At 40.0% G+C, this 288,358-nt stretch overlaps 4 protein-coding genes across 8 annotated transcripts; 2 read left to right on the top strand and 2 right to left on the bottom strand.

The window, feature by feature from the left end:
- Positions 1-11,159: 11,159 nt before the first annotated feature.
- ASZ1 (ankyrin repeat, SAM and basic leucine zipper domain containing 1) lies at positions 11,160-48,429 on the top strand. The gene is made up of 13 exons (XM_071550000.1): positions 11,160-11,336; positions 12,874-12,970; positions 17,506-17,628; positions 20,206-20,317; positions 30,012-30,123; positions 30,355-30,489; positions 32,813-32,925; positions 34,809-34,884; positions 35,245-35,301; positions 39,999-40,111; positions 45,505-45,610; positions 46,012-46,113; positions 47,929-48,429. Exons 1-13 carry the CDS (start codon positions 11,217-11,219, stop codon positions 48,073-48,075), a joined length of 1,413 nt encoding a protein of 470 aa, XP_071406101.1. The 5' UTR covers positions 11,160-11,216; the 3' UTR covers positions 48,076-48,429.
- A 6,294-nt stretch (positions 48,430-54,723) lies between these two features.
- Positions 54,724-71,107, top strand: WNT2 (Wnt family member 2). Of its 3 annotated transcripts, none has more exons than XM_071552458.1 (5): positions 54,724-55,169; positions 56,520-56,743; positions 59,685-59,962; positions 63,147-63,411; positions 69,880-71,107. In XM_071552458.1, exons 1-5 carry the CDS (start codon positions 55,090-55,092, stop codon positions 70,107-70,109), a joined length of 1,077 nt encoding a protein of 358 aa, XP_071408559.1. In that variant the 5' UTR covers positions 54,724-55,089; the 3' UTR covers positions 70,110-71,107. The 3 variants fall into 3 exon arrangements, with proteins under 3 accessions (XP_071408559.1, XP_071408561.1, XP_071408560.1); XM_071552460.1 differs by having other exon boundaries at positions 55,093-55,169; positions 59,689-59,962; XM_071552459.1 differs by lacking the exon at positions 54,724-55,169 and adding an exon at positions 55,849-56,393 and having other exon boundaries at positions 69,880-71,106.
- A 5,799-nt stretch (positions 71,108-76,906) lies between these two features.
- ST7 (suppression of tumorigenicity 7) lies at positions 76,907-229,871 on the bottom strand. Of its 2 annotated transcripts, none has more exons than XM_071552455.1 (15): positions 229,615-229,871; positions 145,029-145,111; positions 135,535-135,694; positions 131,304-131,358; positions 130,617-130,732; positions 129,643-129,718; positions 128,001-128,155; positions 124,059-124,156; positions 112,026-112,140; positions 101,865-101,937; positions 100,244-100,346; positions 90,404-90,554; positions 86,049-86,141; positions 82,282-82,421; positions 76,907-77,224 (listed from the first exon to the last, which is right to left on the bottom strand). In XM_071552455.1, the coding sequence occupies exons 1-15, from the start codon at positions 229,763-229,765 to the stop codon at positions 77,129-77,131; spliced, it is 1,665 nt and encodes a 554-aa protein (XP_071408556.1). In that variant the 5' UTR covers positions 229,766-229,871; the 3' UTR covers positions 76,907-77,128. The 2 variants fall into 2 exon arrangements, with proteins under 2 accessions (XP_071408556.1, XP_071408557.1); XM_071552456.1 differs by lacking the exon at positions 229,615-229,871 and adding an exon at positions 186,373-186,751.
- Positions 229,872-242,949: 13,078 nt separating this feature from the next.
- On the bottom strand, positions 242,950-271,946 carry CAPZA2 (capping actin protein of muscle Z-line subunit alpha 2). 2 transcript variants are annotated; one of them, XM_071552454.1, is made up of 10 exons: positions 271,837-271,946; positions 258,010-258,073; positions 255,990-256,041; positions 255,216-255,279; positions 254,434-254,640; positions 253,181-253,260; positions 250,613-250,691; positions 247,781-247,852; positions 244,836-244,898; positions 242,950-243,921 (listed from the first exon to the last, which is right to left on the bottom strand). In XM_071552454.1, the coding sequence occupies exons 1-10, from the start codon at positions 271,873-271,875 to the stop codon at positions 243,781-243,783; spliced, it is 861 nt and encodes a 286-aa protein (XP_071408555.1). In that variant the 5' UTR covers positions 271,876-271,946; the 3' UTR covers positions 242,950-243,780. The 2 variants fall into 2 exon arrangements, with proteins under 2 accessions (XP_071408555.1, XP_071408554.1); XM_071552453.1 differs by lacking the exon at positions 271,837-271,946 and having other exon boundaries at positions 258,010-258,133.
- Between the last annotated feature and the right edge of the window lie 16,412 nt (positions 271,947-288,358).

Here is a 288,358-nt window from a genome sequence, read left to right as displayed (position 1 = left end):
AAAAATGACAGTTTATCCTCCTGTCTTCCAAAGACAAAAACTACAATAACTTGCAATAGAGGACCAGAAGTCTGCAGTCCCCCTCTCAAGACAAGTTACACAAAACATTTGTCTAAAAAGTTATAGACATGTTCCATTTTGCTTCAGTGCAAGGGTTGTGATAACTGACTTCTTGAGGTTTGTTATAAGTTAATGCCACATTTTGAGAATTCTTCCTGTGAATCAGCTGTGACATTGTGTCCAGTGCATGAACCCATATCCATCCTCAGATGAAGTCTTGTTACAAGCTTTCGCACATGCAGACAAAAAGATGTCTGTCTCATTCTTACTTCTGGCACAAATCCAAATATTGTAAGTATGCACCCATTAGAACCCAGATTTAGCCTATCACATCTCAATTTACTGACTTCGTGTATTTCAGTTACTGAATTAATGACATATAAACAGGACTTTTCTGGAAAAAGGTAAAATATGATTCCAAATGGAGACGGGATTTTTCACACGCATACCCAATAGAGACTGCTCAAGTGGTATGAGCTGCTTGGAGCTGCAGGCATAATGTGGACATGCACATAGTTCAACAACACTTTGTTCACTCCCTGGCCTTGATGCAGAAGGTAAAAGAAAATCAGGAGATGGGTAACTACTTATCATCTCCTCAGAAATTTTTTAGCTTCTCCAAGTTCCCAGGTTGTGAACTTTTTCCTCAATGAAAATCTTTCAGAGACAACTAGACAAAAAGAATTTATATAGGAATTTAAGCTGTGTGCATCCACCTAAAATAGGCCACTAACTTGAGCAAGACAAGGTAGAAGACTTTTGGCTGGCAGTATTCAAATAAACTAAGTTATGTCAGCAAAAATTACAAACAAGAAAATTTTCCTTGATCCAAAAGGATTGTTTATTGTTTTTTCTCAAATAAAAATGGAGAGTCTGAAATTAGACAATATGGATACTAGAACCAAATATTGCCACTAGAAACCATCTAGAAACTATAATTTCAGATAAACTATTATTTAAAGGGATCCTGCCCTTTAAGCACATGATGACCTCTCAACTGGAAATTTCTTTTTCTTACCTTGACAATGTACTCACTGCACCACATTTTAAGATATGAAAGCAAAATATCTTGTTACCAATTCAGGAAAGACAAAAGTGACTCTGACAGATCTAAACAAGCATTCAAAAGGCAGAGTTGTAATGACATATTCTGTGAATATTCAAAACCTACTGGTACACATTATGGTCCCTGTGTTATCCAGGGCTCTGGCATTCCAAGACTGTCAGCTAACAGCCACAACATGACATGACATGCCTCTTTGTTGTTGACTATGATAGTCTTCTCTACACAATGACTTTTGGCTTTGCAACCTCAAAGCTATAACATTAGAATGTGTTGCAAAATGATCAGTGGATGGCAAGGGCAAGTAAAATAAAAGACTATTTTGCTAATGTATACAGATAAAAAGGCCTGAATAACAAACAGGTGTTAAACAGAAGTCATATTTACACACCGAAAGTAGAAACAACACAAGCAGAAGAAAAAAGATAAATTAATTCTAAATTATTTGAAAGCATAAACAACCTTAATACCACTTTCAGATGTAATGAAGAAATCTAATTCCTTTTTTCCAGGCTAACATTCATCAATCTTAAAATATGCTTCTTTGTTTCTTTCAGCAAACACTGCTGTCTACAGATTTGTAAATACGCTATGCTATTTAGGTAACATAGATGAGGTTTAGATGAGGTCTGTCTCGTTTAACCATTTTTTGAAAATATATTTTTCCAGTATGTATTCTTGGCATACACACAGAGACAGAAAATAACAAAGCCTAACTCAAATTGATTAGGTTCAAAATAAGTCCTGAAAAGAGTCAAGGCTTATAGAAAAATAGAACTTTCCCATACTCACCACCTAAACCTATACATCATGTGTAATCTCAAGAGTTAGTTTCAGCACTAGCTAACATTTGCTACAAAAATACTAGCCCAAGAACATAAGTCCAATAATGTATTGTCTTTCCTGGTATGACTTCCTCTATTTCTGAACAGGTACACTGATGGCTTAGGACCACTGTACAAATGAATACACACTTAAGAATATGTAAAAGACAAACAGACATGAAACATTCCCCACTGTTTTTTTAAACAAACATCTGGCAGGGTGTAAAAAAGCAGCAAAAATAGCAAGGGCAGCTCTAGATGAATGAGTGCAATATACTGTAACGCTTCCTATGACTGAAGATGAGAAAACAACACAATTCTATTACAAAGACAGAAAATAAATCTCAGAACTGGAGTTCTTAACTACTGGAGTTCCAACTACTGCCATCTCCATGGCTGACAACCAAATTTCCACTGACTTCAGACAGGGGCATTTTTTTGCAGTAGAGCTTAAAAAACCCAGTATACTTCTTTGGACTGCTGTACTACAACACAAAGCTACATCAGACAACCTATATGCCTCATGCACTAAAATTAGTAATCATCACGACTTTCCTGAAAGCAGGCCTAAGACCAAATTATCTCATTAAGAAATAAACAACTACACTTCAAATTTCATCACCTTTATCAAAGCCAATTTGTAAAGTAGTACAGGTGAGTTTTGTCATAACACAGTAACAGGAGTGGGTCAAATATGAACAAGACCCATTAAATAAAGTCTTCCACTATTGGTAAATGTTTTAGAAAATAATAATAAAATTGTTAAAACTTTTTTTTTATGTTACCAGAATTAAATATGTTGTCATTTATTAGCCTGGTACAATACACTTCAGGAAAAATCTGTAACTTCTTAACAGAGTCTTAGCTACTACTGTTAAAAAACTCAGTGCACTTAATTTAGTATCTCAGAATTATGTAATAGCTTTAATTTTACAATCTCAAGGTGCTTTGCAAACACTGAACATATTAGGTAAAGTAGGCACAAGCACCATCCTGACCACTGAAAAAAAGTCCCTTCTGGAATATGTAGTATTAAATTATTTTTCTGATGTGCAAGCATCTGTGGCTCCTGTAGAAATCAACAGAAACCTAAATATCTCCACTTACAACACTCAAGACAAGACTTATTTCTAGGCGAGTCCCACAGATATGACATCACTGGCATAAGTGAAACCTGGTGGGATGGGGCCTGTGACCGGAGTGCTGTATTGAATGGGTAGAGGATCTTCAGGAGGGATAGACAGTGCAGAAGGGACAGGGAGGTGGCACCATATGTAATAGAAGGGTTAGAATGTATGGAGTTCACAGCTGGCAATGGCACAGCTGAGAATCTTTGGATAAGAAGCAAGGGGCAAACAAATACCGTGGATGTCACTGTGTGAGTCTGCTACAGACCTCCCAACAGGACAATGACACTGATGAATTATTCTTTGAGGAACTAAGGGACACTTCTAAATCAACTGTCCTTGGCCTTATGGGGGACTTCAACTTGCCAGAAATTAACCAGGAGAATCACACAGCTGGTACAACCTAGGCCACAAGATTCCTAAAAAACCTGGATGACAACTTTAGGGAACAGGTCCTAAGGGAGCTGACTCAGAAAGATGCTCTCCTTGATCTGCTGTTTGTTAACAGGGTGGATTTCGTCAGCGAAGTGTAGAGTGGTGACTGTCTTGGCCACAGTGACCACAAAGTGATCACGTTTAAAATCTCTGTTGACAGGAGGAAGAGTGCCAGCAAAACCTCAGCTGTGGACATGAGGAGAACAGACTTCAGGCTGCTCAGGGAATTAGTAAGGCCCTCTGGAAAATACTTTTGCAGGTGTTGGGGTTCATCAGTGGTGGTCGCTTTTCAAACATCACCTCCTAAGAGCACAGGAGCAGGAAATTTCCACATGTCAGAAGTCAAGCAGGTGAGGTAGAAGGTTGGCTTGGCTGAGTCTGGGGTGTTGCCTTAGAAATAAGGCAAAAAAGGACGGTGTATACCCAGTGGCAGCATGGTCAAGTGAATCAGAGATGCTGCTTGCTGCTGCAGGGAGAAACTTTGAGTGGCCAAAGCTCAGTTGGAGTTAAAGCTGGACAGAAATAGGGGAGACAATCAAAAAGAGTTTTTTCAAACATACTAATGGCAATAGGCAGTACAGAAATATCATCAGCCCATTACAGGATGAGGATGGTCACCTCACAAAAAGGGATAAAGCAGAAGTGTTTAATGCCTTCTTTGCCTCTGTCTTCAGCACAGATGACCGACCAAGGGGGCCTCAGTGTCCTGAGCTAGAGGCCGGTGACTGTGAGAATGACCAGCTCCCAGTCAAACCTGAAATTGTGCAAGATTTGCTGATTTGCTGCTTTGGCTGGATCCCTACAAATCCATGGAGTCTGATGGGATTCATCCCAGGATCCTCAAAGAGCTGGCTGATGTCATTGCAAAACCTCTCTTGGTAATTTCTCAACTGTCATGGGAAACCGGGTGAACATTGTCCCAATTTTCAAGAAGGTCAGGAAGGAGGATCCTGGAAACTACGGGCCTCTTAGTTTCATTTCAGTGCCTAGTGAAGCTATGGAGAGGATTATTCTGGGAGGTACCAAAAACCACCTGAAAGATGACACAGTAATTCGTCATGGCTTTGGGAGAGGAAAGTCCTGCTTATCAAACCTTATGGCAGGGTAGTCCACCTAGCTGATCAAGGGAAGCCAGCTGATGTAATCTTGGTTTTCAGTAAAGCTTTCGATGTTGTCTCTCACAGGGTCCTTCTGGACAAAATGTCCAGCAATCAGCTGGATAAACACATCATGTGGTGAGTGAGCAATTGGCTCACAGGTCAAGCACAGAGGGTAATAGTGAATGGGGTAACAGACTGGTGACCTGCTACGGGTTCCACCAGATTCCACCTGAGGCCCTGTGCTCTTCAACATCTTCCTAAATGACTTAGACACAGGACTGGAAGGGATTCTGAGCAAGTCTGCAGGTGACACAATAGCCGGAGGGAGCTGTTGCCTCCCTGGAAGGCACGGAGGCCCTGCAGAGAGAGCTCAACAAATCAGTGCTTAACACTACCGTATTCCCAAGTGTCATATCCATATGCCTTTTGAACAGTAAAGGTATGGTGTTTCCATCACTTCCCTGGGCAGCTTGAGGCCATTTCCTCTCATCTTGTCACTTGCTACCTGGGAGAACAGACCAACCCTCACCTCACTACAACTTCCTTTCAGGTAGTTGTAGGGAGCAATAAGTTCTCACCTGAGCCTCCTTTTTCCCAGGCTAAATAACCCCAGCTGCCCCAGCTGCTCCTTCTAAGACCTGTGCTCCAGATCCTTTACCAGCTTGGTTACCCTTCTCTGCGCATGCTCCAGCACCTCAGCACCCCTTCTTGTAGTGAGGAGCCAAACTAAACACAGAATTTGAGGCCAGGCTTCACCACCGCCAAGTACAAAGGGACAGTCACTGCCCATATCCTGCTGATCACACTATTTGTGATATAAGTCAAGATGTCATTGGCTTTCTTGGCCACCTGGGCACACTGCTGGCTGTCTAGCAAAGACAGTCATGGCATCCCCCATGCATAACTGCTCCCACCTGGCCAATAAGGAAGACTTACAGCTTCTTGTCATTTGGGCCAGCTGCAACAGAGTACCTCAAATGACCATGAAAGTCTCTTCCACAGTTAGACAGTTCTGCACATAAGTTGGAAGAGTAGCATAAGAATACAAGTATAAGGCAGCTGGAAAACAGTACAACATCTTTGGATGTTTATCCCACATGGTATGTTCTCATGTTGCAACCCCTGGCATATGTAACAATTTCAGTTCCTACCACTGTGGATGTGGATGGCGTCACAATAACTCTTGGAGAGAAGACCTTAAAGCAGATGTAAAGGAGATGCTGACTTTGCTGGAAGAGATGAACCAGATAATAGGAATCAGTAAGCCAAGTCCAGTTAGCACATCCTAGGAATTCAGTAGGAGCCGAAGAGTTGCTCTCAGAAGAGAAACTATGAAGATTGAGGAGCTCTGAATTATTAGTATCACTTTGAAGAGTCATAATCACACACCACAATATAAAATACCATCCTGAATTAATAAACTCAAACAAGTCCAGGAAGACAATATATGTGTGGGAGTTGTCACAATGCTCAGGGATTACTGATGAGCAGCCCCAGCAGCTGTAAAAGTAAGAGAGAACCAGAGACTTAACATCCTGTGGTAAACCTATGATATCAAGGCTGTTCAGTACACAGCAAAGACAGTTAGATTGCATGGTTTGCTAACAAACGAAAAAGCCCCCACAAACCACCAAATATAATAAAGCAGAACCAGCTTTTGATGAGGTCCCTTTTCCAAGAGGGCATATTCCTTTTTTAATTGGTCAGAGCAAAATAACAATATGGCAAGTAATAAAAATATTGCATACGTGAAAATACTGAAATATGTGGATAATCTTCAATCTTGATAAAAGTAATAAAAGTGATATATCAGAACAAAAGATAAATAGTTTAGAAAGCTCAAAGCACCACTTGATTATATAAACAGCCATTAGTAAACTCAAACATTTGAGTTTCTTAGAGACAGGCAATACTATTGGAAGTGGCTGCCTGAGTATCAGCAAAGAGTGAACAGGCTGAAACACGAAGGTACTCACCATTTAGCAACATGATAACGAAGTGGGAGTACTGCCAGTTAAGATTAAGGGGGTGAAATAGTGTAGAACAGACTAGAGATAGTGGAGGAATGAGGAATTTTTAAGTGAGAGGTCTAGTAATATCAGGTATCATTCCGACATGGACTTGCTACAGAGACCAAAGCTTCCATGTTATATGGAAAGAAGTTAGAAGTCTCTTCAACATTCTAATTCCTGATCTGGAATTTTTTGATACATTATTATGATAATAAGAAATATTTTCATGACACTGGCACCTAGCAATTCCTGAAAAGGATTCAGGTTTACATCATGATCATGAAACCCCCACTAAATAGCTCAGGGGGTCTCATTTTGGCAATGGTTTAATGCCTCTGCCAGAAAACAAATTTTACTAACAGAGAAACAGTCAGTATGCAATTTATACTCAAGCATTTGGCAGCAGATTGAAAGTTTGCCAAATCTCTCTGGATAGTACATGATGTAAAAGTGAACAGGAGGAACACAGCTGTAAAAAATGAATGCAAAAAAAAAAAGCTGAAATTAAATGCTTTCCATCTATTCTACGTCCATTAGAATGATGACTGAAATAACTATGGATAACTCAATTTGCTGTAGTGTAGCAGCTCATAACAAAACTTCAGGATGGCAAAACTAAAAGCGATTTAACACAAAGCGTCATTTCACAGCCCTCAGAAAGAACACAGATCACCTTCAGTGCTTTTTAGGGAAAAAGTGTCCATTCTTTCATACTTGAAATACCTTAAAAATAAGAGATGCTACAGGCCTATACAAGTCAACTGAAAATTCATCCAGGACAACGTGAACTACTTTGTTTCATGAATGTGATCTGTGAAATTGCATTCACCTGTGTTATTTTATGGGACTATTTGCAAATTATGCAAATTCCTGGATGTTCTGTCCTTAACCATGGAGCTGGTACAACTATTACTTTGCCATCTCCCAGCTGAAAAGTCACTGGTAATTTGATAATTCAGTAGACCCAGAGTGACTAAACCTCTTTGGGAATGAGAATCTCTTAAAATTACGAAGTCCTTTCTTTCTGGAGTACTCACTGTTTGCACAAGGTCTTCTTTCCTCCTCTGCACAAATAAATCAGGAGAACATGAAAGGAATGGCTTCAAAACCTTTTAACACTGTCACATAATGGAGTTGAGTTTTGTCAAAGTAATATCTAGCTACTACTAAGAATCACTGAGCTCTTACTCTAATGTCATGACAGATTAAAATTACATAAGAATACTGAAAAGGCATAGACTCAAACCAGTAGCTGTGATAGAGAACTATGTAGAGTTCCACTAAAATGTTGTTGCCATTAAACCCCTAAAGTATTCACTGCTGTGTTGTCAGCACAACATTATTGAGTGGTTAAGGTTTACAGAGTCACTCTCTTTAAACATTTACCAATTCTGATCCTCCTTCCAAGAACTTGACCAATGTCAACATCTTCACATATTTGCCGATTCAGCCTATGGGTCTGAAACACACAAAACTGAACCGGTTAAAATATTCTGGCAACCATGCTTGAATAAAAATTTTTAGCTATGCATATATCAGTCCCACACAAGACAACATATAAGGTATAGATAAAAATACATAAGAAATTCAACTAATGAAATCTATTTAACACCAGAAGTAATGAGAAAAGATTAAAAGTCAGTTGATGGATAAAAACAAGATGAAGTCTAAATGCAAGTATGGCCAGCAAGGGAGGGTGGCTAAACAGAGATAGGAAATGTATTAAGGTAGTTCTTTTATTCAGAGCAAAACCAGGTTCTTACAAGAATGCTGTTATTTACTGCATCCAGTGACTGCTATCCTTACTATTCACTGTATTTTTAACAGATATGTTTAATACAGGCTGACATGCAAGTACACATAAAGAGACTACACACAGAGTATGTACTTTAGAGTAGGCTTCTAATGCTTGTTCTGATGCCCCTTGTGATACAGGAAAATTATTCTGTTTTCCCAGCTTGAGCCATTCTATAATTGCCTCCTACATGTAAAATGAGTACTGCACATCAAAGAGAAAAAGATGTTAGGAACTGTTCCTATCACAGTAAGTAAAAACATACTGATATTTGGCAAATATGGATGACAGCCAGAACTTACTATACTGTCCAACAAATCAAGTCTGCCTAGCTGAAAAATTATGACAGACTTCAAGGTCACAAATGAGCTGTTGCAAGAAAAATATGAAAAAGAAGTGGGAGAGTCTACATCAACAATAATGTTTGATTTACAGTTCCAAGCAAACACACAAGGATAGATCATCTGCTACCAGCTTCTGCATGATTTGAAACCAGCGATTGGGAACACTGGCTGCAAAGTTCTGCACTGTGAGCTTTTCAAAGGGTTTTTGTTGTGGTTTTCATTTTAATACTAGGGGCTATCAGGCCTTAAAGAGTGGTGCCCTTTGAGCAAAGCAGCAGCATGCATGTTGCATTTGAAGTGTGTGTTATGACATTTTAAATTGTATAGGACACAATGCAGAGAAAAGGAAAAAACCTCACAACAAACAAACAAGCCAACCAACCATGAACCAACCAACCAATCAACCTAACTTTGAAATCTGAACTAGGACAAATAAATCACAATTGTCAAATACTAAACAATTGGTAGTGTATTAAAAGTAATGAATCTATAGATACTGCCAGCACCAGTTAGAAACAACTCTCTTGGGTCTTATGGGGTCAGCTGTAAAAAGTCACACTCAGTTGTCTTTAGAGTTCAGCAGCTGGGGATATAAATTCTACTAGCAAGTCCATGTTCCATAACACAGCTAAGCCAAATGAATAATAATACAGAAGCTTGATCCTGGTTGTGGAGACTATAATGCCAAGGACTGGTAGACTCAATATGGATATAAAGCAGCTACACAAAAATGCCATAAATTCTACTTTTCCTCTGCTGGTAGACAGTGACATAAGAAATATTCAGGCCAGTAATAAAAAAACCTGAAAACTGAGAAAAAAGTTACAATTTTATAAGACCTAACATGGCTACAAAAATATTTAATTATTACACATGGTAAATGTTATATCTTCATCACCAAACTAATTAAAACAGAGATTTAGCATATGCAGATAAAGATAAAATAAGCATATAAAGCTAAGCCTTTATATAGAGTATGTATTACACTTGACTCAGTTTTAGCATCCTTGCCTCTCTAGGGAGGCTGTATGAAAAGAAAAGTTTCCAGAACTAGAAGTTTCTTTCATGGGAGTTCACTTAAAATATTCATCTAGCTCTTATACCAGAACTCCTCATTGTTAATAACTTGACTTTCATAATACTTCTATGCAAACAGGTTGACATACTTAACAGACAAGCAAACAAGATCCAGAAAACACAGCTATTAAAAATGTCAGGCAAGCATAATTGAAATAATGCAGATCATGCAGGTTTCTTTTTTTAGTAAGCGGAATTTTTATAGCACTTAGTATGTTCTAAGCATAGCTCTAGCTAACCTGTAAACCCCAACACAGCAAAAGTTACCTTACATACTGCAGCAAGAAAAAAATATAATTAAAAAAATAAAAAAAGGAAGAAACGTTTCAGTCACATTCTGATCAAGATGAGGGGAAATTTTTTTAAAATGAACTTCCCAAAATTACACTTTTACAGTGTCATTGGCAGAAGGACTACACCCACAACTCCTCACTCTTCTCCAAGACCAGTCTTCTGTTCCCTTTTGTCAGTGGACGACCAAATTCATTTCAGCCTGGGGCAAGGTCCGAGATGAGCTCAAAGGGCAGCGTTACTTTTGTATGAAACACAAAATATCGTTCCTCATTTGTTCTTCAAAGAGTTTCACGTGAGCCTTGTGAGGGATGAGAAACATCATTATCTGCCCCCAGAAAGAAACCTAACGCAGTTCCGAAATTGAAAGTAATGTGCTCTGGGTGAAAGTCTGGGTCATTTCGCACGGCTGCTGCTCAGCTTTCCCACTCATGTGTCCCTGCCACAGGCTCGGGCTCCGCTGCACCGCCGGTACATACAAGTGACATCGCTGGCTAATGTAGGTGACGTCACTGTGTGATGTAGGTGAGGTGGCGTTGTAAAAGCGTACTAATGACATCAGCAATTAAAGAGGGGACACCGTCTCTTGGATTCACGCACACACACACGCCATAGATCTAAAGATCGAACTTCATACGTGGCTGTGCTGCGTCAGCCAACACCCACAAACGAGTGGAGCCACCAGAGCGCCGCGTCACAGGCCCCTTGCTTACAGCCACCACTGGCACCACGACCAGACGCCGAGGCGACACGGCCAGCACGGAGCAGCCTATGCCTTCCCTCCGAGGCACAGTCCCGGCTGAGACACAGACATCCCAGCACGGCCCAGCCAATGCCTTCCCCTCTAAGGAACAGCATCTCGGACGAGGCACAACTCGGCAGCACGTACCACTCCCTGCCTTCCCCTCCGGGGCACAAGCCCGGCCCAGGGGCGGCCTCCCCGGCACGAACGGCCCTGGGGCGGGACTCTCACGCGCTGCTGCGGGGGCGGGGCCGGGCGAGTGCGCGGGAAAGCCGGTGGCGGGAAAACGGCCCCGCAGAAACGTGACGCGGCGACGCTGAGGCGGACGAGGTGCGGGAGTGCCGTCATGGCCGCGCCGCTGTGCTGCCCCCACGTCGTGGCGGGCGGCAACGAGGACAGCGACAGCGACGAAGGCGGCTGGGACGTCGGCGGCTGGGACGTCGGCGCCGTGTGGTCTGAGCCGCAGGTGGGACTGAGCCTCCCGGCGCGCACCATCCGCGTCTGGGAGGTCTTGGGGCCGGGACGGCCTTGGCTCCGCGGTGAGGGGAGCCGAGTGCGGTGGGTCTGACAGGAGCCAGCGGCTGGTGCTTCCTCTGAGGTTTTTTCATACCAGGGTGGTGTACCCTCGGTCCAGTAAATGAAACTGAATTTCAGGAGTTTGTCTTATAACATGAAACCTTAATGTTTATTTAAAAGACTCGTCTCCCGTTAAAAATAGGCCTTAGTCCCTATTTCATAATGAGGGTGAGTTTGGAAGTGATTGGAGGCCTGTAGAGTTATGACTGTTTCTTGCTAACTTGAAGATTTCAGTAGTTTTATTGCTTCTAACCGATGCAAGGCGTCTGTTAGTGTGAGGTAGAGGGAAATTCCACCAGTGTTTTTAGGTGTTGTTTTGTGTCATGGCTGGAATTCCAACTAAGAATGCTTGCAGTACTCAGGCTGAAGGTTATAGTAAGTATTTTAAGGGTCTTGATCTTTAAATAGAGGTTCCTGTCCAAAGATGTCTATTACTTGAAAATTGTTGGCTAAGCAGAATAAAAATAGAGCTAAATTTTTGTGTTGGCTGTTTCTCACCTTTGGTTTTCTAGACACTTCTGGTAAAATCTTTGCAAAAGGTTTTAAAAAAACGTGCTACAATGTTCTATGAAAATTGTATTATTCTGAGTTAAAATGTTGTGAGTTAAAAACTTAGGATCAAACACAACTTTGTTTCATACCCAATTCTGTCTTTAAAGAAGCTAGCGAATAATTCTCCAACTGCTAGTGTATATAAGTGTTTTGTATAAATCTAGATAGCACCAGCATCAATCTCCAGCTGCATTTGCAGCTTTAATAGAGGATAAACTGTGATGCTTTTGAAAAGAACTTAAATTGGGCAACTGATGTATAAACTAGTCTTTTGATGAAAGCTTTTTTCACCCAAATCATTTATGATACAGCAACACAAATGCCTTTGTTACCTCAAGATTAGAAGGGAAGAGGAACAGTAACCCTTAACAGCAGTGGAAGTGTGTTGTGTTAGACCAGACAGCTAGTCATTGAGCTCATTTGACCCAATATCAAACTTTCAGGTCTGATAGTTATCTTTTTTAGTGTTGTACTTCACAACGTGTGAAATGTACAAAAAAAAAGGTACAGTAATGCTTTGAAAAGTTTTTCTAGTGTCATAAGATGAAAAAAGAAATCTTAATTGAAATCCAATACTGGTAAGAAAATCTGAGGGTGGTGTAGGAGGATAGCAGTTTTGCTATCTGAGGATAGCAGATATTTACATTTTCAGATAATGGAACCTTTCAGAATAATTAAGGTTTAAAACTTAGGCTTTACAGTAGACCCTAAACAGATCTACAGAGAAGGAAAAAGTAAAATTTTATCTTGCTCTTTCCCCTCTTCCTGTGCTCTGTCCTTTCAGAGATCATTGCTTTTATACTGAAATCAATCTATATTGTTTTTGCTTTGAAACAGTCACTAGGTTTTGACTTAACTTTTTCTTGTTTATCTAGCAGTCGGATCAAATGTTGCAGGCGGGCAAGAATGAGGCATTAAAGAAGGCTCTGTTTCGTGGTGATGTTCCTTTAATTGAAGAACTCTTAAACTCAGGTGAGGAAAGCCATTTAGAAAATTAAGTATTTCTAAATGATCTTGACAAGAATTTTGAAGTTTCTCCGTTCAAAATGAGGGGTTGAGTGCATGTAGGAATTACTTTTTCAGTGACTCAGCATTTAGTATTCCAGCACATTCCTTGTAATTTATTTTTTTTCATCAGCGAGAACCTCAAAGCACGTTAAGTTTCTGACATGTGCCCTATGTAATACTGCTGTCCTGGCAACATCAGCTGAACAAAGATTTTCTGATTCTAAAAGGTCTAACAGGCTTTATGTGGCATTTGCCACTACTAAAAAGTAGTTTGTTTTAATACCAAAAGCCTTTCCCCCTGTTCTGTTACTCAGGATTTGTCTGTAATGTGTTTGTTAATCAGTGTTAGGAGGATTGGATCGTTTAATGAAGCATGCAAGGCAGTCAGAAACTGCATAGCTGAATTGACCTGCCTAGTGATAATTGTCAGGAAGTTCTGCTTCGGCAAGCAAGGAGAATATAGTACCCAAGAGCTTGTTCTCTAAGGAAAATCTGTCTTATAGCTGAAATAAAGTTGTTTCTTAGTAAGCAATGGGGTTTTTTCTGAGTTTTAAAACAATGACATTGCTTGTCCTTTTAGAAGACAGCTGTTTCTCACCTCAATGGGGAAACGGTCTTTTTAAATGAAGTAAAACTATTGCACAGGCTGAAATACAAGAGTTGCAGTGTGAATGTGAAATACACCTGTCTTGCTTTGAGAAAACATGTTCTTATTTATGAGTAGAGTTTTTAGTGATGTCTGTGCATCAGGCTTCTTAATTAGTTTGTTACAACCCTCTGTTTTCAATTGCCTGCATTGCAGTCAGATATCAATAGTTCACTTTCTGTGTGGATGCCTGCTACACACTGAACAATTCTGTGCTGCTAGAAAATAGGTAGGCGTAAGAGCATAAGGTTAGGCCAGAGATTCATGTAGTCTAGTTTCCCATCTCTTGAAATAAACAAGGCAGCATCACAAAATAATATATAATTTCCAGAAAATGGGATCACCAGTAAATTTTGAGCCATCCAATACTGTGTTGAAAAGCAGAGGAACACACTGCCTCAGTCAGGGAGGTCTTTCTGAAGAAGGGTGACATTGTCCTTCAGAGGATCGGTACTCAGATTAAATCTTTACCTCCAGAGTTGCCTTTAGTGTATGTTCAGTAGAGCTTGTAGGAGGCTCACTACCAACATTCCACCAAACTCAGGGTTTGTGTTGGAAGTGGATTTCCTAGCAACCACTTGGGGCCGTTCCTTCAGGCAGAGTGAGAACATGTTGTTGTCTGGCTTTGTTGAAATGTTGCTTTAAGATCTTTAGTGCTGAGGCAGTTTTACAGAGCTCCTTTAGGAGATGGACAAGCACAATGTTTTCTTTCCTCTCTCCTGTAAAGCTTAACAAGTTTCTGAAGTATGGTGTTGCAAAAAGTAGTGTAGAAGGTTCAGAGACGTTGAGCGTTTTGGTCTGCTTTGGAGTTAAAATACTTCATACCATGTAATTCATATGTTCAGTTTCCTAAAATGGAATTCAGAGTTATGACCTCATGACAATTTAGGCTGATGAAAAATATAACTACAGTCAAAGCCTCTTTCCTGTTTTAATTCAGCAGTTTGTTCCACTTATGTCTTTGTATGAATGCTGGAGCTCATCTCATCTTGTGTGCTAGTTCAGGAAATTACAAGTACCAGTAAACTGGGGGGGACAGGGTGTGTGAGAATAATTCTTCAGCCAATTTAGGACCTGAGTCAGGTCAGAAAGTCAGGTCATAGTTCTCTGAGCTTGCTACCATTTTTGAATTTGAGCATGCATTTTTCTGTATAAAAGTAGCCTTTCTACCACAGTTATTATTAGCCACAGTCCACAAAGTATCTGAAATGGATACTGAAGAAACTAACTCTTCCTTCACTGTTCTTCTGCTTAATTCATATTGGTTATTGATATGCTTCTCATAGTTTCTGATGTAGAGCTCTTCTGAGGCCAGAACATATTTCTCCCTATTGCTAGTTGAAGAAGATACTTATCTGTAACTCAGATTGTAAGAAAGAATGTTGAATCTTATTTTTCTGCCTGTAACTTGTAAGGTCATGTGACTGAAAAGCTTCTCTGCTTATACCCACAAAGGAGCACAGAGAGGCAGTGGCAGGTGTGGAGCCCAAATAATGGTGTGTCCCAGCTCCTCTCAGGGCCATCGTGAAAGCCAGTAGCCTATCACAGGCCCAGCTCTACAGTCTAAGCAGAGAAGCCCATGAGCAGGCAGGAACTCAAATTACAGACTCAGAGAAAGAATTCTAGGGTTCTCACAGGGCCCTTGTGCCTGTAGGCCAAACGATGGTAGCAACAGGAGTGAGTGTAAGATGTGCCAGTCACAGGAGTTGGATCAGAGGTCAGAGGCCTGTGTATCTGTGATACCAGGAGCTGGAGGAGGTAGATGGCACAATGAGACTACTGGTGCTCCGTTCACAAGAGTGCTTTGGCTCTCTTGATCACCGTGGCCAGTGCTGTATGTGTGTCCCAGCTGGGAATACATGCTCAGCATCAATACAGGCTGGACCTCAGGTTGTGGAGCCAAAGCAGACTCGCTTCTCTCTGGCTGTTGAATCTGGCCTGATTTTTTGCTAAAAGACTTTCTTTCTGGGCTTCACTGTTGCCTTATAGGATTTCTTAAGGGCCATTTTACATGCTGAACTAATGCTGCTTACTTCAACAGCTCATGTAATGAGAGTAATAACCTGTCTAAGTACTCACCGAGGTGAGACATTCTGGTTCAGTCAACAATTCCTATAACCACAGAGCCAAGAAGCATCATGACTTACTGTTGCTATTGTCCTTTCTTTGTCTTCCTCTGGGACTCCAGATGGTTTGTATTATGACTTGCACACTGAGTGGTACTTCAAGTCAGTCACTACAAAGATGGCAGGAGACCATGCAGGGCAAACAACATATCATTGCCTAATAGACCATTCTACTTCTAGAACTTAGAGCGCCAGCATCATACTGTCTGCTATACATGTAAAGAAAGCATTGAGGAAAATACCTTCTCAAGAATTTTAGTAAGTCTCTATATGCCTGCCAAATAGATCCTTTGTCACTATCGTTCAGATACGTATTAAAATGAAAAGCTCTAGATGGGAGCCGTAGTTCCGTAGACTGCTGATGCTTTTCTCCTTAAGGCTGACAGGGTGACACCTTTCTTGTATTTCCTTCTTACTAGTGTTATTTCAGTGGGCTGTTGGATATCAGTGTCACTAAATTCTTGAAGTGACTTGTCTACGAGGAAGTTGAGATACGACTGCTAAGGGACACTTAATTGGCTCCCCTTATAGAACTTGAGTGTGGGCTTCAATGGAATGTTTTGTACACTGCAGACTAACCAGCGTGCTGTGACACTAAGGACTGCAGATTTTATGTATACATTACCAGTAGATTTGATTGTAAATTCTGTGGCTTGCAGGTGTTAGAATGCTTCAGCACTGCCTTTTTACTGGTTGCTTCTACAATTCCAGTGATCTTAAACAGTTACAGTCCAAGAACAGCGACCTGTTAGTCCCTCAGTTTTAATGACTTTATATCACTAGACTGAGCACATCTTTGGAATTGTATCAAGGCAGGGGAAAGTAAATACACATTTTGCACGAAAAAGCATGAATGTCACATATTTCTTAGTTTTTTAGGGTGTTTTTCAGAGTTCTCTCTTCTAAAGAAGTATTTTTTATTACCTATGGTCACCATTGGACTAATATGGAACCAGATGATGGAAACTGTTCCAGAGAAAGTAATATTTGTTGAAGGATTGAAGGAAAGATGATTCCTCTTATTGCAAATAGGCAAAGAGGTTTTTATTTGAAAGTTCTCAGATGAGTGTCTCAGTCTGGTACTTGGTGAATTTGGGAGGGCTGGGCTGACTGGCAGGAACGGTTCTAGCCATTATAGCCAATCTGGCTATTACAGAAAACAACCAACAATTCTGGTGATTGTCATTGAATCTTGCATAGTCTCCTATTTCTTCTTTTTATTGAGATAATATTTTATTAGTGCAAAACACAAATCTGCCAGTTAACCTCCTTGCAGGACAGAGAATAAAAGGAGCTGTGAAGCAGGAAACCCTGGATGGTATGATCTTAATTGCCTGACAAGCAATTTACTTCCACAGCAGTCCTCTTGGCTTTTTGCTTGAAGAAGGTTATTGCACAGAAGTAGAAAAAACAGTGAGTCTGTGCAAGTGCACAATGAAATTATTTTTGCAGCTAGATGTTTGGGATTTTTTTGTGTAGTGTTTCTGTGGTACTTAAGTCCTTGGATTGAGAACTGAACCTCACTGATGTCAGGTTTAAAGGTTGTTTTCTGGTTCTCAATAAAGATGTATTTTAAAAAAAAGAAAATGCTATAAGAGATTTCTCTTTCTAAGACTGAATACAAACAGGGTGTAGCCTTTGTAATGATACATATTGAGAGTATGATTTATAAAAAGCATGTTTATTGTGATGCAGTTTCGTGATTTTATTATCTTAAATTTTTACAGGTATCAGCATAGAAACCAGCTTCCAGTTTGGATGGACTCCCCTGATGTTTGCTGCTAGCATGGCTAACTTCACAGTGGTGCGTCTTCTTCTGGACAGAGGTGCCAATGCACGTTTTGAAATAGGTAAGATTTGAATGAAAAATACTGGCCAGTAATGCTCAGTACCAGACATTGTCCCTATCCTTATTTTCTTGTTTACATATACAGGGAAAAAAATCAAAGTTCACAGTGGAACTTGGATCTAGTCTACTTTTCACAGTTTTAAAGTAAAAGTAGTAGTTTTAAAGTAAAACTTGGGTTCTTGGAACTGATCTAGAATCAGTTGATGGGTTTTCTTGTTCTTTCTCTTTCAATCCTGTTTTCTCTTCCACCTCCCAGTCCCCAAGTACTTTTTTAGAAAGTATTTGAAAGCACTTGTTCAAAAATTCTAGTATAAAGTTGTACAGGTAAAACTGCCTTTGTTTGATCCTGTTATGAGGCATGTACATGGAGAAAGCACATAGCATCTCAAACAACATGAACAGTTCTCCAGTTCATGAGAAACTAGTGTGGATTTCTCTAAAATTAGAGTGCAGTTTTTCTGTTGAGTGAAAACTATATTGTACTAGATCGCCTTTTTATGCCACAGTTCAGTGTGTCTAAGTAATATCAGTTCCTCTGTCAATTTTTATGGTTTAATAATAACTTTTTCATACTTAAACTGTGGTTATTTTCCCTCTCTTCCACTGTGTTGGAATATTTATCCCACAGTACTGCCAAGTATATAAAACCAGTGATCATATTTTCCAGTAAATTGCCAATATTTGTAGTAGTAGACAGAGATGCAGATGGTACAAAATCTGGCTCTGAAAATTTTCTTTAACTTCTCTGCAGTTGTTTGGAGTATGAGATTAGAGTAGACTGCCTGCACCAAAAGCAGTCATGCCTTCTTCTAATCACTGTCCTTGTAGCCAGCTTCAGGGAACTTCTGTGTGGCTGCCTACAGCTGTGGCTGCCTGCATCTCATCTGTTCCTTGTTTATGGCTGTAGAGAGCTATAAAGGGGGCAAAAATTGCTATGAGCAATAGTTTAGAGTGACCAGGTAACAAAATGATCAACATTTTTTCAGTGTGTGACTGTATTTGTTCAAAGTGGCACCTTGCTAGGATTAGGTTTCTTGTCTTGTTTCCCTGTTAGACTGTGTAGAGAAACAGTAACTAGGGCATATGGGTAGCAGTGTATAGTCCAGTCAGAAGCAGTCTTGTAAGTCATTCATTTGGGTCAGGACACATGTTTAGTAAACCTATGCCATCCTAAAGTGGTACTAAATCTCACCAGTCCTGCTGCTATTTTTTACACCAGCAGGCAGTCACATAAATGACCCTGGAATAATTATTCCTTAGTACTTATAATCCTAATAACAGCTATACAGTTAATTACATTTAGTCGCTCTTCAGTCATTCTTTGTAAGTGGTTACTTGATCTTACCCTTTCCAGTAGTTGTGAAGAACAAGAAACTAATATATCATTCACGATGTGATGGGTTCAAGATGTTGCATCCTTGAGGAACAATTTCACTGGATCTTCTGGCTTTTTCAGCTAGATTGAACATAATCTTAGACTTTTTGCAGTCATTTAGCAAGAACAAGAAGTGGTGAGAAATAGAGCAGAGAGGGTAAAGTACATCACAAACTTTTCATGTTTAAATATAATGAAATCTGACCTCAGTTGAAGAATGAAGATGTTAATTATACACAATCTTAAAATTTCTACAAGAAAATTAGAAAATATTTTGTAACACTTGATGATGTGGTTTGAAGTAGGTGCAGCTAATATTAGACTTGTTAAAACAAATTATTGAAGGCATGTTTGAACTTGCAAACAAGTTTGTGCAGTAAACAAAATGGGCAGTTACTCAGACAGCATTCTTCTAAATGACACTGATTTGCTGGGATCCTTGTGGTGTTATACTTCTCACATCTCTAGGCAAAGCATGGGAAAGGAGTTCTCACGTGTTCTGTGGGCAGACAGCAGTGGTGTACAATTTTGGTCTGTGAGCAACGGTGGCATGTAACGTCCAGCTGGCTTCAAAGCGGTCGCAGCAAATATGCTGGTATTCTTACAGACTGTGTAGATGTTCTTTAAATTCACATCTAAAACAATACTTGGAATACTCCTTGTGCCACTACTGCACCATAGTAGCCTAATAGATTTAATCCCTTCTCCTTAAGACCTATCATAAAGCCTTGTTCCTTCAACTGTATGGATCTCAGTTCTCCTCAGAACTGATATTGCTATGTGTTTATAATACATTTCATGTACCTTTTCTATCCATTGCAGTTAACTTCCTGTAAGCTGTTTCTTTGTCTAGAGGGGAGGAACAGGGTGTGAATCAACTGTGTGGACATGTTTTGAAAAACAAGCATCCATAGTTAAGCTCCTACTATAGTTTACTAAGTATTCTAAACTTCAGTCAGAACAGATGCTTTACTATTGCGATTCACTCTTATCTTTCCGAGTATCTTCTCGGGTGCCTTTGTCTTATCTGATAATTCTAGTGACTTTCAAAGACAGGACAAGAAGATTTGTAGCCTTTTCTAAATATCTTAAGAGTATCAGAACCTGATTAACAACTCTAGCAAATATAAAGACTTTTCAAGGACCTTCTGGATTAGCATGGTATTTACATATGTAATTTACCAATGGCAAATTTCCAAACAGATAGATACACTGTGTTGATGGCAGCATGTACTGCACAAGCTTCAGAAGAGAACATCTTGAAGACTGTAGAACTGCTTCTATCAAGGAATGCTGACCCTAACCTTACTTGCAGGTACCAAAAACTCCATGTTTGTGAATACAGCATAAAATGTAGTGTTACTATAGAGAGAGATGTTTACAGACTTAGCTGTTGTTGGTTGAGATGAGGTATACTTAGTTTTTGTAATTTCAGTGCTCTCTGTATAAGAAAAGATTAGTGCCCACATACTTGTATCTTCTAGAACAGTCATACTCAGTCTTCTGAGTAAAGAAGACTGATCAGTTTTATCAAATTGTAAGTATGTTATTTAGCTGAACAAGATTTAGATTAATCTTAATTCTTCAGTTGACTGAAGTATAAGGGCAAGAAATATGTCTCTGCTTTTCCCAAATCATACTGTCTCTTTTGCATAGAGATGTAAGTTAAATCAGTTAATTCTTAAATAAAGTTCATGTCCTCCTTTTGAGCTTTATGTGGATATCTAGCCATATTCTTCCAGCAGACTGCCTCCTGTGAAAAAGAAAACTCTGTAAATAAATTTATTCCAGTGCAATCTGGAATAATCCATACTAAAAGGAGATTTAAACTCTTTGTAAAAGCAAGTAATAGCTTCTTTATTCAACTACAACTTTGTGTCTCAGCAGTTTGAAGTAGTGCACTGTGAGATGTCTGTAGTTGCACAGTCTGATGCAATGTTTCATTTTACATTGAAAAGAAAAATTCTGGGCTAGCCCAGAATAAACTGTCCTTCCTCTGCTGGAAAAAAAAGTACTGTTTGGGTCAAGTGATTTTTCAATTAACTGAAATTTTTTTTATACCATGACTCTTTCATCACTTTACCTGGGATATATAGACTGAGTAGCTCTCTAAAAGGAACAGAATTGAAGGCCTGTTGGTTTTCATTAGTAGAATTCAGTTACACAAGGCCTGGATCTCACTGTGAGCATAGTACTGATAGACAGGAAGGAAACATAGTTATGCTGAAGTGCCACTGTTGTCTGGTACCAAATTTAAATGCCATTCTTTTATTGTTATCAGAGAAGCTAAAAATTGTTCATGAGAGAAGTGAAAGCTGCAGAGTCTGAATTAATTACATATGTTGTCAGATAGCTGCATGTTAGAATAAACATCATCCTTTAAAAATGGGGTAAGTCTTTCCGTTATTAACTTTGTCCTGGGTGTTGAAAATGTAAGACAGTGCAAAGCTGTAGGTTTACATTTGGAAAAGGCTTTGGCTAAACTTTGAGGGGAAAAAAAGTTTGAATGCTGACATAGAAGTTTAAGGGCAAAAGTTTATAAATAAACTTAGAGTGTATTTTGCATAGTTTATATGCAACTATTTATTTACTATCTCTTTGTTTCCCAAGACTTTGTGCTCACATGAGTTATTCATGCATCCATCAGATAGTGTTTAGTTGTGTTTTTTTCACTTTTACAATAGTAGCCTTTCTCAAATGAGAGAGAAATTGTTACAATCAGAAATGTTGTATTTGTGCCAAACAAAAGTAGAAGCTTGAAAAATCCAGACCTTGGCATCTAAAAATCTGCTGCCTTTATGCCTTTCCAGTATTTGACATCTGTGCGTACCACTCCATCATTAGGTCTGCTCAGGCAGCAGCTCCTGCATCTCAGGGGCTTCTTGTTCTATTTCTGAAACAGGGATGAAACACAATAAACTGGCTTATGTGAAGATAAGGGACCAAACAGCCCCTCTCTGTGGCACTGCAGTCTCATTTCATCCATCTCATTAGAGCAAGCAGGATGTTCTGTAGGAGCGAACTGTAAGTGAGTTGTGATTGTGAGAGCACTTCCTGTATGGTCAGCCACCCACAGTTGTTAAGAACTAAAGTTCACATTATTTGGGTTTCTTGGCACTTAAAAGTGGAATGATTTTAGGAAGCTTCTCTTTTGTCCACCAACAACTGGAATGTGTGTGAATGCAAAGCAGAATACTTAACTTTTATGTAAGGCAGAGTTTAATGTTCATCCTTTCTCTGTTAAACTGTCAGGGCAACCAGTAGGCTCTTTTATTTTGTGTCATCATCTAGAAGGTGATACACAGAAACTTGCTTTAATTTATTAAGTCTGTGTGGAGCAGGGAGGGATTAATGAGTAAGAAACTGATTTTTTTTCAATGAAAAGAAAGAAGGTGAGTTTAGGAGTGGGTAGGTAGATGGTTTCTTCATAATGGGATACAATACAGAGGAGAAAGAGGTTGCTAGTGTCTGTAAAAACAGTTTTGTTGATGGGAATGTAGTGTATCAAAGTATAAGTGCTAACTGAAGTGTTTTGAAAGTCAAAAAAGAAGTAGAATAATGGTTTGATGAAACAATAAGGCACTGTAAGACCTGTTCTGAATAGCCATTGAAGAGCTACCATAGCCCAAATGCTTCATTTAAAGTGAATGGTACCTTGAGAAATTTCTTTTGCTTATCTTGTATCATTCACCTCCTTCTTGCTCCAAAATGTAAGCTATATGCTTTATCCCTTTATAAGGTCTGAAAATATTTAAGCACTCTTTTTTTTAAAACTTTTTTTAATCTGTATTGTTTTCTTGAAGTTACACAGGTTTTATTAATGTTAAGTTAGGAATTTGATTCAGGCAAAATGAAAAAGCCTGATACCAACTATCTAAATTACTGCTGCTGGGATAACATGTCATAGGTTTTTTGGTAAATACAGATTTTAGTGACAGTATCCTTCAAGTTTGTGTTTATATCAGATGTAATGGCTTTACCTGTAAGGAGAGTGTTCCGAGTTGATGTTTCACCCTAATAGCTGTTTGTTAGAAACAGGTACAAATAGTTAAATGACTGAAACCTCATTTGTTTTGACATAAAGTCTTTGTCTCTTGTCATGTATGGGATATGCGAAGGCTTGATTTTATGTGAAGCTTTTTTTCCCCACACTTTTATATTTCTGGCACTGTTGAGTCCTGGACAATGAACAAGCCTGTCTTCAGTGTTTCTGCTCTAAAATGGTTATAAATTTTATGTGCATTTAAAGGAAAATCTTAAGAAAGTATTTTGATTTTATTATTTATGTTTTGTTAGAGTATTAGAAGAACTATACCTTTTGTCTTTCATAATTGTACAGATTAAAAGTTGGGCTTTTGAGACATGTTGTCACGTATATGATGCATATACATGAAAAATATAATCACTGCTTACGTCTGGTACTAAGTTGCCTATGTATGTTCACTTATGCTTTAATTCAGAGCAGTTCGGGGGGATATTAGAAATGGTTTAATAATGAAAATTTCATTCTATTTTGCGTCTTGAGATGATAATGGAAGGGGAAAATTTTCATCACAGTATTGCCCAGTTCAAAAGGTAGGTCTTTCTTCAGGTTGCATATTCAGAACAAAGCAGTTGTGTAACACCTTCGTTTTAGCAATATATTTATTACTACTGATAAGATAGTAAATTTGCACTGCCACATAATTTCAAAGATGTTGACACTACCACTGTGTGATAGACAAACAGTACATTTCAGTGAAGGTAAATAACCTGGGAAAAGTTAATGCCCTACACTGCATTTTATGTCGGGGGCAAGAAAATGAGGTAATTTCGTAATATCATGTCAGAATTCTTGGTCCAACTCAGAGCAAAAAGTACCTTGTGATGTTACACCCTCTATTCTACTTCATGCCTTTCAGAAAGTATTTTTATTCTAGCATTATGAACTCAGGGTAGAAAGACTTATTTTGTTGGTCAAACATCAGGACAGGGACTAAATATAAGAAATCAAATGCAAAATTACCATTACAAAAGTACTGTGTTTATCTGGGCTATGCCCATGCATCTCTTTTATCCTGTTATCTGAGTTAGGGAGAAGTCAAAAGCGTGATAAATGTGCAAGTTCTGAGTTTGGCAGAGTGGCTGTTGAACGTAAGTATTGTGTCTTGTTCATCAGAGGAGTCTAGACACTAAAATTAGGTGATTGTGTTTTTCCCAGCTATTAATGACTGTATGGCCAGCCTTACAACTGTGGATCTTAGTTGCTGAGAAGAGGTATAAAATACTTGGGGGCAGCAGGAAATGAAAAGCTATTTTTAACAGGAGGCATTCTGACTGTGGACTGTGGTGTCTTGGAACATCACCTGAGCAGCCTTTGAGTAAAACAGAAACAAAACCTGCACTGAAATCCATTAGCATTCTATTCCACGTATGTTAAACTTCCTGTCATTGCCACTACTTTACCCTGATGGTGTGCTGTTTGCATAGGATTGGTTTAGGTTTTTTATGTGATAGAGAATCACCCTTTCATTAGACAGGTGTAGTAGATTTCACATGCATGTGCTGAATTTCTTGACTATAGATTTTAGCCCCACTTTGACAGTAAGGTTGAAAAGATTCTGTGAAGTTTTGATTATGTGGGTAACTCATGTGTTGTTCTACTTTAGGTTGAAGTGTTGTACATATTTTTAGCTAAACCAGCTTGCCTGTAAAAATGTGAATGGAGTAAGGGTGTGGGAGGACAGGCAGGGTGGGTAGCTGGGAATGTGATAGCACAGAGTTCTGCCATAGTTAATTTTTATACTAATCCCTTTTGTAATCACATCCTTTGTATTTTTCTAGTCTTATGAAGATAACTTGGTAGCTGTCTACCTTCCCACCTCTGTGTCCTGTAGAACTTACACCGGTGCCTTTTTTAACTTTGAAACAATCATGTAAACAGAGTTCAGAAGCAGAAAAGTACAAGAAATGGCAATCTGAAATGAAGTCTAAAACTAGGGAACCTGAAACTAAGCTGTCACCTTTTCCAGTCCAACCTTTTTCTTGAGCTGCATGTTGCGTTCTCCTTACAAATTCTGCTTCAAAATGGAAGAGGACTGTCCCACCTTGCTTCAGCAGATAGTGCCTGGAAAAAAGAACTTGGAGCCCACAATGCCCTAAAGCATGTTCTTCCAATACGGGTTTTCCCACTTCCTCACTTAAATCCCAGTAAGCCAGAAAATGGGCAAATAGATTTTCTTCTGTGGCTATGGACACACTTGCCAGTTAATTTCTCAGTTTGAGGCTTAATATGCAATACTGGATTGGTGAAGCTCCAAGAGTTTCTGAAGATGCCTTCTGGTTATCTGAAGCACTGCTCAGTTTGCAGGTCAGTAGACTGAAACAGTGTCTTGAAACATCATTTCCTTGTTTTGGGATCTCAGTAAGAAAAGATTGACACTAAACTGAGGGTTAAATTGGTTTTTGCCTGCTGTATTTTTTCAAGTATTATTGATACACTGGTCTGGTTAATAGACATAAATCCAGTTATGAAACTGCTTAAAACTTCACAGGATCACCATATTGAAATACTAAATTTTCTATAGATCTTTCCCCAGTAGAAGGAAACCTGTGTGTAAATGGGAGACATCTCTTCTCCTCCCTTTTATGAAATTTTCCAGGAAGATGATCTTTGTCTGGCTTGAGAGCAACATGAACATAAGCGTGTTTATTTGTCAAGTGCAGTGAATTCTGCACCACAGATTGAGTGTAGTGGCAGCTACTCAGAACATTCTTCAGTGAGAAAGCTTGCTGTCACTTTATCACCAGTTTTATTGTGGCTCCTAGTTACCCAGGGTAGGAAGCTCTAGAGTAGTGGGGCTGTTCCACTCAGCTTGCTCTCTCGTAATTGAGTTTTGCCCCATTTTTTTGACAGAGAAAAGTGATCCTGTAATAACTTCTGGTTCTGTCTTTGTGTACACATCATATAGTAAGTTTTGGATGGCCCTAAAAACTGCAGCAGCTTCTGGTTTTGTCTTTCTCCAGCCTTAATATAAAAGCAAGAAGACTTAGAGGATGGCAAGAAGCTGTGTCAGAGGATGTTTAAGTTGTATATTGGGAAAAGGCTCTTCACCAAGAGGCTGGTCAGGCACTGGAACAGGCTTCCCAGGGAAGTGGTCACCGCACCAAGCTTGACAGAGCTCAAGAAGTACTTGGACAATCTTCTGGGCTACATGGGGTTGACTCCTAGGGTTGTCCTGTGCAGGGCCAGGAGTTGTACTCTGTGATCCTTGTGGGTCCCTCCCAACTCAGAATATTCTGTTATTCTAGGGATAAAAACAAATAAGCAAACAGAAACCTCTCATCATATGCATGTGACCTTGCTTTTTATTTAGGTTCTGAAAAGCTGGAAGCAAACGTATTTGGAACAGACATCATGCTTAATTAATAAATTGCTTATATGCTTTTTAAGATTTTATTAAAATACTGAATATGACTTAATTGTCACGTCCAATATGGGCCAATGTCACATGGCAAATTGTGCCATACAAAAGGACTTAACTGGTGTTTGGACAAGAAGGTCATCTGCAAGCCAGACTGGTGAAATGCATTGATTCCTCAAAATAAGGAAAGGACTCTTCAGATCTTCTATCTGGATGGTTGTCACTACACTCTATGAACGTTTTTAGGTGGCAGTAAGTAAGATATACCAATACATTTAATTTCTCTTCAACTTAAGCAGGAAACAGTGGGTTTGCCATGTTAAGCTTGCTGTTGTGCTTGTGAGGGTTCTGTACAGGGTTAGGAAAACAAGATTTGTTTTCCCTAATGCTCTTGTCTCCCTCCTGTGGCCATATGTGTGAATGGACTCTTGATTTCAGGGGGCAGCTCATGGCACTCCCTCCCAAGTAGAGATGTGAGTTTGTGCAGCACTGTGTGTGTTTCTATCCTGAAACAATATGTAGCCTTTGAAGTTAAAACTCGAGTACTAATTGTGTATTCATGTTGGTGGACCATTTAAATATCGTGTTTAAGGGGTTTTACTTGCAAATGGAGAAATTTTTTTGTGGCTTTAATGTCATTGAGTTGTTGCCTTGATTTCACATAGCACATCTGCAGTACTGTACAGCTGAAACCATGGCATATTGTTTGGAGAAAAGGCTATTCTGTAGCCTCAGTGCTTTTGTTCAGTATTTTTCCTTTGTAAAAAGCAGAAGGTAATTGTGCGAGCTTCAAAAAAAAAACAAAACAAAAAGATTGAGAGCAGGAGAAATGAAATCAGGCATGATTGGACTGTTTTTGCAGTAAATGTAAATACTTCAAAGGTGGTGGCACGGAAAATCTGTCAAAGGCTATCTGCCACTGAAAGAAGTTTAAGTGTGGGACTGACTGTCTGGAAGAGGCAAACAAGTTTGTTGCTACAAATTATTAGGTTATAATCAACTTCTCATTCTTTAAAATATAGGTATCCACAGATGTCTGAATATGTCTAGATATACATACCTCTGTAGAGACATCTAGAGATAGCAAAGTATAGATATCAGTTATTAAGTTGCACAGGCAGATTATAGAATCTTTCTCTATTTTTATAGAAATTGTCATAGGATCATGGGATGATTTGTATCAGAAGGAACTTCAGGAGGTTTCTGGTCCAACTTCTTCCTTAAAGCTACTTCTGCTAAGACTGGGCTGGGTTACCATCTGGTCTTGAAAAGTGCTAAAGATGGAGGCTAAAAAACTTTGCGCAACCAACTCCATTGACTGAGTGTACCCCATGGTGAAAATGTCTCCTCACATTCAGTCTAAACTTCTGCTTTTGGAGGGTTGATGAACTAAGTCCAGTTAGTTCCAGACTGATGAAAATCTTTCTGATTCAAGTTCCGCTGTTTTACTGACTGTATGTCTTGAAGGTCTGGTTACCTTTCATTTTGCTTCTCTGAGTAATTGACTTTTTTCCCTACCATAATGCTGTTTCAAATTGGTAACATGACTGGATTTCTTTCAGTGAACTTTTAACTGTGTTTGCATAAGGCAAAATATTGTCCTAGAATGAATGATTAAACCCAGAGAAAGATGTGCAAAGCCGCAGTTCTAGCAGTGCTCTCTGAAAGGAGGCAGAAGTTTTAAGATAGCTGCTTTAAGACATATTTTTGGGATCCCTCTAGCAGTCAATGAACTTAGTATAAGACACCAAATATTGGGAAGAGCAATCCCTCTCTTCAAGTATAGCGTAGCAAAATTATATTTTGAAAAGAGGTTTTTGACACAGAGCGCTACATTACAAGGAATACATAGTATTTTTCATGAAAAACTATGACTTTTTAAAATGCAATGTATTTTAATTGAATAACAGTAATAGAATATATTTTCGCTTAAATCTGATTACTTTGTAGCAACCAGAAACTCTACTTCTTTCTCCTTCAATACTGTTGGGGGTTTTTTTACCTTAATTCTGCAATCTCATTCCACCAATGAATAAGTGTCAGGCATCTGGAAAAATACTTTCTGAACAGAAGCTTTTAAGCAATATTTTTTCTTTAAAAATATGCTGAGTGATTCAGGATGGCTTAATCTTGTAAACGTCTCTAAAAGTATAAGATCAGTAGGCTGTTGTCATCATAGTTTTGGGATCTAAAAAGCCAGAACAATGGGAAGGGTGGTGTCTAAGTACTCCTTCAGCAAGTGTAAGAAACAGTAATCTATGTAGAAGAGAAAGTGTTAATAGACACACTTGATAGAATCACAGAATCATCAAAGCTGGAAGGGACCTTTGAGATAATTTAGTCCAGCTGTCAACCTGGCACTACCATAATCAGCGATAAACTGTATCCCCAAGTGCTCCATCCAGATGCCTTTTGAGCACATCCAGAGAGAGTGGCTCCACCACCTCCCTGGGCAACTATTCCAATGTGTAACCACTCTTTCAGTGAAAAAAATATTCCTAACATCTAAACTACACCTTCTCTGGTGCACCTTCTGGGAACAGAAAACAGAAGTGGGATAATGGACAAAAATTAAGATTTTCAATATGGTCTTTATGTGTAATTCTCTGAAGGCTCCTCTTGGGTGTACTCAGGATAGGGGGATTCTGCGTGTTGACAATATGTATGTAGCCTGTGCTATTGCATTACTTCTGCACAGAGGTAAGAGGATATGACTTGTGATTCTTTTGCTTACACTGATTTTTACCAGAGAGAATTTTGGATTTGTGAACATAGTTGATGTTTTTAATATTCTTCGTCTTAAATATTCAGTTGTGATATACAACTTGCCCTCCACGAAACTGTGTATTTTTTTCCAAACTTTGCATTGAAATTAATCTGTAGGTAGAATTCATCACTTAGGCTGTGTCTTTTAAAAATGAAAAGTAGAAGTATGCCATTTTTTTTGTAAATTGAGGGGAAAAAATTATTTGCTGATATTCTCTGCTTCTAGTAGAGTGAAAACTGTGATCTGCAATTATGCTCATTGTCTTCTCCATTCAGTTGGCCTTTGTGCTAAACGAGAGGCCTGCTGCTGGGTCTGCAGGAGCAGCGGGAAGGATGGTCTTAGAACTGGTTTTGTGTAGTTCAGAACCAAACCAGCAATGGTTTACTCACCAAGCTGCGATGTTTCATAGCTGGGACATGTGTTTAATGTGCTACTTGAATGTGAAGGTAGTAAAACGTTGACACAGGGTTTTTAACTTTTTCTCCCAGAAGTACTGTATGTCTATATTCTAAACTCCTGGAAGAGACATAGTTAGTTTCCTCTTAAGTTTCCTTCTTGATGAATGATAGCAATTGACTTCTTAACTTCATTTTAATTAGAAAATAAATGCAAACTCTTAAAATATTTAAAACTTGCTAATTTGTCATAAATGAGTTGCTGAATCTGTATGTTTTGTTGACTGCTGTGCTAAAGCATGAATGTAGTGTCTTGGTCTTTCATACTCAGCTTAATTCTTCTGCAGAACAGAGAATCTTCAAAGAACTGGGGTGCTCTACTTGATAACAGTGGCATTTTGATATCTTGAAGTACTTTTTTTCACTTGGTCCCTTTTCTTTCAGGAAACAAATGACTGCACTGATGTATGCAGCTAGAAAAGGCTGTGCTCAGGTTGTTGTTCTACTTGTTGCTCATGGATCACACATAGACGCCCAAGATGAAAATGGATATTCAGTGAGTGATTTACTTTAGTGTGTTGTAATTAATGATAAAAATTGTAAAAAGTAAGCACCTATTAGCTTGTTTCTAAGTACACCTTTCTCAGAAACACTCATTGGAATTTTCACTTTGAAATTCTTTTGTGTCAGTTGTCTTTGTCTCCAGATGGGGCCATGCTTTATTATTGAACTTCTTTAGATTTTTGCTTCATATGTAAACTTGATAAAACAAAGTTGTTCTTTGCAGGCATTAATGTGGGCAGCACAGTGTGGACATAGAAGTGTAATTTTGAAGTTGCTTGAGCTAGGAGCTGACAAAAATCTACAGACTAAGGATGAAAAAACAGCAGCAGAGCTAGCAAAAATCAATAAATATTCAGAGGTATTTGATTTCATTTTTCTTAAAAATGCAAGTTCTGTGTTTTGCCTCAAAAATCTGTTAATAATTACATCATTTTCTGTAGGAGTGTTACTTTAATAATTACAACTAGTAATAATAGCAACTAGTTGAGTACTTTTGCTGTTATATCTATATAGACTATTTTCTGTTCTATCACAGCTTTTCTCAGTGCTCTAAAGGTTACATGGTAGTGTTTTGGAAACCTTTTTTTCTTAGTTTTTCATAATCCTTGACTTTAGATTTAGATTCATGTTAGTAATGTTGCTAAGAGAAGTAGCAAAATGTGTTGTTTTTTACCTTTCTGCCAAAGTATGAGAGAATGCAGATATCAAACTAATTTTCAGAGTATAGTTTCTTATTGCATTTGGAAGTGAAAAGACTAACGCTAAAAAGAGGAGGAGTTTGTACTGGCTATTTTCAAATCTCTTCTTTGAAAAGAGGAAGGTCTAAAATAATGTAAATTGATCATCAGATGGTGGGAAGAGCACTGTTGAGAGCTACTGAAGACAATGTATATTGTCCTAAAATAAATCTGTTTACTGTTGTTACCAGGAGATGCACAGTGAATCAGTCTGTGTTTTTGTGTATTTTGCCTTGAGTTGCTCTTACAAATGATGTGGCTTTTCATAGTGGCTCTTCAAAAACATATAGTTCACACTTAGGAATTGTAATTCACTTTACAGCTTCTTTTTCTTACTTTTTTTTTCCTGTCAGACTCCAGGGCTAGGCAGGGGCAAAAATGATAACTATGCACAAAGCTGTCAGTGGAAGCTAGCAAGATCTGTGTCTGAGGCTCAGTGATCTGTTAGCTCAGGTTACTGAAGGGGGTTACAAAAGCTTTCTGCCTTTGATAAATGACTTGTTCAGCAGGTTACGGCCATATCATCTTGTAGCATGACTTTCTCTGACATGGAGGGAATACAAGTTTCTCGCACTTGAGAGGTGGGTCTTGCCTCTTGACCTGAAGTGCTGACTCTCACACAGTTGGTGCAGTCTTGCAGATGGTATTGAGGTATTTAATGGTCATGAGCTTCTTCCAGCTTCAGGATCTGCACTTCAGGCTGTTGACAACACAAGAATCAGTCATACAGACTGTCTGCAGAAACTGTTTCTGGGAGGGAAAACATTTTTCTTATGTATTATTCTAAATTTGACTGGAATGGAGTTATTTTATTCCAAACAGCCTGTGCTGTGTTTTAGGATTGTGACCAAACCAGCACTGATAACACACCAGTGTTTCAGCTAGTGCCAAGTGGTGCTTGTGCAGGATCAAGGGCTTCTGTTTCTCACTCTGCTCCCTTTCCCCAGCAGATAGGCTGAGAGTGAGCAAGAGGTTGGGAGAGGGCATAGCCCTGGGCTGTTAGCTCCAGCTGACACAAGGGATACTCCATGTCCTGTAACATGCTAAGCAGTAAAATAAATTGGAGACTGGCTGGGCTTTGCTCTGCAGTGGGAGGCAGTGAGTGACTGCCTTTGCATCACTTAGGTTTTGGGGTGTTTTTCCCCTTATCAAACTGTATGTATCTGAGCCCATGGAAAGTTTTCTTACTTTTGCCCTTCTGATTCTTTTTCATCCTGTTGAACTGGGTAGAAACTTACCAGCCAGGACCAACCCACCTCACGTATGTGTATACATGTATGAAATTGGCTAGTCACCTGAATTTCAGGCAAGTGGTTTCACCATTCCTTTAGGTTTATTGAGATTCTACTTGGTTTGCTGAATTTTCTAGTGACTATCTTTAAACTTAAAACAGGGGCAGTTCAGTTTCTGGAATCCATCACTGATGCCTCGGGATGTCTAGCAGGAGTTTACCCCTTAATTCAGTTGAAAGAATCCCTGTCTGTCAGATCCAGTTAACATAGATTGTCAGTTGTAAATTTATAAATGTTAAGTCTATATATGCACTGGAAAGGAAGACATGAAAATAGTTGTATGCCTCATACCCTTTGGACAACTTACTGCCTTGACTGTATAGAACTCTTGTCTGCAAATCACAAAAATGTTTTTGATTATGTTGATGTTTGGCTTCTTCTGTAGTGAGAAATGCTGACTTTTTCAGATTCTTATATACACTGTTTTGCACTGTGTCGGTTCGTTGTTATGCTGGAATTCCGTTAATTCAGAAAGGCTCTTGATAAATTCTCTGGGTGTAGTCATTATAGATGTATGCTTTAGAGAAGAAGTGCCAGATGTTTTATGTTCCTTGTAAGTAGTAAATGATTATAGAACACTTTGTAGTCATCTTCTCATATATATTTTTAATGCATTTTGAGTTTGAATAATAATTCATTTTGGCTCTTCCAGATTTTTAATTTGCTCTCTTTGACTGCAAATCACTTACAAAGGAGATCCGATAAACCAATTGAGCGAGAGGCTACGTGCAAATCTCTGAAAGATGTCCCTGGCCACAGAATTAGGTAAATACAGTTAAAGTGTAATTTTAGGTTATAAACATTCTTAAGAGATTGTATTTATTCATTGAATCAATTATTAAGTTGTTTTGATATATAGTATGTTGTTTGGAGCACTGCCAGGAGTCCACAGTAAGTATATTAATGTGCTATTAATTTTTCAAGAATGCAAAAGTTCCTTTGCATGCTCTAGATCTTTCTTTCCTCTCATTTGGTGTAAAGTATAGTAGAGCAGGGTCTGATGTCACTTCAGTTCATTTCAGCTCTATTAAATTTGTATGTTCCCTCTGTTGCATACTCCTTGCTTTGTGCTTGTCTTCATTTCGTGTCAAATTTATGATGCTTTCAGATTGCCTCTTTTTCAGCTTCATGCCACAAGGAAGACCTATGCCCTTTTCTTTTTATTTTTCTGTCAAAAATGAGTCAAAACTAAGTATGAACACCAGTTAAGCTCTAGAATTTTTGGCAGAGCATGCCCATGATGCTGAAGCTTGAAGGTCCTATGCCTGAAATCAGCCCCTGCTTCAGCAACTTCAAAGATCTCTGATATGGTTTTGTTACAGAACGTGCTGGCTAAGAAGTCCTCAACAAACCATCTACTTGCCTCCTTCAGCTTCAGTTATGTGGCCTTAGAAAGGCAGCTTCCAGTGACCGTAGTCTGTTCTGATGGGTCAGATTGCCCCTGCTCAGCCAGGTCCTGCTGAATTTGAAGTGGCCCAGTTTTGTATCATTAGGCTGATTGGTTGATGGCAGTTTGCAGGGTAGCAGTTGCCCATCCAACCAGTTTCTAATGCAGTGAAGAGTTCACCTGTCCACACCATGAGCAGCCAGTTTCTCCTGGAGAATGCTATGGGGAGACAGTATGGGAGGCTTTACTGAAGTCCAGGTAGGCAACATTCACAGTCTTTCCCTCATCCAGAAATGGATGGTTATAAAAGGAGGTCAGGTTGGTCAAGCAGGACCCACCTTTCCTAAACCCATGCTGGCTGGGCCTGATCCCCCCATTGTCCTGTATATGCCATGTGAGGGCAGTCAAGATGCTCTTGTGAGTCTTTGAGGTGAAGAGAGGACAGACCTTCATTTCAGGACCTACAATAAGTAAGAACCAAGTATCTCATAACTTAGGATTTTGGTAAAGGATTCAATGTAGCAATTGCAGTAGTCCTTTCTGGATTTTGTTTTATTTGTTCTTTGGCTTAATTCTGATTACTATAGTTCATCTGATTGTTGAAAGCTGTTTAGTTATTTCCCCTCTTACGCTTTTATATCCCTTTGTAGAGCATGGAATCAAAATTGATATTTTATCTTTGTTTAGGAATATTAAACTCTGAACCTACATTTCAGAGTTTACTACCTCTTCCGTCTACCTTCTGAACAGTAGTCTTCTGGCAACAAGTTTCTTGATGGACTAATTTCCACTATCTTTAATTGCAGATGTTCGTGTTTTCTTGATAACCTTTTTGAGCTTAACTGGAAGCAGATGGGTTACAGTTGTAGATTGAATCCAATTTATATGAATGTTATCTGATAAGAATACATAGTTACCTTTCTTAACTCTCTTCCATGTTTTTCAGGCTTTTGTGATCCAACTTCAAGGTTCAATTCGAATGTTTTGTGACTTAAAATGATCTTTATTTGTTAAAATTGTTCCCTTTAGGCTCAATTCAACTTAGACAGAAAAGACTTTTGATAGAATAAATTGTATCCCATGATGTTTGAGATGCTTATGTCATCAGCAGGTGTGTGCAACTTTAGGTTGCTCCCAGTTCTTTGTTTGAAGAGCTTTTCTGTATCATTTTGTTCTGGATGATTTTTTAAATTTATTATTTGTTTGTTTGTTTGTTTATTTCCACTGATTTTAACTCCAATATCAATAATTATCTTTACAGTTCCCATTCACCTTTTGATGCCATGGAAGTGTTTTTACATGGTCTTGGCCTAGAACACATTAGAGGACTAATGAAGGTAATTTTGTGGTGTGTCTGCTACCAGTCAAGTAATCCATGAATGCCAAGTGCAACTACTGCATAAAAAAAAGTTGTATCACTCTTAGTATATTAATTCAAATAAATTTATTAAACAGAAGTTTATATACAAAATGATACGTTAAACTACAGTGGAGTGTATTGGATTTTTTGATTATGTGCATTAATCACAACATAGAACGTTTCTAAACTAGACAGCTCTTTCATTCCATCAAGAATGTTGTTTTGTAGCTGGTTTTATTCCTGAAAACTGAAGTAAAACAAGGAAAACCAAATAAAGTGAAAACTGATTTCTTCTGAAATTCTTTTTGATGGTAAAAACCCCTTTTCTTTAATACAGGAACAAGATATAGCTTTAAGCCAACTTGTGGTCATGCAAAAAGATGACTTAATACAGGTCAGTTTACTACTTTAGAACTTAATTTAGGTTTTTTTCCTCCTTTTAAAGTATTTTTAATGTTTTCTCTTTATAAATGTCTAATCTTCTAGGAATTCTTTCAGCATCTTCTGCAACTTGTTGAATTTTAATGTGAATATAGGCAGACTTTATATGAAGTAAGTAATGTCACAGATCAGTGAATGATCAGGAGTGAGCAGGAAATAGTTCTGGTTTAAATTTTAGTTGTTACCATTTTTAATGTTTAATTTTTATTTCCCTAAAAGAAAATCAGTGCTAGGATTAGCAGTACATAACCCTAAACTACTACTTTAAATGTGGTCCTCCTTTGTGAGGTGGTAATTTTTGTTGGAGAAACAAGAGCTCTCTTACATTAGTCTCTTAATTTGTAGAAATTTATATCCCACTCAGGTTTGTAAAACCTTACCAAAAAACAGAAAAGATTTTGTTTCTTACAGTTAACTGCAGCTGTGAAGGTCTTTTGCTGTTATCCAAGACTGAGTGATGCATTATTACAAAGCTTCTGTTTTCAATGGAGATAGGGTTGTTGCTTTTCCTTAGTCTTTACTGGATTTTTCCTGTGGGAATTGAAAGTCTTCCTGTGCTTACAGGAGGATGCTGGAATAAAATCCAGTTATATGAGTCTCCTTCGAAGACTGTTAAGTAATTCAGGCTGCAGGATTCTTCTGAGCGCTCTGTGCCTGGTCTGGGATACCAAAGTTGCCTCATAAAAACAGCTACTTCAAGACTGCTTGCTGCTGCTGATGTACTGCAGTGTCCTCACAGTTCAATTGTTCTGAAGAACTCACAAGTAATTCTGTATTCTGAGGAGCGCACATGTAGGGATCTTTGTCAATCAAAAGGTTTTTAAGAGTTCATCTAGGCCTAAATATTGTAAGGCATGTCAGTATGTTCTGATGTTACGGCTTTTCTGATGCCTCAGGATTATTGGTCAGCATCCTGGTGTATTTATAGGAATCCTAAAGCCCCTATTGACAGGAGTTTTGTTCTTAAAGGAGATACTTGTGGCTTTCTTCTCATCCCTGTCTGAGCTACTGTGTTGGTTATGATTCCATTAAACTGCAAATCTGACAGCATATGTTCATATTCATCACCTGCTTTGGTGTTGTAGTCATTCCTCATTTTTGTCCAAGGGACACTGGGGGAAAGGAGTAGAATTGGGCGTTTAGTCAATGGCTAAGCCTTATGGTTCCTTCTCCAAAGAGGTATAATTTCACTCAAAATTATAGCTCTTGTTTCAATGTTCTAACATGTTTGAGGGTCCCTTTTATAAAGACAAACTGAAAGTTTTGAACAAACTGAAATAGCTAGCTGGATCAGCTGCTTCTACACAGGAAGATATTATCTATAGGTTTTGCCTCAACTGTGCAGGCAGGAAACATTGCTGGAAAGTAAGTTGTGCTTTGTGCATAGACATGAATTAATTAGTGAGTCTTCATTTGAGAAGTTAAAAAATGATGTAACTCTCCTGGCTTAGCACTTCATAAGTTATCCTAAATTCTTGACGCAGCGTAGTTTTAGACCTCTGCTAACAGTTTCTCCCCACGCTGCTGATAGAACAAGTCTAATCTGTTTCCTTGTAACTCCAGAGTTGAAAGTTTTTGCTGTGATGGCAGACCTTCAGCTAACAACCAGCTGTTTTAAAGAGCCTGGATCTTATTTCTACAAAGATTAGTAATGACCTCTGATGGATGCCTCTGAACCAAGCTGCTTTTGTATCCAGAGAACTGGGGAGAAATCCTGTCACTAACGTGATACACTTTCCTCCATCAAACAATAGCAGAAAGATATTTTCTCTGTAAATATCTGTATTCTACAACAGAGTCTAAACAATGAGTCTCTCAAGCTGAAATCCTTGCATTCCTTAAGCTTATAAACGTTCCATATTGAGACAAATCTGTTCAATGTATTGGGACATGTCTATTCAACATTCAGAGGGTTTTGTCTGATTCTGCACCACTCATGACACTTCAATTTATTTTTTTAAGCACTTCTCTTATAAGGTAGCAACAGAAATGATTTTACTTCTGGATGCATTTAGGACTACAAAGGTTTCTTACATTTTATTTAATTTAGAATAAGAATTCTGGATTTGATAATGTAAGATGAGAAGTGGACACATCAAAATTCACCTTGAAATTTAACTGTATCATTAGATAATTATCTGGTCTATGTCCTTCCATATCACAGTTCCAGGACTGTCATTCCTCTGCTCCCTCTCCCTGAAAAAAGGCATTTAATATTTGACAGAAATGTGCCAGGTTATTAAAATTAGTGGCCACTTAGACAGGGTGCCAAGGATGTAGGAGTTCATGCATAGCTTCACTGGTTTTATCTGAGTGGTATATCATCTTTGAGGTGTTGAGGCAATCTGTTACTCACCTCCTGTAATGTTCATGCTGGAGTGTGAATTTGCGGCTTGGATTTTTAGGGGCTGCTTTTTATCAAGTAAAGAAGAAAATAGATGTTCTTCAATTTGATGTGGCTAAAATTAAAATTGAAGTGCACTGGTCTTTTGCAGATAGAAGCAAGTTCTTGTACAACACTAGTACATTCTTAAACATATGGCCACTTCACAATAATACTCACATAATTTGGACTGCAGACCACGATTGAACCAACACCGACTTAAAAACTTGCTTATCTGTAAAGAAGGACTTGTCTTGCTGTGGTTAGTCCATGCATTCATCATTGCATGAACAGTCAGGTTCTGTGTTACCCTCATGTTTTGCAGAGATGGTCTAGAAACGTAAAATATGTCTGCTTTGTGAAATAGTTTGGACCGGTCTATCAAATTTCTGTCTCTTAAGTTCCACTCTTTATATGGAGAATTACTGTGGTGGTGGAAGGCTTTATCTATGGTGACATTTATCACATTCTTTACTTTCTGAAATGTATTTTCAAGACATGGTGGTGCTCAGTCAGTGATCCATTTGCAGAAAAACAAAATGATGTTTTATTTATAGGGGAACAAAGTACAACATCTTCCTGATATGCTGATCAGAAAGCTGCATCCTGATTAGCTGGTTTCAGGAATGGAATCAAAAGCAAACCCAATCTTCAGAGTAGTTCCTGCTTTAAGCAAGAGTTTTAATATTTAAGAATAACTGCCATTCTATAAATCAGCTTATTTAACATGTGAGGAAATAACTGCTGTAATGCTTTGTAAGCATTAAGAAAATATTGGCTCATACCAGATAGGGCTCCACTAGGCAAACCTAAGAACTAAAGATTTGATCAAACTTCCAGCTTGACATAAGTAAAGCAAATTATTTCTAACAAACACAGACCTTTCTCTCTTAAGGCTGCTAGTAATATTTGCTAAAAAGACTGCAGTACATTTTGTTCAGGTACCCATGGTAACCTATTGGAAACTCAAAAGTTCTTGACACCTGTACTTAAATTCCCAATAAATCTTGTTGGGATTTTACATTACTAAATAACTTACTTGTCTAAAATCTTGTAACGTGATTTTAAAATGTTTAAAGATGCACATGTGAGCCCATAGTTATTTGTTACCTGTGATTGGTAGAGAACCCAGAGGACAGTTTTCTGCATTCATGATGAACACTGGATGTCACAAAAAATAATCTCAGGAATAAACAAGCATTTCGCTAGGCACCCTGTCTTTCCTAGAGTTTTGATCTGATCTGTGTTGTCAGCTGTTCATTGAAAATTCTTCGTGCAGTAATTCCAGAAATTTGGGATACTGTGAATGCTAACATCTTAGAAGTTTCTGAGGCTGCAGAAAGGAGCTTCAGGTCCTCAGAATATCAGAGTTCCATATATTCTAGCTTTGGAGACTCTGGGATCCTTGCAGTCTCAAATTCTAGAGTGGTCTGCTCCTGCTGAATGCAGGTACTCAGCAGGAGAGTAAGGAACAAAGTCATACTTGGAACTGGCATTATGAGGTTTTTAACTTGCGTGGAGGAGAATCTTAGGGCTGGTAAACACCAGAAGTCCCATCAGATGAGCAAGGAAAAGTATCGAATGTGCCACAAAAGCATTTCCTTTTAACAAATGGACTGGTTTTTTTTCTTTAAAGTGTTCTGGAAGAAAACTCTCAGCCTAGGATTTAAATATGACTTAAAATTTAAGCTGAGATACTCGATGGGTAGCACAACTGGCAATGTTTTCTGTCCCAGGCATCACTTGGAGAATGTTAGTTACTGGTGTATATTTTTTTGAAGAAAATTGTGTTCTTCTTCAGTTAAAAAAGGCTGCTTTCTGTAAAATTCTACATTTGATGCTGATCTGATAGTTTCTACTCTTTCTGAGTTAATGCTGTATCACCATCATGATGATTCATTATTTTGCTGCCGGAGATGACTTGGATTATTTTGAAATATGTAGGCATAGCATCCTAACAACACAGGGGTACTTATATAACCTGATATTTAACTTTTTTAATGAACCCTGAGCAGATTTTCTGAGTATCCTATGCAATTTCTATTTGACAGTTTCTCAGTTCTTGTAAATTTGTTCTACGTCACTGAGTTTTTTCTGTGTGTTTTTTTCTCCTTTGGCACTTATGTACATTGTAATTGTTTGCAATAACTTAAAAATTACTTCTTTTGACTCTTAGAAATTAGAAACTCATGCAGTAATTGGTACTGTACTTCTATGTCTAATAGTATTAAAAGTAAATTGTATTTGGAATTGCTCTTCAAATTTAGATTGGCATTACAAATCCTGGAGATCAACAGAAACTCCTGGGTGCTATTAAGGACCTGCAAGTAGATGAAAATAGAATTGAAGACCTCCCTGAAACTGTGATGCTGGAATTGAGGTATTAACTGTGTATCTAAGGAAATGGAAGTGAAATACTATTTAAGGTGACTGCATTGTTTTCTATGACTCAGAGGTAAAATCCTCTCACACTTTATCCCGTTCATAAGAATATGCTAGTTAGTGGATTATGAGAGCTAGCAGTAGGTGTTTTTTTAATAAAGAAAGTTGGAAGCACAGACAAAGCAGGCTCAGTTAGTCTTGCAGTCAAATTTGTCTGATTGTAAGATGTAGTAAAAAGATATGTGGGAGGGAGAGATGCATATAATTTCTGCACTGAGCTTTAATTTTTAACTGATAAATTATCTTGTACATGTGTATCAAATCATACATGTTAGTTCTGTATGGATTCAGGACTTTTTTGTTGTTTTTCTCTTCCACTGGGAGCAGTTTTAACTGGCTTCTAAAATATTTCATTTTTTTTATCTTACAAATTAAGTACTTTAGAAGTTATTTTCCTTATCGCAGATTATATGTATCAGTAGATTTATATGGAAACTTTTTTTAAGGACGTGTTACTCCTTCAAATTTCCACTTCAGTTTGATATTTTTTCTCATTGTAGTCTTTAAGCATCAGCTCTGGAACGCCTCTCATACATTTAGTAATGTCTTGTGAAATACCATGGAAGCCAGGGCTAAGCTGAGAGGTGCATTGCTCAGCAACCATATTAAACTTAGTTTTCTTAAGCACTGCTAGAGTACTCCCCACTCAGCACAAAAAGAAAAATGAAGAATATAGTAAGTACACAGGAGTCTTAAGATTTCTTAAACCTCTTACCCTTTATGTGTAAGTATATTCTTTTTCCAGAAGACACACCTAGACTTCAGTTTAGATTCTGTGCTCACAACTTTCCTCTTCTTACTTCCCAGAACTATAGAAGATTAGCTATTGAAAATAGTGTTAGTAAGTGTTCAGTTTCTCTTTAAGATGTATCTTTGTCTTAACTAGTGACCTGACAGTTGTGCTGCTGCTTAGATATTTTTCCCTCTCCAAAATGTCTGTATTATTTGGGTGCTAAGTTGTTAGGTATGTCGTTCATTGGACCAAAGAATGTGCTTGGGTTCAGATTCAGTCTGTACATGTTGCCATGTTTTGGAGACTGCTGAATTGCACTAAAACTGCATTAACAGTCATGTAATTATCTGACCTGTCATAGTGTTCTTCTGTGCCTTGGTTACATGAGACTGCCTAGTATGTACTACACTCCCATCTAACTAATCATTTGTACACTGATTGATGGTACTGTGCCAGTATCTTTATCTGTTGCTGTGTTTATGAAAAAGAGGCTTTGCAGCCTGCTTGAGGTATGCTTTTGCAGCACAATGTCAAGTTTGAGCTGTAGGACATGGGAGGTAACATACATGCAAGGCATTTGACAAAGCTCTTTGAGAGACTGAGGTGGGCTGGAAGAGAGGAGTGTTCAGGTCCTAATGGACGACCTTGATGTTGCTTCTGGTGTGTGAAGCGATTTCATTTGATGAATAGACCACTCAGGAATAAGGAATTGACTGTATATTCACAGAGTTGTGGTCAACAGATCAATGTCCAAATGAAGATCAGTAGCAACTGAATGTTCCTCAAGGGTTGGTATTGGAACCAGTGCTGTTTAACATCTTTGCTGGTAACATGGACACTAGGATTCAGTGCACCCTCTGTGAGTATGCCAGTGATACCAAGTTGTGTGGTGCAGTCAACATGCTGGAGGGAAGGGATGCCATCCAGAGGGACCTTGACAGACTTGGGAGGTGCGACTGTGCATGAAGTTCAGTAAGGCCAAGTGCAAGGTCCTGCTTCTTGGTCAGGGCAATCCCAGGCATAACTACCGGCTGGGCAGAGAATGAATGTAGAACAGCCCTGAAGAGAAGGACTTACGGGTATTGGTTGACAAGAATCATAGAAACACAGAGTATCCTGAGTTGGAAAGGACCCACAAGGATCAGCAAATCCATCTTCTGGAAGCTCAACATGATCCAACAATGTGTGCTTGCAGCCCAAAAGACCGACCAGATCCTGGGCTGCATGGAAAGAGGAGTGGCCAGCAGGTCGGATTTTTCCTGTCTCCTCTGCTCTTATGAAACCCTACCTGGAGTATTGTGTCCAGCTCCAGGGCCTCCAGCATCAGGAGGACATCAACCTGGAAGGAGTGCAGAGATGGTCCATAAAAGCGACCAGGAGGGCTGCAGCACCACTGTGAAGACAGTCTAGGATTGTTCTGCCTGGAGAAGAGAGGGCTCCAAGGTGACCTTAGGTCTACAAAGGTGGCCTACAGACCAGTTGGAAAAGGACTTTTTTACAGGGGCATGTAGTAATAGGACAAGGGGGATTGGCTTCAAACCGATGGAGTGCAGGTTTAGATTAGATATAAAAGGAGGAAATTCTTTTCTGTGAGAGTGGTGAGACTGTAACAAGTTGCCCAGGTAAGCTGCAGATGCGAGTTTCTTGGTAGTGTGTTCCAGGGCCAGGTTGGATGGGACTTTGTACAACCTGGTCTAATGAAATCTGTCCCTGCCCATGGCAGAGGGATGGGAACTAGATGATCTCTAAGATCCTTTGCAGCCCAAGCTATTCTATGATTCTGTGATTCTCCACCAAAACAAGTGTGTATTTTCTGAAGAGAATCCAGGTGCAAACTTGTACATGTGCCTCTGAGCCATTCCTGTTAAAATAGAGACTTCATTGCTGAGCTGAGGTAGTAGTCCAGACATCTGTTAGGTGCCTTTGGAAATGGATGTTGTCTTTTCATAAAGAGATAATTAGCTAGAGTTTAAGGGGGTTTACTCAGTTTAAGCTTTGTGCATTTTTATGTTCAAATTATATTTTTTTCAGATTGGTCTATAATAGTGTTTACTATTTGCATTCAAGCAGAGCAGCTTAAAAATTTGAACAGAGGGAATAAGTGGAGAAACATAGAAAATTATCTGTCATCACTTGTCTGGCCAAATACAATGAAATACCCAAGTGGTATCTGGGTGCAGTCTCACACACCAGTGACTTATGTAATTCCTAGTACAGTGGGTTTAGATCATATGTAGTTCTCAAAACCAGAAAAGAACTGATTGATTAAAGATTGAAGTACACAAAATATGACAGCATTTCAGTTATGGGAAGCACTGCATAGTTTTCTAGAAAATGGCTTGACATGTATTCTAGGAATCTGACCTTGAGACTAAAATCATAGGCTGTGTTTACATGCTATTATATAAAGATTTTACTTCCCATTTGTTCAAAGTCATTCTGTGAGAAGGAAAATCAGTCATTAAGTCATAGAAAAACTAACATAGTAGAAAATGTTGAACTGATTGATTATAAACTCGCGGTGTCTAAGGTTGTTTAGCCACTGATGTTTTGACAGCCATTAATTGTAAGGGTTAATTTTTTGAAAACATTACTTCCATTTCTAAATATAAGAACACCTCACTGCAACAGGTATAAAATTCTATGAAAATGAGGTTTCTTTTCTAGAACTATTAACTACAGTACAATGAAATAGTATGAAAAGAATAAATTTTTCTTTCTTCCCCCCTCGCTAACTCAAGCCCATGACACACTGTGTATTTGTTGAGAATCCTTCCAGAATTCCAAAAAATAATTTCCTTTGTGATGAAACACAGAAGGTGCTATAACTGATCCCAGACAGCTAAAAAATTATCTTTCTAAGTAGAAGGAAATACTTGTGATTATGGCTTGATTGTAGTAATGTGGGAGAAACTTTGAGACTATCTCCAGATGTTTAGTGTTTGAGTTTTCTACCCCAAATACTCTGTTTGTTTACATTATTCTGAAACAAATAATAGTTTATTTTATAAAATCAAACTAATAGACTTTCTTATTTTGCCATCTTCATGAAAAAGAGCAGTCTTGGTTTTAAACCTCTAGCATACCTACTGATGTGTCTGCGTGTTTCTGTTTTAAATGTTGAAGTCTTAACAGTTCAGCACTGTTGCAAATCACAGATATCCTGAGCAGTGGTTGAAATTTTACTCACTAATGATCCTGTGCCAAAATTGAAGGAAAGCAGTCTATGACACACTATGGGCTAAATTCCATCTCTGTTTAGGTACTTGTACTGCACTGGCACGTAGCTTAGTTTACATGTATGGCAAATTGCATTGATGGCTTTTTGCCTTCAAAAGCAGAAGCAAGATGTTGTCAGTATCCTGCATTTAGGTTTGATAGCAGATTGCCATAGGGAATGGGAGAATGTGGGGATCTGAGTTGGTTTATTCAGATCCTATGGATCTGCAAGGAAGTTCTGCCATAGGAACTTATAATTGTCTCTTGTTTTGGGTCTGCCTCTTATTCACCCAAATAGCTTAGAGCTAATGGAGACTTCTCTACTGGAGATACAGGCATGTCTCAGGCATTTCGTGGTTTGAGAACACACTCTGTAATAATACCTGGATGCTCTTCCTTGCCCTCTTTTCTACTTCCTGGTCAATAGCAACAGATTTCTGGCCAGCACCTTGGCTTACAACAAGAATTCTCTGACACTTTCAGTAAAGTTGAGTCAGTGTCACATGGAAGCTCTAAACTCTTAATGTTGGAATTAATCTATTAAATTTTTCTATCCTTTTCTCCACTTTTCTGAGACACTGATAAAACTAATTTTCAGAGTTGTCTTCCTGTTTCTATCTGAGACCAAGTATAAAATTTCTTCCAAATAGATAACATCACATATTTTAGGCTTTGAGGTATATGTTTCCAGATCTAAGGGCCAAGCTAGTATTATTGAATTCTTACATTATTCAATTGTGCTGGAGATCAAGTGACTCTAAACCTATTCATTTAAGTTCTAGCTCTGAAAGTGTAAACCAGACTTTTTTTTCTTCCATATCTGTCTCAAAAATGTAAGCTGCAGGTCAGAAATACTGATATGTCAGCATAAAACTGACTATGAATTCTCTGGTTTTGGTGTTGCAAGACTTTCTGATTTGTGCACACATGCACAGGAAAACAGAGTGTTGCAGTTATTATGTATAGTGTTACAAAATTACTCATGCAGCGGGTAATGAAATGTTGCAATTGATAATACAGTCTAGATGAGAGTTAGAAGCGGAGGTTAATAGAATGTTTCAGAAAAGCTTTTGGGTGACACTTTTTCAGCTTTCAGTGTGTCTTACTAGCTGAATATTCCAGATAATTTAATGATTTGTTGTCCTTCCAAAATAAGGAGGGACTGAGGGAGAAAGGGGACAAACAAAGGGAAAAAAACTTGCTAAGATGTTAAATGAAGTCTTTAACTACTCACTCTTAAAATGACACTGGGGATTATTTTTATGCAATGAAACTGCATTTCTGACTCACTAGCCAGTGTTTGAAATGCAGAGGTAATATCTGACTTGCAAAAAGTTACAGCATTTGACAAATAACAAAATAATGTTTTATTTTTGCAGTGAAGATGAATTCCTCAAGGTTCTTCAGAAGCTGAATAAAGAGTGTAGTAAGCTGATCATTCCTGTGCAGACCATGAATAAGCATTTTCTCAAAAATTCTCACAAGGTATTCCACCAAAGAAGAGAAGATTGATTTAGAGTCTATTCTACTTTGTAAAATGAAAACTATGAATACTTATGAACTTTCTTGTTTATTATATAGCTATATAGAGCTGTCCAATGCTTTTTCTCTAAAGGACACCTTTAAAAAATAATTTATTTCGAAACATTAAGCCACTCAATAAAAGGAGATTAGATTTGTTTCTTCATGTTTATGCTGATAGGAGACTTAATGTGAGGAAAGTTTCTAACAAAGGCTGCCTAGAGAGTAGTAGATAATGTGCATAAATGCAGTTATAAACTTTTTCTGGCACTATCTTTTATGATACATTAACTGAAGAATATTAAACTATGATCTAAAATTATGTAATTATGGCAATAACTAATTATTAATGGATGGTATTGCAGCGGGCATCAAGTGAAACTTACATTGAAGTCTGCAAAGATGTGGTTTGCAGCATTAAAAAGCTGGAAGAAGAAGTTGTCAAACTGAAGGACCTGGTGGTAGAGGTGAGTGTGTGTGAGTGAGGCTGTTAAATACTGTATACAAGTTTCTGATGCAACCTCAAATGCAACATCCATCAGGGAAGTGTTCCATGCCTTGGTCTGCCACGGGCGCTTTAACCTTAGGTTGGCTATAGCATCCACCTCTCCCCCTTCCACCTTTCCATGGACAAAATGAGAAATAATCTAGAATATTCCACAGAAGTGTGGAGAACCTCCAAAGGAAGGCATAGTCTACCTTTTTATTTCTCCCACAGGAAAGAATTAAGTGGAATGTATCCCTGCGCTCTTGGATAACTACTGTGGTATAAATGCTACACTGAATACTCACACTCTTACATTTTAATTAAGGAATCTTTTGTTTAGAATTATTGACTTGCAAGGAAGATACTAAGGTTTTATGGATTGAATGGGAGGCATCCCAGATAACTCTGCAAGTGACAAAAGAAGGGGGTGGGAGAGGTCAAGGCTAGATGTTAGCACCACATCAGTCATTCTCAAACCAACACAGTGACACGCTCTTGTCAGATGGGGTCATTTTAAGTAATAGGCGAGTAAAAGGAACGGCCGCTGGGATAGAGTAAATGGAGCGTCTGTGTCAGAAAGGAATCTGTTGCTGAACGAATCCATGTGGAACTCAGACCCTGAGTATAATGCTACTAATGCAATTTCCTGTAGTTTAAGTAAATTTCATGTAATATAACAGCCTTCTCCCAATAAATCACTTAACACCAAATGTATTTAGAGGTAGTGATTGTGATAAAGAACTCATTAGCTATTTGTTCCATTTTTTGCATATGCAGTAATCAATTGTGTATATATTTGCCTTCTGTGTGTGCAGGCCAGTTAAAAGGGCTGGGAGGGATCAGAGTTAGGTGTCACTTCACTTGGCTTTTATCGGTACTTCGGGTTTTATAGCTGTCAAGATGAAGCACAGTGTCTTTGCATGCAGGGAAACAACCTTCTAATTACTTCAGAAATGCAATTCCTGTTTTTTAAAATCCTGTTAAATTTTTCAATTTCACTTACGAAGACTTCAATGCAAACCATTTTTGTACTACATAATTTATGATGGGGCACTTTTGGATGTAGAGCACTCAAATGTTTATTATGAAAAGTGCAAATTTAAGTGAAACAGTTAAACCTCTTACATAAAAAGTTTGTATAAATTCCCTTAAAGTCTCCCATACTGTTTGCTGAGCTTAGTCATTCCAAGACTTTGTCAGCAGTACATGTCTGTAGCATATAGTTTTTGAAAGTGCAGTAAGTGAGATGGCCTTCCAAGCATTGCGAAGTAAGGTAGGAAATCAGAACCTAACCCTGCTTGCTCTTCATGACAAGGCTCCACTCAGCTTCAACATGTATTTGAGCAGGCATTTATAAGGTACTTTCCACTTGCCTTTTAATTTCAAGAAAGTCTAATGTGTTACATATTTAACATCCCTTTTTAATAAACAATAGTTTTAGTAATTAAATGCCAAAAGTTCTGATGAAAACATTTGACAGTTGGAGTTCAGTTGTTTTGTTATTAGATTTTTGTACCATCTATTAGCAGTGTTTTATCCCTGAGTAATTAAGTTTGTAAGTGAAGAGTTTGTTTTTCTAATATATTACAGAATGGTTGAGCATCAGATAAGAGAAAAAGGTTTACACACATCTATTTCAGTTGGAGTAGGACAGAGACAGAAATCATATCAATCCTAGATGCATGCAAATTCTTAGGACTGGATAGCTTATAACCCACTTAATAAAATACTTAAACTTTCACACTAACTTTTTGTTGTTGTTGTGCTTTTTACATGAACTTAACATCTGCCTCAGCATGAACAGAAGAACGAACCCAACCAAGTGAAACATCCAAAAAAAGCAGCCACCTTAGGAAAAAGATTAGTAAAAAAGGGAGTAGTAACAATGCTTGGATTTGGTGTCTTCTTCCTTATAATTAAATTAGTGTTAAAGAAAACCTGAATTTAAGTTTCATACTGTTTCTCATCCTATCTGTAGTATTTGTATCCAGTTTGTACTTTGATCTAGAAATAAAGTTAGTAAAAATTAAAAACTGTTACTTCCGATTATCTTATGTTTTTATTTTGGAAATTATTTTTGGTATAGAATGTAGGTCTAACATACTGTCAAAGCTGCTTTTGTATTTTGGCTTAAAGCTGTGATTATTGCTTACTAATTACTAGTTTCATTTTTTTACCTTTAGCTGTTCACAGGTGAACATAAGCAAATTATTCTGATAATATCACATGTTTGTATTTAAAATTATAATGCAGATGTGTTTTGGGGTTTGTGTGAGAGTTTGAAATAAAAATTTTAAGTATCACATTCAATTTTATGTTGATAAAGATTATTTCTCTTGCAGAGATACATTTTTTGTTTCTTTTCACAATCAAGAGGTCTGTGATGATCTTTTTACACATTGCCTAAAAAGTCATTTCCCACTGACCTATGATACTCACAATATGCTTGAAATCTGTTTCCTTAGGGATACTCACTTCTATTAAGTGTTTCATCACATCTATTGAAAGGATTATAGCACTGTTTTGCTATAAGAATGCAGGCAACTTAGAAGGCATAGCAGCATGTTTTTTCTTGGTCTGGTCTTTTACTACAATTTTCTTAATATTTTGTCCACTTGGAAAGGAGCTTGTAATTCCACAGTGAAGCATTAATAACTGTTTGATCTGCTTACTAAACCAGCTATGTTGTAAAAAAGGGAATTGGTGTAAGTGAATTCAAATCAGTTATGTTTTTGCAGGCTTCAGTAAACATTGTAAAAATGCTGAATATTTGGGAAGGGGCATTATTTTATCAAAATGAAGCAGTAGTAGTCTTAAAAAACATAACCCTGAATGGGTGTGCTAGTTTATGGCTCTCAGTTTTCAGAAATGTTTTGTGGAGTCTTAATCTTTGGTATTCCCTTAAGAAACTAGTAAGAAGAAAATAAAAACTTGAGTGCTATTCCAATTGCTGTTTCTGCTGTTGTCTGTGTTTTCCTTTAGAGAACTGCATTGGTTGTTAGGATCTTTCCTTGTTACTGCAGTTTTTACCTCCTCTCCTCCCAGATTTGCCTTCAATGGAAGGAAAATCCTACAGAGTGATGGACCTAGAGGCAAAAAGAGTATAAATTAGGATTTTTTTTTGTTCTGCTCTCAGTTTTGGATAAGAGGGGATAACCTGTGTTCTCCATCACCATCTACCAGCAGAAGTGGAAGTGAACATACTATCAGCCTGAACAAAGTATAGAAAAGGAAATGTTTAAAAAGTAGTTCTCTATTTCTTCATATTACCTTAGAAATAATCCTAACCTAATAAGACTAACTAACATTGTGAAGGGAAGAACCTTTAATATACATGCCACTCCTCTAATTAGCTTGAAATACAGTTCAAATGCAGTTGCCCAGTGATGGGATGGCTCACAGGTATCACGAGAGCTTTTAAAGCTAAGGTCTTCTGGATGTTTCTCTGTTGGATGAAGGTGTTGCAATTTTGGGAGGGTTTGGTAGTGGAAGGGGAGTAGGCAAGCGTGTTGTTCAGACTGTTTCCAACATGTACTTTTATATTAGTTAAGTGGAATTATTTAAACCAATAGTAAGATTTCCGTGGTACTGCTCTTGAAAAGATTCTGCTACTTAGCGCCTACTACTCCATTTCAGTGACAGTTTGCATTAACAAAGCCAGTTCAGAGGACACAGTGTAGCTTCCCTTTCAGGAGCTGCCTTTCCTGCTTCTTGACATTTGAGACAGTAAAAGTTTTAAACTTTTTTTTTCATGAATTTGAAGAAAAGATTTGATCATATGGAGGTCTTTTAAGCTAAACTTGGAGGTCTTGCTGTTGAACCGAAAATCTGATCCAGAAATGTTTTATCACTGCTTAACTAAATTATTGTGCCTTTGGTATAAAATACTTAGGAGGGAAAAAATAACACATGACAGTTGCTGATAATTTTTTTCTAGCTTGAGAGTTACAGTAAAATATTCTCCGCAGAAATGAGTCAGAGGTCTGAACTCTAGGAGTTGACCTCCAAAGCATATTTGGGAGAAGCTGGTCCTTTTAAATTCTCTTATGGATCACCTGGTTTAGATGCTTACAGCCACGACTGCAAACACACTTGCAAACATCGTTTGGGTTTAAACACAGGCCTTTTCCAGCAGCTTCCTTGGCATTGTGCACTGTTCAAGAACAGTGTTGAAAATTACATAAACCACTCATGACAAGCAAGGGTCTTGGAGTAATCACTTTAAGTTGTATTGTTAATAGATTGATCAGGAATTGTGTTGCATGAGGAAGACATGTTAAGAGCCAAATGAACAAAGATTATTTAACTTATACAAAAAAATGAATAAAATTGTATTTACCTCTTTGGATTCCAAACTCAGGCTTAAACAATGGGTTTCAAGATCCTTTATTCACTTCCATGTTGATGCAGTGCCTCTTTCAAATTCTCTGAGAAGGTATCACATTATGGTGGTGATAGGGCAGGAAGCAAAGAAAAAGATTTCTTCAACATCTGGCCCCTGAGCTACACTGTCAAAGTTCTCACCCCCACCAGCACTAAAGGAGCCTTCAGATGAAAATGTCCCTGCTGAGAGCCCTCCTTCTGTAAGTCATCAAATTGAAGTCATTATCCCATAACAGTAAGAATACAATGATTTGCACATCTATGAGGGGATTGGAGAATGCTAAAGAGCTTTGCATGTACTAAGCAGATAAGCTGTGTAGTCCTGTTGATACTGTTCTCCTCTTACAGTAGTGCAAATGGAGGTGTAGAGGATTCAGTGAACTGAACCTGCAGCCAAACCCAACAGATACCTAGTTGCTTAAAGATGCAGTGGGGTTCCTACTTGCAATGCCATTGGCTACCTAACTTGTCTTGATACGGATGACTATTCCTACAGTGGCCCTTTCTGACTCTTGAAACTGTTATGTAAAATTAGGGCCTTCGGTGATCCTGTGGAGATCTGAAAGAACCTAAAGAATTCTTTTTCCTAATTTTCCTGTCCAAGATACACTGCAGTTTGCATGTGTTGTGTCTTTCTTCCTGTGCTTTGGGATTTGCTGTGCTCTTTAAATTGTGGAGTACCTGGCATATCATAAGGCATTGCCCAGTTATTCCTGTTGGCTACCAGTTGCAAGTAATAAAGAGTAGTTTAGAGTATGTGTAGTCTTAAACTGAGAAAGAGCGAGTTCTTTTTATTACCTTATCCATTGCCTTAAGCATGTGTTTGGGTTTTTTCTTTTATTTCATCCAAGTGCTTCGTTGAGGACAAGACTTAAAATGTGCAGTTTATTCTGTTTCCTCTTGTCATCTTTGAACCCCTTCACATATTCCCCAAAGGTGTTGCATACTCTTAAGCATGAGCAGGTATTTGCTTGTATTTGCTTGTATTTGCTTTCTCTGTTCCAGAAGTTCTGCAAAAGCTTTCTGAAATAAAGCTGATGTGTTACCAGTAAAGCACTGCAAACGTTGCTTTGGATCTTTGCGTCCAGATAAAAAAGCCCTGAAGGTCTAACAGGTATCATAACTGCAGGCTTCTGCTTTTAAAGACATGTACTCTCATTTCTTTGTTCTGGAGGCGTGAGGAAAGTGTATATTTGAAAATTTACATTTTCCAATTTTAGAAATAGGAATTTCCAGGTAATGGGGGCTCTGATTTGATAAGCACTGAGATATGAAAAGGGCTATTACTGACATTAAATGAATAATGTGATGTGTATCCTTAACAGCTTTAATAGCTATTAAATGACTTCAAGTTTTTATCCTGATTCATATGGTATAGTTTCATATAATACAGACCTGTAGACCCTGGAAGTGGAACTTACAGGGATCCCTGAGTAAGGATTTTCAGTTCTTTTAAGCTGTGCTACTGGTGGGAATAGATATGGGAAGATATATTCTACTTACAGGTTTGGTAGAGGTTTTTTTCATATTCATTTTTCTCAGATGAGCCTTCCATGCCTTCAGCCTTCCTGAAAACAGTCTTTATTTGAGTGTGGAAATACAGGTTTAGCTACATTGTGTTGAAAAATTTCAGCTCCATTTCATAAGGTATGCAGAGAATTGGGCTTTCAGTGTTCTGGCTATTCCACTGTCATCTGTATTGCACATGGCATGATTTCTTAACTGGAGGAGAAACTGTGTGCATGTAATACTTGTCAAAGGCACTTACAGCTTTCTAGATCAAATCTGTTCTTGAAGCCAGGGAAGCTGGCATCCTCTCCTAGGCTGCATCAGGAACCAGCACACCCTCCCATGACAGACAGTCTTCCAGAAACTTAGGAGTCCTTCCCACAGGCTGCAGTTCTTCAGAAACTGCTCCAGCGTGGGTCTTCCACAGGGTCATGGCATCCTTCGAATATCCACCTGCTTTGGCATGGGACCCTTCATGGGCTGCAAGTGTAGTATCTCTGCTCCACCATGGACCTTCATGGGCTGCCGTGGCACAGCTGCCTCAGCATGGGCTGCACCATGGTCTATATGGGAATCTCTACTCTGACACCTGAAACATCTCCTCTCCCTTGTTCTTCACTGGCTTGGGTGTCTGCACAGCTGTTTCTCTCACACAGTCTGAATCTTTCTTTGGCTGCAATTGCTGTTGCATTGAGGTTTTCCCCCCATTATTAAATAGTTATCCCAAAGATGCTACCACGGTCACTGGTGGGCTTGGCCTTGGTCAGTGGCAGGTCGGTCTTGGAGCCAGCTGGCTTTGGCTCTGTCAGACCTATGGGAAGTTTCTGGCAGCTTCTTAGAGAAGCCACCCTTGTAGCCCTCTGCTACCTAAACCTAGCCATGCAAACCCAATACAGTCTCCTTGTTCCCACTCCAACGTTGTCTGTTATGTCATTGTGTATAATGAGAGAGTCGCTAATAGAATAATGGATTAAAGATGAATTTGTGTAGGACCAGCACAAAAGTAGGGCCTTGGAGAAAGAATTTGAACAGCAATAAAGCTGGAATGCAGATGTGGTAAATGGCTTATGGAAAATTAGAGGACTTCATTGATGAGCTGGTGGTGCAGTTGATACTGGTAAAAGAGCTCCAGTAAGTACAGAAAGGTATCTCAGAAATTCTAACAGGTCAGCTTTTTGCTGCAAGCCTGAGAAGGCTGTTAGCAGGGAAGTCTATGCTTGTAGGGGTCTAAAATACTGCTGGAATTTGCTGTGTTCTCATTGGCATTTCCCTTTTTCTGCCCTGGTAATGGATCCAAGGTGTATTGTAAACTTAAGAATATCTTAAGTTGGCCAGCAGGTAAAAATTGGAGAGTTTTTATACTCAGATAATACTTTATCAAATGGATGTTGAGTGCTCATCTGTTGTTTTTAGGATCTGCTAGAGTTAGTAACAGGAGCTGTAGTTGCCTCTGGGCAAGTAGTACTACTGGAGAAGTATTAATGTGCTCCAAGCTTCAATTGCTCTTACTTCAAAGGCTTTGAAGCCAAAAGCTTTTGACATAGGAGTGTGAGGATGGGTGTTGATTTCTGGGGGTTGTTTGGGTTTGGGTGTGTTTCTTTAAATTGATAAGTGTCTGAATGTCAACACCTCAAAAGTGGATATAATTCTACCTTTTCCATTTTCTTTCGGAAACACAATGTGCTTGCATCTGGTTCTGCATGTGTGATCTTGAGAAGCTCTGCCAAGAAACAGAGCAGACTGATGTCTCCTCTGCACATAGCCATGCCTATAATATGTTGCCTGAAGAACAGCTAGCAGAGGGTGCTTCCTATCTTATTTTTCCAGGGTTTTCACCTGAAGTTGTCAACCAAAGGCGTCTTTTAGGAACAAGAGCTGTGCAGTCCCCTACTCTCTTAGCAACCTTCGGTGTTTGTCTTTATTTTAGCCAGCGAGGGGGCGGTCTTGGAACTGGGGCATCTCCAGCTTGATAACGACGATTCGTTCTTTGAAATATTTATTATCCTTGATTTGCCTTACAGAGATAACACGAAGTGAAAAAGTTGCCAAATCCCCTTGTTCTTGACTTTGCTTCCAGCCCCGGCCGGCTCGACCCGCTCCCGGGCAGGGGCTGCCCGTCCTCCCTCAGGTCGGAAACGCTGCGTTGGCAGCAGGTTCCCCTGTCCCAGCCTTCGAGCGCCGCTGCGATGGGGCGCGTAGCCCGTTCACCCCGTCGGAGTCCACGGGCCGGGGGTCCCCGCGGTGCGAGGGTGGGCAGGGAGGTCCGGGGCGGAGCCGGGCTGGTGCCTGCGGAGAAACTGGCCCGGCTGTGCGGGATCCGGGGCGCGGGGAGGCGGCCGGATGCTGTCGCCCCGCACACCGGGGCCGCTTTGGTCCTCCACTTCTCCTCTCGCACCGGATCGCGGTTCCGTTCCGTGCTCGGTGTCGCGGGCGCGCGTACCGAGCCTGAAGTGCCGCTGTTCCAAACCCCGAGAGGAGCCAAGTGCTGCTAGTCTGTAACATCGCCCAGGGGCCACCGCCGGCTCCGCAGCAGGTCGTGTAGCATCTGCTGGCGGGTTTGAACTCAGTATCTGTTCGTAGGGTTATTGGAAAGCTACTGGCTCCTCGGGATTCCTTGCCTAATCAGAGGTGTTACCTCCTCCTCTTCCCCCAGTGTCTCTTGACATCATTTCATCCATCAGACTTTCAGAGGAAAAAAAAACACCAACCACAGCAGAACCCACCCAGTCCGAGAGCAGCCCACACCAGCCCCTCAGTTTTGCCGTGACTACAGGGATGAGCTAGAGCGGGGCAAAGATGAAGGATGGGAGCGGGGCTGAACTCCATGTCTTGAAGGATTTGGTGCTGGACGAACCGCGAGGAATTCAGAGCGATGCACCGACAGGCATCCCCCGTACCATGGGAGGGGATCAGTAAACCCCGCGGCCGCCCATGGGGATGCGAAGGCGCTTGACCCACGGGAAAGAAGTAGCCCTCAAGGTGCGCTTGCCCCTGCTCGTCATTGCTCCATGGGATTTCTTCTGCCCCCCGCGACTGACCTGATGAGGACCGAAGCGTTTCTAACATGAACTTTTTCCCTGGGATTTGGTGGTGTCTTCCCTTGGTCTTTATCTGGGCGACCCCACCAGTCACCTCCTCATGGTGGTAAGTTGTGCAATTCCAAGAATTTTTATTTGCTCTTGGGGAAGGTGGGGTCGGATTAATTGTGAATTAGAGGAGGTTGGGGGGCGGGGTGGGGCAAGTCGCTGCCTCTCAGGCTCGCACAAGCAGAGCTCGCTGCTGCCAGCTGCTCCGGTACAGAAAGTCCGGCCTTAAAGCGGGATTAGACGGTCCCGGGATGTCCTTCCACACCCCGTCCCGGCTCCCCAACCTCCTCGTCTGCATAAACGCATTCTCAGGGCTTTCGACGGGGCTGCGGGTGAGGAGGGGGACCCGGCAGGGACGCCGGGCACCATCCGGCCGGCGCTGCCCGGGGCGGTGTCGCCGCAGTGGGAGCAGGCGGAGGGCAGGGAGGCGGGCGGGAAAGGGAACACGCCCGAGGGGCGCGGGTGAAGCGCTGCTCCTGGCAGCCAGCCCTCCGCGCCCCGGAGGCGCTGCGAATTGGCTACAGCAGCGCTATATTTTATTATTAATTTTTTTTCTCCTTCTTCCTCCCCCTCCCCAGCCCCGCCCTCCTTCACAGTTTCTCCTCGCTGAACTGGAAACTGTAAGGTCATAGGGCTGAGAGCCCTGTGGGCAGTGCAGGGTCCAGCTTCATGTGATAGTTGATGTCGTCGTGGGGTATCTTGAGCAGCTCGCAGCAAAACGGGGTAGAACTGGGGACCCCAACCAAACCTAGGCTGAAAAGTCTTGGTGTAGGCGAGGAGTTAAACCTCCTCTCGTAAACCTGGTGAACACATTTAATCTTGACACCGGCTGACGCGGGATCAAAGCCTGATTTATCAAGACTGGGCATGTTTCAATAAAATGACTGTTCTTAGCCGTATAAATGTTATTTATTGCGATGGCTTTTTGTCATAGTGTCTTCTGCTACTTATATATGTATTTGGGAGTCACGGCTTTAACGATTTTATGGTCGTATAAAATAATGAAAATACAAGAGAAGGACATTTTCTTCTGTTTGATCCCTTCAAAAGACACCTACAGAAGTTTGGGGTTTATGAAAGGTACCTTTCGAAACATTTCAGGACTAATAGAGACCATCTGGATATAGATGATGTAATTTAATTTTTGCCAAAGTTTTTTTTTTTTTTTAACTACTGCACGGAGCTGCAATAGCAGGGCTTGGGATTCTCCAGAATACTTCATGTTATTAAAAAACACAGCATCGGTGACTAATAGCAAAGGATTTCCATCAAAAAGGCAGAGGTAGCTGCAGCTCTGGACCCCGCCTGAGGAAGGCTCCGGGGAGCTGAGGACTCTCCTTCCCCTGCAAGTCGGTGCCCGGGGGTCGCCGCGGGCCCCCGGTGCTGCCCTGCCCCTTCCCTCCCGCAGGTACATGGGCGCCGTGGGCTCGTCGCGGGTGATGTGCGACAACGTGCCGGGCCTGGTGAGCCGGCAGCGGCAGCTGTGCCGGCGGCACCCCGAGGCGATGCTCTCCATCGGCCGCGGCGTGGCCGCCTGGACGGCCGAATGCCAGCACCAGTTCCGCCGGCACCGCTGGGACTGCAACGCCCTGGAGCGGGGGCAGCGCCTCCTCGGCCGCGTCCTGCTGCGCAGTGAGTCCCCAGGGCCCGGGCGGGGCTGAGGGGGAACGGGGCTTTAGAAAGTCGGCGGGAGGGTAGAAGGGTTCCACACAAGGGTTACCAGCGTTTTCGGGGCTGGCAGCACTCGGGAGGTGGTCGGGAACAACGGGAAGTGGTGGCTATCCTCCTGTTACCCTTGTTCTTAGCAAGGGCGAAGCTTCGTTTTACATTTCAGGAGGAAGGGAAGGGGAAATGCAAAGTTACTCGAGGGTCTCACATTCAAAAGAAAGGCATATGTGGTAATGCGAAGTGCTGCATTGCTTAAAGACCTGTATCGAATCAGAAAGACAAGGCTGGGGGGTGTCTGCAGTTAGAGGCTGACTGCAGTTCCCAGCTTCTCTTTCCGGTTTCTTTTTGGTTTGTTTTGTTTTGGGTTTTGTGCATAATGGACCCCAAACCCAAAAATTAAGGGCTACAGGGAAACCGAGGCGCCAGAATAAGGAAGTAGAACAGAGGGCTTGCCATCACAGCCCAGTCTCGGGTTGCCAGTAGTCGGGGTGGGGTGGGGCGGGCTAAAAGGGGCAGCTCACATTCAAACGGGAGCCCAGTGCGTTGGGATGGCAGAGGACAACTGTTCTGCAGGCCGGTTCGTGCTGGAGCATTTTGTCGGGAAAGAGCAGTAGTGGGGTGCAGTCTCTCCAGGGCTTTTATGTCTGCGAGGTGTGGGGTCTGTGCCCGAGCCAGGGCAGCACTGCCCTCCAGACTTTCTGCCCTCTGTGGAGGGTGTGGGATGTGATATCCAGTCCCTAAGGTCAGGCTCGGGGGAGAGAGAAGCTGGGAACACACATCTGATAGGGGCGTGGTAGGCTTGTGCAGACCCCAAGCAGCTGAGGACTGCAGTGTGCTTCCCACCTTGAGGAAGGATGGTTAAGCAGAGTGGTGGTGTCTGTTGGGCTGAGGCATCCAGTGAGTCTTCAAACCTCTTATGTGGTCCTTTTGACTCAAAGAAATGGCTAAGATCTGTTACAGTGACAGAATGTCTTTACCCAGGTGAGGTAAGATTCTTAGTAACTGTGGCTATTTCCAACAAATGTCACACCTTGGCCCACAGCTGTCGTTCACAGCTGGTGGGACTGACCCTGCACTTGTACTTGAGTCACTGCGATGTTCTCAGCACCATCTGAGACAGCCTCTCCAGGCTGTGAGCAGTATGGTGCTGCAAAAAGGGGAAGAGGAAAGTACCCTGAGGCCATTGTCCCACTGATGGGGACAGAGGGGAGGATTGGAGACACTGGGCATGCTGACCCAAGCAGTGGGATCTCATCCATGGATCATCTATCAATGCCAGGTTCCACTGCTGGTAAGCAGTTGCTTCCTGTAACCAGCTTTGTGTTCCCTTAGCAATTATTTGTGAGTAACCAGTAACGTCACCCATAGGCTGAAGTTTTCTATGAGGTTTGTCTGTTATTCAGGAAAACATGTCTAGGAGAACATGGCCTAATTCTGATGAGACTATTTAATAGGAAAAAAGTAAAAATGCAGTTTTTCCAAAAGGGAAGATTTCACTGTTGGCCCACGTGAAACTCAGATTTCTGAGCTCTATGCTAAGCCTGACCTGGTTGGGAATACCATAGAAATGTAGCTTGGTAGTGCTCTGTTAAATGGTTTTGATTGGTTCAATACACTCAAATGAAACATTTCTCTTCCAATGATAACAAGTGCTTGTTTTCAATTAACACTTTACAAAGTGTTGATAATTCTGAATGAATTTTCTCAGAAATAATTCTTCAAAAGAGCATGATTTGTAGCAAGCCATGGTATCTTGTGCCTGATTTTGGAGTCAGTCTGGGGAAGGCATGGTTTGTCCAGTCCTTTTGTAAGCTTTCAGTTGCCATTTGCTGAAGGTTTGCACAGCATATGGAAGTTCAGAGCCCATTCCTATTTGAAACATCTAGATGCTACTGGAATCAAAATACAAATAAGTTATATGGTGTAATAGTACCTCTACAATAAAATCACAGATAACATTTGTCCTTGGGCTTACAAGTCCTTCAGACAGGTTTCTCTCACTGCTAATGGTCTTAGATACTGCACAAAAATCTACTTCTCACTTTCTATTCTAGAAAACATTGAAAGTAGGAAAATATTCCTTTACCATAAATAGATTTGAGCCAGTATCATATAGCTCTGTACCTTAAAATAAAACAATTATTGCATTGAAATATGTACCTAATAGCCTATGAGGAGGCATAGTCTAGAAATTCAGATAACATTTGGTATAATAAAATATCTTGGTTAGGAGAAGGAAAAGCTGCCAGAGCAGCTGGCATGAAGAAGTCACAGCTGCCAGGCCAAATCCTCCTGCCTCAAGCATGACACAAGCAGTGCCATTGATTTAATGGAACTTGTTTGTGTCGATTATGGTTACTCACTTGGTTCTAGGCAGAAAACCTAATTTTAACTTATTTTCAGGAAATAACACCCAAATTTTCTCCCTACCACCTTTTAAGCAAGAAACTCTGTTCCGAGTGCTTCAGGAGAGGAAAATCTAGTTTCAAGAGTTACTTGCAGTATTTTGCAATGTACATGTTGTTTTAGTGTCCCTATTTAATAATTTCTTTATCTCTCAAATAGCACTTCATATATTTTTCTAAATCGATGAAACATGATAGGAATACCAGCTGTCCTATTCAGATATCTGTACAGAATAACAGATCTGTGAAAGTATATCAATCAATATCAGAAGCAAATGTTTAATATTTTCCAACTCTAACACTGTATTGATGAGGTTTTACCAGGGAGGGGTTCAAGTTTAAGCCGTGACTAATTCTGACTCCAGGGAATGTGTATGTATGTGATTTCAGCCTAGTTTTATCTTTTACTCTGCAAAAAAGTCCAGGCTCACTGTCTGGATTTAGGATGGCCATGCAAACTAGCTACCCCAGTGATTTTTAAAGTGGCTTTTTTGTTTCAGGTAGTCGGGAATCTGCTTTTGTACATGCCATCTCCTCTGCTGGAGTTGTGTTTGCCATCACCAGGGCATGCAGCCAAGGGGAACTGAAATCCTGCTCCTGTGATCCTAAGAAGAAAGGCCCTGCCAAGGATAGCAAAGGCCATTTTGACTGGGGTGGCTGCAGTGATAACATTGACTATGGCATTAAATTTGCCAGAGCCTTTGTGGATGCCAAAGAACAGAAAGGAAAAGATGCAAGGGCACTAATGAACCTTCACAACAACAGAGCTGGAAGGAAGGTGGGTGTCCATGCAACAGATGCCTAGAGATGTTCTTAGAGAACTCTTGTCTGTCTGGGGCAGGTGGTGGTTGGCCCTTGCTGTCTGGTCTCAGTAGTTAGAAAGAAATATGGGATAAGCAGAAGCCTGAGCTGCTATTTCTATCTCCCCTGGAGGTTCAGTGTGACAGAGATCTTCAAACAGACTGAATTCAGCTGATTAATAATGCTTCTGTCAGAATCAGTTCAGTGGCCCCTTGTTCTGGGAGGTTAAGCAGGAGTCCAAGTCATTGCAAGATCAGTTTGGATCACTTTGAACCTAATTCTTATATAAGGAACATTTTTGGTTTTGATTAGTACAGAATAGAAATTTGTAAGAGAGACTGAAGTCCACAGTGAAGAACAGGCTTGATTCTTAAAGAGAAAATTCAAAAGAACCACTATGTCTGTTCCTATATATGTATGGCAAACCTAATCACAAAGTAAGCAGAAATAAAAGGTAATTGCTTTACTTTGTAAGAAAATAAATCCAAAATAGTCCCTCCAAAAGGTGTTGGTCTTGGGCCATGACCTGCTCTAAACAAACTCCTTTTCTAAACACTGTAAGAAAATACCACTCCTGAATTTCAACAGAAAGAACCTTTACTTTTACAGTGCAGGTGAATGGAAGGAATAGTTGCCAGGTGTATTGCCCACAGTCAGATCTGGGATGCTCAGCAGGGTCAGCCCCGGTTAGTATCGGGTGCTGTAGACAGTCCTGAGGACTTCACTGTCACTGTCCGAGCTCGCTCGGCCGTGGCAAATGGACCTCAGGACTTAAACAGTGGGGCCAGTTCTGCACATGCTGTGCCTCACCTAAAAAATCCACTGCGCAGGCTCAAAGGGCACACCCCCACCTGGGGGAGAGCCCTGCCCACATCTTTGTTCGCAAAGTTTGGCCATACATACAGTATTGCCCACTACTTGTAGAAGGGCTGAGGAATTTGTGCACTAATGTTTTGTGATGGTAGCTATAAATAGTAAGAATAGTGCAGTGCATGAAAGTGGAATACACTGTTCCATTATTTAAAATGTATTCAAAATTCACTGCTTCCATGAAATTTATGGAATAGTGCAGAAAAAATATTTTATTGTGCTAGACCAAGCACTTTTGAAATGGTTTGTAGAGACATCTTGTTTCTTTGCTCTGGTTTTCCTTAAGGTATATTCAATAGGAAGTAAATTGTTCATATTCTGATATCTTTTTGTTAAAAAGTTCCCTCTATATAACCTGTACAATTATTTTATATTAGCTAACCATTATTGAAAGAAATTATCCAAATGTAATGAATGGTACTGCGAGTAGATGATTTTCCTTCAGCATCTTTCCTCCACCTGATTATTGCCAGCAGGTGTAATTAATATGTAATATAGATAGATGAGGCTCTTCAGATCAGTGACATGCACATGCAGTGCTGTGGCTGGGTTTATATTACTTTCCAAAAGAAGCTGCACTCTACAACAGAAGCAAAGGGGTTTTAGGGGCGAGTAAGTTCTGTGATGGGAACTACTTTCTGGAATAGTTAAGCAAGTTAACTTATTAAGATTTTTAGCAAGTTAATTTAGTAAGTTTTAAAAAATACCTCTGCCAAATACTGAAGCAGTACTGGTAATCAGGTAGATTTTTACAAAAAGATCAAGATATTTTAATAAATATATCCAGTTAAAAATAAAGAACATGTTCTCATATCCTCTAGGATCTGCTTTATGGACAGGGATGCTGTGTTGTATCCACAGTGCAACAGTGTAGCTTTAGCTTTGCAGGGATCTCACTAGCTCAGCTGCCCACAAGCCTGGCTCTGTGCCCTCAGCTTTTTCTCACCCCCACAAAGGGTTGTCGATGTTTCTTTTAAAACTATTCCAATTGTATTAATTAAAAAATAAGTAGAAATTTATAAGATTTCCACATGAATAATAGAACATAATATGCTGTGTATCAGTGTAGGAACAACACTGACAAAAAAAGAGTCCTGCATTGCTATGAGCTTCTTCCACTATTCCAGCAAGTTCTTTTAAATGTACAAGTAGTTACACTGATTTCTGCTCAGATAATTAAAACCAAGCATCTGTTTAAATCCCACATTTTTGATAGTACCATTGGCAATGAAGTGGGGCTGTGGGAATGTCAGTGACTTCTTCGAAGTAGTCATATCATTTACAAGTTGGAAGGAAAATTAAAAGTGCTTTGGCTTTATAATACATTCTTGTTTTATTACTAAGTGCTTGACTGAAAAATGCTTCCCCACTGTGCATCAATCTCACTTCTAATCACAGAGCTTTCCTCTCCCTTACCTTCCTCCCACGATGCCATCTCTCTTGTACAAACTCTAAAATGTTCTGATTTCATGAACCCTTAAGGCATAATATTTACAGATCAAATATCCATATCTTCAGAATTAGAACTGAATTATTTTTTGCCTATGAACCCATCTGTTGTTCTCCAACATCATACAGATAGCTTAAACATCTGCAATGAAGCTGACATGAATTTAATGCTATCCAGACATTAAATTAATGATGAAAGTGATTTCTTCAGTGCAAGCCAGTGAAGGTCTTAGAATAAGATGTTTGTTAAAAGGCTTATAAGCATTTTTAAGTATACTATATTTTAAAATTTTGCGTAGATCTGATGCCTAGCCCAGGTTTGATGCTCTGCACAGTCTCAATAAAATTGTTTAAACATGAAATGCCTATTAATTTCAGGGCAATAATTGAAACAGTTCAGAGCAAAAGGCAGCTTCATGAAGATGAGCTGGAGAGGGGTCAGCATGGTGATGCTGCTGCTGGAACAACGGGGAGAGAGAGTGTCTTCCCCTCCCAAGGGGTTGAATCATTCTGCCCATTGCCCAGATTGTTTTCTCCTGTGCAGTCTGTGTCCTAGAGTTATGGACCACCTCGATCCTCGGGATGACTAGCAGGAGCGGGAAGGTAATGGTAGGAGCGGGAAGGTAAGCCCACCAGCCACAGGATTGTGTGTAAGGTTGAGTCAAGCAACCAGGACAGACCAACCGTGTGGGGATGACTTGATGCTACCAGTGGGTGTCACTGCAGACCATAACTTGAAGGCCCATCGCAGGCCTGGCATTACAGGATGGATGGGAAAGGGCTGAGAAGCAATCAATTACCGTTTGTTTTACCTGTGTATATTTTACTGCCTTTCTAAACAGGCTGTGAAGCGATTTTTGAAACAGGAATGCAAATGTCACGGTGTGAGTGGATCCTGCACTCTAAGGACCTGTTGGCTGGCCATGGCAGACTTTAGGAAAACAGGAGATTATCTGTGGAAGAAATACAATGGAGCGATTCAGGTGGTCATGAATCAAGATGGCACAGGTTTCACTGTTGCTAATAAGAAATTTAAGAAGCCAACTAAGAATGACCTGGTATACTTTGAAAGCTCTCCAGACTACTGTATCAGGGACAGGGATGTAGGTAAGCCTCTATCATTACATGTGAATGATTTTATTTCAGACATTTGTAATTCAAAGATCAAAAATTATCATTATTATTGAGTGTGTGTGCATATAGAAAAAATCCATGCATGTAACCAGCTAGAAACAAGCAGGAAGATGTTTTGGAAGAATAGCTCTCTTAAAGAACAATAGTTCTTCAATGTCTCTAGATGTACAACAGCCAGTTTTTCTAATATAATGCAGCAGTTTCTGCCAGGTGCTATGGAGCCCTGGAAAGGCTGTAAGGCAAAAGCTGCTTTTAGCCACTTTTAGTTTGAGTTATGCTCTGGAGGCAGGTCCATACTGTGCAGACACACACACACACACAACTTGTGTCACACAGTTCACTCCAGTCCTGTGAAGTCCCTTTGATACCACCTCCTGTGCCATTGCTCCTCTTCCATATTGTTATGCTACTGCTGCAGTGCCCTCCTTTGTCTGCACGTTCCCCACAGCTCACTGTGACTGTGGCCCCCCCGGCTGTAGATGCATCTGTCCCTGCGTGGGTGGTACAGCTGTTGATGCCAACCCAGGCGTGCTTGCACCAGCCAGGGCAGCTGTGGGTAATGCGAAGCAAGGCAGTTGGAGGATGTGCAGGTGGCTGAAATAATAGAGGTCGGTGGGACACTACATAGAGTGACACAGTGCTTTATTCCTCTTTATGAGACAGTGTTGGCTCTGTTCATGGCAACCATTGCATTTTCTAAAGAGTTGTGCCAGTGCCAATGGGAAGAGATAAAGTTTCAGGGCTGGTATTAACACTGAATATTCTTGCTTTCAGAGATTCAGTAGAGGCACACTTAACAATGTTAACAGGATTCAAAGCATTGCCAAGCACCAGGAATCCTGCTAACAATTCTTGACCTGTGTATAGTATTTCCTGATGCAGCAATTAAAAACTAGCAACTAGAAAATCAGAAATTTGGAAAAGAGAGAGCCAGACTGAGTAATGTATGAAAGATGTTGTGGAATTAAATAGGTTCTATAATAGACCAGATTGCACCTCATATGACATATCTGTAAGTATCTGGATAGCAATGCAGCTCAACTCTTTTTGGCACTGCTGCATATTTACAATCCAACTTTGCTGGGAATAAACATTGCAAAACAACTGTACTTAAATAAGAACAATATGTGAATTCCTGGTCATGTACTATTGACTTCAACGAACCCATAATTTCATCCAGTGTGCTTATGTTGTGCAGTGTTTCTGGTTAGTTGAGTAGTCAATGTAATCTTAGATGTTATTTATGGCTTTGGCAGGTGATGTTTATTACCTGCACAAGCACATGTTCTTCCTTGAATAGTGGCCAGTAATGTGAAGTCTAATGCTTCCATCCAACTGAATAAATGGGCATATTGTGTCATTGTGCAGAGACTAACTTTGCAGACTAGGATTTTTTAAAATATTTTATTTCTTGAGGTTGCCTCATTCACTATTTCAGAAGTATTCAGATTTCATTTAACTATTTTCTCATAACTCTGCAGAAATAATTTTTGCTCACAGTTTTCTGCTCAAAATCTCATAGAAACAGAGGTAGGACATCCCAGAGAGCTTTGAAAAATCTTGCCATGAACATAGAAATTTTGCCACTCTTTGCATGGTCTTCCTTATATTATGATAAATTTCCGGCTCCCAAACCCAAACATTCCCAGGACTGCACAGAGAGAGACCTCTCAAGTGTGATAGAGCTGTGACGGGAACTAAAGTGACAGCTGTACAAGTGGCAGTCCTGCTGTCACATTGTACTACCTTACCCTAAATGCATTACTTCACCTATGAAATGTTTTAAAAATACCTCTTGCTTGTCTGCTTTTATAAGCTTCTATTTTAAGCATTTTAAGTCTTAAAAGGCTGCTATTTGCTCATCCATGCAGGCTAGGTTGACTTAAAGCTGTTGCCAGTTTATTTGGAACATACTCCTAGACAAGCAGAGACTGCTTTAGGAATAAACAGACAGGGTGCTGTGGCTGTGTTTGAGGACCCTCCCCACCTTGTATCCCCGTGGAAAGCATTGTGGAGAGAGGCATGTGCAGTGCTACAGGCACCGTCTTGGGTGTTGAGTGACTAACCATATGCCCAGGGTGATCTGCTTTGGGTCCTTCAAAGGATTGGTTTTGTGTTAATTTATTCCCCTTGCTGTCCCATGTAAGTCATTTGCTGCATTTTTGAGATGAATGAGGCCAAGTCTAGAGGGTAGCCTGGAATTTTAAAGTATAGCCTGAGAGTCCTGGTGTTGTGCAAGATGTGTTAGTGCTTGAGGTATGTAACCCATGGAGGGAAAACAATCCTGATCTGTGCCAAAAACTTCTCACTGAGGCTGGCCACATACAGGCAGTCTCTGTGCCACTTCTTGGCCTGTGTCTCCCAGTCTGAGCATTGCAAACATGTTGAGTGCAGTCCCAGCCCCATGCAGGCTGACAGTGGAGCTTGCAATGGCTTCCATCAGGGGAGCTCCCCTTCAAGCACCTGGCAAGGGAGTAGCACCATCACCGCAAGTCTCTAGGAGCTGAGAGGTTATGAAGGCTCTCTGGCTGTGGAAAGTAGAACAAGACACATCTTTACTCAGTTGAATCTGGATAAGTCATTTTTATTAACACATTGCTGTCTCTTCGTTGCTGGCCTGGAAAATCAGAGCCCCTCCAGACAAGGCTGTTTCCAATGTATACTGCCTGTTCTTTCCAGCCTTTCCATACTGGGTGTTTTACATAGGTTCTAATAGCTTCAGAGCTACTTTTCTGTTAATATTTCCTTTATTTTTCTTTACATAAAACACTTCTGAGGAAACTATTGTTGGGGATTTCACTGGTTTTGCTTTTTTTTAGGTGAATGTTATTGCTTGACACCAGACTTTTAGTCAATTGAAGCAGAAGAGGAAAGCTCACATTGTAAAGCAATAAATACATTTTAGAGCTTTAAGAATGGAGAAAAATATTTTTTAACTTGGCATGTGTTTGCTTAAGAAAACAACTGTACAAACCAAGAAGAAAGGGTTTGATGTACAGGTTGTAAAATCAGGAGTATTAAAAGCTGGGGATGTTTTGGCAGGCATAATGTTGTGTGTGGCATGGCAGTTCCAACAGTTGAAATGAAAACAAAGAGGTTGCATGAAAACCTTTTGCAAGTTAGAACATACTGCCTTACTTTGTGCAGTGTCTTCTGCTCTCTTCATTACCCAGTGGCCCCCCCAAAGGAGCGCAGTAACTTGCATGGCTCAGCTCTTTGCTGCTGGTTTTTGCTCATTTTCTTTCACGCTAGAGAAGCCACGGAGATGCTGAAGATGCTGCTTCAACTTTAAAAATAAATGTTAATTTTGCCTGGAAACTAAGCCTTTATATGAGCCTGTTTTCACTTTTGTCGCGATCTGTGGATAATGTAGTCTCCTGTCCTAGTGGTGTAGTAAGTGTTGATATTGTGCTGTGGGCAACATCAGATGATACCAACTTCTGTCTGTTAGAAGCCAAAATTATTTTGGTTTTGAGGTTGATGGCAAAACTATTGAAAGCAGTGCGTCCTGCTTTTGGGTGGTTCTTCACTGCTGATTTCCCCATACATCTAAAGTAGGAACTTCAGAGTTGGAAACTAACCCATGCCTCAGCTGAGTAATATGGTCAGACCTTTCCAGGGCAGCTCCTGATGGATGTGGAGTCTTTCTTCACCCCCAGCAGCCAAATGGCATGACCCCACTCTTCTTCTGGTTGGGAGGTGTGCTGAGATGGAGAGTGCCTTTGCTTTTCCTCTGCTGGTGTGAATTCCTGATGCAGAATGTTAATCATACAAGTCACAAATCTTTGTACTTTTATTTTTTTGCCTGACCAGAGGGGGCTGGACAAGTGCCTATAGAAGTTACTCATTTGTATTTTGCACAGTGTGGGATGTGATGTGTATTTCTGTGGGCTGTCACAAACCCCAGAACTTACATTCAGGTGTCCCAACTGTTTGCTCAGCATTGTGGATGGAGGAGAGTGAGGTGGCTGGGAAGCAGAACTGGTTTGTTTTCTGACACAGGCTTCCTGTGGCATCACAGGTGCACCATGTAGCTCCTCAACCCTGTCTAGACTGGGGGCACTCTTTCCCCATTGTGGAGTGATTCCTGGAGAAAGGATGTGGAAAAGGCCTTTTGGCATCACTGTTGTGCCTGTTGGGCCAGTTGTCCTAGTACAGCTGGCTTTGCAGGGAAAGCTGTGTGGCTGAGGACTTGCTGGGAGTGGTGTGTGCCTATGTAAGTCACTGCTTGTGGTACCTGTCCTCCTCCCTGGGCTTTCCTGCGGGGTATCCAGGTGGTAGCACTGTCCATAGGGACAGTAGACTGGGAGTTACTGGTAGTTTCCTGGTGCAGTACATCACTGATTTTTACATCAAACTGAGATGCTCCCTCAAATATCAGAGACTTAAAGTGCTGTTCAGCCTCCTCCCTAAGGATGCTACGCAGAATGTTGGTCTGTGGGCAGCATCATGAACAGGCTCAGACCTTGAAGAGATTTGAAAGTTATCAGACTACAGGAGCCTGTCTCTGGCTCTGTTCAGTGTGTCTTCTTCTCCCTCTGCCTCTCCTCTTGGGTGGCTCAGCATGTCTCCCTTGGCTGGCACAGCAGCACCTTTGTGGTTCAGGACTCCTGAGCTGGTACTGGTGTCTCAGTCTTTGGCAGCAGCCAGTGAGTGGCTCCTGGGGTGGGTAACTGAGGTGGCCATGGGCACCTGCTGAGAGTGGCGGCTGGTGGCCACGCAACACCTTCCTACTCTGCCTGCAGTGGACCCGAAGGAGCCATTTGATATAGAAGCTTTCCAGGTGTATGTTTCAACCAATGAATATGTAAATATTTAAATAAATACAGGAATCCAGGCTATGTAAGAGAAGGCTGAGATGTGTTTTAGGGACTAAAACACTTCTCTGGGGCAGCAGCGGAAGTCTGTCCTGATAAAAAGAGCAAATTTTCCACCCCTATGCCCAAGAGGCTGAATCATGATCCCATAAAAAACCACAGTCTGAGGAGGTGACTTTGCTCCAGTCCTCAAGACCCCTCACTGCATCAGTGGCTTGGGGCCAGCCCTGAAATAACATGAAGTCTCCCTGGTGCTGGTGGCAGCAGGGGATGGAGGGACAGCGAAGACTTCTGTTATGAACTGCTTTAAGACAGCAGCACTATGGTTGTCAGTATATACAACCTTAAGTATACCACAGGGGGGAAATAAAATTAGAATTTATGCACCTTAGGTTTTTAATAATTACAAATTAATTACAGCTTAAGTTTCATTAATTAAGATTGTCTTGCTATCCTAGCTTATGCAAATCTGAATTACTGTCTACATGTTGGTTGTTTTTTTTTCTAAGAAGGTAAATTGTTCATGTTTGGGTGTGCACCTCTGAATACACTTTGTAAAATGTTCCAGTTAATTTAATGACAACAGCCCTTACTTAGGAAGTAGCATTTTGGCCAGGAAGAGAAGAATGGAACTCTAATTCAGTCTACAGAAAATTTCAAAAGAATGTCAATTTCATGGATATACCTGAATTTGATTTATGATAGCAATACATAAGAAATAAGGTGAAGTAATGAATTTTACTGAAATTTTCAGATTGATAGTAATAATCTGTCAACAGCTGCGGTATTGATCCTAAAATGTACCTTCAGATCAATTTGTGTTAGATGAGCAGCAGCCTCTGTGTGATACAGTCACTGTTCAGGCTAAGGCATATCTTACAGAGCTGTTTTGTGCCATGTGGAGATGGGAAGAGGCATTTCCACTCCTGAGAGTTTCAAGAACATGGTGAGGTGTGGTATGCGTCTTACTCCTCCTTCTGTCCACAGCAGGCTATAGTTTAGTTTCTTCTAATTTATGTCATGAAAGAGAAGAACCCTTGGTGTTACCTCACAGAGATGAGAGACACAGAGCGGCCACTCTTCACTGCAACGTGAATTGGTGGACGTTGGGGCCATGGGTGGAGTTCTTTTGCACTTACTTCTGCAAGATTTTATTCCCTGGCAGCACAGTTACTTTGGCTATCATGTCCCTTGCAGCCACCAAATTTCGTGGTCTCCTTTTCCCAGCCCTCCCCTGCCCACCCAGAGCTTCCTGGCAAAGCTGATGAGATCCCCCTGGGCTTCCCATTTCACACATCCCTGGGCAACTGGCCACAGTGGGAAGGAGGGGGCTGCAGAGGAGGAAGGTGCTAGGGAAAGATGAAGCAAAACATGATGATATTAACAGAATCAAGCAGAGTCTTGAAGTATTTGGTCCATTTTACTCCTCATCTCCAGACCCAATTTCTAGGGAAAAAGAGCAATTTTATGTTGTTATAGGCATTTCTCTGGCTTGATATTGAGTCCTGGGTAACGTGATGTTGAAGGATCAAATGCATTGTGAATTATATCTGCTATACCTTTTCGATATGCTTTCTGTCCTTTCTTAAAATCCACCTCCTGACCTTTACTGCGTTCTTTGTAGGCTCCCTGGGGACAGCTGGTCGAGTGTGTAACCAAACCTCCCGCGGCATGGACAGCTGCGAAGTGATGTGCTGCGGGAGAGGCTACGACACCGCCCGTGTCAGCAGGATGACAAAATGTGAGTGCAAATTCCACTGGTGCTGTGCTGTGCGCTGCCAGGACTGCCTGGAAGTGGTGGATATTCACACCTGCAAAGCACCGAAAAGCGCTGGCTGGATCTCCCGGACATAATGCACAGGCTGCTGATGCTGAGGACCACAGCGTTTTGCCCTTTCTGGTCTGTGCTGGAAATGCGTCTGAGGTCTCCACTCCTCTTGTGCCTGCTTTACCTCTGTTGCATGTTGCACAGAAGCTGCTGAATAATTACCATTTGTGCATGACAGTGTTGCTCCAGAGTTGTCTGTGCATAAACTGATGCAGCTCTGGAAGGACATACTTATGCCAGGACTCTTTCAACCACCATGTAACTTTCCTCTAGACTACTTGTGGCAATTTGTTCCTGCCATCAGGAATACAGCAAGACACAAAAAATGGGGCACTTCTTACCAGCAGCAAATGGATGGGCTGAGATTGCTCAAGCATCTTCTGCAGGATCTTGGGCAGGTCACAGTTGTGCCCTGGATACTGAATGGCTTGGGAGTTTGAACTCTGGTTGGTGATTTCTTCATGAAAGAGAATTTGGGGCCAGACTGGTGAAAGGCTTTACTGGAGGGGTGTTTGTTCATCCCCAGTGGACTGGAGTTTGCAATAAGGTGGCCACCTGAGACCACCCTGGCCACCATTAGCACACTGTGACTTCCCATGGGACATAAGTAAGCCCACGGCATAAAACAAAGGAAATCACAGCAGATGCATTCAACCACAACACTTTCATAAACCATTAAAGAGTCAAAGCAAATGCCTTAGTTATATGTTTGTGAAAATGTGCCTTAAAAGCTTTTAAAAAGTCATTAATATTAACCAATGAGGTGTTGAGGGTTTCTTTGATCTGAAGGATGGAAAAGAAATGGTTTCTCAGCCTAGTGAGAGCTGGATACAGGACTCTCAACTACCTAAGGATAAGGTCTCCTTTTTCACATACAGAGTAAGTGGAAAAACATTTGCAAACAGTAATAGAGAAGGAAATGCTCTGCCTCAGTAATGATTTGGTTTCTAAAGAATTTATTCACTTCTGTCTTCTTGTAAATTTAATAAATCTTTTAAGTGTGTTCAAAGTGATACTTTCCATTCAGATGGGGACTTCCAAATGAGATGTTTTTCTGCATGCTTTCTTCAAAAACTTAAGCCTATGATTCAGAGTGCATCCGCCTTTGATGGAGGCAGTTCCAGGTTGTGCCAGGTTCATATGCTGGGTGGGGATCAGCACAAAACAAGTTTCTGGAAAGATGTGCAGGCTCACAAAGGCCAGAAATCACAGCCATGGTGGAGATGAACTGGGTCATAGAGGGACCAGCTGCCTCTCCTTGGGGCAGAAAACCAGTAAATGAGCCAAAAGAAAGATGGATTCTCTGCCAATAAGTCTAATAAGGCTCTGGAAAAGCACCATGAAGAGTAGAGTCAGGCAATGTAATGAAAAAATAACATAGGAAAAGGATGTATTATAGGTGAAATTTCCATATGAAAATGAAATAGGCTGGAAGAACCCTAGTGCATACAAACAGTGCAGGGAAAAAAATAACATCCAAGTAGCAAACCAAGGCAATAAAGTTAGTAGAATTCTGGGTATGTTTTGTTTTGATTTATTTGTAAAAACTATTTTAAAAGCATGTGGTGTTGCATTTAGCAGTCTTGAGAGAGCAGTCATTTACATCTGCAAGACTTTGGAAAAAGTTTGTATCATCAAGATGGGTAATTCATCTCCAGAAGGCATAGGTGGCATTAAAAGATTAGGAGGATCCAGAAGGGTATTTATTTGGACAGTAAGATTTAGTTGCTGTATATGGCAATGGTCATGGCTAGAAGTAAGAATAATCACACTCTGTCTATAAACCAGTTGCTGGTGGGAACAGCCCTGCCACTGTGTTGGTGCATGTGCAGTGTAGTATATTGTGTATGTACACACATGCAGGTCAGTGGTTGCACTGCTGGCCTCCTTAGTGCCAGCAGTTCTGGCTCTGGGCTGGATAAGGAAAATTTCATACCTAATTGTATTTAAAGGTGAGCTCCAAGGAGAATTTTTATTAGGATTTCATTGTGTCATTAAATCCGCATGTAGTTCATAGCCTGAACAATATCATATTCTAAGCCTTAAAGCACTTAAAAGCAGTATAATAATTTTTAATTTTTTAGTGCCACTTTTCCTGAAAGATTCAGGGAGCCTTTGAGTAGTCTAAAAAATTTCCTGTGTAATAAAGCTGAAAATATTTCAATGCCCTAAAAAAAAAGAAACCCTCATTCTTACAAGGGAACTTGTTTTAGGCAGTTGAGCGAAAAGTAGTGAAATCAGATCTCTTCTTAAATCTGTTATCTACTTAATACTCCAGAAAACCAAACCACCGGAATTCTGCAGTTCCAGATAAAGTGTTTGGGAATCATTCTATTAAAGGTGGAACTTTTCTTCCCCAACCTGGTGCTCCTCCACCAAGGCACATCTTCCTGCTCTAAACCTTCCCCTGATCTCAGAGGCCTGTGATTCCTGAAGGCTGGGCTTACCAGGAAGATGGGGGTGTGCAGTACCTTGGCCTTTCCAGTGTCCTTCATCACCCCATCCAGCACCATGCCAGGTGTGCACAGACATGTACTGTATCAATAAGCTGCGATGTGATGCCTCCACCAAACCCACTTCACCAGAGCAAAACAGCATATCAAATGTGTAAGTGCAGAGCTGGCTGCTTATTTGATGACAGTTTTTTCTGGGTTTATATGGTGGTTTGTTATTTTTTTTTTCTAAAAAGCTCAAGGTAGGCATCTTACAGCTGTAAGCGTTTCTGCTGCTTCTTCCAAGAAGAAAAGCACTCCCAGAAGCTTTTACTATTTCTTAGTGGCAAAAGACTCTTTAAGATGTAAATATTGGTAGGAAAAGCCCCTCCTTCAGCTAAGCAAAGAATAAAAAAGGGAGAGAAAGAAAAAGAGGAAACAGAAAGAGAAGAAACAGAAATCAGACATGGCAAATGAAATAATACTGTATTTTGTTCTATGGAATAAATTTACTCATGTATTTAGTCATGACGAGGAAAACACTGTCCCTAGTTAGACACTTTAAGTGTCAGAATGTTAGCTGAAGCAAAAGGTTGTTGGATTATTTTTTTAAATAGGCAGTCCAATTTTCATGAGGGAGTTCCCTTTAATTTGCTGCATGAACTCAGAATCTAGCAGCGCCCTAAAACACTGCTAGCCTGCCAAGCTTTTTGGGATTGCTCCCTCCCTCCCCACTATTTTCTAATGAACTTTACCCTAAAAAGTGTGCTGAGCTGTTTTAGGGGAAATCTGATTTTAAAAGTGTAATTTTCTTTTACCAGCTGGAAAATGGGGAACGATGGTGGTGTATGCTAGAGCATGTGGACATTGAAGTTTGAGAGATGGTTGCACTTTTTTCCCTGCAAAATTATCTGAACCCAGTTTGTGCATCTCATCCTGACCTCCTATCCCTTTGCAGGTGTAAATTAGAAATAAAATACTGCATTTCTGGTACTGTGCTGCACAGCTGCTAAGGGGCAGCCAGCCTGAATGCCCAAAGCACAGCTGTTGGTTCCTGCCTGCAGGCTTCATGTTCAGCCTCTTGGGGATTAGTGTATGGTGGCAAGGGGGAAAGGAATGTTTGGGAATTAATGAAGATCTGGATCTGGGAGGGTGCTTTATCTAGGAAAAAACAGATCTTAATCCACTGTGGCAGCACAAAATGTACTAATGCTCACTTTTCTACACAGCATTTGCCCTGCACTCTTTGAAAGGGCTACAACCTTCATGCAGGGGATGGCTGCCCCCAAGGGCAGAGCTGGTTTTGTGAGCACGTATCAGAGCCTGCAGGTTTCTCCTGCCACTTCAAACAACAACAAATGAACTTGTATTATTATCTGAAAGACAGCACAGCTGCTGGGCTGTAATCACAAACATGGTGTTGGGTTGTGGTTTTTTGTGTAACAGCTAACTTGCCTGGTGAAATGGATACGACTTGTAAGATCTCTTGTGTGAAAGAAGCAAACACCTGTGAATCAATACGTTGACAGCTCCATCGGCAGCGGTAGCTGAGCAGGAAACCTGCAGGAAGCTGGATGGCAACTGGGGCCAGGGGCCACTTTGTACACTCTGTAACTGGAGCCCCTGAGGTTTTCAAGGCCTCCATGTGGTGACAGCCACACTGGGTGTGTGCAGTGAGTGCAAGATGTGCAGTTTCCTTTGGATGTTTAGCTTCTGCAGGTTTCTGCAACATAGTCATGAAACTCCCGATAACCTCCTTTCTGGGGTAAGGACTATTCTATGATCTCCCACTGAAAAATCACAGTCTATGTATTCAGCATTTGCACAAAAAGCTGGAGACAGCAGTTCTCCCCTCCGAGTACGGTTCCTGCCTTGGAGAAGCTGTAAATCCACCCAGTGGGAGGAAGGGACAGAAGGTGGCCAGCTTGACTTACTGACACTCCTCGGGAGTCCTCTCCGTTTTTGTTCTATGCAGATTACAGTGTAATGAGATAGTGTGCATCTAAATTCTATTAAGCTGGCTTTAAAGAAAAGACTGGAACTGCTAACATTTGGACTCCCCCACTCTCCACCTCTAAATCTGCAAACTGAGGATTCAGATGAGTTATTATCTGAAGCAGATTTCCAGGAAGCTCATCTCTACACTAAGCCAGCGACTTTCCATCATTATAATCGTGGGCTGTGTTTGCCTTTTCATCTAAGCCACACTGAACTTCACAGGAAACATATCAGAGGCAGCAAAGCCTAAGGCAACAAACTCCACCTAATGAAAAAGCAAACCCTTTTGTCTCGCCTAGTTTTCCAGACACCTGAATTATCATTAAAGCAAAAGATTTTCTAGATAAAATCAATAGTTCATTGCTGCTTATTAGGGAGATGGATACCAGAAATGGTAGAAATAGAATGCGTAAAGGTATTCTTGAGTTCCTAAATGTTCCCCATAGTTTAAGGGAAGGATTTGATTCTTCCAGAAGTTAAGCATTCCTTTTTATCAGATTAGTACAGATAATTCCCATCCAGATCACAATTCTTCTAACAGAAGGTCAAACCCTAGCTGCCGACAAACATGGAGATTTGTATATAGCTAGATATACACTCATGTGCAACCACATTTACATATTAGGACTCTTAACCACAGCAATTTGTTTTTTTTGAAATGCAGGAGATAAATCAGCTTTGGAAGGTTTTTCAGGTGGCTGGGAACAAGTGCTACAAAGCACAGGAGAAGAGCTGACTATGCCTGATTCTCATTATTTTCCCCAGCCTTTAATTCTGAGAGTGCTGTTGTGAGGCAAACAAATTAATATGATTATCCCTAGTTTTTCTGCTACACAGAAACACCTGTTGTAAAGGTGTTTTCAGTAGCAGTTTTAGCAATTCAGATGCAAATCTGAGAACACAAATACTGGCCCATTTCACAGTTCCACATGCTTGTCCACTAGCAATCCGCTACCTCTAATCTTATGCCACATGCCACATTAATTAATTTCAAGATTACAGTGAATTGTTTTTCAGAAATAATAGAGATGAAAAACTTGTGTGGAAATCCCCAACAGCAACACACCTCACCAGGCTTAACATTTGGCCATGGGGCTCACTGATCTCCTATGTCTTCCCTCAGGTCTCACTCTTATAGCTGATTTCTCCTGATGTTGGGGCTGCCTTTTCTTTTCCTCATGGCACGGCAGAGTTTGCTTTAATGCGGTACTTTTGCTCACTTGGGCAAAGATCTGTCTTCTACCTGACTGATGCATCTGTGATCAAGAAGGCAAAAAATAATGTAATGCATCTCCTGCTCTTAAGAAACAATTTCCTTTTATACCAACTCTAGCAATGAGAGTTTTGTCTTTGCTAACTCATTTCCTCATTGATAAACATATTTGCTGATGAACAGAGTCCCTCAAACTGCTCAAAGTTTTTAGAAGAACAGCAAAGTTAGAATGGTGAAGTGGCACTTTTGACCCACTGCATCAGGGCTATGCTTCCTTTCCTGGAAGAGGAGTTGAAAAAAAACTCCTCGGTGCATCTGTAAGGATGCACTTTAAATGACAGAGAGGACTTCTTGCTTCAAGTTCCATATCAAAATCTTCATCTTAGAGCTGACCTTGCACATTAGCAGAGGTGTCTGAGGGAAGTTTCCATCTACAGTGCCTAAGTTATAAATGAATACTTAGTCTAAACCTCTCACAGCACAAGGATAAGATTTCCTGAGGTGAGCACTAATAGTGAAACACCAACCTCTCTATTAATTTTGCATGAAGTAACACCAATTTTGCTAATGAGCTTCTGGTCTCAAGCAACAGTTCATAATGCTGATGTTTAATCTGTACAGGAAAAAGTTTCTGCCCTTTCATATTTGAAAATACTAGTAATGCAATATAAATTCAGCAAGATGTATGTAAAAGCATGAATGCAATGATTTCTAATAACAGGTAAATTTGTTTTTACTTCTCTGCCATTACTTATGCTTTGTTCTGTAGACAGAGAACAATGCATGGAGCTTCTGGAGGTACCTGAAATAGTAGCAGTGTGAAGAAAATCTGTCAGATAGGTGGACTTCTTGAAAATTCAAATGAGGATAAAACTGACCTCTGTGCAGAGATGGGAATCAGAATCCCAGTGTGTCATCCAAACTGCCTGGAGAGCCTAAAGCTGTTTTAAGCAACAGCTTTAACTGTCTGGGAGCCTCCGTAGTGGTGAGAGCTTCACATAATTGAACTCAAGAAAAAGGAGTGATAATATGGCTGAGTTATCAGGTTATTAATGTTTTTCCATTAAGTGAACAGGTAGCCAAGCCCTAGTTGTGATGAAGCAGGTAGTACCACAGATGTTTACAAACAAAAAGTAGAGTCTGAGCTTTGAAGAAGCCAAAAGACACCAAAAGCTACAATACACAAAAGTTTATTTTTAAGTTTTTCTTTTCTGAAGGCAAAATATAATAGAACTTAACATCAATGTATTTTGTACAACAAAACAGTTTTTATATGAGAACAGACAATCCATGAAGAGTTTTTAAGTCTTAGAGCTGCTTCCCTTTTTTATCATGCTTTCCTGTGGTCAACAAAAAGTTGGCACAGAAGATGTCATGGCAGTCAGTCAGTAGGTATGCTCCCTCAGATCCTCGTCAGCTGGTGCCACAGACTGGAGGGCAGGATACTTTCTACTTTTTCCATCACAAAATTTAAAGGAGCAAAGAGGGTGCTGAGAAACTGCAAAGAAATCAGACAGACATTCAGATCAAAATTCTGGAGACAATATATCTCAAGAGAAAGCTGTCCAATAAGACAAGATATTCCTGCTGTGATTCTCTGTAAAATCCTTCAGCACAAAAATTGCGTAATACACATATAAAGACTTTCTGGCAAATTCTCAGTCTTGCATATACACAGATTTCTGGATTTTGCTGTAAAGAAAACAACAGCTCTATTTTCATGAAGATCAAAGTGACACACTACGAAAGTTTTCACACATCTCACATCCTAGATTCAGGCTCATACTGAAGCCACTAAAAGCTCAACCCAAAACCTACTGAGAAGAAAGAGAGGCTTTTTCGTAACAGCAGAGTCTGCCAGACCACCCTTTAAAGACAAAAAGTGTATCTTGAGACTCAGTTTTAAAATGGTTCTGGGTTATCTATAGATCTGCTATGTACACTGAGGCACCACTAACTAGAATTTATCTTAACATGTTTCACATCACTGACTAAAATTTATCTTAACATCCTCTCTCTATTACAAAACACAATGCTGAAAGAGCTTAAATATATTAATGTTCAGACAGGCATGAAAAAACATCAAGTGATAAGGAACATTTTATCACAGGAAAAAACCACAGCTGGGTACATATCTCAGAACTCAGGTATGCAAAGCACTCCCAGAATTTTGGGAAATACATATTACCTGTGCTTTACATTACCTGCAGTTCAACTGTACACCTTATGTAAAACACATTAGGGCTATGTTGGAGCCCTATATGTGTATGAGAGAGTACAGCATTTATAACGCTTATGCATTTTAAAGGCAATAGTAAGCACTCTTTTTTTCCTCTTGGATGTGTTTGCATACAATGCAGACGCTGCATCATGGACAGCTTGTGCATCATGAACAAACTGGGTAACACCATCACTGAAGCAGAACAGAGTATTTCAGTCATGGTGCTAAAGGTCAAACTGTATAACAGGAGCAGCAGCTGAATCAATGTAACACTGACTAACCTATCTTAGAGACTGCTACTACTATTTCAAGTGGCTTAGCCCAAGTAGAGGCATTCCCTCTGGTTAAGCTCTGAAGTGCTTAAATACGTCCCTTTAATTCTGCCAAATGCAAAAGGCTCATTAGAGGATATCTTCTGCTCTTTGAGCAGCACTTGATTTATGTGGTAAGCTTGTACCGTCACATATACTTGAATAAAACTCAACTTTATAACCAGTACAAATTACATCCTTGAAATCAATGAAACAAGAATAATTTGCCTGACACCGAGTTTTATGGCAATTGATAGGAATTTTGCTGCTGAAACAGTCAATTGTATTCTATAACAAACTCAGCAAAGTATCTGTAGCTGAAAACAAGACAAGTTTTTCTCACTTGAAAAATTAATTGGTCTACCAAATACATTCAAAGTCACGGATACCAAAGCCTGGTTTTGATAAAGTCCAAGAAAACCTCTGCTGACAGCAAGAAGGTCAGGATGCCACCTACTCTCTTGTACAAGCTAATGGAAACAACATCTATGCTGGGGCTGTCTGGCCCTTGAAAAGCTCCTGGTGCTCCTTTCCTCAGACATCAAAGGCAGATGCCTCAGATGCCTATCTGATTTGTTGGCAGCACCCAGGAGGGCTTGCTCTGCATGGTAGGGGTTGGTGGGTTTTTTTGTTAGTTTGGGGTATTTGTTTGTCTTTCCTGTTGTTGTTGTTTGTTTGTTTTTAATTGTTTTGCATTTCCTTTAGACACTGACTGTCTTTTCCACAGGGATCAAAAAGTCCAGCAGCAGCAGTACACTTAGAATTCAGGTTGGCAGAAGGAATGATGGGAGACCTGCAAAAAGTTTTTTATTTTGTATTTTAAAAGAAAACCATCAACCTATTTCAAAACTGGCAGAAAGCAGCTTCCCAGGAGCACCTTCTGAATAGCACTGTTCTGCACGTTCATGAAGGAAATACTGTGCTGGCACTTTTTTCCAAGCCATGCAACCACAAATTTGTTCTGCTTGTCATCATCATCATCATGGCTTGGCTTCACGAATGAAGATTTGGGAAGGGTTCTACCCACATGGGTGTGTCCTTCAAGCCTGTGCAGTGGATTTTTTAGGTGAGGCACAGAGTGCACAGTACTGGCTCCACCCTTTAACTCCTAAGGTTCATCTGCCATGGCCGAGCGAGCTTGGATGGTGACAGTGAAGTCCACAGGACTAGAACCTACAACCCCTGGTATGTCCAGGAGGTCTCCCATCCAAGTACTAACCGGGCCTGACCCTGCTTAGCTGCCGAGATCTGATGGGATCGGGCGTCAGGGTGGCATTTACCTGCCACTGTTCTGCTTGTATATATATCCTCATTGACTTCCCAAATACCACAGTGTTCAGAACAAGTTCTGGCTGATGAATTCCATCCTACACTGAACCTCACAGAAGAGGAAAGGAGCTTTAAAATAGCTTTGACTTCTGCATCCAGCAGCAAAACACAGGCAGCTGGAAGAGACTGTCACAGTGGCACAGGCCGCCGTGGGCAGTCTCTCACAGGGAAGAGGTGCTCAGTACTCAAGGGCTCTCTCCACCTTGAAGCACCCTGTGTCTGGGTTAATGGGCTGTGGACAAGTGCACAAGGATGCTACCTGGAGGACAGGTCAAAGCCCAAGACCCAACTGTGCTAACCCATTCAGTTTTTGTGAAATATGGTTAACACCAACTTAAAGTAACACAGGCCTGGGCCATGGTGGTGATATTACATCTGTGCAATGCTTTGGGGATTGGCAGACATAAGTGCTAATTTTGACCTATTAAAATTAAAGCATATGTGGAAAGTTTCACAATGTAATATACCACCATCACAATGACTACCAACCAGACAGGAACAATAGACATAACCACAGAAACAGTCATCCCATTCATCATTTAGCTATTTGGGGAATTACTGACTTAAGAAACCGTTATCCCTAAAACCGAAAGGGAAGAGTCAAGACTGGTCAACCTCTCCTATTCTGTTCGGATACAGCTGCATTTCAAAGAGATGTCTGCCATGATTTTCTACAATCTCACGCACCTGGGACACTTTTCCCAGAGGAGGCAACGAAATGAGCTTTCTGAATCGACCCTTTCTATAAGCTACTAAATTAATTTCACAGGCTTGAATTCTGCCCTTCCCATGTACAACCAATATTCAGCTGCTCCATGTAGTAGTTTATGAAGATTACGATATACCTAAACCAAGTAACAATACATGTTAACTGATAGAATAACTGCATTCATATATAGGTTCTGAGATCTTTGGGTAATCTTTCTGTCTTTATGCACATAATGTAGCTCACAAACTCTATTTGTCTGTGCTTATTTTACTAATTAGAAGCTTTACCTGCTCTGATATGCAGATTTAACAACCCCATACAGAACCTTGGGGTATCTATCTATTAGCCAATGGCAGCTGCACTTACACAGGAAAATAGATCCTTCTCTTCTGATTCTACTCCCCAAATGGCTTTGCAGCCTGAAAGCTCCCAACCATGGAGAAAAAATTACCAGCACACATCAGTGTAACTTTCCTTCTCTCGCTCCGATTGCCCTCAGCAACCAAAGCTGGGTGAGTTAAGCCCATGGAAACAGGCTACCAACTTTCTCCAATTCCAGTAGCTCACTGCCTGTGGCTGGAGAATTAAGTACAACATCTCATCATGCTGCCAGCTTACGATACATTCTTTGTTCAGGATACAAGACTGATAAACACAGAACAAGGATAATAAGAGACAGATTTGGGATCATTACTATGACAGTATAAGAAAATTGTAAATTCAATTGAAAGAGCCAAACAAGGGTCATGCATTTCAATAACATAAGGAACAAAAGAACCCCCAACCACCAGATACATGAAAAGCTTTACAAAGAAGTTTAAGATCAGATGGCCAAGTTACACACTTATTGTCCACTAAACACCTACATACGCACTCAAGAAACGAGAGTGATAATACTTAATTATGTAATAATAGTTCAATAATGTTTCAGCACTTTTTGTTGGTAGAAGTGGTATCATTTGCTACAACTAATCTTATTTTCTGATTACTAGAGCTAACGAAAGAAAATACTTGATGCAAGAACCATTGCTGTACCAGACTTCTATCACTCACAAGCCTGGGTTAATAGAAGACCTGGCTTACTCGCAAAGGGAGTCTCTTGCCATTTGCAAAGAGGTTTGAAAAAGTACCTACAATCTGGAATTTGTCGGTCTTTCAGCCTTGCCTCGTCCACCCCACTCCCTATACCCCCTAAATCAAAAGCACCAAAGACATTAAAACAAGGTCAGGGGGCCATTTTGGAAACAAAAGTCCTACAAAAGATACGAATATATTTGAGAAAATATACTACAACAGAGGATATTCAGCATTTCTTGGAGAAGAAGGAGGGGTTTTTATTATCCTAGACCTTTTCTGTTAGTGGATTTTTCGTCTCCTAGGATGCTGGAGCAGTGATGTTCTTGGTTTTAAAAAGAAAAAAGTTTGGTTTAGAATAATTCATGGCTCTTCCCCCTCATCCTCTAACACTTATTAATCCTCGGTGGATTAAGAAAGCAGAATTAGGAGAGACTTCTCTGGATGTAGTTAAGAACAATTATAAGGAAATACTGAAACTACTTCCTTCTTGGCAATTTGGGGAAAGAACATAGAAATTTGCCCTGGTTAACAGTACACTCTATTTCTGTTCTATTTCTATTGCACTGGAACTCACAGGAGCCATTATGGCACTACACAAAATAGAGAGGTTCTGCAAACCATTATTAATTTATTTTATTGAATGATACATGAAAATACAGATACTCACTTCTCCCACCAAGCCCTTTTTTTTGCAAAATCATGAGGGATCTAGCTTAACAGGGGAGCCATACAAACCAAAGATGACAGACAGCAGTCTGTTCTAATGACTAGGATCCAGAACTTTTGTGCCAGTGTCCCCCTGCTCAGACTGAATATGCAGATATTTAACCCCTGGCAGTATTTAGCTCAGCCCTCCCCATACTGATGTCTTTATTTACCAGAAGGGAGTGGTAGAAGAGAATACTCACAGCTTTTGCAAAGACCCCCATAAGCTCTGGGAACTGATGTGTCAGGAGGGCAAGCATGGCTGTGAAAGAACAGAGTCCAGCAGTGAAGAGGATGAAGAAGGGAAGCTCTTTCTTGGGGTAAACTGAAACTTCATGAAATGCTGTAGAAAAAAAGAAAAAGATGGGACAGGGAGTGCATTATACACTGAAAAAAAAAAAAAACAACAACCAACCCAAACCAACATTCTTATGTGGTTTAAACAACCAGAGACACACAAAGATGCTTTTAAAGGAAAAAACACATAGTAGGTCTGAAACATCTAAGGCTAACATTATTGTTGTGTCAGTCATCTCTGTCATGTAATTCTCATCTAAAGATCGTTTTTCTGGTTTACTCTGGCCCTATGTACACATTAATTTTGCTTACCTTCTGTCTACACTAACTATAATGCTGCTGTGCAACAACTAATCACAGAAAACTAACTTAGAAATAAAACATCTGGTTTTTAATGCAGGTCCTTGACTAACCACAATGTTTGCTCAGGCTGATGCACAGAGAGTGCAGAAACATGTGCCCAGGAGCAGCAGTGATACCAAGAAGAAGCATGGCTGCAGACCATTTAAGTAGGCTGTAAAACTACAGACTTTGTAACAGTAAATTCGGAGGCTTTAATCTGCAGAACCAAGAAAAGTTATCCCAGAAGCAGGACATAAAAACATGTATTTTAAAACCTGGAAATTAAATTAACAGTGAATTTTTAAGGTGTTTGCTAATATACACTGAGAGAAATACAGAAATTTACTTGACTCTGGTGTAAAAAAGTCCTTCACTGGACTTCAGAGAAAGCAGCACTGAGAAGACTAAAATGGTGAGAAGGACAATGAGTACTTTACCAGTATATATCCCTTAAACTTTTATAGTGGCTCAGAATCAAGGTGGAAATTTGGATAAGTTGGCAAAAGGTCTGGTGGATCTGTCTGTTTCACTACATCAGTCTATAGTTTGCAGCTACAGTCAAGATAAATGCAACTTCTGAAACAATTTTTCTTATACAGGGCCAAATTCAAGGCTTCCCCTCACATACTCAAATCCTGTGGCTATTCATACACAAGAAATATCACTCTTCCATTTTTCCTACTTTCTTTGCTTCAGTAATCAGCTCTTATCTCATTGTACTTGCAGACAACATCAGCGGAGGCTAATCCAACAACATGGCAGGACAGTATTCTTGACTACATTCATCCAGAGTGCAGTAGCTCCAAAACCAACAACAGGTATTCATAAGAGTTTAAATTAAAATAAACTAAAAATATGTATGTTTTTGAATCTGCTAGTTCAATCCGTTGCAAAAGAAAAGTAGAGCTAGATTACAACTTCTCTTTGATTTAAAATAGACATCAGAAATACCAGATCATGGACTTTTTAAGCCTAGGACCTCTTGTGCTCAGTTTCTTGCACTTCCTTTTGACACAGGCTTGACCTTGTTGTTCCAGTTCGTTACCTGGTCAAGCCAAAAGTTTTGTGATTGATTGATATTTTTAATTTGGAAAGCCTATCAGATTTTTGTGTTCTGATATAATTCCAGCTGTCTCTCCTTTAAAATACATGCAATTAAAGAGTGTGGACAGGTAAGCACCCACCCGTGTCTGTCACAGTATATTAAATCCTTCCCTCCTCTAACCCAAGAGATTTTACAGTGAAAAGCATCTCCCACAACTGTGTCCTAGTTAGGCTGGAACCAGTTTATCACTCTGTGGGTGTAACCAAAACTGTGTATTCTATACCCTCTATGTCATTTCTCATGAACTGATAATAGTGGATTGTTTGCAGCAGCTGCCCAGAGCACACCTGACACCTCTGGCTACAAGCTGAGTGTTAGAGAGCCCTGGGAGATAAGCGGAAGCATTAGCACCTTCACACCCAGCCTGAGGCGTCATGTCTGCTAATGAGCCATCAGTGATTCCAAAAGTATCCCATGACTCATAGAGTTAGATCCCTCACTGTGAAACTCCTCACCCTGGGGGAAGTACTGGGCATTCCTACCTGAACCTGAGCATATATAATCTTGGGCTTTGGGCACATCTGGTACTACTCATCAGATCCAGAGGAGGACCAGAACCTCGACAGTACTGTGACCACCACTCTCAACCAGACTGTGATTACCATCCTTGCCAACAGGTTTTTCTTTCCTTTTACTTTACACTCAGGGGCTCAGCACAAGGGCTAACGAACACCATTCTGTTCATGCCCCAGGTTGCTGGTGATACATCTGGATTTTGTAGGTTAAAACGAATTTTTTTTCTGTATCATTGTATTTATTGTAATCCTTTCGGTAAATTGCAACTCTGACTTGTAATCTCTCTTGAGTCGGGTTCATTTTTTCGTGCTGGTTTACCTTTAAACCAGCACCAACTGCCAGAGCAGAACATGACTGGCTATATATGCTGTTTAAGAGTCCCTCACTTCTAACATTCTCTCTAAAAAGAGAATGCTTAGCTTTTCTGCATGACTTTGTCATTCCTAAATCTCCTGACACTCCACCCTCCCCAGCTCAGCTCCCTCTGAGTAAAACAAGCAGAGCACTCTGAGAGGTGTTGTTATAATTAGGGTGATTATAATGGGGTGGGGAGATACTGTCAGTTGCCAAGGATATCTGTGTAATATCAGCAAGAATGTGCTGTGAAGGAAAGCTGTGCAATGCATGAATTTTTGCTGTATTAGTCGCACCTAATGTTTACTCATGTAAGCTTATAAAATGAGGCAACACATTTTTCAGCCCAAACCAGAGGTTCTGAATGAAAGACTACAAAGTGTGCAAATACCCTCAAAACCAGACTTGCCAGCAGAAGCAAACTTCATTTTACTTATTCCAGAATAGATTTCTTTTTATTCCTTCTTTAGGAGAGAGAAACTGAGAGAAGAATTTCCTTCCCTGGATAAACTTGTATTTGCCTCCTCTTCCCTGACTCTGCAAACCCCTCTGCACTTCTGTGTGTTCCACTTGGGCTCACACAAAGTCCCTCTGAGAGAAAACATGTGGGAATGAAGCGTAACTGCAAGAATGGCTGCTTTGGCTCTTCCTCTGCATTCTTGTGCTTCCCTGCATGCACTGCAATGAGTCTCGTTAGGTTGGACTGCAACACTTCTCAGGGGCTGGATCTGTTTGTACATCTGTATCTGGGAACACTGTTGGCACTTTCCTAATCTGTGCCATAAACCCATATAAAAATGACTGAGATGATTTCACACCAATTTCTTCATAATAGCACACACACCATTACACGAAGAAAACCTCTTCTTGCTAGTTATGCCTGCTTTTCAGAAAATATCAGCATAACCTGTCAGAGTACTGGCTGTGTTAATGATGCAGCTGTCGTCAGGCAGGTTGGATCTTGCCTCGGAATTTAAGTAGCTAATGTGTCTACAAAAGACTAACAAGGCTGTGGCACTGCGCTTTTGATTTGATGGGATGTTACCCTAGATGAAAGATCAGACATATTTTCCAGTGTCTTGGCAAGAGAGAATGCCAAGATCTAACTCATTATATCTCTTTGGTAATCTCTCTCCCTGTCCCTAAGCTGTCAAAAATTATAAATACAGCTAATTGTTATGAACAGTGGTTAGGAGCTGCTTCTTAAACCATCATAGGACCTCCAGAGGCTCATTGTCAATCCAGTTATTCCAATCCAGTGTATTCAATTTAAAAGGCATCAAAAGAGATCAGTGCTGCAAGGCTCGGGTAAACAATTCTTCAATGCCAGTGACAGAAGAAAATAACTGAACATACATGGTAGTAGTTCTCTATCTGCGGTTTCTGTACAAATAGGGTAAGGGTAGAAAAGATGTCCTTTTTCCAGTGGATAGGGGATCATTCTGAAAGCTGAAAAGAAAACACAGTTGCAGTGAGTTTGGCAGTCATACTGAATTATATTTGCAATTCTAGAAAAAAAACATAGGCAAAACACTTATATTTGGTTGCCAAAAAACAGATAAATTGTTTAATGAAATGCCAAAATATAGAACTACACTTAGCTTTTAATCCTGGAAACACCTATATTTATTTTTATTCTCTTGAGAAGGTTCATGAATGTCAGGTGAGACCACATTACAAGAACATACATAAATGTTTGCATAATCAAAGCCCATTGTACTTCCAATTCCATGGTCAAATTTACACATTATGTCTCAGGCTTTTAGGCTGCAGAATTTTCAAATTTCAGGAGAAAGAAGTGTACCTGATGTAACAAGTATAGCCTACAAAAATAACCAGCCAAGCTTGTGAGTTCAGGCCAATACTCACAATAGGACCTCGAGCATAACAGAAGTTTTGCATGAAAAAAACACACTACTTTTCTTCCATCACACTCCAGCAATCCAGGTAACATTGATGACACAAGCCCCGAAAACCAGTTTTCCAACATGTCATGTTTTCATTTTCTATTAATTTTCTAGTTGGCAATCAAAAATTAATACTGAATTATTAAAACCAGGTTCCTCTCATGCATTCTTTCTAAATGCAGCCGATCAAGTCAGGTTTCCAATATAAACCTTCAGGTCATAGATTAAATAATACTTAATCTTATGAATTTTTAAAATTGAAAATAATAACAGAGAGGGAAAGAAATGGATTACTAAATCTGGATGGTGCTGATGTCATAGGCCAACTGAGTGTGGTTTATAGAAACATCAGAATACCTGACTGAAATATAGCCTTGCAATCAAGGCATCCTTTTCCATTATCCTATATATTATTCTCACTGTTAAAATGTCATCAATGTGTTATTCTCACTACTCCTATGAACATCAGTCACTGAAGCAATATTTTCCCCAACAGATGTCCCAGAAGCACTGTACATTTTAGCTGTTAGGTATAGTCCACTGCCACACAGTAACACACCATTATCTCTTGCTCACAAGGCAACTGAAGCATTGGTTTAAACACACAATTCCCCCAGTATTTTCAGTTGTGCACACTGCATTTGAAATAATGTTAGCTGCATTTTTGTGACATTATATTAGCGTATTTTTTCTTGGTTACCATGTTCAAAGCAATAGTAAAGAAGGTAGAAATCCTCAAAGATTGTAAACAAACCTGGGTTGTAATGCTCTTCCAGTATTAACTACCCCTCTCCATAGCAACCCAAAAAGCCAAGTCCAAATACAATAAGCTGTGTATGATCTTCACATGTAGCAAACTTGAGTTTTTGTACAAAAACATATGTGGAACAACGTTCAATGCTCATTTCTTCAAAATCACTAACACAAGTTTTTCCTTCCAATTTGGCTTAATATTGAAACTGACAATCAAGCCTCCTCGGCCTTAGACTAAGTCACAGCAATATTAAGATTTTAATCAAAAAGGGATGGTAAAGATGTTGCTTTTACAAAATGAGTGAAAAATGTCTGAATAGCTTTTACTGAATTTAAACAGTCATCCTTCACATGAGACCAGCTGTGAAATACTTACAGGAAAACCATTTTATTTAGCAATGTTATCAGTCATGGAAGAAAGTACTCTGGTCCATTTGTATCAGTTGGTGTTTACGTAGGTACTTCTCTGCCTTACTCTTACAGTATTATCTGATCCTACTTTACATGAATCGACCCAGGTAGCAAAGAGGCAATTTGCCATTCAGCCGAGTACTTGCTGTAAGAGCTACTGTGGCATTTGGGAACCCTCGTGTTTCTTTCCTTCATATAAACACTACAAATTTTGACCCAAGTCTAGAAACTAATAGTGACAATTGCCTCATACTCTTTATAAATTTGGGTACACCTGAAAATAGAGACTTTCTGGACCAAATAGAGAACCTGGACCAAACTCAGTGGTGTCACTTCGGCTTTTTCAGTGGTACTATGAATTAAAAACCTACAAACACCTAGAAAGAAAGTGAGGGCAACTCTCTGTCATGTTTTCACTGGTTTTCTCTTACAGTTACAGAGATGCCAAGATATGGACCAAAAGTTATGATTATTGGACTAGATGCTAGTGAAACCATTAAAACCCGTAGAGTCTTCATGTGTGAGCAACATTTGAACAAAATTGTTGAAGACTGGTGCACTGTTCATATCTCTTTGAACTCACTATGCAAAAGGAATTACAGATTTTTCTGTAGAGTTGCAACAACACTCATTAACATCTCTACAGGCTACTTTACAGCTACTAGCTAATGAAGTACATATTCATATTGCTGAATGTGGACATAATAAGAAGGGGAATCAGTTAGTGTAGTTAGATGAGAATGCCCAAGACTGCCTTCAGGTACAGATGACTAGAGTTCCTAAGTGGCAGGAGGACTGCAGGACAGCCAACCTCCTCTGCCAAAAGTTGGTCATGGTACAAGACCCCTTAGGGGCTGCCCAGCCTGACAATGCACAAAGATCTATTCAGGATTCCCTACAAAATACTGCTTTGTACTGATGGGATAATGAACCTTCGGCTAAAGGACTTTTGCAATAATCTAGAAGTGAAGGAACATCATGTTAAAGCAAATCACACTGGGGAGGAAGCTATGACAGAGAAAATAATAGATAGGGAGAAATGATAGGAGAAGAGCAAGCAGATATGACAGAAAAATGCAGCAGAGAAAACCCCAGGCAGCACTGGTAAGGATTACGGAGCAAGGTGTTCTATACACATAGAAATAAAGCCAATGCATCCTCAGGGAGCCTACACTGCAAATTAGGCAAGTTCAGGCCTACTGAGACTAAGGCACTTTTACAATGGAAGTATGAAGTGCATTTCTATAGCAATTATCACGGTGACAAACTATTGAAGCTAAATGAGAACAAAAAATAGTGAAAGCAAAAAAAAGTGTGATATAATAACATATGGAGAGGATGGAAAAGAACAGAATAAAGCAGAGCAGAAAAGGGGAACTAGATTATATAAGGTAAAATCCTCCATCAGAAAAAAAATCCCACAAAGGCTGATTATAAATTGTAATTTTAAATTCACTGAAACCTGATAAGATCATATCTCAAAGATACGGTAAGATATACTAGAAGGTTAGTATATGATCTTTGGAGATCATATCCTCCAACCTCCCACTCAAAGTAGGGTCACTTTCAAAGTTAGGTCTAATTACTCAGAACCAGACCAAGCTGAGCTCTGAGTACCTGTGGGGATGGAGATCTCTAAGCCCATCAGCAACCTATTCCAATGCATCACCACTCTCATTCTGAAAACATGTTTTTTAGGTCTAGATTAAATTTCTCTTATTTCAACTTGTGTGTGTGACTTCTTGTCTTCCTGCTGGGCCATTTTAGGAGGACTATGACTCTGTCTTCCATATTATCTCTCCACTGGGTGGTAGAAGACAGCAATTGGATCACCCCTTCACCCACCGTAAGTCTTCTCCAAGTTGAATAAACCCATCTCCCTCAGCATCTTGTCCTACATCACATGTTTCAGTCCCCTATGCATTCTGCTAATCTTCCCCTGGACTCACTCTAGTTTGTCAATTAAAAAAAAAGTCATAAAATACGGTATTGTTTTCTACTACTCCTTACTATGTATCTGTGTATAAGGCACACTCATAATTTCCCAATATCAAAACATTCACAGAATCACAAAATGGTCTGGGTTGGAAGAAACCTCCAAAGATCACCAGATTTCAACCCCACTGCCACAGGCAGGGACACCTTTCACTACACCAGGTTGCTTGAAACTCCATCCATCCTGGTCTTGAACACTTTCAGGGATGGTGCATCTATGATTTCACTGGGCAACCTGTTCCAGTCTCTTACTACCCTTATGGCAAAAAATATTTTCCTTATGTCTAATATAAATATACTCTCAGTTTGAAACCGTTTATTCAAATAATGACAAATTTCTACAACTCTGGAATGAAGGAAGGTAAATTATTATCCCCTTATCCACAAGTAAGAAATATGTCTCAAAAGAAGTTGCAAAATTTTGTTCAGTATTACTCAGCAAACACAATCCAAGATTTCAGAACCGTTTTTCTCCTTACATGAAGTCTGTGTTTTCAACTCAAATTTTGAGTATTTCCCTGCTGGTGAGGATGTAACCAATATCCAAAATTCTCACATACTATACTTCACAATAAACTATTATTTTCTCATGACATTGAATGAAAATGTTTGATTAGCTCCTTTGTAAGAAAGAGAATTACTTACTGCCTTCCCATGTACAGTGTAAGAGGTTCAATGCCCCCTCTACTCTTTTCCAGTGTTGAAGATGAAAGAAAGCATATGCTATTGCTTCACTGTCCCCTCTCTTCAGAATGTGTTCAGGGGGCAGAATTAAGCTTTTCATTTCTAGTAGATACTGCAATAAAAAAACAGAGCACGATTATTTCAGAGGTAATATGAAACAGAGAAAGCTGCCTGCAATTCTATAATGTGCACTGAAAGCCCTGTTTCCCTGAAGTATTTTCTCTCCTAAGTGTTTCATCAAATGTGTAACCTCACCCAACTGCACTTGGAGACAACTACCGAATTATTCCCAAGGACTAAGACATGCTGTCAGATAGTTAATGTTCTGCTCTTCAGCAGAAGTATAGGGACTAAAGAGAAATTCAAAATGAGATGTCTTTCTTATCAAAGGAGATGAAAAAAGGCTCAAAGCAGAAAACTGAGTTTAGTAACAAAAGCTTTCAAATTAACAGTGTTTATAATAAAATGAAGAAGACCTTAAGCAGTTCAATGCATGTAGGAAACTCACAGCACTCATAGTTTGCACACAGATTGCTTTACTCCATTGCATGAATTACTAGATCTATGAATATGCAAAGTTAGCAGCCATCTAAGTAACTACTAAGTTACAAGTAAATGTTACAAAATGTAACAAATTCCTGATTTCAAGGAGAAAGGAAGTATAGGATGTTTAAACTTCCTACTTGAAATAGTTATTAAAAGTAGCATTAAAATGAAAACGAAAACTATCACTGACTAAACCTACAAGCAATTTTCACAGAAGATGTCCCCCCCATAACTGAATGCCCCCTAGCAGAAGCAGATGAAACACACAGAGGGTTCCTGCCACAGGAGAAAATACAGGTCCCAGACATTATTGAAGCAGGTAATTTTTTCCTCTCTCCTCAATCCATGAAGTATATAAGCAGTTAACTAGAAGAATGACTAACACCAGCACAGCAGACAACTCATCACTGGTGCTACTACAATCCAATTAGTGGAGAGGAAAGATACAGCAGAGGCAAAAGATACACCCCTTGCTGGCATGTTTTACAGGGAAAGCAATGACAGACAGAATACAGAATCAACTCCTGTCTGTCAGTTCTCCTGAGCAGTGTGACATTTCCCAGCTGTGCCCTGACCACTCTTCAATAGCATAGGGAAACTGTTGCTTTCTTCTGGGATGCCCAAGATCAAATGTTCTCCCCATCGAACTGTTTAAGTTAACACCCTGTGCCTATGGACTGGTCTGGAAGGATGAGGATTGCAGGACTTAGGGACTGTCAACCTCCCAGTGGAGGCAGCCACAAGAAGGTAACCTGGCACTGGAGGTGAAAGGGAGGAATGAGTGGTGCCAACCTTTCACAGCTCCTGTTGAATGCTGACTTTTGTGGATGGGATGCAATGGTGTAGAAAAGAAGGCAAAAGAAAGAAACAAGGACTGAAGATTAGTCTTGTGGAAAGGAAGAGGAAAGGGTCGAGGGAAATGAGCATCGCCAGCATGATGTCATGGAGGGTGTCCTAGGGCTTGTTGCCCCTTTGCCTGAAGGAGACAGCAAGCAGGTAAAAGATTTGAAGAGACCATGATCAAAGCTGGGAACTGTTAACCCTGGGAAATAAATACTTAAAAGAGGAGAGAGAAATCACACATGTTTTTGATGCAGTAATAGTATTAAAAGAGGAGAAACTGAATTAGCAATGGGAGTCGTTTAGTGTGATACCTGGATTTTCCCTAAAGCCTTTCAGAAAAATCTGAGAGAGCTGCCGAGCAAGTGGACTAAAGCAGGAAGCTGCAATTTTGTAGGCAGGGCAGAGGATTAAGGGTGACAGAACAGAATAAAGAGCTGTCAAGAGGGAGGGAGCTGCCAGGCTTACACTGATTTTGCAAACATTCACTGCCTTAATGAATGCCTCACCCTTTTAAAAACATGCATTATACCTGTTGAGCAGAATGGAATACAGCCACAAGAGCTGCAGGTTCCTGCCTGTTTTACTAAATTAGAACATAATTCTTATTTCCATATTTGTTGCAAAATTAAATGAGAAAGTAATTTATCAATATTTAAATATTTCAATCAAACAAAAAAAACCCAAAACACAAGCCAATGACCTGCCACTATTTTAGGAAAAGAAAAACCAGGAAGGAATGTCTATTTCTAGGAGTGTTAAGATGAAAACATATTATTTTGATTCTTATATATTGCTTGTAATCAATGATGAAAAAAATCAACTGGAAATACCAGATGGAAGCATGTATCTTGACACTTGCAAATCAATCTTAGTCGTCATTCAGTTGGGTTGACTTTTCAATCTGCATTTTTCTCAGGTTCAGAAAGAAAAATCGATTTTTAAGAGTTCCTCAGATCAAAAGCACTCCTCCCCTGATGTCTCTATCACAGCTACTTTCCCAAACATAACCTGGTTTTGTGATATTCAAGAAACCTTCCCCACAAAGATGAGGGATGGCTCGAGACTCATAATTGCTTTTTTTTTAATGCATAAATGTCAGCCCCACCTTTTGCGCATACAAAGTGTTAATGAATTTATTCTGGAGGTATTTCCAGAAGGAATACTAATTGCACACAGCCCCAGAGAGACCTCATCTGGAACACTCCATACAGTTCTCATCAGGCACTTTCCAAAATGTAAAGATAAATTTGTAAAGTACAGAATAGAGCTAATCAAAGAAATGGCTTTGAAAGAGGGCATTTGAAGGCCTCCATCTACTTAACTTCTCTGAACAGGAGTAATGGGAACCAAAAAGTAGCTGTAAGTAGGGCTTGATTATTATGGAAGGAGAGATATGACTGTCCATGAAAATCAGAATGATCTTGATGTCCTAGAATAGCATAACCCTTGGTGCACTGCTGTATTTTCAAGAAGAGTTCAAGAGCCCTGAGGGCATTTGGGTTCCAGGAGGTTTTGTTGACAGGGCTAAGGGTCTACCCAGAGACAGCACAGCTACCTTTTATGGTTACCACAGGCTACTGGCCCCAGATTTTTCACAGGCAGGACTGAGTCCCAGCAATCTGCTACATTTCCAGCAGGTTTTCTGTGAAATCAACATGGTCCCCTGAAACAGTTTTTATTGGACAAGGAGACAACTTCCAGTGAAATGAAATTAAATTGTAAAAAAATCTTTTTTCAAAAACTATCCAATAAGCTGCAGTCCTCAAGCTGCACATATGTGTGAACCAAAATCCTGATGGATTTCTGCATGCAACCAGCTCTTGGAAAAAATCAGCCAAAGACATCTGACTGTAGTTTTGAAGAGGCTGTTCTTGCACTTAATCAAAGGTACACTAGACAGGTGCAATCTTCTATTCATCCACCAAAGATTTCAGGGTGGAAATCTGACTATTTATATCTCAAAATGTCCAAAGACCTCATTCCAGGGCACAGCCCTTGTTGTTACAGAACTAATAGGGATACAAAATCCAATCATACCACTAAATTCATACCAGTAACCTACACCTCTTGACAGACTCCCTATTAACTGTAACACTTGATTAACTGACATTCACTCAGATTCAACCACAACCGTCACAATTTAAATCATAAAACTTCCCTACCTTATCAATACTTTGAATACACAGGGAAGAGGGGAGCCCTCTGTCCATGTGATAGAGCTCTGAGCTCAAGCATGGTTCTGCTTCAGAGGGGGAATCAGGCAAGAGGCTAATAAGAAACCTAGCAAAGAGCTAGGCATTCATGGAGGAAATGCAGATGAGTCCAATACATCTCCAGCTGCATCTGTTTTTCAGTAACAAATGAAGTAGCTTAACTAGAACCAGAACGAGCACATTGCCATCACCTGGAGTTATCATTTTTCTTTAATAACAGGAATCAGCTCAGAAAAGACAGTCTAGAAAATTCCAGTCAGACTGATCTCTTCACTCTCGTGACCAGTGACAGAACTCGTGCTGAGCACCGGAACAGGCTCCCTGGGGAAGTGGTCACAGCACCAAACCTGTCTGAGTACAAGAAGTGTTTGCACAATGCTCTCAGGTAAGTGGTGTGACCTTTGGGGTGCCCTGAGCAAGGCCAGGAGTTGGACTCAATGATCCCAATGGATCTTTTCCCATTCAGCATCTTCTGTGATTCTATGATGTAGTCTCAAACAAGTTAGGAGTGAATACTGAAGTTGTGCAATGATTTCTGCCATCAAGAAATGGTTCTATCAGTCCTTTGCTACTGCATTGTTCTGGCTTGTATTTTTGTTTGTTGTTGTCTTTTTTTTTCTGGCCTCTTTCTTCTCTCCCTCTAAACCTTTTCTGTCAAAGAACTATATTTAGAATGTTAGAAGTGGTAAGAGTAGTTTTCATGTGTTTCCACAGAGGGCTTCTGGGCTAATTACATGACATGTAATAGACAGAGTTGAGCTACAGCACTTCTGCACACATATGGGAATATGTCTTATAATGAACATTTGGAGGATGACAATGGACCTTGTATACATGAAGTGTAACATGGTAGAGTTCATATTTCTCTAAATTACACTGACTGAATATACATTATTTATTTCATAATTGTGACAGCTCTATGGCTAATAATTCTCCTCTGTTGGGAGTGCTTTTAGCATTCCACATTACTTCAGTGACCTTTTATAAAATAAATCAACCTGTCTCAGGCAGATTTCCTTCTTGTCCTCAACTGTGCAAGTTGACTCTGAAATTACAGCTCAGGTCACAACTACACAACAGTCACTGCTGCACCTGTGACAGCATCCCTCTAGGCCAGAATATGAGAATTCAACACTGTTTCAACAGCAACTCTCCTCCTCCCAGCAGGATGAACAATGCAAGCTTAAGACAGTTCCAAAATACTGGTTTCTACATGCCTAGAGAAGCCAATTTTAAAGTCACCTTACAAATTTTCATTGAATTGACAGTAATTAAGAAGCTTGGCCTTTTTGCTGGAGATATACAAACAAATCACTGTCTCACCAAACAGTTAAAAACTCTCTTAAACATGTCTCAAATAGTTTCTCTGTAATATCATGGGGTATGCGGAACAGATTCATTTCCCATCTGGTCTATGAATTTGTTTGCATTATTTGTTTCTATTAGCAACTACAACTTACTAGAAACCACACAAGCATGCAGACAGACACAACTCTTAATAAAAAAAAGGTAAAAGTAAGCAAAAAATGAGAAGGGATGCAAGGGAGAACAGATAAATCTTTAAAAGTGCTTAAGTCAATTGTTTGTTATGTCAAGTAACTGTTTACATATGAAATTGGCATTTCTTTAAGTAATACCAATATTTAGGTTGTCTGTTTAAAATGCAGCAGGGACTCTCTTCAAATCAACCCAGCTCCTGGCTTACAGATCAACCTCATACAACTGTGTGCAGGACATACTTTTGACTCACTTTTAACAATTAGATATATGGACCATCATATTTTTTCTCTTTAATGAATCACTCTAGTCTCATAGATCACAGGTAATGCTTTTCAGGAGGAGTTTGATTGCAGAGAAGAAGGCTTGCAAATCATATCAGAGTGTTCTGCAGTTGAGGAATGTCCCAGAAACAGCTGTGGTAGTTTATCAGCATTTAGCTTGGGACAGTCACATTACATACAAATAGGGAAGCTCCAAACACATATAAATAATATTGATGAAGTCATGTTGTAGCCCGCTGGGGGTTGGTCTCTTCCTGCAAGCAACTATCAGTAAGACAAGAGGGCATGGTTTAAGCTCTGCCAGGGGAGGTTTAGGTCAGATATCAGGAAGAAATTCTTTACAGAGGGGGTAATCAGGCACTGGAATGGGCTGCCCAGGGAAGTGGTGGATTCTCTGTCCCTGGAGGTTTTTAAGATGAGACTGGATGCAGCACTTAGTGCCATGATCTAGTAACTGCAATGTAGCAGATCAGGGGTTGGACTTGATCTCAGAGGTCTTTTCCAGCCTGCCTGATTCTATGATTCTGTCTGTGTGTATGTATACATATACTTTTTTTCCAAACCATTCCACAAAATAATGTACTCTCCATGACATAGGATGTACTACTCTCTTTTCCATACAAACCCCTCTGGAATTACACCTTCAGTGGCAATACATCCATCTTTGATTAATCCTTACATTTTTGAGCAGTACGTTGTCGACAGTGTCAGCACTTGGGAACAAAACTACACAGTACCTGGTGTTACACTAAAACAAGGGGATAGTAGTTCATAGAATCTCTTTTAAGACAAAGATGGCGAGAAAAAAAAATCAGACAAGTCTTCACAAGCAAGTGATAGAATTTGTTGTGATTCTTCTCATAGTGAAATTCACAGCTCTTTGCTTTGTTTTCTTTTTCTGATGTACTCCTGACTGTGATCAGCTACTGGTTATAGGTTTCTTTCCACTAAAAAGAACCCTGGAAACACTCTGCCTGGTGAAGTGCTTTCTTTTTACATAGGCAATCTCTGCCAAAGTGTAAAGCTGCAATTTGCTGTAGCTGACTCAGTAACATAAACATGATAAACTGTACAAAGATGTAATACCTTTTATCAGAATTTTTTCTGTCACAGTTTAAAAAGCCACTTTCAAGCAAAGAAACCTTTTTACAGAGAAAATGTCTTCAGAATAAGAAATCTTGATCAGTTTGACAGTGGTTCCATTTTTGCTGCAGTCAAGGAGATCATAGCTGACAAAACTGAGCTGGCCTTACCTGGCACAGCTCAGCTTCCAGAAACAGCAGTCAGGTCAGCTGCTCAGCTTCCTGGAGAAATTTGGCAGGCTGCACTGAGGTCTGTATTGCTTTGTTCACTCAAAACAAATTCTAGTACCTTCATGTGCCACATCTTGACTCCAGTGTATTCCAAAAATAATGAGAATATATCACCTAAGGCTGAGACTTAGTGGATGGATCCCTAGGAATTAAATTGTCATAGAAATGTACTCAAATACTGAAGAAGAGATCTGTGTCAAAAGAGAGTTATTTGCTGAAAGGGTGGTTGTCTGAAGAAAGACTGACAGGCACATTAGGCCTCTGTGAAAGTCATTTTCATGCAAACAGAAAATAAAATAGAACGTGATGCGTAGTCACTAGAGTCAATTAAAGTAAAGTGGGTGCCAACAACTTTGTGACATGCATACTGACAAGAATCCCAGATTCATGCATACAGAGTGGTTTCTGTTTGGAAGGCAGGTGTTTTTGCAGAGTTTCTAACATCTAAGTAAAGATGGAAATCTGGGATTTTTAAACTGCTCCTTCTTAAGGGGTTCCTACATCTTTAGATTACATTTTTAAAAAAGGGTAAGAAGTATATCTGACCTCTGCAATATCATTATGAAAATGAAATTTGGCCATCATCTTCCAAGAAAAAATGAGTGCCACTAAGAACCCCAAGGTTGTCTTAGACAAACCTGCAACAGGTTACAATGGGAGACCCAGTCTCCCTTTCTTGGTAAATCCAGCAGCATCTCTCAGCATGTTCTGAGTATGTTCCCTGCATTCTCTTTGTCTCGGAATCTTATTAGCAAAAATGTGCTATTTACAGTTAAATGTGTTAAAAATTTATATCCAGTAATAATTTTTTATGTAGTAATTCTAACTTTTAGCCATTTGCACTGAAAATGGTAAAATCTTCTATGACAAAAGAGAAACATATCAAACAAGACAGCTTTTGCTGGCAACCTTAAATAATTTGTCACCTTTGTAACTTATTTCCTTCTCTCGATCTGAACAAAAGACTCGTTAGTGTTTAAATCCTAAAGAAGTTCTGAAGACACGCTGGTTTTGTAGTCTTGTTAGAATTCTTGTGATGCTGCTTGATAAAACTTACCTCCATTTTATTAAGGAAAAATTAGATATGACTTCAATCATAACTGAGTGGAAATGGAGCTATAATACTTACACTGTGCCTAAAATTATAACCAAACCCATAGTTTTACACCTTAATATCCTTCAGCTAATAGCAGAAAGAATGAGTGTGAAATCAGCAGTGCTGCATATTAATCTGTATCATCATAAGTGATTAATGAAAATTCTGATCTACAAGAAAAGCAGAATCTTGGAGGTCTGGAAGTGCAGACGTTATGAAGCAAATGTCTCACAGTAAAGTGAGTTTTGCGAAAGAAGTCAAGAATCAAGCTCTTAAGTATAAATATAAATAGAAAAAACAGTAAATAAATGAAGGCTTAGCCTCAGTTTAATGACAGTGCAGAGCCTGGAGACAACAGCAGGATGCACATTAGGAGCATGTAAAGAAGTGCAGACCACTGCAGCCAACTATCTTTGTCCCTGAACAGTGAATGAACCAGTCCTAAAAATCAGCCAGAGTAGCAAAACTGACCTAAAGTGGAAGGACACCCACTCAAAATCAAGTGATGAGAGGAGTAAGTGCAAAGACATTCCTTTAAAGAGGACAGAAACGCTGTGTGTTCATATGGAAACTTTAGTATACAAACTGTTACAATAGATTTTGATGGAAATTATCATCAAAGGCATTGAGATAAGTGAGAAAAATGGAGCAGGCTCCCAAGGATTGCTTATGACAGGTGAAACTGGTATCTTTGCTTGGCAAGATCTCTAATCAGGCTTTAGTAAAACATTTAGAAAGGTTCACCCAGAACAGGACTAGACTAAAGAGTTAAACAGGCAACCAGGCAGAAGAGAAATACCAATAGTTGTGTTGGTGCAAGAACCATTGGGATGGAAGAAAGTAAACAGCGTTCCAGAGAAGCAGCCTTGGACTTAATATTTTAATTTTACAGTATGGCACAAATGGACTCATCTCACCTCAACTTTGTTGCCTAAAAATCAGGCTTTTACTGGAAAAGAGTTGCTCCTTTCACTAGTCAGCATACAAACAGCTTGGAGGAAAAGTCTTTCTAGAGATGTCTAAGATAGTTTGTTCCTTCTTTTCACTGCCTGTAGAGGAAGTCTAGATTATTTTATTAAGCAAACAGCCTAACTCTGAGACAGCTACACTATGCTATTTAGTGGTTAGCATAACAGATAAAGGTCATAGAGAAAATACTTAATTCATGCAATGTATAAGAATTAACTTTCTGCAATCCATGGGTACATATGGGAGAGGTTTTGGGTTTATCTTGACAAGACTTAGTGTTCTGCTGTACCTAATGAACAGGCTCCCTATATTAGTGTACTTCTGCTGCTTACTTTCAAAGGGTAATACTAGTCCAAAGATTTGTGGGCTGAGGTTCAGAGGTCAAAAAGGTCCAGCAGCCAAAAAGCAGCTACCTCTAGTTTGCCTTTTCAATGAACTTACAGATTGTGATACTGAGCATCAGGTGATGAAATAGTAAAATGCATTAGCCTTTAGCAGCCTCTGGGCAAGATTCTTACTGCTGAGATACACATCTAGAGAGGGGTTTAGGGAATTAGAACATAAATCCATTTTTTTACTTTGTAGTTCTATGCATTCTCAGAATTTAATGACAGGTTGCTGCACAAGGAATTACTAATAAAACTTACACAAAGCACACCATGAACTCCAAAGATAAATTCCTTTGTACAGCATGCCAAAACATATTCTTACATATAATCATCAAAGCAAATAAAAATATGTTATTTTGAACTAGAAGATCTTTAATGGCTATTTTGCAAATAATAATCTGTATTTACATATGGTTCTGTCCTTCAGCATAGCATTTGGTGATGTCTACTACTACAATCCACTTCTGCTAAAATTTCAAGTTGCACAGTCCTGAATGTGAAACAGCAAATGAAAAAACTGTGCACACTATCAGCTTCTTTCCCTTCCCATGGTTTGCTCCCCTTTTCACAACATTATTTGCTAATCTAATACAAAAATCATGAGTTATGTGCTCAGCAGTGTTAGAGCTACAATGTTTTCTCAGTACTTACTTTTGGCACATGTGGATTAAATTCTACTGCTCTGTGAATAGCTTCTACTGCATTCATCTCTGCAGTACTCAGCCCTCGCCTCGAGGCAGCCTCTGGAGAAAATCTACAAAAACAAACAAACACATTAGGTCAGAAATGCTAGCAAGAAAGACAGAAGAGGAATCTAGAACGTGGGCCCATGTAACCAAACTGAGTCATTTCTCCAGACTTCCATAGCAAGTGGAAACTCTGAGTGATCTATTACATCAAGGCCAATGAAAATCCCAGCAGAAGTGGAAAGCACGTTTGCATCTAATCACGGCAGAAAGTCAGTTCAAACAGTCCCTTCTCTGTCACTAATCTAAATTTGCTCTAGGTACCTTGTTAAGGGGCATATTCAAGGCTGAAGTTGCAGAAAAAAGAAAAGGGAAAAAAACAGAAAAAAAACACCCAATGCCAAATTATTGTTGGAGGGTTTCTATTAAAAACAGGTTTGGGGACGTTTTAGGGAGGTTCCCAACCCAATGCCCCTATGTCAGGTTGGGATGGAAGCACGATGCAGCAGCAGTAGCAGGTGGTCTACTGGCTGCAGCACCATTGAGGGTAGCATGCCCCAACTGTGGGCAAATCATCTGCCCCAGTGAATAAAAAACCAGACCATGCAATCTCTTTCTCACCTCACACCCCACGGCTAACTCCAGAGCTGTACTTGGCAGGCAGACACCACAGGGAAAGCTGTGACAACCTTAGCCCTGCCCTCCCAAGCTGGAGTCGCTGTGTAGGGAGGAAAGATGTTGCAGTAGGTACTGGCGATCTACAGGACAAAAAGAATGAAAGAAAATTACTTAGATCTTGATGTGTACATACACTTTAAAAGCAAAAACTGTCAGGATGTCAGTCAAGAAAATGGCTTTCCACTCTACTTGCTTTCCAACTTTAGGGGGACATTCGACCCTCAAGTGCATAGACACAACTCTGCCTGGGATTTGTGTGAAGGCATCTGAGAGCAGAATCAGGATTTTTGAGCTCCATCTCACAAGGAGCTGAGCACCCTTTCAGAGCGGGCCAGTGCTCTCAAGTCCACAGGCATCAAATAGATGTGCTCAGCACCTTGGAAGGTTGAGACCCAAGAGAAAAACATAACAGATATTTGTGTCTCTAAAAATATGAATGTCATCTACCTCTCAGAATCCCTGACATAATAATGCTAAATCCATCTGCCGCTAAATAAGTAGATGAGCAGTCTTCTGACAGCTCTTGTAAAATGACATTGCTACCAGTGCATCCGCATTTATTTATTACTTTTTTATAATCAGGTTTATACAAAGTTAAAGAGGTTCAGCCACACAACCCTTTTTAATTACATCTTCATTATACTACCTAGGAAGCCAAGGCTTACCCAGACAGTATATGTAAAACTGAAAGAAGAACTGAATTTATTCTATTTCTCTTCTTCATCTTTAATATCTGAAGTGTAATGTTTGATCACTGCAAATTTTTCTTATACATAAAGTAATTCTATGAATTTACTGCAGGACTGAATTTTCCTGCTACTGAGCAGATTGTTAGGGTGTGGGCTCAGATAAGAGAAATCTTGAGTTAAACCAGGATTTTTGCTGGACAGTGGTTCTGAAGCACTTACTTGTCAGAGACAGCTCTGGCTTTGAGCAATGCAGCTGTGTAACATATCGTTGCTGATTTTGGTAAGCTTATATCTGTCGAAAAGAAAGAAAGAAAGAAAACCATACATCTGAAAACTCAATCCGCAGAAAGTAAAGTGTTTGACTGATACTTCAGATTAAGCATGACAGGTGAAAAATTACTATGGAAACTCAGAATATTTTCTGATCTTGGACTTACACTGCCATGTCACATGGACTTTTAAATTTCCACCTTATATACAGGCTTTAAAATGTATGTTAATGACCACTGGAACTGTTATTTAAACAGCAAGCGAGTTCACTGGAGAACTAATTCAAAGGCTGACATGACAGAGACATAATGAAAGAATTCACTACTCCATACATAAATGTATAGGTAACTTGCAAGACATGAATTTTTCCATAGTTCACAAAACATACAAGTAATAGCTGAGGGCTATTTTATTCAGTCTGCACGTTTTCATGCAGAAGCAGTCATATAATATGCATATGTGGCAGCTATACAAGTTAAGACAGCTATTCAAGTAATAATGGATTTGACTTGCAAGCAAACAACCAGCAGATTTATTGCTGTTAAAGATTAACAGTAAAATAAGGTGTTTAGCCTCTTAAAGAAATGTTGGACGAAAACATTCGCCAAACAGTCTCTGGCCATTTTATCCTGTTCCAGAGACACTCTGGGAGCCATAAACATGACTTAACCCATCAGTTAATTTATACCTGTTTTCTAACAGCAAATTGGCACAAAGTGTTCAAAACGTAGAGAGAAATGCTTCTTAACAGACTTAAGTAATACATTTGTTCCCACTGCTACAGAGAAGAATTGACTTCCACATTAGTAATCTCATGTGCAGGGGTGAGTTGGACTTCATGATCCTTGTGGGTCCCTTCCAATTTATTATATTCTGTGATTCAGTAATTTCCACGGCTGATTCATATTATATAGTGATTTAAATATTCTAGCATAAAAAATTTAAAGACTATAGCTAAATGAAAAAAAAAACAACAAAAAACAAACCCAACAAATCAAACCCACTAAAGGCTGGATTCTGCAAACACTTCTGCACACTGTGAGATTTTCCTACAGTAAATAGCAACTACAGCATAGTAAACACAAGGCACTTAAATAGGTCCATTGTAAAAGTGAGGAGCAGCTAATCTGACTGTTGTTCTAAGAAACTATCTATTCCTTGGGTTTTCCTTGGTTTTTCATTAAACTTCATTGGAAAGACAAAATTACCATGGTAACTTGGTAACTAGGATTAGGAGAAACTTGTGATTTACTGAACTCATGTGCCTTGCAAGACAGGGCTACAAAGGTAGTTAAAGAGGATAAGCAAGTCATATCTCAGCAGTCACCATCCTTCACTTATTAGTAACCAAGCAAACAAGCACAGTGTTCTGTTAGACAGAAAATATTGCCAGAATGACTGAGGCACTTAGAAAAGGCTACCTACTTATCTATTATCTTTTATCTTTTTATCTCTATTATCTTTTTATGCTCTTGCCCTTCAAGTATGAGATGTACAGATCTCGTTGGAGGCTCCCCTATAGTATATTCCAACTATTAATTTCACTGGAGTACGCAATTGTAGCAACTGAAGTAATTACAATCAACAGCATGCAAAGCAGGTTGGATGGCAGATATGTTAATTACTTCACTAATAGAAGATAGCTACAGATACAGACACGAGCATATCTTCAGTGACAGGAGCAGAAAATATTTATAAGCACATTCAATAACCCTCTGTATACCCGGTTTTCCTTAACATTAGAAGTTATTTTCAAGAAATGCCCTTTTCAGAACAGTGGTCTCTGTGTTTCACTATAAACCTTATTCATTAAATCATAAATGGAGTGAAAGGTAGAGGAATGGAAAAGAAAAAAAACACATGAGAAAACTAACAATGTGCTGACATTTACAAGGTTTTCAACTGGTCAACAGAATACTTTATCTTCCCCTTACCTGTAAGTGTTTCTCTGGGCCATCAAACCACCATTACCTCATGGGAAATATTTACCCCATATTTATTTACTAATATTTTGAAATATTAGTTCAAACCTAGTAACATTGGTTTGGGATCTGACCTTTAAAAGTTTACAAGAATGACACAAGAAGGATCTTCTACCTAGAAAGGTCTGCCTAGAAGATCCTGGAAATACATTTTCCCAAGGCAAAAGGCAAACTCTACATATAAAAAAAGGACCAAAAAGAGGATGCTTCCTCAGACTTCTAATAACACAGTGAAAGCACCATTTTACTCATCCATCTGTTTGAACTAAAAGGAGTTAGGAGGTCTGGAGCAATAGCTGATACAGCAGAGGAAAAGCAGTTATACTAATAAAAGCTGCTCACTGGATTTCATCAAAGCAAGCAGCAAAAAACCAGGAAAACACAGAATGACAGGAAGAAAATGTCAATTCAGCCATGAGGTAAAACAATGAGACCACTCTACTTCTAATGACGTGTATACAGCCTAGTTTATGCATCTAATCACTGATACTTGAATGGAGAATGTTCAATGGAACTTGCATGAACCAAGTTGTAAGGATTATTACAATTCTCGGCTAAGAGATCATGCAGTGAGAACTGAGCTTGATATACGGTTAAATGTATTAAAACAAAACATAGTATTACAAAAAATATCTTCTAGTAGGCAGTTAAGTGTTCCTAAGCTGAAAACATTTATGTACATAAGATTGCAAGATGATTCACAATGAACTGCTGGCATCTGTAAGGAAGGGAAATGTGGTGAGATGAGATAAGGCCCAGGTACACCACGAGTCATTTCTGTGGAAGAAATGGGATTTCTCAAGGAATATTTTGTTCAAATCTAATTACCCATGGTCAAGAACAACAACAATAAACAGAAGGACTGGATGGTTTTTGTATCAAATCAAACAAAATAAAGACTGAGAGAAGATAAAACTGTTCTCTACACATATCCACACAGAACACCATGAAAGTAGAAGGATTGCCTAGGTAAAGGAGAATGTTGGCAAAAGAATAAAGAGTTCAGAATTAAATGTAGGCTAGAGATTAAAAAAAGGTTTCTGTGAAGTGAATTTTTGAGGCAGATTTCCAGGTAGAATAATGGGGCAAACAAAAAGCTAATTCTAGGATAGAGCTTGCTCAGCTCATGGAAGGGACAGTATAATGCAGGGAATGCACCAGTGGTGGGCCTCACTCACGCAGGAGGCATCTTCCAGTACTGTGCTCCTAATGAGCAAGCAGCACTTGTTTGAGGATAATACCTACAGTCCCCCAGCAACGGAAGAAAAACATCAAATATTTGTGTTTATCACAGAATCATAGAATGGTTGGGGTTGGAAGTGACCTCTGGACTTCATGTAGTCCAACTCAGACAGCCCTCAGCAGGTCCCATACCTGCTTCCCTTCAGAAGTGTGTTGCTTTTTGTTTGCTCCATATTAGACCGTAAGTATTTGGTTCTGCTATATGCTGGTCTGATTACAATACTTCAAAAGCCTCATATAATTTAGACTTCATCTCCAAAACTGCACCCTCTTATTTTAGAAAAAGGCATAAAACAATTATGTCTGGTAAAAACTTGAACTTAGCAAAGGAATCATGTCTAAACCAGCCCTAGGAGGTATGTACTCTTTCAGGAACCAAAGGGGAGTTTTAATAAATGACTGTGTCCAGCTCTGTGAGCCATCTGGCAAAATATCTTCACACACACTGTTTCCCACCCTCCTGTGATTACTGGTGGAGCTCCTACAATGTGCTGAAAGATGACTGTTATTCTGCTGTCTAATCCACCAGGACATTTTTGTCTAATAAGAACTGATGTGTCAATATAAAACAAGCTCTGTTTCTTCCTTATTGCTTGTATCTTTAAACAGAATACAAAAGTCTAGACTTAATTTACAAGCATTTTCCTTCAATTAACTCCAGTCAGGTATGGGGAGGGTTGGGAAATTGAATTCTTACTGTTCATTTGATTCTTAAGCATTAGCTTGTGAGATTGAATTAATGGAAAATGCAATGGACATCCAGAATATGCCATGTATGATATAAACAGATCATGGGATCTTTTGTTCTTATAAACAGCAAGTTAACCAAGAAATTATTAATCTGGATATGGATTGATCAACATCCCCTACCAAAGTCATCAGAAGGCTCTAAAACATGAAGAGACAGGAATGTTGCAATTGTTTTGGTCACTAATAATTACAAAAATCTAAGTCACTGATAAGAAAATACTCCCTATTTTGAGTCCAAAGTGTATGTTATTCACAAGTCAACAATAAAGATTTCTGTGGGCTTAACTTTAAATGGGTGAATAACCTTATCAACATTAATAGGACATAAATATCTGTTGAAATTAGCTGTAGATTTGGGGCCATAATTTCCACAGTAAGATCCTTTCAGTCAAACTGCCTATTCTTCACATAGCACTGTAGAGAGACAACATTAAGCTGCTGGAATAATTCACATACTTTCAAATATGAAAGTTTATCAACTGGAAGAAGTTACGTGGAGAGGTAAACCAATGGTGGAATACAGGACACATATTGTGCTATGGCCTGGGGGTAAACCCCAGCTCTGATTTTCTGTCCCTCAGTCTGTCTGTAGGTTCTAGTGTTTAAGTGGTAAGCCAACACTTGCTCTGTCAGCACAGAACCTCCCCAGTTCTCTGCACCTGCAGGTTAGATTGTCAACTCTTACACAAGCAGTTGGAAAAATTGCTTATAAGAAAGATTGAAAGTGCTCTAGCAAATAAATACGTGCAGGCTGGATTGGTGATGACAGAAGACAGACACAATGATCTATAAACACACAAACATTAAGGAAGAAAGTGAATTAAGCTGATACAAATGTCTAAAAACAAGAATAATGGGATGGAAATCAATAAAGTATGAAGTGAACATTACGGGAAAAACACGGTCAGAAAGATCCAATATCCTGTAGTACCATCTCCCTTTAGAACAGTCATTTCATTTTTCCACAAAATGTGGCACAAAACATGCTGGAGGGAGCACAACTATGAACATGGTCCTTACAAAACAAACCAGTTCTGATTCTCTGTATTTCTGACATTCTTCCTCAGTGGTGGGAAACACCCAATCAAACACAAATGACACAGCCATAACATATGTTAAGGGCTGGATTTTGGTTCCCTGATAGAATGGGAAAAACTCTTCAGCGCAAACAGAAAGTCTTTATCTTGTCATGACCACAACTACAAGTTGCACTGTCCAATTTTGGAAAGATTTACAACTGCTGGTTGTAAACATTTCATATGCTGCTCTTCCTGAGATGCGTATCAGTGACCAAGCAGATGTCAGTCCCTTTAACTTGCTCATTTTAATCTTCTATATCCAAAATTATTCCTTCCTCTCTACAGACATTTAATACTGTCTAATTACTTTAGACTTCTTGTGCTTTTGCACTAATCGGAAAAACAAAAACCCCACATCATCATATGGCAAAAAAGAAGAGATCAGATGGTATGAACAGACACCGAACTGATGCAGAGACACAGCTGAAGTGACAAGCGATTTTCATATGGAGAAAAGAAACTAGTTCTTAGAAGCAGAAGCTGAAAAAGATGTGATATGAACAAACACAATTCAAAATCAAATATTCTCTTGATATTACTGTTACACAAACTGGAGGTGTCACATGATTTGCATCTCTTGGGGAAGGTAGACTGGACTTTGGTATGACCTTAACTAAAGGACTTTTTCTTAAGATCTCTCTTTCAAAGAAACAAAAGGATTATAAAACAGTGTGCATGAGGTAGTGGTTGTTTCAATACTGCCACGTGCTACATCTTTAACTCAGAAGAAAACCTCCTATTGCACTTAGAACACCTACCCAGATATCTCCACTAGATAAAACATATTCTCAAAAACATCAAACATAAATACGGGCAATTAATGAAACAGATGGAGATGTGAGATATATATATATATATATACACACATACAAACACACATATATATACACACACACATACACATATATATAGAGAGAAAGATATATAATACATATATCTATATGTGTGTATATATATATACACACACACAAACCCTCTGGAGACCATAGCTAATGCAATTGATGGCTGCATGCTATTGGTTTATCAATCTGCAAATCTATACCAAAGGATTCCCTTCTAGTTCAATATAAATAGAATTCACTCATTTCATAAGTCTGTAAGGACAAGAAACTGGGCAGAAGGTGACAGAGGTAGAAGAGTAGCCCTGAATAGGCTACATTTTAGAAAATTAATTTCACTATGCTGTTTGGATCTCACTAAGTTAAAAGTATTCCAAGAAAAAGAAGGCTGTTTCTGAAGTGTTTCTTCAAAGGCCTGCATTTTGATTTGACACTAACTTAAAGTGGGATTCTGCTAAGTAAGCTGTTAACAAATAAAAAAGTGTCATGGTATAGAGCAGAATGAGACATTTTGTATTTAAATCCTTCTTTCTTGTTGTGTATCCTTAGGTCTAAAAATACCTTCTCAAGTGAACTCTGCATTTGGGACTCTGTCTGCATGGTAAGACTTCCTCCTTCTCTGCAAAGGGGTACATGAAAGAACAATCTGTAGAAGGTGCTTTTCCTCCTGCACATCAGAAGACTTATAGTCTCACTGGAAAACACTGTTCTTTTAAAAAATGAAAGCAAGGACAGGCTTAGAGAGGAACCATTGCATCACTAAGACTAAATACACAGGCATGTACTCTTTCTAAACCTGACTTCCAATTGCCAGAAAGTTTTCACAGAGTACCCAGGTTACCAGAGAAAATCTATCAAAGCAATGACTGCCCAGGGAAGTTAATAAATGAGTTGCTCTAAGTGTCAGAACAAGCAGATCAGCTCTACTGGAAAACAATCTGTTTAAAAAGCAAGGAAAGCGGAGCAGAGAGACTTTATCTACTACAAATATCAGAATCTTATTCCATCAAGAACAGTCTCTTCAACAGCCATAACTATTTCTCCTGTAAATAACACGGATACGTGTTAAATCAGAGCCAAAAATATTTTCTGAATTCAACAGTATTTAGGTCATCCTCACTCCATTGACAGACACTGAACTCTGAAACCATAATGATGTAGCTCAGCAACAGTGCACGCTGTCCCACTAATGAGGCCCTTTTTCCATGAATAATGAGCATGGACATCAGCTCTGTTGCCAGGTACATAATATAAACATAATTTAACACATGGCTTTTGGTAAAGCAGTGCATCTGCTTGCAGGGGCTGAGGTTTCACATAAAGTGATCCAACTTTTTAGCCCAGGGTGGGGGCAAACTGCTCAAGGAAATAATTTGTTCATATGTTATCAAAATACAATAAATCAGGTTTGGTCTTAGTAAAAAAAAGGCAATGGAGTGGGACCAACAGAAACTGCAGATAGGAAAGTATAAATGAGTTCAGTGTTTTATATTCCAATAAATCTTACAACACATGAAGCTGATGAGTTCTCAAATGAGCTGAGACTCCCTGAGACAGGCCATCTGAGACTCATGAACTGTAAGGGTTATACTGGTTAAGCCTGTGTTTGCTGATTCTTTGTGCATACCTAGTGCATACACACACCGTACTCAAAGCATGAGCTGAAACTGCATGTGTTCAAACATCCAAAGTAAGAGCTTTATTTTGAAAAGTTTCACTGTTTTGACACTGTCAGATGCTTTTGAGAAAATGAAACACAAGTTTTATAAACTTCCATGACATAAACTGCCACCAAGGTGTTATGTAAAACTAGGGATAAGTGCTTTAGTATGCCAAAGCAGACCTTGCACTGGAGTTTAGTCCTGAGATTTGGGAAGGCATGGCTTAATTCCTTGTTCTTTCACAGTTCTGCTACCTCTCAGGACTACTGCTTCATAACTACATTGAAGACTAGAAAGTGACAAGATCCTGTGGTGCCTGGGGCATAAAAATTGGCATTTCTATTTATTTGCTTCTTTACATGCCAAAACAGACTACAAGGATCTATCCCTGTGTCACAAGAATTACTAAAATACAAGGAGCTGTGAGAAAGACTCTGATGTTACCACTTTAACCGCCAATTTCTTCAACCAGACTAAGTACAACCAAGACCTCTCCCAGAGTCATTGCTGTTACTGAATGTTAATGCTCAAGGGCCTGGGTGACATTTTGATCTCTGCTTATAATGATTTGACTCTGGAAAGAGTTGTAAACATTGCAGACTGGACTGGTAGCAGTGATTATCACTAACATTACTTGTAATCAGCTGTTTATTTCTCTTTTGTTAAATAATCTCACCTCTGCCACAGTCTGGTGCAGGAGTCTGAAATCTGGCGGGATGATCATGTTAGTAATCAAGCCAGTGGCCTACTACGAGCCTCATTAAAATTTATCTTAATTTCCTAAGTTATAAGATGTTAGAAGAAAGCAGTTAGCACATAATCAGTGAAAGCTTTTGCATTTTTTTGGTTATACTCTCCAAAGATCCTTTGCACATCAAGTACACGTCTTGGTACTCCAATAAACTTATGTGTCATCCCCATGCTGGGTGATGTTCCATGTGATGAGACGGGTCCAAGTACAGAAGCTGACAGTGAGAATCTCTGTCTGTGTAACCTCTTACTGTTCTGCTTTTTGGCACCCAGGCAATGCAACAGAGGACAAATGCATGAATCAAATGCATGACAAATGAAGAGGAGGCAGAAGTCAAAGAGAAAAGGGTGGATAGAAAAGACATTAAAACAGGAGGAGATGTATCTTGACCATCACTGCCCTGAAGAGAAGATTGGGAGAGGTAGTTAGGAGAGGCAGAAGAATGGCTCTGTGAATAAGCAGTACTGGCTAAACAAGGAGCCTTGGGTAAGAACTAGGAGCATTACAAAGCTGAAAATGACCATGCAAAAGAGAAGTAGAAGCAAATTCAGTAACCAAGTGGGACAGAAGACCAGCCAATTCCTTCTAAGGATCAAGAGTGTCCAAAGCACTGTGGATATAGGACTCAGAGTCCATATTTGCAGGCATTTATACAACAGTACCTCAAATAATGTCCATCTATCTTTTCAAAAACTTTGTGTGTTACAAGTCTTGAAATCTCTGCTCAAAGAACACCAGACCTAGTACGAGTTAGCAACAAGAACATTTTAAAGGCTACAAGACAAACACAGAGTTAAGAATTATCAAAATTAAGGCTACATAGGGTTCATATAAGTCAGCTATTTGATTCATGCAGGTTATGATCTCATTTTCAGTTGTATGATTACATAATTTTCCTTTCATAAACTCCCTTGCCATAACCCAGTGCACAGAGTGAGACTTTTCTGAGGATGAATGAGGACTAGTCTAATAACACAACAGGAAACTGACAGCTGCAGAATCCCTCATTCACTTGTAGCAGAACTTGGAATGTGGCTACTGAACAAGCAGGGACTGCAGGAAGAGAAGGAAGAGTGGTACTGTGCAGGCTGATGAACACTGCTCAAGAGAATGTATTGTGTTCCTGTTTCTGTCACAAAGTTTCTAGTAATACATGGAAAACTCATTTAATTTAATCTAAACACTTCTCATTCTGTGTCTCTCAGACCCTGATGTCTTGAATTGAATTTCAAATGGCTAGAGCTGCAGCGGCTGTGATTTGAACATAAAAAGAGATATAATGCTGTATGAACCAATGTTTACTGAAAAATACAAAAATTTAATACAAAAGGTTTATTTAGCCTTTTGAGCTTTGCAAGTTTTCTCCATAAGATACGAAGTTTGCTACTCAGTAGATTGCTATGAAGCTAAATCAATTAAAGTCTATAAAGCACTTGTATGCTACTAAGTCAACATTCATAGTGAAGTCCATAAGGGAACTGACAATCCTTTTGTGAGACAAGGTTTGACGAGCATGCAATAACAAGTCTGTAGAACCTAAACAGTCATTCTTTAAACATTATCAGAAAGCAAAGAAAGCACTGAAGAGCTGCTAGTGAGTTCCATTACCCTGTACAATGAATTAAGCATTGGTTGGCAGAAAAATGCAGTGTTTAATCTTTGGATTAAGGACTGTGTAAGGGCATGTATGAAGCTTGTGTCCATCAACTTAATTACAGCATTTTCTAAATTTTAAAGAGTTTGACTTGGAAATACTTCTTCAGTATGTACCATATAGAGAAAATACAAATATATATTTGAACTTACCATCATACTTTGCTAAGACTGCCTGGACATCTGCATATGCTTGCAGTTCCAACAAAGCCTCTAGCAGGTTTTCATGGATGTTGAACATGCTGAGCAGAGGAAACTCCTTCATCAACTAAAATCAATTAGATATGAAAGGGTTAGATTATTTATGTGAAAATTGCTCAAAATGCATTGAAATAGCCAACACCAAGTTAAAACCTCTCAGTTCCCCTTGCTCTTAGTTCTTTAACAGAGTTCACTATTATTTCAGAGATTCCTGAGCTCTTAATGGGTACTAAAGACATGCTTGCATAGGATGTAATTAGTCAAATCCAATAACACAGCTATCTGTGTACATAACTCTCCTTCAAACAATAGGCTTCTTCAAAGTGAAAAAGAGTTATTGTTCTGGAAAAGAATCTTCAACACTGTAGCTCCAGTATACCACTAGAAAGCAATCTAGCACCTCACTGGTGTATTAGTGGGAAAAGCAGAAAATACATTGAAAAAAATCACAATAACATCAAATGAGAGAAGCTACATTATCAAGTCTGTGATACTAGGATTTGTCATTGTAAATACTTTAGAATACAGTTCCAATTGTGGCCAATATATTAAAAAAAAAGAAAAAAGAAATAAAAAACAGCAACAATAGGAAAGGTAAAGTTAATACAACTCTACCACTATAAATAAGGATTCTGCCTTGTATGACAAGCTGAATGAAATGAAATGTATAGTTAAAATAATTTAATACTTTCACAGGTAAATGCCTTTATTTTATGAACTAAGCCATTGAGAAATACCAGGTATTTGTTTTCAGAGACCCTCAGTTTCAATATCTGCATAGATTCAAATGACTGAAGGTGGTATTTTATTGCACGACTTTTTTTCAAGTCATGCTTATAAGAAGCATTGAATAAACAATTTTTTTTTGTCAGAATGATTCTCTAAAGAACTAAAGTGTTAAAAGAATCTTGCTCCTTTTGTCCTCTTTATGCATGTCTAACTGCCTCAGCACAAAAAGGTCCCAGCCAGTGTAGAACTGGGATAGTTAATATTACCACTGTTCTTTAGGAACTTGCAGGGAAGCACTACCATTTACAATCTCTCTCATATGGTTTATGAGGGCAGAAACACTGTAACAAACCAAATAAAGAAAATGATTCAAGGTCAGCCTTGCTGTATTTGAAAATAATAAACTGGATCTGAAAATTCTGTCACTTACTAAATCTACCTCTCAAGACATAAATAGATGAAAAGCAGCAAATCTCAATCTCAAAAACATAAACAAAGTAAACAAGGATTGAAACATGAGGGGAGGAGATTCACCAAGAAATTCAGAAAATGAGAAACAGGTAATGCAGTAGACTTGCTTCACTCTGTTAAGGAAGGGACCTTAACAGGTAAAGAGAGAAGCAAAGCACAGAGAATTTCTTCCTTGTGAAATGGTCTGGCAAAAGCTACTATAAGAACTATTCCGAGCTTAAAAGACTCTAAATTTGTCTGTCTGGATAGTGCTGACTTTGCTGTAGTTTGAGGATTATTAAAATATAAAAGGCAAGGATGGCAGTGTTTTGTTTAACTGATTATACAAATTTCTGGTGAGAATCAGGATCACTGAGATAGTAGCTAAAAGAGGCATGGAACTTTTCATCTTAATGACATGGAGAATGCCATAAAGCTTCTAGTTCTAAAGGTAGGAGCTGAACCTACGAAAAAGAACACAAACAAAACTGTAGTTTGCAGGCTTTTCTCCTCCAGTAAAATAAAAACAAAACAAAACAAAACCACAAAAAAGGGCCTTGATGCTCATCTAGGTTAAGTGGAAGGATTTGAGAATAAAATAAAAAAATAAAAAGTTTAAGTTATTGCTCATGAAGAAAAATAAGCACAGGTAAAAGTTCATGTAGTTGGATTCCTCAGTTAAAGACAGAGTCTACTTCACAGAGTCTACTTGTCTTCATTCTTGTCCTGACTCACTATTGGATTTTTAAGAGAGGAAGCTACTATTTGACAGGAAAGAGTATGACAAAATCTGGCTCTACATAAATATGATTTAAACTTTAGAATGACCATCTTGCAAAGAAACCCCTCTAAGGGATTATGAAAGCTTACCCCTGCTCTTTGCGAATGAATAACGGCTGGCAGAATAACATTCCCTCCATCAGTGAAGAAAAGGGAAAAGCTGCAGCTTGTTATAGACATACTGTGGCCAGTAAAGGCTCTTACTCTGGTTCTCCATCTTTTACTGACATCACTCACTGATTATTTATTTTTTTCTATTTTAATTAGGTTCTGTCAGAGTGATAAACCCTGTCTCAGACAGCAGCAGAATAAAGGTCACTGTCTGGACTGCCAGGCTTCCAAACTGACAAATGTTAATAAAGGTTTCATGTGGGAAAGTTCAAATATTAAGAAGTCCAAACCAGTAATAATGAACTCAGCTGATATTGTAGCCTCAAAAATAAAACACGTCCAAGTGGCCACTCAGCTATTCAAACACTGACTGTGCATAAATGAGAGCACATTTGCTATTAAAAAGAAAAAAAAAAGAAGGCATGAACTCATTTCTCTGTCACTTCTGGATGTGAAGTATATAGTTTTCACTGCAAGTAATTTCCAGTCAGAGTAAAAATTTAGTTTTTGAGAAACTTGCCAGAAAGTAAAGCCACTTGGATGGAAGAGTATTAAGACAGGCTGTCCTTCAGGCTTCATAATGAAAGCAAACACAGGGGAATTAAAAACTGCCCTGCAGGCCTGCTGAATGGTCAGGGCAGCCATGTACTGCGCCATGCTGAGGGGCAACCCTGAGCAGACTGGGAGCTCGCTCCCCTCCTCTCCCCTGCAGATGAGAGGGACCCGGCTCATACTCCACACAGAGACAGAGATGGGCATATTATCCCAAAACACAGGATGAAAAAACACCCTTGAGTTCCCCAGACCAATACAGTACTGAGAGCTTTAATCTGGCTTTCAGTTTAAGAGGCACAGACAACCCTTTGTACCAAAAGCTTTATATTCTGTGAAGTTACAGACTAATATTTGCCAAACTGTTTGGCTTATCAATTTTAATTATCTTTATGTCTTTACTGTAACCTGACAAATGCTTCCATTTGAGTGGCAAGCACTGCACTTGAAGAAAAGACAAAGGCCCTGTTACCATCTTTCTCTACACCTTTAGGACCTCAAGGGAGCAGCCACTGAATGCAGTACTCAAGATTTCGCACCAGAACCACATTAAATAAATTTTAAATAAATACTAATTAGGATGAAAAATGCCATTGTAAAATTACAGTTAGTTGGTTTCTTAGCTGGAATTGAAGAAAAGTGCTCCACTGAGCTAAGTTCATTTTCCTACCATGTGAAAACAGACACCACATGGCTATGAAAGTATTCCCTCCTTACAACATAAGGATATTCAAACAGCTATTGAACATCTCATACCAAATTTAGGTTCACAAGGCAGAATTTTACTTCAAACTTGTGTTGGTCAAAATACTTTCTAGTGATGAAATTCAGACCTGGGGCTGGGTTAGTACATATTTTGTTCTAATTGCTCTACATGTTTTGGGGAAAATAGATACAGGTGTAGAAAGTGAAACTGCTTTTCTTTGAAAGATTCCATAGGTATAGTGCAATTATACAGAAATAGTAGCTTTTGCAGATAACTATTAAGTTTTAATTTTTTAGATAAATAATATTTTGGGAGTAAAAGTTTGCACAAAAGTTCTGGGAATAAGTCTGGATATCTTAGCACTACTTCTGGGAGCTTCCTATTCTCAGACTCCCCTCAGTTCACATTGCAAGGTGTAGGTTGAAAAATTTTGTGTGGATATGAAAATATGACCACAAAAAATGTTTTACAGTACAAGGAAATCCACATCTGATTTATAGGATAAGAAACAAATTTTATCTCTAGGGACAGTTTAATGAAGAAGATTCCCTTGCCTGAAAATTTTCCGTCACCAGTATTTCCACACTAAAATCTAATTTTTTTAACATTTTCAAGTAATGTAGCTTTAACTGTTGAATCTATTATTCTCCCTGTTATGACATTAACATCATGCATCAATTAGCAAAAAAATATTATTTGTGTAGAAAACTCCTTAAACCTACAGCTTAAGCCTACAACTAGACCCCAGAACAGGGGAATACACAGGTGGATAAACGAATTATCTTACATATAACCTGCTGTTGACACATCTATTCTCCATTTTCATTATGGCTGTATGCATGGTCACATATTTTCCAGGCAATGCATGCAACCGTTCACTGCTGTTTGTACTCATATCTTCTCAAGAAACAAACAAACAAAAATATTTCCGATCAATGTATTCAACCAACTGCATTCATTAAAAGGAAAAATTAATTAATCTTAAAATGATAAAACAACAAGCAAATAAGGAAATTCAATGCAAACAGTAAAACTGTTACAACCTTAATTGCTAGAGTGCATGTTCCTGCAGTGGGTATCTGAAAGGGCAAAATCTGTTCACTGCTACTGAAGAATCAAACACACAGTATGGGTAATCACTGTCGTTTTCACGAGTGCTTTGCATAAACTGCTTTCTGGTATATGACCTGTAATCTGCAAGAACTGTTAACTGAAAAGACAAAACTCCAAGCCATTTCTGAGCAGCAAAACAGAAACCTCCGCTTCTGTGGGCTTCCTTGTCTACAGCTGAGCTTCCAGATGTCTAAGCTCTGACTGAAGTTCACTCTGGGCTTGAGGCACTTGCAACATCACTCCATATTTGCCCTTTGATGTCTAATAAGATCCACTAGTTCTTAAGTTCTTCTCCTGGCCAGCTCACCTGGCGAGGACAGAAGGGAAGAAACATTGTCAGCAGCCTAAAACTAGCACACAAAAAGGCCATGTTAACAATGTCAGATGCTAAACATTAGTCTAACTCCTGGTCCTAAAAGCGCAACTCATTCAAGCACAGTCTCGTGAGTGGGATCCATGTGATGTAAACAGACACTCATAGCTCTCAGAGTTGGAAAACGATCTGAAATACACTGGACCTACCTGAATTAAAGTTCTGCTTAATTATAGTAAGATTTTGTCAATTAATTGATTTCTTTAAGTGCTGCATCCCCTTTGGCAAGCAATCACTCTTTTGTTTGGAAGCAGCTCCACGGTTACTCTTTCACAGCTAAGAGAGGACAGAAGCTAAGAAGCCATATCTGTCAGATCCTGTTGTTTTGAAGCTTGGAAATGATTAGCAGTAGGAGCTCCATATTTTATTCATATGTGGAATTCAGGAAATTTAACATCTTCAGAGTGTCAGAAAGGAGATTCAGATTACACCCAGTTTACACTAACAGTAGGAGGGCATCTGTTTATGATTTGCCAACATTTCGTTTTAAATTTTAATTTAGACCTAGTGCTCCATAATATTCAAATATAACACCTCTTCAGTGTAGGATTGACAACGAGACAGTGAAGTGAAAAGTATCTTACTACATATGCAAACTGTAAGGAAACATGTTTAGAACATGCAGCCTTTACATTCCCTCTTAATTGGAGGATTAAAGTCTTTAGAGTATGAGGTGAGTTCTTTAGGGAATATAATTATGAAAATGCTGTTGTTTGGATTATGTTGTAAAAATGTATGTATTCCAGGAATAAAGAGAATTTTAAAGGCAGATGTGGCATGAAACCAGAAGAGTGCAAGTTGTTTCAGATCTACATTTACTACCAAACAATCCCATTATATAAAACTAATAAATTATAATGTTTGTTACATCAAATATTGGTAACATTATAAAGCATGAAAATAAAGTCATTACTCATAGTCCTGTTCAATTTGCATCATAGAATCATATAATGGTTTGGGATGGAAAGGACCTTAAAGATCCAACCCCACTGCTGTGGGCAGGGATGCCTTCTACTAGAATCAACCTGTTCATGAAAATTCATACTTAATACATCTAAATCACTCTAAAAGTAAAAGTGGCTACTAAGATGTGGCAAAAGCAGTAGACAGAAGCAGAATTAATCCTTCCAAGATGATCCCAAAGTACTTTTTGCAGAAACTGACATATTTTTAGAAGTGGATGTTTAAATGAAATTAAAGTGAGGAAATTATCTAGCAGCTCAAAATTGAGCTAAAAGGTTCCAGAGAAATGGAAGACCATAATTAAAGGACAATACAAAGCCTCTGAACAGGGAGTGATGCAACATGGTGGACAAAAAGGAGTTCAAGTTAGCAGGCTCTTACCAAGGCTATGTGACTAGCTTAATAGAATCACTATGCCGTAAACCAGTAATTTATATAAGAAACATTATTAGCGATTTAGGTAGTAGGAGTAGTAGTTTGTGCAGAATCACAGTCATGACTAAAAGTGAGGGGTCTGAGACATATGCAGATAGAAGGAAGGGATAAACACCACTAGGGGAATCACAGAAGTCTCCATTTTGCTTAAGAGCCCCCTAAAATGAGTGATGTTCCAATCCGCCCTTCCCACTTACCATACCACGTGAGTCTGTGAGAAAACAAACATTTGAATACACAGACATATGAAAATATTAAAATCAGCATTTATCACTTGCTATTATTATTGCAGTGCTTGTGTGCCAAAACAAGAATTAACCAAAGATACTGCTCTGTGCTGGAGATGGGCAAATGTCACCACTCATAAGAATAACAATATTCTAAAATCTATGATAATGCTTGGTCTTGTTTAAGAAGTACTTTCTCTTCAAATTTTAATAAATGGTACTTTAAACAACTGCTACAAATGTTAGTAAAGCTAGAATCCCACTCAAGGCAGAGCAGCCTGCCTAACCTGACCTGTGTAACACAAGCCAAAGAATCTGAATCACTAATCCTTGCCTCAAGCACACAAGAATTTGGGAAACAAGACAGTAGCTATCTATGCAAGTTGCTGCAGAAGTCTTGTTAAGTTGCTAGGGATCACGAGATCTTTATTAGCAATTAGTAATCTCTTTGTTTCACAGCTTGATAATTCAAAGTGCAGAGCAGTCCTGGCTATGCATTTGCATTAAGAGGAAATCAGCAATGTACACAAGAATACGTAATTCAATAGAATATCCAACATAAATCCTTATTCAAAGTCCACCAAAAGAGGTTGCCAAGAAAGTATACTAAATTTGCAGAACCATCATACCAGCAAAAATCACTAATACCACTGTCCATAAAAAGATAAAACCCCAATTTACCTATATTATTAAAATGGACTTAGTGTAGTCGAGTACCCTTTCAAAGCCTTCAAGTGACATAACCTCTTAAACTATTTTAAATGGGCAGCCTGACCATTTAAAGACCTTATCATGCAGCCCACTGATAAGCATGCAGCAATCTAACAATATAAGCTGCTTATGTCTCTTCTGTGGCATTTAGAGACTGCAGGTGGGCACCAAGATGAACACATACATCCAACTGAAATATCCTCAGCAAGGTTCTCAGAGATAAATAGACTTCTGGGTCCTCCATCGTGAGTAATTTCTCTGCAGACATGACTGATCTTAGAAATAAAATGTATTTTTCTGACCCTTAAAAATGTTTTTGTTTCTGTCCTTCTCCAGGAAAGACCTGGAGAGTCTCTTCTCTCCCTAAACCTCATTAATTTATAAACAAAGCTGCAAAGCATAGAGCAAGTTGCAATTTCACTGTGTCTCAGAAATACATACTTATTAAGACTATGAAGCAATCCTCAAGGGAATGCAGGACCATGGGTTAGGAGATAAATACACTCTAGAATGAGTTTCTTTCATCTTCTCTCTGAAAGAGGAAGCAATTAACAGCTTCCATTTGCTTTGTCCACTAGCATGCTTTCTGCCTGCCACCCTTCTCTTTCATACACATCTATCATCCTTCAATTAAAGCTTGTTCCATAGGCCAAACGTTCTCCAGAACAATCCCAAGAAGATCCATATAACTTGACAATTCACTTTCTTGCATTTTCACCTGGATGTTCTAGTGACCCAGTTAAGGGAAATAATAACTGTGTCGGTCTGCTCCTGAGTTCAGTGCTGCATTCACTGATCCAGTCACCCACCAAGAACAGAGAGAAGTGCATACCCTCCACACCCTCTCTGTTTTCCATAAATGAAAAACACAAAACACAAACTCAGCACATTTCTGTTTTCTTCCATTGTAATGGTGAAGGAATCTGAAAATAACAGACAGAAAGCAGCTGGCACAAAAGGCTACCCTTGTTCATCATCACAGAGCTATCCAGCTTGCAACACTGTCCACAAGGAAGACTCAACATGCAGGGATACTAAAGATTCCCTACAGCCACCATTATAGCCTTTTGCCTCTGCACATACAAAATTTTCCAACATCATTTAGAACAAACTAGTTTAAATCCTCTTAACATAATCAGGACAACAAATAAAGCAACCAGCACTGTAGACTTTCTCCTCAGACACAGTAAAAGCAATCTAGTTCCCTCACAGACCATATCATACTCTGCATAAACAAGAATAAAACTGGAATAACTCTGTTGACTACACTGGAGTTATTCCAACAACACACTAATCAGAATGAGATCACAAGTTAACTCAATATATACAAATAGTGACAGCTGCTGGTTTCTATAGCAAAACATAGTAAATAATTATCACCAGAAATACAAGCAGGAGTAACACCTATGTATGATTTCTTTACATATTTCCATGGAAACTACATGTTCATGATGATGGTTAAGCTTCATGAACGAAGATTTGGGAAGGGCTCTCCCCTTGTGGGTGTGCCCTTTGAGCCTGCGCAGTGGGTTTTTTAGGTGAGGCACAGCATGCGTGGAACTGGCCCCACCCTTTAACTCCTAAGGTTCATCTGCCACAGCCGAGCGAGCCTGGACAGTGACAGTGACAGTGAAGTCCTCAGGACTAGAACCTACAGCCCCATGTATTGTCAGGAGGTCTCCCATCCAAGTATTAACCGAGGTTGACCCTGCTGAGCTTCCCAGATCTGACGGGATTGGGTGTCAGGGTGGCACTTAATTCTTATTAATTCAACTCAACTAAAAGAATTGCATCCAAGCAGCAAAGCCAGCAAAAGACACTATCTCAAAATCAATCACAGAAACAATAGAAATTATTACCCAATTTTTTTAAATTAAAACACCCTTGATTTTAAAGGGGTTTTTTTATGTTTAAAAAATCTCCGGTTTTAACTACCTTCAATATAACATTAAAGAATATGATTTTCGTATCAGCAGTGTATATAAACATAAAATCAAAATCTTCAGTCACTAACAACTCATTTTTGTTCCACTAAGGTGTTTTAAGCAGGATCTCAGTCTTTTCTTACATAAAATTCAAGTAAGACAATCTAATCCATCAGTAATGTCCTCAAGATGGCCTCATATATGAAATGAATTAAACACTCTCAAATATTTTGTTTTTTTAAAGTGGCAAAGACTGACTACATCCCAATCATATTTCCCAGATGGCGTCATGAACCTCTTAACACTTCATTTCCATCATGTTCCATGTCTTGAGAAACCTGTTTTCAATCTTTCAAACACAAACAGGGCCTCCGCCCTCTGTCCCCTGATGCTAGCTAGATTCAGCAGTGCCCAGCCAACATATTCTTCATATTATTTTTAGGATGAATAAATTCACCTCCTCCCTAATCAATCACATTGAAACCTTCAATGACAGATTCATGTTCTTCAAAGCTCTTCATAAGTGTATTATTTATGTCTTCTATGAAGAAATGGAGGTTATGCCTTCATCAGAAATAAGTAGCTCCAAGCCAGTCTAAGAAAAGCATCTGCAAATCTGACTTGACCCTACTCTTTTTCCCAGTGTACTGGAGCTGTGACTTAAGAGATACTGCTGCTTTTCTACTTCATCTAGAGACTTGCTAATTCTCAGATCTGCTTGCTTAAACCAAAGAAGTCTAGCAGAATCTAAATTCAGTTCTGAGTATTTGGCTCAGTGTTTGTATGGAAAAACACAGAATGCATTGATTTCAGTTGAAGCTCTAGAAGCTGAAATCCTATCTTTGTATCTTGTTTGTCTCGCATCCAGTCCTTTCATTTTAGCAAAACATTCCTGTTGAGGAGTGTTTTCTGTCCTTTAAGTGTCTAATGAAAGATGAATTTGGGTCTCCATGTTATTGTTGGCTTTTCAGATCCACATTGTACTTAACTTCCAAAATTTTCCATTTTGCTTACGAATTTCAGACAATTTTCTCTCTAGTGACAGAATAAGCCATTCATTATATCAAAGCTCTCTGGTTCTCAATTTGCATAAGAAAACTAGGACTACATGTACCACCCCAGTCCCCGAATCAAACATTCTGCATCCACAGCTATCCATACGTATTGACACCAGCAGCAGAAAGCTTCACAGAGAATTGTTCCACACAGCCCTATCTACAAAATCACAGAACATGTTCAGCAGCCTATTGTAAGTTCCAGAAGTTTCCATAACTACGATGTGTGACATCTGAATATGAAATTCAAAATTTTGTCTTTCTTGTATATTAATGCCAGAACGTAGAATTCCAATGTTTGTCCCCAAAACATTTCAGTATTTGTCCCAGATTGCCTGTGTAACAAAATTAATGAGGAATCAGTGAAGCTAGCTGGACTGAAAACAATGTTTTTGAAATCAACATTCTCTCAGCTGAACAGAAGACTGCAAAACCAGGTCTTTCTTCCTTGTCCCTCTTTCTCACTCTCCTACCTATTCAATGGCTGTTTTTTTGACTCAGTCTCAGAGTCTAGTGATTCTGAGGATTGAGAGCTGTGTGCTTGAAAAACCCCAATGAGAGTCAGGAAACAAAGAGTCACCATCTGGTAGATTATTTAGATAAGAACCTGCACTATTATGATGAACTCTGCTCAGTGTTTTCAAAAAATACTTTTAAGTGCTCCAGTTCCAGGAGAAGATGCTGGTACTGGATTCCAAGCTGGCAGACACGCTGATCCTACTGCCATTGATATGAGTGGCACAGCTTCAGAGAAAGCCACTTGCTTTTTTACATTAAAATTCCCACTGACTTGCAAGAAGATTTTCCCTTTTCACTAGGCAGGGGTTGGACCATTCACCTGAGCTACCTAAAGCACACTTTGTAGGTGCTTCATTCTGGTCTGGGATTTCATTTTGTGTTATTTAAAATTTAACTCATTCAACCTAACTTCTGGAACTCTGCATGCATCTTGCTGGATCCTCATCTCTACCTGACTTTGTGGGAGCTGAAATATGAAGCATAAGAAACACAGGAAACTGGTAAACAGTTTTACCATCATCTGCCAAGAACTCTAGGGCTCCATTCCTCCTTCTGTCACAGACTTGCTACTTTGGGTGATATAAGTCACCTTCTCCAAGGATTGTGTTCTCAATCTGCATCCAGTGGATGTCACTCAAAGAAATGCTGGGCATTCACAGCTACCTCTAAACATGAGCAATTAACATATCTGGAACATATACAGTACCTACTGTGGACAGCTGCCTCTCCTGCCATCTCCAAAATAGCTACTGTTTAGTGTTTCAAATTTGTAGCTTTGTAGCTTACTGACTTATGACTACCACTGGTAGCTCCCCTGCCTATAAAAACCGGATACAGTCAGCCCCCATCTCAGTGGGAGTTCAGTTCCTTAGATTAATTATTTGGGTATGACTTTTCAGAGATAGGTTTTGCATGAATAAATAACACTGTCCTCATGTCTGAAAAGGGTGATGCAAACAATGCATACAGCCAAACTGCAGCTTTGCAAGGAGAGAACAGAATACTTAAGATGTACATATTAAATTAGCAGCACTCACCACATGCTTCAGAAAAACATGTTACTAACTTCATAATCAAAATTAAATACTGCACTCCATTGCACATGTACCAGGATAGGAAATTCAGTTTGTATGGTTAACTGTTCATCCGGTATTTCATGCTGCTTTCATATCCTTGTAAATGATCTCTTAAGTTAATCTTTATGTACATTACAAATACAAAACAACTATCAGCAGTGCTGAATGCAGCAGAAATGGCTACTAACTTGTAAGAAAATGTGTAGCATTTCTACACTATTATTTTCTAAATATCACATGTGAAAGAAATCCAAACTCACATCTCTCATCATTTTCACTGCTTCCCTGGTCCTTCCCAGCTTCCTTGCACACATTGCCAGTCTCCTTTTAATATATACTAACACATTGGTGTCCCTTCCTGTATAAGAGGAAAAAGAAATAGGATTAAGATAAAATAGATAAAACAAGGCTTTATTTAGTATTCCAACACATAAGACAGTTTTTTTGACATTTTTTTCTTATTCACTACCATAAAGGCTTTCATGAGAATTTTAATAAAAAACTACCAAATCCTGATGATTTAGATGTGGCATAACAGCACTGAAATTAGTGGAATTAATTCAGATACACAGTGAGATAAATAAGAACTCCTGGGTTGGCCTTAGATCTGTCAAATATAAGCAGATCTGAAGGTACAGAAAACATTATAGGGTACATCAAGTACTCAAGTGAGGCAAGGAGCACCTCTGTGAAGATAACACTAGCACAAAACTCTGTGGTCACACTGACCAATTTACACGCATTTGTTATGACAAGGGCATCCATGAAAATGCACGTTATATCCTGCCTTTTTTGTAAGATATGATGTATATGCTTGTTAATAAGAAGAAGTAGCAAAGCAAATCCTTGTCCTGAAACAGTCTTTTTCTTAACGATTTGTTATGGGTTTAGCCAGGTCTAAATTTAGGGTTTACTTTTCAGAGTAGACCTTCGATTATCAACTGACTCGAGCTGGGTCAGGCCAGCTGACACTGACTCCTACTGGCCAATGGTATCCATACCATATTCCAACATCATCTCAAATATAAATACAGTTGAGTAGGAGGAGTTCTCTCAGTTCATGATGGCTGTGGTGCTAGGTGGATGTGCTCTGTGCTGCTTTGCTGATCAGGCCCAGCACCACCTCACCACTATGTTATCTACAGGAAAGTAAAATGTTTATTTTTAATTTTCACTGCTTGGGTTTGTCCTATGGGAGATTGAGTTCTTTTGAGTGGTTTTGTAGCTAGAATGGCGGGATTTGTGTTCAGAAGAGTTCAGTTTTCTGTTGTGTGGGGAGGTGAAGGAATTTTTTGTTATATCTAACTTGTGTAGGTGTGTGTTATATTGTAGTTTTCTTTTATTTTTCTCTTTTCTGTAAAAATATATAAACCAGTTTTAAGTTTTAGAATATTTTTCCTCCCTTTTCATGGCATAGGGAGAGAGGTTTTGACTCTGTATTGGGCAGTTGGCACTTTGCCAGCTCAACTGAATACCTGATTAGAAGAAAAGAGGTATATGCTGAACTCTCTGTTTACAGCCTTTACTTGTAACCTAATTTTTATCTTCAAATTCCTCACACCACTAACTACAGACAGCAAATTAACATGTTTCAGATACAACAATCCTGTGTGCTGGAAGATGCCCTAACAGCAAAGATGACAGAAACTGAGCATCAGCAATAACTATTCTCTTCAAAATTCACTTTCTCATTCCCTTCCCTATAATTCAAATGCAAACTCTTAAAATGCTTCTGGACAAACAGGAAATGAGATGCCAGCTAATCATCTACAAAATTACCATATCTTGAAAATGAAGACACCTTCTACAAATCATCTTTGTGTACAGCATGAGGTCTGTAAAGATTTTATCCTACTCCTAACATTTTCAAGCCTTTCATAATAAGAACAACATGTGTGCTGAAAACATTCCAAGTACCTACAAATTGTTTTAAAGCTGTAACTAAAATTTTCAGATAGATTAAGCAGGTCGAAAGGTCTGACTTTGGAGGAAAAAAATAAATAAGGGAGGGAAGAATTTCTTTAGCTGTATTTTGTATTACCTAATTCCTTATCTCTAATTCCTTATCTTATGTATTGATTCCTATATATTTAATACACAACTTATTAGTTGCATCTGTTTCAACATGCTTATGTAGTGTACATGAGGTATACATTTCAGGTTAAGCTTCTTTTCAGGCTTTTCAGAAGGAATGGTCAAAAGGCATTTACTTACTATGAAATCAAGATAATTGTTCAGGTGAAAATTCTCTGAGGTGACTAATGATTTAGAGTGCCTAACATGAACAACCCTAAAAGAAGATTGCCTATGCTTTCTATAAACTAGCACCTTCTGAAAGTGGCCAAGTTGAGTACTCAAAGTCATTATTTACGCTTATAATTTATGGTCTAGCATAAAATATTATATGAAGGAGATGGAACACATGAATAAACAGAAACACAGAGCAATGTGCTGTTGTTCAAGAAATTACAGTGTGTTTCACCTGCAAAAGATGAAATGCTCACTTTTCACCCCAAAGTCAACCTCAAAGACCAGAAATGGAATCATGAAGTTCTCAGAACCATGGAACACATCTGTCCACAGTCCTTTCTCTCCACCTCTGTAAACCATGCAGAAGTTCAGCGTATAATCAAGAGAGAATGCTATGTGAAGCCTCTTTGTCCAGGGTACCATCTGAGCCTGGAACTCTGTTTTCTGTGGGTGCATGCTGACATTTTCAAGGTGAGAGTGGGTAGTATAGAGAAGTGGGATGATCCAAACCCTCCTAAAGCCACACTTGAAGACACAGTCAGAGCTGGCAGTCACTTTTCAGCCCCCCTGCTCTGTGACAATGCACTTAATTTTACGTTTTGCTTTGTTACTTCCTCAGCTGCAATACTGAATGTTTACTGAAGGTCATTTGACCCTGACATTAGCCATCTAGCACACACAGGTTACAGAAATACCATACTTGTACCTGCCTGCAAAAATTTAACCAGGTTAACCCGAACAAAAGCATCGTTACAATGTTTACACATTATTTATTGTGTACTTTTTTCTGAATTGCTGTCATTTTCTCCACTCAGGTTGGACTGAGTGCACAGCTTAAGGTTTCCAGAGAACCATAAGCCTGCTAGAGCCTAAAAATTGCTTCAAGGGCTCAGCTGCTCTGTATTTTTACTTTCATCAAAAGTAAAAAAATAATCCTAAATATCATTTTACAACCAACAAATGTTTAAAATACTACCCTGAAGCTTTATAAAACCTCAGGTTTTCAGGTATAGACTTGCATACACTTTTGAAACCAGGGATCACAGACAATTTTACTATGTAAAATTTTTATCAGCAATCTTCAAATTATATGAGATAGCCAGAGGCTGTGAATTCAGGTCCTGAGAAACCTGAAGATGCCCAAAGTAAGTTAAGTGCTTGTATTTATGTGATTCATTGGTGTTATTTTTGTCTAAGGTAGCCATTCTAGTCTAGAAGTAATCTAGACTGTTTGCTTTATTATCTCTTTGATCATCTACTGTCAGTGAATCCTCATGTATTTTCTTAGATTTAAGGAGTATCTAATAAATACCACAGCAGCTAAATCTTCTTATTCAAAAATTTAAAAATGCAATAAAAATGTAGACTTTCAATGAGAACACTGTATTAGTTGTTAATTTCTATGTTTCTGTGACCTTTCTTAATATATGCAACCAACTTTTCAAATGTCACACTGGTTAATTAGTCTCATTAACTTTTACACAGAACAATGCATTGCACCCATTTACCCTGAGAGTTGATGGAAAAATGCTGGCAAAGCATCAGTGCACTCCTGTTTCCATCATTCTTTACTGCCTTTTCACAACATGAGCCCTTGTTTTCAAAATGACTTAAAGCCCTTCAGTGCAACTTCCTTAAACAGTGTCCAGCATTTTCTGAATATCAGATCTCTTTTCGCTCTAATATCTTTTCTGTTAAGTTCATGCTACATTATTTTCTGTCCTGACAAAGAAAAGGCGTATCTGTAATCTGAGTACTGATATCTCAGCAACAGAATCAGGTGAAAACACTGAAACAGAATAGTCTGACTCTAGGGCCATATTCCAGCCAACACCAAATACTGAGGGCACGGTTCTTAGAGGTAAAAGAACAAAAAAAATACCCCAAACCCCAAAGATCTCCCTGGAACTTCTCTTCCTTTAGAAATGGCTATTCCCTCCTAAGAAACTTACTGTGTTGGGCTTCATACTGGGCACCGTGGTGCTGTAACTGCTGACTGCGCCTGTAACAGCCCTCTCCAGCCTTCAGAGCTTGCTTGAACAGCTTCTCTGCTTCTACAATTGTTGTTGCTTCCTCTTCAGCTAAGAGAATATAGGCAGTAGCACACCTGTAAAAATATCAGAGGAAAAACAGTCAGAAATGTGCATGAAGTAAAACTTATACTAAGACATGCAGACTAGCAAGGATGTACTGAGTACAGAGGCAAGCAAATTTTGTCCATGTACCTTTCTGATGAACTATTCTGATGAATACACATTCTGTCAACTAGGCTGTGAGTCTCACTTTTAGGTATCACTCACCCCTTGAGTAAACCTACTGACAACTGTCTCAGCACTGGTGAGGCCACATGTGGGTGTGCTGTGTTCAGTTCTGGGCTCCCACAGTACAGGAAGGACAGGGACATACTGCAAAGAGTCCAATGAAGTGCCATGAACATGATTAGGGACTAGGGCATCTCACATATGAGAAAAGGCTCAGAGAGCTGAAACTGTTCAGTCTGGAGAAGAGAGGGCTTTGGGGGGAGATCTGTCAATTTGTCAATACCTGCAGTGAGGGGGGGAAGAGGACAGAGTCAGGCTCTTTTCAGTGGTACCTGGTGACAGGACCAGAGGTAATGGGCACAAAATGAAACATAGGAGGTTCCCCTGAATACCAGAAACACCTTTTTTCCTGTAAAGATGACCCAACACTAACATAAGTTGTCCATGGCAGTTGTGAAGTCCCCCTCCTTGGAGATGTTCAAACACCTGCTGGACATGGCCCTGTGTAATGCACTGGCCCTGTCTGAATGGGAGGGTTGGATAATGACCTCCAGAGATCACTGCCAACCTCAACCATTCAGTAATTCTGTGACATGTGAGTAGAACAGGATATGCTTATAGCTCACTTCTGCTTTTTATGCTACATTCTCTCAGTTAAATCACTATACAAGAAGAAACAATTCTTCCTCTTCTGATGAAACATGATAGGCAATCTGTTAAGCACCAGTTTAGGGAATTCTAGAATGCAGTAATCTCTGTCATCAGCCTAAGGGGTTCTTTCCACTTTATGCACTTTAGCAACATTTATACAGTTTGCCATACAAGTAAAACATCCCAGAACTACCTTTTGTTTACTGTGCGATCTCAAAATACTACACTTCTCATTGAGAAAATTAGTAATGGACTCAAAGACCAAAAATCCCAGGGAACTACATCATATTCTCTCATACTATGAAATGTGTATTTCAGAAGGTGTTTATGAGTCCCTTTTGTCTTGCTTCTGTTCATGATGATTGAGAAATTCAAAAGGAAACTCTCTGTGCCATAAATAAACATTTCATATGCTTATTAGGAGACAACTCAACACTTTTTTTATGCTGTTTCAATGCCCACCAACATCAATGGGAAGACTCCCAGTGTCATCACTGCCCTAAGGATCTTCTGGGTAGCTAGGACAACACGCAGCTGTGCTTTGTTCCATCTATTGTAGGCCTTCCTGTGACAGGCCTGTAATCATGGTAAAAAATTACTGTAGCAACCGCCCTTCCTTAAACTATCATTGAATGCATATTTTAAAAGACAGGAAAGAAATGTTAATGTTGTTGTCACTCACTCATTCAATTCCAAAGCTTCATGTGCTGCAGAAATTCGGGCTTGAGGGTTTCTCTCTCTCCAGGCTTTTTGCATTACTATTCAATAAACAAAGGAGAAGAGGGGCATATCAGTAATTACAGCATTAACAAGGAGAATCTACTGCACTATAACAACAGCCTGACTCACTACAGAGCATTTCATAGAGCTTAGTAATCATTCAAAAAGATAATGGATATGAGTTTTTGTCCCAAATACTCAGCTTTTTTTTTCTTTTAATTTAATGAAACTTTTTTCCAGGAGAAAATCCAGCTAAGAAATCACTCTATCTGCACTGCCAAGGATAGACAATGGAGCACCCAACTGTCAGCATCTTCCCTGTCTTAAGAGACAAAGAAGATTGATCTCTTCAGAGGCAAATTCTGATGATCAAAATCATTGCTGTACATTTTTAGTAAAAACAAAGTCTGCATGTGGACTTAACAGTAAAGGCTTAAAACAACTAAAGCTGCTTATACAAATTCAGTTGTAAACTGCTGTTCCCATTTTTCTCAGAGCTTTCAACTACATCAGGGGATGAAACACAGGACTCAAATTTTACAACAGCTCTCTCTCTTCTGTCAGCTTAGACTAAATGAGACCTGGATAAAGTAACTCAATGTACTACACTGCAGCTGGAGGCAAATTAAGCTGTACATGTTTGAAGTCACTGCAAGAAAGAAGAAAAACCCAAGCCTTTACACTTGCAAATGGTACCTTGAATGCCACCAGAAAATCGCAGAAAAACACAGCAATGTAAACTAGATAGTTTATATATACAGACACTTGTTCAGGTCTAGAAGGCTATAAATTCAACAGTGATGGCTTTCCAGGCATGATCAAACTTTCACCTTTCCTTATTTAGCTGAAAGAACAGATATATGACTGCATTTTTCTTATATCAGTTTAAAATGCTCATTAAGGTATTAGCAGAAAGTTGTTCACAAGGTCTCTTACTAGCATCTGCAGGTCGTAAATGATCTGTGTCACATGTAAAGAATGTCTGATGGTCCTGTGCCGAAAGATTCATATCATAGTAAGTCAAAGGTTCTCTCCCTGTTACCCATGTATACCTGCAAACATGCCAAAAAGGAGACATTTTGGTTAAGGAGGTCAGACTTGGCAAAAGAAATCCAGAAAAGAATCCTAGACGTAGAGACAGGCAAAGCCAACTAAGTTCACTCAGCCAATCTCCTACTCAATATACATCCCATTTCACTGTACTGTGATGGAGCAACAGTAGTAGAACCTAAGCTAATGAGGATGTTGAAAAGTATACACTGGAAATCGGTAACACATGTATTTAAATATCAGGACTACATGAAAACTACACCTAATTAATTGGGTTGTTTGCTACAACCAATTTGAACAGAATTGCTGTATTAACAGCACCAGGAACACTATACTAGGTTTTTCCATGTTTTTTTAAGGTCACAAAAAATTGCAGAAATAACAAGTGCATCAGCATGAATTTAAATTCCTTTTCATTCAGAAACATTTTACGAATTACAGAAAAATCTGGCATGAGCCCATGTATCCACAGTTGGTTTTGTTTTTCCATCTCTGAGTTAGATTAATGGAAAAGTACAGTTAAGCTCCTTAACCCAATACTGTGCCTGAAACCTGTAACACCATAGCACTTACCGATTATATTCAGCTCCTCTGAACAGATTTAAAGGATTTCGCCAGACTTTGCATTCTGTAAGAAACAGAAACACACAATAAGTAATCTCTCCCAAATAACAATGGTACTTGAAGTTTATCAAAAACATCAGTTACCATATAATGAGCCTTATCAAATTACTTATTTTGTACAGGTGCAAATGAAAAAAAAACCACCACAACATTGAGATGCAGATAACCAGATTGTTCTTCCTTTCTTAAACAATAATTTAATTATAAATTAGTGTCAACCAATGCAGTTATTCCAGACAAATAACCACTAATAAAGCCCCAAATGCCAGAAGAAAAGATAATATTGATTAGTGCCAGGACTCACATGTAGCATAATGCAGAAGTGAAGAGGGATCACACTGGGTTATTGCACTGAAAAACAGCAATTAACTCAGTCCCTACAGACTTGTTATTTCTACAGAAAAACACCACTGTCCAGTTAATGCTGTAAATCACTGAGAATCTCAGCTAGTGCTGCCAAATTTAATTCCTCCTTAGCTTGTGAAGGAAAAATCCATGGAAACATCTGCTGTTCTTACTTAAGTTATAAGCAGATGCTAAAGTTGAATGGCAGAGAAAAGTTCGCTGGTTTGGGAACATTAAAAGCATTTTATAAATTTCCCTCAGGGGGGGAAATTGTGAATTCTTCTGACTACAATAAGTAACAGATATGAAAATCCACAAGAATGTAATTTAAAGCAGAATTTTAAAAATATAATCAATTTCTATAGCTTTTGAAATGGTGAGGTCTCAATTCTGGCTTTTCCTTTAATTTAACACCAGATTTAGTCTCTTAATTTCAACAATGACCATTCACTCCAGGGAAGGTGAGACCAAAATAAAACACAGTACTTCCACAAAGACTCACTGAGAGGCAGCATGTCATTCCACCACAGATCTGCTACTGCATGACACCTCACATGGTGCTCTGCAAAATCTCATCAGTAGCCCTGGCCCTCCAGCATTTCACCAGTTACTTTCCACTAACAAAAGTCAACCAGCACATTTTTCCCTCTGAAATTTTCTGACATCATTTCGAAAGAGATCAAAACAACAGGTTTCTGCTAGAATATTCAGTCAGAAGGTATCTTTATGGTGAGTATATGCCTGTTCCCTTTATGTGTGTTCCATTAAAGAACAAGACGGAAATAAGGAACGACAACTCAAGCCCTTCTCTTTTCTCATGGCCATAGCTCCCACTTCTGAGCATGAGGCTCCGGTGGCATGGACAGAAAGCATTTTATACAAACTATTTGCATTAAGATAAGGATACCTTCAGTGACACAAAAACTAGTCAAGTGGCACAGGAGGTGGGCCCTCAGTTTGCTTGCCTACAGCAACCATAAAGTGCACAAAACAGACACAAGAATGAGCAGATCTTGGGGAAGAGTGAGCACTTTGGTTATACATTTGCATTTTTCAAGTAGGCACTTCAGCAGTCAGCTAATATTAGAAAGTTCCACTGGGTACTCAGCAGAAGTGCTTGATTGACATTCAGATGCTCTGCTGTGCAGGGTATGGTTGCTTGACAAACTTCAACGTGACAGTTTTTTCATAATATGACTTTCAAACCATTGAATATATTAAATCAAAATCAGACTTCTCAGTTCCAAAGTAAAAATTCAATGGCTTGGTTTATTCTGTTTGCAACCAAGATGAAGTAACAACTATTTGATTGTAGTGACACCATTTCTTTTTGTTCATTTTATTTAAAATCAAGTGGTTATGCTTTATCTCAAGTATGCAGTATTTTGGCACTGTAGCAGGGAAAGGTTGAACTGGGGAACAAAAATGGGAGGTGAAGAAGGACTTTTATTACCCCCTCCATGTCCTGAGTGTGTTTTGGTATCTGCCTGGCTAGCTAAACATGGTGTGCTCTTGTTCCCTTCATCTTAGTATCTGCCAACACCCACCCTGATCTCAGTACAACAGTTTTCTGACCTTTCTAAACAACAAAGGTATCTACTGCAACACTCTACCACAGTCAAATATCTGGTGATCCAAGAGAAAAAGCCATCTTCACAATGTTGGATAGTGAAAGAAATATCCCAGTGTTAACGCATGTTAAACTGAAAAGGTTGCCTATTCTATTACGTTACTAACTAATAATATAACTTTGTCCTTATTTTAACCTTTCAGATACTTGTAAAATGATCATGTTTTGAGCACTGATATCTTTCTGAAGGCATGAATAACAGGCTGTCCATACAGACACATTTTCCAGACACACCAAGAGTCCCAAATTAGCACCAGTGCACTGAAAGCAAATACACTTCTTGGCTATTTATTTATGAGAAAAGCCAAGATGCTTGGGTGAACTTCATTAGTCTCAATACTGTGCCTTCTGCTTTAAAATGATGGGAGTTATTTCAGAGCTGTTGAAGTGTGACTGAACACATTGATGAGTGCACACAGGTGCTTCCAAGCCATGCCATGCTTTCTGCCAGTTCACCCAATCTAATATCCTGGACCTTGCAATGCTGCTATTCACAGCCTCTCCTCAGATGAAAATGACAACAGCTGAATTTGCTGTGATATATGGAGCCTTCCCAAAGAAGAGGTACCCTGTAGAGAACAAGGTTTTTTGAGGCTACCAATTTCATTTAATATGTGAGTTCAAAGCCAATTTTTGTTTGCTTGTCTTCGTATGGGCACTGAAGAGCAAAAATAAAATCTTCCAGGTACAGAAATCTGTACCTCAGCTGCTGAACAATGTGTCCTCCATAAGTGATTTTTTTATTTTCATTGATTTTTCCTCACTTGTTAATTCTAACATGTTTTATAAGCCTGAAGAGGAAATAAATTTAATAAAATTTTAATTGATTCTAGGGGCACATCCCTAATAAAAGCTGAATCAATTTCCAGTATTAGGATTATGGCCTGTATACCAAGCTAGGGTTTGATTTTATAGATGAGGAACACAAGCGAAGATGCTCCTGCCCTGACTTTAACAGTGAGTATCTCCAACTCAAGGCAGAAGCAATGGCATTTTGTCATCTTCATCACTCATGGGCTAATTTTTCAATTCATTCTCCCCAGGTTGCTGAGTCACCCAAACAGGAAGACAAATACCCCTAGGACTCCTTCAGTCCATAAAGATCAGTGCTTGGAGGGCTGATTTGTTTTAGGCAGGCTGACCTGTCTCTGCAGTGAAGCATCCCTCAGGCAACTTGGCACCAGATTCAAAGAGCCTCAGGCTTGAATGTCCTAGGGTCAGACACCTTCACTCCTTGCACTGAAAGTCATAGGAGCTGTGAATGACTCATAAAAATTGAGTCCCACATATCTGAACTCATGCCTCCTAACCCAGAGGCCACTTTTAAAAACCTGACTATGTTAGGACTTGCCTATAGTCACAAATCTAATCGGTAGCATAGTCAGAAACAGAACAAGCCCTTAAGCTATTAAAAGTCACTGTACTTCCACACTTACTAAAGTGAAATCCAAATTTTGTTTACATACTACTTACATTATCTAAAAAATAAAGTAATGCAAAACCAGATGGGCCTTCCTAACACCTTTGTCTGATTATTTTTTACAACTTTGTTATTACTCAGACTATTTCAATACAAATACTACCTGCCTCTAGAATCAAAGAAATGGTCAGGTTGGAAGGGACCACAGTGGGTCATCTCACCCAACCTCCCTGCTCAAGCAGGGCAATCCTACAGTACATGGCACAGGATTGCATCCAGATGGTTTTGGAGTATCTTCAGTGATATCTTCACAAGCTCTCTGGGCAATCTGTTCCAGTGCTCAGTCACCTGGACAGTAAAGTTCCTTCTCCTATTCAGATGGAGCTTCCTGTCCATCAGTTTCTGCCTGCTGCCTCTTGTACTGCTGCTTAGCATCGCTGAGAAGAGCCTGGCTCCACCCTTTTGGCACCCTCCCTTCAGATATTTATAGATATTAATAGGGTCCCCTCTGGGTTGTCTCTTCTCGAGCTGAACAGGCCAGACTCCCTCAGTTTTTCCTCCTAAGAGATGTGCCAGTCCCTTAATCATTTTTGTGGCCCTCCGCTGAACAAATGATACTGAAGACAAGGGCACGTGCAACAGGCAGGGCTTTCACAACAAGGGGGAAATAAATGCATCAGCCACACTACGCACAGCATGAACTCGGAGAGATACAATTAGCAATTAACGAAGCAGCTTTGCCTTTTCTTTGACAAGGGAACAAGTTCAGAGTACGTGCCGCTCACCGGAGACGCTCTGCCGGTTCGAATCCGCGTCGGCGCCGGCGGCGCTGGCGGCGCTGGGCGCGCTGGTGTCCACGCCGCCCAGCAGGGGGCGCAGGTGGCTCACCGACACCTGCTCGATGAAGGAGGTGCCGTACTTGCGGAAGTACCACCATTCGAAGATCTGCAACACACACACCGCGTCAGTCCCGCCGTGCTCCGCATCCTGCTTCCCGCCGCATCCCGCGTCCCCCCGCATCTCGCTGCCCTCCGCATCCCGCTGCCCCCCGCATCCCGCCGCGCTCCGCATCCCACTGCCCCCCGCATTCGCTGCCCCCCGCATCCCGCTTCCTCCGCATCCCGCTTCCTCCGCATCCCGCTGCCCACCGCATCCCGCTGCCCCCCGCATTCCGCTTCCCGCCGAATCCCGCTGCCCTCCGCATCCCGCTGCCCGCCGCATCCCGCTGCCCCCCGCATCCCGCTGCCCCCCGCATTCCGCTTCCCGCCGAATCCCGCTGCCCTCCGCATCCCGCTTCCCGCCGCAGCCCTGGCAGTCAAGGGGCTGCTTCAGCCACCCCGCGGGGCTGCGCCCCCTCCCCGCGCATCACGAGGGAGGCACCTATCCGCGTCGTCACCCCTGCCTGACTGTCGGCGTACATCCGTACATCCATCTCTCTCTATCTCTTTCTCTCTCTCTTTCTCTCTCTCTCTTTCTCTCTCTCTCTCTCTCTCTCTCTCTCTCTCTCTCTCTCTCTCTCTCTCTTCTTATGCCAAAGAACCTTATGCCAAGCTACCAACGTTTTTTTGTTTAAGGCCTTTAAAATTCTTAGGACCCTCTCTTTAAATTGACTTCTGGAAAAACATCCAGCCAAACAAAACAAACACCTCCATCCTGCCTGACATCAGCCATGCCATGAGATGGTGCAGTCAGGAGTGAACCCGCCTGTCTCTCCCCACCTCCTTCTGCAGTTCAGGGAACGTGAGGAAAAGCAGGTTTGCTTGTTTTCCCAATAAATGCTTCCAAAGGAATCCACTGAGTTTAAAAAAATGTTAAAAATGCCAAACAAACTCCAGGAAGCTGAATACTTTTAGGATTTTTTTTCCCCCCAAGTTGAACTGTGTTTTATTTTGTTTGGCTGACTTGGGCTGATCTAGAATTCATTTTATTTTCAGGCTTTTGGTTCAGCTAGCAGATCAGGAAAAAATATTATTATTTACAGAGCTCTACTTGGGAAATTACAGCCTAAAAGATCTCCTCATAATTGAAATTACAGATATATATATATATATATATATATATATATATATATATGTATATATAAATATATATATGTGTGTGTGTGTGTGGTATTTTCACAAAAAATATTATTCAGTAATAATACACATATTTCAGGAAACCACATAAACCTGGAAATGGAGACTATTTCATATAAATATGAAAAAGGTTTAGACTGTAAAAATTGTAAAGGAACACACACTTCTAATGAATAGGCAAGCTGGCCTTGAGTCATCACCCAAACATCTACATACCAACTGAAACAAAAGTAAATCTAAGGAGTTTTGAGAAATTTGGCAGTATTTTGAAATATTGATTGCACTAGAAATTGTGAATGAACAATCTTTCTATATTACTCAGTGTCTCTACGTGTTATGCCAATACTGAAAGCTTTGACAACATCTCTTAAATTCTTATTAATTCTTACTACAACCAGGTACAATCAGCAACAAGGAAAAGGATTGTGTTCAGATCTTGGACACCATCAGCTTGCTGTTGGGCAGGTTCTGGTGGGCCAGCCAAGGGCCAGCAGGCTCTGGAAGGCCTCTTAGGGGTCTGCCTGCTGCAGAGAGGTTCAGGCTGGGCTCCACACTCTCCCTCGCACAATATTTTTTAAGTTCTTTAGGTACTTGAATTGATTTCTGTTTCCATGGGATTGTCTGTAAACAAGATATACTTGTTCCCCCACTCCTTTAAAGTATTCTATAGGGGAAAACAGAAGATAAATTTTCTGGCATAGAAAGAAAATGTTCCCCTCCAAAGGATACTTCAATTCGTTCTGCACTGCAACTTCCCCTAACTTCAGATGTGTTCTTGAAGCATCTAGAGGATTCATATGCAGGAAGGGGACCCTCGCTGCACAGGAACAGAGTGGGAATGAAGCCAGTAGCCACTTGAGATGAGTTTACACAAGACTGTGCAGCAGCCCTGGAGATCACTCAGTCCCACTCAAAATTGAATGGCTTTTCTAGGAGACATCAGTAAGAAAGAATGGAGCAGTCTGATGAGGAGAAAATAGAAGGACCATACCAACACATAAAGGCCACAAGCACTTGGGAAGATGAACAGAACATACACCCAGATCTTTGTGAACTCTGTCCCACACAAACCAGTGAAAGCACAAACAACCTGGACAGCTCCTCCTTACACAGGCTCTGGGGTGTGTTTGTCACTGTTCTTGTTCCATTGGCATGTGCTTGCAGGAGCACCCAGGTGGGAATGCCAGGTGCCAAGGACAGAATGCTGATGCAGTGTCACTGAACAACTGCTCCATACTGCTGATATGCTTCCACTGGCATGCACCACTGCCTCTGAATGCTCAAGATGGCACAGGAGAGTCAGCTTGGGTTTAGCTGTTCTCATGCTCTTAGGCACACCACACTTTCTAAAGGGTTTTAAATTTAAATCTTACTATCCAAGAGAGCATCATAAGGGTGTTCCTGACCTTAAGAGATAGGCTGTGCCATAAGATACTGTCACAGATCTGCTGTGAATATCTATTTCTCTTCTGCCTTTGAAAACTTTGAAACTTGAACAAATCCAAGCCAAAAAAGCCACAGTTCCACCTGCCAAAGGCCTCAGAGGGAGTGGGTGTTAGGAATTAAAGATTATAGTCTTGCACTGGGGCAAGGGACACTTAGTAAGACTGTCGCTGTAATGTAAGTCAAGTACAGCTGCCAGACTGGCCATGCAAAACTCAGATAGACCATACTGAACAGGCTTTGTACTTTCTCAAATTAAAAAATCAGCTTTTAGATGGAAAGTCAGTAAAACCCAGATAGGGAATGAGCAGCACAAAAGTATAGTTGAGCCCACTTGCCCTGCACAAATGTATACCAGCTGGAAAGCCATCACACTGAATTTCATGAAACTGAGGGGACAATCACAAAGAATGTGTACATATACACATGGTCACTGCTACAAGTCAGCTGAGTACTTGCTCAAAAATGTGACATAGCTGTAAGTCTGTCTCCCCAGACTTAAAAATACATTAATTACTTTTAAAAATGGCATTAAAGATCATAAATTGTTTAAGGCAGTTTTGAAAAATATTTGCTGAGTGACTCTGATGCCAGGAAACATCAGACAGATCTCAATGCAGTCTTTTAAAAATAAAAGCCATAAATCATCATCGTAAGTCTTTGCTTGGAGTGATTTGTTCAGCATGTATGAGGAGGTAATCTGCAATCTGGAACTTAAATCAAAACAATAGATTCTCTTAGCAGAATTTTTGCACCTTTCTTAGACAGTGTCAGCTGTTTTGAAACCTGATTTCTATAAATCGAATTTGACTTCTAACTCCATCCTCTAATTTGAAAGCAATGTGAAGTCAGCAATCTTGACAGTTCAGATGATGAGGGATCATCTGGCAGAATAATAGCTGACTATAAGGATTAATTACCATTGACAGAGATCTGAGATAGAGAGGAAATTAGTTAGAAAGATCATTTCTGCACCACTTCTGAAAAAAGATGACCTCATTTTTTGTCATATACATACAGTGCGAGGGGAGCTCATCTTCAGAGATTTCCCCTTCACAGCAATAGCAAACTTATTGGGGCTTTCTCTAGTTGCTGTCTGGGCTTTCAAATTGGTACAGCATCAAACACCTCCAAACCCTCAAGGGATTTTTGCAACCATTATGTTCATAAAGCCCAAGTTAAAACCATGTTCTGAACATTTCCAGTTTCATGTGTTTAGAAATGCAAATGAGAATTTTTATTTTTTAATCTGGAATTGGTATTGCTTAATGCAAAAGTATTTTATTTTGGAAATATTATCTTTTTAATGCATTTCAGAAACTTGCTTTGGACTTTTATTGCTTTTGCTTCTCTGTGCAATTACAATCATCTTCTTTCTTATCTCTGCTCTCACATACAAACAGTCTCAGATAATTTTATTTATCTCTGTAGCAACAAATCTATTCTACATCACTTGGTTATCTGATCTTCTCACTGGGTTTTTCAGAACAGATATTCCATCATAAATGCATCAGTTCACAAGGGATGTTTTTGATGGTGGTTCTCACTGAACCAGAGTGATGTCTGTCAGTAATGTGAATTATGCTTTTCTGTTTATCATACCAGAGACAGGCCTCCTTTCTTAGAGTGAACTCTATCTGTCATCCTCTCGTAGTGTATGTGTATGGAGTTTTCATCAGAAGAAGGATTTTGTTTGCCAACAACTTCCGTAGCTCAGATTTCTTTTTCAGCCCTGTAATGCATCTTCCAGGTCTCCCGGGAGCAAGATTTGGAGTACTCTTTTAATAGCAGAGATGATAACAACCAATCTAATGGATTTAAATGAAACTTATTCCCTGGAGGAACTGCAAAATGATAGCAGAACTTGATTCCATGGTTAAGCTTATTTTATAAATACAATGGGACCACAGCACAGGTTTGGCTGGCTCAAGTCATCCATGCTGTTTGCTGGTACACTACCTGACCTGTATCAGCTCTCCCAGGCAATGACTGCACATGTTCTAGGGGTATTGCAGCCTAGGGGATGGCTGTTTCCAGTAGACGGCATGGAAAAGATCATCCTGTTTTGGGGGGCAAGTGTGTTTGTTCATATGAATGTGACTATATAATGCTACTTGCCTTCTGACAAAGAAAGCCCCTGGTCTGTTTTATTTAGCTGTTAGGGGTAGCCAGTGACTCTAGTCCAGCCCAGGCTGGATCTAGAAATCAGTATGCCTCTGACCATGCTCAGTGTCCTCAATGACAGTCTTGAAGGATATGCAGCCCCATTCCCTATGGATGAAATACACCCATTCAGCATCCTCTTAGACTCTGCTCCTGGTTACTGAACGCCCACCTTATCTGAAAGAGTCAGCAGCAGAAGATACATGCATTGCTATCAAGCAGCTTATTCAAAGTAAATAGCTATTTACTTAATCTACTTCGAGAAATACAGAAATGGGAAAGCAAATAATATATTGCCTGGACTAAGTATAGTACTTCTTTCAACACCGTGTAGACTCCAGCTAGTCACAATACCCTTCTCCTTTTTGTGGAGTAGGTTATAGCCTGCCTTCCGACATATCTTTCCTCTCTCCTTCCATCTGCTCCTTGGCAAGAGTTTCCAGTTTCTTAGGAACACCCTATGACAATTCTGTCCATCCTGACCTGAGAGCCTTCTCTGTGCAGAGCAGAAACTTTGAACAATTACCATGTATTGCTTCTCAGCCATGAAAGACTGACTACTGTCAGACTTTCATAGAGTCTGTCACAGCACCCAGAACTCAGTCTCCTTTCTGCCCCTCTGCAGATCACACAAAGATAATGAAACAAGGAGAACAATTAATATCTACACAAAATAAGACAAGTCCTTCTGTGTTACCCATGCCCTCTGTCAGACTTCCTGTAGTAATACCCTTGGCTACAAAAGACTGAGACCCTCACATACTGTGTACATACTCGGGTAGAGGCAGACAGCCCAGGTGCTCAGTGCTAGGCAGTGTGTAGACTCAGAACTTATGCTCTGCTTCTCTAGACTGGCTTTCTAATTCTTTTATCTGAAGAACCTGGTATTTGTTCATTGCAGAATGTTTCTCATTGTGTAGCAGAAGAACTGTCTTATTAACTGTCCCAAGCTCTGAAGTAGAATAACAAGGCATTCTTGATGGAGATTCAAGTCTGAGGTTCATTTCTACCTGTGCTTTGTTAGAACTGAGACTCCATTAGTTTGCAGTGCAAGTGCCACCCACGCTTACTGACCAACTTCCACTCTGGTGATAATTGTATGTTAAATATGTGGCTTTATTTAGAAATCTCAGTGGCATTTACAGAGTTCCAGTTCACAGCATTTACTGGACATCAGCTGTGTCTCATGACAGCTTTATTATCCTACCTGTGGAAAACCTCGGCCTTCCAGACACTGAATACAATGCAGCTCATTGTATTCTGAGACAGAACACTGTATTTTACTGGATTAAAAGTAACTGTGGTGGAACCAAGTTTCCAGTACAGCATTTCTAATGCAACTTTGGACTAAACCTTTTTCCTATTTTTAATGCCTACAGTAGTAGGAATGAAGTGAATATATGTGAAATTGTTAAACTATGTGCTGTAGTCAAGTAATTAGGGAAAATGCTTGAGATAGAAAAATATTTCCTGTATGTTTCTGAGCTATAAGAAAAAGGTCTGCAATCCTTGCTTCAATTAAATCACACTGCCTACAGCAAGGCCAGAATTTTACCTAAAGAGACAAAATAAGATGGGAATGTAGTGTTTTGCAAAGGAGTCATGTAGCATGCAATTGCCCAAAGCTGAATGTTGCAGTCATTGTTTCATGAACCAAACGTGAGTTAGGAAAAGCAATCACTTTCCCATCAGTTATCATACTTATGAAGTGATGGAATTTTCCATCATTTCATAACCTGCAGTGCTGTGATTTCTCCTTCTGATTAGGAATTGCAGCCAACTGATAATGGAAAAAAGTCTGCCAGCCCATATGTTGGAAAATTCCAAGAAATATTAGTATATCTAGTCTAAAAATTACCCCAGTGATGTAAATGTGACAAGAGAATTTCTATTTTATAGAAGAGTTTCACATAATACCATTAGCAGAACTAAGGATCCTTTGGAACCGAGGATGCTGTGTAGTGTGACATAAGTGTGTGGCAATGCAGGGAATTCATGTTACCAGGCCACTGGGAAACAGTAAGGTTGAGAAATAATTAATCTGAAGCACCACTGGGCTCGAGACAGGTTAGCACTCCCTCATTAGAACTTAATCAGCTGTCTTTTCTGATGTGTGCTATGTTCAACTGGCAGTTTTTTCTTTCCAAGACCATGTCTACTTAGTTGCTTTTCCATGATCAAGTTTACAGACAACATATTTCCCTCAGCACAGACATTGGTCCCTACAGCCTGGGGTTCCTGGTTGCGACCCATCTGACCTACACACCTTTTTCACACTTAGGATGGTGAACAGCAGATAACAACTGATAGCAGTAGTGAAGATAAACAAAAAAGACTTTCAGTTTCTTTCAGTCTCTGCCTCCATTCACACACTGTTCCTTCAAATTGTTCATAATGGACTTTCTTATGCAACACCAAGTGATTTCTTTTGATAAAGGCTCACTCAGTGTGATCGCTGCTTGAAAGGTTTCTATTGATGCCCTTTTGCACCTTCTTCATATCACTGTCTCAAATACTCCTTGCCACTTTCTTCTTGTACTTTCCATCCAAGTACAGCACTTAGAAATTTCGTGCTCACAAGTCATCTATTTAGCTCAGTCCTCAGAAGTTGCTTTCATGACTACAGTATAAAATGTTCCTAAATTTGCAATCATGCTATACACAGAATGTAGCTCCAGATAAATTTGTTGCCAGGGTTTTATTCCTTTTTGATTCTGTAAGGTAATTCAATAGGGTCTTTGTCTCACCACCTCCTCCTGCTGTCTTTGCTCTCTAGCAACAAATAAGGAACTGTGCCTGTGAAACCCATGTTATTTCTCTCATTCCTTCTCATCTTGGTGGTGGGACCCAGCACTTTCTTCTTTTTGAGTGACAGTACTGAATGTAGCATTCAGTACTTTCCCCCAAGGCATTTGAGTGAGTTGTGCTGAACTGAATCCAAGTCTTACAGGTCTGGCTCCTGCTCATATTCTGAGTTCTGTTGGTCTCTCTGGAGTTCTGTCCTGTGCTTTGGGGCTCAATACATACAAGAATGACGAATGCCCAAGATGCAGACATTAGGTAATTGCCTTCTGCTATGAGGAAACCCAGAGCAAGGCACAGCAGCAGTGCACCTGATGCTTTAGACCTGGAATCATCTAAGTGATGAGAGTCTCACAGGCATTAAGTAGTCAAGGATGCTGTTTGTTTGTCTACATCAGCTACAGGCCATGTGGAAGCGAGAGGTGCAGATTTCCCACACAAAACTGGTAATGTTTAGTTAGGATCCTAGTTGCTTTCAGGTTTCTCTGAGATCAGTAGATCTGAGGTGATGTGAACCAGCCCCTAGCCATGTCTCTCTCTTTTCTCTTTTCACTTATCTCTACAGTAACGTTTATATGGTCTCACTGAACCCCCAATTTCATGCCTAATTTGGTATGGTGAGGGAGGGCCTGCAGCTTGTATCCAGCAGATTTTAAAAGTGTACAACTTGTTTTCAGACAAAAGACCTAAGACTAATTGAACAAAAAAGACTAAAACAAAGACAACCTTTCCTTGAAGTGGAAAGGGAGGGACTGATCTCCCTGATCCAGAGACAGGTCACTGTGGGAATGGTTCAAAGCTGTGACAGGAGAGGATCAGACTGGACATTAGGAAGAATTTCTTTATGAGAAGGTGGTCAAACACTGCAACAGGCTTCCCAGAGAGGTGGTGGATGCCTCAAGACTGTCAGTGTGTAAGAGGCATTTGCAGAATGCCCTCAATAACATGCTTTAACTTTTGGTCAGCGATCAGGCAGCTGGACTAGATCATCATTCTATTCTGTTCTGTTCCATGCTGTGCTGTCCTATACTATTCATTTGCATAAGTAATAAGCCAACTCTCTGCAGTGAGGAAACAAGAACAGCCCAGTATAAGCATAATAGCCTATGTACACTATGTGCATTCTTAGATTTTTTTATTTCAATTTGTTCCTGTGAATACATTTAATAAAATTCAGTGCAAATACTCCTGCTTTGCACTGTGATGGTATTATGATTCACTCCATTGCATCAATTTGCACAAAGAAGCCCTCAGGGATTACATATGGGAGGAAGGCATTTTAAATTGTGTAAAAATATTCTACAGACATTTAAGCAAATAGGCAGATATGCACTGGGAAAGATTCTAAGAAGTGAAGATCTGAAATAACTACCCTTGGAATCTTCATACCAGAACTGATGTTTCTCTAAGTCCTGCTGCAACTTTCTGAAAGAACTACATTAAGCTGACATAGTTGGTACCTCTCCTTCTATTCCTTTTACTGGCCTTTTTCATTTCTGTAGTAATTGTAGAGGGAAGCACTTCATGTGCAAACACTTGTTATGAATTATTATGGGGTCATTAGTGGGTCTTCAAGATTTTTTCTTCTTCAAAAACACAGTATTGAAATATTTTCTCTCTCCTTTTTTTTTTTGTTCCCACAGAAAAATTAGTACAAATAAAGCCAAATTTTATGTGCTGCAGAAGTGTAAGTTTAAGGGAAAAAAAGGACACCTATTAATTTGCATAAAGCCCCAAATACCTTTCTGCATAGCAAAAGCAAATCATAAAGTGATATTAATACATCTAGTACTTACCAAAATAAGTCCTGAGATTAATGAGGATGTGCCTGTCAGGGCAACATAGAACTTGGGGGTTAATGTGTTCAAAAACATACTCACTGAAAAAGAAAAGAGAGGAAATCATGAGTACAAGAGCAGGTTCTACACATCTCCCTTCCTCCTCCCAATTGCTTTCCAACATCAGGTAAATTATTATCTTAACTCTGATAAAAAAGACAGTTAAAATAACATCGTGTTCCATCTGCCCAACATGCAATACAGCAGAACATTAGACATGCAAAATTTTGTTTTCACAACAAAGTCAATCATGTCATCAGAAATCAGCTGAACACAAGTTTGTGGCTTTGCTTGCACAGTCAGCACCCCACTGACTCTGAGCTTAGGATTCCCCATGATATATGAGAAGGCATGTTATTATATGCCTTTGCTACTCCACTGCAGTTAGAAATCTTAGAGGTCTATCTCAATGTCCTTCATTCAACACTGTCTCAGCATCCTGAAGATCTTGGTGAAGTTTTTTACTGTTTTTACTTCTCATTACTTTGGTTCCTAACTTATAAAGTAGAAGATAATAGCATTTTCCTAACTCATTCTACTACACTAAAATTGGTGAACCACTCAGTGTGACAACAGCAAACAGATGACTAGAAAAAGATCTAAATGGCTTTCTGTTAATAATGGCTGAAAATGAAGAGAGCTGTCCAGATTATCTAAAATCTAGGGCAGAAGTGAAGTCAGATAAACTGCAAGAAATCACAGTTACATCTGTATGGGCTTCTGGAAACACAAAGGGCTTTTCTAATCATATCCAATCTTAGAAGCTGCTGAGAAAATGACCAGGTAGACATGCTCAGCTCCCACAGAAAATCTCTATTACCTTAAGGGAATAAAATGTTTTTCTAGGTTTTGGATCACTCTACAGAAGCTACTAGAGAAAACTGGAGTTCTTCCACTAAATTCTAGATGTTTAGAGAAAATTCTAAACTTCCCATAACTTCTATCTTCTGCTAATGAAAACATTCCATATTGAATGACATGAAGGGTTAGAATATGTGTTCTGTAAAAAACCTACTGGTCTTATCCTTAACCAGTGCCAAACTATTTCTTGTACATATATACTTTTATGTATATACATCCATCTATATCTGTGTATGTACACATGTCCAGGATTGAAGAGGGAGCTGACAATTGTTAGCAGGTAAATTTAAAAGGCTTGCAGCAGACTACAAAATGGTTATTAAAATTTTTTATAAAAGACTTGGATACATAGGTAGGTGGGAGGCCCACAGTTCATTCTGTTACACTTAGAAGTGACATCTACAGAAATTAAATAATATCGAGACAAAAAATGAGGAGAAGACAACAATAGCAGGATACAAATCCTCAAACATCGTTTTCCATGACCAGTAAAACAGAAAATTGTTTTCCAGAAATGCAACACTAAAAGAAATTGAAGACCTGCAATTCAGCTGCTTTGTTTGGGTTTTGTCTGCTTATTTTCTTTTTTTTTTCTTGAAAAAGCCATAAATTGTTAAAATGGAACTGTCCTTTTCTACTCCACTGGAATGGCATTAAATAAAGTAACTGGTGATGTTAGTTTCATTGTACATTTTCTTTCACAAACGAGTATGTCAGATTCTCAGCTGATGAAAATCAGCATAACATCCTCAATGTTGCTGTGTGCAACACAACTACACTGGCTCAATCCTTCCTTCCTTCTTTCCTTCCTTCCCTGCTTCCTTCCTTCTTTTCTTTCTTCCTTTCTTTCCTTCCTTCCTCTCCTTCCTTTCTTCTTTTTATGTCTAATACAAGCTGACCTAAAAATAGTAGTCCCTGCTTTCTCCAGCCCCAGCCCCTGTTAAGAAGGAAGAGGAATGGAGAGACTGAAATAGCTTTGGCTTCTACCAACTACCACAAGTCCTTTAGAAGAAACATTCCTCATCCTGGAATGCAACCATAAGCCAGAGAAATACTCAGACCGGGGAAATTTCAGACTGCCAGCAAAAGTACTTCCTCTCCTTAGGTCAGGATATTTCTGAGAGAGAATATGCTGTGATGTCATATAGATGCCCATATCCCACCTTGTTACACAGTGCTGCTGCAGTGCCAACACTAACAAGAAAAGCCAGGCAGCAGGAGACTTTACAGAGGAGCTTTCTCTTCTACTATAGCTTCACATATCATGGAATGCAGGAATTTTTCATATTAAACTGGAAAACTTTTCTCATTACCCTGGAGGTAATTTGATTTCCAAATCTGTGAGCCATCTAAGTCTCCTGTGAAGATTCCACATGAGCATAGTTATTGAATAAAGATATAGTCTATTTGCTTTAAATATTATTACTGACTGCCATCCATAAAATTCTCTTTGGGAAATGCATCCCTATTTGGAAGAGCCCTCTCAACAAATTAGCTCTATGGAGCTCATCAGTGGTGCAGAATGAATGAGGCTCAGCGAAAATGCTGTTAGCTTTTCTCTGTCACCACTGATTTACAAGCAACATATACTGGTCTACAGACAAGCCCTCAGATGTGAATGGAGATTGGATTTTATTTATCTGTCATTTCCACCAGCGTTACTGCTTTCTTCTTTGCTTGCACATACACTGGTGCTCCTTTATCCTCTTTACTAAAGGCTGCTGAAATTCTTCACTTTGACAGCTTAGTCACAGAAAACTGACAAGGTGAACAGATACAAAGCTGGATGATTTTAGATTATACGGGTCAGACTCCCAGCTAACTGGAATAACTCAGTAGATTTGATAGAAGGACATGCAACTACCAGAGCTGTTTATCTGGACTGTATCTCTCTAGTCCTTTTGCCATTCTTTTTCTCACTCATTAAATATAGGAATCTTCTATTTCATTATGAAAATTATTATCTTCAGACAATTATTAACTACCCCCCCCCCAATCCCTTTGTCTCCATAAATATTATTAACAATATCAAACATTTTCTAATGAGAACTATTTCTCCAAACAGTAAACTAAGCATCTGTGGTCAGACTATTTTTATTCTGAAATCTATGAGAATTCAGTCACTGTTTTAGTGGAAACTAAATCAAGGCCTAGTTCTCATAGTAATTAATCCCTAAAGTAAAAATCAATACACTTTTGTGTTATGCAATATATATATCATTATCCAAAATGGAGTATTCCTTTACAGTCAGCATTTTGACACTGAAGAAATCACTACCATATCAAATGTCTCCATTCTGTAGCAGAATCAGGGTTCCTTCAGTGTGCTGCAGTAAACTAGAGTCATTAGATAATGCTTATTGTCCATCTGCCTAAATTTGGATAGCAGTATTTTTCTTCTCTACTTCCACTTGATGAAATACCAGGATTGAGGAGCAGAGAGAGACTTCTGAAAAATGAGAACTGAGGATAATAGTGGTGACTGCCGAATAAAGAAGTCAAGTAGAATCACCAGCAAAAGGTGGTACTGTATGTCCTTTCTTCTGAATGCACATCATGCCAGTGTATGACTAATTATTTCTGTCCACAAAAGGAAGATGATACACCTATTCAGCTTGGAATAGCATCTCTTCTCTGTAACTTGGTAGGAATTAAAAGGGCAAGTAATGAGCAAGCACCTAGAGAGAGAAAATTGCTTGATGTTCTCACAGTGCCAACTCATTTGAAATTACTGTCAAATCCCAATTATTTTCACAGGTTTTTGACAGTGAATGATCTATTTTAGGTGTGTTAGTTCAGCTTGTTTTGTTTTTTTTTTAAAGAAAACCAGGATGACCTATAAATTCCATTCAAACAAGTCAAGAACAAGAGCCTCCTGGCCTTACAAACACCCATCCCTCTCTTTCTTCCCTTCTCTTTATTGTTCTCATTTTACTCATACTTGAGTCATCTAGAATAATGCACTATTTACATTTCCAGAAGTGCCTAGGGTAAGTTGGTAAATTATTCCATCCTATTGTATAATATCTAGAGAAGGACTGTTATTGCACTGCTAACTGTGCATGCTCACAGAGACAAATTTAGATGCTGTTCACTTCACAGCAGACAAGCTAAAAAAGCACACAAGTAATATCTAACATTTCCAGTTGAGACTAATCAAAAGAGGTGATTGAAATGTTCTTGAAAGCTGATGCCATTTCATTCCTCTTATATATGTTATTCATTGCCAATACTTGTGAGTCATTCTGAACATGGGATTAAACAAGAAAGGAAAATGCAGATATTTTTCAAGTAACAAAATCTTCAAAATCCTGTAAAAACTATCACTCAAAGTGATAAAATGCAATGTTAATGTAAATTTCTTCAGAGTCTTGAGGCATACAGATTTCAAGCATGTGAGGAACCACAGGAGGGAAATACTGAGGATAAACGGCTCAAAGTATCGTTGTTCTGCTGTATCCTTAATTACAGTAGAATGTCACTAGGGGAGGGAGCACTGCAAACTACCTCCTATTCCCACATGTAGATCTACTAAAATGACAATCTCATTACCTACTGCTGAATGTGAGGCAATATAAGTGCACAGTAAGGTACAAATAAAAAATTAATAGCAATGTTACATAAATCATGTACACAAACAGATCAAGCAAAGACATAACTGCATCATTTATGGCACCTCTAAGAGGAAAAATAATATCCTGAATAGAGTGCTACCTGAAAATACAGGTAAAATTATATATATATATCTCAATCATGTTGTATAAATAAAACTATTTATATAAATATATAAATAACATATAAATAACATAAAATAAAAACAAACAAATAAATAAAAAGATGCACTACAGGCCCAGAATTAAAGATCAAACATAAATAATGTAAATAAACTGAAATACACATGAAAGCACAGCTCTTTCTATGCCAATATCTCTGCACTCCAAAGTGAGACAAAGTTTCTGGGTACAGTAGTTACCTTTGTAAGAACAAACTGCCCTTAAAACCTATAAAAACTTATAGTCACAGAGCCTTTCTAGTGCATTAACAGTCCTTAAGTCATCATGACTATAGTATCTGTGTCACTAAGAAGTTCTGCGGCACTTTCTACCCCTACCCTCTGTAATATTTGCTTGGTATGCAGACCAATGCAAATTCTTTTAACACCAGTGCCAAGAGCCCCAAATCCTCTAGACAGGTGACAAGCTAAGAAACCTATCGTAGGAGATCTCTGACACGGCAATTCAACTTCTTTTGATGGCAACCATCCATTCAAGCTGCTGTTCAAACATGGTACAGAAGATACGGCAGTGACTGGCTCATTAAGCCTCAGCTTAGATTAATGAAGGTCCCCAATCCAAAGTTGTCTCAGCAATGAAGAACTCTTCAACCAAAGTGTCAGCAAAGAGTGCAAAATAAAGTTCAATAAACTTCTCTTAATAAATGTATAAACTTTCCCTGAGTACAAAGTGCTGCATACTCTTGACTTTAATAGAACTGTTTGTACATAACTTTTCCAAACTCTCAACTCCTCCCTCATAAGAATGTTAACAATATACTTTTGGGAAAACAGGCGAGGGTTGGGCTGAATTACTCATTATATACTATGACGGTCTCCAGCTCAATATAAATACAAACCCCACCAGATTTAAAGCTAGCGTAGAGTATTGCTCAGAAAAACAAAACACCTTTTACCAATTGCCAGGGTTTTCCCTGGGAAGCTACCAAGATTTTTTTTTTACTTCTTTAGACTTCTTAAAGAAATTCCCAAAGAAGAAGTCAGCATTCAAAAAAGCTGCAGAGAGATTTCCCACTTGTTGCAGATTCTATGCAACTTTCTTCTGTAAGACCTTTCGTCTAGATCTGTTTGCAAAATTTGAAACAATTTTGCACTCGTAAACAAACACGTGGCCATTCAGGCAGAAACAGCCAGTGTCTTGTGCTATGCACAAGGACATCCAGATGCCCACTCACCTTGTTCAGCCACCTAATCCTGTTCTAAAGGCATGAGTCTGAATGAGGGTCACATTCAGATGCCTGGAGCCTGCCCTAATGGCCAGCAGTCTGTTGCTCTCAGAGTCTGCTGGATCAAAGTCCAGGTGAGGGAAAAGGGTGATGTGCCAGAAACCACCTATTGCTTAAGGTAAATAATAAACTCTTTTAAACCACATAGTTGTGCATAATCAAAGTTCTGCCCTTACAAATATTTCAAATTAGTGAAATCAAGCTTTCTGCACCAAAGATCACCACACTCTCTCTTCCATGTTTCCACATCTTTAATGCAGGTTTTCCCTTTCAACAAATAGCACAGTAAAAGGGGAGAGTGAATAGCGATAGTCTGTTCTGAAGAAAAATTGGGTATGATGGGAGAGGCTTTCAGCCACAAAGCACAGAACAGAAGGCAGTAAATACAGTACCAGTTCCATGTCAAAAACATTCAAGTTTATTTACTTGTAACTGAAAAATAAAGACATTTGAAGATGACCGATAATATTCTCTCCACTTTGTGACCTAGTGGCTCACAGAATTCCAGCACACAAAAATGAAACAAATCTTAGCAAATTCAGCCCATCTTTTCCCAAACAACCCAGTCTGAGGATTGCAACCAAATTCAATTTAATAATTCTCGCCATCATGCTAATGCATTAAATATCTGAAGGCCAAAGTGGCAACAATCATCTGTGCTGGCCTGATTTTCAACACCAAGTCTATATTCATATTATGACGTTCAAAAGTTACTGGATCCATCAAAATTCTGTCAAAACTCAGTACTAGCAGGAATTAATCTGTGAATGTCCTGGAGCTTTTGGGACTTAAGACAAATATGCTGTGCCTTCAGAGTGCATTAAGCATTCAGCCTGTTAGACATTTAGATTGCTGAGAATAGCATATAGGGAAATACAACTGGTAAGAGACAAGAACCATCACAGGGCAGAAAGGTGCATCAAGGAAACCAGATCTGTAAGAAAAAAACAGATTAGAGACAGACTAGTAAAATACAGAGGTGAGTTAAAAGAAAATTAAAAAATGGAATGGCAATAAAAATTAGCATGTGTAGAAAGAAGAAGAGACAAGAATGGCAAAAGTAAAAAAGACACAAGAAATGACACATGCAGCATGAATGTAAATAATGGCTATTTTTACTTCAGCAAAAGATGGTTTGCATTTCAGAAGTACCTTTTCACTAGCAGAAATAAGACTTCCAACATTAACAGATTTAGTCATTTAGGAAGAGATACTGGCCACAAGTTATTCATTTGTATCAAAATACACACCCCAAAGCCATCTCTCACAAACCAAAGCCCTTAACAAAAGATGCTACTAAAGACTGCCATTCCCAGCTATATTTTCCCAGAATGTCCTGCTAAGGTCAGTTGCTACACTGTGCCTCGGGAACAGACAGGCTGGACATATGCACTATATCCACCTCAAGAAAAACATTCTGTCTTGGGAATTTAAGTACTAAAACAAACTTAGTACAGCTACACTCAAGCACAGTATTTTGCTATTCCATTTGTCTGAGATCATGAACTCCCTATCATGTGAATTTAGGGACAGTAAAAGTATGGACAAAAAAGATCAACTTTCCCCAGAGCAAGCAGCCACTAGAATGCATATTTGCTGTCAAATAGTTGCCCCTGCGCTTGCTTTCATAATGCAGTGGTGACATGAGTTGATTACACAGCTCTTGTTAATTGCAGAGCACCTTGCATGAACACCTTGCTATGATGTTGGCAGCAAAAACTCTGTTTAAACTGCCACCTCCACTCACTGCCAAAAAACCCCAACAACACCACCAACACCACACAAAAACACAAACCCAGAACAAAAAAACCCCAAACAAACCAAAACCAAAACAAGAAAAACTCCACAGCATTTCCATTTAAGGAAAACAAAGGAGAAACCATTTCCTGGACCCTTACAGCCCTTAGCTATCAGGTATTGAACTACAGTGCATTTCATGATGATCATCACAGTGTTCCTAATGCTGAAGTCAGACTCTTGGTATTATTAATAATTACAAATAATAACGTACAAGTGGAAAGGAGGGACTGGGCCAAAAAGAATAAGGCATGAAGGATGAGCAGTAACGTATTGAATAGAGACATTAATACTTGGAATTTTAGAGATATGGATGTGTAAAATCATGCTTGGTTGTCAGTCAAATTGTCTTGCAACACTTTCAACCTCAATTCTTCTAAAATCAGGTTGCTTTCAAATTGATTTGAAATGTTGTCATTATACACATCTCCCCTGCAGATTTTAAAGTTTCAAGAATCATATGAGTCCTTGTCCTCATTTTTACTTCAGTGTTGCACTGCATGGGGAAGCGCTCTCAGATTTGTGATGGGGAATTTCCTTCACTGTGAAATGCTAAAAGGTGCTTTCGTAGGTAGAACCAGTCCAGATACTGGAGAGGGTACCTTCATAGTTAGCTTGCGTTTTCCTTTTTTAATCACACACACTACCAGCATGTGTGTGTATCACCAATTTCCCCAACACAAAAGCAAAGGAAATCCTGATGTGATGCAACAACCAAATGAGGATGTATTCCCTGGTGGTCTCTCTTCAGTGAGTGCAGAGTACTACCATGCATAGACATCCTCTACCTTCTCTTAGATACACACTTGAAAGAGAAAGCAGTACAACTGTCGTATAGTTTATCAGTTAGATGCTTTTAAGATTTCTAGGTCTTCAATTTAAGGCCCACAATGATTGCGCTCTACTGAAAATCAATAGTAATGTATTTCATTGCAAAAACATACCTGCAACAGAACACCTTATTTACTATTCTGCACTCCCAAGTGTTCAAAGAAATCCCTGTTTTAAAATTACTCTTACTATCAACTAATCATTCATATAAGTGAACTGATAAATATCCAGTTTGGACAGGCCCTGTTTGTGAAGTCAAACCTAACTGTTACCTTAACAGTAGATTATTCTAAGGCATTACACAGGTTTATGTGGTTTAGCCTTTCAAAGCTGTATTAAAACAAAAGCCAATTACCAAGCCTCATTATCTGGTGTAATTTAAGAAAATTAAAGGCTTTTGTTCCAAGGACCAGATCAGTATAGCTCTCTCAACAGAAAGTGTATGTTTTGCCCTCTTCTTTCATGCAACATTCAGGGAGGTAACTGCTCCATTAAATCTTTTTGATGTTGGTTCATTAGCTGTCTAAAGAACACCCTAAACTAAAAGTCTGCCACAGTGATTAATTCCAATGCCACAGATAACAAAGGCGAATCTACTCTAGAGAGACAAATCATGCAAAGAGTTTTCACCAGCAACTACTGGCATTCCACAAAAGAGAAAATGTCCCATGGGTTCCCATTATCCAGGAACCTCTCTCAGAGGAGCTATCCCATGCTGAGAAAAAAGAGACGCATGAACAAAGCAACCTCGGCTGCCTTGCAGCCTTATTTTGAGCCTCCTTTTGTTTCAGGCAGGATTTGATATAAGGACTAAACCTACAGATATGAGCAGTGCTACACTTTGCATCCTTGCTTGTGTGTTGCATTCCCAGGCATACAAAGAGGAGGAGCACCATGATTTGTGCATACAAAAAAATTGTCAGCAATGAAAAAAAATCAGAAAATATGGCTGGAATTTGCACATTGGTTAAAAAAAATTTTTAGCTCTGGAAAAATACTCTCTTCCAGATATTTCTGTCCTAACCTTGACAGCCTGACTCTGTACAGTGTATCTATTTATAGAGTCTCTAAGATGCTGATCTCTCTACATACAAGAAATTGCAAGGTGTTTCTTAGAATAGAGGTGACTGGAAAACACTTTCATAATTAGAGGCAGCAACCTCATGAAAATTCCCTGAAGATCTGCAATAGCTGGTATCATTATCCTGTCATTGAAAACTCATCTATACTTCCTACTTACAAAATCAATAGGGTGTTTATGTCCTTTTTGTCTCATGAGAAATTTCTATATGAGACAGGGATTTATTTTTTTTCCAGTAACTGATAGTCTGGGTAATGAGGCACAAAAGGAAGAAAATTATTTTTTCCATTAAGTGTGATTCATTATTGCTATGTATCTAATAAATCAAGTCTCTTCAAAGTATTCTTAACACTGAGTGACTCACACAGTAATTGTACCAAATGAAAAAAAAAGGACAAGGCAAGTAGAAAATTTTTACCTCTTTGCCTCCATTTTGGAGTATTTCTAAGAAAGCACAGCAGCAGGTTTGACAAGTGCTGTATAATTCCCATTGTCTACCAGTCTCTTGGAATACCCAAAACTTATTAAAATGGAAAAGGCTCTGCAGTAACTCTGCAGACAGAACTGCAATCTGCATTCAGGACCTGACTGATGAGGAGACAAACTTTGGGGGAAAATTTTGCATAATAAAGATTTTCAGTAGACTGAACTGCAGAGAAAGATTTCCAACCAAATGCACAGGAAATGGTGCAGTGGAGACGAAGGGAGTGTGCCTCTTACTCGGCCTCATGGACATATTGCATGAAGTTAAGTCTTTTAAAACATGATCGTCTTGGTGCTGGGGTGGTCCTTCTGTCCTGCACAGGCAATGAGTCTCTCTTCAGTGCAATTTTCTCCAAATGTCCTGTGTATCTGCTAGACAAAACCAGAGTGTCTATGGTTTTTTAAAGTTTGCTTGTTTTATGAGAAGACAAATTACACCACTTAGTCTACCTCATTAACATTTACATTAACAATAATAATGTTATTCGGTTTAACCTTTGATGAAATCCATGAGAAAAGGCAGTGCAAGACACCCACTATTTCTCTTATTGAATATTTGATGGTTTTAAATTCCAAACATGAGCTGTGGCTGACTTGGCTGAAAATAGCTGAAGGAGCATTCTGTCCAATAGTGTCTTTTTTAATTTTCCTTTCTTCTGGTTAAAATTACTGAATCTTTTCAGCAGTGGTTCTCATGCAGGTAGGAGTGACTACAGGAGCAGTGGGGCAGGACTTGCAGACAGGACTCATTGAATTGTCACTTCACCTGCTGCAGCAGTCGGGCTGTTCAGAAACACCAAATACATTAACTCCAGCACTCTGTGTTAGCTACCAGCTACTGTCAGGTTTCTTTTCCTCTACAGTCAAACAGAAGAAGTAAAAAAATGCAGGACTAAATTAGCCAAATGTAGCACCCTTGATAGATGCAAGGCTCACATGAGAAGTAACACCCGCACAGGACTTAGTGTAACCTGTTTTCTCATCCCTGCTGTTGCCCCACTCATATAATGTATTGGCTCTAACTTGAAAATTCAAAGCTGTGTTTGGAAGCTCTAGGTCCAGCTGGAAACCTGTGAAAGTAAATGCTCATTTACCTGTCTGAATTCTCCAGGTGGGCATCAAGGAGCTGAAGAGAGCACCCCCACATTTTAGTAAATAACTCTAGGGAAATACTGTGCATGTCACATCGTATCAAACTGTAGGTGTATTCCAGATACCATGACGCAGAAAGAAACTTAAAAAAATCCCCACAGTATTTCTCTTTGTGATTAACAGGATATGTCTTAGATTTTGCACTGTTCTATGCACAATGGCTCATGAGAGAGGTGCTGAGCTAAAGGGAGGGCATGCCAGAAGCACAGCTGGTCCAGGAACTCTGCCCTTCCCTTTCACTGCATCATGCAGGTCTGGATCTCAAAACAGGCAGGTAATGGCTAAAGATCCTCTCTGCAACTTTCCCCCTTTACACTGACTTGAGCACTGGGAAGTCGAGTTCCTCAAAAATCAGACCAATATGGCTCAAATCGAACATCTGCAATTAGAAAGTGGTTTTCAAAGTCTGGTCACAGGTAGGCAGTGAGTCACTGAGGTGAGATGAACCTCAAGAGTACACCTTCCCCTTTTCTAGGGCTGGTAAGACCTGAGCACATGCAGTGACTGTTACCTCTACTTATTTCCAAACAGAACTGAATGCTACTTCACCACTACATCCAGTGACCAGAGAAGGCCATGCTCTATAAAACAGCCCAACAAAATGCTGTGGTTTTTTGCATCTGCTTGTTCCTTTTCTGTTCCCATTAGTGTACCTAAGCCTAGTGACTGTGGCTATGCTAATCCTCAGATACTGGTTGTTAATTATGATAATCACTGCATTGGGATTTTTTTCTGCTGTCCTTTAACTTGACCTACTCAGATCACCCTGGAAAAATTGTCTTTGAAGATAAGGCTTGGCATGTGTTTTGTCTTGTTGCAGAACCAAAAGTTTCTGGAATTTTTTCGGGAAGGAGAATGCCAGCAAAAAGATTCAACAGCTGGGGGATCTCACATCCACCCCCAGTTGTCTCTACCTACACATGTGGCCAGGAACCAGCTTTCTGCCTGACCTTTCAGGAAGAGTGAGAGGAAAGTGACCTCCAAGTATGCAGCACGTGGAGCCAATTTCCCTCTGAACACACATTTGAATGAGCAACTGCTTCAACAGAAAAATACAGAAGAAAACTTTAAGAGTGGCAGAATACCAAAATCAATACAGCAATACATTCAAAGTGGGCTATGGTACAGAAAGCTCAAAGAGGGAATGCAAAATTATTGTAGGAGCTGCTTAATGCTTTTCAAAATGTTACTTGGCTCAGAAACAGAGAGATTTGGAACCTGCTAAGTGTGTTTAAGCACTTGGAATTGTAGTACTTGAATGACCAACAAAACCCTTATTGCTCATTATTCAAAGCATGAAATACCACCGAGAGAAGGGCAGCTGACTTTCTGGCTAGAAGTGCCCATTAGAGAGACACACTTAGGGATATATAATACTGGAACAACACGGAATTTGCAATAGAGCTTGGCTTCTACCCCCAGCTTCATGGCTGGCACGCCTGTGAGTTTTTCAATGCAGTGCCTTAGGGCTTGGGCTCCCTGCTTGACCTTTGTGAAGAGACCTAAGTAACTTTTTGTGTGCAGAAGCAGCAGAGATCTTTGAACTAATTTCTGGCCCCCCTGCTGGACTCTTCACTTTCATGTAGCACCTTCCTAAACCCTGGCAAAGTGAATCACCCTGGCTTTCTCCAAGGACTGTTTCTGGTAATGTCACCCTCCAAACCAAGATGATGTTACAGAAAATAGCTGATTGTAACAAAGGGAAAATATTTCATTTAGTGCTTTCCAGCAGGCTTGATCTAGGTGCAGCCTGTCCCAGGATAGTATGGTAGTCCACACCATGGTGGTTTGTGAAACAGACCTGCCTGCTCTCAATATATATATAAAGGGGTTGGAAAATGAAATAGACCATGAGAGGGTACATAAAGGTGATTAGAGCAAAAAGGAATACAGCTTTGCAGACTAAAAAGATAATTTTTAGCTGAAAAAGTGAAGACCACCAATAACCTATTGTGTTAGGTTTGGGTCTCCCTGTTTTTGGGCTACCACCTCTCTTTTTCTTGTTCTACTTTTTAAAAATAATCATTCACATGGTGAAGAGCTGCCACTGAGCAGGAGGATCTCAAACTTTGAAAATTGGAAACATCAGTTAGGGGAATTAAGGAAAACCATCTGGGCTTGTTGAGGTATTGGTGCCTGAAGGAAACAGTACAATGCCCAAATACGTGAAACAGCCTGACAGCGAAGTGAAACCCAGAGATGATATTAGCAGCAGAAGCCAAAGGCAGGAAATACCAATAGATCTGTGAGCTTGAAATGATATGAAGAGATGTTACTATCTTGTAGCTGTATTAAAAAAACGTATTTGTCTGACATATAGTGGGGCAAGATTTGTTTTTCTGCATGAATCCATCAATAAACACTAAATTAACCCTTTTCCAAAACCATTCACAATTTTCTCAGTAAAGCATAACAGTAAAAAAAACCAACTTAACTGTTTTTCAAAGCCGGTACTTTTTTTCCCATTAGCAAATTCGTTGCCCTGAGGACATTTAATTTTAGATTAAATAAATAAATCCAGTCTTTTTTTTTACCTGGAAGTTATGAACATGGTTTTGTGGGGAAAATGACCTCTCAAGATGGAAATGTTATAATAGGCTTTTAGACTTCTCCAAAATGGTGGTTTCCTTTTGCTGAGAAGTGAGACTCCTGAGGAAACTACTTCAGGTTTGCTGCTCATGAAGTATACTCATAATGTGGGTAATTAACTAAACAGCACAGAATCATTATCTTTTCCCTAAAGCTGCTTTTTTCCTGTAGGAGTTTTCCCAATTTAGTTTAATATTGTCAGTTTTCCCAAGTTAAGTTAATACTGCCAACTAGGTAAATCCTTCAGAAATTACTTGGTCTCAAACCAGAGCTGGACAGACAACTTGCAGTGGTTTTTCCTGGGATTTTAAGTATGTTAGTCTTACTGGTTTTCAAAAACAAGGAAACATTTTTAACCCTATGCATGACTGCTCCTATGAGATAAAGAAAAAAAAAGGCAAGAGGACATTGTTCAGAAAAACAAAGCTCTTTGCCCCATCTGCCAATCACCAGTCACACTTTTGTCAATGCTCTTTGGCTATGAGAAAAAGCTGACTATTAATATATATCAGGAGAACTGAAGTGGCACAAAACGCCAATGACATTTTTCTCATACTGAAGTTTTGGGAAATGCTGGCAAATTAGGCAATCTTGAGCATCACTGAGGCAAAATTATGAGTAAACACATAGCACAGAAATTCAAATGAGTAATTAAAACAAACGCTCCTGAGTTAGAGCGTACTGCCAGGGTGTTTGAAAACAAGCCCCCAAGGAGTGGTGATGGAGAGGCCTCTTCATTGATGTGGTCAAGGATGTTCTCAGAGGTTGGAGAACCTCCCTGCATGCAGACCACACTCATACCAAGCAGCAGAGCTTGCCTTCAGCTGGGTTGCAAAGCGAAAACAGAATTTTTATCCTGCAGTTTCACATTTATTTCATGTGAGAGCATGCAATTTCTTCCAAATCCTAACAAATGAGATTGAATAAACAGAAAAAAAAGGGAAGCAAAATTGAGAAGAAAATGTCTGGATTCTCTACTAACAGTCATGAAGCGTATAATTTTCTTTCTGTGTAGACCACTACTACTTTCTCTGTTTTGCTCAGAGCATAATTTTTTCGCCACAGTTATGCCCCTGTTCTCTGAACTGCTTATCATGAGGAACCCTGCACAGAGCTGACAGAGAAATGACAGAGCCTCTATTAGCAGATGAGTTCATTAAAATCTTTTGCTTGAGGCCAGCATCGGTGGAACCAAAGTGCTGCCCATGCATCAGATTAGCTGAGAGGGTTGCATAGGTTGAAAGGACTCCATTATTTGTTCCTCCATCTCTTGAGGGCACAGCTGCAGTTTGTAAGTTAATTCCTCAAGTACACCAGTGTCCAGCTCACAAGGCCACTTTTACTTTCTTTCATGCTGCAGTAGTTTTAAAGCCTCTTCTTGCCTTCATTTCTGTGATGTGCATCCACTTGCTTGCCTCCATTGCAGTTCCTTCCTCTTTGACTTGTAAATTATTAATTCTGTCATTTAGCCCAATTTAGCTCACTTTGCAATGTCATTTGAAAAAAGCAGAGTAGAGTTATCTTCCTGTCCTATCCTACCCTATCCCATATGCATGCTCTGGGAAGGCTCAAAAGGCGAAGGAACCGGAGTGCAAAAATTCTGTTTATGTCTTTTCTGCCAGGAATAGATAACAGCACCCGTTTCTGAAGATTTCAGAAGCAGTCTCCACTTATACAATCTAACTGTATGCCAAACAATGATGGAGTAAATTCATAATGAATGCTGATTGGCAAAAAATCTAGCCAAAGTTCCCACTAGCACAGAAAATCTTTTTTTTCCTCAGTAAATCATTTTGCAAAGCTTTCCCTGAAATCAGATTTCCCTGTAGTTCAGATGAAAAAGTATGGAAGAAATTACAAGACAGTGGCTGATGAACAAACAGATTTGAAGGACAAGAAGGAATGATCAGGAAATATAACTGCTTATTTTATTTGAAGGAAGAATAAAAAGTTCCTTTAACCTTGAAGGAAAATAACCCTGTTAAAGAAAAGGAAACTACCACTGTTGAGACTATCACAAGAATAAAGCCCATCATCGATTTCTGTATCACATGGTGGGGTGAAAGCACAAGGACTCATGGAGTGGTGCTGGTCCCTGAAGATAACCTGGGGAGGCAGCAGCAGCTGCCCCTTTCACTTTGGGGCCATGCTGCCTCTGTACAACTGACCTTTGAAAGGGAGCCCCAAGCACCTGAAAACAGCAAAAGTTGCCATGTGCTACCTGCCAAGTCCAGGTGAGGGACAATGTGGGCCCCTCCTGGACAAAGTCCTTTAGTGAGAGTGATGTCGCCCAGGCAGCACAGCCAGCAGCAGGAATGGTGGTGTTAGGGCTGTCCAACCCTGCCTCATAGCAGTGGGTTGCTAAACCCTTGGCCGCTAAATCCCATGGATCCGAGTTTGCCTTCTGTTTACCTTCACTTTCCTCCATATATTTGAAAATCTACATGCCTTATTTTTGTTTACTCTTCTATATTTTCCAAATGTGTGCTAAATTCTTATGGGTACTACCATTTCTTGTCCCATTCCAAAAGACAGGCACTACCAGAAAATCAGAGAGCCAGAGCACTCCTTCTTCCTTTAGAAAGAACTGAAAAAGAGGTTAAAACCAGCTCAGTGCGAAAGGGCACAAGGTCTAGCTCTGCTCCTTTATCACACGCCACACAGGATCTGGCCCCGGGCACAGCACCTTTCGTGCTGGGGTGCTGCCCAGGCTGGAGATGCAGCTGCAGGGATCAGGATTCACAGCTCAGGGCAAACATGACAGCACAGTGAGAGTTCATGTCATCAATCACAAGTACTGCGCCTTATGTAACTTGGTTTCTGACTCACAATTCAATGAGTGAAACAGTAGATTTTACTATAATCCACCTTCTAATGCCAAGAGAATATCTATTAAAACCTATATTAGAAAAGCCAAAATGAATTTTTTGTATTTTTTAATTTCTTCCTCAAACTCTCCTTCCCCTTTCTCCACTTCTCACTTTCATGTGATGCTGAGCCACAGACTCTCCAGGCAGTTTCCCAAAAACAACTATGCTTAAGGTGGACTTCAAGGAGTAAATTTTCAGCCCAGGGATTTAGCTTTCCATCTCTAATTAATGGTACTGGCAGCTCAGCAGCTAAGCCCTTGTGCATAGCACCAAGAATTCACCCATAACCATTTAAGCTGAGGTTTTGGTTTGTGTGATGTAGTTCAACAACTGCTCCAAAGCTGTTTGTTCCAGCAGCAAAACTTTCATGACAGCTCTGCAGCCCAGTACTACACACAAGTAATTGAGTACAGTCACTCAATGGTTTTTCAATTCATGACCTTGAGCAGCATTTTCACATCTCTTTTTCTGAACCACCAAAAATGGGGTAATTTACTGTCTTGTTTCAAGTTAAAAGGTTAGCCTAAAGTCCTTAACAGCATGTTCTTCTTCCCAGTGAACAGAAAAAGACTATGTTGAGAACTTCTCATACTAAATGGAGAAGATAACCAATCTTACTGCTGTTATTTTTTCCCCCAATCTCTTTGTCTTTAACATCTTCTGGAGGAAAGTTTTCAGCAGGGTGCTTTCTCTATTTTGGACTTTCATACAACAATAAATTTTAAAAAATCTTCCAAAAAACTATACTTGTATTGTCGGCTTTGACATATTGTTTTCAAATTATAAATTACAACATGGTGAAAGCCTGTAACAAATAAGAATAGTCATAATTTTGATGAGGATTTTATGAAATGTTAATAAACACTATTTTTTGCACTTGCATCTTTTGTCTCAATGCTCAAAACACCTAATAAACAGAAATTAAAACTCCTTCTAATCCTGCAAATATAGCCTAATATTACACCAATTTTCAAACTGACATGGTCAGAGCCAAAGGGATAGAGAGACACACCCCAAAGCTTTAGTTCCCCTTTGTTTATGTTCATCCTGATGTTCTATTTTTAGATTTCTAGTCTGGTCTGAAGCCACTTTCTGAAGTGGGATTAAGCACAGCTGCTAGATTGCAGCATAATAATGGTGCTTTCTTATATAAAACAAATAGAAGAATAACTTCTGGATATCTGATAAAAGGCGCTTTATTAATGAAGTCCCATGTGAACACTGCAAAGAAATCTGGAACTGCAGGAAATGGCCAGAGCACTCCAGTTGCTGATGTGTTGGTTTGGGTTTTGGTCACATCACCATACAGCATGAAATATTGATGAAATACAGCATGCAGAGTATGTTGCCTAGATCTGCAGCACATGGACCAGTGCTTTTCTATCATGAGACAGGACTAAAAGAAGCTATACAAAGAAATTAATAGAACTCAACAGCTCTTGCCAACTAAAATCACGAGTCTTTGCTCATGCTAAGCATGTTTACAATCCTTTGCAATTTGCCATGTTATTTCAATTTTGGTCTGTTATTTTGCCCAAATGAAAAGGACAAATGGAGGGAAAACTAACCAGATCTCAGTATCTGAATGGGTGGAATCATATTTGGTAAAGAATTAGTGAAGTGACTGTAATCTCTTTCTCAGTCTCATTCCTGTCTTCAGGCTATCATAATCATAAAAGCTCTGCAGCAACAAAATGGAAGATTTACCAAAACTGAATGTCCAAAAGAAAGCCTCTATAACTCAGAGGAAAAAGGAGCCAGAGCAAGCAACATGACTTCTGTTTCAGAAAGGCTTGCAGGTTGCAAACACAGTTGTTTTCTTCCAACTGTAACAATTGGTCCAAGGATATTTTTCCCTTCTAATAAATTTTACTTAACACCTCAGTGTCCTCTCCATTGTAGATCTCAAACTACATTGCTAAACAGTGTGCATTAAATTCACATTTTTTAACGGAAAACATATGTAGAGAGAAGCACTAGTAAAAAGTCAGCGTTTGATCTCAAGCAGGAATCACAATGGAAACCTCTTCATCTACCCACTGTGAAGCCAGGGTAAGTTTTGCAATTCGTGCTAACAGCAACAGGGTTTTACCCTAACAATCTGATGCCTCTATCATTTCCCTGGTAGGGTTAACTATTAAAAAAAAATCTCATCCAGGTAAAGCCATTTTGCTAATTTTGCCTCCAGAAGGCTGTCACTATAATAGCAGTAAGCTACACACGGGGATCATGAGGTGGTTGCAGCAGAACGCACAGTTCTTGGATGATACCTTTTCCCTTGCACATCAGTTATGATTAACAGTCATATACATCAACAGAAGAAAGCATCATCTGGGCCCTATTTCCAGGCAAAAATTATCTTAGAGCACCCAGAAACACAGGACTCATAGAAAAACCCCCTCTGTTTCAGAGAGGATTTCCTTATTTTGTATATCTGCTCAGTTCATTTCACTTGGTGTTAATATACTCCACTTCTCAAGAATCTTTACTAATGAAATAGTTGTTAAAGAATAATAATTTGCTTGATTGACTACAGTTCTCTGTAAGGCTGCCTTTTCCGGATATCTCTCATGCTGTAGATGCTGGGAACAAGCCAGTCACTGCAGGGATTTTTCAAAAAAACCTTACTGAGATACAAGAACTCCTTTATTAAATTAAGTCCTCTTGTGCCAGAGGACAATTAATGTATGCATATAAGATGGCATGCCTCAATGGAAGGAACACAAAGTGGGGCAGTTACGGTTCCTTTGTTTGTCTGGGTGCAGTTTGGGCTTGGTTTGGGTTTTTATTTATAGCTTTGAAGGTCAATTTCACTTTGCCTTCCATTTTGGTCATATGCCTTCTGAACATTGTCCAATCTAGTGGACAATGCCCTCTTCATATTGACAGACTGCAGTAATGCTTTAGTGAGAGGTGCTTAACTCCTCTCATTATACTTACTGGATGAAGACTTCATGCTTTTCAACTCTGACATCTGCAGCAAGCTAAGGGCAGCTGGTTAGAAAGGAGCCCAGGTGCCCTCTACGGTTATAGAATCATAAAACTTCCTGAGTGGGAAGAGACCCTTAGGAATCACCAAAGTCTGGCTACTGGCCCTGCACAGGACAGGCCCAAGAGAGTCACAAAATGTGCCTGAGTGCATTGTCCAAATGCTTCTTGAACTCTCAGACTTGGAGCTGTGACTGCTTTCCTGGAGAGCCTGTTCCAGTGCCCAACCACCCTCTAGGTGAAGACCCATTTCCTAACACCCAGCCTAGACCTCCCCTGACGCAACTTCAGGCCATTTCCTCAGCTACAGGGAATACTACAGCAAGGCATGGCACAGAGAGCCCTGAATGATTGCTTACTGCTTCAGAAACCCTCTGTGGTCCCATAGGACAATGCCATGTTAAGATGCTCACTGCCATCCAGGACAGCTGCAAAGCCCTATTAAAGAGCTCAAAAGACTAATTAGCAGGAGTACAGTGCTGAAGAACAATATTACTTTGCTATTACCCCACTAGCTCACTTGAAGCTCTCTCCACTGTACAATAAAGACATGTCCTTCACAAGAAAAAAATACTTCTGTTTAAGTGACAAACTCCTGACTCAGTCTGTGCCTCAATTTTTACATTTCTATCTTCAGGTTTTTGGCGCTAAATATACTGCTGTATGTTGTATGCCATAAACTGCAGCCGAATCTAATTAGGCCTGCATCTAAAATCATAAAAGAGCTCAGATAAAATGTCACATCTGTATTTATCTGAAATGTTAAAACCTTCCAGTCTTCTCAGGCATAATTAAAATTTGTGTTCTGTATATGCTTTTCTCCTCTGGAGAAATAATGGCATCAAAGCATGCTTGTGTGGCATCAGTATGACTGGCATCTCATAGATCTCATTAAAGCTGTCTTTCTTTGAAAAGTGAGATCTATAATTCTATTTAATGTAGGACTACCTGTGTGCATTTTACATGTGTAGACAGTGAGCCTGCCTGTATTTTCTTTCTGTTTTGAAAGTAAATCTGTTTCTGGTAATAAAGAGCAATACATTGAAGCAAGTAGAAATTAACTGATTTTATATTTAAATTTAATGTATGCAATACATACTAAAAAAGATGTGTGTGTGAGTTGACGGAGTTAATCGGTGTCTGTCTTACTGCTGTTTTCACAGAAGTGGCTTAACACTTCAAAGGCAGGTGTTCAGAACCCCACCAACCTATCCTTCAAGACACTTCTGCTTTCTGTCCTAAAGTGCAACCACAGCAGCCTGCTCCCATACACTACTGGAACAGAACATCAGCCTACAAATGGTCTGTGTTCTGTGCATACTCATCAGCAGCCTGAGGACCAAGAATGATGAATTGTCCTTTTTTCCACTATTACAAGAAAGATTCAAGGCACTGTCTCACTCAAATTTGCATGTCTTGTGTACCAAGGGTACTACAGTCATTTGCTAACCACAGTTCTACTAATACCCACAGTTGAATGGTCTTTCATTTAGTATTTCCTGCAGTAACTGTAATTACATTTCAGAGCCCATTGGCTGGGAAAGTAAAATGACACGATATGAAGAGAATAAGATTAAAGTAACTTTTTAACTCTGAATGTCAAATATACAAGAATCTACTGTGAATTTCCACCAAATGAGCCTTTATCCTATTGTTAGGTACATTGTCCTTTATAGTCTATTCCTTTTTCTTATAGCTCTGGTCACTACAGTGAACAGTAGGAAAAGGGCATATCAACATAAAGTATGTCAGAACCTAAAATAACTTCTACAAACATAAACCCAGATTTTCACAAGGGCTTTCTTCCAATGGCTCTGAGGCAAATCTTGCTCACGATTTGGAATATAATTCAGAATTATGAATATTACCAGTATCAATTAATAATTATTCATAATGACCATTATTCTTTAATCACAAGTATAGCTATCCACTTAGGATCAAAAATACACTTGCATCTTTAAGGGAGTTATCAAGGTTTTGCATGTGGTTGACACTACTTCAATCACAGGACAGCCACATAAATAAATAAATTAAATATAAATTAATACAATTGAACATGTAAAATAAATATATTTAAATTCAAGCTATATAAATATAATCTGATATGAAAACTGATTTTTTCCTGGCAGCAGCTAGTTCAACTTTTCCCTACCAAGGGAGGAGTCAAAATTACTGTTTAGTCAATACAGGGTTGAGAAAGAACTTATTTCAGATCAAGGGAAATAAATTATGAAGGAATCTAGAAATGTCATATTAATACATGACTTAGAAAATCTACAGGGAAGGCAAAGGCAGTTGCTGTGCTCAGTGTCTCCCCTTCTTCCAGTGTCAAGTCTAATTATAGATAGCAGCAACATGTTGACAATAAGCTTAAAAGGAGGGAGGGAAGTGGTGGGAATAGAAATGAAGCATCACATAGAAAAAAAAAAGGAGAAACACCTGAAAACGCAGCCTCCTTCTGTCCCCAAAGACAGACTCGTGGCAGTGTATCCCCCATCAGTTAAACAGATGGTTGCAAAGCCTGTTACGGCACAAAGATCACAGAATATCCTGCGAAGCCATAGAAGGAAGGAAACCAGTAGCATTGCTTAATAGTCTGCTTATTTTACAGTCAAGTGGATTGCCAAGCAACTAAGCTGTAACAAGCTCTCTATTTAGGGGAAGAAATGTTTGTCTTCTGTCTGTCTCTGCTTGCAAATGGCAAGTGGAGGGCATTTCTAGGCCAGATAACTTGAGTACAGCATGTTCCCCGAGCCCCGAGCCTGTGCTGCTGAGCAGCCGGTGTTAATCACGGGAACAGTTGACACACGCGCCTTGCCAGAGTCCAAGTTTGTCATCATCACTGTGACTTTCCCTCTCTACTGTTCAAAACAAAAAACAAAAAAAAAAAGCCTCAAAAAAACCTGCAGTTACTCAGCAATCTGAGATTCCCATATTACTTAACATGACTGGATCTCTTTAGGACTCATAAATGAGAGCCCCTGGTAACAAAAAGAGCTTGGTCTGGTTGTCTAAGCATGTGCATCCAAAGCTGTTTGAGATGCACAGGGTAGCTGATACACTGACATAAAGCATAGACAGAATATCCCCAAGGACCAACAGCTGGCAGCCAGGTCAAATACATTCCAGGGCATCTGAAATGGCTCTAGTTGCCTCATTTAGGCAACTGATCTGAGCCCTAAATGACCCCTTGATGTCTTGCATTCTTTAGCTGCATCACACACCCCCATGAAAACAGGTCAGTATTATTATCAGAAAGCACCTCTATAAAAGTACAAATAAATACAGTGTGTACATCTGGAAACACATATCACTCTCAAAGACTAAAAAAGTAATATTCCTTCTGAATACAAGCACATATTGAAGACACTCACTCAAGAGAATCATCTTGTAAACACAACGCTCAAGCTTGAAGAAAGATGTGATTAGGGCAAATGGCAGAAGATGCTAAAGGATGACACTTCAAGATCCCAGGTAGTCCAGTCCCTGTCCTAGGGCATCTTGCTGCTGGAGAAGGACAGTGCAGGAACAAAATATGCCTACCAGTCATACACAAAAATGGGACAAAATGACGACAGCCTGGGCCATTGACACTTGTAACATTATTTCAAGGATAAATCTAGTTGGTCAACCTCAGCACTGCTAGCCCACAGGAGCAGATACCATTATCTGAGTGCTTATCTCATTACTAGCTTTTCAGGAAGCACCTGGCTGTGTTTATTCAGAAGACACCTATTTTACCCAGACTCAGCTATCTGACATCAATGTTTTCCAGGATTCTGCTTAACGGTGATAGAGTAACATTTAAGTTGTGATGAAAAATTATAAACTAAGTGTACAAGTAGCACTTCAGCCTAGTTAATATTAATATTACATTAATGCCCAGATAAAATATAAGGAATGAAAAAGAATTGCTAAGAAGTAATGATTTCAAACAATTAGCCACTTTTGAAATTGACTCTACTTGTAATTTACTGTTTTACTTCAGATAATAGGATCAAATTAATGATATAATCACTCTTTTCCTGCAATCTGAAATGATACTAAGAATCACAGCAGAAGTCAGCAATGGACACATATGTTGGCTGACCAGCACTAAAATTTGATTGGAATATGACTAAAGTGTCTTTGCTTGGGAAATTACTGCATTTAAAGTTGCTGTTTTCAGTTCCAAATTTATTACATTTCACAGCCTTGACTCAGTTCCTCTCTTTATACCCCAACACTAAAACTGACAACAGAGACCCCCAAACCCACAGCTGAGAACAAACCTTTTCCTGAAGGGGGATGTAATGTAAAAGCTTTTATTACATTCAAGCTATAAAAAATAAACACTGTATGGATACATGAAATATACATGTGCTTTTATTCTTTTATCCAGTAACTGCCAAAAACACAATCAGAGAACCCAACAATTCTGCCATTGCTTTAAACAAGTGCTGCTCTGCAAGCACAGCAGCTACTGTCCACTCACCACAGGGACATGCTGCTAAGCAACTTTTAAATCTTGATCGAAGCGGATGGAATTAGTGACTGAAATTGGAAGCAGCATTGTGTTGTGCCAGAGATGTACTGGGGTGAAAGTGCTTCCAGCTGTAAAGCTGTAGCTGAAGAACTAAATTCTCTTCCTTACCCATTAAAGGTGGCCATTGCCAGTCAACTTGGAGACCAGAAAATCCCACTTAGCAGAAAACTATCTAACAGGACTTGATGAAAAGTCTCCTCTCAAAATTAGATGTTTAAAAAATTAACCCACAAGTTCCCTAGAAAATGTCATGAACTATAAATGCACGAACCAGAGTGCCCATGGAATGGAGCCCGAAGATCAGCCAGATGTGTTTGTAATAGACAAAATGAGTAACTCTGGTTTTTCAGATGCACTGTGCATCAGATCGAGCCTGATCAGCCAAATCACATGCAGTACTGGGAATCAGTCACGAACAACAAATAAATGACAGGTTCAAGACAAAAATATGATAGACTGCTCCAAGCCAAATAACTGAAGGCTATGTCATAGCAGTAACTATTTTCTTTAGCTGTCTATTTGCTTCCCTTCTCTAGAAGGTTAGGCTTATGTTCATCTACCTTATCCTTCTTACCATTTTAGGGATCATATACAAAAATAGTAAGTCTTTTAGCTTTCAAAATACTCAGTGCCTATTTGTGAACTGAAAATACATATGTAGCTTTTGGCTACCAATACTTCAGACACTTTGACTCATTCATGCAAGAGACCTAGCTAAGTCTTCTCTGTAGCAAAGCATGCTCTTTAAACCTGATCTGTCAACAACAAACTGATAAATGTATTTTTTTAGATTTACTGAATTAATTTAGTGCACCTTTTCATGCTCAGGCAACCTCTCTGGCAAACTATATGGGCTACAATAGAAAGGAGAGCATTGTATTTTTTATAGCTGAGGACTAAATGTCCCAGAAGAACCCAGAACACCAGCCCTTGGAAATGATCGTACAGAACATGAACATGGCATGTTCAGTCATTTTCTCCACTGTCATCTTTAAAGTTCTGGAAAATAGGGAGAAAAACTGAGGTAGCTCTTTAGTACATTCACAATACATATTCTGAAACTAAGAGGTTTTCCAGTGCAGTAGGAAAATCTCCATGGGGCCATACTGGCAATGCTGAGTGGCTGACTAGGTCTGCACTCAGAAATCCAAGTTCTGAATTGCAATGGAGGAAGCAATAGGAAGCTGCAAGAGCTCTCGACAGCAAAGGGAGACTCAGTTATTTTTCTCTGACCTGCAAGGTGCCAAGTCTAAAGCAAGTAATGGACTGAAAGGGACCTTATGGTAGATGCAGCTAAAAGGAGGGGAGGCATCACCTAAGGAGGGCATAAATGCATTTGCTGTACTCACATATTCATTAGAGAAGCTAAAAAATGGAAATCCCTCATTGCCACAGCAGCCGAAAATAGCATGGCAGCATATGGGAAAGCACAGCTTATTGCTACCATTGAGACTGAATGGCCAGCAGGATTAAGAACACACCAGGCTCAAACAAAACAGAATCAGGTGGTTTCTCCTCTCCTCTGCTCCCACCCCACCCCAGTTCTCTTCTTTCCTCCTAACTGTGCTATTAACTCATATCCATCCCACAATTAACATAGCTTCAGATGGCAGCTGCACTGACCTGGGAACAAGATTACAGCCTGGGTTCCTGCCTGTTTTGTTACAGCACAGATTGCTTTCCATATTGAAGAGGCAACCATCTGTGGAACAAGAGCAAATGCTCAGCTACTTAATTAGTGCTTTCAGTAAAACAAATCGCAGTTGGGATTGACAGACCTAGGAAAAATGACAAAAGCAGTCTTCATCTGTCACTGGAGAAGGAAAATGGAGCCTGCCTACGCTCCAAACTCCAAAAGATTTGAAAATAAAGTAGGAGTTGTGTCAACCCCTCCTACTCTGGAGCACCTTGGCCACTGCAGCTTCCTCACCCCAGTCAGTCCTAGAAACACTGCCTGTTTGCCCACTCCAAGCAGAAGTAGGGGGTCTGACTCTATGAACATGATGAACTCCTGTTCCCATAGCAGTCAAGAACTGTGTGGTATCATTTAGTATGGGAAATCATTTGCCACCCATCTTCTCATCTAGATATTGGAATAAAGGGAGACTGATGTATTTTAATTTCTAAAATGGCCTCATTTACTGAAATCACTTAAATGGCATTTCCAGCATTTTCCACTATTTCTATTTTACAGATGTCTCTTGGTTACTTCATAGGAATGGCAGCATTCTTTAAAGAAGAGTGGGCAGGATTAAGCATGTCACCACCAAACCTGCTCACATCTGACCCTCCTACTGTTTCTCTCATCCTCCCTCCTCTCTTGCCCATATATAGTCCACATGCATAGTTGGCATATTAGATTTTAGCTCTCACACTTTCCAAGTCACCCACAGCTCAAAAATTTACTATTCCAGGATGTTCCATGTTGCAGACTTGCCTCTTTCTTCTAGCTTATCACACCTCTTCAACTTTCTTGTTGCTCAAGAATGAAGATGATCTGACCTCCTCCTTCAGGTTTCCAACCTCTCTTCTTAGTTTGTCTCCTCAATCAGCCATTTAACCCGTGCTTGATTTTGCAACAGCTTGCAAAATATACGTTGTGTTCGATTCCTGTTTTTGTCAGAATGTCAAGTTTTAAAACCAGCTCAAGTTTAGTATTTAGATATAGAACATAAAGAATAAGCTGTTTGGAGTAGAGAAACTTTGATACTACCTTGAACAAAGGCTTAAGTGCTGACTACTACATATAACATCCTCATAAATTTAAGGTGGCCCTTCTCATCTTGTGCTCTCAGAATGTTGATGCTGTGCTCCTGTGGATCAATAGACATGTCTCTAGGCCTTCCAACAAGCAAGTATCTGAGGGAAGCATGGCTGTATATATGGGTCGGGCAATTAACACTACCAAGTACCTGTTTTCTTGGCATCCTCCAAAAATGTATTGTTAGCTTTTCAGAAATATCACCCAAGGGCCAACTGCACAGCAATAAGATGAAAGAAAACAAGGTTATTAATTTGTTAAGTTTAGAAACCATAGTTCATCTTGGGCAGATGTGAACTTCAAGCCCTTTATCAAACGTCATTCATGCTTGTCAAGAGACCTGCGAATACAGGAAACAAGGTGATATTTCAAATTTCTGAAAACTACAAGGAGTGATATGAATGACATTAAAACCAAAACCAATAAACCATGTTGACATTTTTACATGAATATTACTTTAAAGCACTTTGACCTGCCTGCACTGTTTTGATGCAGTATGTACATTCTTGTACAGTAGTTCATGTACATTCTTATTTCACCTAAGAAAGTTTATTGCAGTTGATCTGAAACCCACATGCTGTTAACGCAATCTAGTCCTAACTGAGAATCTGAAGGGCTTTTTATACAATCTTAATTAACCTTTTTTAAAAAAAACCCACACTTCTATTTAAACCCAAGTCAGTACTCAATCCAGGCAAACCTTGTAAGAGATGATGTACTATTTCTGAGAATAGTAATCACAGAAAAGACTGATTTCATGGATCAGCCTAAGCTCTTAAGAACTCAGCACAAAGGTTTTCAACATCTATGTAGGCCAATGGCTCAAACCTACCTTGACATGCTGTTACCAAAGAAAAGGTGACCACCTGCAAATGGCCAACACTCAAATTTGATTGCAGTGAGACAACGGCTGTTCTTAAATTATTTTTGCACATTAGCACATTGCTATAGCTGATGTGAAATCACTTTCACAGACAAAACTTGAGAATATGAAGGCTGTATTTTGCCTTGGACTCATGTATAAGGCCCTTTCTTTATAAAGCAGTAAAAAAGTTACCACTACTTTTGCTCATAGCTAGCTCTCTATTCTTCTTGCAAAGAATGAAAGCAAATTAAATGTTTGATTTTCATAATGTTTAACTATTTCTTCACAGAATCATGTAGGCTGGAAAAGACCTCCAAGTTCATTGAGTCCAACCTTTGACTGATCATCACCTTGTCAATTAGACCATGGCATGAAGCACCACTTCTGGTCATTTCTTGAACACAGATGATGATGACTACACCACCTCCCTAGTCAGCCCATTCCAATCCTTGTCAACCCTTTCATTGAAGAAATTCTTCTGATGTTCAGCCTGAACCTCCCCTTGTGCAGCTTGAGGCCATTTCCCCTTGTTCTGTCTCTAGTTGCCTGGGAGAAGAGACTAATCCTCACCTGGCCACAACCCCTTTAAGACAGTTTTAGAGCGTGATAAGGTCTCCTCGAAGTTCCTTTTCTCCAGGCTAAGCACCCCCAGCTCCCTTAGCTGCTCCTCATATGACTTGCTCACTAGAGCCTTCACCAGCTTTGTTGTTCTTCTCCAGACACACTCTATCACCTCAATGTCTTCCTTGTAGTGAGGGGCTCAGAACTGGACACAGCACTTGAGGCGTGGCCTCACCAGTGCAGATTACAGGGGGACAATCACTTCCCAAATCCTGCTGGCCACACTATTTCTAACACAGGCCACGATGCCATTAACCTCCTTGGCCACTTGGTCACACTGCTGGCTCACATTCAGATGGCTCTCATTGCCTAAAAATGAAGAAAAGTTCTCTGGACAACTTTAGGATAGAAAGGTAGAGAGCAGTTCTTTAATTAAAGTGCATTAAGGGCACGATATACGCATTGCATGCTGTCCCCTGCCCCTCCTCCTCCAAACATAAGTTTTACAATTTTATAACATTAGCTAATTATATCTAACCATTACATCATGGTAGTACCCAGCCTGAAAATTGCACGCCCCTTTATTCCTGCCTCAGGCACACCTCCCTGAATTGAGTGGGTGCTCCCAGAGACCTCCTCTTCTTCCATATCTTCATCAACACCTTCTGTCCTGCTTGGAACAATTTCATAGTTTCTGTGTCTTCTGAAGAGTTTTGACTGGGACATATCAAAGAATGTGCCTGTTGTTTTTCTACGTACATTCTATACAAACTAGATGCTTTTGTAAAAATCTTTATCCATCGAAATCCTTGACAAGGAACATTAAACAATACTGCGGAAATCTAATACAAAGGTACTTAAGCTAAAGTGCTACTTAAAGTGCTACAAGAGTTATACTAAATTCTGTATAATCCTAGATTTTAAGGCATCACTGTTAACCAGCACTCCGAGGTCCTTTTCTGCTGGGCAGCTTTCCAGACACTCTCTCCTCAGCCTGTGCTCTGCATGGGAGTGTTATGACCAAAGGGCAAGACGCAGCACTTCACCTTATTGAACCTCATAGAGTTGGCCTCGGCCCATTGATCCAGCCTGTCTGGATTCCCCTGCAGAACCTTCATGCTTTCCAGCAGATCAACATTCCCACCCAATTCAGTGAACTTACTGAGGTTGCACTTGATCCCCTCATCTAGATCATTAAAAGAGATATTAAACAGGACTGGGCCCAATGCTGAAGCCAGGGAACACCACTAGTGATCATCTGTCAACTGGATGTGGCACAGTTCAGCATCACTCCCTGCGCCTGGACATCCAGCCAGTTTTCAACCCAGGAAAGAGGGCACTTGTCATATTCTTGTCCTATCATGATTATCTTATTTGCCAATTATTTTATAGATTAAAGTCTTAGATTACTGTTCACAAGTTGATTTTTATTAGATTTAACTCTGACTATAGCCATTGATAACTTTTGCTATTACTTGATTGGCTGTCCTCATTTTCTTCTTCAGATTCATTTAATTAGACCAGTTCTGTGAGTTTGGATGCTTGGAAGCAGCAGCAAAGCCAAGCAACTGTGATTCAAGTTTAGAATTTAATAACTGAAATAACTGTGCATCTTTTCCTTGGAAAGGTATTTCCAGAATGAACTTCAGAAATAGAGAGTACTAACAGGCAGATTTTATCAAATTTATAAAAAAACAAACCAACCAACCAAAAAACCCTAGAAAGCAATCGGCAACCTCCAGCAGCTGATTTTCAGAGACTAAAAGACAGTTTTTGAAAGCCAACCTGACAGGATGATCCTCCCTTACCTGTACATAAGGCAGCACCTAAGTCAGCTGCAATGCAGGCTTCCCCATGCCGCCTGTGATACACCTCCAACAGTGTCCTGTCAGTATGTCTGAAATGCTTCTGGACATGATAGGGCAGTCCAATTTCCAGTTGCATGTAAAGTTTTGGAGTCCCCACACACAGAAATAACAAGACTTACTGCCTGCCATAGTACTGAACTCCCTGGTGAGAAGCAGGAAAGCCACAGCTTCTCATCAGCAATGATATGCTATAGAGGAAGATAGCTTCAGGCTTTTCCTTCACTAGGAGAAAACTGCTTTAGTTTCAGTAAACCAGTATACTAAAAACAAGGCAGTTATAATTTTACCTGACAACAGCTGTAAAAGTAAAATCAATCAATCAATCAGTCAATAAATATACACACATACTGCACACATAAACCAAAACTGACAGGTTCTTTTTAACTCCTTTGTCCATAATTAGATTGTTAAATGACACAAAGATGCTTCTTTCTCGTGTAAACCAAAGTAAGTCTGGCATCCACACAAATCAGTGTCCTAAAGGAGAATAGCTGCAAATGCAGACGCCCATATTTGCTGCCAGCCTGCAGACAGCAGCTGCTGCTGGCAGCGACACGCTCCACAGTGATGGCGGCTCTGCTGACGCTCCAGATTAGAAAGTCATATCTCTTTGTTCCCTCAGGGGAGCCTCTCTGTTTAAGGGGATTCTGTTAAGGATGGCAAGTCCAAACATGAGCCTTTTCTTTTTATCTTTTTCCATAATTCTGTGTGAGTATTTATCTGTATTTTGTGTAAGAATTAATTGAATGTCACTACAGACACACAAACAAAACATAACCTAACTAAATGCCAGGCACGTAGTTCACTAAACTGCTGCTGTACAGGTCACCGGTATGAAATCTACAGCTTCATTCTTCTCTGACAGGCAGCCAAGCCCCACAGAGACTCTAAGTCATTAGTATACATGCAATGCCCCAGAGCGACCAAGTGAATGGCTCTGTGCATCCAGAGGTCACTGTGATGCGCAGTGCCCACAGCACTGCCACCCTCTGTGGTGTGGAAGTGCAGCCTAGCACAGCAGGAACCCCAGCTGAGAGAATACTTAGACCTATGAAGATAGGTTTAGAAAAGGTCCCATGTAAAGGCCTTTGAATGCCCATTTTCTGTGGAACCCCTCCCTGTTGTGACAAACCACTAGTGCTTTATCCTGAGTAGGCACCTTTTTGTTATCATAGCTGTTGTATCCCAGTGAGCTGGGACAATATTCCCTAGTCACAGTATAATGTGGCAAACATAAATGATACTAAGGATAATGTAGTATGTCTTATTTAACACACAAGAAATCCTTCACTCCATTGCTATCTCCTCGTGCTATCAGAACACTCCAGCCAAAGATATGGAAAGACATCTCTAGCAGGTCAGCAGCCATAGAGGAATCTGCTCCCACTTGTACTGGCACAGAACTGCTCTTCTGTCCTGTGACCAAGGACACATTATCCTCCTATGTGATGTTCATGTGTTAGGCCTCTCACACTTTGGTGGGTTCCTGGAGGAACTTCCACTCTCAAATGTGATGCTTACAGTTCAGATCTTGCAGCTTTTTATCTGGCTGCTCATTTACATCATGTGAAGCTTTTCTCTATCCATCTGCACAGGCAGCCTGATTATGACCCTCTTCGCTCTGTTCAGCTTATCTGGAGTTATCACTGCAGACCACACAAGCAACAGAGGATGGAGAGAATAGTCAGGCTGATGCACATTGAAGAGTCAGAGGAACACGTTCCCCAGCTCATTTAACCCTCTAGCAGGCCTTTGCCTCCATCCACTACCTATAAAACTTCCAGAGCTGTGAATTTGGACTGCTTAGGCTCACTTTCTTGTGGATGACAAAGCACATCATGGGATCGTCACACACAACTTGACATGTTTCTTTGCCAGCTAATTTGACATTTCTCATCTACTGTATTCTCTTTGATAACCTAAAGCAAAGTCTGAGAGTATTTTCAGCAGATGGTTTGAGTAACTCATTATTACCTACCCTGATGCAAATACAGTGGTACAATTTACTGCCACTGTAAATATAGTACACAGACATTTTACTACTAACAGTAAAGAATGCATCTGAGAGGAAAAAGGTTAGTGGTGTCAGTATTTTCCACATTCAAGTCTTTTTGTAAATGTTAAATATACATTTTTATCATCTTTCAGTATTGCTCATTACAATGCTTTTTCATTGGACTGTGTCAGTTCAGAGTGAGCGTGATTCACATTAGGTATCCATAAGCCAGTGATTTATACAATTGAGGTTCTGCCTGGGATATTATCTTCTTACAGCAGTTTTTATTTTACTTCTAGCACAAGTAGAGTCTTACTCTTCTTACAAGTAGAGTCCACCGCCATTTTCTGACTTCCATGGAGCCCTTCCCTTAAAAATTTGCTTTCTATTAGTGTCCTCATCATATAATCCCTTACTATTAAAACATGCAGGAAATACATGGAAGGAAAATGTCTAATCTCCTTTTTCTACTTCCACCCAGGAACTTTTAAAATATGTAATTGAGTACGTTTTTCTTTTGCTGCACTTGCACAACTACAACTCATCAGCATCAAGACCATATTCTCTTAAAACTCCTTGATGTGCAATAAGATGGGTACTCCCACACTCAAGCAAGTACAGCAGGAAATCCAAACACAGAACAGTTTTCCCAGACTCAATCCTAGTGGTAAAATGAAAGCTGGCATTTGCTCGAGCACTGACATATATGAAATCACATAATCACTGCAGATTCTAAAATCACTGGCATATGAGTGGCACATTAAAGATGAGTGGTTAGGGGAGTTGGATATTGTTTCCATTGGCATCTTCAAAATCTCCTTATGGCTTCTTAGGCTACAGTCCTTTTGAGCACAAGGCACTTCCTTCCAGAGCTCATTAATACCACTCTCCCATCCTTCTTCCTTGTTCAGTCAAACCTTTACAAAAACTACATTGGGGCTATACAAAGTTGGAAGTCCCCACTAGAGAAATACACTTTCTGACAAGCTCCCCAACTTTGTATTGCTTTCACCTTAGGCTCCTGCTCTATCTAGGCTGAAACCTATCTCAGCATCCCTCAAAGCACGCACTGAGGAAGCCCTTCCCAGCCACTTGATTTCACAAAAGAGGTCAAACATGTCATACTTTAATTTTGTATGACTGCCATGTAGTTTCACAAGAATTTCCCTTTCCCTGTATTGATCAAAACACCTGATAAACCTCAAGATGCCATTTCCAAATAAAATTCATAGAGAGCCCTAGGAAGTCCTAAAATATTTTCCATCTAATTCTGGGAAGCAATGACACATTTCTTGGTGTAGGCAGAATATGGGTTCACTTCCACTCCTAGTTTCTGAGCATCGTAAGGTGATCTCACAGTGTAAGTTTCACCTTCAAACACAGCAAAGTCAGCCATTTTTTCACTGACCTACACCAGATTATGAGTAGCAAGTGTTTTTTCTCTGTAGTTGTACAGCTTATTTCCCTAATATAGCATTCTATCCTTTTCAATAGGGAACATATTGGCATTTTCAAGATTCTTTAATCTCTCACTATACACAGTGGCCTTCACGTGAAAGGATTTAAACAGTGATGTCACGTGAGTATTTTCACCAAAGATATCCATTAATCTAGAAAACTTGGAATACTCTCTCTGAATTCCACTTGCTTTTTTCATAGCACTTTACAGACCTTATCCTGGTGCTTGAGGGATCAAGCAGGGGATTCTAGCTCAGACAAAAAGATATGACTTAGATTCATCTGTGAGTAAGGTTTTTTCCAGGCGTACCTACTAATTATCCCCAAATTACAATGAAACACTACTGCCTCTACCCCAGCTCAAATAATAAGACAGTCCTCAGTGCATGTACTGCACTTCCTATCTGGGTCACATAGCCCAAAGGGACTCTAATAATCTTTCAGTTGCCCTTGGGCATAAAGATTTATTCCTATTTCTGGTCCTGTAAATTAAACTGGTTGAAGCTGAAGTTTCTTTTGGTCTCACAACATTTTGCAAACATGCAGATTGACTGAGCTCATATCTGTTACCGGCTCTAACTTGGAAATTGTTTCTGCTTTGAGGGGAGTGCTGGTCCCCTCAAATCTAAATTATTCCATGACTTTTGTCTTAAATCTGAAAGACTTTTTGTCTCCTTTGACCAGTCACAGGCCTTTCCACTAATTACAGCTCATGCTTTCAGCTATGACAAGGACCAAACAATTCAACAAGTAAAAGGTTACCTATTCACTTCATGTACCTTCGCATTTCTTCCCCATTCTAAAAGCTCATGTGTGGACACAACTATATGGGAGACTAGCATTGTATTCATTAACTTTACATCAAACCTTTGCAACTTCTAAACCAATGAGATAGGAAAGGGGATCCAGGGCTGCAAGAGAAAAATACCAAAGATTGTAAAATTCATGAGTCAGATCCAGCCTGTGAGATGCCTCAGTTTGCTTCTTTGTGGAGGAAGAAAGGGCAAGGTGCACTTAAACTCTTCCAACAGTCTACTTGTGAACAGCTCCATACAGTGAATTCAAACTGGTGCTGCTGAGTAGGAGGGCTGAGCTCCTGTCCACCTGAATGTGCAGTCAAGCCTTTGGAGACCATACCTCGGGCATCTAACAAAGTGATACAGCCAAAGGAATTTACAGAACCTGCAGAACCCTCTCTTATCTCAGGTTTGTATTTTAAAATACAAAACAACAATACTAGCACTCAGTAAATCCTCAAAATCACAGAATCATAGAATCAGTTGGGTTGGAAGAGACCTCTGAGATCATCAAGTCCAACCCTTAATCCAACCCCACTTTGATTACTAGATCATGGCACTAAGTGCCCCAATCTACTGTAAGTGGGAGGTGAGACTACATTTTCTCTCCAAATATCTTGAAATTACACTGCTGAATTTGTCAAGTTTATTACAGCTCCTGTAATTTCAACTCCTTTCATAACTCAGGTTTACTGTGACACTTGATGCTGTTGTAGCCAAACCTTGTTTTGACCTGATTCTGAAATTTTTTCAACAGTCCTAACTCTGTGGCCAAAAACAGGAACATCAGCAGCCAAATATTGGTTTAAAGTTACAGCTTCTGCTACTTTCCTGTAATCTCTCTTCAATATACTGTTGCCTGAGAAACCAGTGTGACATCAGCTGGATCCTAACAAGTCTATGGGACCAGATGGGATCCATCCCAGGGTGATGAAGGAGCTGGCAGAAGAGCTTGCCAAACCGCTCTCCATCATCTTCCAACAGTCCTGGCTCTCTGGGGAGGTCCCAGATGATTGGAGGTTGGCCAATGTCACCCCAATCCACAAAAAGGGCTGCAAGCAGGACCCTGGCAACTACAGGCCTGTCAGCCTGACCTCCATGCCTGGCAGGGTTATGGAGCAGTTCATCCTGAGTGCAATCACACAGCACCTTCAGGGTGGACAAGGGATTAGACCCAGCCAGCATGGGTTTAGGAGGGGCAGGTCCTGTCTGACCAACCTGATCTCTTTTTACGATCAGGTGACCCACCTGGTGGATGAGGGGAAGGCTGTGGATGTGGTCTATCTGGACTTCAGCAAGGCCTTTGACACTGTCTCCCATAACATACTCCTGGAAAAGCTGGTAGCCCATGGCCTGGACAAGTGTACCCTCTCCTGGATTAAGAGCTGGCTGGAGGGTCAGGCCCAGAGAGTGCTGGTGAACGGAGCTGCATTCAGCTGGCGGCCAGTCACCAGTGGTGTTCTCCAGGGGTCTGTGTTGGGTCCAGTCCTGTTTATCATCTTTATTGATGATTTAGATGAGGAGACTGAGTCCATCATCAGCAAATTTGCTGATGACACCAAGCTGGGAGGGAGTGTCAATCTGCTGGAAGGCAGGAGGGCTCTGCAGAGGGATCTGGATAGACTTGAGAGATGGGCTGATTCCAATGGGATGAAGTTCAATAAGGCCAAGTGCCGGGTCCTGCACTTTGGCCACAACAACTCCCTGCAGCGCTACAGGCTGGGCACAGAGTGGCTGGAGAGCAGCCAGGCAGAAAGGAACCTTGGAGTACTAATTGACAGGAAGCTCAACATGAGCCAACAGTGTGCCCAGGTGGCCAAGAAGGCCAATGGGATCCTGTCCTGTATCAAAAATAGCGTGGCCAGCAGGACCAGGGAAGTGATTCTTCCCCTGTACTCTGCGTTGGTGAGGCCACACCTTGAGTACTGTGTTCAGTTCTGGGCCCCTCAGTTCAGAAAGGATATTGAGGTGCTGGAGCGAGTCCAGAGAAGAGCAACAAGGCTGGTGAAGGGACTGGAGCACAAGCCCTATGGGGAGAGGCTGAGGGAGCTGGGGTTGTTTAGCCTGGAGAAGAGGAGCCTCAGAGGTGACCTCATCACTGTCTATAACTACCTGAAGGGAAGTTATAGCCAGGTGGGGGCTGGTCTCTTCTCCCAGGCACTCAGCAATAGGACAAGGGGCACGGGCTTAAGCTCTGCCAGGGGAAATTTAAGTTGGATATCAGAAAAAAATTCTTTACAGAGAGAGTAATCAGGCATTGGAATGGGCTGCCCAGAGAGGTGGTGGATTCACCATCCCTAGAGATTTTTAAACGCAGATTGGACGTGGCACTGAGTGCCATGATCTAGTAAATGGACTAGAGTTGGACCAAGGGTTGGACTCGATGATCTTGGAGGTCTTTTCCAACCCAATCGATTCTATGATTCTATGATTCTAATTGTGGCTGTACTTACTCCTACTTACTGGTCTTGGTATTCTAGGATGGCAGTGGGCTATTTATGCTCAAAAAAAGGAGAATTTTGGTCATCTGCTGGTTCAGTGGAGCCCTGTCTCACCAAGGCATCCCATCAGAGTTTCAGCAGTCATGTTGCACTCTCCCTGTTGCTGCTGCTCACTTAACTACTCCCTTAACCAGCCTGGAGAGCCAAGAGGCTCAGAATCAACTGTCTGCAGAAGTGGCCGGGTTTCAGCTGGTTCTCCCACAGCTGGGGTGAGTACCAGTGCTGGGAACAGAGGAGGCAGACATATCAGCCCAGGATGGCAGCAACCACACTGATCAGATTGTTCTTGTTCTCAATATGTGATGCTAAGATCTCTCATTTCTCCACTGCTGGCTGGTGATGTTTGCAGGAGTTTGTAAGACTACTTCTCTGATGCCATAAAATCAATTATCTTGGTGTAACCTTTCCCATTTATTGCACTTTGACTGGAAGAGAGTTTGGGAAAAGAAATGCCTAGGAACAAAGGTACCTCCTGAACAGACAGAGCAGAAGACAGTACAGTGGGCCTGGGACAAGCACAGCAGTTTTTCCTGGCACACTTAAGAGGGCAAGATTTCCCCTTCTCCACAGCCCTCCTCAGCCTCCCCACAGAGAGCAGCCTTCCAGCATTAGCCTCACAGCAGAGGAAAGCTCCAGTTGGCCCTCGGTTTGGTATTTCTCCAGCCCTTCGATCAGCTCTCCTTTGGTCCAGTCCTTCTGCTTTCCAGAGTGCAGCTGCTATCTACCAGACAGGGATCACCATAAGCATCTCCCAAACAGCCCAGGCTGGAAGAATATTTCCCAGACAATCTCCCCTATAACCCTCACAGTTTAGGTTAAAATGCCCCACCATGAACAAATGCAGTGGCACTGAGAACATCACCTCAGACTTCCACAGCACGCATGTGGGTCCTTTCAACAGCACTGGGGCAATGAATGTCTGTGTGTGATTCCTTCCCTTGCAGCTTCCTGCTGGGCTTCTCTGGGGTATCAGAAGCACACATGCGTGGTGCACAATCTCAGACACATGAAATGGCTTTCTGAGCCTCTTTGCTCACTTTACAGGCTCTGAACTGCATCCTGCCCCACTCCTTACCAATACACAGACAGATTTGATGGAGCTGCATTCCCCTAACCTCTGCCAGCACTGGTAAGCCACACCAACTGTGACTGCTCTCATATTTTGGTTGAATTTGTGTCTGTTGTCTCTCCTGTAGGCCTACAACTGCCACTATTCTTAGTTTGACAAGGGATACCTGCTGGTTATTTCTGCTAGGCTTGGGATTACCTCTCCTCCCTGAACTGAGGGTGTCCTTCTCATGGGGACCAGCCTGTCACTTGTTCAGAGCCCCACCTCCTTTCTTTGGTGCAGCACTGCAACACCATTTTACCTTCGCAAAGACTTAATTCTCAACCCAAGCTTTATCAAACGAGATTTGATTTACCCCCTAAAGAATGTGAAACTATTATGGAGAGCAAACAAATCTCTCAGGTCAGCAGGAGGGGTGGTGTGGGACAGCTGCCTCTCCATGCACACAGCTCCCTGACACCGCCCCGGCAGCACATCTGATGGTGGATCAGCACAAAAGCACCAAAGATGAAGGGTCTCTGGCGCATATGCTTCCTGTGGGGATTATAAACAGGACATGTGATCAATGGGAAAAAATGACCATGACTGTACAGCAACTACCCACCCTGCCACAATGCAACTCTTCCACTGACACTTGCTGGGTTTTTGCATTGCACACTCTCCCTGATCATCATGTGCCAGAGCGTCAGCAGATGTTTGTGCATTGCCTGCTGCCTTATTCCCCTTTACGGACCGGCATCACCGGCTGTTTGTCTTTCCCCCTATCCGGGAGGTGATAAGCAGATGCCTGTTTCTACAACAGCTCTCAGACTATCTTTTACTGCCCTTCTGACTGCTGCTAAAAGCAAAAATTAAAACCAGGATTGCTGAATGAGAGTTGGTTTGACCTTTAAAATATTTTGATACTGAGTGACAGACTAAAGGTTCTGAACCAGTATTTGCTTCTGACCATTTTTCTTGGCTTTTTAATCAGAGAAAAGAGAAATACAATCCTAAATACTAAGTGTAGACAGCAGGATTTAAAAAATTAAATCTGCTCATTTCATGCTTTTAGACAGCAGCAACCATGGCTTCTGTTGTATTTTTAAGGTCTCCATGATCTGAATATTTTTATTTTAATTTATTTTATTTTGCATTAGTCTATGTTCTAGCCAGATAGAAACATTAACAATTAGTATCACTATTACCATTTGACAGCCTGGAAATATGAAGAAGACAAGAGAAGAGGGAAGACAAAAAACCTCTTAGCTGCGGCTGCATTTTTTAAAAAATAATTTTGATACTATCTTCTTTCTTTCAAGGCAAACCTGCTGTTTCTCCAGCAGTGGTATGGGCAGGGCTGGTTATGCAAGGGCTGGCCTGTGCAGGTGGGTGTGCCAGGGGCAGCACCAGTAACCCTGCTCTCTTCCCACCTGCCAGGACCTGGCAGCTGTAGGCAATGGGGCAGCCCATTCAACCTTTAAGGGAACTCTGAGTCAGGAGGTCCAGGCCTGAGCAGAGGCTCATGGGAGTTGGTCTGAACAAAGGCAAGGCCACCACACTGCCTTTCTCTTCATCTGACTGGGGAGTGCAGGCAGAGATTGCCCACAGTCTCTGCTTGAATCTATGGCAACTGGCCATGTTCTCTTTAACCCCCTTTTTAAAAGCAAATAATGCTTCTAGACCTTTCTTGGAAACAGGTAGTGGCTGTCATGGAAGCTCCCATCGCCCTTTCCTTACTTGTGGGAACCATGGAAACAAAACCAGCCACAGCTGCTGGGGCACAACCCAGTGATTTTAGCCAATATGCCCTGTAAATCAAGAGAGGACCACGAAAATGAACAAGACTGAACAATCTGACTCTGAGTAAGCACTAGGGCTTTCTGCACAAGGGCAAGTAGGGCACTGATTTTATCTCAGAGCATGTTCATGTGCATTTTGCAGGAGCAGAGCCCACGGACTGTGAGCTGGAGCTCACAGATCTGGCAGGGCAGAAATACAAGCAGCTACAGCGTTTGGCATCTCTGTTCATGCTCTGCTGACCCAGAGCTGCAAACATGTTTACAACTGTCCATGAAAAATGCGTTTCCAAACAAAAGAAATCTAAAGGCAAATTTCGTTTTTATGCTGCCGACCTTGACCAGGTGTTCTGGCAGAGGAGAGAGGGAGTTGCCAGAGCCAACCGACAGGACCAATTAACCCTTTAGGAGCAAGGAGTTTGACATCCAGGAGGATATGACTATGAGGTATCCCAGTGCTCTTGCTGACTCTTCCCAGGAAGAGCTGAGATGCAGAACGGGTGCCAGCCTAAGTGCATGGAGACACTACACCTCACTGCATGGTATAATGCTCTACAAAAGCCACCACTTCATATTCAAATGAGACATGTTTTCAACATGCAGTACTGTTTTGTGCACAAAATACAGCGTGAACTGACTGTTTTCTATTTTTCGGTCACCAAATAATCACTGGATCAGACTGGTCTCCATACAGCCACACTGTCACCAGCAACATTATTTATATATAAACCCCCAGCCTTCCTCCACAGACAGATTTGCCAGGTAGGTATTGTTCCCATTGAAGCAAAACTGGCTCGCTTTCAATGACATGCATCTGCACTGCTATTATATAGCAGACTGCCTTGGGTAAGATTTTCCAGCACAAAGATCAGGAAGAAACAAATAAATGATCCTATTATTTTGCATTTTTCACCTCATATTTAGAATTCCACTTAATTTAATTTTGGATTCTGCAGTTACAGGAGGGATCACACACAAGCCTCCTTTTTGCCAGTAACAAAAATGAAGGAAATTAGATAGACTGTTTTTTCCTGCTGATTGAATCACTCTCCGGCAGCTCTTGCCCATCTAATACTGCAGCATTCCCAGTACCCTAACATATCATCCCCAACTAGTGCATTTATTAGTGTTTGCAACTCCTGATCACTGAGAGAGGCAATCTTATCAATTGACACATTCAAGCAAAACTGCTTTCCCCCCCCCCATCTTTCAGTGGCCTGAATTCAACAGCGCTGGCAGCCCTATGCTGTCTTGCTGCTTGCATTGAGGATGCACCCACAGTTAGGAGGTAGATGCTTCCTCCAGCATCTTTCATCCCTTTGCAAACAGGCAAGGACTGCAGGTTTTAGCCCATGACCTACAGCAAAGAGAATGCAAACGCAGTGGGTATTGTGTGGAAAACAAGCCCTGTTCTCAACAGAAAAAGGATGGAAGTGGGATGCATTTACTTACATGAAGATTCAGTGCCAAACATGGCTCGCCCCAGATGCTGATATTTTAAAAAGCAAAGAAGAAAAAAAGTGGAAGACAGAGGGAGTGTATGAGAGTAGGGATGAGACTGCTACACAGCAGGGGTCATGAAGCCAGACAATGCAGTCCAGGCTATCCAAGTTGCCAGATTCTTCTCTCTCCTCCTCTCCCCTCCTCTGCTCAACACCGCAGACAGCTTTTCCTTGCAACCGCAGTGAAGGTCCTTCTTCAGGAAGCAAAAAGCAGGAGCTTCTGTTTTAAATCCGAGTGATAAGGGCAGGACAGCGTCCTTTCCGTGACACCGGCAGGCAGAAATAGGTATCAGCCACCAGATACTGCAATCCCCAGCCCCTGCTCGCCGTAAGACAATAGCGGAGCTTATGCACACACGGGATGACGTCAGAACACTGCAAAGACTGACTGCTGCTAACCCAGAGGCTCGGAGGGGGCTTGGACAGAGCAGAGCGATTCAGATGGGAATTCCTTTGTCACAAAAAGCAGAAGACAAAGAGCCAGACATATATTTCCCTCCGTGATGCTAAACCTCCCATCTGTGAGGAGGAAAATATCTGCCTTGACTTCATGCTCCTTTTCTCAGCTGCATGAGATGCGAAGTGTCTCTGTGCAAACAGAATAAATTTCAGGGACAAATATCCTAGTAAATGCCAGTTATGGCATTTTCAATAACGAAGAATCACAGATTTCTATCACTAACTCTCTATTATTTTTCCTTCAGTGTAATATTAAAATTCTGTGTCAATCTACACTTCAGACCTAATTTTCACATCAAAGTGTTAGCCAACTGTCTCATTTACTTAAATTTATTGCCAGAATACACGGTAACAATGCTCAAAGCACAATAAATAAGTCACACATCTAAATAAAAATAAAAACACCAAACCACACTGAATTCAATGATAAAAAGGCATCCTAGCAACCGAAGAAATATTTTCTTTATTCTCCTAAACCATCTAGATCTAGCATTTGTTAGCCCCTGCAAGTGCATTTTCAGTGCATTGAGTTGATTTTTTTCCCAACACTAAGTGAAAAATGTTCAAAGGCAGAAACAAAGCCCTAAGCTAGCTCCTTCAGTCCTCTCACAGACAAAAGGAATTTGCCTGCCTTGTGTTGGTAAGCGCAGCCAAGACAGTAAGCTGATGGTTGGAAACTACCAGACACTGGGGGCCATCCATAGGAATGGCTGTCTGGAGGGGGCAAAACCAAGAACATTTCTGCCAAGTCTCACTGAACACGCATATGCAGTTCCCGAGATGGCAAGGACTGTACTGTACTGCTGATGGATGAGGATAAAGGAGACAGATGCATGTCCATTAAGTGAAGCATTTAAAGGAAAACAACCACCCCATCCATTTCTCAACTTTTGTGGGTTAACAATTCCAAAACTCCTGCTGCTCCTTGTGCCAACAGGGTTTGTGCTGTTTGCAAAATACACAATACCACCATGACCGGCAGGCTGGAAAAACGAGTACAACTGAAGGCTGGGAGGACCTGCCACTCGAGGATCTCACTATACTAAAGTCATTATAGAATCAGGCAGTTGTTGGCTGGGGACACTGCTGCCTGAAGGGCAGACTGGAAAGCAATATATGGGGGTCAGAGCCACAATGGTTCTTTGCCAAGCCAGTCCCTCTGCTCCTGGGGATGTGCAAGACAGTCCCAAGCTCATATGCCCACAAACACCTGTATGGACACTCAACAGCTATATCCCACTGGTCCTGAGGCAGGAGAGAGCTCAAGAAGCTATACTGAGTCTGATCTTATCCTTCTCATGCTGGTGGAGGGCACCTGTGACGCAGACCAAGGTCCTTTACTGGTAAGCTTTGTTGGCTCAAAACGCTCTTCTAGTTGTTTCCCTGCCTTCCACCCCAAATGCTGAATAATTCTTTTGTGTTCCACACACCATAAGAATACTTAGGACCACCAGGCTCATGGGAGCATTTAACTGTATTTCATCTCTGGAACAAAGCCACGGGAGAGACCATACCCTGGGGTAACATCTCACAACGCACTTTCTAACAGGCAGCTTTTAGTCTCTCTGCTGGCAGACAGGACACCAGTGCATGGTGACTCAAATCAACCCACAGATGTCCTACATTACTGAAATGTCCTTAAGCACCTGAATTAATAGCCTGGCTATCACCATGTGATATGTGCAGTCATGTGCCTAGATACTAAGCACCAGGAAGTCATGTCCAAATAGTTTTTGACAATAATGACAGTGGCACAAATCCTCTGACAAGGACAGTAGATTTGCTGTGCCCAGAACTGAATTAATTATTTTGACTATCAGGAGCAGGTAACAGCTCCTTTAGTCAAAACAAGTTGATAAGAAGCTGAGGTGCATCAAATAACACAAATGTTCTGGCTAGGCTTTCCAGCAACTGAGGCAAGTTCACACAAGAAACTTGTCTATTATGTACCAGTAATCCTTCAAACATCTTTGAACACAAGTCTCTGAACAAAAACCCAAGTGCAGTTGTGCAGTGGCTGAAGAATGTTGTGCTCTAATGAGCAGATCTGACCTTCCCACTGCATTGTCTTCCAGGGAAGATGCAAAACCTCAGGGTTTTTCCAAAGACATCCTTGAAAGTGTCATGGAGCCCAGGCCCTCTGCCAAGTTCTCATTACACTGACGCATATAGGCAGTTGAAAAGCCCAAACAACCTATACAGTATCTCTGGAAGGATTTCATAATAATCTATTTCATTACTTTTAGGCTTGGCATGTCAGTACAGTGCCTTGTATGGACAATGACCCATGACGACAGGACACTGAAGGACTTTCTCTAAAATTCTTTCAAATCTACCTAAAACATTTTGTCAAATGACTTTGAGAGTTAAAATCTGTTTCTGACCAACTGCTCTTTTAAAACCATAACCTTTCAGCTTGCTAGCAGAATTTTGAATTTCTGTTTCTTACTTTGAGAATTGCTGTTGGTTTATTCTTCAAAGAAGGGTCAACGAATCTTTCCCTTTATGTAACAGTGAAGATAATGTAATTAGTGTACAGAGAACATCAAAAGAAATCCGCCAGCATTCGCATTGCTGTGATTTGCTTACAATGTGCACACATCATTGTTTAACTATTAGATTAATGGACAGTGTACCTTCCATATATTTCTCCACAAGCCAGCATGAATATTTAGAGGAGGAATAATACATGCTATGCAAAGTTCTCTCCTTTGTATTACTTTCCCAGAGAAAGTGATGTGCTACTCAACCATTGCCACTCCTGAAGCAGATTTACTTTATTCCTCAGTATATCCCTGCAGAAAAATAATGCATATATTTTACTTCATTTTGTAAAGATACATGTGTCTAAACCCTAAACTATAGTTTGAGTTTTAATAATGAAGCTGGATAATGAAATGTGAGATTTGTTATACAGATGTAAACTTCTGCTTTAGGGCAATTTCTCTCTACAAAGACAGTGCAAGCAGGAAATCTGAGTGACCAAGAGAGGTGGATTTGCACATGTGCCTTATGCTGATCTACTAAAACATAAATCTTTATTGTCTCTTCACTAGAGAAACTTTTCATTTTGCACTGAACCTCCTTTTTCACAGGAGAAACTCTGGGTGCAGGAAATGAGTCCATCCCACCTGTGAGGTTGTCCTGTCCTACTGCCCTGAGCAGCTCACCTAGAAAGGACAGGTCTCAGCTGTGTCCCCACAGAGCAAGGGAACAGGTCCCACACCTTTGAGTTTCTAGAGAGGAAATACAGGATAATCTCAATAGGCCTCAAAGAAGGGTAAGGATTTTTACTGCATTAGTTAAACTTGGCTTTACTTTCCAAGTCCCCTGTTCTGTAAATTTTTAATGTTTAAAAACTGAATTTTAAGACATTAAAAATTTTAATGCATTTAAGGCACTATTGGAAAACTCTGAGTGACTGTGCAATGAGTCCGCACCATTCAGCAACCCCCAAAATGAATTTATTTTGCCTCTAGTATAGTTAGTTCCCTTCTAAAAAAACAGTGAGAGTCCCAGCCACTCACACTGTGTCGACCTTCAGCTTCTGTAGGTTTTGTCAGTTCTGCCAACAGATGTCACACCAATTATTGATCACCATGGCACTCACAAATACTCCAAGGTGTTTTTTAACACTGTAGAGAAAAATGAAGCCAAAGGGCAGCCCATATTACAGAACTACAGCTCTTTGGCTTTACACTTTTCTCTGGCCTTCTTTTGCTCAACTCTGCTGACCCTTAATTATCTTAACAAGCATCTTTGGTGAAAAAGTTGACAACATGATTATATCAGTGTAATCTAGTGTGCTGTGACAACCTTCGTTTCTCATCTTCTAGGGTCGTGTATTTATGGTAAACAGCCCCCAAACAATCAAGCTGAATACCCTGCACTGATGCTACCACACTGAGCCCCCAATGCAGAGGTGGTTGAAGCCAGTGTCCCAGAAGGCAACTTTGGAGCCATGGCCACAGGGAAAGAGAGCAGGGCCAGCTGGGCTGGAGGACAGCCCTGATAAGCCCTTCCCGGAGAGGAAAGTGGGCAGTGGGGCAGAGGTCCAGTGGGGTCTGCCAGCTTGGATTACACAGCATTCAGAGCCAAGGAGAGCAAAGAAAGGCATGTTACACTGGAACAAAAGGCCTGAAGTTCTTCATTTGTGTAAATGCTGGCATGTTTCACCCAGGAGCCAGGCTGGATAGTGAGGAGAAGCCCAGGGAGCAAGGCAGGTGGCTGAGACAAGACTACACCAGGCAGCTAAGACATGGAAGCAAGAGGACTGGCTAGACAGTGAAAGATATCCCTGAACATCTGAGCTGTCTGGAAGTCCTCAGTGTTCTTCTGATAGCCTGTTCTTATCACCTTTTTTTTTTGAGGTTTACCACACGCATTCCCTCTTTCTAACTCGCAGTTCCTCTGTTTTGTTGGCATAGAAAAGAAGGAGACTGTTGGTAGAAAAAATGTCAAGACGTTTGTCCCATTTAACATAGAAAAATGATTTCATACCAGACTGATTTACAGACTACAGCGATGTTTTTTTCTTATTATTGTTTGCTCTTGTGCTGGAATTTTAAAGATTTCTGTGCAGTCCACATTGCATTTATGTAACCCCATTTCATGTAAAAATTTTTTTCTCTAGCATTTTTAGGCAATTAATGCCTAGACGATCTAAACTTTTTGAGTAAACATATACATGCATATATACACAAATAAGAAGACAGACTGAAGATCAAGTACTTTTTGCCACAAAAATAGTCTTTTTATGTTTATGTTGGTCCCTATCTGAGAGCTGAAGTTCAAAAGACAGATTGCTTTTTAAAGAAGAGATACAATGAACCATAATAGCCAATTATTACATTATTGTAATGCCTTACAACTTCACTTGTAACAAATATCTTAGCTTCTGCACAGCTCTGTAGATGATTACTGCAAGTCATTTACCATGGGCATTGAGCAGCAGATGCTCAGCAATTAACAGAGGAAGTTCTGTGTGTTCTGCGTCTCCCAGACCACCCAGCCATCTGGAGCACATCTAATGGACATGAAGCTCAGCAGTTATGAAACACTAGAGTACTACATGCAGAAAGCTGTATGTCAAGAATACTGCATACAAGAAGGAACATGAGAAAATATTAGCCCAGGTTAAGCACCTGATTCTAGAGTATGACTGAAAATGTAAACCATGGGCAGATGTCCAGTTCTCCCCAGAGGGCTCGGTGTTTGGTCCTTGTAAAACTTAAGATGTTGAAGAAACAACAAATCTTGGGCTTCTGCCTTCTCATGGGAACCAGGAACAGGTTCCTGTGAGAATAGGCTACAGGGCCTTGAGACACTAAGCAACACAGTATCTATTTCTTTGGTAGCAGCTCCTGGACTCTACTTGCCTATCTGGCTTCTACTAACAGGGAGTAACAGAATAGAACCATATTCTTATTCCCTACACCAGAGGACACAGAAAAAAAATGTCCATTTTCAACACCAACTTCCCTTACAATATTCAGTGTGAGACTGGTAAAAAAGGCAATATTATTTTGTAAGTGGCAGAGTATAACTCACCTTCCATATAGTGCTACCCAAAGATTAGGATGATGATTCACCTCTTATTTATTTTGGTTTTGTTGTTTTGGTTTTCAGTTTGGTTCCTTTCTTTTTAAACACAGAACTGTTTACCATGAATATCTGAGAGTTTCCCTGTGAGCAAATGACATATCAAAACCAAATGGAATGTGTTCATTTTTCAGTAATATCAAGCCCCATGACTCAACAGAGAATGTCTAATGGCTTTGCTAAATTACCAGAGCAGTTTTTGTCCCAAATGCATGCAACCGTGTGATTAAAGTGGGCAACAACTGTATCTGAAAAATGTCCCAGCAGAAGGCATTACTTTTCAATATGATCCAAGGAGAACTTAGAAACAAAGGAAGAAACCAAATCTGCACTATTGTTAAATTAAATAAATTTAAATCACCAGCTATTTAGATGCCTTTTTAAAAGAATAAAATATTAGAATAAGGATTTTCTACACTGAGGAAAATACTTCAAATGTTTTGGGGGATCTTTTGTGTGTCCTAATATCAGGGTCATTTCCAAGGAACAATGCCTTGGAACTGCACATGAGGTGTACACGAATTCCTCAAATGTCACTGTGAACAGAGGTGGATAACAAAATAAAAAAATGTCACTGTGAACAGAGGTGGATAACAAAATAAAAAAAAAGAGATTATAAACAAACTGTCACCATTTTTTATGCGCCTCTGAGGCATCACAAATTAGGATTAAGGCTGACTCATAGTAAACTACATGCAAACTGGCATCAGAGGGAACATGTGCGCCCCAGAAAAAAAACACAAATATCCAATTTATATGTATAAAAATAAGTCAGAGAGACTTAGAGGAGTAACAAGCATTGCCAACATTGCATTACAATCTGCATTAATAATGTCTGATCTAATGCCAAAACTTCACGATTTGCAGAAACTTCATGATTAGCAAAAAGTTTTGATTGTTGAGAAAAGAAGATCAAATTTAAATTACTTCTCAGTCCAAGTAAACACACTCATTCAATCTGACTTTACAAATAGCCATGATTTCATCTTACATATGGCAAAAATTAAGGAAGACTTCTAAGCCTTCAAGGGAATACCCACAAAACAAGGTAAGAAGGTCCCTGCTGGATTGGTTGAGTGCTGTGTTGAGCACACACCCTAGCAAACATAAAAGAATCTATAACATAACCATGGGAAAAAAATCAATCAGGAATTTTATTTTTATTCTCCTATGTGCATAACAGCAGATGAGCAGATACTGCAGCCACAACTATTACACAATTGCAGAGTTCCTGGGAAAACCAACTGCACCGGAAACTGTTGCACTAGTTCCACTGGACAACGTTGTAGTCATTTAAGGCTTTTGGTTTTCCCAAGATGCATCATGTTGGTGGTGTCCTAGCCCCTCTGTCCAGGATTTTCACTTCACTTCCATGCAGTGCCAGCCCCGCAGACTGGAGATCTAAAATTCCTCTCACAATAAAGATTAACTACAAAAGTTAGTAAATGTTTGAATAACTTGATTATCCTAGCTTTTCTTGGCAAAAAAAGAGCTTCTAAGAGTCAAGAAAACCATCAAAGCAAGAGGCTTATGTATACAGTTTAGAGGAAAAAAAAATTGGAAAGGGTGGGGGTATCTACCACCTCATGACAGAGTGAACTGTACCAGTGGTCTTCTCACATGGTACCAAGAACAAAGGAAAACTGCAGAGACTCCCGAGTCTGGCTCCATGTGGGAATTTATCTTAGGACATACAGTAGACTTCTACTAGGAGCTCATGGCACTTACTGGTTCACAAGCAAACCACTGTGCTGACAAAGCACAAAGTCTCAGTAACTACAGCTTATGCCTTCTGCCAGGTGATGTCAGTGTATGAACCCCATGAAGAACCATGACTCCAATGGGCATGAGAGTAAGTAACACGTAACTCAGTGACAATTTAGTGACCAGACAGTACGACTACTCAAGTTTCTCAGAACCCTCCCTCTGAGAAGACTATACTGCCCAGGGCCAGGGTGCTGGTATCCCCCTTCCTGGCTCCTCCCTTGGAGTGGTGGAGAGCTGCTGTATTCCGCCGCATAAGGAGAGAGAGGACACATGAAGTTTGCAGCTCCCAATCTCCCCACCACTTATCCCAGGAAAGTCCTGGTCAGCATGATTAGAGAGCACTTATCTTCTGAATTAATTTTGTTCTTCGTTCAGCAATTGCCAACTCCAGCAGTGCCCATTTCTCTTGACTGACTACAGAGAAAGCACACAGAGTCAGGTTGGAGCAGCTCAGGTCCATATAGAAGAAATGCCTCCTGTGTGTCTGGGAGCTTTAGGGGAAGCACTGGAAAAGGAGAAGGCTATGTTTAGGTCAGGGGTGCCATAATTCCAGGAAGAAAAAGTAGATCCCTGCACTCCAAACCTAACTTGAACTGTGGCATCTGTTATGGGTGCAAGTCACCTCTGAACAGGTCCCAGACTTCAGAATTATCAGGTCATCTAAAGAGTAGGTGTTCAGCTGAGAGAGACAACCTTTTACCCACTGCAGCTGCAGAGATCTGCATTACACCAGTGATTTTCTGATACTTGGAAGCATTGTGACATTTCTCTGCCTTCAATGCCGGGGAAGATTCAAGGGCTTGTACCCAGTACTAGATGGCACGCAGTTTATCAACTTTATCAGCCCAGGCAGGAAGGTCATGCTGAGCACCACATTTGCAGATACACGAAGTCAATAAAATCAGCAGGCATCACTTCACCAAAGAGTAAGTCTCCCCTGCCATTGGAGACATGCCTCCTCCTAAGAAATTTAAGCATGGACACATATTCCTTTCTTTAAGTACAAGAGTTTGTGGCCCTTCTAATATACCGGATTTGTTTACTTAATGCCACCTAATCAGTTGTCAAATCAGGCTGAAGAGCTTCACCTTGCAGCACAGCACATGCATATAGCTCTGCTCAGCCTGCAGGGCAGGCAGATTGCCTCCAAGCATCCCTTCTTTATGCTTCATGAAAGCCATCAGCCTTTAGATGGCCACCAGCTCTGTGCCAACTGTTTGTTGACAGTGTTATTTACCTTACCCACTTGAGCCTTTGGCCCTGTTTACACTACAGGCAAGTACTGTTTTATACCACTTATCCTTCACAGAGGATGGTTTGGTGATGGGCCAAAACACAACCTCAAGCATAAGGAACAACTTGCCTTATTGTGTTCAGTTGGTTCAGGCTGCCCCTGAGGGCACTCCAAGGGCAGAGGCTCATGGGCTCTTAAACTTCAGTCAAACAGCATGAGAATTACATCTTGTGCAAATCTTTTTCAATGAAAATTCTAAAGAAAATGTATTTAAAAATAAATGACACAAACTATTGAGTCTAACTTCTCACATCAAACAGCACTGGAAACTGTGCATTGCATGAATGTGATCCAGTATGGCACCTTCCCTGACCCTGACCTTCACATCTGTTTATGAACTGGTAAAAATAGACTTACAGGCTTCATTACCTTTGTTGCTGTGTGTTTGATTGAAATTGCTACAACACAGGTAGGAAAAAACAAACAGCTAACTACTGAATAAGGAAACGGCATGTGTTATCAAGTGTCCAACTATGAACATACAGACTCCCCTGCCATGCAGTGTCAGGTGCTAAGGAAAAGACCTCAGTGGAAAGTCCCACTATGACTTAATCACATGCTCAATATGCCCCTTATTCCAGCTACATTTCTCTTGTCTGTGCAGATAGAATTAAGACTCTTCTTGGACATTTTTGTTGTATGAAATAATTACTTCTTATCAGAGCAATTATTTTTACAGAGTCTATTCTATGAAAAAATAGTTCACTTGGTTCTACTTTAGCCCTGTATTACAGATGCAAATTAAAGCAACACATGTGAATTTATATTTCATCAGCAAACTAACCTTTCACTGACTTTTCATTGTTATTTACTAGCTTGAATTAACATCCATTTAAATGTTAGGTAATGGTCACTGAAAGAAGTGTCAATGTTTTAACAAAATGGGGAAGATTTTTTGTTGAATTTTTCATGTCATCACATCTCTCAATAGCACTAGGGACTACGAGAACTCAGGGGATTAAGTCTCCAGTGCTTCTGAAAACTTTTCTATCTGTTCTGGAGTGGGGATGCTGAGCCCTTCCCAGCGCAGTTCCTTGCTGCCAGCAGTCTGTCCATGCTGGTTGTCTCCTGGAGCATGAGAATTACATCTTGTGCAAATCTCCTGGAGCTGCTCACCATTGCTAGCCACACCGAAAAGCTCAGGAATTTCCTTCTGGGGAGCTGCCAGGGCACTGGCTGCTGCACGGCTCATGATCATCGAGTCCCAGTACTGCTCCAACTCCACCACTGTCAAGTTATATGGTTTGCTCCATTGGGATCCATACTGCTGTATTGGTGGCATAGGACTTTTTTCTCCAAATGAAATACTCTTCCAGGTTTTTCTCATTTAACCAAGGGGGAGGGGGCTGGTTAGGTGACATTTTTTCCACTATTGTTTGGGTTTGGTTTGTTCTCCATTTTTTTTTTAGTACAATTGTTACCTTTTTTCTTCATTCAGACTCCTTGTAACTTCAAAATTTGTCAATATTTGGAGAAGGAAAGATGTTGCAGCCCTGATTCAGGTGGGTCTGGAGGACCACATTACAAGTTTCATTTTCACCTTAAAAGGACATGTTTCCAGCCTCAACCAATTGGAGTCAGACCACCGCACCTAGGGCGGGGTCACATGAGGTCATATATACCTGTGTTTTTGAATAAACTTGGGATTTGCTTGAACATCACATTGGTGTGTGCAGTCTCACTAGGTCCTGGTCTGCAGCAATTGGTGACCGTGACGTGTCTCAGAACATGGAAGCCACCTGCAGACCTGCCTAGAACCTTAAGAAGTGGCCCCTGAGAGCTGCTGAGCCCCAATTTTTTTGGGTGCTTTGTGGAGAAGCCTCCAAGAGCTTCTGTCTGCCGTAAACGTGGGAGTTTTTTGTAGTGGCCTTCAGAGCTGCTGCAAGAACCTGGACTGAAGGAACCACGACCTTCGAACCGGTGAGTTAAAGAAACATGGGAAATTCCAACTCGACTAAAATGAACTTATTGCTTGATAAATTTGAAAAACTAGCTCGTGTTACAAAAACAAACATTGAAAGACAAGCATTACAGGAATTTTTGAACTGGTGCTTCAGTCGGGGGCACTTAACCGATGCCAATTCCACGTTTTCCTTAGAATTGTGTGATAATATTGGGGCAGATTTGTGGAATTTAGTGCAAACTGCACCCGAAGAATTTTTGCCGCTTATTCTGTCCTATGCAGTTATAAGGAAAATGCTGTTAGAGGTAGAACGAGCCTGTAAAAACCTCGAGCTACCTGAGAGAAGGGAAAAAAGCCTGCTTCTGCAGAGCAGCTTTTCCCCTGAACATCCTTCTGCACAGTTGTGGGCACCGCCACTCGCAGAAACGCCGCCGCGGTACCCCTCTGCCACACCGCTGCCGCCCATGCCGCTCACAGAAACCCCGCCGCGGTACCCTTCGGCATCACCCGTGCCGCCCGCGGAATCCCTGCTGCGGTACCCTTCGGCATCGCCGCCGCCCTATCCACAAGCGCAGAGCCCGGAGCTGAGCCGCGGAGCCAGCGCTGTGCCGTTCCTGTACCCACACGCGGCACCGCCCGCTCCCGCTCCGGAAAACCCGGCAAGACCACAGCAACCATGGAATCAAGGCTTTTCCACGCCGTTCGTCGCTGCAAAAAGCCAAGAAGTCGTCTTTGCACCGCCTTACAACTACCAAGAAACAGCCTATGCACAGCAAATGAGACCACCGGCTGCCACTGTAAAAGCGGCCGGACCTCAGCAGCAACCTTGGAATCCCACAGAAAACATCCAGCCATTCCAAACCGTGAGTGACTTTTATTTAAATCCTAACTCCGAGAAGGCGCGATGGGGATGCCCTCAGCCGAGAGAGACATGTGGAGGTGGGGACAAACCCTGTGGAGTTTCTCTCCCCCTGTCCATCCACCTCCGCCGCCGCTGCTGCCGCCAATGCCCTGCGGGTACCTCAGGGCTGGGATTGCCCCGCTGCCACGCTCCCCGCCGCCCCGTGGGTACGCCGGAGTCGCTCCGTTGCGGCTGAAAACTGCCGCGGGAGACATTTCAGCAGGGCTCGAAACCGCGTGGCCAGGAAAAGAGAGACCACGTGATCGCAAAGCCCGCGAAATCAAACAAAGGAATTGCGCACCCTTACCACAAGGCGCAAGGACCGCCCAAGCCCCCTCCCTACTGCCTGCCAATCACAGCGCATGCGCCAGGCGCAGATCCCCCGCAGCCCGCAGGGGCCGGGGTCGGCTCCGAATTCGCCCGCCCCTGGGGCAGATCAGTTCCCGCACCACCCCCATCACCTCCTGCGTGGATGGATATGCCCATCGACTGCGTCATGGAGAGGGGAGAGACTCCTCCCCAGTGGAGCGGAGCCAGTGAAGCTCCCCCTGGGCGTTCCCTTCACTGCTTGCCATCCACAGCACAAGCGTCCTGAGAGCAAGTTCCCACAGCGCCGGTCGTGCAGGACACAAGCTCTGCAGCACTAGCGGGGACCCTCTCCCCGATAGCTGCGCGCTGCCCGCAGCTGCCAACACCAGCACTGGAACCCCCAGCGCCAGTAGGGACTTTCCCTGTGCCGGCAACCTGGTACCTGCAGTCTTCATCACCGACAGCCACACCCACCAGCTGTATCCCAGAATGGAGAGCAACATCACAGCCGTTTAAAGGCACCCCCAAAAGAAAAAGAAGCCTCTGTTTGGGACATGCTGGGGGGAGCTGGGAATCATGATGTAGTAAAAAAGGGATTTGAAAGATCCAAAAATGCTGCTTTAGCTGTTCTTTCTAACCTTCCTAGAATAGGGAAGCCTCTGGTAACTCAAAAGACCATTTCAGAAGCCTTCACAGCTATGGTCAAGCCAGATGAAAAGCATCTAGCCACCATAATTCAAAGGGTAGTTAAATCCAGAGAGTATCTAAGTGTATCTCTTGCATTTGTAACTTGTCTTGTTGCTGTTACTAATCAAAATGTATGGATAATGCTTTCTCAACAGGCAAATCTAGAAAATTTCTGCTCAGATAACATGGTTAAAGCAGGAGAACCAAACGAAGTGTGCCTTATAGGAATACCTTATCATAACATCAAAGATTTCATTCCTTTTGGTACTGAGGAAGCAAAAGTGTCCTATCGTAGTACTGGAGAAACCATAGCAGATATCATATGGCAATTGAATACTTCCTTAGAGAGAGATCCGCAAGAGCTAAAGTTAGTAGGAGCTCTCCCTGGAAATGAATCATGTGTTGAATTTCACCCTGTGCATTCCAGTGTATCTGAATGGTCAAACAAACACTGGTAACAGCAATATTTTCCTGTGGGAAGCACAGATGTCACTCCTCATAATAAGAGTTACACCAATAGCAGCTGGTGTTGGAATGTTGTTGGTTCACAAAATACAAGCTACACAAAAACAAGATTGGTTCACACAAAAGGTAACCAGAGAAGAGCATTGCCTCCTGGATATTTCTTAATTTGTGGTAATAGAGCATGGCCTGGAATACCTGCCCAGGTAAAAAGTGGACCTTGTAACTTAGGCCAGCTGACCAAATTTACACAATCAATACAAGAGCATGTTAAGTGGTCTAGTCCTCAAGCTGAGGAAAACACCATAGAACATTGGAGTGATACAGGAAATTTGCTAGGCAGCAGTTTTTTCCCCAGTTGATGTAGACAAAGCATTACGTTTAGTGCAAATGCTTAACTACTGGGTGCAGGAACAACTAAACATCACTGCCAAAATGCTTAATGATTTCTCAACAGATGCTGATAAGATAGAACAAGCAGTATTACAAAACAGAGAAGCCCTAAGATTCTTGTTGAGGATTCATGGTTACCAATGTGATGAGTTTAAAAGAATATGTTCCACAGAATTAAGCAAACACTCCAAAGAAGCACAAGCAGTGAAAAATAATTCTGACAAGCTAACAGTTAACATTTCTCCTTTAAAGAAATGGGTTCATTCCCTGAGCCTAATAAGCTGGCAAGAAGCAGCATTGATTCAAGGAGTATTGATCCTGGTTGTTATTATGATTTGTTTGATTGTTCTTATTTGCAGGACTAGTCATTAACTGTCCAATCAAACAAGAACAGCCCAGTTCAAGTTAGCATGCTGTTTAGCCTGTATTTTGAAATTCTGTTAATTTTCAGTTAAAGTGCAGTTTTGAGCTTATTGCACTACCAAGTTGCCCAGCAGGCTGTAAGGGTAAAGACACCTGTCCCCTCAGCTGCTGAACATTTTCTGCAAAATGTAAGTGGTTACGTTTAGCCTTTATAAATTTTCTCTGTGAATTCATACTTGTTTACTGCTTTACCAAGAGTGTATAAAGTGACTAAAAATCAAAGCTTCATTCTCAAGCCTCTGTGATGGCCACACACAAGTTCTGAGAATGGACCTTGAACTATAGCATAAGGAGAGTTAGCTCAGCTGGACTGAACTTGCTTCTTTGCTAAGTGAAGTCACTCTGCACTCTTGGACACTTTGCACAAAATTTAATAAAATTTGTAGTTTTGTTTACAGTGGTTTGTGCGGTGACGACTGCACAAAAAGACCACAATTTCACGCGTGAAAGAAAAGTTTCTTGTTTTGCACTAGTTGTAAGTTTGTAAATTCCAGGCATACATGTCTTAGTCATGTATTGGTTTGTGTTAGTTTACAAAGGTTACTGTACCTCCTTCCAAAGGTCTATTTTGAAAAGAGAGGGGGAGGTAGGGATGTGTAACCCACAAAATACCCTGTTAAGTCTTGAATTAGCAAAATTTAAGACTTTCAAAATGTTTTTTCTCATTTTTCAAAATTTTCAGCCTTTCTGTTCAAGTTGCAATATGCATGATTCTAATGGTAACAATTTCCCCATTGAATAAGTTAGCTAAGGAGTTATGTGTATTATGTCTGGAGGACCACCTTACAAGTTTCGTTTTCACCTTAAAAGGACACGTTTCCAGCCTCAACCAATTGGAGTCAGACCACCGCACCTAGGGCGGGGTCACATGAGGTCATATATACCTGAGTTTTTGAATAAACTTGGGATTTGCTTGAACATCACATTGGTGTGTGCAGTCTCACTAGAGCATGGTCCGCGACAGAAATAAATAAAAGAGAAGGAGGGTTTTACTTCATTAGACATCTCACCTCCTGAACATGCTGTCATTAAACCAGGACAGCCAATAACTTTTATTTTGCTCTGACATAACATTAAAGCTTTAAAAAACCTGCTTGTCAAAATGCCCCTTACATGTAAGGGCTTGCCCTGGCACAGGCAGTGGGCAGTCACACACTTCATGCTGACTGTGGAAGCCAGAAGGGAACTGGAATATCTTACTGCAATAGCCACAGTCATAGTTCAGGTCTGCTGCAAAGTGTAGCACATTTACATGCACTAAGCTACAGAGCCAGATGTCTACAGGGCAGGAGCTTTCTGAAGTGGTAATTTTCTGGCTAACAAGCTTCAGTTTAAGCATTTATTTTCTTAAAATCTGTCTTTTTAATTTTTCTTTGTTTGTATTATTATTAATATTTTAAAAAACAGAGTGCTCCTCTAGTTTGTAACAGACAAGGAGTATTATGTTTTCAGCAGTAAAGACAAAGGAAAACCAGATAGAAAAAAGCCTAAATGGACAGGTGACAGACAGTGTGGACAGCCCCCTTGCAAAATGCCATGGTGAATTAATAAATCACTCTCTGAGGATAAACAAAGCAATATAGCCATGCCCATAGATCTTTACTCAAGCCAAAATCCAAGTTGGATGAAATAGGTATGGCCAGTTGGCTTCTTCTACCAACCCAGCTGCAGCCATGCTCAGGTCCCAGCCCTGTTCTTCCCAGACCTGTCCTTGCCTTCCCTCCAGTGTTTACTAATCCAGAGCTCTGAGGCATCAGTGTCAGTTCCTACAGTCAGGGAGCACCCAGCCATTCCCAACACACAGCCAATTCCCTCCTCTCCTCAAACCCACAGAAAAATCTTCTGCCCTCTCTTTTGCTCTGACCCATATCCTCTGTTTTAAGCCTCTCTGAAATTGCCACCCAGAAGCACAGGTTGCAAGGTTCTTCAAGTCCCTGTCCAATCATGTTGCTCATGGTTACATCTACCCAGTTTTGAATGTCTCCAAGAACAGAGACTCCACAGCCTCTTCAGGTAACCTGCTCTGGCATTTGACCACGCTCAAAGTAAAGAAGCAGTTTCTCACATTCGAAAAAATTCTTTGTGTATGAGCATCTGCCTGTTGCCTCTTGTTCTACCATTGGGCCCCACTGGGAATCAAATCTGTGTATCCAAATCCATCTCAAAGACTGCAGTCCCTCCTGGCCTAGAATGCACCATTCCTTTCAGTCTCCTGATTAAAATACCTTCCCATGTCAAATAGAGGTTCCTTGGATGAAAACAAGGATACAACAATGTGCACAATTTATTCAAATAATGGTTATTAAAGCAGATGGCCATGTAACTTGAGTCTTTTTTCCTTCCTTTTTCCTAAAATCTGAATATCAAGTTTTTTGCACATCTTTGGAATTAACCTCAAACAGAAACACATAACCTTAAGAGCTGAATATTTTTCAGGCTCCTGTAATTTGTCCAAGATTATTCATGTAAGAAAAGTATTCTGTCTATTACTGCATTTGAGGCAAAAAGACATATAATGAAGTCAGCAAGTTTTAAGGAGCAGGAAGCCTAGATCTAAAAGCACAACACTGTGCATTCTCCAAATGCGAGCTACTGAAGCATAAACATACATCTCTGTAAGGAACACTTTGTAGTGAAAATTTTAACCAACAATGCTTGACTTCTGACCCCAGTAATGCTTAGACTGAACCAGGTTAGAGTGCATAATAAACAGATTTTAGTACATTAATAAGTACTAGTAGTAAGCCACAGAAAGTGTGACTTCACTTTCCTCCTTCTAGCATCTTCAAAAAAATAGAAATTGTAATAGTAACAGGACCCTTTTGCAGACCTAATTGTAAAGAAGTAACTCTTTCAACTACAGGCTAAGGAAAAAAACATGCAGCGATGACATGACTAAATATTGCCATGTTATCAAGCCCAATGAAACAGATGGTGTCAGAGAGTTCTGAAGTTTTTGCAGATAAAAGAAGACCTTTAAGACATTTGATTTCCCAAATCAAGGACTGCTCCATAATGTACTTTGAGGTATTGCATAGTAAATAGTATAGATAATAGTTCAGAACCAAACAATGGTCTATATTTTCTTAAAATACGATAACTCTTATTGTTTCTTGAAAATAATCAGATAACTGTTTAAATTACTTTTTTGTCTTTGTTGTGAAACAATTGAGTTTCTGAATTTCCTTGATTTAAGACATCACTGACCTCAGGGAAATACTATCTTAATCACGCCTTTGTTTTTTCTTCTAGTTGACAGATGAATTAATATACCGTTGGCAACAAACAAAACTTTTCATAATCTTAAGATGCATCATTTTAGCTCAGGGTGAATATTAAAAACTTAGTTGTTTAATCTTCTTTCACAATCAGATAAATCTATACTTCTGACAATACTGTGACATCACGTTGTTGCTTCTGCAGCATCCAGTTATGGATTTCTGTATTTTTCAACATAAACATTTCACTGAACCATGCCCTTAGAAGCTCTACAGGGCTGTTTTATGATCCCCTTCTGTTGCATGCAGTTGTGGCCTGGCACTGCCATCCTGCTTTCAGCAGCCATGTGCTCACTGAACCCATGTGAGCCCATGCTCCTTAAACCCACCTTTTGGTACTAACTCTCCTGAGCGGCACATGGGGAACCAAACCTGGGAATGGACTTGGCTGAGCAGAAAATGAGGAAGGGCAAGACCAGCTGCCCACACACATCAAGCTGCTACCACTGACCCACAAACATCTCTGCCACCTTTACTGATCTGTGGGACCAGAGGGTTACCATTACTGGGGATGTTATTACTGCAGCACATCTTGTGGTTATGAGCAAACTCACTAAAAATAAAGCCTTTAGTCACCTTTGTACCCCTACATACCAGACCAGCAGATCTAACATACTGTTCTCCAAACAGGCAGAACCAGCCTTTGGATAAAATAGTCTTTAGACACCAACAGACTGCAAGTATAAGCTACATTTTAAAAGACAGTACAGTACTGATGGGAAATATAAACCATCCTTTTTCATTTCAATGATGGTTGAAGTTATTTCTGAATAAATGTTGAAAAAATGTTATAAATTTCTCTTGATTTAAAGGTGCTGCTTAAATGGAAACCAAGTGCTGCATCTCAAATGACTACTGCTGGTCTCATGGCATAAAGCTGGTTCAGGGAAATGAAGCACAGTTCCACAAAGGTGGATCCACTGGAGTCTCTGAATTCCCACTGCTGAGGGAGAGCTCACCAGGCATCTTTCACACATTCAAATTATTTTGTCCTTTTATTTGTTTGTGTGTTTGCTTATTTGCTGAATAGTTCACTGTTTTCAAACTGCCAGCAGGACCTTAGGAAGGCTTTTGTGCTTTCAAAGTCTCACCTAATTGCTCCTACACTCAACAAAAACCCAATCTCTTCCCGCTTCCATCCCACAACTCTCAAATCCTCTTTCTCCAACCTGCACAACTGACTAATAAGCGCTGACAGCAGAGTTCAGTGAGCCTCTCAGTGCCTCCACACCTCCAAACCCTTCCCCTCGGGAACACCTTCCCAAGAGTTCCCTCACAGCTTCTATTTAATAGCTTCAGACCCTGCCAGAAGGAGCTGGGTTGTCAAATTTCAAATCTATGCTCTCTATACAGTACTCAGATGTGTTTCTGCAGTAGCAAAGATTAGCTCTCCCATGTGGCATGCACTTGCTCCTTACACAGACATGACTAAAGCTTTACAGAAGTCTTCTTCTCTGTGCTCCTATTCATTGCTTCTAGTCCAGACACAGCATTTTTCTGCCAGAGACAATGAACTGAGACTTGAGGAACAAGGAAAAAGTGCCCACCTCGCTGGGGTTCAGAAATCCCCATCAGCCACCAACACCCACTCTACCCCCTAAAAAACTGCTCACATCATTGCATGTCTTGGAGTTCACCTTCACTATCCGGGAATTGATTTGGCTATCGTAGTTTTTTCAAATCCCTGATTTTGCTTGGACAGGGAGCTAAACCAACTATGAGTAAGTTGTTCTTACCAAAACTCACCTTCATAGGACCTAGTGGACAGAAAAAGTCTTGCCTGAGAAACAGTAAGATAATGAAAGCACTGTGCAAGAGTCTAGTGCCATTACAGCAGTGCAATACACAGCTCTTCACAGCAAATAAAGAACCCAAATTAAATATCAGTGCTGCACAGCAATCCACACAATGGATGTGGGTCATTTCCTGGTCAGCCAAGGTTTTGCTGCTACAGGGATGTACTTGAATTTGCAACACCATTTTATCTAAAATCTTTATGAGACTGCAATGGAGAGCTGTGCTTCAGGACTAGGCTCTGTTGAAAAGCCAGAGACCTGGCAATCAAAATGTACTGCAGAGAAGAGACAGACAGGCAGACTGAAGTGTGAGCACAGGAGAAGAATGTCAGGAGGTGGGAGAAGGTTAATGGAATAATATGGCAGGGAGCATCAACCATCCCTCTGTGTGTGGACACAGCTGCGTGAGCCACATCCTGTGACCGAAGAGAGCAGAGCATGAACAACAAATCTCCTCTCAACCAGTGTGGCTGTCAGAGGAATTTTCCCACAGTAAAGATACTCATTGCTCTGTGTCAGGAACAATATTGCATTGTAACATCTCTGGGATTCCAGCAGATGGAAGAACAAACATTCAACCTCAGCCATGAACAAACTCCCAAAAAGCAGCTGAAGTGATGAGGTGCAATGTGCCTTTGGCTGTACTACAGCATGGAAGATTTTGTATGTGTTGGCCACATGGCCAAGCACAGTGACAGGAACTGAAATGGAGAATGGAGACTAGATCTTAAACCTGAAAAAGGACAGAAACCTCCAAGCATTAGATAAAAACAAATGTCTGAACCCCATGTTTGTATATGACAAAAAAAAAAAAAGAAAATTAAAAAAGAAAAAGAAATTAAACAGGAACACTTAAGAATTTGAAGTGCTTTCTTTACTTCTACAATCTCACAGATCTGTCCATGGAAGGGCAACATGATGATGGCCAGGTAGACAACACTGCAAACCTACTGTTTTTAAGATAATAAACTGGTATTGCAAAATATTTTTTCAGGGTTCTTGTTTTTTTTAAGTTTCCCTAACATGTGTCAAAGTTTATGCCTCTTAAGAGCTAGACTTTTCTTTTTATCCATAATAGTCACTGTTATTTTTCTCCCTACATATTTTTTCAAGTAATCTTTTTCAGCATTTGTATGAGAACAGGATTTCACAGCCACTCTGGGTGTTTTGTTTTTTTTTTTAGTCTGGGACTGCTCTGTACTTTCTCACAATCTTTACAGCAGGAAAGCTGTAGCCTGCACAGAGAGGAAAGCATAAATTACACTATGACAGGTTTATAAGACTAATTCTAATAAATATCTCTCAGTAGCCTCCTATTTAGTGTCTCCCTAGAAGAGCAAGGAGGGATTTTTCTGCTGGCAGCATTTTCAACCACATTAACTTTTTCATGGAAGTGCATGAATTTCAACAGCACTTTTCCAGGAAAGCCCAGACAAGCTTGCAGACCAGGAGACACAAGGAGGACTCCTGGTAGGGCATTAGCCTGGGCTAAGACAGACCAGATATGTGACCCTATTTCATGACCAAGTAAATTCAATCTACCTTTTTTCACCTCAGATCACTGTGAGTCAGGCTTTGATCAAAGCATCTCCCCTCCCACCTCCCAAGACCCTGCTGTTGCAGCCCCTGATTCAGGTGGGTCTGGAGGACCACCTTACAGGTTTCGTTTTCACCTTAAAAGGACATGTTTCCAGCCTCAACCAATTGGAGTCAGACCACCGCACCTAGGGCGGGGTCACATGAGGTCATATATACCTGTGTTTTTGAATAAACTTGGGATTTGCTTGAACATCACATTGGTGTGTGCAGTCCACTAGGCCCTGGTTTGCAACACCCTGCTCTGGCCAATTCAGCTGACCAGGAGCCAAGCAAGGCAGAGATCAGACATGTGAAGCAAGTTCCCGTGTCCCAAGATGCAGCCACCAGCACCCACAAACCAGCCCAGCCTGACCCACTTCCCAAAGGTTTTGGTTTTGTTTTCTTGCATTGTTTCACAGTATTTTGTTTGGGTATTCAGAATGTCCAAAACACAGCTTGAAGATCTTTTCATTTCAGTAGGATCTTTATAGATATCTTCACTTCATGCTATCTACTGCCACTGGATTTTTATTGAGGAAAAAAAAGGTATTGCAGATGGAACTTACAGCCTGGAAAGGAGTGATATCCAGTGCTATCAAAACCAGCTATACTGTGTGCTCTGCATGTGGTAGGTGTATTTTAATCTGAGTCATCCTTTCATGATTGTAAACTGCCCTGCTCTTATTGTTTCAAAAAACATTTCATGCCTTACTGACAAGTATTTATTTTAATAGTGGTTCAGTTGTGTCATTGAAACACTTAGAAACTCAAGTGCATTTTTCAAAAGTTAATTAGAAACTTCTTTATTCAAGTGCCATTGGCTTTTCGAGAAAGTCACATCACTTTTGAAAATAGGATTTAGATCACGATGATATGGAAGGAAATTGAAAATGTCTTCATTTTGGAGGTATTAACCAGTGCAACAGCTCACCTATATCACTGACCCATACCCACATCATTTGTTACCAAAATCTTTTATCACTGATATTCAAGTGAATGCTGCAGAGACCAGGGAGATCTGTGTGTTCATGCCTGTTTAGATCACACAAACCATGGAAGACTGGGATTAAAACCAGAGGTTTAAGGACGATGTCAAAGGCTAGAAGCATTGAGTATTAAAACATCTTCTGCAACTCTCACAAGAGTTTCTTCTTGTGTTACACTTGACACAGAACATATCAAATTAAGGCTTTCTACCCTCAGACTAACTCCATTCTCTCTATCACAACCTCAGTACACAAAATAAATAGGACTCAAAAGAGTAATATTAAAAAATGTTAAAATTAAATTCAAGTTAATCTGGTGATGGAGTTCTTGACACTTCATCTGTGAACTCTGCTTTTCTGATTATGTAGAGTAGCACCAACTTTCACAAATACGGAGAAAGTCTTTTAAGTTTTTCTCTCATGCCAAATGTCCAGCTGGACTTCTCTGGTCTACATGACATGCCTTTACCCACTCCCTCTGCCCTTTTCCTTTTCAGCACTAGCACAGAGTATCTAACCCTGCCCCTGCTTTTTGTTGTGAAACTGGAACATGCCCAACATTTTTTTCTCAGTAGACAATTTATTTTTAAATCCATGGCTAAGAATGTGACATAATATATTTTAAAACAAATGTTCTTAGTCATCATTTCCATAATATTTCAACCCCTTCCCAGAAAATATTATTCAGAACAGCAACAGAACAAAACCCAACAGTTTTCTTATTAGTGAGTGTCCACAGCTCTTAATTTCAAATCTCATCAATAACAAAAACCTGTTGTAATAAAAACTTTGATAAAGACTGACTATTTACAATCAACAACTGGAGACCTGCCTGGAAGGTACACTGTATTTCAGTGGCACATAGTTGGTCAGCTACTGGAAGGAATACTTAAATTATGTTGTCTGTGTTAGGAGCATAACAGACTTCAATCTTCAAATAAGCAAAGTTTAATATTTAATAGGAGATAATATAGGTCTAAAACTAAATTGCCTTCCTGAAACAAATGCTCATTCATATCAGCTGGACTGTTCTTCTAAGGAAGGTTTTTTATCATAGATGAGGAGAGAGAAGGTCTCCTATACCATCATTCCCTGTTACTTCTTAAAAGCACATCACAGATGCACAGGAAGTGAAATTAAACGCCTGGTACTTCTACCAAACTATCTTGTTCCTCCTCCTTTTTCCACATAGAACTGATAAATAAAGATGTGTTTTGCATCAGTGGTGAGTGGGAAGAGGTATCACGTCTGAAGAGTTAGGTTAAAATTTTAAGGTTTTGCAAGTTAAGCTTTTATAAATGCCAAGGCCATGCACCTACCCTTGAATGTAGGCAGGCAATTTCCATCATCCCCAGGGAACATTCCTTGGTTCCCCAGCTACTGCATTATACTTTGGTACAAAAGTGCACCTGCTATATAATACAGAAGTAGAGGAATGTCTCCACTGCACTTAAGGATCATGTAGGTAATGAGATACTGTATTGGCTAAATGTATCTTACTGTGCACAGCGGAGGGAAAATAACACACACTTCTGCAAATAATTTTCCATTAAATTGCTACACTTCTTCTTTCCTTTAGTTAAATTAATAATACTCCGGCTTTACTTACTGTCATGATTTTTTGGTTTTACGTTCTTTCTACTAAAACAAGTAGGAATAGACTGTATGTGAAATAATAAAAGTTATGTTGTTACTTTTCCTACAAATTTATTCCTAAACATGCACAGCTGAGACAGAAACCGTAAATTGGTGACCAAACAGAACATATACTTTTGATTCATGTTGCCATAGATTTTTAGCTATAGAAACCAATCAGAAATCAGCTACTGGCACCCCTGTGAGCAGGTCAGAGCATCTGGACAAAAATGTAACAGGATAATGGCACCCTGGAATTAAAAGAACTAAGTGGTAATCACAGCATAAAATGGTCTAACCTGTATGAAGTGTTTTCTCTCAACTGCATTAACAGGTTAAGGGGCAGTTATAAACATACTGCCTTCTAAAATGTGCTTAACAGAGGCAACATTGACAGACTGACAGAGCATGTCTAATGTTCAAAAGCTATAGTATTTGCTGTCCTGCTAACACTGTGGTTTGCTGAGAGTAAAGAATAGGATTAGAGAATACAGCACACCTGAAAGTATTTGCAGAAAACAGTATTCATGCCTTTGTGTAGACCTTACACATGCACAGACTGAACTCTGCCTGAGTATCTGCTGAGGGGAGGACATTCATCTCCATGGCCATGGAGCTCCCAAGGATACCTATGTTCCATGGCAGTATTGAAAGGACATTAAATAAGAAAAACAATTCCACCTCCAGAGTTATTTTTGCAATTAGATTGTCTCAGAAAACCTATTTGTGATCACTGATAAACAGGCTCTCTCACCTCATATTCCTGGCAGAGTTGAGTAGTCTCAAACCCAGGGCTGAAAATCCAGCCTTCTGGAGCCCTGGGTATTTAAGGTACATGTCTCCTGGAGAAGGGGTATGGACGTGCCACTGCCCTACTTGTACTTACACTGGGCAATCTATCAAAAAAAAATGGCTAAACAAAACAATATTTCCAGTCACAAATGCCTGCCTTTGAAAAACAACATAAATCAAACACACCCCACAAGTTGGACCTCATCCCATCCTAGAGCCCTGGGTTCACCCTAAACCCCAAATCCCAACAGTCCTTCTTGCCTCTTGTGATTTTGTCCATTAGGGTAAAAGGCTTCCATGGGATCTCCTATTTCTCATGCTATTCATACCGTTCATAGAGCAGAAATCCATCTTGGCTCTTAACTGTGGATGATTTCCACCTAACTGTACAAGGAGACTTTCTAAAGTCAGGGGTTTCCCTGGCAGAAGACAACTGCTGACCCTGGCTGTCTACGAAGCCTCACATCTGTGCTGAGACAGAAATGTGAACCAGAACAATTATAAATGGTTTTCATAAAACAGATGGAATTTCTTACTTCATATAGGATGTATTACACTTGGTTAGAAACAGGCCTAAAACCTCTGAGATTCTCACTTGTTAGTAAATAATAAAAAAGCTACAGTGATTTTTTAGGTTTCTGTTTCTGTTTAATGCTGAAGATGATAAACTGTTAAAAACCCCAAAACAGAAAGAAGACAAACCTAAAAAATGCTAACCTAAAATAGAGCCCTATGTACTAATTTGAGATATAGAAGCAGTATATTTCAAACGCACCTACTGTTTGGAAATCTCTTCCAAGATTATGGACTCTTCCAAGTCCATAAAAGAAGCAGGAAGTAGCACTTACTTCTCTTATTACTTTGGAGACAATTAGTAATGGAAAAAATTGATCAAATGTCTGTATCATACAAATTAGCAAAAAAACCAACACACAGTCAAGATCTTGTTATGGATGAAACATTCCTGTGTATGACTTTGCAACATTAAACTTTTAACATCTACAATTATTTATAATTTCCCAAACTGTAAAACACTTTGTCACTTTGTTGTAAAGATTTTCCAGAGACTATCACCTTGCTGGGGCAGGGTCACCTTCCACTAGATCATGTGGCCCAAAGCCCCTTCCAACCTGGCTTTGAACACTTTCAGGGATGGGGCATCCACAGCTTCTCTAGGTATCCTGTTCAGTACCTCACCACACTCATAGTAAAAATGTCTTCCTTATAGCCAATCTAAACTTACCATCTTTCAGTTTAAAATCACTGCCCCCTGTTCTGTCACTACAGGCCCTGGTTAAAAAGTCTGTCCCCATCTTTCTTATAAGTTCCCTTTGTAAGGTGTCCCTGAAATCGTCTCTTCTCCAGGTTGAACAACCCCAGGACTCTCAGCTATTCCTCACAGCAGAAGTGTTCTGTCCCCAGAACGAGAGATCAGAAGTCACACCCCAACACTTCATGCCTAATGGTCAGAAACAGAAAGGAGTTTCATTTCCATCTCACGGTTGTTAAGTCTCATGTAACATGTACATAAAGAGAGATGTCATATGGTACACAAGGGAGAGCAAATAGTCTCTTGGGAGAGTGAAGATATGCCCCAGAGCACCAAAATACTGTTTTGCTCATGTTCAGCTACATCAATAACTTCAGCTCAATGACCTTCCTCTCTGGCATATGCTATCTCCTACATTCATAAATTTTGACAAAACTATGTAAAAAGAAGCAAGATTCTCAAGGAGCGTAAATAAACTATACAGATAGTTTAATCCATGGAAGTAACTGGATTCACAACAGCTACAGAAGCAGTGACCAGATTTAGGTTTTGCCTGGCAAGCTCTCCTTCTTAGTTCGACTAACCACCTTGCTACTTCATCAAACTTTGCAGTCTTTGCCTAGCAGTTTGAACAAGGAAGACACGGAACTCCTCACTTTGCTTTCAATGACCTGAAATCATAGAATCAGAGTATCCTGAGTTGGAAGGTACCCACAAGAATCATCAAACTCCTGAATTCCTCAAATTGTCTTCACAACAACCCATGGTTATCCTCAAGTGTCTGCCAGCTTGGCCTTGCTCTCTCAGTGAAAGTGATGCTGGATTACCTCTTCTGCTTGACGATATAAACATGTATTCATATGCAGATTTCAGCACTCCCCAGGTTGCCCAAGGAGCTACAGACAGAAGGGCTTGCCACCTTCTACCCCCTACAGACCTCCGGAAGAACCTCCAAGGCATGACAAACTAAATCTGACAGGATTTCTAGCACATAATGTTTTCCATTAGCAGGAAGGAGTATGGAATTAAAGCTCCTGGTCAGTCAATGCCCTTCTGTTTCCATTTACGGTTAAGAATGCAAAAACTTTATGGTAATTTCTTTCCCAAACTCTCCTCAGCCTGTTCCAATTTTGGGACATAATTCAGTTTAGTCAAAAATATTTTAAACTATGTGGTTTATTTATAATTGGAAAAGGCATCTTAGTAATCACTGAAATTACTAGAAGTTACTATATTTAAAACACAACGACTGCCTTCTCTTCTCTCCCCATACAGAGTAAAAGATTGAGCACAAAATCTGAGCGCAGCTATACACAGCTCAAGAGAACCCACTCCCTCCAAGAACAGTTTAAGCCAGAGCCAGAAAAAAACCCAAACTTTTAGGTTTCTCTAAGCAGCCAAACAAATGTGGTATTAGGGCTGTCACAAACCATGAAATGAATAATGTATTTTATATATCATAGTTTACCTATACCTTATGAGTACTATCACCCCATCCAAAAAAGATGACTGTGGAGGAAGATGTGCAGTGGTAATACAAATTCTAAGATTAAAAACCTCAGTATTGCTTAGGTCACATAAGAGTTAAAGGAGAAGGGATACTATAAGCGTATGTAGAATAAAAATGCAGAATTGCAAAAAAGCGAAGCAGTCATTCAATAAAATAAGGGACAAACTGAGAACTGTACAAGATGACAGGCTTTCACTAAAAACATAATTTACTTGCAGCATTCGGTATGAAAAGATGAAGTCAAGAACTATCAAAACTCAAAACTGGAATTACAGTAAGACTGTCCATAACAGTATAAAAAAGCAAGCCAAGTAGCAAACTCACATGTGAAAGGAAACAAGAGATGAAGAAGGGCAGACCACAATTGTCACATGGTCATTAAAAGTTATTTTCCATTGTCTCCTTAAACTGCCTCTGGTATGACCTATTCTCAAGAAAATATACACCACCCAAAAAATATATCTCCCCACCTTCCCCAAACCAACACTAGAAATGTCTTAAGTGACTCCACCACAGAGATTTCTGTGTTCTGCATGGTTTCTCGAGCACAGTCGGCTAGTACACACAAACCCCTCTACACTGCTCGAAAATATCAAGATTAAACCCCTTGTTTTCAGTGTGATGGTTTGATCCTGGTTGGACACTAGGCACACACCAAAGCTGCTTTATCACTCTGCTCCACAAGTGGACAGGGAGGAAAAAATGTAATGAAAGTTCACAAGTTGAGATAAGGACCAGGAGCACCAACTATCATTATGGGCAAAACAGACTCAACTTGGGGATATTAACTGAATTTATGATGAACAAAATCAGAGCAGGATAATGAGAAGTAAAATAAATCTTAAAGACAACTTTCCCTCACCTCTCCCTCCTTCCTGGGCTCTACCTCTTCTTTCCCAGTGGTGATGGGAGACAGGGAATGGGAGTTATGGTCGGTTCATCACAGGTTGTTTCTGCAGCTGCTCAGAAAGAGTTCTTCCCCTGCTCCAGCCTGGAGTTCCTCCCACAGGAGACAGTTCTCCAGAAACTTCTTCAAAGAGTCCATCCCACAGGCAACCGTTCTCCCCCAAGCTGCTGCCATGTGGGTCTCCCATAGGGTCACAAGTCCTACCAGGAAACCTGGTCCAGTGTGGCCTCCTGTATCCACAGGCCTGCAGGTCCCTGCCAAGACCCCTCCAGCATGGATCTCCCACAGCATAAGAGTCCTCTCTTGGGCATCCACCTGCTCTGGCATGGGTCTCCTCCATGGTAGATCTCTGCACTTGCGTGGTCCTCCATAGGCTGCAGGGGCACAGCTGCTTCACCACCATCTGCATCACGAGATGCAGGGGAATCTCAGCTCCAGACCTGGTGCACCTTCTCCGCTGCCTCTGGTGTCTGCAGTCTGCAGAGTTGCTCCTCTCACATATTCTCACTCCTCTCTTCTCTGGCTACATTTACTTCTGCACAATAACTTTTTTTCCTTCTTAAATACGTTATGACCCCTGATGGGCTCACCCTTGGTCAGTGGCAGGTCCATCCTGGAGCTGGCTGGCATTGTCTCTGCAGGATGCGGGAGAAGCTTCTGGCAGCTTCTCACAGAAGCCACCCCTGTAGCTCCCCCACTACCAAAACCTGGCCATGCTAACCCAATACATACAGATAACAGGAAACTGTTGGATGATTTCCAGGCTAACCTGAGGAGGGTTACAATAACTGTTGTTGCGGTAAAAATGCCAAGATTTTGCCTCTACTAAGATTTTACAGCAGTAATGCAAATGGGTGTTAATTACTCTGCATGAGGATTAAAGAGAGAAAAGTAACCACTTTGGTGACATTGCTCCTTGGTAATCTGGATACCAGACTCCAGCTTATTAAGCATTGTTGCCCACTCTCTGACACAACATGCTGAACTCATATCTGACTACTGGAACTGAACTTTCACAGCAGTTAAATCCCATCCTTCATGCCTGTTTTTTTTCCAATCAAATTACCTTTCCCAGGAAAGCAGAAAGCGTAGTTCCAAGCATGAATAGAGGAAATTAAAATAAATGCTAGCAAATATGCAACCCTTTTTAAGTTTTCTGTGATGGTTCCTTGAGGGTTTCACAGAGGATGGAAAGGAAAGCTGCTATGTTCTCACTCTACCCATTCAGCTAGATTTAAAAGCTTTGAACCTAAATTTGGTTTTCAAATTGTAAAAATGAAGTGACACAGGGATTTTGACTTCTTTCCTTATCATTGCAGGGGCGTCACCACACTCATGGTTTTGTTGGATGGGGTTGTGTCTGAGTGTGCATGTGTCTGCTCTTGGAAACAGATGACCCTTCACTTGGTCTTTAACATGCATTCAGACCTACGTTTTTGTTAGACTTTGTTTCCCACAGGCCGCAGCTGCCTGTCCTTGTCCTTGCATGACTCCCGTGTCTTTAATAGGATGCCCTCTAGTGCAAGAACTGCATATGGACTTTTCCACTCCTGACACATAACTGAGTATCAAATGCAAAATCTACCTTACAGCAGCTGAGGCAAGACATGGTGCAGGGCTGGCTCAAGCACTAAGGAAAGGACTGGAAGGGAACTAACAAAGACAAGTCGGAAAAACCCCTACAAACCCACAGCATAGAACAAAAGTCTAATCTCACTGTTCCCACCTGAATAGCAACCACTAGGAAATGAAAGTGACTCAAATGCAAGTGCATTGGCTTCTAGTTAAGTTTTCTGCATGATAAACATCTTGTGAATCGAAACTACAATTTCAAATTCAAAGAATCTTTTCTACTAAACTTAACCTGGAACATGCCAAACTGTAATGTCAACTGTCTCCCTAAGTGAATATGTCATTTATTTTGTTCACTATAAATTAAGAACAGAATTCAAATCTCAGATGTTTCCCATCTACTGTCTTGCAGTGCTGGTGGTAACCAGACCAGAGGAACCTGTATTTTAAGAAAAACATTGAGGACCCAAGCCAGTCAATGTTCATCTTGCTGAACTACAGCATTCACAGAAAGCAAACACCATGACCACAATTGTTTGAACTGGCATGTATTTTGGGTTTATTATTATTTTATGGTGTCCTCACATCTCTCATTAATATTCACTTTTATTCCAAACTGACAGCATAACTTCCTGCAAAAGCAACAGCTACATGGCTGCGATGTACAGAATTACACCAGCACACGAGTGACAGAATACAGTGCCATCACAGATACATGTAATATATTGTATATCAGAAATGTAATGCTTTTCTTTCAGTTAGCAAAGCATTTTTTGATTTATTGCTAAGCTTATTATAAAGAGCATATAAATAGGAACACATTAATAAGTAAATTAATGGCTGGCTAAAGCATGTAGGTGATGAAATACCCTGGGTATTTCTGAAAACATTGTCCTGTAAATAGAATTCCAGTCTGCATGTTCAGAATACATACCCCAACAAACTAATATTATAAATTGGAACAGAAAATATACTTTTAGTATGAACTTGTTTTCACCTTAAAGACCAAAGGCAAATCTGCCTTCTGTATAAAAATAAAAACACATCCTGAGAACTGCAGAGCTGACCCTGCCCCAGACATGTCGCTACCTACTCCAGCAATGCTATATATTTTAGAGCCTTACACAAGGAGAGACTTTCTAAGGGGGTACGCCCAGGATGCCATGGCTGCAGAGCGATGCTCTGTGAGGGAATGTCAGCTCCCACAGACACCACTGGCCTCCTTGCTGCCGAAACAAAGGCTTCATAAAATTCTATCATTCCCACCATCCTTCCCCTTTAAATGCTTTTCTGTCACATTAGATTAGAAAAGGAAACACGAAGTTAAACTAGAGATTCTGGTTGGCAGTCTCTTGTTATTCATTTACTGTTTATTATTGATTTTTGTGTCTGTGCAGAAGGATCACGTGTGCACTGGAATGAGGATGATGGCAATGTACAGAGGGCTGTGTATGCCAGGGTGTTCGTGGCCAGAACAGCTCTCTGTGGGCTCTCTGTGGCTGGTTTGGGGATTGTTGGTTGTTTATTTTAAACTAAGAAAGTCTCCAGTGTTCGCCCTGGGCTAAATCACAAATTCCAGCACTAAGGGTCCACTGTCAAGATGCAAAGGGGTCATAATTCAGAATGGAAGAGCTGAGATCTTTGGTGATTCCCAGGGCAGCAGCTGCCCTGCCTTGATTGACCCAGTGAACCAATCTGGGTCATCATTTACAGCTTCTGAGCCTCCTTACAATGACCAGAGGGTGGCTGGTCTCACACCAACAAACAACGTGGTCCATCTCAGCCCTGCAGCAAATGAAGAGCATGGTGGCACACAAACCCACACACTACTGCCATCTAACAATAGGAACTCCACCACATCTAGGGAAGAACAGATTTTTCAGGAAGACATTGCAGGATATTTATTTCAAGCCTGTATTACTATCCCACCTAAAGAAACTAGCAAACAATGCTGATTAGTTCTGCACATCACTGACTCTGCAACCCAACTGACAGAGCTATAGCCTCAAACACAAGGGGGACATATATCTATATCTATCTATCTATCTATCTATCTATCTATCTATCTATCTATCTATCTCTACATATATACATATATATACATACACATATACATATATATATATATAACGCACAATATATTTTGTATATATTATGTAACATAATTTTATATATTACTGTATATATTATTTGGAAACCTCAATAAAACCATTTTCCCAATAAGTATATAATCACTCATTGCCAGTTTGAATGTGCCCTGCAGAAAAATTGGAATTTTTAGGCCTGACTTTTTGAAGACAGTAGAATAGTATTTGAAGCACTCAACATTTTCATCTGAGTGATTTAATAGTTAGTGGGTTTGGCTTATATTGTGTAAAATTCATCATACTGTCAGGAAGCTTACGATACTTTGTAAAACTGAAAATTTATATTTCAACTTCAAGAGCTTAAAAAATGTATCAGAAGATAACTGATTAAAATGCTTTGAACATAGAAGCAGCTGAGAAACTGCAGATTAGGTTTAGACAAGTCAACTTTTTAAACGCAAAATACCTTTATTTAATGCTGTCTTACCAGCACTGCTATCAGTTCTCAGTCTCTTGATACCTGTCATGTTCCAAATCCAGGAAGGCAGAAAATGCACAGACTTATTTGAGATTGCTGGGGGGTGTATGAGAGCCATTCATACCACATACCCTCTTCTATCAGGACTAATGTCAAAAAACTCTCGGGGCAACACAGCCTTTTCCTTAGAGGGAGTAGGAGCTTTGCCAGCTGTTTCAAAATAATCATGGAAAGGCTAAGGCTTTAAAATAAAGCATCAGCCCTGTACAAGTAACACCCACAAGACCTGGAATGCTCAAAAATTCCCCTCTACTTTGGTGAGGACAAAAGGCACAGAAATAAAATTGTATCTGCAAAAAGTCAAACTAAGTTATAACTTAATAGCTGTATAAAAACTGTTAATGCATAACAAAAAAAATCCAACAAACCAATAAGACTATTTCAACAAAATAAATAACAAGACAGCAAGGTAAGAAACAGGATACAGTAGTCCCCAAATCAAAGTGAATACTTACTTCATTTTTGAATGGGAACAAAACCACTGAATGTGGAGGGAAAAATAATAAAAGTCAAGGAAAGAGATACTGTGACAGGAGAAACAGAGATATAATTGAAAGGGCTTAACATGTTCAAGTTATAGTTGAGTGCAAGATTAAGAGAATATACAGAAATGACCTTGCTAAAAGAAATGGCATTTGAAAACGCAACCCCAGTATCGAGACAGTTTTAATAAACTGATGAAACACCCCAAATCATGCCAGAATACTTCATATTTCTGTATTTAGTATGTGGACCCAAGCTGTTGCATTATGATGAGGAAGTAATATGTGGAACTTCAGAATTTTAAAGATAACAATAAATTAAGCAAAGAAGGTACCCGAAAAATAGGATAAAATGCAAAATAAATAAATCATGCCAGACCAACCAGATGTGCTTCTTTATTAAAAATATTCAGTTATCTTACCAAGAAAAATGAATAGCTCTAAACTGTCTGGATTTCAGGAAAATATTGAGAGTGCCATAGAAAGATAGCTGAAACAGGAGATGTGGGAAAGACAGAGAGGAAAGTGAGGAGAGCTCCTGGAGCTGCCAACTCAACCTTACTGAGTGTTTCTATCCCCAAAACCAGGAGGTGCAGAAGGCACCTGGTATGAGCTGCCAGAGATGCTATATCAAAGTTAATGAGGCAAAAGGCATGGGACCAGGAAGGAAAAATACTTCCAGTGGAAGGTGAGAAGGACTAATTATGCTGTATGAAGCAATTAATGAAGCCTTGACTTGGCATACCCAATTATGAAAAGGAGAGAAAGCCGAAGGAGTAGAGTATGAACAGCACAATAAAGGACATCCTGCCAGTTTAGGACAGCAGGCTAAGACAGCCCAACTAACTCAATCTCCTAAGGGGAGGACAAGAAGGACAAATCCCATGTGAGTGCACTGGGAACCAGTGCTTGTGGCAGCAGTGCTGGTTATGAAGGCAAAGAGAGCTCTCTTGAGTGCAAATGCGTGCAAGCCAGCCCTAAATACACCTAAGCTGGAATGAGAGTAAGGTTTCCATTCACCCAAGTTATCATGGTGTGGAAAAAGTCTTTCAGTGCAGCAGTTAATGGGAAGTTAATGTAAAGTAAGACTGAGGACTGGAGTCGGAGACCCAGAGAGGCTTGTGCGCCTCTCTAGTGTGATGGAGCACAGCCCCTACATCCTTCTCACAGGAGGACATGAAGCATGAAAACTCCAGCTTTTGCAGAGCCACTGACAAAACGCCCTCAAACTGTTACACAGGCCAAACCCTCCTGGCCAGGTCTGGGGAAATCCTGCAGTCCAGGCACCTTCAGAAATCCTGGAGCTAATGAGAGCTCCTTGGGACTCATGCTCCCCACAAGACTACGTGCCTTTTGGGGTGGTGGCTAACATAGCTGTAATCAGCACTTTTAAGTCACAGACTCTTGACAAGGATTTCTGGGAATACGTAGGACAATATTTACTGCTAAGAAGATTCTGTTGTGCTAGTATCAATCCTCCTTTGTCCTGACCCAACGAGCTGGACAGATGGACACAGAGACCAGAAGGCACTTTGATAACAACACAGCACAATGTAGGAGCCTACTCTGAGCAGGCAGATAAATCCATAGTCAAACACTCCTGAACAGACACTTCAGCAGTAGTTGTCCATCACTGCAGTGTTGCACAGGACCTCTTCAGCTCCTTCTCTCCCCAGGGAGGGCTCATCAGTTCAGCTGCCGCACATTGCTGCTGCACAAAGTCAGCTTCTGCTCAAGAAGTGCCTTGAGTTCCACCCGCAGACTTTCTGTCCCCTCGTCCCATGCACAGGGTATGGTAGGCCAGCTGCTAGCCTTCTTCTGACAGAGTCTGGTTTAACCTTCTCTCTGAAAATTGATGAAATGTCTAGCCTGGGACTCTAAGCCAAGATTGGTGTAAAACATACAGCTGGGTATACTGCTATCAAGTTCACTTCAGAATTAAAAATAGTAAGAGAAATTTCACATGGAAGATTAAGTGCATTAGTGGATCATATAACCTTGCTTCAGACCAAGCCAGGCTGTAAACAATTTCCAGTCCTTAGTGTAAAACATATAAGATGTGGCATGAAAACATTCAGTTATGTGAAGTTCAGCATTTATGACACTTCCAGGTTCCAAGTGTACTTTCTTGAGAAGTAAATGGTATCCTTACAAAATAAGATGACAATGATGATAACATTTCTTGTGCTTTAAATCTGTTCTCTGAGTGTCTTGCCTCTGAGCACAAGATCCTGCATATCAGCCTAACAGGCTTGACATTTAATAAGCCAAATTTATTTCTAGAAAGTGAGCTGGAAATTAAATCTCATAGTTGCAGTCGGCACATTGTGCAGGAGAGCAATCTTAATGATGACTGCATTTCATTTTTACCCTATAACTTTCATCCTTCTAATCGGTATATTTAAGTGCACTTATTCACTTAAGCATTGAGTTCACCACAGTGACAAATCTCCAGTTTAGACCTCACAATAATAAATCTTTGTCTTCTCTCAGCAGCTGGCGAGGTTTGATTTGGACTTTGAGTTTAGGCCTTTTCCTCAGGCTTAACAGTAACAACTTGTTTGTTCTGTGACATTAACTCTTGTCTTTAAATGCATATCATTGCTTAAGCTTAGTGTTCTCAGTGTTAAAATTGGTTGCCTTCTGCAGTGCCTGACTAAGGCACACAAAAAATCCAATTAGCCTGTGTTGGGATTTTACAAAGCAACTTTCACTCATTTGTATTTACCCAGCATCAGTGGTCCACATGATACTTCACAAACAAGACAACACGCTGGAGTTTATAACATGATCTTTCAAAAGATGCCTTCAGTGTCACAAAGAGCTAATTTAAAATCAGGCAGAAGAGGCATTCAGACATCCTCTTTAACAGCCAACGTCCCCACAAGCACCTCACAGTCTGGCCACAGGACCAGGATAGGTGTTATGTTCAATTCTTTGATAAATGCCCCAAGTATGTTCCAGAAGTAGCTCCAGTAAAAAAGGCAAAACTTGAATGTGACCATCAAATCATAAGAGGGAAAACTTCTTGTGAACTGAAGCAATTGGAGACTCCATCTCCAGTATTGCTACAGACTCTTGCACTACTTTAGTAAACTCTTTAGGCTCAAATAATTGAGAATCATGCATATTAACTACCTGTGCAGTACAGCCCTGGACCTATGCTTGCGAAATAAAGCAAGCCATTGAGGGTTTGCAGGTTTGGGGTCTCATCTCCCTATGGCTTAGTTCTCCTTGTACAGTTCCACAAAAGAGCTCTCAGTTGTATTCAACATATCAACAGGTACCTGGAGCAGGGCATTATTTTGCTAACTATAAAATACCTTCTTAAACACCTAGCCTTGTTATAAAAAAGCTGAATCCTGACTTGTGACTGCCACACAAAAGACTGCACCTTCATTGACTTCTGACAGCAACGTTCATTCCTGCAGATTTTAGTCCAGAAGAAACTGCTTGGCCAACCTAAGTTACAACTTAAGGGGTTTTATTTGCTTTATCACTTGCCAACAAGACAAATAACTCTCCCTAAAGCACAGAGCTTGCCAGCTGATGAGCTGCACACAGAAACCTTGGACTCAGCGGGAATTGCTCTCTGGCATACACACAGAAGTCCTGGCACATCTGGGGACTATTGGAGCCTTTGTGCTTGCACAACACACCTGCACACCATCAGCAAGCCTTTCCAGCTGGGTGTGGGGTTTTCAAAACCTCAGCATGATAGTGTTATAACTAGTCAGCTCTCCTGTTTATGATGGGCCATTAGATTTCACTCCCAGTTCTCTCACTGTCAAGCCTGGCAATCCTTATCACACTGAAGGTCTTAATACCACAAAGGCCAAAGCTGAAGAGCCCTAGTAACCCCTGCCACCACAGCTGGGTCCAAACTCACATTCTTCAAAAATCTCCTTTAAAAAATACTTAGTATGTGCATTCCTCTGGGTTCAGTCGGCCACCACCAACCTTTCCTAAGATTAGTCTTCCCTGTATTAAAGGCTACTTTAGTACCTGCTATTTTCTTCCCACAATATAGTTTACAGTATAAGCAACCACGTCTCTATTGAAGTGAGAGCACTGCATGCAGTGTGTTCTACAGCCAGACTGCTTCTTCAGACCACAGACGATCTGGGCCCCAATTCTGCCTAGTATAACATGCATTTTAGTTCCAGATATTTAGGAAGCTCACTATATGTTTGTCAACTAAATTAAAACTCTTACACCTTAGCTACTGGCAAGTAGCTTCTGTGGCTTCTCTGTGATTAGATTGAGAGCTTGAGCTTCCTTAGGCTAGCAATGTGTTTTTGCTAGACTCTCCACAGCTCCTCTCAGAGAATCCATTTTAAAAACCAGGCATATCATTCCCTCCAAAATCTATTTCATCCAGCATCACCTTCCTAATTTCTGCCAGGTGCTGCTCTCAGGCATGCATTATGTCCTTCATTTTTTCACTTAACCCAAAGCCTTGGCACAGGATTACGTATTTTTCTGTCTCTTTTCAGTCCTTCAGGCCCTCATACCACTGAGCACTTCTTTTGTCTTTTGCAAATGCAAATTTATGATCTAGAATTTTTGCATTTGCTTTGTTTACAAAATAACCACATTAAAAAATCTATTTTAAGTTTTTACTTTTATTTAGAATGGTGGTATTTTTGCAGCCACTCAGACAATTAGGAACTGTGACCCCTGTGAAAAACAGAGGGGCTTATGTTCTTTCAGGCTAAATTTATCCAGGCACTCAATGGATGTTTTGGGAAAATCCCACTACATATATGCAGTTTTAGTAGCATTTCCGTAGATTTTCATCAGCACAGAGGATATTAAACTTCAGTTAGAAGCTGACAGCACAGCTCCATGCTTGCATATTGGTCAGTGTTACAGTAAGCTCACTCAAGATGTTATCAAATATTATTTTGAACGCAGTGGCTTACACATTTGCCCTGAAATAATGGCTGCAAATCTTCTAGAGCTTTTGCAGCAGAAAGGTCAACTTCTTGAATAAGCATGTCTGAAAACCTTGCATCTTCTACAAATTTCACTCTGTTTCTGGCATTTGATGCTGACTGAAAAATTAAGCTCAATCAAAAAGTTGGAACTCATAGAAAAGTTGGAACTCATAGAAAACAAGTATCATTGCATAGCTGCATCCATCAGGAATTGACCAACAGGTTTTGACAGAGCTTTTCCCCCAAGAACATCCAGTTCAATCTATAAAGACCTTTGCCAAAGATAACACACTACTTTCATGCACACTGTGATCTTTTCCACAAAAAATTGAAGGGAGAGTTTCCAAGTGTATCGTGATGAAAATACATGTGCTTAAAAACAGTTAAAATCTGTTTTATAACAATCTCTTGAATATTAGCCTATAGCTAGTTAGCAACTAATTTTTTTCCAAAAAACAAAAAGGCAGACCAAAGCAACCTCTAACATCCAAACCCTGTCTGGAGGCACAGAAGACACTACAAATGCTTCAGGATGCTGTAACTGATACAACTGAAGAGAGAGGTTAACAGTAAAGAAAACACTGCTTACTTTAATTCCACTACGAGAGCAGAAAATAGGATCAGAATTTGGGAAATCTTTCATTTACATTCTAAGAAATGCAAAAATTGATCCAAGTGATTTCGGGTCTGTGAGCAAACTATAACTAATTCTGTGAAATCCATATGCAGAATTAATGCTGACCTTGACAGAAGCAATCCTACATTTGAAATTTTACTTTCAACAGCCAAATTCTTAAAAAATAACCCTCAAATCTACACTGTACTTGCAGGGAGCTAAGAGTTCTTCCATCTCCATTGGTGGCATCAGAGTTTTGCTCCAAGTTTTCTGTCAACCACCACACTCACTTCTGTAGCTCACACAGCAGATGCTTTACAGGAAAACCCATCATGATGGGAGATGGCTTTGAAGAAAGGCCAAGCACCTACCTCCAAGTCTGCAAACTTAAAACTAACTGTCCTTCAGCTCTTTGGCGGGTTAATGTTTTCCAGCCCCCATGATTAACTTCCTAAGCTTAAATTTATGAAGGGGAACAATACCTCCTGACTGGCTGTCAAGATGCTATCACAGCAAACACACCGTGACACGAGGGGTGGCTTCAGGGACAGAGCACCCTGCGTGGCAGAGGCAGCCCCACCATCCACAGCTGTTCCCCCTAGTCCAGGGAGAACAGACTCCCAGGCATCCAGTCTGCAAAACATCCTTCTGCCCTAGGGGTGATTTATCACCACAGCTCTGCACACATGCAGTTGCAGATTGCCAAATATCAGCAGCTGGAAAAAAGTGACCATTAGTTAAATTTTAATAACAGATAAATGTTTTCTGCTGCTACTGAAATTGGAGCCATGGGAATGAAAAGATACTTTTTTTCTCACGTTGCAACTTACTGGGGCACATTGCATGGTGCCCAGCATTGATCTGCAGGGTCAGAAAGGTCAGAAAGGGAAGACTAGAGATGAGATGAGCTTCCCTGACAGCAGCCACCACACTAAGACTGCGCAGCCCAAACGTGAGAGGCAGGCTCCATCTCTTCATCTTCCACACTACTGCAGGCATCACACCCAGTTTTCTTGCATGGTCTAATAAAAGACGGTTTCATAAAGTGCAAGTTCAGTGAGATGGGAGTGGTCCAAGTGCTTTGCTTACTGAAATCAGTGCAATGCACACACAGTGAACACATCTGAGGTGTGCCAGATCACCATAGCATCAGGCTGTCTAGAAAAACCTCTAAGTTTTGTGTCTTCAGAGAGAGTCTTAGATGAAGAGAAAGTGTTGTTATCCTAATTTTACAGGACTCCAAACATGTCTGCTCCGCCCCTCTGCCCATGTACGCACAACCACAGGGGTGAGTGGGGACCTGGTGATGGCCAGTACTGCCAGCCCTTCTCCACACCGGCCTCTTCCCTCTCCAGATGGTGGCACCATGCACTGTGTTTCAGGTACTGCGCTTTATAATGGGGGGTGACAAACCCCCCATTAATTAAAGTTCTAGATAATTACTTGAGTAGGAACTATTTTCAGTCAGTCAAAATAATTTTAAAAAATCATACTGAAGAAGGACAGCTGCTCCTCAGACAAAAGCTTTGTCATAGCCACCAGCTCATCACCAAGGTGATGTGGTCTTCCTCCTCCAGCTGCAGTTATCCCAGGCCTGCTGACCTCAGGGGTCTGGCAGGACATTACTTGCTTTCTTTCATTCTGCAGGTTTCTAACCCTCCCATCCCTAGAGGTTCAGCTGGTAACATCATGGGGCCCTGCTCCAGCACAGCTGAAGTGGGATGTCCCTCTGAAAGGTAATAATCCTCCAGAGACACTGACAGAGCCAGACTCAACCCACAGCTCATACCTGTATATTCATTTTTCATGCTTTTAGGAAATCAGTTATTCTGATTGCTCTATCCTCAGCAACCCAGAGGTTTCTTCCTGTCTGCCTTGCCACAAGCCAGCTGCACTTAATGCTCTGGTCATTAAATCCATTTTTCTGTTGCACTTTGAAAGGATAAATAAAATCATCAGAAACTGTTTCACTTCTGGGACAGTTTGCTTCTTCCTTCCACTTATCCTTCTTAGGATATGACTAGAAACTGATATGACCAAACTGTTAAGTCAAGAAAACAAGATGGGCTGCACATTTTTAGAACAGGTGTGTCTTAGTTCAGATTAGTGTGGCATTCAGAAATTATGCAAGTGCCAACATGGGAGGAAAATACCACATGTTACATAAAATAATCATATTTAATTATTTTGGAATAAGATGAAAACATCCACTTCCTCAACTGCTTATTCTGTATTTAATATTTTAGTCTAGCATATTAACTGTCCCCTCTTGCTTTCTGGCTAATGGTTTGGTACAGTTATAGTAGTTCGAACTCTCCTATTCATAAAGGATTTTATTACTTGATTTGGACATCAAGCTTAAAAAACAAAAAAAAGAAAAAAACCCCACATATGAAACACCACAATCAGACTTAACAATGATATTTTTGTATGACAGACTGCATTTCCCTTTGGTTTTATCACAGTAGGGTATTCCACTGAGGATACTGGAATTATGCTTGGCCAAACCATGGGGAAACTCACTGAAACAGACAGGATGACCAACGTGCACTACCACAGCTACCAAATGCTCGGGTAGTGCACACCTGTACAACATCTAAAGAGGTTAAAAAAGACCTGGCACTTCATCTTTGTAAAACTTTCTGATACCAGTGATCCCTGGGCTATTTGGTGAAACCATCTGCAACAACTCTGATTACCAGTGGTGTGCCGCTTGCTGCCCTGTCCTTGCCAAAAATTGATTTAAGGCTTCATGAACACTGGTAACTCCTATTTCACCATCAGATTTGAAGACTTTCAGACATGAGAAACCCAGAGGTTCTTTTAGCAGCTGATTCACAATTTGCTAGAAATTAATGCCTGTTTGTGACAAAATTGAGTTTGACCTCTGCTTCCCGCCATCAATTCTTAAAATTCTTTTCAGGATTAAAAGGCAATTTCTTTCTCTTCCATGACAATGCATCCTTACTGTAATCCAGTCACCTCCCAGGCAAAATCTCTTATTCTGATGCTTCTCCTAGACTTTGAATCATTTTTCCACTATCTTCTCCAGCCTTTCCACTTCCCTTTAAAAATACTGACATTAGGCATGGAAAAACAAAATCACACAGCAGTAGGAAGCAACCAGGTCCCTTTGGCAGATACTCTCCCACAGATGCTACACTAGTCCTCCATATCACATGAGCCCACTGTGGGCTCAGTTTATGGTGTTTGTTCTAAATGTCTAAAACCTTTCTAAATCACTACTTTGTGAGATACAAATTGTACCTGTGGAACTGCATTTTTCTTACCAGCTGCCTAAGCCTGCCTCTGGTGGTAGTGAAAACCACTTTGTTTGACCTTAACTCACCACCAGATCCAGCTTGTTCTGGGAAAATGCCTGGTCATTCTTTTAATCACCTTAATATTTCTTTACATCACACTGAAGTTTTAGTAACAACATTACACTTTTATTTTCAGATAACAGATATATTTGATATCATATTTGATATCATATATTTGATATCATAGTTGCTGTGGTACTTTATGAGCAACCTTAAACTAATGACAGTAGTATCCTGTTGGAATCAACTGGGTGGGAAAATCCACAATAATTCAAATTGGTTTTAATCCATTCACGAAAGCTTTGAAAAACTAAACAAAACAAAAAACCTATCATGCTATTGCCACTGTTGTATTTTTAATAAATCCCCATTTAGGAACAGATGATGCACAAAGACCATACTGGGCCTATTGTTCTCCTCTGGTAACTCATTTTCATCAGGCACTTTGGGGCTTACTGGTAATTTCTTCAGTCATTTTAACCTCCTCAAACATTTAATTTGTCATTTTACTTGCATTTTGAGACATTTCAGTAAACCCCAAGATGACTCAGCTGAAGACAGCTGGAGTAATATTTCAAATGAGAAAGTGCATCAAGAATTAGTTTGTTCCAACTCAATAGATCAGAGGGGCTTGATTAGGTCTCAGATGGATATCTTCTGATTTTTTCCAACACCGAAACTGACAATATACAGCATTCTGATATTATTGCTTGACAACCATGGCCTGCAATGCTTACCTGGGACAAACATTACAGAAATTATTAAGAATCAAGTAACAAGAATTACATCCTGTTTGAAACAGTGTCGGGCAATATCAAAAGAAACAGGATATTGTTCAAAGACATACTGTGAAAAACTGACCAAAACTGTATTTAAGGGTTGTTTATAATTGCATTTACACTTAAAGTGAAAATTGCAGTATGCTGAATCTTCTTCTTTTTTGTTTTTTCAATTCTTTGATGCTGAATTTGCCAAAGGCTTATCAAATGGGAAAAGGCCAGAGAGGGACGGGTGAAAAATGCTCAGATAACATTTGCCTTCCCAGCAGCAGGGATGCCACATGGGTTACATCGCATTTGCCCCCAAAACAAATAGCCTTCTCCAGCATGGGAGGTAGAAATTAAATGATAAAGTAGATAGGCAGGCAAAATAAGTAATTTCAGCATAAAGACATAACTGCCTAATCCAGACCGGCTAACACTACATAAGTTACTGCTGATTCAGTATAGTGGTGGCACACTCACTGCCTTAGCGAGTCTAAACAGCCAAAGTCCAACTCAACAACGATAATTTCCCAGCAAACTTGCACTCTTACTACTTACTACATTCAGCAGAAGCAGCTGAGATCTAATTTTTATCAGAAACAGAATAAAAGTTTTAATTCTATTTCAAAAAATAAACGCTTGAGTACAACACACAGAGAACGAACAGCTCGAGCAACCGGCAGCAAACCCGGGGGGCGGCAGTGCTCCCGCACCGCCTCTGCCTTTGCCCCTGTCCCTGTCCCTGTCCCTGTCCCTGTCCCTGTCCCTGCCCCCGCCCCTGCTCCTGCCCCTGCTACTGCCCCTACCCCTGCCCCTGCCCCTGCCCCTGTCCCTGCCCCAGCCCCTGTCCCTGTCCCTGTCCCTGTCCCTGTCCCTGTCCCTGTCCCGGGCTGAGCCCCCGGCTGCGATCAAAGCCCACCTGTGGTTAAATTGTCATTGATCTTCAGCGGCACCCTTAAGATGTAGACGAGGAAGAGCATGATGAAGAACCACAGCGTCCAGAGATAGGTCCAGGACCAGACGATGCAAGACTTGAGCTGTTCCAAAAAGCCCGTCCCAGCTTCAGCCATGTTTTTTGGAGAGAAAACAGGCAAAAAAAAAAAAAAAGAGAGAGAGAGAGACGGAGGAAGGGGGGGGTAAGGGGAGAATCCAACCCAAACGCTGCTCTCTGCTGCCACAAGCTCCCAGCGTGTGTTTGTGGGATGGCTCACGCCTCCCTCCCTCCCTCCCCGCGCCGCGCTCCGCCCGCCGCTCGCACCGCCCGGGGCGCTGCGGTTCCCCGCGGCCACCCCCGGCCCTGCCCTGCCCTGCCCTGCGCTGCCCCCGGCCGGGGTTCTCCCACTCAGATGGGCTCCTGCGAGCTGCCCTAGGCCGAGCGGGAGGACCTGCCCCCGGCCCGGCTCGATCCCGCCGCGGATGGAACGTGGGAAGCGGCGGCAGCGCGTGGGAGCAGAGCGCGGAGCGGCGGGGAAGAGCGAAAGGTCATGCACCTTCCTTTTCCATAGCTTCACGATCTCGAACAAGAATTTCAGGCGGTATTTCACCGTGCAACAGGGCTTTAAGCCTGAAAAGGGCTCACGTAGAATTTTTTTTTGCAGTTGTCTCGCCCGAGCGTCTTGCTGGGATAAGGTAACAGGCACAGAACGAGTTCTGTGTGTGTAGGTGTGTACGTGCCCAGCAGGGTCCTGAATTGTAAAACTCCCCTCCTTGGAAGAGATCTATATGGCACAATAAATGGGTTGGAAGGGACCTTAAATATAGTCTGGTTCCACCCCCCCTGCCAAAGGCAGGGATGTCACCCACTAGATACTTGTCTCATCAAAATAGTGTCAGTAAAGCATAAACTTCAATTCATAAAACTGTAATTTTGAGAAAAACATTTTGCTTCTTTCATGAATGAGGTATCCATGAAACAAGATATGACAGCAGAATGTGACAAAAATTCAGAGATTGGTTAACACAGCTGATTCCTGCTTTTTGATTGGTGTTACACAGCTGACCAATATTTAAGTAGATACACACTGAATATTGCAATTTGTTTGATCTCTCTTCTGGGTTTCCAGTCTGCATCCAGTGTAGGAACACCCTCCAGCCTCTTAAAAAACAGGTGCTATGTAATAAAAAATTACCAAGAGAACAAAAAATTTGGAGAATTTTAGTAGCCATTCTGTCCTGAGAATTTCTAGTCCGCCAATAAAAAAGTGATGATGGAGAAAAACACAGCTTTTTCAGGTTGTTTACTATACGCAATGGTATTAAACCAAAATATACCTGCAGTTGTACAAATTGATACCTTCCCATAGTAGCAAAGACATGAAACTTGTTCTTCCAGACTGCTATGGGACTTGAAGCTGGATGGAGAATACTGGCTGTGTCTTGTGCATTTGATGGTGACAGGATCTTCTGAGACCACAGTCTCCATATCAGAATATTAGTGCAGCACTGGCAGAAGATTTTCTTGCTAGGAAATCACAAAACTTTTAAAAGTAGAGTATACAGATTAACTAAAAACAAGTCATTTATCGTTTAATTACATTCCAAAGAAAGCCACATGTCAAATATTTCAGCTTCCCCATCCAGATATAAAGGAAATACTTAACACTTTAAGTCACATCTGAAAAAACTCAACATTTTTCAATCATGTAGCTATTTAAAAATCAAAATACTCATCTCATGTTCTCTTATGTATTAGTAAAAATTGCACTAGGCAATTTTTCACTTTTATAAATTTTCTTCTACATATTTTGATGTTCAGAATACAATTACTTATATTAAAAAATTAACTATGATAGATTCCTATTATGTATGAAAGATAGAGGTGGTTTATGGAGCTTTTTAAAAGTATATTTTTATAAACAACTTTTCATTCTGTTGTCTTTTATTGAAAGATAGGAGTGGTTGGTTCCTCCAACTTTGCTTTCTTTATATCTCTTGTATTACTAGAAGATCAAAACACTACAAGCTGTGCCCGCTTAAAGCACAGTTAACTAATTTTATGCCTTCCTTCCTCTAAGCACCACTGTTTCTCCTCTTGAAAAAACAACAGTTATTAATACTTTGTAGTAATGTTATTCATTTCACTCCTGGATCTCCAGTGGTTTTACAGTGAGCATAAAGTATTTAAAAAACAAGTTGCCAACAGAGGTAATTTCTTCAGGCTTCCAATAGTGCACCCCAATGGGTTTCTCATTGGGTCCTACATAAAGAAAAGAAAAAAACAACAAAAACCCCAAGCCAATCCAACGACCAAGAAAAACCCCAAACAAACCATCTCCAAAAAAAATCAACCAAACAGAAAAAAAAAAAAAAGGAAAACAAAAAAAGGAAAACCCCCAAAAACTCAAGAAATAAAAAGTGTTTGTCCAAACCCAAATGTTTGTGTGAGGTGAAGAGCAAGTATGTGCTAGGATAGTTTGACTCATGACTAGCTTTGTGCACTCACATGACAAATTACATTTCTGTTGTTCTTATTAAAGAAGTACCTAAGCTGACATGCAAGGCAATTTCACAGTTCAGGCTCTATTTAACACAAATTATCTCTCCTCTCTCAGTTCTGTTCAAAAGAAATGTCATGTATTCATACAAACCCTTGAGACATGCATTTCAAAAGACAGAAGCCAACTATTCAGTGCTGTGAAGACACACAATTTTATTTAGTGTCATCTGCCTCCAGGCACTCATTTGCTAAGTTAAGATATAAGAGAATATAGATGAAATGATCATTGAACAAAAATAATTTTGAACATGGTCTTTTACCTTTCTGCTAAGATTTTCCACTCAGTTATCTCAATTGTTGACAGTCTTCTCACACAAACCATCAATTCCTACCTCAAAATAATACCTGTAAGTCCCAACACTAATTTGTTTGCCATAAACTGAGTTCAGTTTTCTTTGTTTCTCATATGACTGTTGATGACTTTGCTAAATGAAATCAGGAAGAAGAAACAATGACGGTTACTAAATATGAGATACAGTGAAGTTATTGTTTCTTTCCAGAAGAAATACATTATCTTGAACCTGGGTCCTGGCAAGTAAGAAAGAATAAATGGGACCACTATGCAGCAAAAGTTGTTTGAAAATTTTCCCCACATACACTTTGTATTGATCAAGATCCAGAGTAGAGGGGTTTTTAATGTTTGGGGTGGATTTTTTAATAAACCTTAAAATAATTTCAGAGATCAGAATAAGAGAGTTTTTTCTAGGCCCACAGTGCACAACCCCCTTGGAATCTGGTTATAAAATAAGATTGTATTAGGATCTTGGAAGATGAAAGATAGCCAGGCACATTAGTGAAGGACATTCAGAAAGTGCACAAACAAAACCCACATGAGCTCCACATATATGTGAGCACTGGGAAACATTGTGAGTTTGGTTCAAAGAAGCCAGACATCCCCCTGACCTTCAGCTGAAGCCTCACTAGCAACTAAATTCTGTTAAACAGTGTTATGCTTAGCACCTTTTAATAGATACTTATTTAAAAAATACACATATGTATGCATGCCTATATCCACACATGTATCTATACACAGATAAATACATATCCATATAGTGCACCTATTAAACATATCAGCTGTATATTAAACAATATCATGGTTGAACTGGAGATGGCAGTCTAAACTGGAATCAGTGATGGTGCCAGGCAGCATGCCAATGTGAGTAAAAGCACTGGAGGAGAGTTCATAGGATCCTGCACCCAGCACTTTTCAGACATACCAAAGTCTGCATAAAAGGACTTAATCACATACCAAAAATCTGTTTTCAGCTAAAATACACACAAACCTTAGTCACAATCTAGATAATTGAAAATATGCTAAGAATCACTGAAATAAAAATTCATGCTTAATTTACAATTTAATCAATGTATTTTCATTAAAACAAAGATATTTCAAAGGTATGCAACTACAGACTGCAGTGTGCCCAGGCTGCAGTTCCTATTTGCCATTCTAAAAGTGAGATATTATGGTGTTACAGGAATATTCTTCAGCTTAAAGGGCAACAGTAATATTTAAAAATATGCCACCATTACTAACGAGGAAAAGTCTAATATGCCTTGAGCACCACTTGTCAAAAAGCTTTGCTGACAAAAAAAAAAATCAACTAATAAGCTGCCCTAATTGCAAAACAAGGCAAAACCCCCAAGTTAGAACTGGCTCAGTTAATAATCAGACATCAGTGCAAAGACAGGGCAAAGGAAGGCATTGCTAAATAGCTAGTGCAACTTGGAGCAGAGTTTCAGCATTTTTGTGTAGTGTTCAAAATAATTCTTAATAAGGAAAAAACCTCAAACAAATCCCAAAAAACAAACACCAAAAAACCCCCAAACCTGTTATCTTCTTTGCCTAAAAAATTACTTTTTTCCCTAAAACTGAGATGGGAATTCCACTCTGACCATGAGCACACTTAGGCATCAATATATAGTGCCCCATCCCAAACACACACATTTGCTAAAGCAAAATTTATTTATTTATTTATTAATCCATGGAAATATGCCCCAGTAGCACTTACTCATTTTTATGAAGGAAGTGGACACATACATTAATTGAGGCATTTTATTAAGATTCTTTATAAAAATCAGGTGGTGGAGCAAGACACATCAGTATTGGTACAAGATGGTACGTGCTTAGGATTCATAAAGAAATCATGTCAGCTGTGAGACTGGCCCTTGGTCAAAAGGAGCTCTCTGCAAGTCAGAATCTGACATCTGCATCCACACAAGTTCTGTACCTCACAGGAGGCTGTGGGAGAAACAGGGAGGCAGAGACAGATGGCGAAAAGCCCAGAGGGACCCGGTACTGGTTTCTCCCTTCCCCGTTTAGGTTGAGGAAAAGGACAAGAGCTCAGCTCCCCACATCCATGCCTTGGACTGAGGTCAAACAGTAAATATATATCTTTTTTTAAAGGGGATACATTTGTGGGAGATGGATAAGACATAGTCTTTCTTCACTGATTGGTATCCTGACCTTTTTTTTCTTAAGGAAAAGATGTTGAGCATGGTTCTTCAATTTGCTGAGCCTTGATACTATATTTAATGAACAAACGATTTAATGAGAGAAAAAGGTCTTCTCTCTGAAATGTGCAATTAGAAGAGCATAGTTTATTTTTCTCTGTCATTTGCAACATGGCATCTTTACCAGCTATATGTCGATAGAAGCACAGAAGCACTGACAGTTACATTTTACTTAATCTCCAGAAATTCAGAGGAAGGAAATCAAGCAGTTCTGGATCATGTACAAATAATTATTGCTGCTTGAGGCTCGCAACTCACACAGAGAATAAGAGCAGCTCTGCCTGCAGGCAGGCAGGGAGGGATTGAGCAAGCAGCACATCCTCTGCCATGGAAGCAAGTAGCATCTAAATGGCATGCAATTTCCTTGTATCACAGCTAGATTTGGCTCCCAAGCCAAATCTTGTTAACCCTTTGCAAAATCAACTACCAGAGTATCCTTTTGCTTTGCCTGATGCAATTCTTTCCTCCTTGGCCTGCTTGTCTTGCCTTTCCATATCCATCCAGTACATCTTTGCTGAGAAATCTTCCCTCTTTAGACCATGGAGCCTCCATCTTCTTTCCCTCTCCACAGATAGAGGTCTCTATGAGATCTTGTCTTTAAATCTGAACTACAGGACAATTGTCTGTCTTGTATGTTGGCTTCATCATATCCTACTTCTTTCCCTTCTTTGCTCTTCCGTCTGTTTTACTTGACCTGTTCTTGCTGGGTCACAGCATTCTCTCTTCTGCACCCAGCAGTAGTTCTTCACATGGAAATTCCTTTCTTACAGCATCCTTCAATTCAGTCCATCCTGCCTTCCCTTTTAGTAGTGATGCAATCACTGTACCACATCACATTTACCTCACTATATTTAGGTTACAGTATTGTGAAAGAAGAAGGGAAATATTTTGCTGATGCATAATGATAAAATATACTGCCTATAACACTGATGTAGTCCATTAAGGAGAAAGAGAGTTCTGGAAAGGAAAAAACAACAATGACCATTTCTCAAATAAAAGTGTCCTGTCTGCAAAAGTGACATTTCAGAGCAAGCCTGGCTTAAGATTTAAGCTCATCCATGCTCTAAATACTCAAGAAGCAGCAGAATAACCCTATGGGCAGTGTTTTCCACTTCCAAGGTGGCTGGAGGATGCAGCCCTTGTCTATAAAACTCTTCTGTTCAGGCAGCAGGAATTGACAGACCAGCAGCCTGTCTCAGACCCTGCATGGGCCACTGATGGGCACAGGAAAGAGAGGAGTAAGTTAGCCACTAGTACAAACCGTAGGGTTGCTTAACAAGCTAAAACAAAGCTCAATGTTAACTCATGGTGTCAACATCATATCTTGCATTGAAGTGGGAAGCTCGTGTTACCTGAAATCATTTCAAGATATTTCATAGAATTATATCACAGAATGGTTTGGGCTGGAAGGGACCAAGAGCAGGGACACCTTTCACTAGACCAGGTTGCTCAAACCCCAGTACAACCTGGTGTTGAACACTACCAAGGATGGGGCATCCAGAACTTTTCTGGGCAACATGTTCCTGTGCCTTACCACCCTCACACTAAGGAATTTTTTCCTAACATCTGATCTAATCTAATAAATTTCATTGATTTTGCACTAGGCTTTTTTCCCACCCCTCTCCCCCCCCCCTTAATCTGGATAGTTTATATCTCTTTTCTTCTACATTATTTAAATAGATTGTGTACTCTTTGGCCAAACTCAGGCTTAGGTGAATTCTCCATTCTATCTATGCTTTTATGTAGCAATTTTGTAGTTCAGCCTCCTTCCAATTGTGAAGAACACAGAAGGGTATGGTGATGGAAGTCACCTGGTATGAGATTTTCTTCCTTCTCACACCTGCTAGTGTTGGTAAGCACAAAGTACAGTGACCTTCCCTGTCAGAAATTACTGCTGGCTTATATACCACTTGTTTCTTACCACGAGCTCTGAATTTACTGTTTAGCACAGTGTGATTGGGCAGCCTTGCCGAGACTGGTATAGATGCAGGGATGAGGTGGGTGCCTGCAGCCCCAGGAAACATCTGCATTTCTCACATACTCCACCTGCTTGTTGAGAATGAGGTGTGTTTGTACTCAAGCACCAGTGGATACCTGCAGTCCCATTATTCAGGACATATCCCTGGCCCCATTCACTACTTATTACTGATAACTGCTATAGATACAGGATTATTCATTCCCTGATGGTTTCTTTTATGGCACTTGTCACTACAGTACCAAGTACTTCATAGACTGCATATGGACTTTTTCTATAATCTCTTTGCAAACAGCAAGCTGTGGTGGAGAAGGAATAACACTAAATATAGTCACTAATACGGGATGTTAGGCATCACTGGATACTCATGACATCATATTTGGTGAACTCTAGGCTGACATCAGTTTGAAACACCAAGTGCTTCTGCAAATTTGGGTTTCTCTAGGCTTGCATGCCCCAAGGTGAGAGATACAAGCAGACCCATAGCAAAGAAGGATTTTAAGAAGCATTACATAGAGACAAATTTCTTCTCAATTCCAACAGCTGCTGCTGTATGGGGAAAAGGGTGATGGCTCTGCAGCTGTAGGATACGCAGTGTTGCAGTGGTTGGGAGAGGGCAGCAAGGTCAGGTCAACAGGTTCAATTCTGATACCAAAAGGCTCTGCAATGGCTCTGAATGTATTAATGAAGCATAGCAGTACTTACACCAGAGCTATATACAGATACAGACTTGTGAGAGGTCACTATCTTTACAAAACTCTTTTTCTCAGACTCATTCTCCTTGCCCAAAGGTGATCATGCATAAGCAGCTTGCGCTGCCCTCCCACAGCGTCCCACAATTGCAGCAACAGAGGTGACTGGCCCAGCACCAAGGGTGCTCTGTGACAAACACAGGTAGTAGTTATTGGAGTGGCTTTCAATTTCTTCCCTTCTCAATATATCCTGCCCTTCTCATACATCATCCCTCAGAAACAGGACTCATTTTCATTCCTGCTTCCACTATTCAGCCATTTTCAGAAAATACTTTCTTTTTCTTCTCCCATTGCTTTTACTAGAGACATGTGTATTTTTCTTGCCCTCTCATCCCCCAGAAAAATTATCTGTAAGGCCTTTTCCATCCTAAGATATAGACCATTCCCAAAGCCTTTATCTTTTCTATACTGCACTTTTATCTTCTGTGCTTGAGATTTAAAATCCTTAGGAACCCCTCTCCTATGGGATATCCAAAGTCTGCTGTGACTAATTGGTTTTAGTGGCATACCTCCCTCTCTGTTGCTCCAACAGAAATTCTTCTGCCCCATCTCCATTCTTGACACATCCAATGAATCCACATTTGTATTTGACTCCAGCATTGGCTTACTTCACTTTCACTTTAGAGACAATCAGTGCAGGTAGAAAGCCAGCTTGTCTCCATGCTGCTGACTGAATGAGTTGTTCTGCACAGCAGCAGGGAAGAACAAGATGAAAACCCTGGTGGGCAAGCAGGGAGCTTCACCTGTACTCTGGGTCAAGCTTTTGTTCTTTTCCCCTCAGCATTTCCTAACCTTGTTGGCAGGCATAAATACCTGTATTGAAGAAGGTCTTCCTTACAGTTTTGTCAAAAAACTATGAGAGATTCAGAGAAAAGGACATAGTAATGGCTGCCTCTCCCATGTTTTCACCTTATGGTGATCTCCACCACCAAAGACTGCCAAATGATTGCAGCAAATGCATCATCTGCATTGAAAACCTGCTGGTATAGATAATCTTGGAACCTCTTTCACTGCTTATGTTACTTTGCTGGTAACTTTGATGAGTCCTAGAACAATAATCCTTGGTTATGGGATTGTCCAGGTTGCATCTGCTACTGTCCTGTTTCTAAACCTTGTCATCAGCTGTGTTTTAACACCAGACACTGGGTTACCACCCTCTGTCAGCAGTTACAATCTGGGTAGCAACTTTACTGCATCTGGAAGGATCTTATCAGAAGGGTGAAGTATCAGGTAGCTGGATTTATCCTTTGGGAAATTATGCACTGACACTCTCCCCCTTCTTCATTTACGTTCAGGTAGAGTAACTCTGGCCATATCAACTGCTCATAGGACTGCAAGGCTTACAGTTTCCAGTTGAAAGAGCTAAGGATGAGTAGGCAAGTTCTTAAATGAAAGATGATGGCTCACTAAGTTTAGCAATAAACCGGGACAAGACACACACTCATTACTGACTTTAACAGATTGTTTTGCGCCGAGGATGAGTCATACAGAAACCTTTGTCTTGCAGCAAAGCCTTGAAACAGGAGCAGCACTTCAATTCTTCATGAGCCCATGGCATTCACTTTCTGAGCAACATCTCTCAGGTCTAGCCTTCTGCAATTGAGCTGGCTCCTGGCACCTGTGACAGCTAAAGGACTCTTCATACTCAGTACATGCCTACAGGAACCTTAAACAGGGTCTTGAATGACACACACTTTTCTGATACTCTAGAGATAGTTCTGGCTAGCTTGGTGGAGGGTACAACCTGTCCCTACACTCAGAGCTGTTGAGGCATACAGAAAATGCCTGTATGGATGTTATGCCAGCTACCATCACGTTTTTATCCGTGCATGGCAGGACAGGCAAAATGTGCTTCACTGCTTGTAAACTCTGATCAGTGATTTCCATCCTTTTCCATAGAAAAAAGGTAGGAAAAATGCTTATTATGTGTTTCCTAGCACAAGACAGGGTGGTGCACTTTACCCCCTCCCTTTTAACTGACATCAATGCCTACAAGATACTGCCAAACTGCCTGTTGTTGGCATAAATATCCTAGGTAATGAAGATACAGCTCATCATCCTGGACGAGTTCACAGCAGCCCCTGTCTCTTCATGCCAGGACGCTCTTAGCTCAGAATTCATTTGCTGGCTGGTCCACATCATTAGGATGCAGTCAGTCTCACTTTTGTACACTCCTAGTGCATGCTTTGTCAATAGAGATAACATCATACCACATATGCACATACCTAGCAGTGGCTACTTGATTCTTTTTACCTCCTTAATTTAGCATGGGCTTAACACTGGAATAGAAATTTTTTAATTGCTGATGAAGACAATGCTAGAGAATATTATAGCAATCAAGGCCAGATTCTAGCAAAAGGAAATCCAAGTAACTAGGTTAATACCACGATAGCCTGCAATATCACCAGGACTGAAATGAACAATATACAGAGAAAAAAGAGCTCCTCAAAATGAACAGAAATGAAGAAGTAGGATGTAAAGACATGACTTCACATAGAAATTAAGAGTTTTTGGATTCAGTCTTTAATCGAAAAGCTACATAGTCTGAAGACACTCTACAAACATGTAAAACATGTTGCAAAGAGAATGGGAACAAGCCTTTCTGTATACCCACAGCTAAGACAAAAGAGGTCAAGATCCAGCATGGAAGATTTCTCTTTTCCTACTATCTACTTAATACTAAACACATGGCTAACATCATGCTGAGCAATACCTATTACAGGTAAGCCAGTCACAGTAGTGAAGAAAATTATTGCTAATAAGAGATCTACTAAGTACTAAACATTCAATTTTACAGAAGGAATAAAGTTTTATTTAAAACTGTTTCTTTTAGCTGTGAAAGGAAAATTGACTTTTTTGGTTAAAATATGATGCAAATTTTCCCCTTTAAAAAAAAAAGTTTAGAGTTGACACTGTCACACAAAAATTGACACTTCAAGGTTATGAACAAACTAAGTTTAATTTAAACCTAGTTTACATTTGCATCAGATGAAGAATAGTTTCAGTCTTTCCAGTCAACAAATGCAGAAGCTATGTCCGTGTCAGCAAGTAATTCAATACGATAGAAGTGAATCCACAGAATGAAACCACTGATGTAAACTTAAATGACCACAGTATATACAGTCTGGAAATTTGAAGGCCAGGTTTAGTCTGATGCTTCAGACACCCTCAACACATAGGTGGTTTCAAGCTGCCTAAAAGAAACCACTGCTATGGAACTTGGGTCACCATCCAGAGCTGAAGGGCCGCTGGTGCACACCCAGGTCCCACTTCTGAGTTCTCCAAAAGGACACACACTCGAGCACAACAAAATGGCTTTGGCAGGCAAATCAGTTGGGGCAAGTGGGATGAGGGGGATTTGCTCACAAACTGCATAAGCTACATTGCTGCTGTAGCTGCAGCTGGAGCCATTCCCTAAAGAGAACACATCTATTGGATGTTTGGTCTCACACAATACTTTTAACCTTGGGATGAATGACCATTTACTAATGAACTGCACTGCAGTGATCCCAATCGAACCAGATGGCAGAATTGTTATCAGCATGTACAGCATTAGGAATAGTAACAATGTAATCAAAATGGCAATAATTTTCAAGTTTCATTCTCCCCACAGAATGAATTTTAAGACAAACATACAAAAATGGGCTACTCAGGAGAAGCTGAAAGCAGAATTGTTGCTCCTGTTGCAGATGTTCATAAAGAATAATTGCTTGCAGAAGTTAAAAATTCCCTTGTGTAAAGGGGCACTAAGATGCATAAGATGTAATACACTTCAAAAATGTAAGCATTTTACAAGTCCATTTTACAAGCCATAATGTCTATTACATCAATATTCAACAATACAAAGCTTGTCTTTATATTTAAAAATAGAATATAAACAAATAGTAATTCACATTAAGACAATTGCCACAGCAAAATCTCTCAGAGAAAGTGCTTTATCTACACAAAATACCCTAAAGCCTACAAAGCAAGCTCTAAAGTTCTCCAGTTTAAAAGGGGTAGGGATAGAAATAAAACAAGTGCGTGACATCCAAAATTTCAATAGAAATCACGAACTCCAAATATGCCATGTGACTCAGCTGAGAGTCAGGTCAGCTTCCTCTGGAGTCACTACCCCTAAATATGACAGAACACCATTTGGAAAAAGTAACAGAATAGTTGATTTACTTACAAATGGCTTTATTGAAGCTATAACTTAATAAATTTGATGCTCAAGGTGTAAAGTTATCTTACAGACTAAAAATTATCACAAGAAAAAACATAAGTAATACAAATCTACGTATGTCATCCAACTGGTAGAACTGAATCTGAAGGATGCTAGTCTTAAGATAAGCAATTAAGACTATCACAGGACTGAATAAACAGGGAAATACAGTAATAGAGTACTTCACAGTAAAATACCTCTTTATTAGGAATATATTTAAAAGTAGCTTTTTATATTTCAGGTAAGAAAAATAGCATTCTGACTTTTAGTCAGTGCTGTTTCTGGTGATACGCAACATTCTAAACAGCTAGAAAAGTTATTTGCACCGTTGTTGCCCATTAACAGTTCTCTCAACCATTTGTTCACTGCTGTTTAGCTTGTTCTTAAATATGCAGGAAGAAATTCTTCAAATAAGGTTTGTATTTAGAGCTTGGTTAAGACTGACTGACTTGACAGCGGCTCAGCATTTGTTATTGGCTCACATACAGCTTTTTAAAGTTGATTTTAGAAGAACAACACAGTTCAGTAGCTGATCTACAAAGACAATTGAGAGGGCAACTCTCCAGGAAGACTGTGGTAGAACAAATCCCATTCTTCTACTATACAGTTTAGTACTGTAAAGTAGCAGCAGTTTCAAGCACCCCTGTACCCCTGTATAAGAGAGCACTGAAGAACAGAATATTGGGGTATTGCTATTACAATTCAAACAGCAAACTACTTTGTGTGTACATTTTCATACTCAGTACAAGTCTAGACTCTTTCTCTTGCTATGCTGTAACTTAGTTTAAGGGAATTAATCAGATCATGCTGTAAACAAAGACATAAAACCCTTGTGTATGCTTTACTGGTTTAGGAGTGAGCATAAATACCTGTCTTGTAAAAAACAAAAAAGCTGTTTAATTTTTCATCACAGGCATATAAGCATGTAGCATATTGTGGAACAAGTTTTTATCCAATTAAAAATGAAAGTTATGCATTTCATAGAAGTGTTATACAGCATTTGTAATGAAGTCTCTGTTTTTAGATACCTGACATCCATTTTCAATATGAGATATATCATACAGGGAAAGTATTCTCCAGACACTTGTATTAATTTTTGGTCTTGTAATTTCTTCCATCGTCTGTAGCCAAAATGAAGCTGATATCTGTTTTAAGTAGACTTCTATACATAGATGTTTCTTAAATGCAGATGGAAACAATTGATAATGATATTACAATCTCCAAATACACAAGTTTGTGGCTGTTTAAAGCAGAATTTTAGAACTATTTAGAAACACCAAAACCAGGCAATATATGGAAACAATCTGATACTCAAATAAATAGAAAATTTGCATTTTAATGTCACATTGAATTTTAGTACATTTCAATCCAAGAAAAAATAAACAGACATAGTAATGAGTACAGGATTATATATATTACAATATGCCTTGTTATAATACATTTGTAGCTTTACGATAAAAAAAGCTCAAGGGCAGATGGAGTTTGAGCTCATTTAAGCAATTATCAGAACAAAGAATTAAATGCATTTCTGGAGTAAGTACTTTTATTTAATTTCAAAATCTTAAAACAGCATTAGACCTCGGCCTTTTCTTTAATAAAACATCTACCTACCATGGACCTAGCTAAGTAAGTCTTCTCACAGGTTTAAATGATACAGAAAATGCTTTTCCCAATTTTACATACAATAAAAGGATAGACGATTTTTTGAACAGCACCTATGGCTAACTCCATGTTGACCTTGACCTAGAAATGCATGTTACTGATCTCCACAAGGAATCCAGCAAAGTTTGGAAGTTGTCCGTTTCACATGAAAGCAAGAGAAAGGGTTATCATAAGCAAAAATATTTTTCCAAACTGTTCTTAATGTGTAATTGAAAACTAAAGGCATGGTCTCTTCATTATAAAAAAAATAAAGGTACAACAGAAACTCTAAAGGAAGATATTCAGCTATATTGAAGTTGCAATCCTCTGAAAGGAAGGAAAAAAGTCAATTAGCTAAGCTTTGTGCTCTAACCAAACTACTTACAGTGATTTTCAATGGCAAAAGCCCATGCTGACTGGGTGATTTGACAGTTCCAAATACCTTTTGTAATAATTTTTATTTGTATACAAGGACACTAAAATGCTCCAGTCATGCAATGTTCACTTTAAGCATTCTGCATCTCTTTTCCAATCTTATAGCTAAGGATCTTGTTCCAGTCAATCTTGGTGCGCGTAACTGGCAACTGTCGACGTAAGGCCTTGAAAGTAGTGTCTGACATAGTCTGATAATTCTCACTGATAGCAGTCTGTTAAACACAAAGTCATACAAAACAAAGACATGTGAAGAACAGAACTAGGATGCTATATAAACATTACTTGAGTGAGTAGCCTACTACCTCTTAAACAGGCTTAGTAAAAACACGCTATATTAAAATAGCATTTTATGAAGGAAAGCTGTTAGCTATAGATTGAAACTGTGTGAAGAGAATTACTAAGACATGTAATAAACCTGGCCATAGCCAAGGTGTTTCAGCAAACCACAGTGTGGTTAATCAGCAGCATGAATAAAATGCTGATCAGAGTTAGCTCATACATCAGTAATTCTAGACATCAATGAAAGTCTTCCACTGTTTTCCTGTGAGGATGATAAAGTCAGTCCACAACATCGTATGAATTTCAATATAATCCATACTATACATACTTACAAAATCTTTATTAAAGAGCATTTTTTTCAAACTCACAGAACAAGGTGTCTGAAATTTACCCTGTGTTCAAGACCTGAATGAACATGCATCCACTTCCACAGAGGGTATCCAGAATAGTTACACTTTTCTAACTTTGAAATGACTACTTGAAATAGGTAATCCCTATAGCCTGTTCAGCAAAACTGTCAAGAGAGCAGCCTCTGAACAGAATCTGTACAAAATCTCCACTTAAGGAATGCACTAATGGTTAAAAAGATTGGAATTGCTGATTTTTGTTCATGCTAGGAGCTTTTCTGCTCTCAAACATTACTTCTGTTGTAATGTTAAGTAAGTGAGCACAATCACCAGAAAGACTGGAAAAGGCAAGGCAGAGTTAACAATAACACATAATCTATTTATATGGAACTGCATCATCTTAATATCAAAAGCTTGCTAACTGTAGAATCCTAGCTTTGGTTAAATATATGGTAATGCTATAAATGTGAGTAAGAATACAGCATCTGCTTCCAACATACCTGATATTCATTTTCTGCAGCCTCTACGATTTTTATAAATTCCTTTGCTGTCTGGGCTTCATTCTAGGAAAAAAAACATGTGAATTAGGTCTGATGTAGAGCATAATTCTAGGACCAGCTGGATTATGAATTTCCTATAGTTATGAGTGATGTCAGGTAGACTTCATGAGAACACTTGACCACGTTCAGTGGCTAAACCAAAAGTGAACAAGACATTCATACAAAAGCCATATCCCATATTATTATTATTTTGTTAGAAAAATAAAATCAGTCAAACTCCAACAAGCATAAAGATTACCACGGAGCTCATTAAAATACTTCAACTGAAAATTATATGGTATGATAAAAAGACATATGGAATAGAAATGCATTGGGAAATATGACTGCACACACAAGTCTCTAAAAACATAGGAAGTATTGATAACAACATTACCAACACTACATTTCCAGTACAAATTCAAGAAGTACCAGCTAACCCAGATGTTACAGCAGAATACAACCACAAAACCAAAACAGATTTGTTCAACTCTAAACATTCACTGCAGTCTACAACTTCCTCATGAGGGGAAGAGGATGGGCAGACACTGATCTCTTCTCTGTGGTTACCAGTGACAGGACTCAGGAATGGCCTAAAGTTGTGTCAGGGGAGGTTTAGGTTGGATATTAGAAAAAGGTTCTTCACCCAGAATGTGGGTGGGCACTGGAACAGGGAAGTGGTCACAGCACCGAGCCTGACAGAGTTCAAGAAGCTTTTGCACAATACTCTCAGGCATGGGCTAAGGGTTGGACTCAATGATCCTTGTGGGTCCCTTTCAACTCAGCAGATTCTGTGATTCTGAATCTGGAGACTAAGCTAAGGGAAACACTTATGTTTCCCTTTTCATGTACTTGGTCTTCTAGAAACAGCCCCAAATACATCTTGCAAAAATAAGGGTACAAACACTACATCCAAATTCCATCATGACTGAAAAGGATGAGGCCAGACACCAAGAAAACTGTTTCACGATGCAAATATGTGTTTGTTTTAAAAATAAAACATTTTCTATCAGTCAATCTGGAGGGAAATTAGCTGAAGCACTTGAAAGAAGTTTCAAGAAGGAAGTGAGGGTTCATGAATTTCCAAACTTCCAACTAAGCTCTGGAGACATTCCTAAAAACTGCTTTTGTTGAAAGGTAGAAGTGTTCTTTTCCATCCCTCATTCCTATGAAGGCAAAGACTGGGAGGAAACTGACAGCTTCAACTAAAACTGGTTCAAAGTTTCAGTGAAACTGCACCAAACAGCTGTAAAGTGCTCCTGCACACTGCAAGAGAGAGGAAGGAGGAGACAGAGACCAAGTAGAACAGAGGAGAAGGTTTGACTTTTCAGTGAACTGAGGCAATACTTTCAAAGGCTTTGCTAATGAAAGGAAAAATTCAGAGGTATGAGGTCTTATTTGTCTCAGAGAAAAATAAGGGGGAAGAATATAACCTTCAACAAAATTATTCACAGCTCTAGCAACAGGAGAGCTCTTCAGTTATTTTAGTTATGCTTGTTGATGGTATAAAATGGCTTCTCTGCCAAACAACAAAAAAGAGACTCCTTTTAATCTACCTACCATTTCTCCTGTGTGAAATAAGAACTTGTATAGCTTCTGCCCTCTATGAAGCATAAAGCCAAGGCTAAAAATTTGTAACCAGCAACATACTTGCTTTTGTCCTAGCAAAGTTATGTAAAATATGTTTTCCTACTCATCAGTCTTATGCTGCTTTACTGCATTGCAAAACAGAATTAAGTTTCTTCCCAATGGAAAGCGAAGTGAAAGATACAGAAAGGAGAACTGCATCCACATAATCTTCCCTGAAGTAACTGTTATTTGAATGAAAGACAAAATAGATCCCTTTGCTCAGAGGGGTCAAAAGTAATTTTATATCTACAGCTCCAGAAGTGTTATCAGTTGGCACCACACTCCTCCATTCTTTATGGTGCTATTGCAACTGAAAAGCCAACAAGCCTCGCTTTGTATTAATAAACAGTGTTCTTTATTGAGGAACTGAGCTTTTGAGACAAATCGGTCACTGCTAGTCGTTATCATTAAAATACTTCTACTGTTCACTTTTACAATTTCTCTTTGCCAGTTTAACCTCATTGGTTTAAGTTTTATTAAAAAAACCCACTCCAATAGAAAATCTTACTGTTTATAAACACTATTATAAACACATTATTTCAGAAACAGTAGTTGTTCATGATGCAACATTACCAACCCTTAAAAGATACATTGGGCACTATTTCCAATCAATTTTTATTTCTACTGTTCGCTCCTCATTACTGTAATGATCCATTTGTCAATAAGTTGGAAAAAACCCTGATGCTTTAACTATAAAATGTCTTATGCTACTCAAACTGAAGCATCTCTGAAAGGGCTTTTTGTATAGAAAAACAAGAGGCTGACAGCACCAGCTACAGACAGGGAGAAAGTTAAGGGAGAATATGTACTACTGCTTCTGAACTGGTAGCATTTGTTTACCGTTTTTAGCATACTGGTCTTCTCCCAGCAAACAAAGGAGGCAATCTCCTAGAGATTGTACTACTCAAGTAATTTACTGCAACTCACACCTTCATATTCCAAAATTGATTCTATAGGTTACTGCAGACAAAAGTTTAAATACAACAGAAGTGCAGAAAGACTGACAGCAGCTAATTAAAGCTTTAAAATCAAAATTAATTGAACTTATATGGGCCACATGCAAGCATACATTCTTTTTTTACTTTTTTAAAACACTAACTACATATTAGGCAAAATTCATAAATATCACATGCAAAATATTTGTAAATTAGAACATTAATTCTTGTGCATGCAGAAGAACAAACTAGCCTCCAAACTGCTGAGGTTTTTATAAGCTTGCTTCTATTTTTAAATTAAAAAGTCACTTCAAATACCCATTAGGATCCCTAGAGCTCACTTACAGACACTGTCAGAGAATCTTGTATGTCTTTATGGCTCACCAGCTGAACATTACCATCTTCATAATAGTGAACCTACAGACAATTAAACAAAGAACCTTGTATTAAATTTTAAAAATCAACAACATACAGGAAAATCAAAATACTGTCGTATTTATCATAGTAACAAACCTATACAAATCAACCAAAACACATATAAAATGCTACAGAATACAAGCAAATAGGAAAACCAAAATATTGCAGAATTTACTGCTTTTGAGGGGGAATACTAAAGAGGTTACTCTGGAAACATTTTTCTGTTGATGTGTCTTAAGTAGTATTCCATGGAAATTTAGGTTTTGATTAACATCATGAAGATGACAACATATTACTTAAATGACCTTACTACAAACTCTTGAAATGAATAGACTAGACTAGTGTGAAGATACATTTAAAATCAGAATAGTGTTGGCAAGGTTTCAAGATCCTTTGAAGTATTTCTGCTTCCCCCAAACCGTTTTCTAGGGACAGTGCACCAGTAAAGTTTCTTTTCTGGATCTGCCTGGGTTTGGTATTTTCCTCTACTAGATATGGCACATAAAAAAGCTGGCATTTATCTAGACAAAGGAGTTCTTTGGAACAAAATTTCTTTGGAACAAAAAGGTTAGATAGCAAAGCAGAGTGAAATCTATTTATTCTTGAAATGTATCTACAGAGCAGCTTGCTTCTTGCTTGATTATTTTGTAGGAGGAGACCAGTAAAACACTACCTCAAGCTAACTTTAATACTTCTCAATTCAGTTGGGAAGGATTTGAAAACATTAAATTCCTAATAGAACTGCTGGAAATTAAAACAGGGAAGCATATATAAAATTAGATGTAATCACTCATAATAATTGATATAGAAGAGTTATGCAGGTCATTGACATTTAAACAAGTATCTTCGAAGAATTTTTTACAATTCTCATAAGTCAAGATAGTTAACATAGCTGAAACATTTGTGTCTCTATTAGACAAGGGAACATTTTGAGATTAATGCACAAATTATCTAAAATATAAAAATTAGTAACCAGTGCACTTAGTTTTCCATGCATGGAAAGTTGGAGCATGTTAAGCACTGCAGGGACTTAGTTTTAGCAAAAAGTTCTGTTGCTGCCTTTCCCCTTACATATAATTAAAAGACAATTAAACAGTAGAAGAAATTGACAGTTGACAAACTCCTATATTAGAATTTATTAACAGAATTAAAAAAAAAGAAATTTTGCAAGTCATCTTAAAATACTGAAGGCACTTGTGATGCTGCAATTTCCCCCACTTACTCATAAAAGGTGTTATCAGAAACAGGGCAATGGCATATTGTGGTCAAAGATTTTGCAAATTACTCTAAAATTTCACTAATGTTGTAGAGAGTACATATTATAGAAGACGATTTTGCTCCTTAAAAAAAAAAATTAAATCACCATTTGTTTGTTTTGAGAGGTGAAGGGGAAGCATCCCTATATATGTCGAAGAAATTGTACACAATTGCTAAAAATTTTAAACTGAGTTCAAAATTCCTTGATGAATCAACTATTCCCTATGCAAGCAAAAAAAATAGAACTTTTCATCACTCTCAAGAACACAGACTTCAATGAATGGAAATAATGATTTGATTTATCCTGTGAAATAGTAATAAAAGACAAAATCAGCTGGTGCCCAAATTGAAAAGCTGATTAGAACTTGAATAAATTCCTCAGTTGAACTATTTTCTAGGCTACTGGGCTAAGCTTTTACAGAATTAGACACCTGCCTCCTTGTTCTGGAAAACCTCTGAAGACATTTAACCGAAAGTGCCTGCTGTGGAGAAAATGCTTGTTTTGCTGCAAGCTGAACTGAAGTGACAAAGTCTTGGGATGCCTAGAAGTTACTGAAGGTGCTGCTTACCATGGCCATTGTGACCCAACAACATCATAATTGGCTGTCCACATTTTGACTATCATTACAAATGTTATAGCATTTACCGCAGAATGGGAAATCAGATTCAGGTTCCCTTGCTTGGGCAGACCTGAACACAGCTACCACATCCTAAAACAATATCCCAGCCTCTGGCTGTGGCTGGAAGAACATTCCTTTGCATCTTTGTTCTGAAGTTATGACTAAGCAGTAAGGATGAGCAAAACTCATGGGGCACAAAAAGAGCAGAACGGAATCTGACTCTGTGTCCTGTACTGTGCTGAAAGACAGACTGCACTAAGATTCTAGTTCCTGATCCCAGAACTGTTCTAATGAACACCTGCAAAGTATGTGTACACATTCCAGAGAACCAATCCAGGAAGTCAAGTCTCCCTGCCTACCATGTGACAATCAGACTTCCTTTGGTGTCAAGACTTCTGCCTGCTCGGAATTCCTCCTTTCTGAATGCCCTAAAGCCAACAGAAAGGGCAAATTCTGAATGAAAAAGACCCAGATTAAGAAATTTCTGATCGTATAATTGCTGAAATCAAAGGTTCTGAACAATAGGGTAACATGAAATAACCTACTGTCACTTAAAATGGGAAAAAAACAAGTTCTACTTTAGAAAGGGCCTACCCTCAGGAAAGGCTTGTCTCTCTGTGAATTCAAGAAACAGGAAATCAAAGAGGTAGTTGAGGTGAATACACCTTCTGAAGTTTTCTGAATCATTACATTAAACATGCATTCGTGTTTCTAAGGATTAGGTAAATATGCAATTAAGTCACAGATACGTAACTGAATGGGCATTGCTGCTTTGCTTACGGGAAATCCAAATGCTCTTGATGTATTTAATACACTGGCCTGAGTCTCTCTCAGTAATAACTGGAGACTTTACTGTACAGGACACAGTTTGAGATAAGCATACCTGAATTTTCAAGATGCCAGCCACTTGAGTGGTTGAAGGGGTGATTGTAAACTTCCATTCTGACCTCCAACGGCCATTCCTTTAAAAAACAATAGAACAGAAATTGGATGTCACCCCGTTGGTTAAGAAAAAAAAATCCCAGCATACAACTAGTAGCCAAAGGAAAGCAGAGAATGAAATTTTCCATGCAACTACACAAGCACAAAATCTTCCCCTAAAGATTTAGCCTCATAATCAGTGAAGAACAGAATAGTTTCCTCAAATATTTAACTTCAGTTTTCAATGTGGACCAAGGAGATTTATTAGTAAGTGTCTTTTAACAATGGGACTTAACATATGAAAATACCTAAAGCCTCCAATGTTCTTCTCTCTTTCAGCATTAATTAGGCATATACAGTCAATATTTTGTTTCTGGGACCTGGGTGACTTGCTGGATCAGTCAAAGTCACATTTCACCTCATGCTAGCAAAAATTTGAATGGAAGGAACATTAAAGTAGCAAGACTTTTTTCTACGCTGAACTGTAACTAGGCCTTTCAGCAATCCTAGCATTTCCCCTCCAGGACAACTATTTCCTTCCAGTTCTCTTCCACAAATGTAGTATCCTTGCCAAAAGGCTTAAAGGGAGTTTCAAAAAATCTGGAAAATAGTATGGGGAGAGTGCAGTTTCACCTGATTTCTTTCTTGTAGACTAGACATTTTCTTATTCAGTTATGAGGTTAGTGGATTAGAAGGTTAGTACACTGGAGCTGTATTAAGAATGTATTGCAGCTGTCTTTGATTCCTTCTGTGTTGGCACTTAAAGAAGGAAAAAGTTGATACTACGAGTTCCAGTCCTGCTAATGTTAGCAGTTCCAGTGTGTTGAACAAGGGGAGAGAAAGTGCTAAAATACTAAAATAAACAGCTACTAATGAATCTGTATATTGACACACCTTAGATACTAACAACAATAACAACTATAAAGCATTTGGTTATTATTTCAGACAAATTCCAAATTATCACTGAAAATTCAAAGACAATTCAGAAGCTTGTTGGCATCACTTAGAAAATTGAAAGGGTTGCCCAAGTCTGTGGCAGTAATACTATTGGTAGCCCTACAGATCAATCCATTAGTTATGAGAATAGCATTTCCACTTAAGAATGTCTTTTTTGTCCTTAAAATGCTTAAAAAAAAAAGAAAAAAAATTGTTACAAGTTCAGAAAGATCCTTCTGTAGGAAATGCATTTTCTGCTGGCTTCACACATTTTGTAAGACATTAGCTGTCCTTTTTTATCTTTCACATTCTGTAATAAACCATCTATCCTACTACACTGATAGTATTTCAGATAATCACAGACTATTTTTCTTTGGTATGCATTGGTCTTCTATCATCCAACAAACTTGGTAGGCTCTCATGGTAGGCTGACAGCCTTCCAAATGCCAAAGAAGTCAGAACACCTTGAGGAGAAATACTGTCAGTAGCTTGGGCTGGATATCCAGACATACAGCTGGATAACTGAGGAGCCGAGTTTACTTTGAATCAACTTCTCCATCTCCAAATCCTCCCAAACCAATATGCATTTGCTACAACTCACTAAAGAATGAGAATTAAAGTCTGACTATCCCCCTGAACAACTCTTAGAAACATGGTAAAGATTTACTCGCAAACATCTGACCATAACTTTAATAAAGAAAACTTTCAAGAAATATTTTCTCCATTTAGAAAAGGGTGCTGCATATCTGTTGCTCTTCTTTAAAGACTCTGATATTAAAGTTACTGGAATATCAAAATTCCTTCATACTTCCGAACTAAAAAGAAAATCAATAATAATAATATTGATATAAAACATGCAGACTTAACTAGTCAATAGGAAAAATAACTTGTTAGCCATATCAATTCAATAAAAATTGATAAAAAATTGAATTCAATAAAAATTGCTGTACTGGGCAAGTAATTTAACTGATATATACACATGCTGAAATTACTATGCATATGTAATATCCACCTTCAGCATCAGAAAACAAAGATTTCTGCATTTCCAGTCATTACCCATGGGATTACTAAATATAAGTTTCAAGCAGATGCAAAATAACAAAGAACATTATAATGAAACACATTTCTTCAGACAGCTGCATATATTCGTTATCTTTAGGTTATAACCTACTTAATCCATTCCCAATACTATGATATTTATCTCAACTCTGGCCATTTTCCTGCAAGGTGCTTTCCAAAGTTCACCCCAGAGTGGAAAACATCTTTCAGCCAAGTCCATTAAAAATAGAAAGCTGCAGTTTGTAAGAGTTCATTTCATCTAAAATCTTTATCTACCTCACCCCAGAATTAGTCATTCAAGTCCTGCTGTAAGGTAGTTTCTGGTCATCTTTCTTTGAGACATTCAAATCAGAAAGAGCTGGTTTTATTCTGTCAGTCACAAAGGAAGTAACACAAGCAAAAGCAATTCCATTAGGGATTACAGCAATGGGTATTGGTGCCAGTGTGAAAAACTCTTAAGTGTCATATAGAATTTTACAAAGTTCTACAAAGGAGATGCAGGCACACAGTCTGCCATTTTACTTATCACACTTACCAGAAATTTTTTGCTTGGAACTGATGGCTCTCTATGCATGCAATAATGGTTTGCTGTCCATCAATTGTTTTGCCATATACCTTAATTAGGAAAAAAACCCCGAAGAGTTAAAAAAAAGGCAAACCAGAGTCCAAGTTTCAGTATATATTGCTCAAACTGTGTAGAGATATCTGGTTCTACTACTGTTGCAGAAACTGTAAAATTTTATTCTATAACCATTATGGTTCTTACATAATAGTCTATACATGAAACATTAAAGTCTTCATTATGATGCAGAAAAACAAATATTAGAAAACCCGAACGTCACTCATCTTAAGTGAATTTTACATACTGTGAACTCATTTGTCTGCAATTATAGGAATTTTAAGCCTATAGCAGTGACTACTGAGACACTACATATATATCACCAGCTGGGTTTCAAACACAGTTATTCTACAACTCAATGATGATTTAAGCCTGGACAGAATAGCAAAAAGGTGACTAAACAGATGGGTTTGGTCCTCTGTTCTGCTTTACCCCCCAAAATCAAATACTACTAAATATTAACTTAATGAACATCCAATCTGGTTTCCTTTACAGAACCTGGAACTCATTTGAATGTCTGGAAATCCAATTCAACTTGTTAACTCAGCAATTGATTTACTTTTTTCCTCTAGTTAATTTTTCTGTCATGTCAACATAAAGCACAGGACACCGATGAATAGATGAGTTTGCTGAGGTCTGAATAGTCACAAGGCTTGTAACAGCAAACAAATGCTATTTTAGTGCACACTGAGAGCTTTTATTTTAAGAAGCTCTAAGAACCACCAATTCTGACATACTTTGACATACAGGAGGGATGATGAAGTGAAAACAGTTTGCTCTACTAAGACAGTTTTGTCAGTAAACCAAGCCAAGGCAGACATTTGTATCATGGATCTCCTCCACCACTCAGCAAAGAGCTGGGGAGCCAGGATGGGTGGGATCAACCTGCAATAGTTCACAGAAGATCTTAATGCTTTATGAAATTTAAATAAAAATGCTCCAAAACTGAGAGGGAAGTTTTCATTATGACCTGCAGTAACCACTCACTAATAGTCCAATATCTGAAATAATAAACTTCTGAAGCCTGCCCTTATTTCCCTGTATGAATCCCTGACAGGACTAAGTTCTTTACGGTCAAAACTGCCCATTTTCCTGGTTTACAAATAGCTACTTTTTAAAAATTTATTTCTATCTGTAGTGGTACAGGGGTTATGTAATTCAGCACTTACTGTGCAGACACCATTTGGATAGTGTTCCTTCACATATGCTTTCATTGCTGTTTCCACTGAATTTCTCCAGGATTCTATGGCATTTTCAACTTCGTGGGGTCTAGGATCAGTAGCCTCCTTTCTTAAGTGATCAAATTTAAAAGAAATCTTGTTCTTGGGATCCAAAAATTTTCCATTTCCCAAATCACCATGTTCTGTTATCAAAACCTGTGTTATGAAATTTTAGTTAACATTTTAGATTTACGTAAATATAGATATGTAAATTATATAAAATTTATTAAATTATAAAACTGAGTAATAACATTTGCAATTGAATAAAGAGGAAAAAAAATGCCATGCCAAATCTAATTATATCCTTCATTTAACTGAAGCTTATTCATAGCCAAAGACTCACATTTCAAACAAAATATGCACACGGTAAGAGAGGAAAAGGCTAATATGACACATTGCCTCAGAAAAAAAATTTTGAATCTTACCCTCTTAGTGAAACAAATAATGGAAGATAGAAATTTGTGTCCTGCAGTAATAAAGATGGAGCAAATTGCTTTTACAGCTCCAAAACACGTCTCACTGAAGTCACCCAACATAGCAGACTGAAATTCCAACCTCTTTAGATGCCTCTACATGATTAACTTACAGAACTGGTACTACTGGAGGGGCACAGTCTCTGTATTTTGGTAGGGAAGATGCATTTCTTTTAATTTTCTTGCCAAGAAAAGTTCCAATGCCAGAGCATCTTTAACAATTTAAGGAAGATTGCAAGTATTTACTTGTATTCATACCTGTTCGTCATAACCGTCAATTTTTACTGGAGTAAACTGGTCCAAGTTGTACTGTGCAAATGCACTACAAGAGGAAAAAAAAACAACAAAAGCCACATCAAGCAAAATCTTTTTCCTTGGTAGCTGCAAGAGATTTAAGTAATGCCTAATAATCTGAGCGATGATGCATAAAAATAGTAAATCAATTTTTCATTATTTAGCAGGCCCAAATTCTTGGAATCATGTTGGTTCACTCAGTGCTCATATTACAGATTCTAATTATCATTACACAAAGTTACGTACAAAAGTAAAACTGACATAGACAAACACAGAAGCTTTACAGTAACGCACAGAAACTGGAAGAACAGATGAAGTTTATATTCTACAGGGATCCAACTTACTACGCCAGACGTCTCTGTTCTTACAGATGAAACTAATTTTAGCATAAAATACAGTAGGCATAATGTTTTGACATAAAAGTAGGGTCTAAGGAAGTAGCATCTTTCAGATGTTTGGTAATATCTACCAAGAAACAGAAAACAAAATCCAAAAAGGTGGAGACTAATTCCAAAATCCAGGTAACCCATTTCCGAAACAGCTGCTCTGATCATTAGGATACAATACAGAACTCTCCTCTGCCAAGAATTTAATCTCAACCAGAGATGCCCAACATACACAATAGGGTTTTACTCGCCAAACACACATCTTTCAAACAAACCACTTACTGATTATGAAAGTCTTACTGAAAAAACATCTTACTTTTATGCAACAGAGTATGTGGCATCTGGTACTTACTGGGCTGCTCCTTCCCTGAGAAGATTATCATTATTAAGCAGCAACCGAACATCTGAAAGGAGATATTTACAACATAAAAGTACAGTTAACTCAGAAACTTGTTTCAGTCACATCGCAAATGTCAACACACTGTACAAAACAAAAACCCCAAACCACCCCATACCCACTCAGATTACTAGGCAGGCAGTTTATTGTTTCATATTTCATAATTCTGACTGAACAAAATGAAAAGAGTAGTACAGAAATGGATCTCTTGCAAGACAGTCTGGTAAGCAGATATAAGCCGTGTTCAACAGGCTGTGTGACAGCTCCAGGTATCTGCCAAACTAGTTTTTAGAGAAGTTCAAATGAGCGCAGAATTCTAACAAGTTCACTTTTAAGATGTATAATCCAAATCCCTCACATGATACTGCTGTTACTGTGTTCTGATGACACTCACACAGTATGTGTTGCACTTGGGGTTCTTTAAGCCTTACCAATTTTGATCTTGTTCTGTAATTACGCTTACTACGCAGAGGACAATGTATGACAATAGCATTTCTTCTACCACCATAGAAGAAAGATATGAATATAGAAAAAAGTACAAATACTCTCCTCAGAAAAACTTCACATTTACTATGGAGCAAATTTGTTAGTTTTGTACTTGATTTACTTCCTTATTATTTACTAGGCACTGTTTTGATAACAATTTAATGCACTGCTCACAAACTAACCAATCATTAGCCCCACCATAGCACATTAAAGTCTAGTTCTAAAGATTTCCAGGGTATCATTCAAGTGAAAAAAAAACCTGGAATATATTAGAAGTATTTTTGTTTGGAAACAAACAAACAAACCTTTCTCAAATAAAGCAAACCAACCCCCTACCCAAACCAGAGCACCTCAAAGGAAATAAAAAATCCACACCACAAACTCAAAAAAGACCACAAAAACCAAAACAACAAAATTACAATTTACAGAATAGGAATTGAAAGCTTTTTCCTCTTTTTAAGAATGCAGTCTGAATCTTGGTTGAGCATTTATGATCAAATATTTGTTACGTATTTTCAAATATGATACTCTGTTATTGAGCAGGTAGTTGCAAGTACAAACTAGCTTAACAATAAAGTTTATAGCAGTACTACTGTAAGAAATTTAAATAACCTGCAGAGTGCTGAGCTGCTCACCAACTGCTCAATTCACAAATGCCGTGCTAGTCAAATTTAAATAATTATCAGCTGGTCACAGTTTAACAGAGAACAAGGTACTTGTAAAAGTCTTGCATTCTTTAACAAATTTAAGCCCTCTTCTGTCTGACACTGACCACAGGTTTAGTATAGTAAACTTACTTCTTTATTTACATAGCTTCAGAGACATTTGTAAGCCATAGCTATAAAACATATGCCTTTTCATACAATACATATGCCCACACATCTTGATGCCAGACAAACACAACCATTTTTAAAGTAGGGTAACATCTTAGGTAAAGTTCAGGCAGCAAGAGTTGACACGTGGTAATTTTAAGTTTCCTTTCAGTTTACCAATACACTCAGTAAAATGAAGTGTGCCCAGAATTTAAGAGTTAGAAATATTTGGAGATTAATTCCACAAGTGGCATTAGGCAGCAGTCCTTTGTATATTTAAGGTTAAGTATTTGTAATGATATTCCTTCTTAAAACAAAAACAAGAAACCCTTTTAATTTCAGTTAATTTCTGCTAAAAAATATAATTTTCTATCAAAAACTGAAAAAAAGAGTACATGTGGCTTCTAAATGAAGCAGCAACTGCTAATTCATGAGTGATTAAAAACAGAGAGAAAGCTCGTTCTTACATCACAAAGAAAATTAGTACTTTCTTCCTTTTGCATTTAATCTTCAAGTTGCCTTGTGATTGCAAAGCTTGTTGTGCCAAGCTACGGAACCAGCTCTTACATCATGAGAGCTGCTACAATATAAGCTACATGAAATTCAAGAGAGTAATCAGCAAAACAATTTTGAATACAGATGCCTTAAGTGAAAGAACAGAGCAGGCAGATACTCACCATTGAACACCTCATTGAATTCCCCAGGAGGAGCATGAATTATGAATTTTGCCGCTATGCGCACCTTGAATACAAAAACAATCATGTGGTTGAACACACTTGTATTCATTCTTATTCAAGCCAGTCATGCAGTATGTAATTCTAATAGCCAGACACGAAATTGCACAACTCCCCATGTTTTACATACTTGTTTAGATTATTTTAACTACCTGTCTCTGTTAAAACACAGAATCCAAAGTTCCACCTCTTCTGACAGAATAAAGATTATATGTCACTGAAGCAAATGGAGAAACTGAATCATTCATGTTTAATAATTATTGGCAAAAAGAAAAAGAATATAACAAATAAGATCAATAATATATTCGCAATCTATTTCAACTTTTAGTCCATGTATGACTGGGAATCAATAGACAATCCAAGAGAGCCGGAAGCCATGATGAAGAAACACACCATCTTTAAAGCTTCTAATTTTACTACACATCCTGTGGTTCTGTACTTTCCAAAAGGTCCACAGTTAGTAACTGATAGATGACATAAGTTTAGAACCACTGCATAGACACTAATACGTGTAATTTCACCTGCATCTACCTAAGACCTTAGTCCCACAGTATCAGCAGATAAAGCTTAAAAATACCCCACCCTGAGATCTTAATTGATGTAATCCCTCCAACAATTGCCTTCAGCTACAACTTCTTGCAGAATAAACACAGCATAAGCCAATGTTTCCACTAAAAGTATATACACCTGCCCTGGCTTTCTCCCTCCTCCTGCTTACACAAGCCCTTGTACAACAGCACAGTGAATAAAATCATTTTTTATCAGCCCAGTCCCCCGAACTGGTTCACTGCACAGCTACAGACACATGTTCTTGCAAAAGGAACACCAAAATATTTTTAATGTGAAATAACCTTAAAACTTCTCAACTATTACCTAACTTGCAGACTGTCACTCAGCAGACTTGCTTTCATTCATTCTTCTTTCCCCCTTAAACTGTGAAACGTACCAGTTACAGAAATGAACTAATGTTGGTTCCCTAAATTAACCTGACAAGGGTTCCTGTCCTTCGTGCTTTACAGTCCTCCAAGTTCAGTAGACACTCTAAGCTCTCTTGCATCCTCGATATGATGTTGCTATTCAAACACAGGGTACCACTTGAGCCATAGTTCTCATTCCTAACACCTTCAGTTATGTTTCTATGAAATAAAGAGCTGGGAGATTCAGTGTCTGCACTCTCTGGGAGCACTGTTTAAAATTAAGGTGTTTGAGAAGCACAGACTCTATTAACAAATATCTAGAAATAACAAAAGAATGTTTTACATGTACACACTTATTTGTATTTGCAACTACAAAAAAACTGTCTGAGCATGTCAGCTCTTGAACGGACTTGTAAACAGCTTTTACAAGCTCGGGTAGCAATAGAGCCAGTGCTCGGCCCCCTGGTTCTTGACAGGGCCCCAGTTTGAGACAAAAGGAGAGGTGCTCAAGCTTAGAGTGCCCTAACAGAGTGCTCAGCTGCGAGCAGTGTTTCCCACCTCAGTGAGATGCCAAGTGACTGGCCCAGGCAGCTCTCAGCTCACTAACAGCAAACCACCACTTGGAGCTGGCTAATGGAAATGGAAAACCTGTCAGTTCCCAACTTCCTAACCTGAACGCTACATTTTGGGCTGCAGACAAGACAGCCTTTACCTGCTGTCTCAAATTCCCGCATCAGAACTCCTCTTTCCATGTAAACAGGAGTTTGCATTATACTGAGATAAATGCCACAGACTTCTCAAAAGAGATAGAGAGGCAAATTCTTAATTCATAAAAAAACAATTCTTATCAGTCAGCTACAGTGTAAGAAATATTCATTCAGAAGCATTCAATAGTAACAATAGATGTTTCTTCAGGACAGACCAACCTAAACTTTACTTTTAACTAACACGTCACTAAGAATTTTCTCACTGTGATAATTCATCATAGAACACACTTTCTACACAACAAAAACACAAGCATGCAAATTTACAATTAACATCTCATCAAGTATAAAGTATATTCAGGCTTACAGAAGCAAAAAACCTAAGGTGTCTTCAGAAGTTGAGTCTGTCAGCTATGACTCTCTGTTTAGTTAAACTGCCTTTGTGAAGCCAATTTAAAACTAATCCACTTTTCTTCAGCAGTTAAGCCAAATTAACTTACCTATGCTGAGCGTCTGAAAAAGCTGTATTTCCCCAACTCACACATACAGGAAGCCCATATAAAAGAATTAAATCCAGTAGTCTCACTTAACACATTAGAATGGAAAAGCACTTACAGCTTTTATTGCCACTGAATTTTTCCAGAAATAAATGCTCTAAATGCTTCTCTTTCCAAAACCAGACTGATGCTGAAGGATAAATGAATGCACCTCCATGAGCCTCAACAAGATCAGGGACTCTCCTTTTTGGCTGTAAAAAGCCTCTAGTTCAGCTATCACTTGGAAAAGCACAATTAAAACAAAGGGACAGTCCATATAAAAGGTGATGTTAACAGGGCACCTAAAAAAAAATTGAAATGCACATATAGCAAGAGGCAGATAACTTGTAATACCAAGTGACAGGCGAAAATCCTCAACTGCACTTTAGGCCAGTCGAGACAGGAAGTTATTTCTGCTGAAAACTGTTTTAAGAAAACATGTCAATCAGATGCATTACAGTTGCAACCAATACTGATTATTTAATACACTAAGACTTTTAAAAATTGATTTGAACAAGCCAAAACAGAAACAATATTTTAAAAGTCTAAGTGACAAAACCCTTTTTCACCCAAGAGAACTGCACCTTACACAGGTATCAGAAAGTAACAAAAAATTAGGTTACAGTTAAGTATTCCTTTAGAAAATCCACAAGCAAAGACAGAAAACACCTGAAGTTTCTCCACTTCTTACTCTAGTTACTCCCAAAACGCCACCTGAAGTTCAAGACACTGTTTTATTGATGTAGCTTTTCCGGACTCAATTTACAAACACTGTTTTCAGTTTAAAGTCTTCAGAGTGGCAAAACCCTATAAACTTCAGAGTCCACTAATCAAGAACATCAGTGGTTCACAAACCCCCAGCTTTTACCACAAGCCTATGTAAGGAACTGCACATTTATTATATCAAATTTCTTGCATGCAAAAAACCCCAATCTAAATGTGTTTTTATGAACTGTGACTTTGCGCAGGTTTGTGCATTAATTTGGACAAATTATACAGAAGTTGAAAGTAAGTTATTACAAAAAAATTATGAAAAACAGACTTCAGAAACACTGAGAAGGGAAGGATTCTGCACTGCAGGCGTTCTCCATCCAATTTTCACATATCCACCACCCTCAGTCTTGCTTAAATGGAAGTCTGGTATCAGTAGGTAAGAACGAGCAACATTTAACTTTCTCAATTCAAGTGAAGCCAAATGCTACTCATCACATCAGTTACAAGCTTTTTAATTTTATAAAGTAAACTATTTCAGTTAAGGTAAAAATTCAGACAAAGAAGCTTAGCAAAAGATAAATGGACATGTCTATTGTATGTGATGAACATGGTTATTAGGCATAATGCCCAATTCGTCATTCTGCTAGAGATTAAAACAATTGGTCTGTCAACAAATGCAGTTTTCAGATTGCACAAGCACAGAGCAATGTGGTCATGTACAGAATGGTGACAGTTATGCTAAATCCACCTTTCTTTTCATAGTTCTGCCCTTATTTTGCAATCTAATGTCTCTCAATGTGTGGCACCCATCAGATAAACTGAGAAATCCTACTTCTCTAACTTTTCCAGCCTGAGACATTCTCAAGTTTGTTTTATTTTAAAGAAGGTATATGTAGTGACTTCAAATGCCCCCAAACCACTCTTCCTGTTCCTGGCACATCAGAAGTGACACTGGTTGAAGAAGCCCAACCTTCTGTGCTGTGTGTGCCTATATATGGTCAGGACGATGAGCTCGCAGCAGTGCAGGGCTCGGCAGTGCCACTGTCGGCTCCACCAAGGCACGTTCGTTCCCTCAGTCTGCTAAGGTACACCGAGCAATAACAGGGACATTAAAACTCTCCCCGTTTCCTTTTCCTTTACCCTTTTTAACTCAACTGAAACACGGCTGTATTTGCTAGGCACCCTGACTGCTCATTCCTTCAATCAACACCCGTGTTGCACAGAAAAGAAACCCAACATGCTGATAAGCAAGATGCTGTGAAACCACATACTTGCCCGTTCTCTTTCCTACACATAATTTATTTCAAATTCAGCTGTGAAGTCCTTGCTGCAGGGAGACCCACCCTTCTTCTACACTTGTAACAGGTTAAAGTTCACTGCTCTACAGCAATAAAAATAAAATAGTGAAGTGGATATTAAAAGCCTTTTTTATTCAAAAAACTGCATGAAAATTTTGGGGGAGAGTGTGTGTGTGTGGTGTATGTAAAAGATTCCCACAATACATTTTCACTTAAAGACAACTTTGTTGCTTACCAGAGGGGGAAAAAAAGAGCTTCCAGAAGTTCCTTTTATTAGTGTTATAGCACACAGTGTCAAAGCATTTTATATAATGTATTTATATTCTCTATTCCTGAGGGCACCCCAGCTATCTTATAAAACACAGTAAGTATCCCACTTACAGGAACCTATGTTTGGCAAAAAAAAAAAAAGGATGAGGTATCACATCAGGGAGGCAAGAGCTCCAGAACAGTAAAGAGTCCACAGAGCTCTATTCTCATCATGCCTTCTGCTGTAGTTCTTGTTGAAAACCTGTCTGAAGGCAAACAAATGGCTTTGTCTTGATCCACTCTGTTTACAGGTAACTACAGGGGTTTCTCACAATTAGTCCATAGTTGCAGGAATATTAACACACTTAAACTGATTCATACTAGGTAAGTTCCAATTCTCTCAAGACCCTGTAATTGACACTCACAATAACATACAAGTCATTCAGGGATCCTGCCCGTACTACTTGGACTGATACTGGACAAAAAACTTATCTACTTTTGAGTTCTGAGTTTGATTCAGACTTGTGGATTGACTTCAGCTTGAGCTGTACCACCATTTTTCAACATGCAGCTTTGCTTTCTAAGGAATAACAAAACTGCTCTGACATCTACCAGTCAAAATGAATTTTGCATTAATATATGTAACAAGGAACACAATCAAACACTGCAAGATACAATGCCTGATGCTCTGTCAGCACTGCAAACATCAACATGGCTTTTGAGTTTGTAAAGCCACCAGTGTTTAAAAAACTGTAACTGGCTCCTCCTTTGGGTAGCTAACACTTTGTATTACTGTCTCCTATTGCTCATTAAATTCTTAGAATCATAAAAACATAGAATCGATTGGGTTGGAAAAGACCTCCGAGATCATCAAGTCCAACCCTTGGGTCCAACTCCATTCCATTTACTAGATCATGGCACTCAGAGCCATGTCCACTCTCAGTTTAAAAACCTCCAGGGATGGTGAATCCACCACCTCTCTGGGCAGCCCATTCCAATGCCTGATTACTCTCTCTGGAAAGAATCTTTTTCTGATATCCAACTTAAATTTCCCCTGGCAGAGCTTGAGTCTGTGCCCCCTTGTCCTGTTGCTGAGTGCCTGGGAGACTGCCTTAGGTGAAATACTCCCCAGGATGATACACCAGCAATTACCACACATCTTTTAAAATAATAAAAGAGCTAGGGGTTTCCTAGGTGGCATAAACTGACCTAATACCATGTTGCTGCTGCCACCAAAAAAAATGATTACTCTCCCTGCCTCTTCCCAAATAAACCCTGTGGTACATTCTTACAAACTTTTGTGTATCATCTTGCTCATCAATTTATGTGAGTATTCAGTGAAGCAAATTCACGTAGCTGTAGAATAGCTTCAGAAAGTGGCAAGAAGATAGCAATCAATTCACTTACTGAAGAGCTTTAAATAATTATTGCTTCTTGCTGCTGACAGTTTAGTGAGGTGAAAAAGCCTTCAAACAGCACTTGGAACACACATGTGCTAAAGGGATTACCCCACACCAGCAGCAAACTGCGATCTCACCATACCCACAGGCGTAATTTCCAATAATGAAGCAGCATCCCAAAACATGCATCATCTCACACAAACATGGAACCAAGGCCCTGGTAGAGAGGGAATGAATATACAAGTAGTGTTGCAACTGCTTTCCTCCCAAGTGCAACTGAAAAATGCACTGTGGTATTCAGTTCACTTCTGCTTCTGGAAGAGACGAGGAAGAAAACTCTGCAAAAACGTGGTTCTGTGGCACAGGAAAGGAGGGGCACATTCCATGCCTATGGCTTTGACTGAACAGACATTTCCTTAATAGTAATGCCTAAAGCTGCATTGCATCTGTAGAACGTGTGTTTCCCTCAATTATGTTTGATACACAAGTATTTACAACTATGTAACAGTACTGGCACTTAATAGTGGTGCAAAAAGTCAATCTTACACAACATGAGGTATTCTGGCTGCATTCTTTCTACATGAAGACCTGACTTGCATAACGAGATTTGTTTTCACAAAAATAACCACTTTGAAAGGTCCTGGATGCTTCACCGTAGGGCCTTTCAGCAGCACAGTATTCAAATAGCACAAAAGTCTCCATCTTAAAATCCCTTCACACAGCACATCCTATTAAAATGAAAGATTAAAAATCCTCAACTCAAAACAGGACTCCTGAAAGTCATTGTATCAGGCACAGACAGCAAAGAGAAATATGAAAGCAATGTATGTCCCTTGGGTAATACACAAGTCTAACCATTAAAAAATATTAAAGAAGATAAATCTCCCCCATGTAACATTGCAGTCACTTTTATTACTCCTGACTGTATGTAACTGGACACCTTCCAATGTCATGAACTTCCACAGATTTTAACTCAAAAACTAAAAGAACTATACTGGTCTCAAATCAGTGAAACAAGTACAGTTTGTTTGTAGATGTTACAGGATCAAGATCAACCTGACATTTTAGCTTCAGTTATCAGCATCTATTAATAAAATCTCTCAACTAGAAAAAATTGCTTGTAATTGTAATACAGACAGTAGAATACATTATATTATTTTTTCCCATACAAATAATCCAAGAAAACTCCATACATGCTGAAGTGATTCTAAAATTACTGGTAGTGCAACATTTCCCAAATGTGTTGTACAGAACATCCTTCCCCCAAGTGTCTCAAATTCAAGTTTTTATCTTTCATGTGGTAGTCCTTTCCCCAGGGATGTACATGAAAGGTCAGAATATGAACAATAAGAAGGAAAAATAGTAGTAACATCTTAGGTTCATAACTTAGTCAAAAGTTGCTTTCAGTAACTTCCAAAGGACTTTCTGGAATATAAAAAAAAAAAGGTAAAGGGAAAAAAATAGATGAGTAGGAGGTGTGTCCAATCAAGTAGGATTAAATTCCAGCCCCAGGAACTACACATTCGGTGCTTCCACATGTCAATATTTGAAAGGACATGATTTTTTGGTACTTCTTATTTCATTGGAGGATCAAACTCTAATATATGTCATCAGCTTAAGGAGCATGTGAGAGGCTGGCACCCTGTGAGAAGCATGACAGAGGTGAGCACTCCCCTTGCTAAACAGAAATCTCATATAATTTGAGAAATGCCTTGTGCAGTCATTGACCTAATGCAAATTTATGAGTAAATCTTAACCATAAAACCTTAAGCAGCTGAACAATTGCACACTTAACCTATGGATCAGAGAGAGAACAGATAAGCAGCATATAAAAATTTATCTCTTATTTCCGTGGAAAAGTCATTCATTGAAAAAGGAAAGATTAGTATTTAGTGAAAAGCAAAAGCATTAACTTTTGCCTAAGAAGTAAAAGGTAGAAGAAATGGCTAAGACTTAATTCCAAAAGAAACCAACAGTATCATCCCCCACAAACAAAACCAAGACATCCTGTCAGCCCAAACCATGTGATCTTCTCTTCCTCAGCAATCCTGATGAAGTGGGACCCATGATAAACTAAAAAGCACTTGGTTCATACCTGCACAGTATTCTTCCACTAAAAAGCCTAAATGTTTAAAGTGACTCATCCTCCTACCCCAAGATAATTTGTTATAATTAGGTACTCCAAGGACATCAAGCCTGGATTCAATAGCAGTGGGGAGAGAAAAGGAACCGTAACAGAGCTTGCTCTATGAAAAATAAGGTGCCACCTTAACTGTCTGCCTCTCCCAGCCAACTTCAGTGTCTTAAAATTCTCTCTTATAGTTACCTATTAAAAATTTTAACACCTTCTGTCAAGTTAAGAAAGTATCTGAAATATTTTTACTAAAGCATTACCAAAAAAGTAATTTCCGTATGCTGCAAAAAAATCTGCTTTCATTTCTCAGTGAGCAGTTCAAGCCCCTTTATACTCCTTTCAGAAACTGGAAGTATTATATGGTGGTGTCTGAAAAAAAATACAGCTTTGCTAACTAATGTGACTAAACCCCTTATCTTGCTCTTCTTTGACTGCCCAAACTGAAATCAACCAAAGATGGACTTTCACAGCAGAACAGTTGATGATTGTTTTGGTGTGCAATAGAATCATCTGTTATATCAGAAATTAATGTCTAGCTTCATTATCAGGTTTGCCCATCATTTGTTCTATTGCTCTTCACTATTTCTTGTTCAATTTGTCCCTCTCATCTACCTAAACTATGAGGTTTCCTGGGTACCAACCTGCCACAAGAGCTTTGTGAGCACAGAGGTGGCAAGAATGGGGCTTTTGATGGTCCTGTCAATGCATTACACATACACCATAACACAGTAAAAGCCCACAAAAAGTACCTAATTTTTCAAACTACTAATAGAAAAATAATATATGAACTGCAGTTTTAGAAATCACTGATCTTGTAATAACAGACTGTATTTGTATTCATAATCAAGCTTCAAGTGATTACTTTTAAACTCGTCAAAAAGGCAGACAATTTTGCTTTGCATAGTAACTTTCTGCAGAGGTACAGAGTGAAATACAAGCAGAATCAGACCCAAGTTGCAACAATTAAATATTAGAAGTTTCTCACCATGGGCTTAGTCAAACATTGCAATATCTTACCCAGAGAGCCAGTATAATCTCCATCATTGGAGATGCCCAAAACTCAAACTGCAAGTCCCTAAACAACCTTATCTATGTTGGCCCACTTTGACCAAGCTGCATTTGAGTTGTCTCCAGAAGCTTCTTCCAGCCTGAGTGACTGTAGAAATAAACGAAATTATTATTTGCAGTTACACAGTGTTTAGTAATTCCCAAACAAAGTGATTCAAATCTCTGTTCTGTCCTTCAATCTCAATGACATTGATACATTTTTTAAAAAAATAGTTCCTAACTCAAGACAGCACAGTATCTTCACACACGTTTTCATGTACATTCTGAGTTGTGCATGAAAACGATCTTGGACGGGCTGCGATATTCAGAACTACATGTCAGTCTGAGAAGCACTCTCGACTTCTTCATTCCTACTAAAGAATTTCCTCAAAATGTTATCAAAGTGTAACCACAGAGTTTAACCTCATCTCTGTAAAAACAATTCCTTCCACAAAGTCACACACTGTTACATTTCACTTGAGGAAAAATATTAACTTTCACAGCTTTGATAGTGTAGTAAATTAGACACCAGATACGCTTAAAAGTAACTGACTTACTGGACATTTTGGTATTGAAGGGTTTCAAACTTTGTTCAGATCCTGCTGCAACATTTCCAGTTCCATTCAAAATTTAAATACAAACAAGAACAAGGATGCTCACAAGGTCTGCTGGCTAGACATGTTAGCAGAGCTGCATTTTGCCCCAAGTGTGCACCAATGAACTACAAAGAAAGAACATTAAGGACACTTGCAAGACTTTTCCTTAAGTTTACCATTTTACTGGCACAGATTTCACATTGCAAAGCACTGACTTTTCCTTTCTCTGACAAAAGTACACTGCAGAGTTCAGTTGGTGTAAGGCCTCAACCTTTATAACTTAAATTAAGCATAAAAACCTACAAATCTAAGTTACAAAATTATCCAATGCACCAGGAGTACAAAGAAGCAATGCAGGCTCATTTTTACAAATGGAACTACTTCCTCATCATAAGAGAAGTTTTTTTCTAATCACAGCAAGCTGATCCACTGCAAACCCCACTTATCTGAGCAAGTGAAACTACAGAGACATAAGCTTACTGAAAGAGGTGTGGTTTCTTTTATAAATTTTTTTTATTTTCTAAATACTGTTTGACAATTCTCATATTTATTATTGCATTTTAAGGAATGCAAGGGCTAATTTTTGTATTAAAAAAATTAATGTGCTATCCTTTCCTAAGAGGATTCTCCCCTTTCCTCCGTGAAAGCATCCCCATTTTCTCAGACTTTCTCTTAAGATATACACAGCTACTTAAATCCTGTGCAACCAAATCCACAGTAAATATTTACTTTCAAGTCACCAAAAATGAACTGCAGCACACAAGCTTTATGATTTAAATAGTTTTCATGTTGTTTTTCATTTTGCTATTGTTTGTTAATGAATATTTGCATTATCAAATACAACTTTTAGGGGAAAATCAGTACCTTCCATCAATCATTGCCTACATTTATGGAGATAAATTGTACCTTTTATATTCACGCTAATATGCTCATTAAAAACATTTTTATATATATTTCTTAGTTTGACATAGCCACAGGTAAGAAAACAATTTCTCCAGAAACTGGAATAAAACTGAACGGCAAAAAATGGTTACTAGACTTAAACAAAACTACTTCAAATACCCTGGATCTATAAAGAGGTTTTGCACTCAAAACTGGTTAAGTGAGGATGCATTATCCCTGGGCAGGGCACAAAGTGATGACTTTCCATTGTTTGAGAGATCAGGGCTTCAAGACTCACACCTCTCACACTTAATTCTTATTTATAAACTGAAGCAAACAAACTTATGTTTTCCACATATCCAAAAGATTCTGAACTTTCAGTAACCTACATGAATAAAGTAGCTATTGTGGCTCCCAAAACTGTCCTCAGCACTGAAAAATCGCTGGTCCTGGATGCTAAAGCCAGTAACTTGCACTGGCAACAGCCCAACTTCAGATCTTTGGATCTACATAAACCTTACACACCTTATTTACTACAAATAATTCTCAGATTTTTTTAAAATGTTTGTTCAAATTTATCTTCATATTTACTATCATTATTGATAAGCAAAGCTTCAAAAATCTCACACTAAAATGTGAATCTGAGTTCCAAACCAGTTACGCAATCTCGGATATTGAATTCATACTCCTTCCAGCAACTGGCTCTTCTCCCCTGGCTTTAAAGCTTCTTTACCTGCACTGTAACTCTTTCTTTTACCTTTATTCCAATTATGCCCCTTTTGTATTCTCAATAATGCTAACCACAGCAAGCTTTAAACTTGAATTATGCTAGAGCTAAACACAGTCACCTTAAATCTCGCAAGAATGAGGTACATGAAGCTGCTTAGTGCCTTTGCAACACTTCAGTCTTTTGGCTACACATGAAGTAAGGATGCAAGACCTTTCAGAACTTGTCATATCACAACAACACTTGATCTCCTACTTATTTGTGCTCATATATGATTATTAGGAGTTCTGTTATTTGGTTCACCTTCTTCTCTCCTTGAATTTCAGGAATTTTGACCAGGGCTCTAGTCAAGTCCCTATTGAAATTATCTACAAAACTACCTCCCCACCACCTTCTGCGTCAGCCTTCAACACTATCAGTTCTGCACCATGGAAGAAAAGTATATAAAGGAACAATGTGATTTATTCACCATGAAAATCAATGTTTGCCTGTTTGCATCTACTTCTACATTTATTTTTAGCCTCAGCTGGATGAGTGAGAAGGGTGTGCTTGTCGAATGCTATCCAGCTGATTTTTTTTTTAGCTCAGGAAACTGAATGCTTGAAATAACATTTTTATGCTATTGCCAGCGTAACTTAATGCATCAGAAAACAAGCTCCATGCATCACAAAATCTGCATGGATATTTGCCTCTTTTTCCACGAGTTTGCAGCATTTCCCATCTTTGCTTTCTTAGCCAATAAAATACACTCTCAGGCTTGGAAAATTCCATTCATAGAGGACATTCAATTTTATACAGGATTGAAGCAGATAAGTAATCAATTTATATTTACAGTGGAGGGATGTTCATACTATTCACTTATACTGAGGTAGGAAGAGTCTCAGGAAGGTCTGCACCCATTTCCAGAGAAAAGAAAAACTGAAATTAGTGGGTGGAAGAAAGTTCAGAACTAAACTGCATCAGTCACAAAAACACAGGCTGCGCTTCCGAGATCGTACAGAGACAAGATAAAACTGTCACTGTGTCTTTTCTTATTTGACAGGACAAGAAGCAATGGAAAATGAACCACAGGAGGTGCTAGCTGAGGACCAGGAAACACTTTCTTACTGCAAGAGTGACCAAGCACTGCCACAGGTTGTGGAGTTTGCATCCTCAAAGATTTCCAAAAGCCATCCGCACATAGTCCTGGGCAGCCTGCTCTAGATGACCCTAAAAAATGACCTCCAGGGGTCTCTACCAACCTCAATTATTCAGGGATTACAAGATAACTTGTAGTCTAAGTACTTGCAGCATTTCCTCTAGGAACAATGTACTCCATTAGTGTTACTTGTATTTTCTATAAAGAGGTAAAAGAAACATGGATTACCACCAATACTTCCTGATCACAGCACTATTTGTACTAACACGGAGGTGGCATTTGAATGTGAATTAAGTAAGGAAGGGCACAGCCTTAAAATCCCTTGGGAAAAGACAGCGAAATGCTGATGCTACACATGCCTTGATATATCAGTGCACCTCTAGTCACGAAAAGTGATCAAACAGAAAATATGCCTTATTGCAACCACTCAGACATTTTAGACATCCTTCTAACTTCAAATAAGTTTGAAACATCATTTATTGATGCCTCTCACATTTGTGTCATTTCACAGCTTTCACAGCCATGAAAATTTAATTTTTTTAAATCGAAAGTGAGCGAGAGCATGCATTACATAAAGGCATGAGCAGCACCATGTAGACATAACACCACACCCTAGCTTGGAAACAGGCAGCTACCATGAAGCTGGATTCAGCAGAGGATGACAGGCAACAGTAATAATTGAGGTATCACAAGACATCTTGCTCCTTGTGAGTCTTTTCTGCAAAAATCTGTCGTAAATCTAAGCTTCCAACTGCTACATAAAGAGATTACACGTACATCTCGCCAACACGGACCGTCTGCTCCTTGACCTTACATTTCCCCAATTAATGCTTCCTAGTAGGAAGTAAACCAGCCTTCCTCCTGCTCTGCCCCCGTCTCCTCAATCACCTGCACCCCATCTCCTCCCGCGGGGAGCAAGGGGATGCGGGCCCGGTGCTTCGGCTGGACGGGCAGGGCGCCTCGGGAACGGGAAGTGGAGGAGGGGAAGGGAGGGGAGAGCCTTCCGCGTCCCTCCTGCCTCTGCCGGCCGTGCCCGCTCCCCGCACACGGGGCGGGGGCGGCGGGGACCGGCACAGGGACCGGCACAGGGACCGGCACAGGGACCGGCACAGGGACCGGCACAGGGACCGGCACAGGGACCGGCACAGGGACCGGCACAGGGACCGGCACAGGGACCGGCACAGCGGCCGCCGCCCCGGGCACCGCCCCCGCCGGGCCCGCACCGTACAAGGCGAGGCGGGAGATGCGGCCGGGCCAGCCCAGCCCTGCCCCGGCCTCCCCCCTCCGGCTGCCAGACCCGGCCCGGCCGCGAGGCCACGGCGAAAACAGGAACCCCGGGCCGAGAGCCGAGTTCGGCCCGCCGGCTCAGAGGGCCGGGGACAAGAGGGCGGCGCGGCGCAGCACCCGCAGCCGCCCACCCCGCGCTACCTTCTCCTCGTCGGACAGCTGCTCCTCCAGGTCCGCCATCTTCCCGCCCGGTGCGCCGCCCCCACCCCGCCCCCGCGCAGGAAGGGCGGTGCCTGCGCGCGCTCCCGGCGGGGGCGGTGCCTGCGCGCGCTCCCGGCGGGGGCGGTGCCTGCGCGCGCTCCCGGCGGGGGCGGTGCCTGCGCGCGCTCCCGGCGGGGGCGGTGCCTGCGCGCGCTCCCGGCGGGGGCGGTGCCTGCGCGCGCTCCCGGCGGGGGCGGTGCCTGCGCGCGCTCCCGGCGGGGGCGGTGCCTGCGCGCGCTCCCGGCGGGGGCGGTGCCTGCGCGCGCTCCCGGCGGGGGCGGTGCCTGCGCGCGCTCCCGGCGGGGCCGGGCCCGGGGCCGGAAGGGACGGGCGGGCCGGGAGGGGCCATGTGCTATTGCCGGCGATGCTTTGACAGCAGTGGGGCTGGGGGCGGGCAGAACTGAGATATCACAGGGTCACTTTGCCTGGAAAGCACCTCTGAGTTCATCGGGTCCAGCCTGTGACTCAACACCGCCCTGTCAAGTAGACCCTGGCACTGAGAGCCACATCGGTCTGTCCTTAAACGCCTCCAGGGACGCTGACTCCACCACCTCCCCGGCCAGCCCATCCCAATATCTAATCACCTTCTCTGTGAGAAAATGCTTCCTAATAACCAATCTAAACCTCTCCTGGTGCAGCGTAAGACCATGTCCTCTCATCCTGTCCCTAATTGCGCGCGAGGCGAGGCCGATCCTGACGTGGTTGCAGCGTCCCTTCGGGAGGAGGCTGTCCGGGTCCCAGGCGGTCCCCGCGGGGTGCTCAGCGCGGGTCGGTGCGTGCCCTGCACGGGGCAAGGGCCACGGGCTCGTCCGGAGCATCCCGCACGCTGCTGGGGAGGTGGTGGGAAGCGACAGACTGAGGAAACTGACAGTGTGAAATGATTCATACTGTAGAAGATCGGACATGAAATATGGTCAGTGGGAGGAAACAGAAGAATAAATAGATTGGGAAATTTTTACTGCAAGACTGAGCAACGTGAAGTGTGTCATCCAGTGGCGTGTCATTGCAGGTACACGGGGGCTTTTGAGATGATGCCTTGCAAGGATTGCCTGTAGTCCACTGATGACTCTGTGTAACATTTCAGTGTCCAGCACAGTGTACTTCTTCAGTTATGATAGACAAGGAAAAGCTGATCATTGACTGGGAAATCACAGGTGTCAATATACACCTGAGTCAGTCAGGACTAGTGGTGTGAATGTAGCCAGCTGCTAGCCAAAGGGTCTTGTTATGCTATGGAGATCATTCATATCTGTCTTGCATGAGTATTTGTACACAAATGCTGTCACATGCAGTAGAGCAAAATATTGCCAATATCTGTAGAATTTTTCAGGCCTATCACTCTAGATGCAGTAACAGGACTGTTGCGTGGAAATGAAGGAAGGTTATATTGGACAAAACATTGTTACAGTCAAATGGATATGTGGATATTACAATGGCACACACCCCACCCCCCATATATGAACAAAGGATGTAAATGAAAACAAGTCAAAATAATGAATATATAGATTGGGCAACATGGCCAATTCAGGACACCTGAAGAGAGATTTAAAATCTCTGAAGCTCTGGAGGATAAAGATAATGGATTATAGTTTGTTTATTTATTTCTGGAACAAAATAAAGGACAACCAAAGCTAACATTTGATAAGGCTGTTGCTAGATGTAAAGTGGTGAAGTGTAGAACAGAAAAGGTGCATCTAAGGGATATTTGGGGTTGGAACATCTCACATATATTATTTCGACCCAACATAAAAGATAATGGTCTGTAGCACCAAAAGGCATTGTGCAATGTTGAGTTTCATGCAACAGGACTTTAAGTTCCACCCAGAAGTCTGACAGGTACCTTACTGAGGAGGTCTGCAAACTGCTCCTATTAATTTTTAACACATCTTGGAATTTGCCATGGTGTTGCCTTATTTGACATTTATTTTGAGGATAGTTCAAAAAGGTGGATCTTATCAGATAAATGTGAATAGGGTTTTTTTGAGTTAATAGATGTATCTGTTGGATGTACCATGTTTACACTAGTTTTTTTTTTTCCTGGAAGATTGTTGAAACTAGCATGATGAAGTGAATGATTCAGAGGAGGACTGTGTAGTCATCATAGAATCTTTTCAATAGTATCCTCACAGGTGCTTTACTGTGACCTCAGGACTTAAGGGGAAATGATTAATCATGCAGAAATAAGTAGTAATCTTGCCTTTTGACTCAGTATATTGGAGTGTTTACGTGTCTTCTTAGGAAGAATATGGACCTTTCAGAGGGATTTTAATGGAGGACCAAAAGTAATCCTGGAGATGCAGAGCAAATTTGAGGAGGTGAGGCTTAAGGATGTCAGGACTGAGAAGTGACTTTGAAACAGAGTGATAGACAAGTTAGGTTGAAGGTTAGGTTGCATCTTATCTGAAGTCATATATCTTTACTTGCTATTTTAAATTTAATACAGCCAAATTTCCAACCAGTAGATCTTCTCGTGCTATGAAATTCACCTTTTTTCAGGTGTCACTATCTCTACCCATTGATGAAAAGCTAATTGGCACTACAGTCACATACGGAACAACAAAGCCTCCTGTTGCTCACAAGCTAGTTCATATCTTAGTAGATGCTTAGTCCCACTACATGAAGCTCACTGTGGGCTCACAGATTTGTCTTAGGAGCAGCGTATGGTTTACTGATGTGATGAGAGAAAAACAAATTAATTTAAAAAGTGCAAACCCAAGCAACAGTTATTGGGTTCTTCTTGAGCTGATCAGACATAATACAGCTACCAATCACATGCTATTTTGTACTGCTTCTGTTCTTTCTTTCTGTATTCTGTATTTATTCTATAGCGTCAGACTTCTGGCCCTTGAGTACCACTGGTACGGAGAGCACAGTGCTCCTTCCTGCAAGATCTCCCTGCAGGGCTGTCAAAATGGCTTGAGAGAAGTGCAGTTTCTGTGCTGAAGCCATCCTGAAGACTGGCAAGGAGGCAATGAGGCATAGTAGTTAGCACAGCACACCTCCCCTCTCCTGCTCTGGCTCCAAAGTTTGAGATAAACAATGCAGAAATAAATAATTAAACTGACATTTTATCTATTGCATCTGCTCAGAGGACAAACTGACGAGAGGTGTATTTGGTGTCTACTCCTTTAATCTGTAGGGTGTATGACACACGTTTTCCTAGGACAGAGGTGGGATCTGCTTAAGCTCAGATGGTGCTCCTGGCAGTAGGACAGGAGGAGTGCCCAGAAAGGTGCAGCAGGCTATGTCCTTGCAGCCTGCTCCTTTCAATGGGAAGCATTTCCCTGCATTCTGATACCTGTTGGTATAAATCCTCACGTTCCTGTGGATTGGTGGGAGGCATACTCCAGTTCCTGAGATTCCCAAATAAGTATCAGATCTTAGGGATTTGGGAATTGCATGCCAATTTGTATCTGTATTTTTGAGGAGTTGTTTGCAAATCTCACAATTTGCTCTTTGTACCTTACAGATCCTTAGCAGTGAAAGCAAATAGGTTTGTTCTGGAGAAGTTGAATGTTAAATCCTTAAAATAACATTGGAAGAAAAGCTATGACAGGAAGAAAACTATTAATCAAGTGCAATTGTAGGGCAAGCCTGAGACTGAGCTTCCTTCTTAGATAACACTTAGGAACTTTTAGGCCCCAGCAGACATTCAAGAGAATGACTCAGTAGTCCTTCACCTGCTGCGGAGGTTCCTTTTAGAGTCATGAAACAGCCCAACTTGGAAGATCATCTGGTCCATTCTTTTGTAGGAAAGGGAGAATAGATGAGATTTGTCTAGTGTCCTTTCCAATTGCATCTTGGAGGTTGTTCCAGTTTATTTTTGTTGTCACTGTAAAAAATGTCTTTCTTATATCAAGACTTCTGTTGATTCCTTAGAATTTACTGTCATTTGTTTTTTTTCCTTATCAAGTTCCTTGTCTTGCTTACTCATGGCATTTTACAACATTCTTTATGCTTTAAAACAATAATATTTTTATAAGTTTTATTGATTTTGCATCGTATTTTATATTTTAATGGAGGTTATGGATGTCATAATTATTTAGATCACAAAACTGAATAGCTGTATTGCTTTTGTTGGTTTTAGGGATCTTTATTAACACATTTAGCTTAGAAGCTCTTTTTAAGTTCCTTATAGGATTGCATTCAGATCTTATCCAGGCTTGCATTGTGACTTCCTACTCTGTTTCTATCCTTGGGAGTTTTCTCTGCTTCTTTCTCCACCCCATTCCCTCCATGAATAATCAGCTATATAGCTTGCCTTATGTAATTCAAATACAAAGTCATGCATTTGCCATTCTTTTGATACATGTCTATGTTTTAGGAATTAGATACCCATGTTGTTTCTTAGATTTATCTTGAAATTCAGGCCAGTAGTTTACTTCACTGGTTGCCACAAGGTTTAGCTCTCCAATAAATTGTGGTGCTTTGAAGCAGATGTGTTCTTTCAAGAGCTAAGGATGGAATTACTATTTGTGATACAGAATTTTTATCCAGGAATAGGAATGTGTGAAAATAGGGTGTAAAGAGCAAGTGTTGAGTATTTTAGAGGAGAGCAATCAAAGGAAGGAAATACACCTCGGTCTTGTTGGCTGCTACTGCAGTTCCAGCAGAGATAAGGAAGTTGCGCATTTTTGAAGGTAATGAGCAATAATGCAGCAGCATCTGCAAAGAGCTGAAGTCAAGAAGAAGGTTATACAGATGAGTTGCTGCATACTAAGCAATGTACTTTTGAATCCAGTCAGTTTCAATCTACCTTTTCAAATGAGCAATGCTTATATATTCCAAATTATGTACAGACTTTCTGAGCTGTGAAAAATTTCCTGTTTTACTGATTCTGTAGGTTCTAGTCTTCAGACATGGTTTGTGTGTTGTTGGGTTTCTCCTCATGTGTTTGTTATCTTTGCTGTCTTAGTATGTCAACTACTTAAGACACGGTGTTAGCTATTAAAATATTGTCTGTACCTGCACTTCTTTCCTTGACCTCTTCTTTGACTTCCTGAATGTATTGTTTGATAAACTGTAAGACTTACAAATGTGCTTAATCCAAAATTCTCTGAGGAAAGAATCCTGATTTCCTTCTGAAATGTAAAATGAAGTACCATCAAGCAAAGATTGTGACTTCTTATAGAAAGTCTTCCATTACAGAAAATGTTCTCTCAGTGCTAAAATATTTAATTCTGTTGCACTGTAAGGAACAACTGCATAGTAAAAGTGCATTCTAAAAGTGCTCTTGAAGTTAGCAGTGCATGATCTGAACTGAACAAAGCAGTGCCAGAAATGAACAATTGTAGGGGTTTAAATTACAACACCAGAATTTTGAGGAAAAATAAGACAACTAGAAAAGTTTTCTGTACCATTCTTCACAGTATCTGTGGGAAAGTTTCTAACTTAAACAATCTGTGCTACAGTGATAAGTGTTTTATTAATAAATTATATCCATGTACTGTGACAGTGCTTTGAAAGAAGAGTATTAACATGTGTATTTTACACCCTGTTTTTTCAAAGACAAATAAATTTGCTGTAGATGTGTACAGCTAGAGGTTTTCAAGGAGGATATTTATTAATTGCAAGGAGTTCAAAGAATAATCAGGGACTGGAAAATCCAACCAATCTAATCTCTTATTAGTTTTATCAGGAAAAAAACAAACAAGCAAACAAAAAACCCAAACCAACTTAAATGTTTCTAAGTCCTTTCTGGGAGATAAGAAAATTGTTAATGGGATGTTTTGGTTTATTACAATATTACAGGATTCATGGCCAGTAAATAAAAAAGGACAAATTCAGGCTAAAAATAAACTTAGTATTAATTTGTCATGGTAGTTGACTACTGAAAGAATTTGACCAAGACAACACTGGCACTAGCAATTTCAGAGTAAAGATTAACCATTTTCGAGAAGATACATTCTACAATTCAGCAAGGACTTGAGGAATCTTGTGGCCTGTGTTGCAGGAGAAGGTAGCAAGGAAGATCCTGAAGCAATCCCTCCTGAAACTGTATGGCATGATTCTCTGAGCCCTTTTCCTGTTCAGCAGTTGATGGAGAGAAACTCAAGTGAGAATGAAAGCAGCTCCATGGAAGAGCCAAAGAAGAGAGAGGATAGTTTGAACCTAATGAACTGGATCCAGTGAGAATGGAATACAAAAGGGAGCAAAAGAAAGGTAACAGGGAAATTGCTGAGGATAGAGAGGTTATTAGTGAAATAAGGAATGTCATGGTCAAATCACTGGTCTGTAAAAAGGTTTAGTTGAATATTTAAAATCAGATTATTGGGGAGTATTTTTGATACTTAACGGATAAATGCCTGAGTCTGGGCCAGTGACTCAGCTTCCACAGCATCAATGGGGAGAAATAATCACTCCAAGGCTGAGATTCATCTGACTTAGTTAAGATGCCTGACCTAGGACAAGATTATTGTCTGTAATGAGGTGGCTAGTTCAGACCCAGAGTTGGGACAACCAAATCCCTTTTCAGTGTTAAAAGATCAAACAGAAAAAAGGTGATGGACCAGTGAAAGTGGACAAGGGCTAAGGGAAGAACACAAGGAACTTGTAAGAATTTTTAGGTTAAGGGAAGGAAGAAAGGCACTTGTAATTCCGCATTGCTCTGTGCTCCTTAAGGACCTGTACTCAGGGAGGTAAATCATGTATTTTTCCACAAAGGACTTTGTACCAAGAGGGCTTTATTTCTGTACAGCCTTTATTGCAGCTCCTACTTAGACATCAGTAATGCTGTCTCAGTAGCTATGGATAAAAGAGCGGGATTAGGTTAACACAGGAAGAGGACAGGCTGGGGATTAGGAAATGGGTGAGAATTAAAGGGTAAGGCTTTTCTGCACCCCATAATGGCTGAAGAGCACCCTTAAGATAGCAGCGTGTCTTACAGTAACTCTTGAGACTTCTCCAGCCTGAACCAGTCTTGCTGTCTTTTGGTGTACATCATTTATTTGCCTTTGCTCTGTACCAGGATAGATTGAGAAAAAAACCACAATGGTACTAGTAGAAAGCAAAACTGAGAAAAGCAAAGGAATTGGAGCACTGCTTGCCCCAGCCATCAGCTTGTGACAGGAATAGAACATTAGCTCACAGGAACTGAGCAGCCACCTCACTTTGGAAAGCTCTATGAGAAAATGCAAAAATTCCTTTCCTTCATTCTCACTGAGCCTGGTTCCTGCTTACATTTTCAGTTATTTCTTTCTGAAAAAAAGAAAGTGTAGTCTTCTAGCTGGATTTATTTACTTTCATTCTAAAGGAGACATTGGCAGTTTTATTTTTCAACAGGAAATGGCAAATGTGCTGATTTGTTTAATGAAGTTGAGATTCACTGCAGGAGTCCAAATTCCTTTCTCTTTTACTCTTTGTAGAACCAAATGTCTTATTATGATAAAATCTCAATGAAGATAAACCATGCAAGGAGATGTGACTGAAGAGCTGGGAGTGTCTTTGCGTGTATAGAGAAAAATGCCTCAGAGTCAGTGGTACTTTGTGCTATTTAACAGAAGTGTGAGGTCTTAATTTTTGTTTTTGTATCACATATTAGAAGAAATAGTAGGAAGAGGAATCAGGATTTTGAAGTAAAGTAATGTAATTTTATTTTTGATTATTTGGTCTCTCAATGATAGAAAAATTAGTACTTGAGTGCACTTGCTGCAGACCCCAGTAAACGTTCTGAATGATAAACATTTCTGAAATTAGCACAGTGTCAAAATGCTGATGTTGGAACATAACTTCAGTCATCTTCTTTTTAAACAATTGCCATGTTTAATCTATTAATCTATTACATTAATCTATTAAAAGAGGTTTGTTTTGTTTGGGGATTTGGTAGTCTGTTTTTGTTTTTTTTTGTTGTTGTTGTTCTACACTGTTCTGTTTAATGGAAGACTGATGCAGATGATGGTGCACTTTGTCTATAGTAGTCAGAACTCACCTGTGGCCTCATAGCCCAGGATCTGCTTCCTTGGGAGATCTGTACTTTCTTAACTCTGCACAAGAATGCAGTGGAATCACCCCAGATGTAAAAGACACCAAGGAATTTATCCTACCATTCTCCTTCTGCAAAAATAGTCTTATGTATGACTATATTAATCACATTTTTCTCAATATTCTGGTGCTGTAGAAATTGGTAGGTGTCTGTCTGAGTACAAGAGAGCCAGAATTTCACACACATGAATTCTGATGTGGATCTTGACTATGGGCCAGATGAGGTAAGATTAAACAATGAAGAATCAAGGGAGGTTACAGCCAAATGGGCAGTGTGTCTTTGAGAGCAAATGCTCTTTTATATGACTATATATTTTCTCAAGATAGCACCCAACTTGTTTGACTTAAAGAAAACCCCACGTCGTATTATTTTGAGGCCTCATTTTTACACGTAACTTGGTTTATAATGGTACAGAGGTCTGTTACAAAGAGCAAAATTAATATCAGAAGCATAACAAAGCTCATTGCAGGAATTATCCATTGTATTCATCAACAAATACTTGTTTTGTACTCAGCTGTGACCAGCTTCATAGGCTTCATATTGACAACCTTTTATTCAGTGGTTTACAAGGAACAATTCCTGCCCCCTCCCCAAGCAGTTCCATTATGGATTACATCTATAAGAATTAGATTTTGAGTAGGTTAATAACTCTGTCCACTACTGAGGAGATTGTAAAAAGGGGGAAAATATTTTTTTGTTCTTGCTGCAGTAAATTGGGATATAGAGATAGTTCTCTTTCAACTGACATGAAAGACAACTGACAAATGTCTAATGCAAACCTGGAGAAAATACATTCCACCATAATGTCCTCAATCCCCCATGATGCAATCTTTTGGTTAAGAACAACAACTCAGAACAAAAGTAACACAAAGATTAAAAGTCTGATTATGCTAGTTTCACTTCTTCATGTTCAAGAAATGCACAAAGGATTAAATCATTATGCTTATGTAGCCGTGCCTGTTTTAACTCCTGTTGCTGTTATAATGATATCCTTGACTGATGTGGATGATTATTAGTCTGAGGGAAATCCTCATGTGCATTCTTTCCAGATGGTAAGCTCAGGCTTTTGCTATCTGTGAAAAGTAAGTGCAAATACTGTGCTCCACTTCCTTTCTCACCAGAAAATTTTGAAGTTTTGGTTTTAGTCTCTCATGTCAGACCAGGATACACAGGAGTCCCACATCTCTGTTATGCTGTATAGGATGAGGTGATGAAGAGGTACAAATAGAAGTGGGATATCCTGACACATACAATAATGCAATCTAATGTGATGGAGAGAGCTCTCTATTCTCCCTATTTTTTTTCCCCCAAAATTTTGTGGCCTTCCAGTCAAAAATCATTTTTAGCGAAAGAGGTAAAGGAGAGCAGCAGGGAGCCTTTATAGTTGAGGTGCAACATAGGAGAAGACAGTTTTCTTGAAAATTTAATGGTGGCAGAAGATGAGACTTTGATAACCTGCGAAAGAACTAAAAGGAACAATAATATGCAGGAGTTGGTGAGACACAGGTAGACCACTGGTTTTGTGTGCTGCTTGCTGACACGATGACTTGAAAAGTGGTTTCTAAACCTAGCTGATCTTATTCACAGAGCCACTGTAACTGAGTCCACCTTCCTTATGAAACCTGTGTCCTCTCCTCACACATTTTTTGCCTGTTCTCTTGTGTAGCACATGATAGTTGGACCTCTATGTGTTCATTTCTGGTAGTTTTCAGCTCTTCATTGCTACTTACCTTTTCTGGGTTTGTTTTTAGATTCCTTTCAGTCACGATATTTTCTTTGCTCTGAGTCATGTTAGGTTGCTGCTGCCACCATTGCTTCCTGCCTTGTGTGCTGGGACTTCTCCTGTGAGCCAGGAAAGAAAGAGAAGACCTAGGAAAGTAGTGGGAAAATGAGAGGGTAGGGAGCAAAGGGAAGCACATCTCATGTCACATTTTTTTCTTACAGCATACTGCCCTTAACAGTTTCTGTGCAATACAATCTGCCTCTTGTGGGTTGTATTCCAGGGAAGGATTTTTCACATGGTCTGTTAATAAACCTGCCATCAACTCATGAGTGTCTGTTGCTGTTCTCCAAACTTGGCAAAGTTGGGGTTTTGACATGTGAACAGTGGAGGACCTTGTGGGGTGACCTGCTGGTAACCAGCCCTGCATACGGCCGAGGCTGGAAGGGAACAGGTGTGAGGGCCTTCTCCTGCCCATGGCACAAGGTGAGGGGAGTACATTACAACAGGCCAGGTCTATGGGGTTTATGTTTTCACATTTGCAGGAATTTCTTTTAGCCAAGCAAGAAAAAACTAAAGGGAAACCAAAGCAAATAGTGAAGTGGTTTCAAGTGGTGTTGATAGACTAGTTCCCCTGATGTCAGGAGAGGAGCTGATGAAGAAAGCTGCAAAATCTGAAGGATGTGTGAGATGTGCCTGACACGATATTGTATGGATTAAAATTAGTGATAGTAGGCTATGGGGCAAAAAAACCCCAGTGAAATATGAGTCCTTGGGGTAGAAGGGAATCTGCGGCAACTGGCATAGAGATTGTAATCTTTTCCTGCTGCAGGATATACAGCCTTAATTTTAGGCTCTCTTTTGTAGTTTAAGGCAGTCAATATTAAAAGCTGGCAATGAACGTACATTAATCTAGTGTAGAGGGCCAAGTATGATGCTAGATATGGTGGAAGGGCCCTATAGAGTTTTGGGAAAGGGAAGTCAAGTCGCTATTCGGTGTAACCAAAAGCGAACTTTTAATAATCAGGAACATTAAAGCAACCAGAGAGAAGCATAAAATTCTGTGGCAACAAAATAGGAGAGCAATTCTGTGGAATTTTGGGTTCTGTGAGGGCTCCTCATGTGGGTTTGACTCTGGCTCTTCTAGGGAAGAGGATTTAGAAGCAAGCCTATAATGGCTTACATTTTTCTGATAAAAATCTGTCCATTATCAAGGATTACATTTAGCAGATCCTGAATAGATACCATGCTACAAAAAGTAAAACAGTACTGTTGTTTTTTGCTCTCTATGTTTGCTCACTGGTGTGTATACATATAGATCAGCCAGCATGGCTTCATGAGGGAAAAGTCCTGCTTGTCAAACCTAATTTCCCTTTATGATAAGGTAACCCACCTAGCTGATCAAGGGAAGCAGTTGATGTATCTTTTTGGATTTCAGTAAAGCTTTCAATACTGTCTCTCACAGGATCCTTCTGGACAAAATGTCCAGCACACAGCTGGATAAACACATCATGTGGTGGGTGAGCAATTGGCTACCGGATCAAGCGCAGAGGGCAATAGTGACACCAGACTGATGACCTGTCACTAGTGGGGTTCCACAGGACTCAATCTTGGACCCTGTGCTCTTCAGCATCTTCATTAATGACTCGGACACAGGACTGGAAGGAATACTAAGCAAGTTTGCCATTGATACTAAATTGTGAGGAGCTGTTAAGTCCCTCAAAGGCAGAGAGGCTCTGAAGAAAAACCTTGACAAATTAGAGGGTTGGGCAATCACCAGCCATATGACATTCAACAAGGGGAAGTGCTGGATTCTGCACCTGAAAGTTCATACAGACTGGGGAATGAGAGACTGGAAAACAGCACTGAGGAAAGGGACAATGGCAAGTTGATGAAGGGATCGATGGCAAGTTGAATGTCAGTCAGCAGTGCCCTGGCAGCCAGAAGGGCCAACCGTGTCCTGGGGGGCATCAGGCACAGCATCACCAGCCAGTCAAGGGAGGGGATTGTCCCGCTCTGCTCTGCACTGGGACAGCCTCACCTTGAATATTGTGTGCAGTTTTGGGCACCACAATATGAGAAAGATTTAAAGCTATTAGAGGTTGTTCAAAGGAGATACAAAGATCGTGGAGGGCCTAGAGGGGAAGCCACATGAGGAGTGACTGAGATAATTTGGCTTGTTCATCCTGGAGAAGAGGAGACTGAGGGGAGACCCCATTGCAGTCTACAACTTCCTCACAAGGGGAAGAGGAGGGTCAGGTGCTGATCTCTTCTCCATGGTGACTGGTGAAAGGACCTGAAAGAATGGCATGAAGCTGAGTCAGGGAAAGCTTAAGTTAGGTATTAGGAACATGTTCTTTCCCCAGAAGATGGCTGGGCACTGGAACAGGCTCCCCAGGAAAGTGGTCACAGCACCAAAGCCTGAGAGTTCAAGATGTGTTTGGACAATACTCTCAGGCACATGGTGTGATTCTTGGGATTGTCCTGTGCAGGGCCAGGAGTTGGACTTCAGTGATCCTTGAGGGTCCCTTCCAATATAGGAGCTTCTATGATTCTAATAAAAACCCATGAAAGATATGCAGAGTTTTAAATCTGTTTTAGTGCATATTATAAAAAACATTAAATCATAAAAGGAAGAGACCTTAAAGATCATCCAGTTCCAATCCCCCTGCCATGAGCAGAGACACCTTGCACTAGACCAGGTTGCTGAGAGCCCCATCCAGCCTGGCCTTGAACACTTCCAGGATGGGGCATCCACATCTTCTCTGGGCAACCTGTTCCAGTGTCTCACTACCCTCACAGTAAAAAATTTAATCCTGATATTTAACCTAAACCTTTCCTCTTCCAGTTTAAAGCCATTACCCCAGGTCTTGTAACTTCACCCCCTTGTAAAAAGTCCCTCTCCAGCTTTCTGGTAGGACCTTTAGGTACTGGAAGGCTGCAATGAGATCTCTCCAAAGCCTCCTCTACTCCAATCTGAACAAGCCCAACTCTCTCAGCCTAGATACAATGTAAAAACATATAGGATGCTTCAGTGTAGCTGTTTTGAAAAACAAAACCAGTTTAGAGAATTACTGTCAGTGTTGAACTTTATTTATTTAGGTTAATTTACAGTCAGTATCTAATTGAGTAGATTTAAGATTTTATTAATAATACAAATATAAATATGATGTAAAACTTTCTTTACCTAGAAGTCATGTATTCCCAGATGGTAAGACTCAGGAGTTCAGGCATTTGGAGTGTGACAGTATTTTATCTGTCCTTTTCTGTTAGCATTAAGAAATATCCGAAATAAACAATTGTGTGATTTTGTGTGATGCTCCGTGACCATAGCGGTGCACTAGATGGCACTGTTGCTTTTAGTTTTACTACTGCCTTTCTCTTTTAGGGAACTTGTTTTAATTAGCTGCCTTTTCAAAACAAACATGCTGTTTCAACAAAGGGTCAGTGTACATTGTTCTGGGCTGCTGCTTTTATGTTTATAGTCATGTAATCAATATGTTGGAAGGGTAATTAATTTTTAACTTCAAGCCAATTGTAGATCAAATGCCACTAGAGTTACTGGGTGGAGACAGTTTAATTTCCTTTGAAGCAATGATACTGATTAGCTGTAAAGGGCTTGCAGTGAGTTGCTAGAGATCCAAAAGACCTTTTGCTTTGAAATACTGGTGTTAACTTTAAAGTAACACTATTCCTGTGATACAGATTAATGAGTTGTGGCATAATTCTGATAAAGTTCCTCTCATTTACTTACTACATTTTGTCCATTCGTATTTCAAAGCAGCATTATTTGCTTTGACTATTCCCTTCCTATCAAAGGAATGGTACAAAGTCAGCATGAAGTTGATCAAACTAACTTTCTGCTTTTTATCCCTTTTCTCTCATTATCTGTCTTTGGGGATTCTAGAGGCCCATGGATAAGGCTATGACCCTCCGTACAACAGCATAAAGGAAGGATAGTGTTGGAAGCTAGGGGATTTTGAAGTCTATCCAACATGCTTTTGGGGCACACTGAAGTCCTGGCCTCCCATCCCTTTCTCCTGATGTCCTGTCTGCCTTTCAGGTTCCTTACTTTAAGATACTTGCTAGCTCAATACTTCCTGTGCTTTCAGCCCCTCCCCTTGATGATTTCTTGTCCTCTGAGTTAACCTGTCTTGATCATGTTTTCATCCATTCTTTCTCATCTTATTTCTCTCCTCTGTATTTCAGCATTCAAGCACACAAGAATCTCAATACTCTGCTCTCCATCCCTGTCTTATGACTTTAACATCTTCCTTCTGCTCCTTTTTTACAATCAATAGATGGGCCATTTTCATGGATAGGCTATTGATCACTTCTCCAGGTGTCTGGATTCTTTCTGATCTTGTGTCTTTGCTTTCCATTACATAAAGATTTCACTACAGATTCTGACTATCCATTCTTGGGCAAGTTGCAGAGCCTCTCTGCTGTCCTCATCTTTCTTGATCTCTTGGCCAACTTTTGAAACTTTGGTTGTTTAATTGGATTTCATGCTGAGTAAAACAATGAGCACTGGTTTAATTTGAAATTAAACTTTTGTTTAGTCTAACATTAAAAAAAAGCTCAATTTCAAAACAAAAACTATTTCCCTTTCTCTGAAAAAAGCCAATCTCCTGTGTTTTTATGTTGAAACTATTAGTTGAATTCAGTCTGGTCTGAGCACAGTTTCTGTCCTTGTGAGTCATACTTCTGAGTAAATCTTATCAATTAATGGGACTATGTTACTGAGCTGTGCTGCAAAAGTCTCTGATTTCTGTTGGAACCAAAAATAGCCCTCAGTATAGATTGGCACAGTCATCAGCTATTGAGACTTGTCAGATTTTTAGCCTTTTCAGGAAGACAAAACATCATAAGTAGGATAACGATCAGCAGAGGTTAGGGTCCACGCCGTTACGTTTTCTGTCAGAAATTAATGGTGTGGCTAATAAAGGCAAGACCAGTTACTGCAGCAGACTGTTCTGTAGACTGTGATCTACAGTTATTTGTAAGATATTAGATTAAGATAATGAAATTTATTCTAGTTTTGAGACAATCTAGAGATGGATATTTGCAGCATACAAGATGACTGAAAACCCAATTATCATAACCACAAGAATTAGAAAGAAAAATTCACACTGTCTTCCTGTCTGTCAGTTGTACAGGATGCATTTTTCCAGTGATCTTTCTCACAGTGCTTCAGAGTAGTACTTTTATCAAATCGGACTGGTTTGGGAGTCAGTGGGGTGGCAGAGTAACATATCCCAGTGTATTTACAGTAGAGGGAGCTGATGTTCAATGCATATGCCTGTCAGTTTTAACTGCTGTGCCACACTTTGTGCAGTACATGCCGTTAACCAGTCTGTGTGTAAGCACTGCTGAAGAAACACCTTCTCTCAGGGATTTGAGTGGGATACTTCTGCATCCCTTGCCCCCTGGCTGCCCCTCATGGAGCTCTCTGGCAGGATAAGTGGCCTGAGAGAGCACTTGTTAGAAGAAGGCACCTCCTGGGGTTCCTGGGCATCAGGTTTGACATGAGGGAGAGACTGGCAGTAGTGCTGGTATAACACTGCAAACAGGGAGCCTCGGTGCACCTCCTCCCTTACCTGCCCAAGTCTGGTGTTTCCATCTTTCCAAAGATCATAACTTCCTATTACACTGCAAACAATATCTCTTTTGTGCTCTTAGATTTGCTCTGCTCCCTGGGTTTGGCCTGTTTTCTGCCTGACCCAACTCATGAATAAGTGCTCAAGAAATTCTTTCATTTACAGCACTCTTTTTAGAAGCCTAGGTATCTTTCCTTCTCTGGCACTGCCTGGCTGGATTATGCAAGTTATTCTAAGTTAGTTAAAATAGGGACAAAGGAAGTGTGAAACCACTGAATACATATACATTACAAAATATGTGTTATGTAAAACTCATGTAATATTAAGTGAATTTCTTTGGGTAATGCAGGCAAAGAGATTGAAGGATTAGGGTTCCAACAAACCTGACTTCCTGCTTGTGGCTTTGCTGTAGCTCTTTGGTTGAAAATTGTCCTCCTCGTGAGGCAGTTTTCCTGACTTCAGTGGTTCCGCTAAAGTAATCAAAAAACAATGGGTTAGTGGAGGAACATTGTCTTGAGACAAAAGTAGGATATATACTTATAAAAAAGAGGACTCAGAGGATTGCAGACCCGTCTAACTTGTATGCCCAGAGAGATCCTCAAGCAAGTTATTAATTTGCCTTGTTAGCACCTAGATCCACAGTTCTCAATCTGTTTGTGAACAAACCCTCTAAGCACTTAATGTGCTGTAGCACCTTGTTTTTCCAGATGTCTTTATTTAGCCATAAGCAACAGAGACACTGACGTAATCACTCTACAGAGTAGTACATTTGGAGAGTACCAAGTTCATCCTTGGCACCACACTACAGAAAAAAAGATATACTAGGAAGAATGAGCAAGAAGAAAGTTAAGAAGTACAGAAAATAAAAGTTATGACTAAAGGTTGAAAAAAACACTTAGAAATTATGAGATTACAATGGGACAGCTATGCTTAAATTATTTCTGTAGATAAACTGATTGACATTTGTAATCAGTGCTGGGGCAAAAAGAAGATGGTGAGTCTCCTACTGAGCAAGAAAGATTTAGAAAGGGAATTCATGAAAACTTTGTACGGTATACAAATAATGAAACCCTGAAATCCTTGTACCTTGTACAGGTGTTTTTTAAAAAGAACATTAGACAAATGTTTGCCAACACAGCTTAGGTGTGCTTAACCCTATCT

The sequence above is a fragment of the Pithys albifrons genome, chromosome 3 (genome assembly GCF_047495875.1).
Source record: "Pithys albifrons albifrons isolate INPA30051 chromosome 3, PitAlb_v1, whole genome shotgun sequence".
Taxonomy (NCBI): domain Eukaryota; kingdom Metazoa; phylum Chordata; class Aves; order Passeriformes; family Thamnophilidae; genus Pithys; species Pithys albifrons.
Note: the sequence above shows the minus strand (reverse complement) of the source record. Positions and strands in the feature narration are given on the sequence as shown.

What these genes read in the sequence shown, in the direction of transcription:
- ST7 (XM_071552455.1), bottom strand. Translation starts at nt 229,765, where the DNA reads ATGGCTGAAGCTGGGACGGGCTTTTTGGAACAGCTCAAGTCTTGCATC. An exon ending in CAATGACAATTTAACCACAG is followed by an intron (nt 145,112 to 229,614) that starts GTGGGCTTTGAT and finishes TTTCTTTTTCAG; the next exon opens with TGAGTATGTTTTTGAACACA. An exon ending in CAGTGAAAATGATGAGAGAT is followed by an intron (nt 112,141 to 124,058) that starts GTGAGTTTGGAT and finishes AATTGATTTTAG; the next exon opens with TTGATGAAGGAGTTTCCTCT.
- ASZ1 (XM_071550000.1), top strand. Translation starts at nt 11,217, where the DNA reads ATGGCCGCGCCGCTGTGCTGCCCCCACGTCGTGGCGGGCGGCAACGAG. An exon ending in GTCCCTGGCCACAGAATTAG is followed by an intron (nt 32,926 to 34,808) that starts GTAAATACAGTT and finishes TTATCTTTACAG; the next exon opens with TTCCCATTCACCTTTTGATG. An exon ending in ACTGTGATGCTGGAATTGAG is followed by an intron (nt 40,112 to 45,504) that starts GTATTAACTGTG and finishes TTATTTTTGCAG; the next exon opens with TGAAGATGAATTCCTCAAGG.
- CAPZA2 (XM_071552453.1), bottom strand. Translation starts at nt 258,118, where the DNA reads ATGAATACAAGTGTGTTCAACCACATGATTGTTTTTGTATTCAAGGTG. An exon ending in CTCAGGGAAGGAGCAGCCCA is followed by an intron (nt 255,280 to 255,989) that starts GTAAGTACCAGA and finishes TTCCTCTTGTAG; the next exon opens with TGCATTTGCACAGTACAACT. An exon ending in AAGATTCTCTGACAGTGTCT is followed by an intron (nt 244,899 to 247,780) that starts GTAAGTGAGCTC and finishes TTTTTTTCCTAG; the next exon opens with AATGAAGCCCAGACAGCAAA.
- WNT2 (XM_071552458.1), top strand. Translation starts at nt 55,090, where the DNA reads ATGAACTTTTTCCCTGGGATTTGGTGGTGTCTTCCCTTGGTCTTTATC. An exon ending in CCAGTCACCTCCTCATGGTG is followed by an intron (nt 55,170 to 56,519) that starts GTAAGTTGTGCA and finishes TCCCTCCCGCAG; the next exon opens with GTACATGGGCGCCGTGGGCT. An exon ending in CGGCCGCGTCCTGCTGCGCA is followed by an intron (nt 56,744 to 59,684) that starts GTGAGTCCCCAG and finishes TTTTTGTTTCAG; the next exon opens with GTAGTCGGGAATCTGCTTTT.